Source organism: Adiantum capillus-veneris, chromosome 1 (genome assembly GCF_014529385.1).
Source record: "Adiantum capillus-veneris isolate H3 chromosome 1, ASM1452938v2, whole genome shotgun sequence".
NCBI classification, from domain to species: domain Eukaryota; kingdom Viridiplantae; phylum Streptophyta; class Polypodiopsida; order Polypodiales; family Pteridaceae; genus Adiantum; species Adiantum capillus-veneris.
Genome location: NC_140931.1, coordinates 65611577 through 65899934, shown reverse-complemented (window position 1 = coordinate 65899934; position 288358 = coordinate 65611577). Strand labels below are relative to the sequence as shown.

Below are 288358 nucleotides of genomic sequence, written 5' to 3'. Positions count from 1 at the left end.
TTTGAAGATGAAGATGGTTTGTGGGTGCTAGTTGATCTCCTCAAGAACACCTTCAAAGAAGAAAATAGCTTCCACTTTAGATTGGGTAGCGTGATCAAAGAGCTCACCAAGGAACATTACCAAGAGAAAGAGGATGACAACCCCATATGCGTGGACATGGGGAACATTGGCATGATATTTATGAGGTGGGACATGGAGTTCGCTATGATGGTGATGGAGGAAATTTAAAATAGCAAGGGAAAAGGTAAAGCAAGTGATCGTAACAAGCCGTTTTCGAGGATGCTTGTAAAGCATTAGAAGATTTCGAAGGTTATTTGGAGGGCCTTCTAAGAAATTATATTTCTCTCTCTATAAAATCTTCTTAAAATGCCTTTGCGCTTATTGAGTACGTCCAAAAGGGCAACTAGGTACTCTAAAAAGTAAACCTAACTTTTTGGCATTTTAAAAAAACGATCACCTGTTATTAAATGCGATTGTCTTTTTCATGAGGTCAGTGTTGCTCATTTAGTATGGCTTTTGACATCATTGAAATTTAAAATAAATCACAAAACTGTCAATTAGTTTAAAAATTTGATGATTTTGACACCTCAATGCATCTGAAATGCCCAAAAACCTAAAAATCGATTGTCTACTTGCCTTGTTCTGACACCCGGAGATGGAGAAAATGTCAAAAATTCTCAAAAAACAGGGTGTAGCCGAATGAAGTGTGAGGGACACTCTAACTTCATATAGAATGTACTCTACATGCCGTTCGACTAAAAAAGGGTTTAGCCGAACGACATGTGAGGGATACTCTAGCTTCATATAGAATGTACTCTGCATCCCGTTCGGCTGAAACCTCCTTTTAGGGGTTTATGTATATATAAAGAACTTCTCACTATATATACATAAACCCCTAAAAGGAGGTTTCAGCCGAACGATGCATAGAGGCCATTCCACAAGAAGTTAAAGTGCCCCTCGTGCGCCGTTCGGCTAAAACCCTTTTTGTAGGGGGTTTTTGACATTTTCTCCCTCTCTGGGTATCAGAAACAAGCAAGTAGATAGTCAATTTTAAAGTTTTTGGGTGTTCTGAATGCATTGGCTATGTCAAAATAATCAATTTTTGACATTAGTTGATAGTTTTTTGATTTTTTATTTCAATGATGTCAAAATCCGTATTAAATGAACAGTGCCGACCTCGTGAAAAAGACAATCGCATTTAATGTAAAGGTGACCGTTTTTGCATATCATCATCTTATTGAATGAGTAGGTGATACCTTTTTTATATTTTTGCTAATATTAGCCTTTTTTTCTACGTAACATTGGTCCTTCTCTCATGGAGGATCTCTTTTATCTCTCACCACTAAAAGGCCCACCAAAAGACCTCCAAAATTTCCTAATGGAGGCAGAGCCCAAAGAGAAGAAGATGCCAAGAAGAGGCTTTGTTGGCCCTCCTATGTATTCAATGCGAGCCTCCTTTGGAAGATGTTTACCAAGACCTAGAAGGGGAGGATGTCAAAGATAAGATCCCAGAGCTACCCTTGTGCACCCTACATCAAAATATAGTGGACGGTCAAGAATTTCTATCGCTTGACGACATTACCCACTCCCTTGAAATGCATAATGACAATGCCCTCTCTGTTCTTGGAATATATGTTGGGGTTCCCAATACAATTCCATGGTTTCCCTGGTGGCAGCAGCTGTACAAACCATTGATGAGGAGAAAAATTTATACGAGAGAATTCTTGAGAGTAGCTTCGCTCCCCACAAATGTCTCATGTGCTCGGAGTGCATTGATCACTATGAAAATCTCTAAGTGTTTACCGTGCTGTTTTACCGCATTTTGTAGAGAGAAGGTCTAAACTTAGATGGAGAAGGAAGAGAGAGGAGGGTGATTTTTTTTTCTATTTAAACTATTACCACTTGTATTGCCACGTTTATTTCTGACAAAAAAATATAGCGCCTAAACTTTCAAATTCTTGCTTGAACATCCTCTCCCTCCCCCTCACAAATCTTGGTGGTTCCCTCCTCTCAATAATAAAAATTAAAAAATATTGTATGAAATTTTCAAATTTAGAAAGAAAAGAGAAAGAGGGATAGACAGAGAGAGAGGGGGGGAGGTGATAATAAGATTACACTTGGTTACAACTAAACTAATCATTGTCACTTGATTAACATAATCGAGCAACAAAATTAGAGAGAGGAAGAGGGGTGAAAGCATGAATAGGTGGAAAGCTATATATGTGATATAATTAAATAGCATATCATGACATTGGGGGTGTGGTCACTGGTACCATATTTTAGACGTCCAAATTTATATTCTAAAAAATGTTATACTTAAAAATTCAGCCTTCACACACCCACTTTCTTTAATGAGTAGTTGGAAGTTTCAAACCCCGTGCCCCCCCCCCCCCCCCCCCCCCCCCCCCCCCTCCCTCTCTCTCTCTCGCACATCCTCAAGGTCTACTGTGCTTAGACCTTCTACTGTGAAAGCTTGGCTGCTTCAAGGACGATTGCAGTAACCTCCCTCTTCTCTTCGAGGTATGTCTCTCCCATTGAACATGTACACTCTCTACTGCTTGAGCACGCGCCCCCCACCTGGGATCATTTAGCTACATTAAGCTGCATTTGGAGCTGCATGAGTGCCACACCTTGCTCATTTGCAACAAGAGGTGAGCAAAACCTAATGTTGTTGCTGGTTGCATGACAGGACATAGACTCCCGAGGTAATTTTCTAGTCCACAAGCTGCATGCAACCTTGGGGAAAATCCCATAGCACATCACCTTGAATGCCTTGCTTACAAGAGCAGGCCCATGAAGTTCTTGTTTCTTTTTAGCAGGGATGATAAGCGAGGGCACACCACGTCTCATGAGTTCATTGGATGATGTGCGGGTATATCACTTGAGACTGCATCATGGAACCTTCCTCAAAGCATCTGATTCAAGCAAGCAACAGTCTAGTTAGGAACATCAAAACACCTCTGCAGACGAAGTTTTGTCGTCTTGTCGAGGAATTTCATATGGAGCATGGATTTCCATTGGAGGGAGTTGATCCGTGTAGCTTGACAGGAAACAATGACATCTCTGAGGAGGATTGGGAAGCTATCTTTATATGCCCAAAGCCTGTTTTGGGTAGCCAGAAGAAAGTGAAGGCATACCATGCTCGGATGGAGTTCTTCCAAAAGCTTGTGTGGAGACACTGGGATGTCTACCAGGAGGGTCCCTTCATATATGAAGTAGGGACTCAATTTGCAAAGGCCTTTGCATTGGAAAATTGTAGTGAATCTGGCAAAATCAAATTTCTTGGGATATCTTTGCAGAGAGGGCAATGAGAGCCTCAGAAGAAAGACACAACTTGCAAAACAAGATCAAGAGGTGGGAAGAGCAGATGAGTGGTAGAGGGAGAGGTTCCAAAACCACTGCTGCCTCTACCAGATCATCATTGAAAAGAGAAGGTACATCTGTACCATTGTCAAGCGTGCCTACAGGAGGATGCCTAGTACAATTGGCAGAGGAGGATAGCAGGGCACTTGCAAAAATGAAGAATATTGTAGAGGGCATATTGCAAGACTATAAGTCAAGACTAGAGGGTACAAAGAAGCACGTAGAGGATCAAGTCAGAAAATTTCATAGTGCTGAGGGTGCTCAAAGCTCAAACACTTTGGCCATAAAGTTGCAAATGGAGATTGATTGCGTGCAAGACCCTGTAGCTCGACAACGCTTGATTGATTTGATTGGACAGTTCTCGAGTACTACTAGAGAGAACGTTGCTGAATTAGAAGCCAATGTGGCTAAAGCAAAGGTGCATACCCTCCTACATGTGCTTTACTTTGTTTTGGAGTATGTGGTTCACTTCCATGTGGTTAGAGTGTTTTGGATTGTATGGTTATGTACTGTATGAGCATATTCTATTTCTTTTATGTGCTATATAGCACAAAATATGTGCTATACGGTCACAACATAGCCATCATCTTCATGGAGTGGGTGGTTATATGCTATGTGCCATGTGTGGTTATGTGCTTTGTGCTTTATAGTTCAATCTAGGTGCAGCATGTTCACAATAGTACCCTCATCTATTTGGAATGTGTGTGATTCTATGCTATGTGCTCTGTGTGGTTATGTTCTATGTGATACATAGCACAATGGACATGTGTAATATGTGCTATATAGCATAACTTGTATGCTACATGCTCACAGTATAGACCTGAAGTGTGTGTTAAATATTGATATGTGCTACATAGCACAATCTTTTTATGTGTTATGTGCTAAATAGAACATTTTGTGTGTTATATTCACAATGTAGCCCTGGAGTGTGTGGAATAGTGAATTGTGCTATATAGCACAATCTCTAGTTTTGCTATGTGCTACATAGCACCATCTCTAATTGTGCTATGTGCTACATAGCACAATATTTGTGCTATATGCTATGTGCTATGTCTCATATAGCCCACTGCATATCATATACCCAACAAGCCTGTGCTATATAGCATATAGAGAAAATGTTTGGGCTATATCTGGTATTTTAAAAAGTCTCTCTGCTATGATCTATAGTGCATACTCTATGTAGCACTTATAGCACATTATACTTGGACTGTGCTATGTGCTATATAGCATAGTGCATATCATATACCAGATCAAGCTTGTGTTTATAACATATAGAGTAAGTGCTTGTCTTATATGTGGTATTGCAAATAAGGGATAAGATTCACACTGCATATTCTTTTCAGCAATCTTCTTTTGTTGGGTTATTGAGACTTAAATTAAATGTATTGTCTTCTTTGTTTCACAGGCACTACTTGCAGAAATAGAGACCAACTTAGCATAGGAATCAGAGCACTTTAAATTTTGTGTTACCATGGAGAGGACTTCACATAATGTGGGGGCCAGTTTGATGAAGCCTTTTCCTCCTATGGATTTTGAGCAGAGCATTAGCGAGGTGGCACTTAATGGGTTCTACCATTGTGTAGGATGTGGATTCTCATTCGATGCCAGAAGCTTGGATGTATTCTCCCTACCTTGCACCCATGTGTACCGTATGCTATGCTTCGCGCATGTATGTAGGGACTATGGCTATTGTGTTGCACTAGATTGCAACATGTCTGCTCCCCCTATAGCTAAACATATGATTGGTTTGAAGGTGAAGAGTGAGATGAAAGAATCAAGTGCATGTAGTCACTGTGTCAATTATTTACTAGTATTATTGCAGGACCACTTTCCATTGGGGGTTTAAACTCTTGCATTTAATGAAATCATTTGTAGGTACAGACATTGCAACAGAGACCTGTATACAAGAATCATTGAGGAAAAAACAGAGAGAGTCTCTACGTAAGCCACTGGTAGGTACCAAAATTAGTATTTATGTGTGTATTTTGGGATACTCCAAGTGAGACTTTGTAAATAGCTTGCTTTGTAGAAAAATCATCGCATTTTTGCTCCAACAAGACGATGCATTCCACAAGGAAGAATGGCCTGATTACCCTAGGGATGGAGCTAGGCCTTGAAGTGGAGTCTACCCCAGGGATGCAGCTAGCCCTTGAAGTGGAGTCTGTTGTAGGGGATGCAGTACGTGGAGTATTTGAAGACATCTTGATGGAAAATTCTTTTGCAGTCAAATCACCTCGGCAACAACTAACTCCAAGAAGGCTGTTGCATTCTCCGTTGAGTGCCAAAGCATCACCAAGTGTGGACACTAGAGATGACGCATCAGATGAGGAAGTTGCAGATGCGGTGAAAGCAACATCCCCTCCAGTGGGGAAGAAGCCACCGGGAAAGAAGCCAACACCAAAGCGCAAGAAATCGACTCCCAAGAACTTAGGTGGAAGTCCCACAATGGATATACCTCTTGATTCATTTAGGAAGAGGAATAAACCAAATGCAAAGCAATGAGTGTGTTTTTGTTGTAACTTCATGCAATTAGAATATGTCTTTAGAAGGCATGTGCAATCCATTGCACCCCTATTGTATCCATGCTCATTGATGAATCAAGTGTTGGAATTTGTTAGTGACATGTCTCTTAATTCTTTGCATTGAGTAGTTGCAAACTATTTGATTTATTTTCTGTACATGTTTAGTAATATGTTTCTACTTTCTCTTGTCATAGATAATCAAAAAGCTGAAAAAAGAGGAACTTGCATGAGACGCACTCGCTCTTCAGGGTTTCTAGATGAGGGGTCGGTCTGGGGTGATATCATTTAATGAGCAGTGAAAAGTGAGCGAGAGACATAAAGCGAGCAAAAGAAAGGAAATAATAAAACACATCGACTACATTTTGATTCTGTTTACTCCTAATATTGACCATTGTGTGAATATTTGTTCGTTTTACATGGCCTCCATAGGAGAACATATCTTCCTTGTATTAAGCACCTCTATGTAATAGAGTGAATGGTTATTTCTTATGGCCTTAATTGCTCACTATACATAAAGAATTTTGCTCTTTTAAATAGCTTAATTAACCATAAATTCTAATAACAACCACTCTCAATGCTTGTATGCATTAATAAAAACCCTTTAAAAAAAAGAAAACACACACAACTGTGTCTCACACTTATCATATCTTCCCTATGAATTCTACGGTCATCAATTTTTTAACTATGTGTGTACACTCTAAAGAACATTAAACAACAAAGATCACTTATTTATATTGCAATGTCTTGGTAGATAATGGACTTGATTTGTTATCAACACCAATATTAACAAAAAAAAATTGTTTTTTTTTGGGGGGAGAGAGAGAAAGAGAGAGAGAGAGATTTTGGGAAGGCCTAAAATGCTCTTGAGAACAAAGGCAACATATCACATATATGCCAGATTTGTGCTATTCATGGCTTCTTTCTCAATTGTGATTCTTGTATAACATGATGTAACACTTGAACTAGCAAATATATTATGATCCTTACTATAGGTATCATTAACATCATTTTCCTTGGCATCCATGGTAATGAGTTTTCACATGGAGCTGCTTCTAGTTGGCCAAAGATGTATAATTTTTTTAGTCACAACAATATTTATGGACCTTGAGTGGATGCCGCTCAGTTTGTTGTAAAAATGGTTTATAGTATTGTAGCCGTTTGAAAATTTTAAGAGAAAGTGTGTCTCAGAGTAACTTTTAGACAAAACCAAATTGAATCAACTATCTTAGAGGTCAACAAGAAGAAAACCAAATTTGCAATCAGCTGGTATTATATGCTATATACATTGAAGACGTTCTCTTTAGCTTTTCTACAAAATTAATTTATGCTTAAAAATTGTCACTTCTCCTTCATCAACCCTAGGTTGTTTATTGATCAAAAGTAGAGAGGAGTGCACAATATCATGAGGGAGGTTATCATAACCATGTGAGATTCATTAATTTCACTAAATATAAAAGATTTATTATTCTTATTGAAACGTTTTTTTTCAAAGCAAGTAAGTCAAAGTGTACCTTCCCAAGTGATGAAGAGTTTATCACTTTTAGCCTCATAGCCAAGTTGAAAAGAGTTGTAAAAAGGAAAAAAATTGAGCAAGTGTTGCTTACAGAGTGTGTGTGTGTGTGTGTGTGTGTGTGTGTGTGTGTGTGTGTGTGTGTGTGTGTGTGTGTGTGTGTGTGTGAGTGAGAGAGCGAGAGAGAGAGAGAGAGAGAGAGAGCGAGAGAGAGAGAGAGAGATTGGGGGCACGCTCTTTGAGTATATGACCATTGCGGGACCATCTATAGATACATTTCAATGAGTGGATATCATGTAGAGAGTGCTATTGAGACCATGGTTTATGAGAGGTTCCTCACAAATAGGGGCTTTGTTCAAGGTGGCCCTTAACTTCCACATTGTTTATATTGAGATCCATAATGGTGAGTGTGTAGTAAGCTGCATGGTCACAGTATGGCACCAATTGGTAAAGCAATAAATCAATGTAAAGAAACCAATATTTATCCAATTTATTCTTGGTAGGTGCCTTATCAAATCTGGAAGTAGCTCCAATTGAATCTTACTCTCATCAGCCCACAAAAAGGTCTTGATAACAATGCATTTTCCTAGCTATAGGGTCAATTGGGTGGCATACATTGACACTATTGAAACTTTAATTTAGTCACTCAACATTGTCCAAGCTATTGCTATTTGCATTTATAAACAACCACACCCTAGGGTTGACTTATGGCCAAGGGCCTTGACTACAATGGCAATTAGCAAAAACAATTGATAAAAACTAGAGAAGCAAGAGGAAGAAAAGAGACATAAATAAAAATGGAAGAAGCTTGGATTTAAGGATGTGAGAAAAAAAAAATTGCTACCACCTCTCAAGACAAAAAACAAGTTGCTTGTGACAGATTGTGTCATGTGGGTTGGATGAGGTCTTCCTTTTCAAGTAGAGAGTGATGATGATTATCTTTTTGGATGAAATATTTGGTGGGGCTAGCATAATTTTGGAGTTTTCATCCACAATGGGCCTTGTCACAAAGCATTCAAAACAGAATTTGAGAAGACCAAGTTTAGTGCTTAGATGTTAAAGTTTGTAGTGTCATTGATCCTTAGCTGATAGCATTTCCAAATGCAAGCTACAAGCAACCAGTTTTGATGCAATTTGTGCAAAAATTGGACTGGTACATGTAGTTTAGGTAGACAACTTGATTGGAAAAATAATTTCAAACAATTTGTTAGCAATGAACATTAAATTGCAATGTAATCAAATGCATAAACAGATGTAAAGATAAAAAATTAAACAAGTCTGGGGTCGCTAATTTGACGGTCGAAAAGCACTAGAGATCGAATATTAATACCATGGGTAATCTTCTTAATTTTTTGTGGTCAATTAAGTTGTTTAATCGCGAGAGCCAAGTATTCATGTTCGAGGGCTGACTAGAGGCTATATCTAGAAGACCTTGTAGTTAAGCTACCATAAAAGGAATTTCTCATGAAATCATCGCCTGACTGATTACTTTTTCTTTGACCCCCCAAAGTCTTTTCACAGTGATTCAATTTTGATGTGTGTGCTTATTTTGTATGCCTTGGGTTTTTTGCTTTTCAAGTAAAAGCGCCCATACTGGGAACCTCTAGGGCTCTAGTACCATAGGCAATACATGTGAGTGAAGTACCAAATCAAGCTGAGATTTCTCTTCCAGCTTAAGATTTTACAGTGTGGCACTTTGATTTTTTGTTTGTTCATCTTCAGCATTTTAATTTTGTAACTTTGGGGGGTCATATAACACTGATACACCTCCCCAGGCTCATCACACTGGTAAACTCCCTTTATAATACTTAAGCTAAAGGTCAATAGGGTCAAGCCCACTAGAAAGCCCTAGTATATTTCACACAATGCTGCTTAAATCGGATTAAGAACCTAAGTAACCATTAATTATTAGGAAGGCATTCCCCATGGTATTTAGAGAAGATTTCTAACACCTAACTTGGTCAAACTAGCTTAGTCGGACTGCTTGATTTTTAAACTTAGACAAGTGATTATGATAAAAAATTACATTGAATTAAATGTTTGATACTAAGCAAATGCGGTGAATATGAGGCTACCAATCACAATTAAAGCTGACAATCATAGATGCAAAAAAGATAAGGGGCAATGCTAATGGACAAGAAATACTTGTTTGTGTCGATGGTCGCGCTTGATTTGAAGAGTGAGTCGAGATAAAGATTCCATGAAGGTCCAAATCCTACCAATAGCAACACGCTCCTGTACACACTAGGAAACAAAAGGAATACCTCGAGGAGGCACATTAGTGGAAAAAGGTACCAACACTTATTGAACACAACAAAAAACATAAGGAACCCTAACCTAATTATTTGCACTCCCTCTAGAGAGTCAAGGGAATAGGATATTGTAGAGGTTGGGGGGAAACCCTAAGGCTAAACCCCTATCCTCGTCGTCGAGATAAACAAAGTCATCATCCATTTGACCATATGTGCCATCCGTGTAGTCCTGTAAATTTTCTTCTTCATCATAGGCGCCCATGTTTACTAAGAAGGTCACTAGACGCCTATAGTCATCTTGGTCAAAAGGGTAGGGTTGTGCAATGGGAGAAACGCTCTCTACTAAGTATGGATCAGACGTGGTCAAGAGACGTATCAGCCATTCTAACTCCTCAAAATTCCTCTCACATGCTAGCGTACCTATCAAATCCCATTCACATGCAAGCACTGGAAAGACCATGTGAAATATTTGTGAAAAGTAACGAGGGTACCTCTCACCCAAAGCAGGAGTGGATGACTCTAGCGTACTAGCCATATCTCTACACGCAAATAGATGATGGTTAGAGTGCAAATATTACAAGGGTCGTGTTCTTGTACATAATTTGTTTTTATGATTTGTGTTATGGCTCTTGCTCTTTTACTTTTTTATCTTGTTTTCGTGAGTATAAGGCTTTATATATACATTCCCTAAGATCGGAGATTAAGAGATCAGGGAGAAAGGTTGAGAGGGAAGCAAGTGAATGATGGATGTCCACAAACACTCCCCCCTTCCTTGGGTAGATCATACCGTTTGAAATGATGTCGTCACCCTTTGAAACCAATTGTTCCAGTTGGTAATAGGTGAGGATTTTTGCCAGTAGTTTTCTATTACCCTAGGTGCCTCATCAAGTTGCAAGGGTGGTAAGGTACTCTCCCAGGATCAAACTTGAAGTGGTTCATCAGGCGATTCTTGAACACTGGGAGGTGTGGATTCTTTTGTAGCTTCATGGAGGTCCACTACTATAGATGGAGGCTGTGTAGAAGCTTTTACCTCTATGGATGTATTACATGAGGAGCTCGAAGCTTCATGGAACTCCCCCCTTCCTGAGCTAGGTGGAATAAATTGGTTTTGCCTTGGAGCCCAAACTAGCTCTGGACTAGGTGTGTAGCATTCTGTGATCTTTCCCTTCCCACGGTCTACCATTGGCTTTAGCGTTACACTGTTTGACTCATATGGGTTTGTTGTCGATAGGGAAGGACACATTTTACGTTTAGGTACCCAAATTTGCTCATTTCCATCATAGTAGCCTTGGGCTTCTAATAGTTGTTTTGGAATCCATCGTGATTTGGTCTTGACTCTCCTAGGGCGCGCTCTTGGTTTTCCCAGGAAATTTTTTCTTGGAAGCTTCATGGAACTCCCCCCTTCCTGAGCTAGGTGGAATAAATTGGTTTTGCCTTGGAGCCCAAACTAGCTCTGGACTAGGTGTGTAGCATTCTGTGATCTTTCCCTTCCCACGGTCTACCATTGGCTTTAGCGTTACACTGTTTGACTCATATGGGTTTGTTGTCGATAGGGAAGGACACATTTTACGTTTAGGTACCCAAATTTGCTCATTTCCATCATAGTAGCCTTGGGCTTCTAATAGTTGTTTTGGAATCCATCATGATTTGGTCTTGACTCTCCTAGGGCGCGCTCTTGGTTTTCCCAGGAAATTTTTTCTTGGAATGGATGGGAGGGTTGAGGTAGTTGGAAGTAAGGCCTTGGGGACCCATTGATATGTACTCTTAGGTCGTGGATGAGTACTTACAATATTACTGCTTGCTGCAACTACAAGTGTTGAAGTGCTAGGTTCATGGGTAGTTGGCAAAGACGAGTTAACCACCTTGGCTTGTGAATGTTGGCTATCCTTCAACTTTGCTAGAGTTTGCAACGTAGGTGACTTTGCTTGAATGATAGGGGTAAGAGTCGGTGGTCGCGTCGTAACACTAACAGTATCCCAATCAATAGTGCATTTGGTTGCCAACATCCACGTGCGTCCCAGGTTTACGTTGCCTTCCATAGCTCCCGTGGGCATGACTAAAAACCTCTGCACTATGCTTCCATTGTCATAGACAACAGGGGTCTGAAGGACTCCAAGAATAGCAGTTTTCTTTTTATTAATGCCCTTGACTTGCATCGTACTCGGGGATAGGGTCGGTTTCCCTAATTGACACCAAACTCCATAGGATAACAAATTGTGTTTAGCTCCCGTATCTAATAAGGCATTGTATAGTACTTTCCCATAGGGGCTATTTAGCTCAATTGGGTATCATAGGGGTGGCTCAGATTCTAATGAGTCGTCATCTGTGTCCTCGAAAAATGCTTGCGTGATTCCCAGATTAGCCTCTCGTTGGCGTCTAAGACATTGTTGTCGTTCTCGAGCCTCAACTCTTGCTTGGATTTTTTTAAGCTCTGCTTATTCCTTGGCAGCCTTCTTTTGATGGATGGCTTGCAACTCTTCCTGGCTTAGAGGATCATAATATCTTTTGAATTTACTCCCATTAAGGAATCCAATGGTTTCAACTCCATCTAGAGTCTCCACACTAATGGTACCTTGCGGGGTAATTTCACACACTCGATATGGTCCCTTACCAGCGTATTTCAATTTCTTCTTTTCATTACGTACCCCGTACATAAGAACTTTATCACCAACCTTGATGTCTTTATCCTTTAAATGGCTATCAAACCACTTCTTTCTCCTATCCTTTTCCACTAGAGCATTTCGCACAGCTAATTGCCTCTCTTCATCTATCCTTTCCAGGATATATAATCGCTCCACTAAGGGGTTACCATCCGAACCTTCTTGAGAAGCTACTCGAAGACTAGGAATGACAAACTCCCATGGCATAACTGCTTCTTGGCCATACACCATCTTAAACGGTGTGCAATTAATAGCAACCTTATACGCAGTACGATAAGCCCATAAAGCTGATGTAAGCTTTAGGTCCCAATCAGTGCGATGAGCCTCGACTGTCTTTGTCAAAATGGAGATGAGAGTTTTGTTGGTACTCTCAGCTTGGCCATTTTCTTGGGGATAATACGGTGTAGACTTGTGGTGAGATATCATGAAGTTTGATGTGAGTTCTTTTATTACTTCATTTATAAAATGACTTCCATTGTCACTCACAAGTTCAAAGGGGCATCCAAAACGTGTGATAATGTTCTCAAAGAGGAACTTAGCTGTTGTCTTTGCATCCGCCTTCCGTGTTGCTTTTGCTTCAGCCCATTTGGTTACATAGTCGGTAGCCACAATGATATATCATGATTGCATGTTACGTGCAGCCGGACTAATCGGTCCTACAAAGTCTAAGCCCCACTTTTCAAATGGTTGGGTTACCTTGATGGGATGTAGAGGCATCCTATCACTTCTTTGTGGCTTCTTGAAGCATTGGCATTCATCACATCCCTTTGCAAAAAGTGATGCATCCTTAAACAGAGTGGGCCACCAATAGCCTGACTGTAAGATCTTTCGGGCAGTCAAGTTTCCTGAAAAGTGACCACCAGCTACGCCCATGTGTGCCTCTTGTAGAATATATAAATACTCATCCTCGCGGGCACAGCGTCTAAGAACATCATCTTTTCCTCTCTTATAGAGAGTTCCAGCCAGTAAGCAATAGGGTTCGCATTCCTTGATTAATTTTCGAGCTATATCTTTTCGCAGTTCTTTGGGTGGAAAACCATTAACTAAGAAGTTAACAATCTTTTCACTCCATTCAGGCATTGTCTCAACAATGAACAAAGGAGTATCAGGCAATTCATCATCAACCCCCGTAGGAGCTTCGCCATTAGGGATATGAGATAAATGATCCGCCATGACATGTTTCCTCCCAGGCCTCACAACAACGGTGAATTCAAACTCAAGAAGAATTAACAACCATCGTGTAATTCGACCTGTGGAACACGGCTTGTTTACCAAATATAGCAATGCTTGATGATCAACATAAAACACAAACTTGGTAGCAAGAAGGTAATAGCAAAATTTCTTTACTGCGTAAATCATAGCTAGACCTTCGCGCTCTGTAGTAGTGTAGTTCATCTCGGCATCATTTAATTGGCGACTTGCAAAGCTAATAGGGTAGTCCAATTTATGTTCTCCTGGCTGAGTTAGAACACACCCAATAGCAAAATTTGATGCATCAATATGCACATGAAAAGGTACATTCCAATCAGGTGTTCGCAAGATTGGAGCACTTGTTAGGGCCTTCTTTAATAACTCATAAGATTGATGACATTCTTCCGTCCAGTGAAACTCGATAAGAAGCTTGTACAATGGACGCGCTATCTCGGCAAAGTTTAAAATAAATCTTCGATAATAACCAACATGGCCCATAAATCTTCGAACTCCTTTATAGTTCGTAGGTGGTGGCAAATCGGCAATGGCTTTAATCTTACTCTCATCTGTGGATATCCCGTTCTTAGACACTATATGCCCTAGAATGACTCCATGCTTAACCCAAAATTGGCATTTGAAAGGGTTCAATGAGATGCGATAAAATCTGCACCTTTCAAATATTTTTCGTAGATATAACAAATGCTTCTCCCAAGAAGAATAAACACAAAGGTCGTCTAGGAAAGCTTCACAAAACTCCCTTAGAAATTCTTTAAAAGCAGTGTTTATTAATCGTTGGAATGTAGCAGGGGCATTCGTTAAGCCAAAAGCCATAACACGAAATGCAAACACTCCAAACTCTGTGATAAAAGTAGTTTTAGCTTGGTCCTCTAATGCAATTGTGATTTGATTGTAACCAGAGTACCCGTCTTTCGAGCACATGTTCTGAATATGGCAGGGATAATGATCTCTCCTAGTGGCTGCATTAACTTTCTTGAGGTCCACGCACATTCTTAGTTTCCCATTCTTTTTTGGCACAATGACTATTGGAGAAACCCATTCTGAGTGCTCAATAGGGTGTATGAATCCACATTGGATAAGTTTTTCAATCTCCTCTTGTATAATTCTGGCATACTTAGGATTCATTGGATAGGGTTGTTGTTGGACGGGTTTAGCAGTGTTGATCATGGGAATTGTATGTTGCACCACAGAAGGTGGAAAGCCCTTCATGTCATGATATGTCCAAGCAAAGATATCCTTGTATTCCTTGAGGAGCTCCTTAAGTACAACCTCTTCAGTTTCGGTAAGGTCTTGAGCAATAAAGATTGGTTTAGACTCCTCACCTGGTTCTGCTAATTCTATCTCTTTAACTACCGTTGGACCATCATAGACTCCACTGCTTCCATTGGTAGGTATTCGTTGGGCTTTGGCATACACAACCTTTCGCTCCCCCGTGGTATAAGATTTAAAATGTTCAGGAGCCGTATGTAAGTCAACAGGCTCTTGCCCTGACGGAGACCTTTCTTTTAGTTCTGCCTCCTTTTGTTGTTGTGCTAACTCTCGGTTTTGACGTCTTCTTATAGTTCGACTCAATTTCGGCTCTGTAACCTCCAATTGAGCGAGGTCAATGGGTCGCGGGCTGCACCACATGACACTCTGGAGATGTTCACCCCAATTGTCTACTAGCTTTCGATGAGCATCACATGCCCCTAGATAGCTAAGCCATTCTACAGTAGACCTTTCCTTGTTTATTCTAGCTCTCACATTTGCTCGATACCGTCGTCTCTTATATGACCTTAGTTTCTTGTTAAGGTTTTGATTTTGGTAAATGTTTGAACTCGACTCGCTTGATAGGTCTTCGCTTGTATCTTCTTCACTCTCATATAAATTACCATAGATGGTCGTACTAGACCTTGAGTGTTCAGTTTCTATACTTGGCTCACTCGATGTTTCCTCAGGTGCTGAATCCATTTCTCCCTGAGATTCCGTTTCTGATGTGTATTGGCCTGAAGCCTTTGAGGAATCATCAGTTTCACTCTCAGGTAGGTGTGCCTCTTTCTTATCATCGGATGTTACATGCGCTACACCTAACATGTTTACTGGTGCAATGTGTGGTATCTCTTCCCCATCTGGTGTTACCCAGGTTGTTCCTCTAGCTCCCCATGTATCTATAGTTGCCGCTAGGTGTACCCAATCGACATTGTCTGACTCAGCCATTCCGGGTAGGATATCCATATAAGGAGATTTCTCCCCAATATCCGTGTCTTCGTTACACGTGTAACAATACTGTAATGGAGCTGAGTGAATTGTTGTGTCTGATCGATTATCAATGATGAATTTATTTCCTAGAGGATGCGTTCGACCACTTAAAAGATCAACTCGAATGACAGAGTCTTGGAACTGTAAGTAGACGTGGTTTTTGGACCATTCATGCACCATTTTTGCTTCCCTCATGAATGGACGCCCTAAGATCATCTCAAATGACATAGGATGCTTAGGAAAATCCATAACAATGAAATTCTGCCTTACCTTGTGTCCCAAGACCTTGATTCTGAGATCCTTTAGCATTCCAATAGGCGTAACAATAGATCCATTAGCCATTTTTACCACTACGCTTGTGGCTTCAAGGTGAGGTCGCCCCATAGACTCCCAACAACTCTTTGTCACCATGCTGACTCCCGCACCACCGTCAAGGACCCCCTTTATAGTTAATCCTTTAGTAGTGATTGGTAGAGTAGCATTAGATTCATCACCTTCAAAGTATTGCCCCAACTTGTTAACGGGTACTTCAATTACAAATTCATGTCCCGCTAGGTCAGATGGTGGTGCTAAATGTTCCTCATCATTCATTACCGAGTCAGGTTTGTTCATATGTGCAAACTGTGGTAATCCGGCATGTAATTCTCCATTGAGGAAGGCTCGAAGAGCTGAGACTAGCTCGGGGTCTTTATATAGTTTGGACATGATGGTGGTTCTAACTTCTGAAGACATGAAATCCAGCAATTTGGCAACATTTAATGGCATCTTGTGGGACGTAGGACCCTGACAAGAGAATGGTGAAGATGGAATCTCCACTTCCTCAAGGGGGTCGGGCATTCCCTCACCAAACATTCTCTCTAGTAGGAAAGGTGTGTGTCCACTTTCAGATGTCCTACCCTCACTCTCTTCCCGAATGATACTGGGTATAGCTAACGGCCTGTAGTTCTTGTGAGATTGAACTTGTGTGGGAAACACTGTGTCCGACATCTGGATATGTTTGGGTTCAGGTTCTAATGTTCGTTGAGTTTCTTCCACCAAACCCCTCAGTTGTTGGACTCATTCAATTTCCACCGTTGGGTTTGGATAGGTTCCACTCTTTCTCTTGCAATCCTCATTTTTCGTCTCTTGTGGCTTATCTTGGGGGTTCGCAACTGGGTGGTTTAACTTTTAATACTCTTTTGGTGCTCGTCGTAATTCCCTCTCGTGATCCTCCTCACTGGCTTTTTCCTTTGTAGTAATAGTTTTGGTCTCTGTGGTCTCTATCGAATCTGAGTCATCCTCAGGGTCATTCATATACACGGGATCCTCTCCTGTCCCTATGTTAGTCTTTGAACTAGGTTTTGAGCTAGAAGCATTAAGGGATTTCTTTCTTCGTGTTTTCTTCTTTCTCGCTCGGCCAATGGATGCAGCATCTCTCTCTTCGAGGATGTGATTTTGCTTTTGGAGCATCGACCGTGTGAGTGCATTCATTGGTGCTATGTTTATAGTTGGTGGTGTCCCATCAACAATCTCTATTATGTTCAATGGTGTGGTTATCGGTGCGTTTGGATTGTTAGGACACTGTGCGATCAAATGATCTATGCCACAACGATTACAAGTGCATATTGGCATTGCCAATGCACTCCCTTGACTCGTTTGCATTAGTGCGGCATTCTTTTGCATTCTAATGGGGCACTCAGCTACTCGATGTGGTCCACCACATTCGTAGCACTAAAGAGGTGGTCTCTTGGTAAAACTATTAATGTTTAGGCCTCTTGCTGCTAGCGCAGTAGCTTGATATACCGGTTTGATTTGTCCCCAATGGTCTTCCATATAGTACATGGGACACTCCTCAAGCATGTCGACTCCATAGGTGATACTAGAGTCTATGTCCTCTTCGCAATCTACATAAGTACTAGATGACTCGCAACCTATTTGGTTCATAGGTGTAACTCTTGGATGAGGGGGTTGCGGTCCTAGCACTGGAGGTGGCAACGGTGTGGTTTGGACCACATTTTGGGTTCTAGGGACCATGTGTTGTAATGGCAATTGTTTCTCCATTGGTGGGGTAGGCATCAATGCAGGAACTCGAGGTGAGTCTGCCCAAGCTATAGGCGGTCTATTTTCCATGATGCGTTTAAGAACTAGGCAATCCTTCGCTTGATGGCCATACCTACCACACGCGTTACAAGTCCCGTTAAACTTTACTCTGAAAGTAGGGCATTCACTCGTAGTATGTGGGCCCAAGCAAATTGAGCACCATTGTTGCTCCCTTCTTGGATACATATGAGTGTTTAGTGGAGCACGATTACCCTTAAGGATTTCTTGGATGGCCTTGGTGAGATCTGCCAAAGTCATCTCAGATATCGTTTGCTCTTTCACGATTGGATTTATCTTCATTGGCTCATGCCCTGATGCTTGCGAGCTACTTGACTTCGGCTCGGCAGACACTCTTTCTCCTGCAATCATTAAATTATCCTCCAGTTGGATTGCATTCATGGTGATTGCTTCCCAAGTAGTGATACCTCTAATGACTAGGCCATTATAGATACTTTCATGTCGTAGTCCCCTAATGAATCTATCGAGCAATTGGTTGTTATTGAATCGCTCGTTTGGATTGCATCGAGAATTCGAATTCTTTAGGCGACTAATGAAGTCTCTCACAGATTCACCTTCTTCTCGTTGGGCTTTCTGGAGCTGAGAGGCTACACCCCAAAGTACTCCCTCTCGTATGTATTCTTTTAAGAACAGTCTCCTAAGAGTAGAGTAGATCGTTTTTTCTTCTACTCTTAAGGTTCTATACCAATCTCCAGCTTTTCCGCTTAGGGTCAAACTCAAAGCCTTACACTTATGTAGCTCATTGTGCTCTTCCAAGGAATCGCACACATGTTCAAAGACTTCCATATGCTTTCTAGCATCTCCGTCTCCATTGAATTTCTGTGTGAGCTTAGCTACTTGAACTGCCTTGCTCCTAGGCTCTCTATCAGGTGCACTACGCATGTTTTCCGCAATAGAGCGACCGATAGTTTGAGCAAATGCTGCCAAATCTCCTATTTGAGCAGGTATAATGGGTGTATGTGCTCCTGGAACCACATGTGAGATGGGAGTTGGCCTTGGCCTTGGCATACGCGCGGCTCTTGGGTCCCAAATTTCGTATGGTGGTGTACCAGACGGTGGTCCAAAGTTTACAGGCGTGGCCCTAGGCATAGGGGGTGCTTGATATGGCATGTTATTATTAAATGGCATGGCTCCACTTGTATAAGATCTTGGATAATTCCATTGTGGATTGTAAGCTCTTGGAATAATCGGAGGTGTAGGAGCTACATGAGGCTGAGGTACGACAGGTGCACATGATTGATACATACATGTAGGTATAGTTGGGGGCACTGTGCTACTAGGCATCGGCGTCGTGTTAACAAATGAACTCCATGGTGTACTTCTTGTCATGCTCACCATTGGGATACGCATGGTAGCCGTAGTGTCATTAAGAGAAAGAGGAGCTAGATCTGGGAAGGTAAAGCTGCCACTTGTGGGCTCAGATTGTACTGAGGCTCCTGGCGAGACAACATATGGAGGATCAATGGGGCTCACTGAGGGAGTCTCCATTTGTGACAGGGTTGGTTGGTTGGCCTTTCCCGTATCCAAGAATCTCATTAGGCCTGTTGAAGGCATGTTGATCCCTGTGTTCTGTCTTTCTAACTCGACAATCCTATGGAGGACATCACATACTTTCTGTTGTTGCTCATCTATGCTAGTAGCACCCGATGTGGATTGTAGAACATCTAACCAACCCACATGATAGGTGTGTCCTGTGTATCGATCAATTAAAGCTTCTGCTTGTAGGTCATACTCCCAATTTTTGTTGAGGAATATCCCATCTAGGCCTGGCGTGCTAGAGGTTTCCCTTGAAGTGGAAGCATTATTGCTCCCCATAGCTTGCCCCTCCGTGACTGCTACCTTGGGAGCACTCGATTGCTCGGTTGGCATGATTGTTGTCATAGGAGCCTTTGCTTTCAGGGCTCGACTTTGTTCTAGCCCTCGTAGGTTCTCAATTTTCCTCTCCCTTGTTGCTTGCATATAGCGTTCGATCTCTTGCACTTCGGCAAGACTCCTACCATCGGGTAGTAAAACCTCAGAGGGAGATAGTCCTAAAGGATCAGGAGGTGCAGTGGATGGAACATTCACATGCACACTCTCAAGAAGCATAGGGTCCATTTTAGGCAGGAATGACGAATTTACTTCCCCACTCCTTTCATTTATTTCATTAACCGCATGTTCGGAGCGAGTAGCTCTACTAAGGGTCTCTTTTAAGCGGCTAAACACGTTGGACCCAGGCCGTGGGCCCATGGCATGCATGTCTTGACTTGAACTATCAGGGTTTGGTGTAGGATACCCCTCCATGACTTCGTAGTCAGAGGAAGAATCACTAGACGCGATATGAGGATCTTGGGTCGCGCTACCTTGAGTCCCGGCCGAAGGTCCAGAACCTAGGGTGGAGGAATAATGGGTGCCCGCGTAAATGGAGGCACTACCAATATGCTCATGCTCTAGCACTCGTCCGGAGCGTAGGTTCATATGACTTGGATCCCCTAGAAGTGTCAGTGAGGGCCCGTGAAGGCTGCTCACCTAGTAATTTTGGGTGTTTTGCAACCCAAGTCTTTTCTTATTTTTTGATTTTTTGGTCCTTTTTTTTCTGACCCAGCTATAGAATAGAACGTATGATAGCTCAAAATGAGCGTCTCGGTCAGAGGGACGTGCCGTGCTTTACAGCCCTCCGTTTGGTCACTTTAAGCCCTCGGAATCCCTAAAACTGTCAATTTCTAGTAGGGAACTAGGCCCGAATTAGAAAGTCTAAGGGTGCAAGTGGGAAGAGAAGGGAGGAGAGTGGAGGACTTGCCCCACATGCTCTCATTCCCTCTTGAGGGGGTAGGGTATATATATAAGAGTGAGTCTAATATATATCATACGACTGAGGCCTGAGCCTGGGCTTGGGCTTGGGCTTGGGCTTGGGCTTGGGGAAATGATCCCGATCCCGATCAAAATTTAAGTGTAGCCCCCCAGACACTCACGCTTAAATATTTTCGGTTTTTGTTTTTTTTTTTTTAGAAATTTTTTTTTTAACTTTTTTTTTTTTTTTTTTTGAACGACGACCACGCGCGGATTTGGTGACCCTTTCTTGGCCACACACACTCACCTACCTAACCTCCCAGTCAACAGCTCACACACAGCTCACTACCTTATCTGCTTACTAACAGTGCTGCTAACCACTAACTAATCTACTAACTAATCTGTTAACTGCTTGCTGACAATGAGCTAACTGTCCACCTACTTCCTCTCTCACTACCTGTTGTGCAAACACTGTGTGCAGCAAAACCTTGACAGAAAACTGTGTGCAGAACCGTGTGCAAACAGAAATTGCTAACTGCCTTCCTACTTATTCATTCACTGCAACCAAGCTAACGACTACTAATTGTGCAAAGACTGTGTGCAAATAGAAAACACAACATTATGCAGAAATCACAGAACTTGCAGACAACACAGAAATTAACAACATACAGAAAAACAACTCATTCCTCTTCCTCTTCCTCTTCCTCTTCTTTCCTACTATAAACAACTCATAGGAGAAGCACTAAGTGCCTCTTGGGCTTAGTGCAGGGCGATTCCCCGGCAGCGGCGCCAAAAATGTGCGCTCCTTGCCGCACTGTCGAAGCAAGGGACTTGCCGATACACCGTGTGCGAGCCACAAATGGCTCCAAGCACACAACAAGACTAATCTAGCAAGCTCAAAAGAGGGCAATGGTGTGTCACTCACCGCTCTATGCTCCTGCCGTGGAGGCTTCCTCGCCGCGATGAAGAAGAAGCTGCAGTCGTGCCGCGCTCAACCGCTTCGCCTCCGTCGTGCCTTCGTAATGCTCGATCGCACACACACTCTCCCTCTCTCTCTCTCTCTCTCTCTCTCACATACACACACACACGAGGAGGTGAAGAAGAAGAAGATGGAGATGGAGATGGAGCAACAGCACTCTTCTATTGCACAAATGAGAGAATGAGTGAATTTTAGGTTTAGTTGGCTTTTATATGAGCTCACCCCATTCACACTTGGGCGCCCATGCTTAGACAACTAATCCCTTGAATGTCCCAGTTAGAGTGCGCCTCTCATCGGCGATCACTCTTACCCTTTTCCTATTGGTCCGACAAGCCCGGTACCTGACTCTACCAAATACATAATACACGTCCGTCGTAGGTGATGGGGTGTCCGTGAGCCGTGAGGGTTAACAGTAGAGTTGTACGGCCTCTGTGTGTTGAACGGGGCGAGGTGTGTCGCAGGCTATTGAACCGATTCGGGCCGAGGTGTGTTGTAAGCTATCGGCTTGAGGCGATCGCAGGCTGTCGAACTGAGGCAAGGGGCAAGGTTAGGTTCCTAACACCCTCCCAAGGGCTGCCCTCACCCAAGGGGGGACATGGATAGCACAGGGCAAAAGCTAGGCAGAAGTTGAGAGAGAGAGAGAGAGAGAGAGAGAGAGAGAGAGAGAGAGAGAGAGAGAGAGAGAGAGAGAGAGAGTCTGTGAGAAGTGAACATTGAGAGAGAAAGCAACCCTCGTCACTACTACGCTAGCTTGCAGGCCATCCCAGCACAAGCTGGCTGCCAGGTGTCCTCAAATGTGACAAACCATGCTCTTCATCAAAGCTTTCATCTCCAGAACTCTCCTCAACCACTTTCTTCTTGCCTTTCTCGTCTTGCTTCTTATCTCACAAACGACCGCTCCATGGGTTGACACTTCCTGTACTCTCCTCTGCCATATGTGGTCTTGAAATAGTCCTTGTTGATGGTCTTGGCTTATCAACAACATGACGCACATTCTCTTGCTCTTCATACTCATCTTCTACCATCACTGGCTTTGGTTTATACCATGGTTCATGCTCACAAAATCTGACATCTCTACTGACATAAACTTGTCTTGTCGTAGGATCATAGCACTTGTAACCTTTCTTTTCAACTGGATAGCCCAAGAATATACACTTCACTGCCTTTGGCTCCATCTTCTTTCTTGCTTCATTTGGCACATGAGCATAGCAAACACATCCAAAAACTTTCATGTAGGAAACTGTTGGCTTGATCCCATAAAGTCTCTCATAAGGTGAAATTTCATGAATGGCAGTTGTTGGTGTTCGATTCATAATGTCAGTGCTGTATGAATTGCTTCAGCCCAATATGTTAATGGCATATTCATCTCATTCGTCATGGCTCTTGCAATCTCTGCTATGACTCTATTCTTTCTCTCAGCAACTCCATTTTGTTGTGGTGTGTATCTGCAAGTAATCTATCTTCTTATGCCTTGTTCACATAAGTAATCATCAAAACTGTGTGACATGTACTCTCCCCCTCCATCTGTACGTAGGCATTTAATTTGACAACCATTCTCTTTCTCAACCATAACTTTGAACTCCAAGAATACCTCGAATGCCTCTGACTTTGCCTTTAGAAAGTAAACCCATGTCATTCTGTTGTAATCACCTATGAATGTGATAAAATATCGACAACCATTCGGCGTAGCATGATCACAAGGTCCCCAAATATCTGAATGAACAATTTCCAAAGGACTTTGGCCAATTCTCCCCCTCTTTGAAAATGGTAAACGAGTTTGCTTTCCAAATTGACTGTTGGGGTATAAAGCCCAATGTGGTCGCCCAGGTAAGTGGGCGGGCCGCCAGGTATGTACACATATTCTTTTGTAAAAACCTAATAAGAACTCACTATGCTCTACACATTACAGTAGAGCGAGTTCACCATATCGTCGTGCTCTTCTTCTCGCACTCTCTCTCACGTCGCACTTTCCCTCGTACTCCTTCAACTGGTAACAGAGCTCAGATCGAAGCTCGGGGCAGCACTGCAGGAGGCTAGAGTCACCAGCTCAGATTGGAGTGAAATTCGACAAGCAAAGACACGGCCCCAAATCTTGTGGGTAAGCCCGTAGGGCTTGGTGTGCTTAGAATTTCATTCTGAGGTCATCTCGGCCACCGTTTGGCTTCGACAAAGGTCTGCGCAAGCCATTTTCGACTACGTGGTCTCGACGGGTGCAGATCCGACTCTGCAAATTTGGGGTTTTCGGCCTACGATTGCAGGTGTTGAGGATATCGACACTCCCAGAGTGCTGATTTGTGGCTGTCTACACATCGAAGGACGGCTCACAGTTCTTGGAGACGTGTCACATACGACACGGGCGCATCTACACACAGACTGTAGGCGACATCCACTAGTTCATCAGGTAGCTTGTGTTTGCTGCTTGATATTCTAGATTTCATCCTGACATTGCAGGTACTTCCACATGGGATGTATTGTCAGAGATGATGTATGTCTGTTGAGGGTTTGCTGGCTATGAGTCACGCAGCAAACAACCGTCGCAGCGGTTACAGCATACAGTGGAAAATTTGTGGATGTATGACTTTGTGGGAAGTCTATGTACTGTCAGATTTACTGCAGCCTTTGTTGAGGGTCGAGTGAGGTTTTATTGAGCTGGGGGATTCTCGAATGTTGAGATCCTTTCGGTGATACAGGTCTTGGAGCGATCCCTCGAGCACCCTTAGATAGGCAGCTAGGATGTATTGACTGTGAGTTAGACAGTTGGGATTGCATCTTTGCTTTACTGCCGTTGAGGCATTGTCGCAGTCTATGCTTACATGACAGTGACAGGACAGTCAGAGACAGTACAGGTGCAGGACAGGTTTACCCACAGCTTATAGTGTTAGAGAGACAGTGGTTTCTTGAGCTGTTTTTTGGTCTGTTTTTAGTACACCAGAGCCATTTTACAAAGGAGACTCTGCCAAAATTTCTGCAGAATCTGAAGCTTTCTTGGTTCATTTGACAGGTTGATATTGGTTCAGAGGTGAGTTTACAGGGGAAACTCTGCCGAATTTTTCCCTGGAAAGTAAATTACTGTGAATCGTAGCTATGGCTAGATCACAGGACACTGCTCTTTACAATATCACGAAGCTAGATGGAACCAATTTCCCATTGTGAAAGCAGCACATTTGGCACGTGTTGGTACTGAGGCGGTCCGGGGCGGGCAACAAGAGAGGCGACCTCTAAACACCCCTCAAGGCTCCCGTGCTGCTCAATTGGGGCTGGGGCAACCACAAGCACAACACAACAACAAACCCACAGACAAAACCAAACAAGATAGGGGCACCACCTAGTTATGGTATGCGAACTAGGACGCAAGAGAGATTTTGGCACAACCAAGAAGATGCACCACACAACACACACAAACAACCTCACACCAAGACACACACAAACTGGACCAGAGAGAGCTAGAGCAAAGGGAAGAGAGAGAGAAAGGGATCTTGCGTAATACCTTATTTGTGACTTGCAAATGGAGATGGTTCGTTATGATGCTATCGTAGAACTTGTATAAACTCACTCAATGCTTAGTGATTGCTAAAACATTGCCAAAACACACACACACTGTCTTAGGGTGTGGGAGACCTCTCACCACAATACCCTCTTACAATGGACACAAAATTGGCAATGAAAAACACACTAAAACACTTTCTAAAATCAAGATCAACCGATAGAAACTCAAAATACACAAGTCACCTTGAATTCACCAAACCGTATTGCACAAATGGAAGGACGAAGATTTGAACGTCGAATCACGCCTTTGATGCACCAAACCTCAATTTATTGATGATGAAGGAGCATATACAATAGTGGTTTTAAGTTTGAGGAACTCACGCTCTCTCACTTGCAATGTGTAGCTTGAAGGCTTCTCTCACACCAAGAGTGAAGCTCACAAGTGGTTGCTACACCTAAGTCTCTTCTCACGCATAGAGTGTTGGGGTGCTATGTGAGATGTTGGAGGCTGTTTTACAAGAAGGAGAGGGGCCTATTTATAGGTTGGAGACCCCTCATTAAGATTATTGGAAAACCTAATTTACAAACTAACAAATCAGGATTATGTTTTTTTTTAATATCAAAACATTGTGGGCCTTCTTTGTCTGCTTGAGTCATGGGTGTGGGCTCAACAGAGAGCATTATTGATGGTAGATAAGGTGAAAGTAAGTAAGGAGAGAGAGAGAGAGAGAGTGAGAGAGTTACTTTGTACATGTTTTGAGGTGAGGTGTCTTTTATGGTTAGTTCAATGCTATTTTGTGTTAGTATGTTAGTGGTTAGTGTTAGTAATCACTAGAAAGTTAATGATATATTTACAATGGGTAGAATGGGGTGGATGGTTGGAGTAAGATGGTTGAATGAAGTGAGCAAATCCTTGTGATGGTGAAGCTTGAAGAAGTTTTGGACTTACTTGTGTAGGTTCTCAAAATGACTATCGATCTTCTTCTTTGTCTTCCCTTCTTTACGCCACCGCCATGGTTGACCACCACGATGAAAAGAGGATTTGTTGATGAAAAATCCTCAAATTGCAGAAGTTATCATGGTTAAGATGCTGAATTTTAGATATTTTTAGGAGAGGTAAATGAAATTGTAACATAGAAGCAATAGAGAGAGACATGGAGAGGGTGTATGTATGTAGAGGTTCATAAAAGAACTATAGGGATGAAAGAGAAGGGTAATGGTGAAGAGGGTGGGAGAAGCCATGGACATTGCAGGTTTGAGTGAGGGAAGGAGAGGGAGGGATGTGTAAGAGTGAGTAGGTGTGTGGAAGGGTGAGAGAAGACTAAGGGCTACTTGTGAGAAAAGTGGGCAGACTGGGGTCCACTCAAAAAATCATAACTCACCGCTGGTAGCTCCAAAAAGCATGAAAAAATTTGAGGTGATTATTCAGAGCGTGGGATACATTTTCTTTTTTGACCACCGCTCCAAATTCGGAGTGGAGATAGGTGCCAAAATTCTCACCAAAAAGCCTGTTTTTTATGCCTGCAAAAGTCTTTTAGTGGCCCCCTCCTTTGTTGAATTTGTACAATGCATCCAAGAGTGAGCCCCTCCTTTGTCATATTATAATACAAAGCATCCAAGTTGCCCTTGACCCATGCATGGAGGAGGATTATTGGTGAAATAAGAAATATATACATGGAGGGACTAGTGTATGGACTATTCATGGACTTTAGCTCAATGAGCACATGGTGTTAGAATAATGAGTAAAAATAATAATAAAAATATGGAGGAGTTATGGATATGGAAAGATATTGGAATCATATGATATGGTCCCTCCTTGAATTATTTTGGGTGAAAGAGGAAAAGGTATGCAAGTAAATAATATAATAAAAGTAACCAATGAGTAGAAATCAATTTTTTTGTTTTCACGAGGGTGAGGGTGAAAATGTGGGAGTGATTTGTATAAAGGAAAAATATGAGGTTAGAGTATGTACATATTGGCAAAAAATATAATTATGGTGTAAGAGGATGAAAGAAGGTGTACATAGGTTTAATAAAACACACACCTAAGTAGAAATATTTAAATAAAATACCAAAATAATTATAAAAAATCCCTATATCTAGGCCATATATACAATGAAATATTTACACACAAAGAGGCCATAATGTACTTTTACTTTTTTTATTTTTTTATTTTTTTTGGCTCAACTAGCCCAGTGACTAGCTAGCTGAGGGTTTTTAAGAAGATATGGGAAAAGCCCCCTAACTCACACACGCCTATGTACAGTGAAATGGTAGGGATAGCCATAGCGTTTGGGTGAATTTGGTAGGGTGGAGTAACTTACTATGGTAATTATGGAGAGCCGAAAAACGGCTATCAGTACAAAAGAAGAAGATAAAACCTATAAAGCTCAAGGGGATAAAACCAGAAGATATGGACGAAGATGAATGGAGCGAAATGGATGAATTGGCACTTTCTACCATTATGCTGACTTTGGCAAAAAGCGTTTACTTCAATGTAGCAGACGAGATGTCGGCTTATCAAGCATGGTTAAAGCTGAGTGATCTTTATGAGAAGCAGAGTGCAGCTTCACAGGATTACTTGCTTAAGAAGCTTGTTGACTTGAAGATGAAAGAAGGGACACCTATGTCCAATCATCTGAATGAATTCAACACAATCTATAGTTAGTTGTCAGCTCAAGGTGTCAAGTTTGATGAACCTGTTAGAGCTATGTTCCTGTTGATCACCTTGCCGCAAAGTTGGGACACTTTTCGCACAGCTTTGAGTAATTCTGCACCTCCATATGGTTTGAACATAGCAGGTGTAGAAGGAAGCCAGCTTACTGAAGAAACCAATAGAAAGACAATGGACAAAGGCAAAGGAACAGCCTTAGTTGTCAGGGGAAGGACCAAAGAAAAGTACAAAGGTGGAAAGAGGAATCAGTCTCGTAGCAAGTCCCGCAGTGCTAAAGGCAAGAGTGACATAGAATGCTACCATTTTGGCATGAAGGGTCACATGAAAAAAGATTGCAGAGAATGGAAAGCAGAAAAAGGCAAAGAGAAAGCTGAAGACCATGGTGAGAAGAACAAGTCCTCAGTGAAGATTCAAGAAATAAATGTGACAAACACTGTTGCAGAGGATGACAGTCTAGTGTCAGGAGACATCTACTTCTTGAAGAATACAATGGACTCAGCTCTTCTTACAGCATCTGATGGAAATGCATTGAGTGACTGGATTATAGACTCAGGGGCATCACTTCATGTGTCTCCAAACAAGGAGTGGTTTACCTCTTATGTGACCACTAAAGATCATGTTCGGCTAGGCAATGGGCAGACATGTGAGATCTTAGGTGTTGGAGATGTTCAAGTGAAGTTTCAGAATGGCTCTTCTTTCATGCTGAAGAATGTGAGACATTTTCCCACAATTACAAAGAGCTTGATCAGCACAGGTTTACTTGATGATGCTGGCTACGTCACCACTTTTGGACAGAACATGTGAAAGATATCCAAGGGTTCTATGACAGTAGCACATGGAGTAAAGTCTGGAGGGCTTTACATGATTCATGTATCAAATGTCTCTAAAAATGTAATCAATGTAACCGAGGAGCCGAACGTTTCTTTGTGGCATAGCCGGTTAGGACATATGTCCAAGAAGGGAATGGAAATCTTGTCTCGTTCAAGTTATTTGCGTGGCTTTTCATTTAATGATTTTGAATTCTGTGAACATTGTCTGTATGGTAAGCAAACACAGCAGCCACACAAGCATAGAAGCAGTAGAAGAGATACACATTTGGCACTTGTTCATAGTGATTTGTGTGGACCTATGCCTAACCTATCTCTAGGGGGAGCTTCTTACTTTATGACATTTATAGATGATTACTCGAGGAAAGTATGGGTTTACTTTCTCAAGCACAAGGATGAAGTGTTTAGTGTTTTCAAAACGTTTGTGACACTTGTGGAGAATCAGAGTGGCAAGAAGCTTAAATGCTTACGCACTGACAATGGTGGAGAGTATGTTTCAAAGGCCTTTTAGGACTTTTGTGAGTCAAAAGGTATAAAACGTGAACTTACTGCTCCTTAGAATCCTCCTCAAAATGGTGTTGCTGAGACGATGAATAGGACCATATAAGAGAAGGTCAGAAGTATGTTTTCTAATGCACAGCTGCCAAATGGGTTTTGGGCTGAAGCTGTATCAACAGCTGTTCATCTTGTAAATAGATCTCCTAGCAAGGTTTTGCAGAAGGATTCAGTGCCAGAGATGGTATGGTCAGGCAAAATGCCCTCATACAAGCATCTCAGAGTCTTTGGCTGTGAGGCATATACTCACGTTCCAAAGGAATTTAGGAACAAACTTGAGCCAAAGAGTAAAAAGTGCATCTTTCTAGGCTATGGTAATTCTGGTGAGATGGGGTACATACTTTGGGATCCCGAATCCAGAAATGTTGTCCGCAGCAATGCTGTTCACTTTAATGAATCCAAATATCATTCTAAACCAAAGAGGGTTGAGGAGATTAGAAGAGTTGTCTTCCAAGAAGATGGACCTGCATGTGCAAGACAAAATGTCAGGGCTCAAGAGGAGCAAGGACAGGATAGAGTGGAACCACAGGTTGTGGCTGAGCCTGAGCCACCTATTGTGTGTAGATCTGGACGTGTCACGCGACCTCCTGATAGGTTTGTTCCATCTATGAACTATGTCATGTTGACTGATTGCAATGAGCCTTCATGTTACAAGGAAGAAGTGCAAATGAAGGACTCCGGGAATTGGCAATTGGCCATGCAGTCAGAGATGACAGCTCTGCATAAAAACAAAACATGGAAGCTAGTTAAATTACCACAGGGCAAAAAGGCTCTACCTTGTAAATGGGTTTACAGGTATAAGATCACCGCTCATGATAGTCAGCCAAAGTACAAAGCAAGGCTTGTTGCCAAGGGCTTTAAGCCAGAACAAGGCATTGACTTTGATGAAGTCTTCTCTCCGGTGGTCAAGATGACTACATTGAGATGCTTTCTTGCATTGGTTGCCATATTGGATTTGGTGTTGCACCAAATGGATGTCAAGACAGCGTTCATGCATGTTTATTTAGATGTGGAAATTTACATGCAGCAGCCAGAAGGGTTTGTTGAGAAAGGCAAGGAAGATTGGGTATGCCAGTTGTAAAAGAGTCTTTATGGCTTAAAACAATCACCGAGGGCATGGTACCATAAATTCCACAAGTTTATGCTTTCTCAAGGCTACAAACGTAGTGAGTTCGATCACTGTCTATATACAAAGAAGGCTAAGGATGGTAGTTGGCTGATCCTTATTTTGTATGTGGATGACATGTTGATTGCTGGCAAGCACTTGGAAGAAATTTCAACTTTGAAGTCAAAGATGGCAAAATCGTTTGACATGAAAGACATGGGTGAGGCAAGTCATATACTTGGTATGTGCATTGAGAGAGACAGATCAAAGAAGTTGATTTGGTTATCTCAAACAGAGTATATTGGCAAGGTTTTGCAACGTTTCAATATGGAGAAGGGAAAGGCACTGAGTGTTCCATTGCCACCATATGTGAAACTTAGCAAACAAGATTGTCTTGTGTCTGAGGAAGAACAGGCTGAAATGGATAAGATTCCATATGCGTCTGCAGTGGTTAGTTTGATGTATGCAATGATTGCTACTCGCCCAGACATTGCATTTGCAGTGGGAGTAGTAAGTCGATACATGTCAAACCCAGGCAAGAAACATTGGGAGGCAGTGAAAGGAATATTGAGATACCTGAAAGCTACAAAGAGTATGCGTATATGCTATGGGAGTCAGGATCTAAGTGTAAAGGGTTTTATAGACTCAGATTATGCAGGTGACTTAGACAACCGAAGGTCTACGTCAGGGTATGTCTTTACATTGGCTAGTGGAGCAGTATCATGGCGTTCTAGATTACAAGATTGTGTTACTCATTCTACTACAGAGTCTGAATATGTTGCAGCATCAGAGGCATGCAAAGAATCAATTTGGCTTAATCGACTAGTAACAGATTTGGGAATTAAAGAAGAGATGCCTGTGTTATATTGTGATAGTCAAAGTGCTATACAATTGGCTCGCAATCCAATTTATCACTCAAAGACAAAGCATGTGGATGTGAAGTATCATTTCATCAGGGAAATGCTTGAGGATAAGCAACTTCAGCTTGTCAAAGTTCACACCACAGAAAATCCTGCTGATCTACTTACAAAAGGACTTCCCTCAGAGAGCTTTGCGCATTTTTGCAAGCAGTTAGGTGTAGGGTAGTACATCACTTCTCTACATCTCTTGTATATTAGCTTGTATAGTAGCTTCTCTCACACTTAAAGTACCACATTGGACTTTAAGTGGGAGGTTGTTGGGGTATAAAGCCCAATGTGGTCGCCCAGGTAAGTGGGCGGGCCGCCAGGTATGTACACATATTCTTTTGTAAAAACCTAATAAGAACTCACTATGCTCTACACATTACAGTAGAGCGAGTTCACCATATCGTCGTGCTCTTCTTCTCGCACTCTCTCTCGCGTCGCACTTCCGCTCGTACTCCTTCATTGACAAGCTTCACAAACATGATCAAAATTCAATCTGCCAAACTTTGGTAATCCACGTACAATTTGATTTGATTGCATATGCTTTAGTCTTCTAAAATTGACATGATCAATTCTCTTATGCCATAACTCTGCCCAATCATCTTGAGTGGCTGATTTGTTTGCATACATACCGCTGTGTAAACATGGATCTCCGGCTTCCAATGAGAACAAGCGAACTTTCTTTCTTTCACGTGCCAATATCTTGCCTTGTTTGCCTTTGTGAAACTCCTCTATGAAGCAGCCATAATGATTAAAACGGACTTGCAACCCTGTCATTTACCCAACTGATGCTAAATTCTTTGTGATTGAAGGCACATATAGAACATCTCCCAATGTGTTGTATGTCTCATCTTTTTCTAGCAATGGAGCTGAACCAACATGCGTAATCCTATGCATAGTATCATCACCTATAGCGACAAACTCATCCTCTTCTAACTTCTCTTTTCTGTCAAACCTTCACCATGATATGTCATATGATTTGTGGCACCACTATCTAAATACCAATCATCTGTATGATGTGGCTCCACCATGCTTCCAACAACATGCTCCATAGGAAATAAATGTCCACTCGATCTATTGTCATATATATTTTGATAATGAGGATTGTATCCAGCAAAGTTTCCTCCATGTCTGCCATAACCTCGGCCTCTTCCACCACGATCACGATTTTGATTTAGCCTTGTGTAACATTCTCTTTCAAAGTGACCATAAATGCCACATCTATTACAGTATCCATCTCTTTGAGGATGTACAAATTGTCCACCTCCACGTCCATGAGGTTGGGCTCTCCCCCTTCTCTATGGTTGTAATCATTGTGACTTTGACTTTATTGGTTTTGCCATTCACCTCTTCCAGCATTGTTTCCATGACCATAGTTTCCTCTTCCACCTCTATTATTTCCACGACCTCTAGAGTAAAAAACCTGATCTCTGGAATTGTTTTGTGATGTAGAAGGACCTGACTTGCCTAACTTCACCTCTTCTTGAAAACAAAGGTTTACTAACTCTTCAAAATTAGGCATGTGTCCTCGAACAAATATAGATGTATCCAATGACTTGTATTCCAGTCCCAAACCATTCAATGTCACTGAAACTAAGTCATCATCTGGAACTTCAACATTAATGCTCGCAAGATCTTCCTGTATTTGCTTTATCTCTGTCACATAATCTGATATGGATCTATTTCCTCACCATACACAATGTAACCTCTGCTTCAAGTGAGCTTTTCATGGTTCTGTATTGGAGCTATTCATCCTTGCTAGTATCTCCCATGCTTCCTTTGGAGATTGAGCCTTTTTCACATGTGGTATAAAGAAGTCACTAATGCATAGTGAAATCCAATGCATCACTTTCCTTGAATTCTCGTTCCACTTCTTGTAAGCTTCTACTCCTGCTTGCCATGTTTTATATGCTTCGACATTCTCTCTGTTTGGTTCCAAACCAACCTCGGGACACTCTTGTTCACATGTAATGTAGTCCCATAAACCTTTGCCCATGATAAAGTTCTCCATCCTGTAAGACCATATGTTGTAGTTCTCTTTGGTTAGCTTCTCTCCAACAATCTGTGTGACTTGAGTTGAACTTTCTGCCATCTTCACTCTCTCAATTGCTTCCAAAGGATTTTGACAAAATTTTGGCAAAGTTCCATTTGTATTTGGACAATATCTCAAGTGACAATCTCAACCAAAGTGCTCATAAACACTGACAGAAAATCTCTCACTGCCAAGGGAAAATCCGCGCTCACTTTGCCACAGACTCACTCAATACTATGCATAAATACTCTAAAACAATGTCCACATGGACCTGTATGCAAATGCAATCCATACGCTGTCATGTACCACATATCCATACATCCACCTTCATCCCATAGTCGTAAACGACATATGAGGTCTTTAGCGGGGCCAGTCACGGGTTCGCTCCAGTACCTAATCCACCTTGCCAAGGTACCAAAGCTCCCAAGGCAAGGCTTCAAAAAACCTCACTCAACCCTCACAAAGGCTGCAGTTTTCCAAAATACATTAACCACATATCCATACATAACCACAAAGTACTCAATCTGACAATATAACCGCCTCAACTTCTTCCCACAACCTTTCTTACATAGGCGGTTGTCCATAACGGGCCCACAACAACCAAACATAATCTTCGATAACACAATATCATGATGCAAAAGCTCTATGTCGCTCTTCAAAACCTGTGTAGATGCTGAATTCTTCACCTGTAACCTGTAAATCTACTGTCGAGTGCAGAACTAGAAATCTCCTTTGCCTGTGTGAACTAGCTGTTTGCTGCAGAAAAATTTTGTTGCAGATTTTGGAAAATCTGAGTATGCCAATGCGTCTGAAATTCCTAAAAACATAAAGATAGACTCCTGGATCACTGTATTCCGAGTTTGGGTGAGGGAGTTATGACAAAAAAACCCTCTCTTTTTGGTTGTTTTCCAGAGCTGCGGAAATCTGTGTATTGACTGTAGCTCCTTAAACTGATCTTTGATACCACTTTGTAGAGTGTGCAGATGATGGAGAAGGTAGGAAAGAAGACTACGCACACACACTAACACACATAGACACACACACACACACACACACACACACACACAGATGCTGTTGGGGTATAAAGCCCAATGTGGTCGCCCAGGTAAGTGGGCGGGCCGCCAGGTATGTACACATATTCTTTTGTTAAAACCTAATAAGAACTCACTATGCTCTACACATTACAGTAGAGCGAGTTCACCATATCGTCGTGCTCTTCTTCTCGCACTCTCTCTCGCATCGCACTTCCGCTCGTACTCCTTCAACTGGAGTACAAGCGGAAGCGCGACGCGAGAGAGAGTGCGAGAAGAAGAGCACGACGATATGGTATCAGGAGTACGAGCGGAAGTGCGACGCGAGAGAGAGTGCGAGAAGAAGAGCACGACGATATGGTGAACTCGCTCTACTGTAATGTGTAGAGTATAGTGAGTTCTTATTAGGTTTTAACAAAAGAATATGTGTACATACCTGGCGGCCCGCCCACTTACCTGGGCGACCACATTGGGCTTTATACCCCAACAACCTCCCACTTAAAGTCCAATGTGGTACTTTAAGTGTGAGAGAAGCTACTATACAAGCTAATATACAAGAGATGTAGAGAAGTGATGTACTACCCTACACCTTACTGTTTGCGAAAATGCGCAAAGCTCTCTGAGGGAAGTCCTTTTGTAAGTAGATCAGCAGGATTTTCTGTGGTGTGAACTTTGACAAGCTGAAGTTGCTTATCCTCAAGCATTTCCCTGATGAAATGATACTTCACATCCACATGCTTTGTCTTTGAGTGATAAACTGGACTGCGAGCCAATTGTATAGCACTTTGACTATCACAATATAACACAGGCATCTCTTCTTTGATTCCCAAATCTGTTACTACTAGATTAAGCCAAATTGATTCTTTGCATGCCTCTGATGCCGCAACATATTCAGCCTCTGTAGTAGACTAAGAAACACAATCTTGTAATCTAGAACGCCATGATACTGCTCCACCAGCCAATGTAAAGACATACCCTGACGTAGACCTTCGGTTGTCTAAGTCACCTGCATAATCTGAGTCTGTAAAACCCTTTACACTTAGCTCCTGACTCCCATAGCATATACGCATACTCTTTGTAGCTTTCAAGTATCTCAATATTCCTTTCACTGCCTCCCAATGTTTCTTGCCTGGGTTTGACATGTATCGACTTACTACTCCCACTGCAAATGCAATGTCTGGGCGAGTAGCAATCATTGCATACATCAAACTACCCACTGCAGACGCTGAGAGCGGATTTTTTGAGATGGGGCTCAACTCAAGGCTCCCACCAGACAACCACTCCGTGAGACCCTACACACGCATATTTCTTAGGGGCACCACCCTCTTTTATGGAGAAAGAAGGAAACCAAAACAAACCATATACAACACACACTCACACACACACACACACACCTTCCTTATGTGCTTCAACACAAAATGCCCTTCAACCATTCAACACACACTCCTTAAGCAATCCCTTTGAACGCTGCACAAACTCACATGCAAAGATTGACCTTCACCATATTAGTGCTCATATACTTCTAAGAAAAGCAATCACAAAACCTCAAAACTCAAAACACCACAATGCACAAATACTTGACAACTCCTTTCCTTTCCCAAAAGAAGAGACTACTTACACACATAAGGCGGCATGCATAGAGAGCTCTTCTCCATCTATGCAGCCCCAAGACTTACTTACACACAACATAAGGAGAGAAGCCAAGCAAATAGACACCATGGTGCACAAAAAACTTTCTCAACAAACAAGCAACCCAATGAGCACAAAATATGAGAAGCTGCCAAGATAGGCTTACCAATTTTACATGCGTTTAGAGCAAAAGTGTGACGACGACACCCCAATTGCAACAATTTGTTGATCAAACCATGAGATAGATCGTTGAAGTTGATATCCTTGCTCTCATATAGAATCTAAAATCCTTATTTAGGGATGAGTATGGTAAGAGAAATATTTGCAAGAGAATGGTAGCAATAGCATATTGATGCTCTCTCTATGGTGCCGCTTATGATAGCGAGCTTAGGAAATGGATAGGGAGACAAGAGGAGAGAGAGATTAGGGCTTCCCTAACCTTAGGGGAGCTTATTTGCAGCAATGGAGTAGGTGTGTGTGTTTTTGTGCTTGCCAAAGGGCCTTTTTATAGTTGTACAAGACCTTGGGTTAGGTTAAACTTGACTAGGGTAGGTAATTAACCATAGTTAGGTTCCCTTTTGACCATTCCTTCAATTATGCAAATAAGGGACTTATTTTTTCATTAAAAATAGCCTTTTAAGTCGTGGAGGCTCCATAAGGGTTGATAATGTATGTGGGCCCCACCATGATGTCCCTCCAGTGGCTCCTGCAGAGTGTCCCCATCCTGTTTGTTGTGTCTCTGGAAGCATCTTGAGCCGACCCCTCCACATACAAGTGGTTTTTAACTCCCCATTGGTATTTTAGAATGTTGGAGAAGTCAAGAAAACTTTTCACCTTTGTGGTTTACTTGATTGTAACTTTGACCTGCAGTAACAGTGTCCGCAGCACCTTGTTTTCACCATAACTTTCAGCCTGTAACTCAGAATTGGGTGCTGTAAAAGGAAAAGTTGACCTTCTCAAAGTGTTTAAGCTGATTTTGGAGTGTTCCTCAAGTATACCCACAAGCTAAGGCGTTCAAGATGCATCCAAAACACCTTTTGAACCAAGTCTCCTTGTAGGGGGCCCTTTAGCATGCATCCAAGGTGTAGCATGCTTTTTCAAAAGAGAATCCACCTTAAACAAATGAGGTAGGCTCCAATAAAGTTTGATTTATTGGGGATATACATTATATTTAAGATTTTTTGGCCAACACAAGTAAATGATCCAAGACTTGGGTCACATAGTGGTGGGGAAGGGAAGGCCTACAAGGTTAACCCTACCCTTGAGAGAAGATGGGTAAGATAAGTGCCCATAAATTATTGATTTACAAATTATGGGATGTAGATAGCTATTTAAATTAGTAAAGGTAATTAGTTAAAAGAATGTGCAGTAAAAAAACTAGGAGAGTAGAATTAAGTTTACTATTTACATTTAGCATGAAGAGAGAAATATGATGTAAATGCATAAAGATCTGAGAAGGGTAAGGTGTTTGTATGGAAAAAGGCTATTACGAAAAGAGAGAATGAACACTGGGTTAAAACTTTGATTAAAAATATATACATTTGAGTAGAAATGTAGTGCAAATGCAAGGTTACCATTTAACGCTACTCATATTAGCCCTCCCCCTTCATCTAGGATCATTCATGCTCCTAGATGAAACAAAAGAGTTTTTTTTTCTTTTTTTTTTCTTTTTTTTTAATTTTTCTAAAAAAAGGAGGAGTGATATACACTCTTTTACTCCATTAGACCTGCTTTTCACTACCTCAATCCCATAAATCGGAGATGGGAGGGTTGCCTTGGGTATGTTGAGATTCCAAGGCTGGTTCTTCTTTGCACATCAAAGCTGTAAAAATAGGTGGAGCATTTGCCAAGCCAAAGGGAGCCATGCCAATTTGGAGCTTAGACGATGTAGGTAGATGACTTCCTATCAACGGATTGATACGTTGAAAGTACGGCTTTAATCTCCATCCATTGACTCTGGTCTTGTGGAGTTTTCCTGATAAATCTGTTAATCTGTAACTACCATTCCCAAACTTTGTCTTTATCATGAAAGGTCCCTCCCATCTTTGCAAAAACTTTTTGTCAAGTCGAGTATCAAGTCGGTTATCATAGCGAAGAACCAACATACCTTCCTTCAATCCTTTCCCCTTGAGCTTCTTGTTGATTTTGTCCCTTTGGCTTGTGGCTTGGGCAATGTAATAGTCGATGGACTCTTCTCTATCAAGTTCAAGTCATTGAAGATCTAAAATTCTTTCCTGCAAAGCTTCTTTTGGCCTCTTTGCTCCCCGTGAGAGAATGCATAGGCTTGCAATCTCCACCTCAATAGGAAGGACTGTCTCCTGTCCATATACCAAATGAAAAGGAGTGAATTGAGTGGATACCTTGAAAGATGTTCTATATGCCCATAGAGCTGCGGTCAAATGACGATCCCAGTCGTTTGGTCGATCTGCAACCTGCTTAGAAATGATCTTACATATCATTCCATTCACCTTTTCAACCAACCCATTGCACTGAGGGTAGTAAGGTGTAGAATGCAAATGTTTGACTTTTAACTTTGTCAAAAGATTATCTAAGAGCTCTGCTCTAAACCCTGGACCACGATCTGACAAAATCTCTAATGGTGTGCCGAATCTACTGCATATGTGATCAAAGATAAATTTTGATATCTCCTCGGCTGTAATTCGTGTTGTACTTGCTGCCTCCGCCCATCGTGTCATGTAATCTACTCCCACAATGATGAAGACCTTCCCGGTAGATGTGCGAGGTAAGGGGCCTATTGCATCCACACCCCACTTCTCAAAAGGACCATACGAAATTATTGGAACTCGAGGTTCGTAAGTGAGTCGTCAATTTCCAGCAATCTGACAACCTTTGCATGACTTACACCAATGCTGGACATCACGGTGTAGACTTGGCCAAACAAACCCTGCTTGAAATCTTCCTGTTTGTAATATCATGAGAAAAATGACCCCCACAGACATCATCATGGCATGAAAAGAGGATTCTCTCTATTTCTTGAACAGAGGGCACCCTTCTTAGCACCAAATCTTTCCCTTTATGATACAGATCATCTCCTATGAGTTGGTAAGGAGTTGCCTTTTTTACCAACCTATGCCTTTGCACTTTATCCAAGTGTTTAGGGCACTCACCATTTTGGAGGAAAAATATGATGTCCTTCAATTCCTCTTGGCCTTGGTACTTTGGTTCGTAGAGCTTCACACCTCCCACCATGATCTGAAGTTTCTCATTGGCGAGATAATCTGCTTCCTTGTTGAGGGTTCTCACAACATGCTGTACCTGTGTAGCTTCAAAGTTCTTTATCAAAGCCTTCACCTGTCTAAGCCACTCCACTAGAGTAGGGTTCTTGCACTTCCATATCCCTTGGATTTGCCTAATAACTAGTAAGGAATCACCTCTTATTATAAGTCTTTCGATGCCAAGTTTTCTGCATTCTTCAAGCCCCAACTTTAAGGTGACATACTCAGCCTCATTATTAGAATGAACATTTTCCAAGGTAATACCTTTCTTAACAAGAACTTCCCTTTGTGGACTTAGAATAAGAACCCCCCCTGCTGCCTGATCGTGTTGTCATCGGTAAGCTCCATCAAAGCACAAAATGTGTGCATTGTCCATCTCCTCCTCATTATTTTGTGGTGTAGCTTTGTCTCCTGCCTTTGGTGACTCTTTCCTTTCTCTCACTTTGTATGTGAGAATGTCTGCAAGACCTGCCCTTGTGCTATCTTCCACAAGAAAAGTGTATTCAAACTCTTGAAGTTCTAGAACCCATTTGGCTATCCTAGATGAGACGCTCATGTGTTGCACAACATATGGTAAATTGTTTTCCATGGTGAGAATGACAAATGGTGCAGGTAAGAGATATGATCGGAACTTTCTTACCGCAAACATAATTGTGAATACCACCTTCTCCATATTGGTGTAGCCCTTCTCTGCAGCGGTCATGACTTTGCTTGCAAAGTATACTGGCCTCATGTAGCATGTTTTTGGGTCTTTTTGCATGAGAACTACACCGATGGCCTCCATTCCTACACTTGGCGTGATGTACTATGTATCCTTTGGTTTTGGTGGCATTATTGTTGGAAGAGAGTTGAGAATACCCTTTACTTCAGTAAAGCATAATTCGTGTTCCTCTCTCCATTCAAATGTGGGTTTGTTTGCTAGCTTGTGCAAAGGTGCAATAGCTTCCGCTAGAAGGTGAATGAAACGAGACATGTACCTTACTTTGTGGTTGAAAGTCATGAGCTCCTTGGTTGTCGTTGGTGGTTGTAGTGACAAGAGAGCATTTACTTTTGATGGATCCACTTGAATTCCTTGCAAAGAAACCACATGACCTAGCAATACCACTTGTGACTCTGCAATGTGACACTTCTCAGGGTTAAGCTGTCCCCCAAATTGATGAAGCCTCCTAAGCCCCTCCTCAACTTTTTGGAAATGAAGTCTTTGGCTACTATAGATACAGAAGTCATCCATAAAAACCCTAATTGACTTTCCAAAGAAGGGCTGAAAGACAAGAGTTGTAAACCTTATAAAGGTACTAGGAGCATTTGTGAGCCCAAATGGCATCACTCTATAGGCAAAGCAACCCCAAGGTGTGATGAAAGTGGTTTTTAACTGATCTTCTTCTGCTATTCTGATTTGAAAATACCCTGAATACCCATCACACACTGTGTAACATTCATAGCCGGCTACTTCGTTTAAGATTTCATCTTGGAAAGGAAGAGGAAAATGATCCCTCTTTGTTGCAGCATTGAGCGGTTTGTAGTCAACACAGACCCTCCATTTTTCGTTCTTTTTAGGGGTTACTACAATTGGGGACACCCACTCAGAGTTAAACACAGGGTAAATGAAACCAGCTTTGAGGAGTCCGTTAACCTCTGTCAAAAGTGCCTCTTGTTGTATTTTTCCTAGGCGCCTTAGCTTTTGAGCCACAGGTTTAGTACCTGGTTTTAATTCTATGCCATGCTCTATAACATCCACACCTCTAATTTGTGAGTAATCAGTGATAAAAAAATTGGGATACCTCTTGAGCATATCGATGTAGGACCGCTTCTCCTCAGGGGTAAGATCTTTTGCAAGCATCCTCTCAAAGTCTTCAAAGTTCTTGTGGTCACCTTTGTCATCCTTTGTTTGCTCCTTTGTTGGGTCAACCTCTATTGATGGAGTTTTTGATGTGTTGAAGATGATTCCCATTACCTCCAAAGATGATTCTTCTTCGCTATTGGATGTAGTGGTTGAACTTTCCTCGTCGCTTGAGCCAAAACTCTCTTCACTTTCTTCATCAACCGTGGTCTCATAGTTGATGTCGAGCTGCTTTCCTTCATGCCAATCGTATACTACATGTTGCCCCTTTTTGAGAATCAATTGTCCTCGTCCCCATTTTTGATATGCATTCACAACAATGAGCCAAGGCCTCCCTAGGATGGTGGGATAGCCCTCCCCCTTGGCTGGCATAACATACATGTCCACACGTGCATCTATATTACATACAGAAACTTTTACATTCTCGATGATCCCTAGGCACTTCACACTTGCATTGTTGGCCAGCCTAGCTTGACAATTAGAGGATTTAGTGATTTCAAGCCCTAGTCTATTCATGGCTCTTTCCGTGATCACACACATTTGTGCTCCACCATCAACATACACATTGGCTACCTTCCTACCCCTTACATAAGCATCTACAATAGGTTCCACATCTTGTTGTGGCTTTGAAGTCAATGCCTTTACTGTCACCTTTTCTTTCTTTCTTGGGAGTCTTGTGCTTACAAGTTTGGACCAGTGCTTTCTCACCTTGGGTGATAGATGTAGGAGTTGAGGCCAAGATATATTGGGCTTTTGAGTTTGCAAATCTTCTAAGATGTTGTAGGGTTCCATATTCTTTCCTAATGGAAAATCGTTGATGCCGATCTCCCTTCACCTTGACCTCTGCCTCTTGCCTCCTTCCTCCTTCTTTGACTTTTTCTTCCTCTCCTTCCTTGCTGACTCTTCATTCCTTGTGTCTTCATCCTTGTTGTGTGCTCTTGTGCGCTTTTCTGCTGGCATAACATCAAAATGTATAGGGCTCACCTCTATCTCCTCTTCCAGCTTTATGACGTTTACTCCTCTCTCTTCCTCCACTGGTGGGACAGGAGGGATGTTTGCCACTGGAGGTGGTGGTGGTCGACGAAGAATTTGCGAGGCTTGAGCATGCTCTTGCTGCACCATGAGCGGAGGGGGTCTAGGAGGGTATATGTCCCCTAGAATCCTTTGAGGGTGAGGGCAATTATACATGCCATGACCAACTTCGTTGCAATTCCAGCATCTCAACTCTTGTGCTTGACGTCGTTGATTGCGATTCCCTTCTCGTGGTTGTCGTTGTTGGGGTAGGCCCTGCACTAGATTCAAGGTGAGACTCTCTAGTTGTTGAGTTAATCTTTGCAAGATCTCTTGTTGTGATCCTTCCCCTATTTGTGAAGTTTGGGCAAGAGAGCCCCTAACTTGTGTTCTCATGCTTGGTGAAGAATCCCTCTCAATGACTTCATTTAGGTCCCTTGTTCTATGTGCTTGAAAATTTAACTTCTTGAATTTGACCATGGCCACCTCACGTGCTTCCTCAAATGTTGATGGGAATTTTAACTCTACCTTGGTCTTCAAAATTGGATACAAGCCATCCATGAACCTATCTTTCTTTAGAAAGTTTGGTGCACCACCTTGGTTTTGTAAGATAGCTTCCCATCTATCCCATAGGTTAAGGAAAACGGCCTCATAAGATGGGTAATCTTCAAGGAATACCTGTTTATGTTGAAGTAGACACTTCCAAAGACCCTCTCGAGTATCTCCTTGCCCAAATTTGGCAAGAAAAATTGCACGTAGCCTCTCCCAATTGGTTTTGTTTTGAGGTTGCAAGGCCTCGTACCATGCCTTAGCCTCCCCTTTGAGAACGAGTGGAAAAGCACGCAGCTTTACCTCTTCTTGATCTCTCCCAGAGATGAGGTGTGCCATCTCCAAATTATCCAGAAATTCTTGTGCATCCTCACCATTTTTAGAATGAAAGGTAGGAAAAGTGCTTGACATTTTTACAATACAAGGAGGCTTGTGTACCACGAAGTTTTGACTACGATGAGTGATCACATCAAAATGAAAATATATACATCAAGTGTTAGTTCATAATTTATCATAGGCAAAATAAAAGGGTTGATTGAGGCATTAATTTCATTAAGGCGAGTGGGTCCAAAAATTCTCCTAATGGTTTCTTGAAATCTAAATTTTGTAGCAATTATGATGTGCACAGATTGACGAGCTATGGGTGTAAAAGGAGAAGCAGCTCCAGGTTGGTTCATGTGACAATGTGTTCTCCTTTTTCTTTCTCTTGAAGAAAGTTTCCTTTGAGTGGATCGCTATCTAAGCGCCTCTTGTCCCTGCCTCAAAACAAAATAAAAACATGGACATCAAATGAATCATCATAATTAATGAATGGAAGAATGATGGGATTTGGAGATGCCAAGATTTCACCAAGTCTTTCTGCTCCAAACATAAAAACAATGCGTTGTTGGTAAAAAAAATTGCGATCTACACAAATGTTAATTCTGATGCGTTGTGAAAAATGAAAAGCATATGGTGCAACTCTATTGTTCATGAGGAGAATAGAAGGCAATTAGGAAAGTTCCTCCGTGGCGGCAACACTTTTATGAGAGCGGATTTTTTGAGATGGGGCTCAACTCAAGGCTCCCACCAGACAACCACTCCGTGAGACCCTACACACGCATATTTCTTAGGGGCACCACCCTCTTTTATGGAGAAAGAAGGAAACCAAAACAAACCATATACAACACACACACACACACACACACACACACACACCTTCCTTATGTGCTTCAACACAAAATGCCCTTCAACCATTCAACACACACTCCTTAAGCAATCCCTTTGAACACTGCACAAACTCACATGCAAAGATTGACCTTCACCATATTAGTGCTCGTATACTTCTAAGAAAAGCAATCACAAAACCTCAAAACTCAAAACACCACAATGCACAAATACTTGACAACTCCTTTCCTTTCCCAAAAGAAGAGACTACTTACACACATAAGGCGGCATGCGTAGAGAGCTCTTCTCCATCTATGCAGCCCCAAGACTTACTTACACACAACATAAGGAGAGAAGCCAAGAAAATAGACACCATGGTGCACAAAAAACTTTCTCAACAAACAAGCAACCCAATGAGCACAAAATATGAGAAGCTGCCAAGATAGGCTTACCAATTTTACATGCGTTTAGAGCAAAGTGTGACGACGACACCCCAATTGCAACAATTTGTTGATCAAACCATGAGATAGATCGTTGAACTTGATATCCTTGCTCTCATATAGAATCTACAATCCTTATTTAGGGATGAGTATGGTAAGAGAAATATTTGCAAGAGAATGGTAGCAATAGCATATTGATGCTCTCTCTATGGTGCTGCTTATGATAGCGAGCTTAGGAAATGGATAAGGAGACAAGAGGAGAGAGAGATTAGGGCTTCCCTAACCTTAGAGGAGCTTATTTGCAGCAATGGAGTAGGTGTGTGTGTTTTTGTGCTTGCCAAAGGGCCTTTTTATAGTTGTACAAGACCTTGGATTAGGTTAAACTTGACTAGGATAGGTAATTAACCATAGTTAGGTTCCCTTTTGACCATTCCTTCAATTATGCAAATAAGGGACTTATTTTTTCATTAAAAATATCCTTTTAAGTCGTGGAGGCTCCATAAGGGTTGATAATGTATGTGGGCCCCACCATGATGTCCCTCCAGTGGCTCCTGCAGAGTGTCCCCATCCTGTTTGTTGTGTCTCTGGAAGCATCTTGAGCCGACCCCTCCACATACAAGTGGTTTTTAACTCCCCATTGGTATTTTAGAATGTTGGAGAAGTCAAGAAAACTTTTCACCTTTGTGGTTTACTTGATTGTAACTTTGACCTGCAGTAACAGTGTCCGCAGCACCTTGTTTTCACCATAACTTTCAGCCTGTAACTCAGAATTGGGTGCTGTAAAAGGAAAAGTTGACCTTCTCAAAGTGTTTAAGCTGATTTTGGAGTTTCCTCAAGTATACCCACGAGCTAAGGCGTTCAAGATGCATCCAAAACACCTTTTGAACCAAGTCTCCTTGTAGGGGGCCCTTTAGCATGCATCCAAGGTGTAGCATGCTTTTTCAAAAGAGAATCCACCTTAAACAAATGAGGTAGGCTCCAATAAAGTTTAATATATTGGGCATATACATTATATTTAAGATTTTTTGGCCAACACAAGTAAATGATCCAAGACTTGGGTCACATAGTGGTGGGGAAGGGAAGGCCTACAAGGTTAACCCTACCTTTGAGAGAAGATGGGTAAGATAAGTGCCCATAAATTATTTATTTACAAATTATGGGATGTAGATAGCTATTTGAATTAGTAAAGGTAATTAGTTAAAAGAATGTGCAGTAAAAAAACTAGGAGAGTAGAATTAAGTTTACTGTTTACATTTAGCATGAAGAGAGAAATATGATGTAAATGCATAAAGATCTGAGAAGGGTAAGGTGTTTGTATGGAAAAAGGCTATTACGGAAAGAGAGAATGAACACTGGGTTAAAACTTTGATAAAAAATATATACATTTGAGTAGAAATGTAGTGCAAATGCAAGGTTACCATTTAACGCTACTCAACGCATATGGAATCTTATCCATTTCAACATGTTCTTCCTCAGACACAGGACAATCTTGTTTGCTAAGTTTCACATATGGTGGCAATGGAACACTCAATGCCTTTCCCTTGTCCATATTGAAACGTTGCAAAACCTTGTCAATATACTCTGTTTCAGATAACCAAATCAACTTCTTTGATCTGTCTCTCTCAATGCGCATACCAAGTATATGACTTGCCTCACCCATGTCTTTCATGTCAAACGATTTTGCCATCTTTGACTTCAAAGCTGAAATTTCTTCCAAGTGCTTGCCAGCAATCAACATGTAATCCACATACAAAATAAGGATCAACCAACTACCATCCTTAGCCTTCTTTGTATATAGACAGTGATCGAACTCACTACGTTTGTAGCCTTGAGAAAGCATAAACTTGTGGAATTTATGGTACCATGCCGTCGGTGATTGTTTTAAGCCATAAAGACTCTTTAACAACTGGCATACCCAATCTTCCTTGCCTTTCTCAACAAACCCTTCTGGCTGCTGCATGTAAATTTCCACATCTAAATCACCATGCAAGAACGCTGTCTTGACATCCATTTGGTGCAACACCAAATCTAATATGGCAACCAATGCAAGAAAGCATCTCAATGTAGTCATTTTGACCACCGGAGAGAAGACTTCATCAAAGTCAATGCCTTATTCTTGCTTAAATCCCTTGGCAACAAGCCTTGCTTTGTACTTTGGCTGACTATCATGAGCGGTGATCTTATACCTGTAAACCCATTTACAGGGTAGAGCCTTTTTGCCCCGTGGTAATTTAACTAGCTTCCATGTCTGGTTTTTATGCAGAGTTGTCATCTCTGACTGCATGGCCAATTGCCAATTCCCGGAGTCCTTCATTTGCACTGCTTCCTTGTAACATGAAGGCTCATTGCAATCAGTCAACATGACATAGTTCATAGATGGAACAAACCTATCAGGAGGTCGCGTGACACGTCCAGATCTACGCACAATAGGTGGCTCAGGCTCAGCCACAACCTGTGGTTCCACTCTATCTTGTCCTTGCTCCTCTTGAGCCCTGACATTATGTCTTGCACGTGCAGGTCCATCTTCTTGGAAGACAACTCTTCTAATCTCCTCAACCCTCTCTGGTTTAGAGTGATATTTGGATTCTTTAAAGTGAACATCATTGCTGCGGACAACCTTTCAGGATTCGGGATCCCAAAGTCTGTACCCCATCTCACCAGAATTACCATAGCCAAGAAAGATGCACTTTCTACTCTTTGGCTCAAGTTTGTTCCTAAATTCCTTTGGAACGTGAGTATATGCCTCACAGCCAAAGACTCTGAGATGCTTGTATGAGGGCATTTTGCCTGACCATACCATCTCTGGCACTGAATCCTTCTGCAAAACCTTGCTAGGAGATCTATTTACAAGATGAACAGCTGTTGATATAGCTTCAGCCCAAAACCCATTTGGCAGCTGTGCATTAGAAAACATACTTCCGACCTTCTCTTATATGGTCCTATTCATCGTCTCAGCAACACCATTTTGAGGAGGATTCTAAGGAGCAGTAAGTTCACGTTTTATACCTTTTGACTCACAAAAGTCCTGAAAGGCCTTTGAAACATACTCTCCACCATTGTCAGTGCGTAAGCATTTAAGCTTCTTGCCACTCTGATTCTCCACAAGTGTCACAAACATTTTGAAAACACTAAACGCTTCATCCTTGTGCTTGAGAAAGTAAACCCATACGTTCCTCGAGTAATCATCTATAAATGTCATAAACTAAGAAGCTCCCCCTAGAGATAGGTTAGGCATAGGTCCACACAAATCACTATGAACAAGTGCCAACTGTGTATCTCTTCTATTGCTTCTATGCTTATGTGGCTGCTGTGTTTGCTTACCATACAGACAATGTTCATAGAATTCAAAATCATTAAATGAAAAGTGTTGAAGATGATGAAACAGGAAACAGAAGGAAGACAGCAACTCAAAGTAGGAAGAAGATGGAGAAGGAGAAGACACAGAGCTTGTGTACGAGATCTCTGTAGTCTCTCTCTCTCTGTATTGGAATAATAATGTGTATACAAACTCAGAGCTACAAAGCTTATATGAAACCCTAAGAGATAAGGTGTCCTTTCACACCGGATGTCCAGGGGGAAAAACCCAGTGGGAGAAAAGTGCCCCTGGGGAAGCGCGTATACACACTAACACTACTACATGTCTACAAATCCCCCCCGTAGTGATAGTGTGAATCCGTACAAGGTAGCAGATCATCATGTGTATGAGAGTAAGCCCAAAGCTTTTCGAAAAGCTTCAAACTTTTCTCGTGATAACGCCTTCGTAAATAGATCTGCAATGTTATCCTGTGTAGGACAGTAAGTTAGTGTGATCTCCCCTGCATGTAGCCTTTCCCTGACATAGTGGTAGTGAACCTCTATGTGCTTTGTTCTTGCATGAAATACTGGATTCCTTGCAACTGCCATAGCACTCTGACTGTCAGTGAAAATGGTAGTGGGTGCCTGTTGACACTCACAAAGATCTGCCAATAACGTGCGTATCCATACACAATCAACTGTTGCCGTGAAAGCTGCCCTGTACTCAGCTTCACAAGTTGATGTAGCCATTGTGGGTTGCTTCTTGCTTAGCCAAGATATACATGCATTTCCCAAGAAAAAACAATTGCCACTTGTGGAATGTCGTGTGTCAAAATCACCAGCCCAATCTAAATCGCTGTAACCAAGAAGCTGCATAGAACTGTGCTTTCCATACATATCCCCCCTTGGAAAGAACATGGCAAGATTAGGGGTACCTGAAAGGTAACGAAGTATGCGCTTCACAGCTTGCCAATGATGCATACCTGGGCTGTGCATAAATCTGCTTGCTTGTGAAACCCCAAATTGAATGTCTGGACGAGTGTTGCCTGCCAAATATATCAAGCAACCAACCGCTGCCGCATAAGTATGTATATCAAAAGGTTCTCCAGCATCGTGCATACTCAACTTTGATCCAGTTTCTACGGGTGTAGAGATTGGCTTACAATTTTGCATACCAAACTTGTCCAAAATTTTATGCAAATATTTTGCCTGCAACATGTATATGCCATCTTCTGATTGCACAAACTGAATACCCAAGTAATAATGTAGCAAACCAAGATCAGACATCTCAAAGGTGTTTCTCAAAGCATCTTTAAACGCTTCAATTTCATTTGCATTATTGCCTGTAAGAAGCATATCATCCACATAAAGTGTTAGCATAATGAGAACTCCATCTCTCTTTTTGACATACAAAGTACTTTCTGTTGGACTATTCTGAAATCCTTGGCCAATCAAATAAGTATGTATCTTCTCATACCATGCTCTTGGAGCCTGTTTGAGACCATACAAAGCTTTACGCAATCTACATACCTTTTTCTCTTGACCTTTTACAACAAAACCACTTGGTTGACTTACATAAACTTCTTCCTGCAAATCACCATTCAAAAAAGCAGTCTTGATATCCAATTGATGCACTTTCCAACCATGATGAGCAGCAATTGTAACTAGTGATCTAACTGTGGACGCACGAGAAGTAGGAGCAAAGGTTTCATCATAATCTATGCCTTTCTGTTGCGCATAGCCTTTTGCCACAAGCCTTGCTTTGTACCTGTCAATAGTACCATCTTGTTTCCTTTTTACCTTAAAAACCCACTTTGTACCAATAGGCTTTTTACCTGTAGGCAAGTCCACTAGATCCCATGTATGATTCTTATGAATAGAATCAATTTCTTGCTGCATAGCATCTTTCCACTGAACACACTCTAAAGCTTGTTCAAATGAATCAGGCTCATCTGCATCACAAAGAGTGCTAAAGCAAGCCAAATCTACTTGCTCTCTACCAAAACTAGTACCAGCACGTGTTTTCCGTGGCAGCGGTGCATCCAACTTGCTATCCTGCAAAGTTTTCTGAACCCATTTAGGCAAGGTTCTTTCTTCCCTGAGAACTTCTTGCTCTTCACGCACAATTTCCTCTACATCATGAGGTGTCACATGCTGATCAAAAGATTGATCAAGATTATCAACCTGTTGTGATTCTTGATTCTCCACAAAAGAAGGAAGCAAACCTTCAAATACATCATGTGTCTGCATATGAGGTACATCAAAAGCAACCATAGGTTGAGCAGTAGTTTCTGCAAAAATTACATCGCGACTTTCAAAATTCTTGTTTGTAGCAGGATTGTAAAGTCTATAACCTTTACTTCCACTACTGTACCCCACAAATATACATTTGATTGCCTTATCATCAAGCTTCCCACGTAACTGCTGAGGGATGTGAGCATAAGCAAGACAACCAAAAACACGAAGATAACTGACTGAAGGTTTTTTGTCATACCAAGATTCATATGCAGTAATGGTCTTCAAGGCACGAGTAGGACACCTGTTCAAAACATGTGCTGCACAAGCAACAGCCTCCATCCATAGTTTATGAGGCAAACTCTTAGCCTTGAGCATACATCTAGCCGTCTCCATTAAAGACCTGTTCTTCCTTTCTGCAACACCATTCTGTTGTGGTGTGTATGGCATAGTTCATTGGTGTTTAATGCCTTTCTTTCCCAAAAAATCCTTAAATGCACCTGACATGTATTCACCTCCTCGATCGGTACGAAGAGTCTGTACTTTGCAACCTGTTTCATTTTCAACCATGGCGACATAATGTTGAAAAACTGCAAACACATCTGACTTTGCTTTGAGTGGATACACCCAACAAAACCTGGAAAAGTCATCAATGAAGGTCACAAAATAAAGGCTGTTTCCTATAGATGGCGTCCTCATAGGACCACATACATCACTGTGTACAAGTTGCAACTTTCGTGTCGCTCTAACTGAACCATCCTGTGAAAATGCAAATCTGTGCATCTTTCCAAGAACGCAACCTTCACATACATGTCTTGGTGGCATCTCCAATAAAGACAAATCATGCACCATATTATGACGTTGTAAAGTCATCAAACTGCCATAACCAACATGCCCAAATCTAGCATGCCACAACTCAGCATCCTGCATGGCCTGAGTCTTTGTTTCTGCAATACATACCTGAATCTGCTTTTCATAATGATCTAGCACAAATAGTCCATTTTCCAACGTACCTGTAGTGATAAGAGAATAACCATTCTCTCGATCTCGTACAGCACATCTGTGATCCTCAAAAATGACCCGAAGACCATTTTTTGCAAGAGAGGATACAGACAACAAATTCTTCTTGATCCCTGGAACATATAAGACATCTGGCAAGCATAAATCTGAACCATCTGAAATGGTAATCAAAATCTTACCAACGCCTTTGATTGGATAAGAAGCATTATTTGCATATGTCACCTTCTTTCCTGTTGGAGCTGCATCCAATGAACAAAACAAATCCTTCCTTGAAGTAATATGCCTGGATGCACCACTATCAAAGTACCAAATCATTTGTGTCTTGTCAACACTGTAAGCAGAAAAATCTGAACATACTACAAAAGCATAAGAATCCTGCACAAAGTTTGCAGACTCTTCTTTAGCTGTAGAAGAATCACCAGAAGCTGAAACAACCAAACTTGACTCTTTCTTCTTTTCTTTAGCAATTCGCTTTTTACACTCACTAATGTAGTGACCAGGTTTCTTGCAGTAGTGACATTTACCTTTCTTCTTGGACTTGTCGTAATCACCTTTAGACTTCTCAGAAGATTGTCCTGCACTAGACTTGGAGTGATGAGCACTCTCTTTACCCCTGTTTTTGTTCTGTACAACAAGAGCATGATCCATACCATCCACCTGTAAAGACTTGTTCTTACGTGATTGATCCTCCTGCAATAGCAAAGCCACTAACTCTTCAAAATAAAGAGGGTCAGGATTAGCTCGCAAAGACAGAGTCAAAGAAGTTTGAAAAGTCAAATAAGTTTGAAAAGTCAAATAAGATGGTGGTAGTGAATTGAGTGTTTTGGAAACCAAGTCCTTCTCTGGAATCACTTCATCAATGCTAAGCAATTTCTCTTTAAGATCCCTGATTTTTGTAAGATGCTCGACAATATCGTCACTTTCGTCCATCTGTATTTTGTCAAGTTGTTTCTTTAAAAACTCTATTCTGGCAGCATTTCTTCCTCCAAACATAGCTTGCAGAGTGTTCCAAGCATCCTCAGAAGTTCTGCAAGATCTGATATGTGGTGTGATTGTCCTCTTTATGGTTAAGGCAATCACAGCCATAGCCTGTGCATCTTTAGTATCCCATCTCTTTTGCTTTGGAGTGACTTGTGAGGGTCCTGCACCAATAGCTGCACCACGACCAGGCGTGGCAGGTGCAATGCTACCTGGACGAACTTCATCTCCAGATACATAATCCCACAATCCTTTACCAACCAAAACATTTTTGGCCATAAAAGACCAAAGAGAATAGTTGGTACCATCCAATTTGTCTTCGGATGTAAACGCACCAAAAATCTCTTTCTCCGTAGATTGAGCCATACTGTAGATGCACACAAGAGAGCAAAAGAACCTCCAAGAGATTCACAAATCTCCTCTCCAATCCAAGCAAAACTCTACACAAAATCTCAGCACAAAGCTAAGACAAGCTGCTTCCCAAAAGAACTGTTTACCTGAAGAAAATCTGTCAAAAAGCACACCCTCTTGATCTAAACGCCTCCGAAAAGTAACTTCTGCTACGCTGCTCAGAACAAAATTCTGAGGGCTCGAACGGCTTCGAAAGGGGGGTAAAACCTCTGGTCACCTATTCAGAATACTCCCGGAACGTCGAGGATGCTCCCACGAACAAATTTTCCGAAAACTGCCTGAAAACTACGATTGCGCGCGCGGACGCGAAAATGCAAGTAGAGGCTCTGGAAATCACCTCGCTCTGATACCAATTGTTGAAGATGATGAAACAGGAAACAGAAGGAAGACAACAACTCAGAGTAGGAAGAAGATGGAGAAGGAGAAGACACAGAGCTTGTGTACGAGATCTCTGTAGTCTCTCTCTCTGTATTGGAATAATAATGTGTATACAAACTCAGAGCTACAAAGCTTATATGAAACCCTAAGAGATAAGGTGTCCTTTCACACCGGATGTCCAGGGGGAAAAACCCAGTGGGAGAAAAGTGCCCCTGGTGAAGCGCGTATACACACTAACACTACTACATGTCTACAAAAAGCCAGGCAAATAACCAGAACGAGACAAGATTTCCATTCCCTTCTTGGACATATGTCCTAACCGGCTATGCCACAAAGAAACGTTCGACTGCTCGGTTACATTGATTACATTTTTAGAGACATTTGATACATAAATCATGTAAAGTCCTTTAGACTTTACTCCATGTGCTACTATCATAGAACCCTTGGATATCTTCCACATGTTCTGTCCAAAAGTGGTGACGTACCCAGCATCATCAAGTAAACCTGTGCTGATCAAGCTCTTTGTAATTGCGGGAACATGTCTGACATTCTTCAGCATGAAAGAAGAGCCATTCTGAAACTTCAATTGAACATCTCCAACACCTAAGATCTCACATGTCTGCCCATTGCCTAGCCGAACATGATCTTTAGTGGTCACATAAGAGGTAAACCACTCCTTGTTTGGAGACACATGAAGTGATGCCCCTGAGTCTATAATCCAGTCACTCAGTGCATTTCCATAAGATGCTGTAAGAAGAGCTGAGTCCATTGTATTCTTCAAGAAGTAGATGTCTCCTGACACTAGACTGTCATCCTCTGCAACAGTGTTTGTCACATTTATTTCTTGAATCTTCACTGAGGACTTGTTCTTCTCACCATGGTCTTCAGCTTTCTCTTTGCCTTTTTCTGCTTTCCATTCTCTGCAGTCTCTTTTCATGTGACCCTTCTTGCCACAATGGTAGCATTCTATGTCACTCTTGCCTTTAGCACTGCGGGACTTGCTTCGAGACTGATTCCTCTTTCCACCTTTGTACTTTTCTTTGGTCCTTCCCCTGACAACTAAGGTTGTTCCTTTGCCTTTGTCCATTGTCTTTCTATTGGTTTCTTCAGTAAGCAGACTTCCTTCTACACCTGCTATGTTCAAACCATCTGGAGGTGCAGAATTACTCAAAGCTGTGCGAAAAGTGTCCCAACTTTGCGGCAAGGTGATCAACAGGAACATAGCTCTAACAGGTTCATCAAACTTGACACCTTAAGCTGACAACTGACTATAGATTGTGTTGAATTCATTCAGATGATTGGACATAGGTGTCCCTTCTTTCATCTTCAAGTCAACAAGCTTCTTAAGCCAGTATACATGTGAAGTTGCACTCTGCTTCTCATAAAGATTACTCAGCTTTAACCATGCTTGATAAGCCGACATCTCGTCTGCTACATTGAAGTAAACGCTTTCTGCCAAAGTCAGCGTAATGGTAGAAAGTGCCAATTCATCCATTTCGCTCCATTCTTCTTCGTCCATATCTTCTGGTTTTATCCCCTTGAGCTTTATAGGTTTTATCTGCTTCTTTTGTACCAACACGTGCCAAATCTGCTGCTTCCACAATGGGAAATTGGTTCCATCCAGCTTCTTGATATTGTAAAGAGCAGTGTCCTGTGATCCAGCCATAGCTACGATTCACAGTAATTTACTTTCCTGGGAAAAATTCGGCAGAGTTTCCCCTGTAATCTGACCTCTGAACCATTATCAACCTGTCAAATGAACCAAGAAAGCTTCAGATTCTGCAGAAATTTTGGCTGAGTCTCCTTTGTAAAATGGCTCTGGTGTACTAAAAACAGACCAAAAAACAGCTCAAGAAACCATTGTCTCTCTAACACTGTAAGTTGTGGGTAAACCTGTCCTGCACCTGTACTGTCTCTGACTGTCCTGTCACTGTCCTATAAGCATAGACTGCGACAATGCCTCAACGGCAGTAAAGCAAAGATGCAATCCCAACTGTCTAACTCACAGTCAATACATCCTAGCTGCCTATCTAAGGGTGCTCGAGGGAGCGCTCCAAGACCTGTATCACCGAAAGGATCTCAACATTCGAGAATCCCCCAGCTCAATAAAACCTCACTCGACCCTCAACAAAGGCTGCAGTAAATCTGACAGTACATAGACTTCCCACAAAGTCATACATCCATAAATTTCTCGCTATATGCTGTAACCGCTGCGGCGGTTGTTTGCTGCGTGACTCACAGCCAGCAAACCCTCAACAAACATACATCATCTCTGACAATACATCCCATGTGGAAGTACCTGCAATGTCAGGATGAAATCTGGAATATCAAGTAGCAAACACAAGCTACCTGATTAACTAGTGGATGTCGCCTACAGTCTGTGTGTAGATGCGCCCGTGTCGTATGTGACAGGCCTCCAAGAACTGTGAGCCGTCCTTCGATGTGTAGACATCCACAAATCAACACTTTGGGAGTGTCGATATCCTCAACACCTGTAGTCGTAGGCCAAAAACCCCAAATTTACAGAGTCGGATCTGCACCCGCCGAGACCACGTAGTCGAAAATGGCCTGCGCAGACCTTTGTCGAAGCCGAACGGTGACCGAGATGACTTCAGAATGAAATTCTGACAACACCGAGCCCCTCGAGCTCACCCACGAGATTTGGGGCCGTGTCTTCGCCTGTCGAATTTCACTCCAATCTGAGTTGGTGACTCTAGCCTCCTACAGTGCTGCACCGAGCCTCGATCCGAGCTCTGATACCAGTTGAAGGAGAACGAGTGGAATTGCAACGCGAGAGAGAGTGCGAGAAGAAGAGCACGATGATATGGTGAACTCGCTCTACTGTAATGTGTAGAGCATAGTGAGTTCTTCTTAGGTTTTAACAAAAGAATATGTGTACATACCTGGCGGCCCGCCCACTTACCTGGGCGACCACATTGGGATTTATACCCCAACAGATGCGTTGCCATTATTGTAAAGCTAATGATCACTTGATCAAGCAGTGTCCTAAGTTGAAGGCCAAAGAGGCTAAGAAGAAAGAGGGTGGTTCCACTGCAAATGCTAGTTCCACTACAAATGCAGCCACTGTTGAGTCTTCCGTAAAAGGAGACTGTGATGCTGATGTTGATGCAGAATGGGCTTTTAGTGCAGAGTGCACTTACAATCCTGCTATCCATGATGCATGCATGTCAGTTGTTGCTGCAGATTCACATGTGTGGTATTTCGACAGTGGTGCTACAAAGCACATTACCTCACATCGTGAATTGTTCACCTCTCTCGAGTCTGCCCGTCATGGGAATTCTGTCACTTGTGCCAACAATGCCTCTTATCCGGTTCAGGGAGTTGGAAAGATTGTGCTTACTACTGCAAATGACAGTTCTTTCACACTTGTTGATGCACTTTATATACCTGGGATCAAGAAGAATCTTTTGTTTGTATCTGCACTTGCTAGACTTGGACTTGTAGTCAAATTTGTGGATGACAGATGTACAGTTCATGATCTCAATTTTGGTGATAAAATTATTGCATCTGGGCTTTTGTGCCGTGGGCTGTATAAGCTCACTTTGTATGACAAGTGTGGACAAAATTTTGCAAATGCAGTTGCAGATTCAGGGGCTATTTCAAATGCAAAACTTTGGCATGCACGTTTTGGTCATCTAAACTTTGTCAGTTTGTTGCGTTTGCAAAAATCTGATATGGTTGCTTCTTTGCCGCCTCTTGAAGCACCTGTCAAACAGGTTTGTGAAGGCTGTATTTTGGGTAAGATGCAACGTTTGAAGTTTCCAAAGGATGGTTTAGTTAGGGTCACATGCAGGTTGCAGCTTGTGCATAGTGATGTTTGTGGGCCCATGCAAACTCCGTCCTTGGGCAATTATCTTTACTTCGTGACTTTCATTGATGATTACTCCAAGCATGCATGGGCATTTCCGCTTAAAGCGAAGTCCGAAGTTTTTATGTGCTTCAAACAATTTCTGGCTATGGCTGAAAATGTCTCGAAATGTACTATGGGCACCCTCCATTCTTCCGATCAAGGGGGGAGTATATATCTCATGAATTCAATGCATTACTGGCTAGTCATGGGATAAAACACCAATGTACAGCACCGTATATGCCTCAGCAAAATGGTGTTGCTGAGAGGAAGAATAGCTCACTTACAAAAATGGCACGATGTATGGTCAAAAGTCAAGCTTTGCCGCATTCTTTTTGGCTTGAGGCCATCATATGTGCCACTTATGTACTAAATAGGTGTAGGGTATGGACGTAAGGCATGCTCCATGGAGTCTGCGATGTTGGTTGGTCTCTTCTCAATGCCCACTTGTAGTACTAATCCCCAATCAATGACACCCACACATGGCACACCCTCCTTACTAAAACCAGTCATGATGCTCCATGGGTTCAAGTCATAGTGTATAATTCCTCTGCTATGTGCATGTGCCATGGTGTTCACAAGGGCATCCATAAAAGAAGGTGCCCAATCAAGCATATGCTTTCACCTCTCTAACTCTTTCTCTAAGGGGGGGCATTTAGGATCTTTCTTTTGAGCCACAAATATGTTGGGAAATTTGCCTTTAGTTGGTGGAACACACTTTAACATGTCACCTAGATCCAATCCATTAAAGCGAGGAAAGATGAGGGACCATAGCTCTTTGTGTGTTTGTGCTATGCACCTTACGATGCTCTTCTACAACAATTGCACACTCGCCTCTAGAGTGAAAGATTGACGCCTCTCTATCGCATCTCCTTTGAAGTCCTTCACCACATATTGCACTTCCAATGACAACCAAGTGACTCCTTTGATGGTGCACTTTGACACAACTCCGTAGCTTCCTTTGCCAAGATTTCTACCATGCTTGATAGCGTCAGTGTGAGACAAACACCGATGGAGCACTAAAACATAAAGCAGGTGCACACTAAATGCTCATGGTCCGCCCCAGCTTGCGCATTGGACCTTCTCACTAATGCATCTTGAGAGGAGGCTGCAGAAAAAAAGATGGTTCTAGCTTTGACAATGGATATCTTGCACATCAATATTGCACGCTCTTTTAGATTTTGATCTCTGCATGCCATACATTAGTCCAATATTGTAGCTTTGATGGCCAAGTCTCTTAAGCATCGTGTCATATTGCCCACAACACTGTCCATTAGCTTACGGATAGCCTTGCACTATAAGCTGAAATGTGTGTCTGAATTGCTTCAATTATGACATGAAAGAAACACTATCTACATGTCTAACTCTAAAACGCAGAGGTGATCTCCTCTGTGGCTAGGGCACATATATATGTGACCATGAGAGTTTTGATCGTTGTTTTTAACTCCTTATTTTCATAGGATCCATCTATGCTATAATGATAACATATTTTAGGATTTTTAAAGGCAAAATAACTTGAAATATCATAAGAAATATAAACTTCATGAATTGAAACTAAGAAAAACACTAGCTTAAAGGCTAGGACATCATTCAATGGGACTAACGACAACTACAACCCAGTAGTAGAGCGCTTTTTGGTTTTGAACATCATTTACCAAGTCATACTCTGGATAACTACGCCTAAGTTAAAAGTATGCCTGCTTAATCTTGCAACATCTTCTTCTCTTGCTAGTCTCTATTTGCTCCTTTTCTTTCATATACCTTTTCTTTGCCTACGCAAGCCCTAGTTTCCCACTTGGTCTCTATTTCCCTTTCACCTCTTGGCCTCTTGTTAGCCAAAACATCCACCTCTTGCTTATCCACATCGATGATATTGACCGTAATTATTTGAAGGATTCGATGGTACAATGTTCTCAACTACCTTTTCCCTTTGACCATTAAACTACCCTTGTCCTCTACCTATGCCAAAAAAAGGATATATACCACCTATTTCTCTAGGCGGATGGGTAAATCTAGAGCGTAATGACCTTCTTCATCGCAGTTGTAGCACCTGCCTGGCAACAACCTTGCCCTACCTCTTTCTCCTCTTGATTGTCCCCTGTCCATCATGTAGTAATCGAAACTCCTACATTTTCTTAAACAATTCCTAAATTGTGTGTATCATTGTTGCGGAATAGTAGCCATAGCTCTATTCCCCTGATTCTCCTCTTGGACTATCTCTCAAGGGCTCTGCGATTGAATATGCGCCATCATCTTGTAGCTCATTACACCTTGTTCCATTTTCTTCTTGATTTTTCTACTCTTTGATCGTGCAATTGCCACTACACCATTGTAATTTTTTGGGCTTTCGAAGTCCATATTTTCTTGCACTTTAGGATAGAGGCACCCATAAACTTATCCACCTTAAAATACTCGCCATGGCTAATTGCATAGCCGTCACTAACTCTGTCCAACATGCTTCAAAACGATCCAAAAATAGATCAAAATCTTCACTTACATATTGTTGGAGACCTACAGCTTTGCATCCATCTCAACTAGAGCTGGCCATGTCTGCCTCGACTGCCTTCCAATGATTCAAACCACACTTTGGATTTACCATGCATCACCAATGGACAAGTTTAAATTTTTATATCCTCATTAGGTATCCGCAGTGATAGCATGTACAATTCAAAATCAGCAAGTCATTCGTCAACTCTCTCTTCACCTATGAAAATTGGACCATAACTTCATGTTGCCATGCTACTTCAATGCAAAAACCACATCTTTTCATCAACCGAGGAGCAATCAATGCACCTCCTCAATGGGGGCACCAAAAGATGGAGAGGGGGAATGGGGGACACATCCAACACACACATCAATGCCCTATATACCTCATGCTATTCACAACACCCTTGTCCCCTAAAAAAAACACCTCATAAAAGAAAATTTACACTAGCAGAATCTCGTCTGCACACTCCATAGACACACACACCCTTTGCAACACAGCAACCAAGCACACTCACTTCACACTACTCATTCCATATCCTTCTACACACACAATACCTCTCTCATTCCATATCATTCTACACACACAATACCTCTCTCTCTCTCTCTCTCTCTCTCTCTCTCTCTCTCTCTCTCTCTCTCTCTCTCTCTCTCTCTCTCTCTCTCTCTCTCTCTCTCTCTCTCTCTATGCAACAAAAACATTGCCGGTTCGATGCAAAAAAGTGCCCCAAAATGATCCAAAAAGAAGACTCCTATAGAGGGCCATATTACATTTTTCTAATGCTTGTTGTAACCCACACACTTGGAAACCCATTTGAACAATGTCCCTCTCTCAAGGGTAGTGCTCTTTGATCGAGTTCACTTCTCTCTCTCACACACACATTTCATACATGAGAACCCTTTTGCCAATGGGGCAACGATGGCATCGTCGTTACCTTCCCAGAGTGAGTCTACCTTTATTAAAAGGTTTTGGGGGAGCCAAGGCCCGCAATGTGAGTGCGTCCCAAATCAAGAGCCACTGCCATGTCACCACCATGACCAGAACCACCAACGGATGCCACAACGCCACCACCGTGTGCCAACACAACCACCATCATGGCCGTAAGGCCGTCGCAGTAGTGCCACATGAGGGGGACAATGGGAGAGCCATAGGAGCTCCTTCTCCCTCTCCCTTTAGATGTCAACAATGGATGATTGCTTTAGGATATATACCCTTGCTCTTCCTCTTCAAGCAATGCATGTGGGTTCATATGCCTTGCCACGTAGCACTCTACAATGAATTTCCCTCCTTGGACTCAAAGAAAACTCCCCATCAATTTTCAAAAAAGACTTCACCGTGCCCCAACTTTGGCCCCTTCTCATATACTACACACTTGTCAATGGGTTCCCTATCAAAGCTCATTGGAAACCTCGCCTACCGGCTCCAACTCCCAAGAACCAAGCCACATTTCTTCTCCTAAGTGGCCTCGAACAATGCATCCAAAAACGGGAAAAACATATGACTCCCCTTGTCTACAAGCGATCCCAACTTTGACTAAGCATGTCTTTCCAACCACAACTCTGATCGATGAGCTGTCAATTCCGATAGAATCCTACATTGTACATAATCTCTAAGAACCTTGGTGAGTGCAAAAAGACCCCTGTCACCACCTACCGTGGCAGTCAAAGTACCACACAACTGGCCTCAAGAAAAATTTCAACTGGCCATAACTTGCCTGTCTGAGCCTAGATTGACAACCCAAAAAGACTGACATACTCCACATGCTTCTGCCCTTTGAACACCTAGAACCATTAACCATATCTAGCTCCACATAGGGGCCCTTTGGTCTAGAAAACCACAATAGACATACATCTCAACAACCTCATGCTTGCACAAGACCTTCATACATGTCCTCGCACCCTACCTTGCACCTGTAGATACCCTTAGCCCTGCTTTGCACTATTCACAACACCAACCATCTTTGGCTACAACATGTACATACACATGCCAGGTGCATGCACACATGGTCCTAACACAAGAACAACTCAATTCTTGATGGTAAAATTTTGTGAGCGTAAACGAAAGCTTTTTACTAAAATTTGAGGTACTCCATTAGAAGAGGACTAATTCTATAAACCATAATAGATGTTGATAAGGCTTTGGATCTAATATTAGAGATGTTATCCATCTTAAAGTTTGTTTTGGGCCTACCCAAAGGGCAAAGGCCTTAGAGGTCACTTATCTTTTTGCTAATGAAAAATAGATCAAAGTTTGAAGTTCTTTTGGCCTGCCCAAAGGGCTAAGGCCATAGTGATGTGTTCCCTTTTTGCTAGTGAAAAATGTCATATGTATTTTAAAAAAATAAAATAAAAAATGAAAATGTTTGATTGGTGAGTGATGTAGAAGTGAGCACTCATGAGAGGTTACGAGTTATAGTGAGTCATGTTTTCTCTCAAAAGATATTGAGATAAGATTTTTTCCAAGACTATATTATTGAATGTCCTCGAAATTAGAGTCCGGCTCCTCTTTTCTCGTGCAAACTCCATGACCAAGTGTCCGGTTTGTAAAAAGTATAAAAGTTTTTGGTGATAGGTTTCTTAAGTTCGTGATCGTGCACACTTAAGATAGAGATAATGTCGAGCGAATGATGGAGATGGGCAGTAGTTAGTCCCGAGGAGGGGGCACTCTATTTCCCATTCAAAAGGAAAATCTTTAATCTCTAATCTCATGTTGAGGTGCACTCTCTCATGTCGAGTAGTTTGCACCATATTTGGATGAGGCGCTTCTTGTGTCGATAGTCGCCCTCAGTTTCATGAAGCTGGGGGACGTATGCAAAGCATGAGCAGAAGCAATATTAGCAGCAAATGGAACTGTGCATGCAGGAGCACTAGGCAATGTGGCGGTAAATGGTCCGCGAGGGGGTCAGAGCAAAAATGATCCATAGCTAAAGGCGTACTATAATGATTGTTAAATTTATCAGCAAGAGAGAAGCTGAACCACTTGCTATCAATACTAGGTGCAGTAGTAGCCGCTGTAGTAGTACCCCGCATTTCTAGCTCCATCAAACTCACTTCTTTAATGTTGTGCAGGCACTGACCTTGATCTTATACTTTATGAGCATGCGTCATGACGATTCACGCAAGGGCTGAGTTTGCAGATTCTAACAGGCAGTACCTATAACCTAATTGTTGTATTAGCAGGAGCAGTACGCCAATGGATTATGGGGCAGCTGCCTTTGACTTCTAAGTTATATTCTCTCGAGTCTCGGTGCAGTATCCATTTCTAGAAAGGGGGACCTGGGCCTCGGCCAGAGCTACTTGCTAATTCTACCAGTTTGTTGGCCCTGACGCTGCTGATCCTATATAGCCATCCCTGTACCAGTGACCTCGCCTCTGATCCACACTTAAATGGGCGCCCCTGCCTTGCTGTAATAAATGAGAACCTGCTACATCTGGGGGATCAATTTTTTGATTGCCTTTCTTTTCCCGGCTTAAAAGTCCCCTCTCACCCTTCTCTCTTTTACGGTTTCTTCTTGCAGACCAGGGGCATTGGCAATAAGAATTAGAGAGATGCACTCACTCTTTATAGAACCATCGTGTCTCTCTCTCTCTCTCTCTCTCTCTCTCTCTCTCTCTCTCTCTCTCTCTCTCTCTCTCTCTCTCTCTCTCTCTCTCTCTCTCTCTCTCTCTCTCTCTCTCTCTCTCTCTCTCTCTCTCTCACACCTCACAATCTACGCATTCTCATGCACTCTTCGCCCAGACGTCTCCCTTCCCTAAGAGCTAAACAAAATGCTATGGACATTTGTGAAAGGACACTAGTACGCTCTTCAATATGATCTCCCTCAGGATCAATATCGACCCTCACCTTGTGAAGCACGACTCTTCAGCATTTCAACCTCTCTCTCTCTCTCTCTCTCTCTCTCTCTCTCTCTCTCTCTCTCTCTCTCTCTCTCTCCGTGTCTCTGGCAATTCTATCTCCGTTTTTAATCTACCTAGCCTACAACTTGCGTAGGAATTGTTCCACAATTTAATTAAATGACCCGTCGCATTGATAAGACCACTAGGACACATCACACCCAGCTAAACCAACACTCTAATGCCGTGCTTGTTTGCCTCTTGTAGGCTTGGGATGGATGTACACTACTTCAGGCCCTGAGGTCGAGTCAGGAGCTTCATGCAATTGCGCATGTGATAACTAGAGATTGGCTTGTAGTAGGCCTAAAGTCTAGAGTCTGGAGCTTGGAATTAAACTAAAGTCGGTGGGCAACTGTGGCGCCTAGCAAGGGATGTCTCAACATTCTAGGCCTTGTGGCGCGGACTGGCTGCGGAGCTATGAACTGTTGTAGCTTGTTGATTTTGTTTGAGTGGCCATATTCCTTGAGCGGTCTCTCTCTCTCTCTCTCTCTCTCTCTCTCTCTCTCTCTCTCTCTCTCTCTCTCTCTCTCTCTCTCTCTCTCCCCTAAGTGTCCCGAGTCTGACTCCCGACTCATGCGACTGCGGAATGATATGTACCCCCATATGCAAGAGTTGAAGAGAAGAGTGCACCACATTTGAGAAGATCAGAGAAGGTGTGTTATCCAGTTGATAGATTGACATACAACGGTTACATGCGTACACATTATGCATACATGGTTTCACGTGTGCAACATAAAGAGCTTACATGTTTTCAAGAGGCAATTGGAAAATCGGAATGGGAGTCAGTTATGGATGATGAGATGAATGCTCTTGTGAAGAATGACACTTGGGATTTGGTTTGCTTGCCAAGTGGAAAGAAAGCAATTGGTTCAAAATGGGTATACAAAGTCAAGTGCAAGTCAGATGCTAGAGTGGAAAGATACAAAGTGAGGCTTGTTGCTAAAGGTTATGCACAAACAAAAGGTCTTGATTATGATGAGACATTTAGTCCAATTGCAAAGATGACAACAGTCAGATTGGTGATAGCAATGGCAAGTATGTTCGGTTGGAAATTACGGTAAATGGATGTCGATAATGCATTCTTGAATGGTGACTTGGAAGAAGAAGTTTATATGATACAGCCAGAGAGTTGTCAACATCCAGAGTTTCCATATTATGTGTGTAAGTTGAAGAAAGCATTGTATGGTTTGAATCAAGCATCTAGAGCTTGGTGTGAAAAGATAACCAGATTCTTGAAGAAGATTGGATTTAAACAGTCCACTGCTGATCACTCATTGTTTTTTAAGCATGTTGATGGAGAGATCATCGTTAATTTTATCTATGTTGATGACTGGATTCTCACTGGAAGTCATGATGAGCAAATTTTGCATGTCAAGAAGAGTTTGTTGAGAGAATTCAACATGAAGGACCTTGGTGAGTTGAGATATTTTTTGGGAATTGAAATTGTCGACACTTTATCAAGAATTTGGATGATACAAAGACAATACGCATTGGATATACTTGAGAAGTATGGAATGACAGCGTGCAAACCGGTTGATACACCTCTTGATCAAAATGTGAAGTTGATTGATGATGGACATTACATTGAGGATGTCACTATGTATCGCAAGATGGTTGGAAGTCTTATTTACTTGACAATAACAATGCCAGATTTGAGTTATGCAATGGGTGTTGTGAGTCAATTCATGCAAAAGCCATGTAAAAGTCATCTTGATGCAGTGAGATGGATTATGAGATATGTGAAAGCCACTGTCAGTTATGGAATGTTTTATGAAAAGAATGGGAAGCTTTGTCTTTATGGTTACACATATGCAGATTGGGCAGGAGATTTTATGGATAGTAGATCTACAAGTGGTTATGAATTTTCCATTGGCAATAGTATGATAAGTTGGAGTAGCAAGAAGCAATTAACTATAGCATTATCAAGTACAGAAGCTGAATACGTGGAGCAGCTTTGGCAGCATGTGAAGAGTCATGGTTGAGAGTTTGTATGGTAGACTTTGGTTTTGACAATCTTGACAGTGTCATTATATATTGTGACAATATGAGCAACATCATGTTGGTAAAGAATCCAGTTTACCATGCTCACACCAAACACATTGTACATTATCACTTCATTAGAGAAAAAGTTTTGGCAGGTGAGATTGATTTGGTGTATGTGAAGACAAATGATCAAGTTGCGGATATATTTACAAAAGCTCTTAGAAAGGAGAAGTTTTGCTATTTTCGTGAAGCATTGGGAATCCATCATTTGCAAGCTCATTCTGAGCTTGAGGGGGAGTGTTAAAGAATATGGCCATTGTGCTATGGGCGGTCGGACACTGACTATACTATGTTGTAAATATACTTTGGATAATAGTTCAAAAAAAAAGGAAGAAGAGTGAGAGCAGCACGTTGAATGGCTGCTGCAGGGTAACGATTGTGTGTGTGTGTGTCTCGATGTGTATTAGTGTGTGAGCGTAGTCTTCTTTCCTACCTTCTCCATCACCTGCGCACTCTACAAAGAAGTAAGCTTGATCCAAAAGTAGAAAAATGTGTGTTCATAGGCTATTCCCTTGAGCAAAAAGGATAAAAGTACTACAATCCTATCATGGTAAAGCAAGGGTGAGTAAAGATGTGGTTTTTGATGAAATGGCAAGTTGGTATGCTAATGTATAAGATGATGTGGGGGCTAATGTACGATACAATGTGGTTGTAGAAAGTACAAGTGTGCACTCACAAATCTTGAGTGGACTGCACGTCATGGTGAGAATCCGTGGAGTGGTAGGTTGCATGAAAGAGTGAGCCCTGCTAACTCTTCAAATGCATCAAGGAAAGGGAAGAAAAAAATTGACGATGCCCCTAAGTTGCCAAATTTGAGTGCTAGTCATGGTAATCGCGATAATAGTGGATGTGAGCACAGTTTGGATGAGGAGTGGGTACCCTCTATGAAGACTCTGAGTGCAAGAAGGATGCAAGTAGGGAACAAGGCACCTAGAAGTGATCCTAGACCACACATGTCTAAGAACGTAAGAAATAATGTGCAGAGATTGACTTATGATAGCTATGTAGCTCATCATTGTGCATATATGGTGAAGATTACACAGGAGGTAGAACCCACATGTTTTGAGGATGTTGTCAATGATGAAAAATGGCGGCAATCTATGGATGAAGAGATGGTTGTACTTGATGAAACTGGAACATGAGAATTGGTGTCACTACCAAAAGGTAAAAAGGTGCTATATGTAAAGGGGTTTACAAAATAAAGCATAATGCTGATGACAGTGTGAGCAAGTACAAGGCTAGGCTTGGGGCCAAAGATTATGCACATGCTTATGGGATTGATCATGAGGATACATTCAGCTCCGTAGCCAAAATGGCTACTGTTTGTGTGTTATTGCAGTGTCTGGAATGTCAAAATGGGTGGTGAAGAAAATGGATGTAAAGAATGCATTTTTGAATGGAGACTTGGAGGAAATTGTGTATATTGGAGCAGCCACAAGGTTATACAAATATAAGGCTATGTGATCTTGTATGCATGTTAAAGAAATCTTTGTATGGGCTCAAGCAAGCACCTAGAGCTTGGTATGAAAGGATTGTGCCATTCCTCATTTCAGGGTTTTGAAATGTCTGATGCAGATCATTCATTGTATGTGCAAAATGATGAGGCAAGAATTGTGGTGATATTCATTTATGTGGATGATTTGTTTGTTGGAGGTGACAATATTGCTGAAGTAGAGGGTTTACAAGCTCTACTAATGTAACATTTTGAAATCAGTATTTCTTGGGCATTGAAATTACTCACATAGAAAAGGGTGTATGGTTGTCATAAAGACAATATTTTTTTGGACATGTTGAAAAAGTATGGTATGACTGATTGTAAGCCAATTGCAATGCCCTTGGATCAAAATTTGAAGTTGGGGAATGATATGGGTCAAGTTCTTGAGAATGCTACCGTGTACATGAAGATTGTGGGTAGCTTGATCTACTTGACTATCTCACGTCCAGATTTGAGTTATGCAATTGGATTGGTGAGTCAGTTTTGCAATCTCCTAGGAAACCACACTTGGAGGTTGTGGGATACAAATTGCACTATGTGAGTGCTACTTTGAATTGTGCACTCTTTTATAGGGCTGATGTGGTCTTGCAGATCTATGGTTACAAAGATGTGGATTGGGCTGGTAGTACATACGATCGCAGGTCTACCAATGGATTCGTGTTTTCACTTGGGAGTGTCTCTATCACATGGAGCAACAACAAGCAACCTATGATTGCTCTTTTGAGTATAGAGGCAGAGTACATGGGTGGTGCAATGGCGATATGTGAGGTAGCACATCTAGATTTCTACTTTAGGACTTTGAAGTACAGGTACAGAGGCCGATTTTCATTTATTGTGACATCCTCAACAACATATAATTGACACGAAACCCAGTGTTTCATGCCAGGACAAAGCTCATTGAGGTGCACTACCACCACATCAGAGAGAGGGTCTTAGCAAGTGACATCGACCTTGAGTAGATGGAGACAGATGAGCAAGTTGCAAATATCTTCACGAAGGCCCTTGGAGCGGAGAAGCTACAATGATTTCAAGTGATGCTTGGCATACGAGAGATGGTGTTGAGCTTGAGGGGGAGCATTGAGATGTCACACTCAACATGTACGACTCTTGGGTGACTACCATCGACGGTCATCATCACTGTCGCACCTTGGTGGATACGATGTACTACACCGAATGGTTTACCTACTAGAGTGATGGCAAACTTATCTACTCACCTCACTCATTAGCGGTTTATAATACTAGACTATTATACTAGTTTCCTTTTAGGCTCTACTTTCCGTTATGTTTTTTAGAACTTCTATCTTGAATTAGTGAAGAAGAAGAAGAACAGTCTTTTGCCTCCATCTTTGTGTGTGTGTGTGTGTGTGTGTGTGTGTGTGCATGCTTGCAAGATCTCAAGCTCTCTCCTTCTCCTTCTCTTGACAATTAGCGAGGCCAAATTCCTTTCTAAACACATTCTGCAATGCTGCCCTTGAACGAGGCGCAATGCCCTTCTCCTTGAGCGACATCCACCATTTATAGGCTTTACATTTTGGTGTCAAACTTGTTTGCAGTGCCTTAACTGCATTTAGAGATCGATACATATCATGGCTACCATCCCATTTACTTAGAAAGATATTCACTACATCCTTGTTGCATTCTTTCTCCTCCCAATGAAAGATCGATGGTTTCATGTTTTTCAAAAACTCATCAACCTCTTTCTCAGTGAGAATGGGCAAAAACCTAGAATGGAGCCTTGCTCTAGTATGCCAAGAGTAGAATTTGCAGGCACAATGCCTAACAAAACCCCAACTTCTCACTTGCACGACCCTTGGAATACTGATCATATATTGCACCACTAAATTACACGATTTAGTTTCATTTTCATTCAAGTGTGCAAAATTTGTTTCAGTGATAGAAATGCATGATTGTAATACACTAAATTCTTGCAAATCAAGCAACTCAGTGGTACCATCCATGCTTGTGCTGAGCGGGCACCCTCCATGAGATTAGCCGGCAGTGAGGCAACAACAGGTGCAAAGGGTGTAGGATGTTCACAGTCAATTGATGATGTATGTCTGTGTCAAAATACATAGTGCAATACTGTGCTATTCGAAAAAATTCATACCTTGTATGAATCTGTTGTGCGAAGGTGTTGCCCAAGTTCTGACAAGAAATCGCAAAAGAGAAAGATTGTTTGGCCTTGCTAATCAAATTTCACCACCAGCATGATGTGCCAAATTGAATCAGGTGTTGACTACCAAACGGTGCATCAAATTTTCTTACGATGTCGATTACGACTCCAACAATCCTCCAAGATAAATCAAATTTCACCACCAAGATGGCGTGCCGAATCAAATCCGATGTTGACTACCAACGATGCATCAAATTTTCATGCCAATGTCGATTACGACTCCAACAATCTTCCAAATCACATAAATGAATAACTAGTAGCCACTATAGGAACCTTGATTGTCCAAATTTGATGATTTGGTATAATCTTTTGCACACAATATTTGGTACAAGGCCTTGCCTTGTGTACTTCGAATTTAGGAAGCAAAACGAGAGTGCTAGGAATGTGCACAAAATGAGAGTGCTAGTACCACGTTCCTAGCAATATTACCCAAGTGCCAAATTTTTTGCAAACCCTTAACCTCTTTTCTTGTTCAAAAAGTGTATACAAAGTTCCATAAGGGTTTTGTAGGTCTTTGACTTGCTACAAAGTTTGGCGGATTTAGTGTTATTGAAGATGAAGAGCATGCCGATGTTTTGCAATAGGAAAGCCTTACCTTGATTAAGAACCTTCTCCAATGGTGCTTAAGGATTGGTGTGACGGGGCCCTTGGCCAATCAAAAGCCCAAATTAGAAGATGGTGGCCTTAGGGTGTGAACCCAAGGCTCACCATAAAATTCATGGCGGCTGCATAGAGTTGCAATCAAGAGAGAGGAAGCTATAGGGAGAATGGTCAGGCTTAGCACTGAGCTATAGAAATATGAAGCAGTCCCCAGGTTGGTGTGCACAGAGAGACAGAGAGAGAGAGAGAGAGAGAGAGAGAGAGAGAGAGAGAGAGAGAGAGAGAGAGAGAAGAAAGAGAGAGATTTGACACAGGTAAAAAAAAAGGGCTTGTGTGTGCAACGATGCATGCCCACCCGCCTTTGTTGTGCTTCTCCTCCCCAATTACATGCATGCAAAACTTCATGGAAATCCTATAATTGGCAAAACCCTCCATGCCATGCGCTCTGATACCAGTGAAAGGCCAAGAGGCCATGAGAACTACTTGCTCCACCCACCCTACCACCACGACCCTCTTTATAGGGTCGAGCCCCCATGCTTAGTTCCCATACATGCATTGCTCAGTCACCCTTGGTCTTACACCAAAGGCCTTGCCCATCCCCTCCGAAGATGGGTGGGTGAACTTTACATCTCCTACGCCCAAATGCATTTAATTTAATAAAAGATGATTTGACATTCACAAAAACATGCTCACCTTATTGGCTATGCCCCTTGTATTTTGTGGTGAAACCTAAGGTTCAACCCTTGCGGCCCTACCCGTGCATGGATGGGGGAGCTTGCCCATCTAAAATCCTTATCCAACGTGCATATCATGAAGCCAATCATTTTTTGGTAGCTGGTTGCCAGGTCAGTTTGTGCACTTCCAGCCCAAACAAGGGCAGTCAATGTGTAACCTACTTAATATGAATTAAACAACAAATGAAGTGTAGCATCTATGTCTATTGTAGGTGTGGGCGAGTGTGTAGCTAATTGAAGAGTCCCGCAAATGAGAGAGAGAGAGAGAGAGAGAGAGAGAGAGAGAGAGAGAGAGAGAGAGAGAGAGAGAGAGAGAGAGAGAGAGAGAGAGAGAGAGGGAGGGGGGCAGGTAGAATGAAGTGATCATGAAGATGACTAGTTCATCCATGCTACACTTGGTTAAAACCTTTCAATGGACATATTGCAATGCTATCTCAACCCGCTTCAATTTACTACTTGTTGTGAGAAGGGTCACTACTCATCCCTGTTGCACCACGAAGCTGCTCTTGGTGGCCAATATTACCCAATATATCCACACTCAAGTGCGTGTCGGTCAGCATTCCTTGGTCTGCTCATGAGCAAGATGGAAGACATCTCTCGAGCTCCATCAAAACAGCCCACACCCATTGTGCATGAGTGTGTAAACCACATCCTCAAGTGTCAAACAAATATGCTACAATCTTCAAAATCCATACACATATATATATATATATATATATATATATATATATATATATATATATATATATATATATATGATGCTTCTACTTTGAAAGAATCAGTAGATTTTGAACTTAGTTCGAAAGTAGCAAATTTGGCAATTCCCGTTCATCAAAGAAACAATGCTCCTTAGAAAGGTGTCTAAAATTGTGGCTTTGGCTTTGTCAATTGGTAAACAAAAAACACAAGGATGAAAGGGAATGGGAACCCTAAAACCTTAAACAAGAGAAAAAAGCATTATGTGGAGCTTTATAGGGAATACCCCACCTGCCTACAAAAGTTTTGACAAGCTCATGTCGGAAGGTCTAACAAAAGTACATAGGGAATGAGGCTGAAAAGGGAGAAAAGTCATACGAAATATAAATAGACAACACAAGATGTTCACAGAGGTAATGGAGTTCAACTGAAGCAAGTTAGTAAATAGGTTGTTGGAGTGGAGCAAAACATGAAAACAAAAAAGGAAGTGGAAACAATTATACTATCTTGAAGATTTAGTATAACCATACTAACTTGTAGTTGCATGAAGAGTGTCTTGATGATAGACCACAAGACAATGAGAGGCAACGTGTTTTAGAACATTGCTTACGAGAATATAACAAAGAAGGTAGATGCTTTCAAATGAAGCATACAAGAAGATCATCAAGTCATCAAACGAGCTTTGACACTCAGTCAACAACAAGAGTTTCTACGCATTGACAAGGCCAATCTCAATGGGAAAATTGACATCCTCTCGTGATAAAAGTAGCCACGTACAACAATTGTAAGTAGGGATAAGGTGCCCTTGAGCAAGGGTGAGCAAGCAAGGGCTGCTATGCAATATATCTTGATATGAAGCCTTGCTTCCTAGAAGTCCACTAGAAAGATGAGACATAATTGCCTTGAGTGCTTATAGCAAACAAATACTTCCATTGACACCCAAATGTCAAGGAGAGTCGACCTTGTCGAGCTTGCATAGAAAAATGGCCTTCTCTTTTGTGTGAATTTTTTGCTTGACGATAGATGGTGATCTAAGGAAATCCTAGTGCCTTGCATGCAATGAGCTAATCTATTCACAAATGAGGATACTTGTCGAGCTTCCAGTTGGGGACTGCTGGTGATCGACCATGTTTTTTTTTTTTTTTGGGGGGGGTTGGGGGGGGGGGGGGGGGGGGGGGGGTGGGCATGCACAACCACAATGTTGAAATGCACAAAGGCGAAAGGGCCAAGTATAGAAATGCAAAGGGAGATTGAAAGATAAAGGAGTGCACAAGCTTAATGAGGACATTGAGAGAAGATGAAGTTGAAGCATGGTCAATTGTATGACCAGATAACGTTCTGAAAAGGGGTTCGCTAACTTGTGATCATTCACAAAGGTGGACATGGGGGGGGAAGAGAGAGAGAGAGAGAGAGAGAGAGAGAGAGAGAGAGAGCTCTTATATCTTGCGACCTTTTCCACAATCAACAACATGAATGATATGGGACAATGTCTTGAAATGGTAATGGCAATCTTGTCTCTATCCAAAAACCCCTCCCTGTTCACAATTCTACTCTTCTCTTCTCTTCCCTTCCCTTCCCTTCCCTTTTTATGTAGCTTTTTTCTTCTAGTCACTAGGTAATTGCTAGAATGGCCAAAACGCTCCAACAATTGTATGCTTAGGCTCTCTTTCACACTTCCATCCTAGTTTGACCAATGAGTCACATGCAACTTTTCTAGTATTGGAGACTGGCCTCGTAATTTTATCACTCGTTTTTTTTTCCTCAACACATATAAATTTAAAGAAATTCTTGACTTGTGTTTACTTCGTTAGCTAGTTGTTCTCATTCATTACTTCGTTAGCTAATTGTTCTCATTCAAAAACCTAGCTTCTCATTAATCCACATGGTGGATCTTTTGAAATGGCAAGTTTGATTGCTTTTTTTTTTTATCGTCGTTTAATATAGCTTGTAGACTTTTTGAGTCTTGACTCACAACACTGCTAACTTTCTCGTACTCACATCGCTCCTAGAATAGAGGCACCTCTCAACCTAGTAGTAGCAACAACTCATCGACCTCCTCATGGGTGAGCAATTACTTCTCACACACACAAAGGGATAGTCACAAAATTTTCTCAAAAATATCCAAGGGAAGAAGCAATTTTCAACACACAGGAAGAGCATGACGAGGACTCAAAAGCCTATATAGACAAGAAGAAGCATTATGAGGAGTCAAAATCAACGACAGTTTAACGTCGAGCAGCACTTGACTTCGGCTTTAAAGCAAGCACGTAATGAGCAGAATAGGAAGAGTGGAGATTCTCACGCTCGAGCATAGCAAATTAGTGCAAAGTTAGCGAGGTTGATGCAATACCTTATAAGCATTAACGGTTTTCTACTAGACATGTTTCTCTCTCTCTCTCTCTCTCTCTCTCTCTCTCTCTCTCTCAAACCTGTCAACCTTCCATTAGATTGCTTCTCCGAGCTACTATAACAAGTGCATCTTCACCTGATTATTATTTTATATGTAGCAACAAATCCAGTGATAAAGGCAAGCATAGACAGAAGGAGCATGCTGAGGAGTCAAAAGCCAATTACACCGATGGTCGGTCTTTTGGTAGGTCATTCAAGGACAGCTCCATAGGGCATCACTAGGGATCCAAGGACAACTCCATAGAGCATCACCCAGTTTGATGAAGATCCTCTACACGTCACCGATTTTGTATCCATACAATCGCATCAAATCCGCTAATAAATCCATGGAAAAAGCAATATTCACCACACAAGATAAAAACGAGCTAATTTTTCTTCTGTGACTTGGCTAAAAGCCAGTGCCAAGAAGAAGGATTTGTACCAAATCAGCAAGATAAACACTGAGCTCCACAATAGTGGGTTGCTTCAATAAGGCGCAAATTTAGGGAGCACATTGGTGAGTGTGTATGTCGAATGTGGTACCCTCAAGAAAGCACAAGTAATTTCTTGATGGGCTTCTGGTCTCAAATGTTAGGGCTGATATGCCACAACAAGACTCTAACAAGGAAGTACAATGGATGCAAAGGGAAGGCGCGTTTCTAGATGCAAAATGACGTGCTTGGTGGTGCTTTGATGGAGTCCCTATGCCGAGCATGGTTGTGGTAAGGAAGCTATGGGCTTTTTAAACTAGATGCAACGAGAAGGCCTTTCTCCTAACACAATCACCTATACTTGCACCATGAAGGCTTGCAGCCTAACTCAAGACCTTCACATGCGTGAGAGAGTTCATGATGAGACTGCTAGTCAAGGGCTGTTGAAGAAGCATGGTGTGCTTGGTGTTGCTTTGGTTGATATGTATGTCAAATGTGGTGCCACTACAAAAGCACATAAAGCTCTTGATGAGATTTCTATCGCACATGTTGTCTGTTGTCTAGAACCTATTTATTGTCACATATGCCCAACATGGTTGTGACAAGGAAGCGTCATGTTGTCTTCACCGAATTCTAAGAGAAGATCTCTCTCAAGATGCCATCACATATGCATTGGTTTTGTGACAATTGATAATTGAATGGCAAAATAGAAGGGTATGTAAAAGCCCCTAGATTCTATACTCAAAATTGACAACGTAGTGAAACAAATGCATTGAAATTTTTATGCTGCTGTGGAAATGACACGTTTCCATGCATTTTAAAATTCGGGGAGGACTCTGCAAACTCCCCCATACAAGAAAACTTGCATGTTTTCATTTTTTCTTCAAACATAAAAAGGGAACAACATTTAATTAAAAAATCACATTACAAATTTCTCAGATGATCTATTTAAATAAATTCTAACCCTTCTTGTGGTTGTTTTACAAGGTACATGTTCAAAACTGAATCATCATGATCACAAACTCTTAAACATAGTACCAAGCAAAACCAAGGTAGCATTATTTGATGAAAACAAAGCACAAGTGCGCTCTCTCTCTCTCTCTCTCTCTCTCTCTCTAATTAGACATTCTCCTTTTTTAGCACATTTGGTTTGAACTACAATTCGACACGAATTTAGCTAACAAGGCACTCTAGGATAAGCACACCAATAATAATGGCTCTACTTTCTCTTTCCATTACACAGAATCTCCTCAAGATGCTTCAGCATCTCCAATTAGCATCTCCAATCAACCCACGATTTAAAACCATTGCTAATGGACATGATTTGACCTCAGCACGTAGGAGAACAAAGACTCAAGCTTAACCACTAGGCTATACGCCTGTGCTGCCCTATGGTTTTCCCTTAAGCATTAAAAAAAAACAATCCCCCCCCCCCCCCCCCCCCCCCCCCCCCCGCCCCGTACCCTTTCTTTTCCCCACCCTTCCCTTTTCCTTTCTCCCCCCCCCCCCCCCCCCCCCCCCCCCCCCCCCCCCCCCACCCCACCCCCAAACTAATTAATTAATAGGTTTGTGAAAACAACGTTTTGGCTCCCTACTGGGATGGCCTGTTGTAGTGAGACGGACGACTCCCTAAAAAATATATTGTGTTGGCATGGGTAATGGAACATGCAAGGTCTCATTATGAGATGACTATCTGCATTATACTTAAATCTCGTTGGCTGCTATGTGTGCTTAATCCCATGTGGCACCATAGTTTTTGAATACCTCCCTTGGCTATCTTGCTATTGGAACCTGGTGTTTTAACGAGGGAAGTTTTTCGCACCCACTAAATAGGTTGTCAGAGGCACCATGGCAGCCTAAAATTTTGTTGCAAGTAGGCCTTTGCCCCAACTGCCCTCTACACCTAAAAGAGCTCAAAATGTTGCAACATGGAAAAAACGGCGCTTGAGCCCCCCTTAAAGGTTTTTCAAGTGGAGTTTTACCCTAGTTCAAATAAAATCAGTTGGTTTTGAAGCCGTGCTTCTTAAAAACATTTCATGAAATGTCCAAAGGGTGTTGTACACCCTCGTCACTAATTGACACTTCCTTTTGGAGTCCTTTTGGAGGTGGGATCAATGGCTCATGATCACCGGTTGATTGTGACCGTTGGATTACCTAGGGAATGCAAAAGATTCCCACTTTTTTGAATCCGGAGCTTGAACCCGCTACCCTCTCCGCCACAGAATTGACTTTAACCACAAGGCTATCGCGCATTTGTTGATAGGTATGTGTGTGGTAAGTTTATGATAACGACGTCGCGAACAAGTTTATATTTAGTTCACACCTACTTCACACCAAATTTGGTGTGGTGTGCAGACCCTCCCAAGTTCACACTTTGTTCATCTCGAGTTCACACCAAATTCGGTGTGGTGCACATACCTCCCAAGTTCACTCTTAGTTCATACCTAGTTCAAACGACAATTGGATGGCCCGGATTGCACCCGTCTCGCGACGCTTAATGTGGGCCATTGATCCCACCTCTCTAGGGAGGTGTCAATTAGTGACGAGGGTTGTACACCCACTATGGTTCAACCCCTCCGACATAAGGTGTCCAATAAAACTAGCTCGCGCAAGCTTTGTACAATTGTCGTGATCTGAAGGTCGCTCTCTCTCTCTCTCACTCTTTTCAAATCTTTATGGCAGCCGGCTGCTGTTGAAAGTTGATAGTTAAATGCAAAATGCAAGAGCGGGCCGTGCAGGCTGCTGTCCATTTTATCGTCTCTTGAAATTTGCAAGTTTTCGCCCCCTGAGGTGCGTTTGCTCTGAAAGCTCTGTTTTTGGAATTGTTCACGATTCAGCTGTTGGGTTCAATATTTGTTCAAGCAGACTCGATCAGCTCATCGTGGCTTGCTCCTCCTTTGCTTTTGTGCAATACCACTCTCTTTTTGGGCAGATATGTCGTAACCTCCTCCAGGATCGTTGTTTACTGCTGTAGTGATTTCGTAGTAACCGAGCAAGGGTAGGCCTTCCACCATTTTTTTCCTGCAGCTATCACACTGAATTATATCTTTTACAGGCTCTATTTCTTACTCCAAACCACGTTTACATCAGATGCTTCGCTAAGAGATCCAGCGTTTTCAAGCTCTTTATGCTTCGGAAGTCTCTGCTTCAACGAGAAGGATCAAAATCTGGAGTGCAGTTAAGTACTTGGCCCGCAGGTGTATAGTGGGATTGCAAGAAACTTCTTCTTGTTTGTGATCTTCCCTTGTCTCTGCTGGGCATCCCACTATGGATGAGGATTCAGCGTCCCCAGGTATGTAGCCAAACTCGGTTTTCTGATTTACGATTTTAGCACTGTTATTTCTCAAGCTGTCTGCATTCCCCCCCTAGTCTTTTAGCTGAGTAGATATGTTAAGTTATGCTGTCATGAGTATGCCAAAATTCGGTCGAGCCAAATTTGTGCATTTTATTTGTGCTCCATAAGTTCTTCACGTCAGTTGGGGTTTCTCTTGTCCTCTTGGCCATTTCTTGCAAGTTGGGCACGCCACGTCATCACTTTGTAACATCCCCCCCTCTTCCTCAATTACACCTGCAAAACAACCAAAGGACAGAACTTTCTTCAGTAGACACTGAGGCTATGTACCCATGCACAAGACTCCAATCGAGTACTTCTATAATAAACATTAGTCATTGACCAATCACATTTCTGTCGAGGGTCTGAGATACAAATCATGATCATTGTAATCATTTAGCAATCACATCTAGACCACGCTGATCTTTTCACGGAAGTCTTGATCTACTAAATCTTGTTACTATCAGATTCATATCCTTTCTTTTCACATTTCAATCAAGAAAACCATGTCCATGACCATCCCCACAAGACAGTACATCCACATAGCATGTAGTTCAGAAAGTCACACACTTAGTTCACACTGAAACCGTGTTTCAATCATTCAATCTAGCCGTCTCATCTCATCTAGAGCTCTTGATGCACCTAGATCATTGTGTAGCCATCTCATCCTTCTGGAACTCTTGATGCACTTATAACAGCATCCAGTCATCTCATCCAGAATTCATTAAAGAATTTTGACGATTCAGATTGAGGTGCTAGTGGACAAGGGAGGCCAACTGGACTACCATAGGTCAGAGGGCACAAGAAAAGAACAGAAAGGTAAGCTAAGTCCACCAGATAATTTGTTCAAGGACACTTGTTGGCTCTCAATGCAAAGTGGATGGAGCAGGAGAACATCACAAATTCCCTTCAATTTGAATTGTACCTTGAAGCTTTTGGATTATTATTTTTTTCCCGAGAAAAAGATCCTTCCATTAGTTAAGAAAACTACCCACAGGGCTACAACCACCTCTACTAGAGAGGGCTACATCAAAACCAAGGGGAGACTCTCCCAGTGAGAAAACAAAATATGTAGAATGGGGGCTGAATCACAAAATAGGAGGAGGAAAGAGCCACACAGGTGGACGGTAGTGCCATCTAGGTGCACCTTTGACCATGGTGAAGAAAGGCCCTGGGCGCCCGCATGCGGTCAGAGCTGCCCTGAAGTCTCTCGAACTGATATCTAAGAGTGTGAATTAGCTCCAACAAAAAATCACGAACAGTCTCTGCCGGTGGGATTGCGTGAGCCTCGAAGATGCGGAAGTAGCGGGGCCCGCCAAATGAACTAGAGTGTCAGGCGAGCTCCCAACACACCTCTCTCTCATTGCACCACTCTTGGGGGTAAGCTATGTGGCAAGCTCGAGTGTAGGTTGATCCGCCTGTATCACTATCATCCTGCTAGTGGAAGCCAACTCAAAATGGAGCATAGGGCCCGTGAGAGTGGACCAAGCTGCAACACCCCAAGTGTACTGTCGAGTTGAGGAACGGGCCACCATTAGCCGAAGAACCCGAAGCCAAACCTGCCGTGCCATGGGGCAGTCCCACAGACAGTGTCGCTGACTATCCAAAGGATGGCCACAAGCTACACGAGCGGCTGAAAAGCCATTGTGTACTAGCCAACTCCCAATTGCTAGTGCAACTAGCCACTGGAATAAAGTGACTCTCCTCGGTTGTTTGGAGTCCCACAACCGCTCCCAGAAACTTGACAAGAACTCAACTGTGAGACCCTCCTCCTGCCAATAAAGTACTGCAGCAGAGCGAGCCTCTCTATGCTGCCAGTCCGTGGTGCCCTAGACGAACTGTGTACTGAAAGAAGGGGATCCCAGGGTGATCGACTGAGGAGAAGGGGTCTCTCCAGAACCACTCTCCAAGGTCCCACTGCACTCGTGCTAGAGGGCAGCTCTCCCAAGCCCAAAGCAAAAAGAAATACCGAAAGGGGCGCCAGTCTTTGGGGCCAATCTCTCTTGGCAAGGAACTACGCCGGGCCGTGTCAGACTCAATTGTTATGTTTGTGAAGTGTTTTAAGTAAATCTCTCTTGTGTCGCGACAGATTCTAGACTTGGGGGTGCCCAAGTTTGTTACAGTGGTATTAGAGCATGGCCGATTTCTCTTCTATCGGGAAATTCGATCCTCCTCGCAGCACTCATGTATTCCAGCAAGAATCAGACGACTCCATCTGCCACCCGTGAAGCTGGAAGCAATACGGAAAATTCAAGCGTATTAGTAGAGAACGAGTACGGGCCACCTCCGCCTTCGCAGTAGCAACTCATGGAGATGCAATGTCAACAAAAGGTTGTTAAGTGCGCAAAGCAGATGCTTCAGTTCGCCAAGGACCCACATTATGCCAAATTTTTGACTCGGCACCCGATGGAGAAGTGCATACTCACTGGCAGAAAGCTATTAAATCACCAATTAAACTGGCAATCAAGAAACCTCATACTCCAAGGGTGTTCATTGAAGAAGAACTCAATGATGTTGTCGAACCCGAATCATTCAACTTCTAGACACGAAGAAGCCATCGAAGAAGCAATTGAAGAAGCGCAACAAGGGGACTGACTACCCCGGTTACTTGGGCCGTCAATCTTCTTTTGCAATTGCCCGAAAATAGAAGAAGCATGTGTGTTTCAAAGGACTACCCAGTTCTTCTTCCTCTTCTTTCGAGAGTTCTTCTAGCTCTTTCTCTTCCGACTCGAGCGAGGAGGACAGAAAGGGCAAGAAGCGAAGCAAGAATCAAAGTTTTGGAAAGAACAAGAAAAAGACAAAGAAGATCAGACTCCGACCAGTTTTTGACAGTTCTACTGAGGAGTCATCCTCTTAGTTCGGACTCCGATGATCACATATTTTATGCAAAGAAGAAACACTTTTACAGAGCCAACCAATATGATTGCCTTGAAGATAAGAACAAAAAGACTAAGGAATTTAAAGGGGGTGGATAGTCAGTGAAATATGAATCCTTTGCGGGATTCCAAGACGCTGTTGTGCCGCTCCGCTCCCATGACAAGAAAATGAGCAAAGGAATGCCAATCAGGTGTATTTGAATCCTGCATGATTGTTCAACAGTTATAAGGGCTTGCGAACAAGCCAGTTTTTAAGCTAAAAGTGTATCAGATGGGGCTCTAAGGGCCAAAGGATGTCTTGGTAATGCTAAACAAAGAGTATGCTTGAAGTGGTCATAGCTGGGATTTTATTAATCAGGGTTGAAGTACTTGAAGGGCTATATGTGCCTGTCTTTAGCTCGTTGATTGGAGCTACGGTGAAGAAGTTATGGCAGTTTAAACTTTAAAGTTCAAGTCGATTGCAAATTCGTACCAGATTGGACAACTGCAGCTAAGGTGACAGAATTGAAATGAATGTACGGGCCTGAAGTGCTCACTTTGAGGAGCGGTCGGTCTTTTCAGATCAGTGATCGAAGTCCCGATCGCCAAGATATTGGCCGATAAAGATTCACCGGGGGTCGGTTCCGTACCAATCCAATCCGCTTGGTCGATGTGCCATTTTGGAATTTCGAGCAGCAGACAGGGTTTTGAACGCAATATAATAAGTGCTCGAGGTCGTCTCTTGGTACGGGCATCAGATTTCATGATGAGGTTGCTCGACGGGGGCTGCTGAAGAAAGATGTTGTGCTTGTGGATGCTTTAGCCAGCATGTATGCCAAACGAGGTGCCCTTACAATGACTACGGCCGCCCAAAGCTTTAAACACCCGGCTGCCCAAGAAGCTTTAAATAATTGGCTGCCCAAAGCTGTAAAGAATGAGGCCGCCCACCCAATTGGGGTTTAATAAGGAAAAAAGGTGTGTAAGCAAAGGAAAGAAAAGAAAGGCATGGCGTCGTGCAGCAGAGCCGACGACGTGGAGGGGGAAAGAAGCTCGCGATGGGCTGTGGAGGCCTCGGATGAGAGAGCTTGTGAAGCGAAGAATGACCAGGAAGCCATGGCGCACACATTTGGAGCCGGTTGCGATAGTTTCCAAGCCGGTCCAAATCTGCCTGCCATGTCATCGGGGGGGGGGGGGGGGGTACCCATTAGCGACATCGCTAATGGTACCTACGCCCCTTTTAGCAAGAAAAAGCTCATGCAAGTATAAAAGAGAAGGGGGGATCTCTTTGAGAGCTCTCGTGTGATTTGTTTTGAGCCATCTCCTCTTATCATTGAGTTTTCTCTCCCGGGGAAGAAAAGCCTGGAGATCATAAGCCATAGCCCAAGCTAATCTTTGATAAGCTTCTTTATTCAAGCCTAATCTCTAATCTCTCACGAGCTAAGCCAAGTTTTCCTAATCCTAATCTCTCATAAGCCAAGCTTTGAATCCTATCTCAAGCTCTGTAATCTCTTAAGCTCTAAGCCTAATCTCTAAACCCTTAAGCCAAAGCCTAAGCCTAATCTCGGAAGCCATAGCCAAGCATAAGCTAAGCTTTGAAAGCTCTTGATCTCATCTACTCTTAAGCTCGGAATCCAAGCTCTAAGCCTAATCTCGGAATCCAAAGCCTAAACCTTAATCCTCAAGCCTAATCTGAAGCTTAATCTATCCAAGCCAAGCCTAAGCTCGAGTCATTAAGCTCCCATAGCCAAAGTGGAAGGAAATCGATTCTCTTTCAATCTTGAAGCAGCAAGAGGGAACGAATCAAATCAGTAATGATTGTCTCGATTAGCACCTCGATTAAGACAGGTTCCACCTTGTAAGGAGCATAAAAGCCTCCATTCACGATTGATTAATCATGGATAGTGTTGATTAATTGGTATTAAGCGAACTGTTTGTTTTGAGCTCTGTTTTTGTTAATTGTGTCTGCTGCACCTCTTTTCCCCACACCTCTCACAGCTAGGGGCCCGGTGCCTTCCCGGCTCACCTTTCGCATACTTATCCCCTGACATTCTTGGTGAACCTGACGTGAAACGAGCCGGGGTGAGCAGTGTTGTGGAGGAAGATGTCGACAACGCAAGAGGCAGCCATGCAGCAAATGATGCAGCAGTTTGTTGCTTACATGCAACAACAACAGGCTGCCCAACAGCAGTATAATTTGCAAGAGAGGATCCGTAAAGCTCGGCATATAGTTACCGAGAAATTGCATCGATTTGAAGGCCGGGCAATATATACGAGCAGGCAATGGAAGAGAATGGAATTGATGATCAGAATGCAGTGGAAGGATTCCATTTAATTGCGGAGCCGGAACTTAGGAGCCGAATAAAAGAAATTCAGGCGGTTCAGGGCTCGAATTGGCAGGATTTCAAGAAGGCCCTTCAGGAGAAATACTTCCTTGAGGATTCGCAAAGAGTAACCAGACAAACCTTTATGAAGTAGGTGCAGAAGAAGAACAAAAATCTAACTGCACGAGAATTATTACGGGAATTTGAGAAGAAATTCGAGCAACTGTCCTCAACAGAGCAACGTTCAATGAAGGATCAGAAGGTTGAACTGTTCATTCAGGTTGTTGATCCACGACTTCAGAAGAGTCTAGTGCAGTTGTTGGAGGATTCAACAACAGAATTGGGCTTAACATCCGACTGGAAGGTAGTCACTGAAGCAATCAACATGATCGTGAAACGACAGATGAGAGTCGATAAGCTGATCGTGGCTGACATCATGGATGTTGCGGAAGAGGAACCTAAGGAGAAAACAACCTCAGCAATATCCAGAGTGGAGGAGCCAATTCTTGACGAATTGGTGGAAGGTATTCAAGAATTAAATTTGAATTTTAAAGCTGTAAAATTTGAAGGGCTAGCTGCAAAGGGATCTACTTCTGAGCCTAGATAGCAACCCCTACGCAAAGGGTGGGACTCATGCATGTGGTGTGATAGTGAAGATCACAAATACGTTAAAGAATGTGATGAATTTGACGAAGCTTATAAAAGGAACGTGGTGTTCTGGAAGGACAAGAAGTTACACCTTAGGGCAACAGGTGAGATACTTCGCTTGAACTTTGGTAGGGGCGGCATGAAAAAGATAGTGGAAGAGATTGAGCATAATGTTGCTCTTGTAGAAGCAGCTACATATGGGCTGCAAGTCTGCAGGAAGGGTGATGATGATGGTGCAGGTACCACGGGTCAATTATGGCCTTATGCTTTGAAGACAGCAGAAACAGGGCATATAACTTATGGGAAGCTGCGACAAGTAGCAAATTCAATTCGAGAAACCACAGGATGGACTGATCCAGTGGATTCCCTCTCGGTGTATACATTAGCTTGCGAAGTCACAAGCTAATGAAGCTATGCTGGAGGAAAAGCGGAAAAGAGATGAAGAAGTTCCTGAGACATCGAAAAGGGCAACGAGATTTAACAGCAAAAAGAAGAAGGACCTACTCCTAAGCTCGCTCCTGAAGTGATGATGGAGGATGCACCCAAGGACAAAAAGCAAGGTAAACCCAGGGGACCCTCATATAAGCTTAAATCTGACATTGAATTAGCTACAGATTTAAAGAAAGTTTTTGAAGAGCGCATTCTGAATAGCAAAGTGGAGCTCACATTGGGTGATATTTTGGGCATTGCCAAACGTGAGTTACACGAGGAGATTATTGATATTATCAAAAGAAAGCGGCAGATACCAAGTGAACAGGAGCCGGAGTCAGTTAAGAGCTAGGCGGTTCGCCACATTGAAGCAATTTTGGATGACTATGAAGAGTATTTGACAGATCTTGAAGAAGAAGAAGAGTCGAGGTTTGTGGTGGTGACAAATCAAACTGTACCAGAGGTAAGACATGTTCATTTCAATGAAGATGAAGACAGTGAAAGTATACCAAGGAGTCACTTTTCAAGGACTCATTGGGCAAGAGCAACAACCGAAACTGTTGTGAAGCTTGGCGACATTGAAGAACCAGTCTTAGCACTCATAGATCATGGATCGGAGATCAATTTGATGGCTAAAAGCTTGCACAAAAAGGGGAAATGGCCTATTGATGTGAACCATGGTTGGCGGATTCGAGTTGCTAATATGCTTCAAGGCGATCTCTATGGTGCATGTGCCAACGTTAAGGTAATTGTAGGGGATGTCTGTGATGAGCAAAATTTCTTTATACATGAACGTTCCTCTTATCCATTAATTTTGGGACAACCCTACATTACGGCTGTGCGAATGGAAACCAAGGTGTTGGATGATGGCTTGGCCTATGCCAGGGTTCGAAGCCGAGATTGTAAAAAAGCAATTCAATTCTTGACTGTATGTGTTAACCATGCCAGGAACAAGGATAGTCTACGTGATCATTCAATGCCAAAGATACGCAAGGAGTTTAGAGAACACAGGTTTGCACAGGATTTTCTCGGAGTGCCATTATAAAGCGAGACTATGGTGGTACAAGTGAGGAGAAATTCTCGCAAAGAGAAGCTTTCTCTTCGGGTTTTTTGGGGTTAATATCTGAAGGTTCAGTATCTTTCAGAAAATTTAATGATTTGCCAAAGTGGGAAAAACAGTGTGTTTCAGGTATCCAAAGTGAATTGCAGGGTTGTGATGTGCTTGAATCAGATGATGTGATTTCAGGAATCTTTGTAGAGGTATCTTATGTAGATACTATGACAGAGCTTGAGGAGATCAAGCAAAACAGGTTACAAAGCGGAACTGAAGTGGTTAAGGTCCATTCAAATGGACATGTATGATGAGTTAGGTATATATGAAGCACTTATGCATATTGAGGATGATTCGGGTGGAGCAGTTGAAGCACAGGTAGAGACGAAATACAAGACTGTTGCAAAAAAAGTGAGGCCAGTGGCTACACCGCTACCAGAAGGAAGTGATGGGATGATCAAGGAGGCTTCTCGATAGCCTATACTCAAGAATCCAAAGAACATAGGGCATATGTTTACTAAGGAGACATTGGAGCAGTTGAAGGTTGGAGAAAACGGTTTCCTCAACGAAGAGGAGATCAAATATTTTCAAGGTATGCTCGAAAAATATGGTAAACCTTTCACTTTTGAGCCAAGTGAGATTGGGTGTGTGGATCCAAGTGTTGTTTCACCTATGGTTATTTTCACTGTTCCACACATGCCATGGAGCTTGCGTCCTATTCTAGTTCCTAAAGCTCACTTGCCAAAGCTTATCAATTTGCTTAATGAAAAGATTCAAATGGGAATCTTGGAGCCGTCATGTGCACCATATTCTAACCAATCCATATTCTAACCAATGGTTAACTGTTTTTGAAGAAAAATGGTACATTAAGGTTCATACCGGATATGCAACCAATTAACAAAGTAACAATCCGCAATGTGGGTACTGGCCCAATTGTGGATGAATTTGTTGAGGCCTTTGCAGGTAGATGTATTTACTCCATGGGTGATCTTTATTCAGGATATGATCAATTCCAGTTAGCTTTGGAGAGCAGGGATCTTACTACAATGCGTACTCCTCTTGGTTTGGTAAGGATGTGCACTCTGCCACAGGGTGCTATAAATTCAGTAGCTCATATGATGAACGGCATGAATAAGGTATTAAGGGACTTTATCCCACATGTTACTATGCCTTTCATTGATGATCTACCAATTAAGGGTTGTGAAGAAGGCTCAAAAGATGAAGCAAAAGACCAGAGGGGGTGCCAACAGTTTGTTGCTCAACATATTGCTGACTGTGATGCTCTTTTATCGAGGCTTGAAGAAGTTAACACTTTCAGGTCAAAAATCAACTTTTGGTGCTAAGGAGGTCTTAATTGTGAGACATATGTGCAGTTCTAAAGGAAGAAGGCAAAGTCCAGCAAAAGTCGAAGCAATCCAAAAGATGAAGGAAACATGTTCTTCGGTTATTGAAGTTCGTCGATTCTTGGGTGCATGTGTGTTTTATCGTATTCGGCTGCAATACTTTGCTCATGTTGCAGAGGTGCTGTATCAATTGCTACGAAAAGGTAAAAGGTTTGTTTGGGAAGAAGTTCACACACAAGCTATCAAGAAATTAAAGAAGATGCTTCTTGAGGCTCCGACCTTGAGGAAAGTTGATTATAAATGTGACAGGTCAGTTATTTTAATAGTTGACACTAGCCCGACATGTATTGGATGGGCTATAGGTCAAGATGATGTTGAAGGACACAGGTATGCAGTGAGATTTGGAGCCAAGGTGCTCAATGCTCGTCAACGAGGATATCCATAGGTTAAGAGGGAACTTTGGGGCGTTGGTGTAACCAAAGTTGGTCCGTGTTGGGAAGTGTACAGTGCAGTGCTATGTATGCTGACAGGTGCATGGTAGAGGGCTAAAGCTAGTGTGGGAGACCTCAGCAGGAGAGTGACAGCGGAAATGTATGCTTAAAGTGGGTTTTTAGTCCAGGGGGCCTCCAAAGTGAGATAATGATGACGGCAAGTCAAGGTGTTCAAAATGCGGGGAATGTGTCCCTGAATGTGGTATTCAAGATGCTCTAGAAGCTCGTCGAGACGGCTCGTCAAACGGGGCTTCGGTGTGAAAGATATGCCAGTCCGAAGTTAGAAGGCTTCGCAGGTCCCGAAGGACAGGGCGATTACAAACATGTGGCCAAAATTGGGATCATTGGATACGCGTGTAAAGCTCAAGCTGTGGAGCATGCCGGTCTTTTCGGATTGCCATTCGGAGCTCAGACGAGCAAGTTATCGCCTGAGGAATATTTGTCGGGGGTCGGATATGTGCTCATCGATAGGCGTGCAGACGTGAGTTTTTTTGAGCTCACTAGAGTTTTGGAAAGTTGCATGCGACATGGGGAGTCAGCTGAAATTTGTGGCTCGCCGATCGGAGTCAGGGGCGTTGAGATGCGTCCATTTCATATCGGCAAACAATCACGACAGGAAGGGTTCGGATGGTTTTTTCCGTTTTGGGATGTGGTACCCGAGGCCATGGTGACTTTAAATGATGGGGAAGCGCTATGATTTTGGGGTCGGCAAAGTGAATCTCCCATGTGGCATGACCGAAGAGCTTATGGGCAAACCCGAGCATGTGAAGCACCGGCACCATGTGAAAAGAATGCAAAGAAACCCTTGAACTATAGGTGCAAAAAGGAAAGGTGAATTGGTTTTTTTTTTAAAAGTCTAATGAAGCCTCCAAAGGCTAGGAGGAATTTTAAGGAAAAAGGGAATAGGGGCTTGGAGGCGCTATTGCTAAAAAAAAAGAAAAACTTTTTTCTTGGCCAAAAAAGGAAAACAAGAGAAAGAGGGAAAAAGAGAGAGCGACGTTTTTCGTGCAGAGGGTTTTCTTCTTGGGGGGTTTTTTTTTTCCTCCTTGGGCTTGGAGAGGAGGAGGAAGAGAAAGAAAAGAGAAGGTTTTTGTGCGCTCGACAATTGAAGCCGGCATGTGAGGTGTTGTCCGTGAAGCGGCTCGAAAGGGCGAAGGCCTTGCAAGAGGGGCAGCCAACGAAGGCTACCAAGAGGAAAAGATGTTGTCGAAGCGAAGCCAGAGTGAGTTTTTCTCGTCGAGGTGGGTACCGACGAGAGTCGAATTTGGAGGGAGGCGTGTGCTCCTCTGTATTTTGTGGTGATGGCCATGGTGCACCCAAGAGCAGACTACATGAGTTCTGTACATGTGTTTTCTGTTTGAAGGAGAAACTTTCATTGTCGATTTTGCCGTCGTCTTTCCCCCCTTCCCTCCTTTCTTCTTTGCTCGTCTCCAGGGTATGTGGTGCCGGTGTGTGTGAGCGTGTGCGCCCCCTCGGGTGCCCTGTGTGTGTGAGAGAGAAAGAGAGAGAGGTGTTCTGTTGTTGACGAGCTGGAAGCGGGCAAGATCGGTGTGATCGCTGTCCAAGGATTGTGCAGAGTGTTTGTGCGTTGGGCGAAGTATAGGCGTGGCCCTGCTAGTGTGAGTTGTCTTTTGTGAAGGTGTTTTTCGAGAGGACAAGGGTGCTGTGAATACCCTGAGCTATATAGGGGCCATTGTGTGTGTGTCGGATGTGTTTCCCATTCCCCCTCTCCAGTGTTGCTACTGCTCTAAGGATCGATAAAGAATACTTTATTGGAGCTTCTGTTGTGGTAGAGACAGATTGCTTGCCACTGATAGGGATAATTGCAAACTGCTCTACTCCGGATATTGCCATGCTACGATGGATAGCCTATATTAAGTCTCTTAATCCTGAATTTTGTCATATTGCAGGTAGAGATAACCTTGTTACAGATATGTTATCAAGAGCCAGGTTTGAAGATGAAGAAGAGATGCTGACCACGAGTGATGATGTTGGCTTGAAGTTCTACACATCTTCTTATCTACATGCCTACGTTGGAAATATTGCTCATGTTTTTGAAGTCTTTTCGTCTATGATGGAGAGTGGCTTATGATTGGCCGCTACCTAAGTACTCTTACTAGACAAGAAGGATGGAGTGACCAAGATTTCAAGAAGATCATGAAAAAGGCCTATGGCTATTTCTTGAAAGATGGACATTTATGGAAGCAATTGAAGCGCCCAAGAGGGGTGCCACAACGAATTATTTGTGACAAAGCAACTCAACAACTGGTGATTAAAGAGTTTCATGATAGTCTATTGGTTGGACACAGAGGAGTCTGGGCAACCTTTGTCAAGATTAAAGATTGGTATTGGTGGAAAGGTATATACAAAGATGTTGTTCAATTTGTGGAATCATGTTTAATATGTCAACAGTACTCTAATGTGCGACATAGAGATGGATTGCATCCCACCTATCCACTGGCTATGCACTACAAGTGGGTGGTGGACCTTATTACAATGCCAGTAGGAGTGTGGCAGATGAGGTATATTGTTCTTGCCAGGGAAGATCTTACTAGTTAGGTTGAAGGCAGAGCTTTGCGTACCAAAGCTACCAATTCAGTATGCAAGTTCTTGCTTGAAGATGTTATCTCCAGGTATGGATGTGTTGGCAGAATTACTGCAGATAGAGGAGAGCTGGATGCAGATGAAGCTCGAGAGTTTTTTGCTCGTATGGGCAGTAAATTCGCTCACTACAATATATAATCCAGAAGGTAACGGAAACAATGAAAGAGGACATCCGCCTATTGTTAAAGCTTTAGCGAAGGCATGTGAAGGACATATTGGTGATTGGCCTAAACTCTTGCCATTTGCCACTACACACAGTTCAGTTACAGGATTTATGCCGTTTGAATTGATGCATGGGCAAAAACCCATTATGCCTATAGAGGAAGCAGTTATGACTTGGACCATAATGCCATGGGAAGAAGGTATGTCTACTGAAGACTTGCTTGCTCTACATATTTGCCAGCTTGAGCGGCGTCAAGAGGATATTGAACAAGCTAAAGAGAAGCTTAAGGGGACAAGATTGAAGAATAAGGCAGCATTTGATGGAAAGCATAGACTACGACCACATGCTATCAAAGATGTTGACTGGGTACTTGTCTATGACAGTAGCTTGGAGAACCAATACACTGCTATGTGGAAAATGGTTAAACGGTGGTTTGGACCATATGTAGTGCAACATGTTTTTGATAATGCGACATATCAATTATGTGAACTAGACGGCACTATGCTTAAGGTGCCTATTGCAGGAAAACGGATCAAGCTGATTCAAGAAGCGAGACGACGAGATTGTTCTTGAAGATTCCCATTCAGATCCACCTCCAGAGGATCATGTTATATATACATCAGATGATATGTTTGATGATGATTTTAATGAAGCTGATTAAGTGCAATTGGCACAGACCGGAGGCTGTGCAGGTTCAGAGGGGGTGGATGTCGTGCTGCTCCGCTCCCATGACAAGAAAATGAGCAAAGGAATGCCAATCAGGTGTATTTGAATCCTGCATGATTGTTCAACAGTTATAAGGGCTTGCTAACAAGCCAGTTTTTAAGCGAAAAGTGTACCAGATGGGGCTCTAAGGGCCAAAGGATGTCTTGGTAATGCTAAACAGTGAGTATGCTTGAAGTGGTCATAATTGGGTTTTTTATTAATCAGAGTTGAAGTACTTGAAGGGCTATATGTGCCTGTCTTTACGGCTCGTCGATTGGAGCTACGATGAAGAAGTTATGGCAGTTTAAACTTTAAAGTTCAAGTCGATTGCACATCCGTACCGGATTGGACAACTGCAGCTAAGGTGACAGAATTGAAATGAATGTACGGGCCTGAAGTGCTCACTCTGAGGAGCTCGTCGATCTTTTCAGATCAGTGATCGAAGTCCTGGTCGCCAAGATATTAGCCGATAAAGATTCACCGAGGGCCGGTTCCGCACCAGTCCAGTCCGCTCGGTCGGTGTGTCATTTTGGAATTTTGAGCAGATGCCAGGGTTTTGAACGTAGTATAATAAGTGCTCGAGGTCGTCTCTTGGTACGGGCAGCAGATTTCATGATGAGGTTGCTCGATGGGGGCTGTTGAAGAAAGATGTTGTGCTTGTGGATGCTTTAGCCGGCATGTATGCCAAAGGAGGTGCCCTTACAATGGCTACGGCCGCCCAAAGCTTTAAACACCCGGCCGCCCAAGAAGCTTTAAATAAATGGCCGCCCAAAGTTGTAAAGAATGAGGGTGCCCGCCCAATTGGGGTTTAATAAGGGAAAAAGGTGTGTAAGCAAAGCAAAGAAAAGAAAGGCATGGCGTCGTGCAGCAGAGCCGACGGCGTCGAGGGGGAAAGAAGCTCACGATGGGCTGTGGAGGCCTCGGATGAGAGAGCTTGTGAAGCGAAGAATGACCAGGAAGCCATGGCGCACGCATTTGGAGCCGGTTTCGACAGTTTCCAAGCCGGTCCAAATCCGCCTGTCACGTCATCGGGGGGGTACCCATTAGCGACATCGCTAATGGGTGCCTAGGCCCCTTTTAGCAAGAAAAAGCTCATGCAAGGTATAAAAGAGAAGGGGGGTTCTCTTTGAGAGCTCTTGTGTGATTTTTTTTGAGCCATCTTCTCTTCTCATTGAGTTTTCTCTCTCGGGGAAGAAAAGCCTGGAGACCATAAGCCATAGCCCAAGCTAATCTTTGATAAGCGTCTTTATTCAAGCCTAATCTCTAATCTCTCACGAGCTAAGCCAAGTTTTCCTATTCCTAATCTCTCATAAGCCAAGCTTTGATTCCTATCTCAAGCTCTCTAATCTCTTAAGCTCTATGCCTAATCTCTAAACCCTTAAGCCAAAACCTAAGCCTAATCTCGGAAGCCATAGCCAAGCATAAGCTAAGCTTTGAAAGCTCTTGATCTCATCTAATCTTAAGCTCGGAATCCAAGCTCTAAGCCTAATCTCGGAATCCAAAACCTAAACCTTAATCCTTAAGCCTAATCTGAAGCTTAATCTATCCAAGCCAAGCCTAAGCTCGAGTCATTAATCTCCCATAGCCAAAGCGGAAGGAAATCGATTCTCTTTCAATCTTGAAGCAGTAGGAGGGAACGAATCAGATTGTCTCGATTAGCACCTCGATTAAGACAAGTTCCACCTTGTAAGGAGCATAAAAGCCTCCATTAACGATTGATTAATCATGGATACTGTTGATTAATTGGTATTAAGCGAACTGTTTGTTTTGAGCTCTGTTTTTGTTTATTGTGTCTGCTGCACCTCTTTTCCTTGCACCTCTCACAGCCAGGGGCCCGGTGCCTTCCCTGCTCACCTTTCGCATACTTATCCCCCGACAACGCTTCCATGGCTTTGGCTTTCATACAACAGTTTGATATAGCCTTCTCTAGAGGACACTACTCAGAGCACTCCAAGATTAGGAGGGCAGCATCGTTCTTGAAGGAAAATGCACGAACATGGTGGCCCACTCTTCGTTTGAGGAGAGAAGCCCCGACCAAGTGGTTGAAGTTCAAACGGCTCTTTATTTCTTCTTGGTTGACCCAAGAGTACGAACGAGATGTGAGAACTGCTTGGAACCATCTTCGGATGACCAAGGGTGACACTTTGGATGCATATTGTGAAAGGTTTTGGGATTCTTTTCTACCGACCTCTTCGTTTATGAAGGTCACTTTCAAAGAGCAGATTGAGCGGTTTTGCTGCGGACTCCCTAAAGAGATCCGAGATTATTCCCTTGAGCAAAAGTCCGAGTCCATACAACAACTAATGGGACATGCTAAGTGGGGATTCTCGATACATTCGGGTAACTTGACCTACCCCATTGATGAAGTTTTGACACAAAGGACCGGACATAACTCGACAAACGACAATAAAAAGAAAAACTCCCAGAAAAGAAAGGATGCACGACCCTGATTGATTGCGGAACAGAGAGCTGACTATCTCAAAGAGGGGAAGTGTTTTGGTTGCATGGAACAAGGACACATTTTCGCAAAGTGCCCCAAAAAGGCACAACGAGGACAATCAGAAGAAAGGTCAGAGAGTTCTAGAGCAACAAAACGTGGCAGAAAAGGTAAGATGAAAGTGGGTTGGTACTGGATTGCATGGGGACCGACTCGAGTCAGATGGACGAAAGTACCGAACTTGCCGCGCATGGGGAAAAGTAAAAGATCAGGAAGCCCTCATGGGGAAAAGTAAAAGATCAAGAGCCAAGGCCAACTTCATTTCACCTGAATTGGCGGCTTGACTTGAGATTACGCCCGACAGGATGGGGCCACCGATGGAGGTAGTTCTAGCGGCACCCGGACGGGATATTGCCATTACTCCTGTCATTGGCAAACTTCGTTTGCATTGTCAAGGGTATTTAGGGCACGAGGACTTTTACATCATGCCTTTGGAAGGGTGTGACATCCTCCTAGGAATCCCTTGGTACCACAAGAACACCGCCATGGTCGACTATCGGGCTAAGAAAGCGACTTTGACTAATGAGAAGGGCAGGAAAATTGTACTTGATGTAAAATTGAAGGGCGAGTCCGTCCCTATTGTATCGGCTTCGGCCATTTCGAAATTAATGAAATCCAGTCTTTTTGTTTACTCGATCTATTTGAAAGAATTGAATGATGAACAACAAACCAACATGTCTGAATTGGATAAAGAATGACAAGAATTTCTACACACATGCTGACTGCTTCTCAGAAGGCCTACTAGGTGAGTTACCTCCATCTCGTCCTGAGGACCACACCATTGATTTGATTCCTGGAGCCACACCATTGAACCGGCCACCTTATCGTGTTAGCCGAGCCCAGAATGAAGAAATCATGAACCAAGTGAAAGACCTTCTTGAAAAGGGTCTCATCTAGCCTAGTACTTCACCTTACTGTTCTCCGGTTTTACTAGTACTAAAGAAAGACGGATCTTGGAGTATGTGCATTGATTATAGAGCTCTCAATAAAATCACCATCAAGAACAGATTCCTGATTTCAAGGATCAATGATATTCTTGTGACAGACTTCAGGGATCCTCTTGTTTCAGCAGGATTGATTTGAAAAGCCGATATCATCATATCAGAATCGCTCTGGGAGATGTCTACAAGACAGCCTTTCGGACAAGTTTTGGTTTATACGAATTTTTGGTGATGCCCTTTGGACTTACAAATGCCCAAGTAACTTTCAACCGAATGATGGATAGGATTTTCCAAGAGCATCGATCTTTGTGGGCACTTTCTTTAATGACATTATAGTTTTCTCCAAGAATGAAGCAGAGCACCAACACCATCTGCTACAGGTCTTTCAGGCATTGCGCAATCATAGATTGGTTATTAATGCCAAAAAGAGTGAGTTTTTCTTGCTGGAGATACATTCCTTGGGACACATTGTCTCAACAATAAGAGTATAGATGGACCAAGCCAAAATTGAGACTATCCGCGATTGGCCCGACTTGAAGAATGTTCATGAAGTTCGAAGCTTTTTGGGTTTGTGCTCTTATTATCGGCGGTTCATTCGGAAGTTTGCAAAGATAGCTTTGCCTTTGCACTTATTGACTCAAAAAGGAGTCCCTTTCTTGTGGGGACTAATAGAAGTGACTGCTTTTCAGACACTTGAGGAAAAATTGATCACTGGACTAGTGTTGGCTTTATCAGATTTGCAAAAGCCATGTGATTGCTTATGAAAACAGAATGTTTTCCAGGCCATAATTAGTAGCATAGATCTATGAGAAAGAGCTATTGAGAGTGATCCATGCTCTTACACAATGGCGACACTATTTACTCGGAGCTGAATTCAGAGTTTTAACAGATCATCAGAGTCTACACTACTTGTCACAGTAGCAGCTTTGAGAAAAGCAGATGCGGTGGGCTAACATTTTGTCACAGTTTCACCTCCAGATTGTCCATATTCATGGAAAAAAAATTTTAGTGGCAGATGCATTGTCTCGGAAGCCCCTAGTCTTCGCTATTTCCACGATTCATCACCGAAGCTTCGAGGATATGGTTGACCAGTACGCCACAGATCCTGACTTTGTGGACATTTTTACTCGGATACAGAATGGGGAGACAGTTCGAGGGTATTCCCTACGGAATGGCTACTTGATGAAGAAAACGATGTTTTTTGTCACATAGCCTTTGCGGGAAAAGGTCTTGACAGAGTGCCACTGTCTACCTTTTACGGGTCACCGCGGTAATGATACCGCCTTGAAGGGTGTGGAGCGTTATTTCTATTGGCTGAGATTCAAAAAGGATGGGGATGACTTTGTTCGCAGTTGTTTAGTATGCCAAAAGGTCAAGTTTGAGAGGCATAAGGCACAGGGATTACTACAGCCTTTACCCATTCCCACCCGCCCGTGGGAAGTATCACAATAAATTTCATCTTTGATCTCTTGAAGACACAGAGTGGGCACGCTGGCATTTGGGTTGTCATTGACAGATTTAGCAAGCAAGCTCACTTCATTCCGGTCAAGAAAACAGTCAAGCCGGACCATTTAGCGAGATTGTTCATTGCTCAGATATTTCAGTTACATGGGATGCCTGAGACCATAGTCTCCGACAGAGACCCGCAATTCACGAGTTTATTTTGGAAGGCTATTTGGGAGAACATTGGCATGCGGTTGCAGTTTATGTCATCATTCCACCGCAGACCGATGGGCAATCTGAGATAGCCAATTCAATGGTTTTGGATTTATTGAAGTCTTACATTTCTGATCAAAAGACTCAATGGGAAAAATATTTGCCTTTGGTGGAATTTGCCTACAATAACATGGTTCACTCTTCGACGGAGAAGGCGCCATTTGAGGTAATTGAAGGTGCTAAGAAGGTCCCTCCCTTCCTAAGCACTGAAGACAAGATTTTTGAAGCCGATCACTATACAAGGGATGCCAAGATTCGAGAGGCTCTAGAGAAGTCTCAAGCACGACACAAAAAGGCAGCGGATCGACATCGACGCGACTTGAAGTTGAAGGAAGATGATTGGGTGCTCTTACGTTTTGAGAAGGCACGCCTAAGGAAACGAAAGGGAAAGGAGCGGATTTTTCCAAAGCTTAGCATGAGATATTATGGCCCTTTCCAGATTACAAAAAAGATAAATGATGTATCCTTTAGACTTAAGTTGGAAGATTCACAATGCATTTCATTTGAGTCTCTTGAAACCGTTTTAAGGGTGAGGTACCAGTTGATGGGGAGCTTGGTGAGCAACTTGAAGTGGAAGAGAGCGAGGAGATACTCGTTCCAGAACAGATTTTGGCAAAACATGCAAAAAGATGTTTGCACACTACAAACCTTGTTCATGACCACTACACCTTACATGCCTTGCATGGCTAGTGCATGCGGCTTGGATTGCCCCCATCCGCCGCCGTGACCACTTTTGTAGGAGGGACCCCTTAAGTGGGCCGAGAGAACTTTTAAGGCGCCCACCAAAGCAACACTATATACTAGAGCTTCACCTAAAGCATAGTGCAACACCCACATCTCATAAACTTTTGGCAACTTAAGCTCGTTACTAGCAAGCATTAAAGAATTAGGATGGAGCATTGGTAAGGCCAAAAGGCATCACCAAAAATTCAAATAAACCGACGGTGGTCCGAAAAGCTATCTTGTAGACATCTCCCGGCGCGATTCGGATCTGATGATATTTGCTCTTCAAATCGATCCTGCTGAAACAAGAGGATCCTTGTAGCCGGTCAAGAATATCATTGATCCTCGGAATCGAAAATCTGTTCTTGATGGTGATTTTATTGAGAGCTCTATAATCAATGCACATTCTCCAAGATTCATCTTTCTTCAAAACCAACAACACCGGAGAGCAATAAGGTGAAGTACTCGGCTGGATAAGACCCTTTCCAAGAGGTCTTTCACTTGGGTTCATAATCTCTTCATTTTGGGCTCAGCTCACACGGTAGGGTGGCTGGTTCGGTGGTGTGCTTCCAAGTATCAGATCAATGGTATGATCCTCAGGACGAGCTGGTGGCAACTCGCTTGGCAGGCCCTCAGAAAAGCAATCGGCATGAATGTGGAGAAAATCTTGGCGTTCTTTATCAAGTTCAGACATATTTTTCCTATGTTCATCATTCAACTCTTTCAAAAAGATCGAGTAAACAAACAGACTGGATTTCATTAATTTCGAAACGGCTGAAGCCAATACAATAGGGACAGACTCGCCCTTCAGTTTCACATCAAGTACAATGTTTCAACCCTTTTCAGTAGTCAATGTCGCTTTCTTCCCCCGATAATCGCCCACGACATTGTTCTTATGGTACGAAGGGACTTCCAGGAGGACATCACGGCCTTCCAAGGGCATTATAAAGAAGTCCTCGTGCCCAAATACCCTTGATAATGCAACCGAAGTTTGCCAATGATAGGTGTAATGGCCACGTCCCTGTCGGGTGCCGCTAGAACTGCCTCTGCTTGTGGTCCCATCCGATTGGGTGTAATCTCAAGCCGCGCCGCCAGTTCAGGTGAAATGAAGTTGGCCTTGGCTCCTCCATCAAAGAAAATTAGGGCTTCTTGATCTTTCACTTTGCCCCAAGCTCGGCAAAGTTCTGTACTTTCATCAATCGTGCTTGGGTCAGTACCCATGCAATCTGGAACCAGTCCTGCTTTCATCTTGCCTTTTCGTCCACGTTCCTTAGTTGCTCTCGAACTCTCTGGCCTGTCTTCATTTTTGTTCTTGCTGTGCCTTTTTAGGGCACTTCGCGGATTCATGTCCATGTTCCCCACATCCAAAACAGTTCCCCTCTCTGATGTAGTTGGCCCTCTCCCGAAGAGTGAGCTGGGGTTGTGAATCCTTGTCTTTCTTTTCTTGGGGGCTCTTTTTCTTTCTACTTCCATTATTAGAAGTCTGTTCGGTTTTCTGAGTCAAGATCTCATCTGTGGGGTAAGTTAGATTGCTTGAATGTACGGCAAAACCCCGTTTCGCGTGACCCATCAATTCTTGAATAGAATTTGACTTTTGTTCTAAGTAGTGATCTTACATCTCTGTAGGAAGTCCGCAGCAAAACTGCTCAATCTGTTCTTTAAACGAGATCTTCTTAAATGAAGAAGCTGAGAGAAAAGAGCTCCAAAATCTCTCGCAATACGCGTCCAAAGAATCTCTCTTGGTCATCCGAAGATGATTCCAAGCAGTTCGTATATCTCGTTTGTACTCCCGAGTCAGCCAAGAAGAAATAAAAAGCCTTTTGAATTTCAACCATTTAATCGGAGCTTCTTTGTTCAGTAGAAAGGTGAACCACCATGTTCGAGCATTTCCCTTGAAGAAAGAGGTAGCCCTCTGAATCTTGGAGTGCTTTGAGTAATGCCCTCCAGAGAAAGCTATGTCAAACTGCTGTATGAAGGCCAAAGCCCTCGAAGCATCTCTGAATCCAGAAAAAGTGTCAAACTTAATTGACGGTCCACCTTCTTTAAATTCTCTTAACTTTCTTGCTTTTATCTTTGAGGAAGTCATACTGGTTGTCTTTATAGAAATGCTTCTTCTTTGCGTAAAATCTGTGATTGCGGAGTCCGAACTATCTGAGGACAAGTCCTATGTAGAACTGTCAAAAACTGGGCGAACCTTAGGCTTGTTTGCCTTTTTCTTGCCCTTTCCGAAGCTTTGCTTTTTGCCTTTCGTGTCTTCTTCACTCGAGTCAGAAGAGCTAGAAGAACTGTCAGAAGAAGAAGAAGAAGAAGAAGAAAAAGAAGAAGAAGAAGAATTGGATAGTCCTTCAAATCGTACACGCTTCTTCTGTTTTCTTGCCGATGCAAAAGTAGATTGACGCCCAAATAACCCGGGAAGTCGGTTTTTTTCTTTTGCTTTTTGTCATACTTTTTGGCTTTGTTGTTCGTGTCAAAAAGCTGACTAATCCGTGCATCAACCACCTCTTCCAATTATTGTTCTGTAAACATCCTCGGATTAGGAGGTTTCTTGAGTGCCGGTTTGATGGGTGGCTCTGTGGCCTTCTGCCACTAGGTGTGCACCTCTTCAAAGGATGTTTGAGTCAAAAATTTTGCAAATTTCGGATCCTTTGCAATGCTGATTATCATCTTTAATGCGTCGTCAACCAATTTTCGACGTTCCATCTCTTCAAATCTCTGCCTGAGTAGGCCGAGGTGGGCTGTACTCTTCATGTGAATCTTCTTAGTGATCTCTTCCCGGATCCCCAGATGCAGAAGAAGTGGATTGTTCTTTGTTAGAATCCATAAGTGTTGCGAGAAAAGGATCTGATTTCTTGGTAGAAGAGAAATCGGCCACGCTCTGATACCATTGTAACAAACTTGGACACTCCAAGTCAAGATTCTACCGGGACACAGCAGAGATTCACTTCCAAACAGTTCACAATTCACATTTGATTCGACACGGCCCGGCGTAGTTCTGTGCCTAGAGATATTGGCCCCAAAGACTGGCGTCCCTATTGGTATTTCTTTTTGTATTAATCTGTGTTCAAAGTACAAAAGAGTGGGTAGGTGCTCACTCTCAGACTCTGCGTCCAGATGCTCTGAGAAGTGCGGGCCTAACCAACTTATTTATTGGTTACAAGGGATGCCCAAAAGCAGAGCCCCAAAAGCATTCACTTTAAAAGATTCTTAAAATAAAGCTATTGAGCCAAAAGGTGCCAATTCAGCCCATGTAATTTCGAGCCAGCGTAAAAGCAGCAAGTTGGCACGCTTTTGCCACGTCAGCAAATCAGCGCAAAAGCGGGATCTTCCGTACGGCCTGTCAGCGAAAATGGCACCGCAAAATCCGGAGCTGTCTGCCACGTGTCATGCCCGCCAATCGGGGTGTATTCGGGTTTGCTGCCAGTCGGTGTGAGTGTGTCCGGGCATGCCACGTCACTAGTTTGTGACACATCCTCTGCAAGGAAACAACGCCTCATCGGAGACGCTTCTTCTCCTCCCTGACCGCAGCCAAGCGAGTTGCAGACTTCTGGAGGAAGAAGCGACTAAGCTCAACAAGTCCAGAGGCCACTCTACCAACAAGGGTGTCCTGCAAGTCCAAGCTCTCTGTCCAAAGTGCCACCACTTGCTCTCTAAGCTCTGGATTCAGCAAGATCCTCTCAAGGATGCACAACATTGTGCTCCACCTCCTCTGTCTGTCAGTTAGAGTGAGATCACTGGTGCATGGTCGGAAAAAGTCCCTGCCAGAATGCAAATAGATCCACCCATGTCATAGATGTGGTCATTGGCGTAGAAGCCATCTATCTGAGATAGGTTCACTCCTCCTACTCTGCGGTCAAAGCGAGAGAAAGACAAGCTCTGGAGGCCTCACAAAGCTTGAATACTGCCAAACATCAGAAACCCTCAAAGTCATACATAGACGCTCCCAAGCTGCCAACTCAGCCCCGTGTACAGTAAGTAGCATGGCTACCTCCAACCCTTTCAGAGGGGTCCTATAGCATTTTGAAGTCTCCCTCAACACACCATTGCTTTGCATGCGGCAGAGACTCTACGATATGAGACCAAAACTTTGCTCATGCTGTCAGGTGCAACGGAAGAGAATAAGGATTTTGCTCGGATCTAGTACTCCGCACACAAACACAAGGACACTTTACTTCACTTGAAAGAACTGAACTGAAAGGAAGAGAGAGACGAGAAAGAAAAGGGACGACACAAAGATGTCGGGTCCCAACCCTCAAGGGCCCCCTTGCTCTCTTGCCAAAGCAAGTACTTTCTTTATTCTTGCATAATGTTGATACAATGACTGGATACTGAGATGCTGATGCTAAGGGGTACCGATGTTGTGGTACTTGATGACGACTATGTCAACCACGACGATGATGTGGACGACGACGATAAAGACGATGGAGACTGTGATGATGACGGCGATGATGTCGTCGTCAAGTCCGGGATTTGCGTTGACGATGACGAAGGTTCGTCTTCAAGATAGGGATCTACAATGATGATGACGATGTCGACGATGGCGATGGTGTCGACGACGACGGCGTTAAGCCTGAAAACTGAAAACGCTAGATGCTTTGCCGGGGATCTGCTACTGTGGCTGTACTGCGGCCTAGATCTGTAACTGCCGAGCCGCACTAATGTTGAAATGCAAAAACGTGAGGCTGTCTTGGCTGAAAATGCAAAACGCTAGGGTGATCTAGCTGGAACTGAAAACGCTAGGCTGATCTGGGTTCTGCATGGACGATGCGGTGAGGATCTGCAAGGGAATGGAGAGGATCCGCAAAGCTAAGGGATGAAACTGAAAACGCTGATTTGCTGATGCTGAAAACACTGGGCTGAACTGTTGAGAAAATGCTGGGGAGCCTAAGGGTGCCTGCCGGTCTACTGCGGTGCTTGCCCTTTCTGTGTCCCTGCTTCTTCTGCTTCTACTGAGTGCCCAATGGGTTTCTTTTATAGGAATTATATGCTGGGTAGGGCAAGCTTCCCAACAAACTTACAAAAAAGAATTCCAAAAGTCACTTTTAATAAATGACTTATAAGAGTTGGTTCACGCGGTAAAATGCGTGTATCATGAAATGACTGTTCTTGTGCAAGAGAGGGAGATGCAACTATGACCGGCCTGGACATGCACGTTTTGCTAGAGGCTCACAAAGTGCCAGGCTAGGTCCTACGCTAAGACTGACGCTAGACTATGGCATAAGCATGTTCACCTGGCGCAAGTGAAGTGCGCACGTGACATCCCCCCTGTTAAAAGTAAGGCACAGCTGCTGAACTTCTATCTGTACTTTTGATGCTTATTGATGAATGCTTTTGATGCTGTGGATGCACAAACCAATGCAGATTCCTTCGAAACTAGGGACTGATGGTACTGTGGGTGCTGTGGGTACTGCTGGCGATGCAAACATCGTGTAAGGGTCATTGTCCAGCCTTACTACGATTGCCGAATATCAGCCTTGGCTCTATACCAGATAGTGCTGACTCTGTCTACTGTAGCAAGAGCTGTTCCCCGAACACTAACTGTGGTGAAAACATTACCGGTGCCGATGGACTGAGGTTTGGTTCCGGAGTCCTTTCCAAAGGTTCAATGATGAGGGAAATGGATGCACGCTACATGCGAATGTGAATGCAGAAGAGGTTAGCGATCCTGTCTCCAACTCCTTCTATATCCGCATACAAGGCTAGGAATCTTGGTACTCAAGATTTGGGTTCTCGTGTATACGATGTCGATCTTCCTTCAAAGACATGGCAATGAAGATGGGAACTGGTAAGTCCATGGTCGGGACTCAAAGATCCTTTAGGAAAAAAAAAAAAAGAACTAGGCGAGGTTCCTTAGGTTCTTGGGTTCTTGATGGTTCTTTTTATGTTCTTTGGGTTCTTTGGTTCTTGAGGTTCTTCGTACTTGATGATTCTTCCCTTGAGTTCGCAAAACCGAAGCATAGAGGGCTCTGATACCAATGTCAGGTGTAGGGGACGAGAATAAGGATTTTGCTCGGATCTAGTACTCCGCACACAAACACAAGGGACACTTTATTTCACTTGAAAGGATTGAATTGAACTGAAAGGAAGAGAGACGAGAGAGAAAAGAGACGACACAGGGATGTGGGGTCCCAACCCTCAAGAGCCCCCTTGCTCTGTTGCCAAAGCAAGTACTTTCTTTATTCTTGCACAATGCTGATACAATGACTGGATGCTGAGATGCCGATGCTAAGGGGTACTGATGCTGTGGTACTTGATGACAACTATGTCGATGACGACGACGATGGAGACCGTGATGATGACGACGATGATGTCGTCGTCAAGTCCGAGATCTGGGGTGACGATGACGAAGGTGTCGTCATCAAGATAGGGATTTGTGATGACGATGACGATGTCGACGACGGCGATGGTGTCGATGACGGCGGCGTCAAGGCTGAAAACCGAAAATGCTAGATGCTCTGCTGGGGATCTGCTACTATGGCGGTGCTATGGCCTAGATCTTCAACCGCAGAGTCGCACTAATGCTGATTTGCAAAAACGCCAGGCTGTCCTGGCTGAAAATGCAAAACGCTAGGCTGATCTGGCTGGAACTGAAAACCCTAGGCTGATCTGGGTTCTGCTTGGCCGATGCGGCGAGGATGTGCAAGGGAATGGGGAGGATCCACGAAGCTAAGGGCTGAAACTGAAAATGCTGGTGGCTGATGGTTGAAAACGCTGATTTGCTGATGCTGAAAACGCTAGGCTGAACTGCTGAGAAAACGTTGGGGAGCCTGAGGGTGCCTGCCGGTCTGCTGCGGTGCCTGCCCTTTCTGTGTCCGTGTTTCTTCTGCTTCTACTGAGTGCCCAATGGGTTTCTTTTATAGGAATTATATGCTGGGTAGGGCAAGCTTCCCAACAAACTTACAAAAAAGAATTCCAAGTCACTTTAAATAAAATGACTTATAAGAGGTGGTTCACGCGGTAAAATGTGTGCATGATGAAATGACTGTTCTTGTGCAAGAGAGGGTATGTAACTATGACCGGCCTGGACATGCACATCCTGGTAGAGGCTCACAAAGTGCTAGGCTAGGTCCTACGCTAAGAGTGAAACTAGACTATGGCAGAAGCATGTCCACGTGGCGCAAATGAAGTGCGCACGTGACACGTGCACTTGCCACATTGGGCGCATATTGAAGAGCCTGGCGCGGAAAGGAACATCATCACGTATAGACATGACGAGTAGCAAGAGAGAAAGCAGACAAGGTAAGAGAGGAGAGGAAGAGAAAACTAGTATATTGTTCAAGTATAAAGGGAGTTTACGATTAGGTTTTAGTGAGCCTTTTAAAGGCTTTACAAAGAGATTCACACATGTGTCCGCCCAAGTTGGGGTCAGGGGTTGAAGAGCCTGGCGTGGAAGCGAACAACATCACGTATAGACATGGCGAGTAGCAAGAGAGAGAGCAGACAAGATAAGAGAGGAGAGGAAGAGAATACTAGTATACTATTCAAATATAAAGAGAGTTTGCAATTAGGTTTTAGTGAGCCTTATAAAGGCTTTACAAGAGATTCACACACATGTGGCCACCCAAGTTGGGCTGACTCCAACAATCGCCCCTTTCAGCCAAACTTGGCATAATCTTCATCATAAGTTCATTGCTAGGTCTACTACTTGATACATCATGGTGGTTCAAAATGATTCATCACCATGGTTTCAGGAATACTTATCCTAGGTTTACGAAATAGTCATACGCCCCCTTCAACTAAGTGCTACACTCTGATGAACGTCGTTCGGAGGTTTTCTAGCATACAACAGAACGCTCCCCAGACATCGGCCTACGTCATTCTGAGGTTTTCAAACATACAACGAAACGCTCCCTAAGCATCGGCATGTGTCGCTCCGAGGTTTTCAAACATACAACGAATTGCTCCCCAGGCATCGGCGTGCGTCGTTCCGAGGTTTAAACATACTCCACCCGGGAGTAAAAATCACCAATCATCATGAAACCAATATCAAAACCGAAGTCAAACATTTCAAATCGGCACCAAAACAGGTTCAAAACAGATACCATCCATTTCAAACAAATTTCAAACAGGATCACCAAATAAGTTCTCAAACAAATTTCAAACTTAAAAAGCAATCTCGACATCAGTCGAGCTCGAAAAGTCGACTGACTTTCCATCCTGAAACCTACACCGAAAATTAGGGTTAGGTTCCTTCCATAAGGTCGTAGCCAACCACAGTATGGTCCATCAGCTCTTGGACAGACAGTGTTCCTCTGGCGGCGATAGTTGTCCCAAAACATAGCAATCACACCGAACCTCCAAGGTTATCATCTTGAGAAGAAACACCTGGTGAGAGATGTCCAAAAATTTCAAGTTGTAATCTGCTAGGGTTTCCATGGCAAGCATTTCAAGATACCCCACTCTGCCAGAAGTTGCACTCCGAAGGAAGATGTCAGAAACCATATAACTTCGAGCAACAATTTTCTTGAAAGCTTGCCAAGTCCTTGAAGAGTGCGGTTTGGTAGCTATAGACATCAACATCTGCATGGCATTGCTTTTGAGAAAAACAGCAGCTCGAAACAAATCTTGGATCCTTCTCTTGCAAGTGATCTTTATGGCTTATGCCTTGTAAGACATTAGCAGTGAAGACGGGAGCGCGCCCGATGCGCGATGTATGAAGGGTGGGAATAAGTCCGGGGTTAAAGCACGAAGATTCTTCAAATAAAATTCCAGTAGCCTTTGGAAGTGCCGGTTTGCTATGTCTGCTCTTTTGTAGGACCAGTATGCTTTCAGAAAAGCACACGTGTGATGCTCTGATACCATTGTCACAAGACGGGCACCACGTGCCAGTAAAAAAGAACAGACTGAACAACTTATAGCACTTCAAATAACAACTGAATTGAAAGAGATGCATGAAACAAGATTTGGGGAGTGGCGAAGTTCCACCCCAAGAGAGCACTGGCCCCAAACGCGGCGCTCCTTTCGATAGTTCTTTATTATTACTGATTCATAAAGTACAACAGCCGGGGAGCACCTCCTCTGCAATCTGCGCGCTGAAGAGTGCCAGAGAGGGCCCCCAAGGCTCATATTTAAAGGCCCAAAGCCTAAAAGCATCAAATATGAAAATCTGACCCCAAAAAAACACTTTCCTAAAATTTCGAGATTTCCCTAAAAATCTGCCGCAAATTGCGGAACGTCCATACAGGTGCCACGTCATTATATTTTGCTGTGCAAAGTCTTCTGAGTGTGTTTCTGCTTTATTTTTAATGCCTTTATGTCACTTGGGTCCCATCGGACGGGGTCCTGTAAGTTGGTGGAACTCTTCTTTAAAAATAGGCCACTCGTCAAGACTTTGCAAGTCTGTAAAACTTCTTCTTCTTCTGCTGCTTCTTCTTCTTAGGGTTTAGGCCCCTCGGCCGCGATCTGAAGGTTGGCTCTGTTCTTCAGTGACTTGACACGTCAGTAGTTTGTGACAGGTAATGCTCGCATTGAGAAACCATGTGCACATGTAGCAATGTGTGAACAACCTCTTAAGATTTAAAAGGTCACCTAATTTTGAAGAAAAATGAAGCATTAAAATAATAATAACGTGGCTGTGTGTAGGTCGAATATGTGTGTGTGCGCTTTATGGACAAAATAGCCATGCTGTTCACAATAACTCTCTGGCCCGCTTCCCCCACACACAGCTGATAGTGAGCATTGGCGTGAGTACTGACGCATGCCACCGCCTTGCTTCTTCCACACAATTCGACTATCGTGAATGGAGCTCTGTGTGTGTGTTTTACCGTGTTGCTACTCTCTGTGCACCTAATTGGTATGCTGCCCGGATCTGCTCGGTTTACTACTGAGATCTGATTTGCAAAGCACTGGCTTATTTCCCCCATGCTCCGGCTCTTGCAATCGATTCCCTGCTGAGGTGCTTGCCTTTCTCGATTGCTTGTCGACTCTCTTGCTGCTCGTCAGTGCTATTCATTTCCAGCTCACAAGCCTCCAAGCTTGTTTGCTGCTCTCCTCGATTCACTTGGAGTTTACTGCCGAAACTTGCAGTGTGTGGCTTCCCTCCAAGGTTTGCCGACTGCATATCCCTGTTCCTTATGAGATTCTCTTGATTCTCTCTCAAGATCCATCTCCGCGAGAGGGGCTGCGCACGCCGGGGAAGCCGAGATCCGAGATCTCACCGATCCACTCAGATGCGGCTCTGATCTGCACCATATCTGCCATTGTGGAGCTTAGATTCGAGCTCCGAGCTCCGCCATAGCCGTCAAGCTCCGTCGCTTCCGTGTCGATCATCGGGAAGCCGTCGCGCGCGTTGATTGCCGTTGCCGCCACCAAAGCTCTAATATCAGTTGAAGAGCGCGGAAGCGACCAACATCACCTATAGACATGGCGAGTAGAAAGAGAGAGAGCAGACAAGATAAGAGAGAAGAGGAAGAGAAAACTAGTGTACTGTTCAAATATAAAGAGAGTTTGCAATTAGGTTTTAGTGAGCCTTATAAAGGCTTTACAAAGAGATTCACACATATGTGTCCGCCCAAGTTGGGCTGACCCCAACAATCGCCCCCTTCAACCAAACTTGGCATAATCTTCATCATTAGTTCATTCCTAGGTCTAGTACTTGATACATCACGCTGGTTCAAAATGATTCATCACCATGGTTCACAAGGGTACTCCTAAGTTTACAAAATAGTCATACGCCCCCTTGAACTAAGTGCTACACTCTAATGAACCCTCGAATTTTTGGTATACTCGCCAATCGTGAGTTTTAGTCTTTCTCACAACCAAGGGTTTTAGGTTTTCCCATAACTTGGATTTACAAAGAGATTCTCACATATGTGTCTGCCCAAGTTGGGCTGACCCCAACACAATATGTTCAGGAAACCTATGAGGAAACTCTGAAGCTGCATAGTATTCCACTGAGCCCTACCTGGCACAATAATACCTCTGCCCACAATGGCTTGCTGCCATGAGTCCGCAATAGTCATACATGGCCCTCCTTGGATACCACCAGATCCAAATGCAGCTGACCAAAATGTCTCATAGCGACCACGCAAAATCTGACCACATCGTCTAATGTGGCTCTCACAAAGATGATGCTCTTGAAGCATAAGAATATCAATCTCACCACCCATAACGGCATTGTTGAAGCTCCTGTCGCAACCGACCCCGCAGGTGTTGAAACTGGGTCCTTCTAATCATTGCACATTCCATGAGACAACCCTCATGGAGTCGGTGAGAGAAACTATCACAAACTGCTGACGTGTCAAAGCCCTTAAGAATGGAGCCAACTTACAGATGCCGGCTGAGGGGCCGAAACCCTAAGAAGAACAAGTAACAGAAGAAGAAGTCCTACCAACTTATGGGGACCCCGTCCGATGGGGCCCCAAGTGACATAAAGGGATTAAAATAAAGCAAGACTCACACACACACACACACACACAAAAAAAAAAAAAACTGATGACGTGGTAGTTGTACGGATTTTTGTAAATTATGCTGGCAGCGTTTTGGCATTGCTTTTGGACCAGAAGCTTTTGAGTTTGAAGGCTTTTCATGTAAACTGCTTGTCATAGGCCAAGGGCCTTTAAATATGTGCTAAGGGCTCATTCTCTGGCATGCTTCCTAGAGAAGGTGCAGAGTCTGGAGTATCAGCTTGTACTGAGTTAATGCAATATAAAGAAATACCGAAAGGGGCGCCAAGGTTTGGGGCCAATACTCTCTAGGGTGGAATTCCGCTACTCCGTGTCGCGTGTCGTGTCACGAGTCTGTGACAACTTTACTTGTTGATTTCTTTTTGGGGGAAATTTTATTTGACTTGTTTTAAAGCACCCCTCTGGAAATGCCAATGCCCAAGTTGCATGGTGTGAGGCAGACAGTGAGAGTCTAGGCCGGACTGCCAATGAGCACTGAAGTTGGGCAAATGGACTAAGGTTAGCCACGGTGGGGCTACGAGTGTAAATCACCTGATAGCTGGCCGACATTGCATTTTTCGATGTGGTTCCAGTGGTGATTGATGGTCAGACGACTCGTGTGAGTGCCATGGAAGCATCTCCTAAAATTCAAGGAACTGCTATTTTGGACCAGAAAAAGTGTTCGCGTCATTAGCTCCGGAATGACAAGGGGAACATTTTAGTACTCTGCCGCGAAGTCAACTGGGCAACCGATCGGGAGATTTTTAGGCGACAACCCCGAAACGGGAAAATACTTGTAATTGTGCCAAGTGGCACATTTCTGTGCACTTTCCTCATGCAAGAGAAGGTAACGCTGAATTTATAGCTGGGAGGCTCATTTTTGAAGTGTCTGTCACAGGTTAAGAGCTATGGAGTGCTTCCTTTCCCTCTTATGTACAGTGCGGTGCCAGGAGTGATGCCCTGCACACTACACACTGCTCTCTCTCCCCTACGAGCAGTTATGTTATGCCCCTTAAGTGGGCTTCTCATTTGACCAATGTAGAGCTGTGGGGATTTATGCTTATGTGTCGTGGCAAGAGCCTCTCTGAACAGGAACGGGTGTAGCTAACTGCTACGCCAAAGCAGGCACCGGTGAGGGTGACAACCTCACCAAACACGTGCGATTTCAGTGCTGCGTACACGTGGAATTTGGACTGTTTTGCAGCCGTCATGATGCCGGGAACATTGGGAACAGTGCCCCACTGTTAGACGACAGTTCGGGGGCTGTTTAGGGCTGAAAACAGCGAGAAAACCAGTAAATAGAGCGTGCTGTAATTTCTGTTTTTGCGTAGGAAATAGGGGGTCTATGCTATTGGAAACGAGTTAGAGCTTAGGAACTGTCTAGGGCAAGTTTTGGGGTTGTTGTGCTGCCGAAATTTTGCCTGCACAGGTGATATCTAGTCGTAGCTTGGAAGACTGTCCAGCGCAAGCTTTGGGGCCGTTATGTTGCCAAAGTTCTGCCTGTACAGGTGCCATCTTGCTGGATACACATAAAGGTCTCAAGGACTCTGGTTTTTGTAGTCTATTCCTCATTCCTGAAAGATAATGAAGAAATACCGAAAGGGGCGCCAACCTTTGGGGCCTATAGGTGTCGCTGTCTGCTTGGGAGCATTCTAGCTTCCTGGCCGTGCTTTTGTTTTGAAGTGTAATTCCAGTCTCAGTTTCAGGTTCCTTTTTAAGTCATTGCTTTGTGTCGTAAAGTCAAGTGTTAAAGAATCGGGTGAGAGCTAACGTCTACCGCCCTACGGGCGGGTGGCATGTCGTCTCTCTCTTTCAATTCAGTTGCTATTGAAGTGCAAAAAGCCTGTTCAATCCGTTCTTTTCTATTGGCATGTAGTGCCCGTCTTGTGACAGAAACCTGATGCTGCAACAATAGCCAACCTTGTTATGGGGAGTAATTCATATCCGAGCGACCCCGAGATAGGCGTGACTGTAAAGACTATCCAACCGAGGCCCAAGAAGAGCGTGCCGTCTGTCTACTTGCTTTGTCCAGGAGTCCTCATGTATATATACATAGCATGGTGGGCTTTGTGTGTCAGCAAAAAAGTGTATCACAATATATCTACATCCTGCTGTAGCTGGACCAAGTCTCCCGTATTTTGGGGGGGCGGGGGGCAATGGGGGGTTGTGGCACGAGGGGAGGAGGGGTTGTCGGTGGTGAAGCTGAGGTGGAGGGTGGAACTGGGGTCTCGGTCTGCTATAGGGTGTTGAAACGGCTCCTTGTGGGAACCCACTGGTGCTGGCTTGGTGTAGGACGATCACCAGGAGGGCCGAATTGGCTTGGTGGTCCCTGGCGACGTTGCCCCTGAAGAACGGAGCCAACCTGCAGATCTCGGCCAAGGGGCCTAAACCCTAGCAGAGGCAGCAAAAGAAGAATTGTGCAAAGACTGATGAAGTGGCAGCGTTGTACGGAATCTTGCACTTTACGCTGACATGGTGGTGTGGCAACTGTACGGACGCCCGGATTTCGCGCTGACAGGTGCTGATGTGGTAGTGTACGAATTTTCGCGTTTTGCGCTAACAGGTGTTGACGCGGCACTGTATGAATTTCCATAATTTGTGCTGACAGCTTTTGGACAAGATGCTTTTGGACCAGTTACTTTTGAGTTTTGAAGGCTTTTCATGTAAATTGCTTTTCATAGGCCAAGGGCCTTTAAATATGAGCCAAGGACTCATTCTCTGGCATGCTTCAGTACGAAGGTGCAGAGGGTGGAGTACCGACATTGTACCGAGTTCAAGTAATATAAAGAAATACCGAAAGGGGTGCCAAGGTTTGGGGCCAATACTCTCGGGTGTGGAACTTCGCCATTCTCCGTGTCCTCTCTCTCTCTCTCTCTCTCTCAGTTCAATTGTTATTGAAGTGCTTAAAGTTGTTCAGTTTGTTCTTTTCCGTTGGCACGTGGTGCCCGTCTTGTGATAGTGGTATTAGAGCTTTAGGCGTGTGCTTTTCTCAAAGCATACTGGTCCTACCAAAGGGCAGACAGAGCAAGATGGCACTTCCAAAGGTCATTGGAAATTTCATTTGAAAGAATCTTTGTGGCCCGATCCGGGACTTATTAGCCACTCCTACCCTTACTTCATCACGCATCAAGCGTGCTCCCGTCTTCACCGCTCATGTCTTAAAGGGCATAAGCCATAAAGATCACTTGCAAGAGAGGGATCCAAGATTTGTTTCAAGCTGTTGTTTTTCTTAGATGCGGTGCCATGCAGCGGTGAAAGTCTATAGTTACCAAGCCACACACTCCAAGGACTTGACAAGCTTTCAAGAAAATTTTTGCCCGAAGTTATATGGTTTTTGACATCTTCCTTCGGAGTGCTGACGTGGCAGAGCTGTATGGAATCCCACATTTTACGCTGACATGTTGGCGTGGCAATTGTACGGACGTCCCAATTTCGCGCTGACAGGTGCTGATGTGGCAGTGTACAGATTTCCGCGTTTTGCACTGAGAGGTGCTGACATGGCACTGTATGAATTTCTGACACCTTTTGGACAAGATGCTTTTGGACCGGTTGCTTTTGAGTCTGAAGGCTTTTCATGTAAACTGCTTTTCATAGGCCAAGGGCCTTTAAATATGAGCCAAGGGCTCATTCTCTGGCATGCTTCAGTATGAAGATGCAGAGAGTGGAGTACCGACATTGTATTGAGTTCAAGTAATATAGAGAAATACCGAAAAGGGCGCCAAGGTTTGAGGCCAATACTCTCTAGGGTGGAACTTTGCCACTCCCCGTGTCGTCTCTCTCTCTCTCTCTCTCTCTCTCTCTCTCAATTCAAGTGTTATTGAAGTGCTTAAAGTTGTTCAGTCTGCTCTTTTCTGTTGGCACGTGGTGCCTGTCTTGTGACAGCGTATGCTTGATGTCTTGGTCAATAAGGGCCTTGGTAGATGTCACGAGGACGTGGCAACTGTTAACTATGTCACGAGGATGTGGCAACTGCTAACCTTAGTTGTTGGTTTCTTTCCAATGAGTTTTGTTTAATTTTTGAGACCCTCTTTTGAAGTTGCAAATGGTCGGACATTGTATGGCCAATGTGAACGGTAGTTTCACCCGCAGACGAGAAGTTGGTCGGCACTGGAACTCGTATAGTAACAGGATGTCTAGGCTCAGTTCAAGATCATGTAGGTTCCTCCGTCCCACTTAGCAAGTTGGTGGATACTAGGAAGTGAACTCAATAAAGGCACAATGCCAAGGTGGGGTTACCAAAGGAAAGTACCCGAAAGCTGGGCCACATTGCATTTTTCCATGCGGTCTCAAGGGGGATAGATGTCAGATGACCAATGGGAGTCCAACGGAAGCACCTCCTAGAATTTAGGGAACTGCTATTTTGGACCATGGAACCTCTTTGCGTCATTACCTCCGGAATGACAAGGAGAACATTTTAGAACTTTGCTGCAAAGTCAACTGGGCAACCAGTCAGGAGATTTTTAAGCGGGAAGCCCAAAGCGGGATATTGCCCGTAAATTGCTAAGTGGCACCTCTTCATGCACTTTCCTCATGCAGAAGAAGGGGCGCTCGATTTCTAGCTGGGAGAGTCTCATTTGCAAGTTTGTCACAGGTTAAGAGCTATTGACTGCAAGCTTTTCCTCTCATGTACAGTGTGGTGCAAGAAGTCATGTCCTACACACCTCACACTGCTCTCTCTCTCTCTCTCTCTCTCTCTCTCTCTCCGCTACGTACAGTAATGTGATGCCCCACAAGAGGGCTCTTCATTTGGCTCATGTACAGCTGTGAGGTCTTTTGCATTTTTGCTGAGGCAAGAGCCTCTCTGAGCAAGAACAAGAGTAGCTAATTGCTGCTCCAAAAGCAGGCATTGGTGAGGGTGATAACCTCACCGTACAGGTGCGTTTTCAGCGCTGGTTATGCGCTGAATTTGAACTGTTTTTCAGCCATACGGATGCCAGAACCACTGGGAACAGTGCCCTACTTTTAGAGGACAGTTTAGGGACTGTTTAGGGCTGAAAACAGGGCAAAAACCAGTAAATACAGTGTGCTGAATTTACTATTTTTGGGCAGAAATCAGAGGGATTATGTCAGTGGAAGTGAGTTCGAGCAGGGGAATTGGTTTCGGGCAAGTTTTGGGGTTGTAATGCTGCCGAAATTTTACCAAAACAGGTGGTATCTAGCTGGATACATGTAAAGAATCCCCAGGACTCTTCTTGTAATTTGCCCTCTTAAAGATTAAAGAAATACCGAAAGGGGCGCCAATTTTGGGGCCTACAGGTTGTCGGCGTCTGCTCGAAGCATTCTAGCTTCGGAGCCGTGTGTGTGCTTTAAGTGTTAATTCCCGTCACAGGTTCCCTTTGCAAAGGTTTCTCTGTGTGTAATAGTCTGAAGTAAAGTAAAGAATTTGGGTGAAATCCAAAGCCTACCGCCCCATGGGCCGGTTTCAAGGTTCTGTTGCCGGGACATAAATCACTTTTTCCTCAAGAAGTGAGCCTCGCTTGTTTTGGGTAAAGACACAGAGTATAGGAATGCGGGATTACACTATGGCCAACAAAGGGCCTTAAGGGCATTATGGAAGAGGGCTCCTCTTCGAAGGACAGATAGGAAATTCCTACAGTATTCGAGATTGGTTAGAGTTGACGGCCTTGTCTGTCTATACCTCTTGTTGATGTGGATGTCCCTCCAATACAGGGCTTTATGATTGGGCAACTTGAGGATGAAGTGTTTAGGACTCAGTTAGTTGCCACGGTGAATGTGTTTTCGCAATTGGTGCAGAACCCAAGGTTTATGGAGTTCTTGCAAGCGCCACCAGTGCCACAACAAAATAGGCAACCTACACCGCGAACAGAGCTTGTTGAGGCTCAAGCCCAAGTACTTACATGCGTCTCAGCAGGATAGGGAGCACTCGCATGTTGCGGAGTCAGGGGCTCCAAAACGGGTGGTTAGGACGTCGATTCCACAGGCTATGCGAGTTCAGACCGCCACCTTTCAGAGCCCGCATGCTGTCTTTAATGGACAGGGAACTGGTTACCAGGCAATGCATCAAGTATTTCCACCACCCACGGTACATCCTGGGTATTTCGCGGGTGGATCTGTGTTCCAGAGTATGGCTGGTTATGCGCCTGGAAGCCAACCATACATGCCAGGTATAGTGTTTGGGGGTATGCAAGGCATGATGCCAAACCCCATGTATGGTAGCATCGGCATGCAACAAGGTTTTCAGAGCAACCAGGGCCAGGTGGGGTGCCACATGGTAATTTTGGCATGGCTGGTTTTTCTGGACAGCAGCCAAATATGGCACCTATGACGCAAAATGTCAATGGCCAAGACGTGCCGATGATTCCTACTACAATGGCCATGTTGCAGACAATTCCTTATGACAATTTGGGGGCATTACAAAGAAGGTGGTGCAGCTGTAAAGTTTAGCACTTTCAGCGGCCTTGAGGATAAGGAAAAGGCTCTTACTTTCCTCCAACAGTTTGATACAGCTTATGCAGGAGGGAATTTTACGGAGGCCTCTAAGGTCAGGAAAGCTGCCACTCTCTTGAAAGACAATGCGCTTACACAATGGACGATATTGCTAATGCAAGGATAGGCACCCGTCACATGGGTCTACTTCAAGCAAATATTTGCATCTGCTTGGTTGTCAAATGAATTTGAAGCCGACGTCATGACAGATTGGCACCAGCTTACTTCGGCTACTTGCAAGAGCTTGTTGGAGTACAATTGGAGGTTTTGTAAAGCGTTACTCTCAGTAACCTCCTACAGATTTGTGCTATTGACAGAGCAGATAGAGAAGTATTGTTGTGGACTGCCTAGAGGGCTTCGGGACTACTGTACCAAGAACAGAGTGGCTACCCTCATCCAACTCATGGAAGTTGCTAACATTGGTCTTGCCTTATTGAATGGAGAGGACAGTGGGTTTCTGAGCAACGAAAAAGGAGGGCAGTAGAAGAAAAACTCAGCGAAGAAGCCCTTTGGGAAAACGGCTCGTGAAACGTCACACGGGTCAGAAAAGGTTAGCAAGGATAAGGACTTAGCCGACACTTCTGGAGCACATGCAAAGAAACAAAAAAGGAAGCCTTTTGTGCGTAAGTCGCTCGAGGAAAAGAAGTTTTGAATGGTTGAAAATAAATGCTTTATATGCGAGCGTGGTCACTTTGCTACAAATTGTCCACAAAGGAAAAGACCAACTGACTTAGATGATAAAGAGGACCAGAAAGGCAAGAAGCCTAAATCCACGATAGGTTTGGTGCCAGATATGGTGGGTGGCAGGCCCAATACAAATACCAGCGAGTTATGCAGAGCATGGGGTAAAGTTAGAGATTAGACGACACTCATCTTTTTTGATCCAGGTGCCAAAGCAAACTTTATCTCACCAGAGTTAGCTATGAAGCTGGGCATCAGAGCTGAAGAGATGGGGTACACGACAAAGGCAAGGTTGGCATGTGCTGGCCACTCAGAGTGTGTTACTCCCATTATTGGATGCTGCGTCTGCATATCCAGTCATATGTAGACACAGAAGAATTTTATATCATGCCATTGGAAGGGTGCGATGCGCTTCTTGGAATTCTGTGGATGTTGAGAGTACATGGCGTGCTGGATGCCTTCGGCAAGATGATCGCCCTTTAGCATAGGGGCAAAACTCATGTTTTGGATGTAAAGCTCAAAGGGGAGTCTATTGACCATTGTGTTCGAAGAGTTGCGTAGTCACAGGTTACTTGTCAATCCTAAGAAAAGTGAATTCTTCTTGGAAGAGATCCACTTTCCTGGCCACATAGTGTCAAAGGATGGTGTCAGAATGGATCCCGCAAAGGTCGAAGCTATTAAGACATGGCCAGACTTGAAGACTGTGCACCATGTTAGAAGCTTCTTGGGATTGTGTTCCTACCATAGAAGGTTTATCAGGAATTTTGCAGAGATAGCATCACCTCTTCACGCTTTGCAAAAGAAAGAGGTCACTTGCAGATGGACCCAAAGAGAGATTTCAGCTTTTAGTCTCTTAAAGGAAAAGTTGACTTCAGCTCCAGTAATTGTTTTGCCAGATCTCAGGAAGTCATTTGTGGTCAGTGTGGCACGTGTGGCAGTAGCATCGGAGTAGTGCTAATGCAAGATGGACAGGTAGTAGCTTATGAAAGCCGAATTTTGCAAGGGCCAGAGAAGACTATGCAACTCTATGAGAAAGAGCTCTTAGCCGTGATTCATGCGCTTTCTAGTTGAAAGCACTACCTCTTAGGTGCTGATTTTGTTGTCCAAACATACCATCAAACCTTGCGATACTTCTTGACACAGTCAAAGATATCCGAAAAGCATATGCGATGGGCAAACATTTTTTCTATGTTTCACTTCCAAATTATGCATGTAGAAGGCAAGAAGAATGTTGTGGCTGATGCGTTTTCAAGAAAGCCACAAATTTCAGCTGTGTCAATTTCTTATCATCATGAGCTTGATGACACGAAGGAACAATATGCTACAGATGAAGACTTCGCAAGGATTTTTGAACAGTTGCAAGAGGGGCAACATCATGAGCACTACCTCCTGAGAGATGATTTTATGATGATGCATGGCAGACTTTGTGTCACTAGGCCATTGTGACAAAGGTCATGGTAGAAAGTCATGTCCCACCGTATGCAGGGCATCGTGGTGGTAGAGACATTCTTCTATTGGCCTACCTTGAGGAGAGATGTGGATGCCTTTGTGCGAGTATGCTTGATTTTCCAAAAGGTCAAGTTTGACAGGCAAAAGGCACTAGAGTTGTTACAACCACTACCGATTCCGGATAAGACATGGGAAAGCATTGCTATGGACTTTGTCTTTGATCTTCTAAGAACGCCGACATGGAATGATGGGATATGGACCAGTGGAAGTGAGTTCGAGCAAGGGAATTGGTTTTGAGCAAGTTTTGGGGTTGTTATGCTACCGAAATTTTGCCAAAACAGGTGGTATCTAGCTGGATACAAGTAAAGAATTCCTAGGACTCTTCCTGTAATTTACCGTCTTAAAGATTAAAGAAATACCGAAAGGGGCGCCAATTTTGGGGCCTATAGGTTGTCGGCATCTGCTTGGAGCATTTTAGCTTCTGAGCTGTGTGTGTGCTTTAAGTGTTAATTCCCGTGGCAGGTTTCCTTTACAAAGGTTTCTTTGTGTGTAAATAGTCTAAAGTAAAGTAAAGAATGTGGGTGAAAGCCAAAGCCTACCGCCCCACGGGCCGGTTTCAGTAGCACCATTGAAACAACACAGAGAGGATGTTTACATTGATGATCAGTGGGAGGAGCTTGATGTTCGTGCTATGTCAACCATTCATCTGCACCTTGATGAGTCCATTTTCTTTACGATTATAGACAAGATTATTGAAAAGTCATTATGGGAGTCATTGTGCTCAGCTTGAGATGGCAAGAGTGCCTCAAATAAGCTTTTTTTAATGAAAAAGCTCTTGCATTTGAATATGAAAGAGGGCGGCAGTGTCAATTCATACTTGAATGAGTTCAACAGCTTGTTTACACAACTTACATCTAAGGGACTCAATTTCGATGATGAAATGAAAGCTATTTTCTTGCTATGTTCTTTACCTTCATCGTCGAACACATTTAAACACTAGCATTAGTAACTGCGTATCTGGCGATAAGCTTGCTTACAGTGATGTTACTAGTGCTTTGCTCACGGAAGAGATTATACGTCAGTCTAATCTCTTCTATGATGTTACTAATGCTTTGCTCACTGAAGAGATTAGACGTTGGTCTCTTGACATTAACGAGCATGATGATGCATGTATGGCTAGTGATGGTCATCACAACAAAGAGGTCAAAGTCGTAGTCGTGGTTGGTCATAGGATCGCAAGGATGCTCGTAAGCAGGAGTCGTGGATGTGACTTGCGAAATGAAGAGCCCTATCATTGTCACAAGAATGTCCATTTGAAGAAAGATTGCCACATTTTGCAACATGAAAAGGGTAAAGCCATTGTCGAATTTGACCCTCCTATGAGCAATGCGAAGATCGAGGAGCTCAATGTAGTTGAGTCTCCACCAGCTGAGGTTGTTCTTGACGTGCCGCAGCCATCAAATGTCTTGATATTCACTGCTGACTTGAGTCTAGATGCATTATTGGCTCTTGATAAGTGTTATGTGCAAAATTGAATCATTGATTCCGGTGCCAGTTTCCATGTTACTCCCCATAGGAAATGGTTCTCTAGCTATGCTCCTATGCATTGTTCGGTCAAGCTTGGTGACTCGTATCGGCTAGACATTTGTGGCATTGGAGAGGTGAAGCTATGTATGCCTAACGACACTGAGTTTATGCTTTGAGGTGCCAGATATGTGTCCATGTTGACTAAGAGCTTAGTGTCAAGCGACACCTTCGGGGCTGATTTGATGCACCTTGGATCCTTCTCGATGTGGGATTGCGGATGGCCACCACAAGGCTGATTTGCACTCTTGATGTGAGAGGAATGAAGGGCTGAAAACACAGATCTCGACGATGCCGATGATGGACAGCAATGGAGCACTCGATGCCAGCGAGGGAATGGCCAAGGGGAGGCTTGATGGGATACCGAAGTTCCGGACCGCAAGAAACACGTGTAGACTGATCCGAGCCGCTTTTCGGCAAGGGCTAGGGCTGAAATCTGAAAACGCTACTGCTGATCTACTGTTAGAGCTAGCGATAGGCTGAAAATCTGTAAATCACTGGGCTACAGAAAATGCTAGGGCTGAAATCTGAAAACGCTGGCTGGTTCTGCAGGCGATAGAATGAAATCCCAAAACGCTGAAGGGCTGAAAACGCTAGGGCTGAATTTGGCAAAACGTTGGCTCTGCTCTCCTCTAGGCTGTAGCACTATCTTCTTCTACCACTTCCTGAAAACGCTAGGCAGCTTGCTCCTTTATAAGGCTGATTTTGACTTATTAACCTCCTTAGGCTTAGGTAGGGCAAACTGTCCACCACACCCAACAAATAAATCAATAAACTGATTTATTAATAAGTTGAGCCCGGGGGGGGGGGGGGGGGGGGGGTGGTGGTTCAGTTTGGGTGAAACTATCGCACATTTGCCCACTTGGGAGTCCGATCGACGCGGGGAATGGCTTGATGGATTCCTCTAACTAGAACTACATGCTCGTCATGCCAGATGCCCACGTAGTGTAATAACATCTGTCAAAACGCGCGTACAAACCATTTATGCAAGAGGGTTACAAAACTGGAAAACCTAATCTAATGGACTTATCCGGACATGCAGGTTCTGTGAACAGGCTCACAAAATTGCCAGTACTAATCCTCCGAGGATTCTAGGCACTCCTATCCAGGAAGAAGGGGAAAACTCGCTCTGGAAGTCCATGAAACATGTCCATGTGGCACACAGAGCCATGTGCACGTTACACCGTAAGGCATTGTATGGCCTAAAGCAAGGCTCAAGGTAGTGGTACCAAAAATTTGACAAGTACATGCAGTCCCAAGGTTATGTACGGAGCCAAGAAGATCACTGCTTGTATACCCGGATGTCACGTGACACATCCAACCCTATGTGTCCGTGGACAAGCTACAGCATGACCAGGGTTCAGTTCCGTCAAGTGAGTCTAGAATAGGAAGTGATCTAGCACCTTTGTGAGTCTGTTCGCAGACCGTGCATGTCCAGGCACGTAGAATAGATGCATATCCTTTGGTTGCACACAACATGATCATCAGCATTACCATCAGAATCCATCATAATCCATCAACAATATTTTTCAGTGCATTAAACCTATTTTCCCTATTTTTGACATTTTTCACTTATTTTAAGTGACTTTTCTTGGAAACTGGGTAGGGCAAATTAGCAAGTCTAGTATATAAGAAAACCTAGCGCTAGCACTTTCAGGTAGAAGAAGGAGAGCAACAGGCACCCAGTGTAGCAGGCCCTCTGGAGAACCTTCTCAGCAAGAACAACCCCCCCATAGCCTGGCGTTTTCAGCAACCAACTCCAGCGTTTTTCAGCCCTTGCCCTAGGCGATTCTGCAGTAGTAATTAAGCCCTCAGATCCAGCGTTTGCAGGCCTCAAATCAGCGCTTAGAAGAGCAGTATTATCAGCGTTTTTAGGAACATCAGGTCAGTGTTTTGCTGCAGCCATTTCAGTGTTTCAAAACCCTGCAGATATCAGTGTTTTCCAGCCATATATCCCAGCGTTTTTGGCTAGAAAGACCAGAAAATTCAGAAGTCAAAAGGCTGTAGAAACAGCATTTTTGTAGCAGTAGATCAACGTTTCTGTATCAGCAAGTCAACGATTTTGCAACAACAACAATTCAACGTTTCAAGCATTCGGTTTTCAGCATTAGACTCGTCCCCGTCGTCCACACCGTCGGCCTCGACATAGCCCCATTTAGATTTGTATCAGCATCTTGTACCGGATTGTGCAATCAATAGTAGACCACTCTCGCCATCGAGAGTGGGGCCCTTGGAGGAGGGTTTTACAACATCCCTGGTGTCGTATTCTCTTCTCTCTCTCTCTCTCTCTCTCTCTCTCTCTCTCTCTCTCTCTCAGCACCTTCACTCACAGTGTCCATTTACTTTGTTTGTGTCCGTTGCACTCTCTCATAAAGAACGGAAGGCTCTCCCTTCCCTAAGTAAGAGGAACCTTGACCACAGTTCGGACCACTCATCTTGAGCAAAGTTCAACATTCACTTCCACTGCATCTTACATTGGTATCAGATTTTTGGCAGTGTTCTGTATCACTCAAGGAAAGAACCACAAGAACCACAAATTTTTTTTTTTTTTTGCTTGTTGCAGTGACACGTAACCCAAGTCCTCTTGGGCGTGTCGATTTCTAATCGTGTTTTTGAAGAGTGACAGGAAACCCAAGAAAGAAGGGCTTGTCCAGCCTCCCCTTGTACCTCTTTTCACTCATTGAGAGCGGACCGTGCACTTAGCGGCCGGCCAATCGACGTGAGGTGGGAAAAAGCAACCTTGGTGTGAGCGCAAGGCCGCCAAGGGGTGCGCCTGCGGAAAAGAGCAGAACTCGGGTAAAGAGAAGATCCTCTAACACAGATTGCAAGCGAAAGAAGAACCTCAAGACCCTCAAGAACCTCAAGGACTCAAGACCCCCAAGAACCCAAGAACCCAAGACCCACAAGACCCCAAGTTCCTCGTGAACTTAAGAACCAAGATCACAGTGTATGGTCATCACTCGAAGCGGAATGGATACTTCGCATGGAGGTGGTGAGCATGGGTGTGGCGAAGAAGAGTTTTCTCCACCAGGAGGTTTTCCTGACCCTCCCCCTTCCCCATCTACACCACGGATTGTACCAAATCCTATGGAGGGGTTGGTCAAGTCGATGATGGAGATGATGGCACAACAACAAGAAACGAATCGCGTTGCGATGGCACAACTAGAAAGAAAAGCAGAACCACAGGAAGCCTTGGAGCGCGAACGCCAACTCAGACAAGACACCTTGGAGCGTGAGTGTGATCAAGCGCGCTTGGCAGCTGAAGAACAACAGGCAGAGCGTGCGGCACAGAGTGAACAACGCATGCAAGAGTTAGTCGGACATGTTCTCGCCTCGAAGTCTGAGCCAGCCAAAGATGTTGGTAGCTCATCAAGTGGCACAAGCCGAGATTCGGACTCCAACAACCTAGTCACAGAGAAGATCCAGTTCAGTAAGTATGATGGTAAGATGGATGCTACGGTTATTTATTCTTGGTTGCATCAATTTATTGCTTATTTTGCGATTACTAAGAAAACAGGAAATAGGAGGGTTTTGACGGCAGCCATGTACCTTGCCGGTGATGCCATAAATTGGTACCACGCATGGCAAGAGGCAGAGCTGGCCACGCACCTAGAGGAAGCCGACGATGTCACGTGACACATCCCAACCCTATGTGTCCGTGGACAAGCTATACCACAGCAGGGTTCAGTCAGTCAAGTCAAGTCTAGATTAGCAGTGATCTGACACTTTTGTGAGTCTATTCGTAGACCGTGTATGCCCAGTCACTTAGCATAGATGCATATCCTCCGGTTGCACACAGCATGATCATCGGAATTCCCATCAGAATCCATTAGCATCAGTTAGGGGAATTTTCCAGTGCATTTAGCCTATTTTCCTATTTATTGGGATTTTCACTTATTATTTTTAAGTGACTTTCCTACAAAAGTAGGTAGGGAAATTTTGCTAAGTTAATATATAAGCAAACCAAAGTCCACACTTTCTGGCAGAAGAGGCAGCAGGAGCACCTTGCTCAACAGGCAACTTCTCAGCAAGACCAACCCCCGCGACTACTCTGGCGTTTTCTCCACAGAAGACCTAGCGTTTTTGCATCAGATCAGCCTTGGCGATTTGTGCACAGCTAATCAGCCCCGGCGTCATCACGACACAGCAGATCAGCCTAGCGTTTTTGCATTTACGGAACCCCGGCGACAAAAGGACCAATTTCAGCCCTTGGCGTTTTTAGATTTCAGCAGCAAATTAAGACCGGCATCATTCACCTAAAGTGTAGCAGATTCAGCCCGTAAAGACCATCAGTTTTCAGCCCTAAGAAACCTCATTTTTCAGCCATAAAAATGCAGCCAAAAGAGTCATTTTCAGCCACCGAAACAGTCCTGAAAAACAGCAGATTGAAGACCACAGATTTCAGCCATCATCGTCGTCGTCCCGTCGTCGTCGTCCCGTCGTCGTCGTCGGCATAGACCAAGTTGCATAGTCCATTGCATACGCATTGTACACCTCTGTGCAATGAAGACATAGACCACTCTCGCCGACGAGAGTGGGGCCTTCGGAGGAGGGTTTTACAACCCCTCGGTGTCGTATCTCTTCTCTCTCCTTCTCTCAGTCTCATTCACTTGCACGCACATTTCCACTCACTTTGTTCGTGACCACAGCACTCTACAAGGGGAAAGCTCTCTCTTTCCCTAAGAACTAAAAGGAACCTTGAGCAATAAAGATCACTAATCTTGAGAAAATACAACATTCATTCCTCTGCACCTAACATTGGTATCAGAGCTTTGGAAGTGTTCTGCATTACTCAAGGAAAGAACCGTAAGAACCACAAGAATTTTTTTGCTTGTTGTGATCGCACGAACCCAAGTTTACTTGGGCGTGGCGATTCTTTATTGTGTTTTGTTGAAGAGTGACACAAATCCCAAGAAAGAAGCGCTTGTCCAGCCTCCCCTTGTGTCTCTTTTCACTCATTGAGAGCGGACCGTGCACTTAGCGGCCGGCCAATCGACGTGAGGTGGGAAAAAGCAACCTTGGTGTGAGCGCAAGGCCGCCAAGGGGTGCGCCCACAGAAAAGGGTAGAACTCGGGTGAAGAGAAGATCCTTCTCCAACGCAATTTGCAAGCGAAAGAAAACCTCAAGAATCTCAAGAACCCAAGATTCTCACGAATCAAGGACCTCAAGAATCCCAAGACCCGCAAGAACCCAAGTTCCTCGTGAACTTAAGAACCAAGACCCTCAAGAACCCAAGTTCCTTGTGAACTTAAGAACCCAAGACCCGAAGAATCCACAAGAACCCACGATTGCAGAATGGTCATCACTCGAAGCGGAATGGATACTTCGCTTGGCGGTGATGAGCATGAGAGAGGCGAAGAAGAATTTTCCCCACCAGGTGGTTTTTCCGACCCTCCCTCTTCCTCATCTACGTCAAGGATTGCACTAACTCCTATGGAGGCTTTGAACCAGATGTTTATGGAAAGGAAGTTAGAACGCGAAGCAAGAAATGTAGAAAGAATGACATAATTTGATCGTGAATGCAAAGAAAGAAAAGCAGAAATGGAACGCAAACACGCAGAAAGAAACGTAGAAATGGATCACAGGCAGGCAAAAGACAAAGCAGAAAGAGAAGCAAAAAGAAAAGCAATACAAGAACAAAGCGACCGACAAAACAAAGAGTTCTGGCGACTCTATTCTCAAGTTCAGGCACAGATGCAAGAGATTTGGGGAAAGGAGACTCTCTCAGTGTCTTCTTCTCCAAAGCAGGATACACACGATTTGCATGATTGTTTGAAGCATGATGATGATTTGAATGATATTGCTAAGCATGATGATTTGAATGACAATGATAAGCATGATGATTTGGATGCCAATGATTTGCATAATGATTTGGATGACAATGACAAGCATGATGATTTGCATGATCAAGATGTGATTTCTCACAAGCATGATGAGTTGCATGAAGATGATGTGATTGTTCACAAGGATGATGTGTTAGTTGATGCTTTTTCTAGCGAAGCTAACCTCGTTGTAGATTCGATCAATCACGAAGAAGAGATCTTGGCTTTCGAGTCGAGGTCCAAAGAACCCCCACAAGACGATTCGATCATTCAAGAAGAAGAGATCTTGGCTCTCGAGCCTAGGTCCACAGAACCCCTTCAGGAAGAACCGATCCTGGCTTTCGAGCCTTGGTCCAAAGAGCCCTTACAGGAAGTATTGTGTGTTCGCATGATTGATACGCACGCATTGTTCGAGTGTTTCATTCGTGAAGGTTTCTTGTATTTTAGTCAACATCGTTATGTGATCCCTTTTTCCAGGCATGACATACTGTATGTTGAGCACGTTTCTCTCATGGATTAGCACGAATGTATGCGGATTGTGTATGAAAAGTTTGTATGTCAGGAAGTCACATTCCATGTCTCTTCCTTGGCATGACACAGTTTCTGAACGAGCACATGATAGTATGAGCACCAAGCATGGGCATTTCCATTGTGATTTGCCACAGTTGATTGATTTCGATCAAACAGAAAAGATTCGACCTCATTGTTTGCATGTGTTTGATGAACGAGTTGTCACTCCGTTTATATGTCCATCTACATTGCATACACAGTCTTTAGAGAAGACAAGATTCTTTTCCTTCACTTTACATGGAATGGGTATGTTCATGGTTTTGTGTTGGAGATGGTTTCAGGAATTTTCAGCCATGGAGATTCTTGAAGACGAAAGAAGCAGATCTCTAGACAAAGTTGAAGCAAGAAAGGAGATTCAAAAGACTTTGTGTTGCTTTCGGCGCGGCCCAAAGAAGCAAGCATTGCAGACCTTTATGAAGTTCAAGTACTGCACGACCCACACAGCAGAGTGGGCCAGCGAAGAGTCCCTTCCAGGATTCCGGATGCTGTTGGCGATCTCCCTCGACGCCATAGAGTTCGGTACTAGTACCTCACTTTGAAAAAGAGGGGATGTCACGTGACACATCCCAACCCTATGTGTCCGTGGACAAGCTATACCACAGCAGGGTTCAGTCAGTCAAGTCAAGTCTAGATTAGCAGTGATCTGGCACTTTTGTGAGTCTATTCGTAGACCGTGCATGCCTAGTCACTTAGCATAGATGCATATCCTCCGGTTGCACACAGCATGATCATCGGAATTCCCATCAGAATCCATTAGCATCAGTTAGGGGAATTTTCCAGTGCATTTAGCCTATTTTCCTATTTACTGGGATTTTCACTTATTATTTTTAAGTGACTTTCCTACAAAAGTAGGTAGGGCAATTTTGCTAAGTTAATATATAAGCAAACCAAAGTTCACACTTTCTGGCAGAAGAGGCAGCAAGAGCACCTTGCTCAATAGGCAACTTCTCAGCAAGACCAACCCCCGCGACTACTCTGGCGTTTTCTCCACAGAAGACCTAGCGTTTTTGCATCAGATCAGCCTTGGCGATTTGTGCACAGCTAATCAGCCCCGGCGTCATCACGACACAGCAGATCAGCCTAGCGTTTTTGCATTTACGGAACCCCGGCGACAAAAGGACCAATTTCAGCCCTTGGCGTTTTTAGATTTCAGCAGCAAATTAAGACCGGCATCATTCACCTAAAGTGTAGCAGATTCAGCCCGTAAAGACCATCAGTTTTCAGCCCTAAGAAACCTCATTTTTCAGCCATAAAAATGCAGCCAAAAGAGTCATTTTCAGCCACCGAAACAGTCCTGAAAAACAGCAGATTGAAGACCACAGATTTCAGCCATCATCGTCGTCGTCCCGTCGTCGTCGTCGGCATAGACCAAGTTGCATAGTCCATTGCATACGCATTGTACACCTCTGTGCAATGAAGACATAGACCACTCTCGCCGACGAGAGTGGGGCCTTCGGAGGAGGGTTTTACAACCCCTCGGTGTCGTATCTCTTCTCTCTCCTTCTCTCAGTCTCATTCACTTGCACGCAGAAGATCCACTCACTTTGTTCGTGACCACAACACTCTACAAGACGGAAAGCTCTCTCTTTCCCTAAGAACTAAAAGGAACCTTGAGCAATAAAGATCACTAATCTTGAGAAAATACAACATTCATTCCGTTGCACCTAACAGACGAATTCACGCCCCTTTCCTTCAATTGGGCCGATTTCCAAGACAAGCTCAAGGCACGGTTTATGTCCCCACAGTACCTAGCATGATTGAAGGAGGATTGGCGCGGTCTCAAGCAAAATGGTATGCCGGTTATGTCTTTCTCTAATCGTGTTTTGCAGCTCGGCACTCAATTACGCAAATCGGATGCGGAGCGCAAGGAGGCATTTCTTTATGGGTTGGACGAGTATATCAAGTATGATGTCGAGGTGCTCGATCCAATTGATCTCAACAAGGCGGTAGCGATTGCTCTTGCACAGGAGATGAAGCACAACAAGGGAAAGCCTAAGGAGAACAAGACTTCGACAAGTACCTCTCAGAACCCTCAGAACGGTAAGAACGGTAAGAATGGTAAGAACGGTAACTCTTCTAACCAATCTTCCAATAGTCTCTCAAAAAAGAACTCTTCCTAAAGCTACCACAATTGCTAAACCTAAGCTCAATCGATATGAAAAGGTAGCACAAGGAATTTTAGGAGGATACATCACGTCGGACGAGCAAAGCACTTATTCTAAGGAAGGTCGTTGTTTTCATTGTCACATTAAGGGTCATATAAAAAGAACATTTCCTAAGCTGGACTCTAATGCATCTAAAGAATCCACAGAACCCACTTCTCTGTCAATGCAATAAATGACAACACGAGTGTGCCCCAAGTTTCTCATGAACCTCCCATTGATGAGTCTCTCATTAAATGTTATGGTCATATGACGGGGCCGCGTTTTGTCATATTGTTTGACCCAGGCAGGATGCATGATGTGATTAGTCCCTCTCTTGTTGAGAGAGCCCGCCTAGAGGTTAGTCAGAAATCTCCTCTTGAGGTCTCTGGCTTCGCTCCCAGTATGGACTCTCTCATCACAAAAGAGTGCCTTGTGTGTTGTTTACAATTCAAGAAGCTGCTTTCCTTAGAAAATTTTTAGTCGCTCCTCTCTGAGGATGTGATATGATTTTGGGCATTCGATGGTTTCGTGAGCATAACTCTCTCATTGATTGGGCAGAAAATACGTTCACTTTCAATGCCAAAAGTGACTCTCCCCTTGTCATTCGTGGAGAGCAAGTCGTTCATTCTCCATCTCTCATTTCTAATGTGCAAGCAAAGATTGAAAGGATTCAGGAGGAGACTCTCTCAGTCTCTTCTTTGCAGGATTTGGATGATGTTAAGCATGATGAATTGCACGATAATGACAAGCATGATGATTTGCATGACGATCACGATGTGATTTCTCACAAGCATGATGATTTTATGATCAAGACGTGATTGTTCACAAGGATGATGGTTTAGTTGATGCTTTTTCTAGCGAAGCTAACCTCGTTGCAGATTCGATCATTCACGAAGAATTGATCTTGGCTTTCGAGTTGAGGTCCACAGCACCCCTCTAGGCAGATTCGATTAAACACGACGAATCGATCTTGGCTCTCGAGCCTAGGTCCAAAGAACCCTTACAGGAAGTAATATGTGTTCCAATGATTTGTCAGCACGCATTGTTCGAGTGTTTCATTCGTGATCGTTTCCTGTATTTTAGTCAGCGTCTCTATGTGATCCCTTTTCCTAGGCGTGACATATTGTACGTTGAGCACGATTCACTCATGAATGAGCACGATGTATGGGGATTGTTCATGAAAAGCTGAAAAGTATGCATTCATGGAAGTCACATTCCATGTCTCTCCCTTGGCACGACACAGTTGTAGAGAGAGCACAAGAAAGATTGAGAACCAAGCATAGGCATTTCTGTTGTGAATTGCCACAGTTGATTGATTTAGATCAGAGAGACAAGATTCGATCTCATTGTTTGCGTGTGTGTGGTGAACGGTTTGGCACTCCGTCTATTTGTTCATCTACATTGCATGCACAGTCTTTGAGGAAGACAAGATTTTTTCCAGTCACTTTACATGGAATAGGTATGTTCATGTTTTTGTGTTGGAAGTGGTTAGAAGAGCAATATAATCAGCGTTTTTAGGAACATCAGGTCAGCATTTTGCTGCAGCTATTTCAGCGTTTCAAAGCCCTGCAGATATCAGCGTTTTCCAGCCATATACACCATGGTTTTTTGGCTAGAAAGACCAGCAAATTCAGCAAGTCGAAAGGCAGCAGAAACAGTGTTTTTGTAGCAGCAGATCAGCGTTTCTGTATCAGCAAGTCAGCATTTTTGCAACAGCAGCAATTCAGCGTTTCAAGCATTCAGTTTTCAGCATTAGACTCGTCCCCGTTGTCCACACCGTCGGCCTCGACATAGCCCCATTTAGATTTGCATCATCTTGTACCAGATTGGGCAATCAATAGTAGACCACTCTCGCCATCAAGACTGGGGCCCTTGGAGGAGTGTTTTACAACATCCCTGGTGTCGTATTCTCTTCTCTCTCTATCTCTCAGCCTCAACACCTTCACTCACAGTGTTCATTCACTTTGTTTGTGTCCATTGCACTCTCTTCATAAAGAACGGAAGGCTCTCCCTTCCCTAAGTAAAAGGAACCTTGAGCACAGTTCGGAGCACTCATCTTGAGCAAAGTTCAACATTCACTTCTGCTGCATCTTACACCGGAAGTTGAAAGATGGTTAAATAGCATCTTGATAGTTTATTTCGATGAGATGCTCATTGCCGGGAAGTCTAAAGATGAGATTGCCATCTTGAAGAAGTCACTTCGCACGCAATTTGCTATGAAGGATTTAGGAGATGTAAGTCACTTTCTTGGTATGTGTATCAAGAGGGACAAAAATGTAGAATATTGGAGTTATCTCAAGAAATGTGTATCCACAAGGCCTTGCAACGTTTTAATATGCAAGGGGGGGAGGCTACATTGAGTAACCCCCAATGTAGGCACATGCAAAACTTAGCAAGAATGATGCTCCCAAATCTGATGCTGAGAAAGCCGAAATGGCAAAGGTGCCATATTCTTCTTTTCATCATCACTCTTCTTTTCCTTGTTGTTGCTTCTCTTCTTACCCTTCTTCTCGTTGTTGGTGGTGTTGTTGGAAGAACCAATTGAGGCTTCGGAGCCTGACTTCTTCCCTGTATTGAAGCGTTCCTTGTCGTCCAACACTATTGGACTGCACCACACGTGGGGGATGAGCTCTGTGACAAGCGGAAGTGTAGCTCGACCCTCTTGAATCACTATCATCTTGCTGGTGGAAGCCTTCCCAAGAGTGTGGACTAGGCTACAACATCCCAAGTGTACTATCAAGCTGTGGAAAGAGGTGGCATCGGTCGAAGAATCTAAAGACAAACTTGCTGTGCCATTGGGCAGTCCCAGAGACAATGACGTTGACTCTCCAAAGGGTGGTCACAGACTGCACATGCTGCCGAGAAGCCACTGTGTAGCAACCAACTCCCAACTACGGTAGCTCTATGCTCAACTAGCCACTGAAACATAGTAACTCTCCACAACTGCCTACTATGCCACAATCACTCCCAGAATCTAGACAAGAACTCGGTTGTGAGACCCTCCTCTTGCCAGTGAAGTGCTACAACAAGGCGAGCCTCGCTTTGGGCTGCTGGTTTTTGGCTTCCCAAAGGAGCTGTGTATTGGAAGAAAGGAGTCCTTGGGCGATCGGCTGAAGAGAAAGGATCTCGCAAGAACCATTCTTCCGGGTCCCATTGCACTCATACCAAAGGGCGGCTCTCCCAAGCCCAAAGCTGTTGTAAGGATTCTAGGTACTAATCCTTAATTAAGTACTTAATAGTACTGAAACTCATGATTAAGACTTAAGAAACTTAAACTTGACTCACAGATAGACTCAGAAGACTCTGTGTTTGATTCATTCATGATTGAAATGTGTTACAAGGGCGTTCTTATATGGAAACTGAAGAGACACGGTGCAGAGACATGACCGTAGATCAAGAGACATGACTCTAGTCCAATAGTCGTGTCCTTCTGCTGCAAAGTCGTGACCCTTTGGCATAAAGGTGCAGCCATTCGCTGAAGAGGCATGGCTATTCACCGAACATGTGCGACTCTTGGGTGAAGTGGCACATCCTTTCGAGAATAGGGGACCTGATCTCGTACCTCTTCGTATCTTCAAAGAATCAAGCAAGAAGGTAATACCAAGACAAAGAATACGTCACAATCGTGACATTCCCTTCCATTTAAAATAAAATCCATGGTAGTTGAAGAAATTCCAGGAGAAGGAAAAGGTATTGTTGTATTGCTTCTGCATCCAAAGCTCTTTCTGTTATGTCTCATGTCATGGCACTGTTATTGACCGTAACTATTTTGCCAAACTGAAAACGGATCATATCTGCAACTTGTCTCATCTTTGTCAAAAGTATCAGTATCACATCTGCAACTTGATTAGTGCTTTCGTCAAAGTCATTTGTAACTTCGAGCTTTGTTCAAGAAAAGATTGAATCTTTATCTGCTTTGAGTGAAGTTATTGGTAAACTGACTTGAATTTTCTATTGAGTAAAGACCATTGGTTGGAAATCTGCAAGGTATTTCATTGGTTTATCTGGAATAGTAAAATTCTCCTGACGGGATTTTGTAGACTGAGATTCAGTAGTGCTTGAAGGTATATCCATTTGTAAAGGTTTATTAAAAGAACAAGTTGTGTCCAAAAATTTAATTGCAGCAACTGAAGTCATGCTGCAAGAGTCTGTATGTGTTTTATCCTTTGCACCGCTGAAGGTCAGGATTCGAGTCTTCAAGTTTGAAAAATTGTCATTCACCACTGTATTTGGTATCTGTTCAGAAACAAAGACTTTATTCTGCAAGGGAGCGGTGACGAGGCGACTTTTTCTGCCTGGATCACGGCCCAAGAAGGGATTATGTGCTTGTCTGTTGTCACACAAGAACCAAAATCTTCTGAATCTTCAGCTGTTTCAGCGGGTTTTAAGGCTTCCAATTGAGAAGAGGGAGGTCGAGGGAGCTGTTGCCTCTTAGACCTTTAAAGGATCCTCTTGCACAAGGAAAGGATCAATAAATTTTCAGCTATACCACCATCAAATAAGAAAGACTTAAATGTAGGGCATGGCTCGCGAGGAGGAACTTGTCTAGCGTCGCGACATTCACGACCGAGTACTCGACTAGGGTCGGATATATGTGGCACTAAGTAAGCCCATCTTAATATTGCTGATGATCCTTTGGAAGCTTTTTGTTGCTGCTTTTGTTGGTGATGATTCGAATAAGAAGTAGGTTGCTTAGAACTGTAACATTTCCAAGAATATTCACGGTGAGACTTTTGTTGCTCACACGAAGGTGCTTTGTGTCTAGTTGTCTCTGAGAAAACCATGTTTTGGGTGAGAAATTGGTTCCGAAGCCATTGGTTTGAGTGGTTCTTTCTCGTCGACCACTGAAGCTCCAAAAGAAGATGGCGAATAAGCAGCATTAGTCGTCCGAGTGAAGGGGATCGGGGAGCACCACAGACGGAGAGTGAGAGAGAGAGAGAAGGAGACACACAACACAGATATGGGTGGGGAGACTGTGAAGTGGCAGCTCCCCCTATACAGTATACTCACTATAAGTATAGGGTAACAGTGGGCGGGCGCCCATGACCTGGGCGACCGGTCAAGGCGCATAGGCCTTAACCCCAACAACCTCCCACTTAAAGGCCAATGTGCCTTTAAGCAAGATCTACTAGTGTACAACTAATAGAAGGTGAGATATTCTCTCAACCTATGCCCACTGAATCTCGATGAGCTAGTGCATCCGGCTCTACTGATAGACAAACATCCTGCTGCGGAAGCCACACAGAGCTAGCTCCAAGCTCTGCAAAGAGTCTACAAGAGCTCATGCACTCTTGCAAGTATCGGTCCAATACCTGCAAACCTCCCCTATGCTCTATGCCGAGACGAGTCATCGAACAACTAATCAACCCTACTGCAAATGCTCCCACTGCAGCTGCTATGTCGGGCCTCGAGATCAGCATCTCGTACATGAGGACACCGAATGTTGATGCAACCCTGGCAACCTCTGCCACCTCCAACTCAGAACTCAACTCATGGCAATCCTGTCCCCTATCATAGAGACCATGGCACTCTGACTCCGAGCTCTGGAGTGACTCCTCGTGCCCACCACATATCACATGTGTACCAAGAGTATCCATATGTCCTGAATCTGCATCAAGCTCTGGCATAAGCATATCAAGAAATGACTCCACAATAGCCGACATCTTAGCATCCATGTGAGTCATCTCTGTCATCACCTCTGATGACTCATCCTGCTGTGACTCACTAGAGCTGTCCCGCTGTACCTGTGCATCCGTAGACGCAACCTGCACAACAAGGTCACTGCTCTGCACTCCATGCAAAGCATCTTGCAACCCACAAGCAAAAGAGACTCGCCTGCTCTTTCGCTCTCTACTTGGCTGCATGATCACAGAGACAACACCCTCTCTCGCGTGATCCACATGCAATGGGTAACCTGTACCACTCCTGGCACCTCTCGCAATCACTAGCGAACCCAAATGCATCACAAAATCTCGCTCTCGTAGCGAAATCTGACATCCACAATCTCTAAGCTGACCAATCGAGATCAAACTCACTGTCAAATCTGGTACATAGCGCACATGTCGTAACAAGTAAGATGCACCACTCGGTAATGACAGTCTCACATCTCCTGCACCTGCTATCGCATGCACCGATCCATCAGTCAAACGTACATTGCCAAGCATCTCGCTAGAATAGCTACAAAACCATTCACGATGCGGCGTGACATGAAACATAGCATCTGCGTCTAGCAACCATTGCGAAGGGAGTGCACTATCCACATGTATAGCATCTCGTGCATAGCTCGAGGTAAAAGTGATATCCCCGTCACTAGTATACTCCGACACTACATCTGTATCAACTGTCAAAGCAACTGAGTCCATGGCATCACTACATACATCTCTGAGATTGCCATGTCTCCTACGATGTCGCATACGACGAAAATAGCGTCGTCTAACGTGTCCAGAATGACCACAATACCAACATGTCACCTGTCGGTGTAATCGTGAATGTACATGTCTCACACGAGTCCGTGATGACTCATATCTATTATACATTTCATGTAATTTGCGCCAAAGTGCTCTCGAAGTAGTCTCATACATAACAAGAGCATATATAGATTCCACAAGGTGCAAAGAGAGTGTAGATAGTGCCATCTCCTCTAGCTCCTGCCATTGATCGTCAGACATGTTTGAAGGTCTACCTACATCACCACTCAATGGTCGATGCAACCCTCGTTGTGTCAATGCATCAAGCATACAATCTCTCCATGCTGCAAAGTCTGACCCATCAAACACGCGCATCTGTGAGAGGTCACAATCTGATCGATCACCTGTCTCTGCCATGAGCACAAGTAGCAAGCTAGATAGCAAAACCACCTCACCAACAACACCTGGAAACTATCTACCAATATGGCCAGAAACACAATGTAAAACCTGTGAGACACACTCCAAAATAGAGCTCCCACAATGTCAATACAAGTCAGTCCTAAACTGGCTCGAATCGCATCAACAAAAGTCTGCAAATATGGCTCAAAACCTGATGCAAAGTTGCACCAATAACCGTGCAAAACCTTGCACAAAATCACAAGTCAATATGACTTAATCGCGCATAAATATCTGACAAAATTTTGGCAGTCTCCTTTGTAACTGGACCAAAATCTCAACAGTAAACCTCAAAGAGACAATAATATATGCCATGATGGCCAATCTGGGAATAAACTCGACCGGAATCACCTCACAAAGTCATACATATGAGCATACCCGCTCTTGCCAGAGTACCACTCAAATAATCTCAGCCATAAACAAATACACAAATCCATATATGGCATACATAAACCGCCAAGACCATGGCAACATAGCTCACTCTCGCATGAGTGGCTCTCTGGACAAATGCATATCCAAAAACTTGTGTACACCTATGAATTTGCTGGTTGCTACAGAAAATACTCCGTGTGTGTGAGATATACCAAAAACAGTGTTTTTGGGACCTGAAAGTGCACAAATAAACCTGCTGCTGTACCTGCTGTAATTCAAAGCATAATTTCAGCAAATAGACATCACCATCGCGTCCGGAGCGTGCCAAAACCCTGACCTAGACTCTTGGATCATGTAGATTTGACTCTGTATGACGGAGCTACGCAAAAAACTGCGTTTTAGAGCCCGAAAATGGCAAAAACGAGCTGCACAGTCTTGAACCTGCTCCTGCTCCACTCTGCGTGATGCAATGTCCTCTCAATGCAAGCTCCAACGTAAGAGCTCTGCCACAACAACATCCAAGCACTCGAATGTCAAGCTCTCCTCCGCCGAGCACTTCTCTAACGAGCTTCACTGAGCTCAAAAGCTCCTCTCACCAAGGAAACCGCAACCGCCTCCTCGACCAAGCTTGACCACACCAAGCTCCTAAGCTCCAAAGACAATGCTTCTCAAGCTAAAATCGCTCTGCGTGAAACTCCGCGATCGAACTCCACCGTCGACAGCGAGCGAGCTATCGCGTCGAAGCTCTCAAAGCCGTCGTGCTCTCCGCGGTCACCATAGCTCTGATACCAATTGAAGGGGATCGGGGAGCACCACAGACGGAGAGTGAGAGAGAGAGAGAGAAGGAGACACACAACACAGATATGGGTGGGGAGACTGTGAAGTGGCAGCTCCCCCTATACAGTATACTCACTATAAGTATAGGGTAACAGTGGGCGGGCGCCCATGACCTGGGCGACCGGTCAAGGCACATAGGCCTTAACCCCAACACCGAGAAGTAGTACGATGGCTTCGGAAAGAGTTTTGTGTCTGCATTTGCTTCAATCGAGTGTGAATTGATGCGAGACTTGTTGAAATTGCTGCCATCTGCTTTTTGAGAATTGCTATTGGATCTTTGGGTAAATCATTGTCGTCGCCATCTTGTGATCCAATCATGCTGAGTGCTCGGCGAAAGTAACTGTTTCTTCGAATAAGCTTAAGAACTGACACTTTGGGGGCGGAAACTACGTCTAGAGCGGGTTTCGGCTTTGGAGTCAGGGAATCAAGATTAATGATAACCTCTCGCTTGGGTAGGGTGAATTTGGAATGACAATAATCTCGTGAAGGGAGCAAATTCGCCGCAGTTTGCTTGCGGGAAATTTATCTATATACAAGAGATAGGGTACCGGAATGTCGAAGTCCTTGTCCATGGTAGAGGGGAGCCCCATATGTGCAAGGAGCCAGTGGCGAGGGCTATGTGGGAAGAGAACACACCAGTAATACGGTTGCCCACAAGGAAAAAGCCACATTGTTGTCCCATTTTCTTTTAATGTAACTCTTAGTGAGTTCACATTGAGTAAGTTTAGAGGTGGTCACTTAAAAAGGTGTGTTCACATGGGTTTAATTTAAGGGTTGGGCGGCCATTTTGAAATCATTAAAACTGGAGCTATGTATACGCTGCTGCTGGAATATATCGTAAAACAGCCAGAGTAAAGAGTTGCCGAAGGGGTGCAGCGCATGAGATTTCAGCAGCGAATTGCACATAGGGGTGCGAGCAAGGGACAAGGGGTGACCTTTCACGAAGAGGCATGCCCATTGATGTGCAGCAGTTAGCGAAGATATTCAGCCGCTAGCACAGAGAGACCCACACCAGCAGATAGATATTCCTATATACGAAAGGGTGCCAACAAAGTGAAGAGGTGTTGCCCGCGAGCACATGGGTGCGAAGGCGCACAACCCGATGGAGGGGCACACGAAGGGTCACCAGCAGAGGGTTTTCAGAAATTCACCGGGTACGCCACACACACATCTATGTTTTTGTCCTGTATTTATGTGATTGGAACAAAAAATTTCATGTTACCTGATGCTCGCATATGTGTGCGTATATTACCTCATGTTACCTCATGCTCGCATATGTGTGCGTATATTATCTTTCTTTTGCTTCCATGCAACTCTGGGAAGGGGGGAAGAGGGTAGTGGCGAGGGTGAGAGGCTCACAACCTTCGGGTCCCGGGAAAAAATTTGCTCTGATACCATTGTAAGGATTCTAGGTACTAATCTTTAATTAAGTACTTAAACTTATGATTAAGACTTAAGAAACTTGAACTTGACTCAGACATAAGACACAAAAGACTCTGTGTTTGATTCATTCATGATTGAAATGTGTTACAAGGGCGTTCTTATATAGAAACTGAAGAGACACGATGAAGAGACATGACCATAGGTCAAGAGACATGACTCTAGGCCAATAGTCGTGTCCTTCTGCTGTAGAGTCGTGACCCTTCGGCGTAAAGGTGCGGCCATTTGTTGAAGAGGCATGGCTATTCGCCGAACAGGTGCGACTCTTGGGCGAAGAGGCACATCCTTTCGAGAATAGGGATCCTTGATCTGGTACGTCTTTGTATTTGCAAAAGAATCAAGCAAGAAGGTAATACCAAGACAAAGAATACGTCACAATCGTGACAACTCCCAGTGTCCTGACTCAAGATATGCCAGGTCCGGATTTGTGACACAAGTCCTCCCACATATGCCCAAAACCCGGATTCTCTTAAAACAACATTGTGCAACTTGTGGTGCCTCTATTGAGACTCTCTGAAGATGACCCTCTCTCTGAACCTCAAAAAACATGTAGGGTATTGACTATGAGCAAGCCCTAACAGCAATGAGGACCTCCAATCGCATGAAATCCCCCATCCAATTGGAAGCTGCTTCCTCAAGAGGGGTATGCCACTCAGCAGGTATAGCCTTTGTAATATCCTGACACATGCTCTGCACCCCTCTCATGCCTCGTAGCTGGATGCTCTGAATTTCCTTGGGAAGGCCTGAAAATAGTAGCGAGTTTTCGAGAGTGCAGGTTGGATCCTCTGCCATGGGTCCCCAAGAAACATGAGGCCTGTTACCAACCAAGTGTTCTCGCTGTATGCTAACCATGGGGTTCCAAACAAGAGGCTGCCTCAGGCGCTCCTCCATGCATGTGAGCTAGTGCTACTCCAGGCCACTTTGCAGCTGCTCTCAGGACCTAAGCAGGCTCGCAACAAAGCGGTCCTCCCAACTCCTGCTCAGGCCAACTCGATGCATCCCTTGTACTCTTTATAAGTGCCCCATGGGACACTCTTTTAGAGCATCTAGACGTAGAGCTTGAAGAGTTGGTTCCATCGGAGTGGTACCCACTTGAATCAATAATAAAGAAATACCGAAAGGGGCGCTAGTCTTTTGGGCCAATGCTTCTTGGCGTGGAACTCCACCGTGCGGTGCCGTCTCTCTCTCTAGTAAAGTTCAATGATTTTGAAGTTTGTTCGTGTGTTGCTATTGATTTCTCACTTGGAGTGTCCAAGCTTGTAACATACAACTCCCAATGGAACCAGCGCTTCAAGCTCTGTGTCTAGACGCCCTAAAAGAGTGGCCCATGGGGCAATTATAAGGAGTACAAGGGATGCCTAAGAGCAGAGCCCCAAAAACGTAAGGTTCAAAAGAATCTCACTCAAAAGCATCTGGTTCTAAGCTAGCACTCAAGTCTCCAAAACCAGCCAGCCAAAAAAGTGGAAAAACCGTACAATATCCCATGTCAGGAGCAGCGCAAAAAGTAGAGGTTCTGTAAAGTAAGCCACGTCAGCAATTCAACGCGAATTTTGAGATTCCATATCGGTCACCACGCCATCAGCTTGTCACATACCCCTCTCTTAAAGAACGTCTTCAATTACACGTGCAAACGGCTCATCTTTTCTCTTATCTGCAAAGCATAGTCAAGTTAGCTCACGACCGGAAGGTCACTTAGATGTCCTAGTGCTACGCAACTGATCACGGATGCAAATACCACATAGAGAGAACTATTCACGACACAAAAGAATGTGGCTTAGATCAAGAGATCAACATGGACCACCTTCCTAGAGAGAGTGAATGTGTGACTGGCCAAACGAACGCATGGATCTGATGTGTCTATGACCTCAACGTAGAAACCCTAACTCTAGAACCCGTCACACCACTATAATCACTTCCGGCGAGGGACCGGGCGGGAACACAAGGATAACTACAAAACTCACACTTTACAATACTTTAATACTTCAAAAAAGGAGAGAGAAACATGACTCGGTGGAGTTCCGAGCCAAGATGCGTTGGCCCCAAAGATTGGCGCCCCTTTCGGTATTTCTTTATTATTGATATGCAAAGGTACAAATCCCCCAATCCTATTTGAGGGGTCCTTCAACATGTTGATGTTCCCCCAAACACACCACTGCTTTGCATGAGGCAAGGACTCCACAATGTGTGACCAAAACTTTGCTCATGCACTTTGCCTCATTAGGTGCATAAATGTTCATGAAACTCATGAGGCTATCGTGAACCTGCATAGTAATCCATTGGCCCTGCTTGGCACAATAATACCTCTACCCACAATGGCCTACTGCCATGAGTCCGCAGTAGTCATACATATACCCCCCTCAATGCCTCCAGGCCCAACAATAGCTGACCAGAAAGTCTCATAGTGGCTATGCAAAATCTGACCACATCGCCGAATGCGGCTCTCATAAAGATGGTGCTTCTGAAGCATTAGTATATCAATCATACCACCCACAAGACGTCTCTGAAGCTCCTGATAGAAGCGACCCCTTTGAGGCTGAAACTGGGGTCCACCTAAACCTTGCACATTCCATGAGACAATTCTCATGGGATTAGTGAGAAAAGACCGATGCTGCAACAACAGCCAACCTCGCTATCTTCGAGGCCGGCTTGGATGCGGAGTAATTCACATCCGAGCAACCCCTAGATAGGCGTGTCTGTAGTGACTGTCCCACCTAGGCCCAAGCTGAGCGTGCAGTCCGAATGGCTACATCCTTTGTCCAAGAATTCTCATGTAGATATACATACCGAGGGGAGCTCTGAGTGTCGGCAGAAAAGTTAACTACAATGTGCCTACATCCAGTTGCATCCGGAGGTGGCACACTGAACTTGGCTAGCGGCTAAAGTGTCTGTATCAAATCTGTCACCCGTAGGTCCCCTGTGCGGTGTGCTCTAAAGCCTAGACCTGAAGCCATTCAAGGGCTGTGTGCAAAGTCCACTTTGTGTGATCCCTGTCACACAACGGAAACCTACCGCTGTATCCAAAGCCTTGGTTCTGGCGGCTAGAAAGAGGACGTGAACTCGGAAACAAGCTGCATCAAGGTCGGAAGATGAGTTGCCAAGGAATCGGGTGAAGCTGTAGTCCAAGAAATCCCACTGTTGGCCAATGTCGAAATTGGCTAGCCCATGGGGGACTACCGCAAGAGGAGAGACGTGTACCAAAAGTGGCGTCCTCAAGTAGGGTTGTCCCTCCCGAGCCATTCGGCTTGTAGTGAAAGCACTACTAAGACAATGTCGAGTTGCGGATGCGTGTTGAGTCCCCTGCGTCGGAGGAGTGTGGGATGGGTCGGGTGATGAAGCTGAGGGCCCAGCGGGGGGGAGGGTGGGAGCGGGGTGGGGGTGGGGGGGGCGAAGGCGGGGTGAAGGAGTCTATAGAGGTAGAGGGGGGAGGGGCTGGCGGCGGTGAAGCTGAGGTGGTTGGAGGCTCCCTAGGGGACTCTTGCTGCAAAGGGTCGAAACGGTTCCTTGTCGCAACCCAATGCTGTTGGGCTGCAGGAGGTTGTTCGCCGGGAAGGGGGGGGGGGGTCGGTGTGGCGAGCCCTTGTCGACGGCAGCCGTGCACCTGCTGCCAGCCATCCTTTGGCTGGTCGCTGGCCTCTGTCGAATTGCTAGCCTGAGTGTCCTGAGTACCTGTTTGCTGTGTATCTTCAGCCTTGGGGGGCTGAGCATGCGATGCAGGTCGAGATCTCTTGCATAAGTGGCCATCTGTTTGCAAATGAAGCATTGGTTTAGGAGTCGCGAATACTCCACCCTCTGGCGTAGCCAACCACCGCTCACCCTAGGTAGAAGGACTACCTTCGGGAGGGTATGAGTGTCTCGAACCAAAACGCGTATTGTGGGAATATTGCAGCCTTGGCAACAATTGAAGCTATTGGGAGGTACCCTCTCCTAAGGTCGGGGAAGCAGACTAAAATGGGAAAATGTGCTTCCTTGGCAAAACATTTGAAGCTAGGTCGAAACCATGGTGCCATTGTCGGAAATGGGCCCTGACCACTCGGATGGCCAGCAGGCTCATCGAAATGACTTTGGCAGCCATCTCGTGAGTCTCGAACTCGGTCTGGTAATATCCTTGCCCGAGAAGCTGTATGTCGATGATCTTTCTCATCTCGGCTGGGAGACGGGCCTGAAGGAGGTCGCGCACCTCACCTCTGCTAGGTCGACTGCCAATGATCTTGTAGATAACAGAGGTGGCTTGAAGGCGCTCCATCTATGCTCTGCAAGGCTCGCTTGCTCTGTTGGCGACGGAGCAAGTTAGATGGTCGGCTCGACGGGGTCGGACGAGGGGGCTTCATCTGAGTCCCTCTGAGGCGGAGCATGACCTCCATCTGTGTCTGCTATTGAGAAGGAGGGCGAGAAGTGTTCCTGCTGGGGTGAATTTCGCTGATGAAACCAAGCCGCCGCCGCCAACCAGAGAAGAGGCGGGAGTGAATGAAGGGGGGGGGGGCTGCGGGTAATGCGGGTTGAGACGGCACGGGTGGGAGGGCAGCGGGCGAGGGGGACTGAGGTGGGTGGGAGGCAATGCGAGCGAAGGGGCTGCGTGTGAGATGGGCAGGCGAGGGGCAGCACAAGGCAACTCGAGCGGGGGGACAGGGTGGGGGCAGTGCGAGCGAGAGGGGAAGGAGGGCGGGAGGGGAAGGGATGCGCAGGTCGTGGAAGCAGGAGCAGGGAGCTTCCAAAATGTGGTGTCGTTACTGGGTGTAAAGGTTCTGCTTGCTGGATCAATTCTAGTGGTCCACGTCCAAGAGCCAATGGCCAAAAGATGCTTGTTTTGATATTTCCTTGGCTGTTTTTGCTTTTATCTCGTGCATTGCCTTCGTTTTATTGAGTTAGTTTTACTGCTTGTTTTAACAGTTTTCTTGTTTTTAAAGCTGAAAGTTTGTTCACACTGTGTATATGGTGGCAGAGTCGATGGTTGCCTTGAAACAGTTGATGGCTAAAATCGAGAATCGAAAGTGTGCAGATTGTAATGCTAGTGATCCCAAATGGGCGTAAGTAGCATGACCTTCTAAGGTGTTGGAAGATTCTTGTGATGGGTGCATAAGGAGATACTACTTGAAATTTTTATTTTCTGTGTGTCTAACCTGCGTGTGCTTAGAGTTGTAGTCTAAACTCGTTGCAATCAAAGCTGCACAAAAATAAAACAAGTTGGTGTATGATAATTCGCCCCGACTCTGCATCCACCTAAGCCTTTCAATTACATCACATAACAACTACAAGAGAAGATTTTTTGAGAGGTGGCCTCTTTTTAAAATTTTATTTAGTCCTTTTCAACACATAAGCTGAAGAGTTTTTTTGTGTTGCTTCAGAAACAGCCAAAGTTGGTACAATCAAACCTGATTCATTATCAATATTACTTTAAAAGTAGTGATTAAGAGAGGTTTCTGGCAGTAGGAATAGCATCAACATATTTAAACCATGGCAGTTTAAGGACATCGTAACCTCTGAGTTTCATCATATGGAAATCATTATGGGTTAGATATGAACTCAACGTTAAGAAATGGCAAAGTACAGACTATTGGGGTAGCCAGTTCTACTTCAACTTGAGTCCTGAACAATCTTGAATGATGCCAAATCTTCAAGAAAGTTGGGAGGACTGAAATGTGCACCAGTACCTTGATCAAATAAAGTTAGTGGTTCTGGTTCATGGACATGTTTCCAGGTGTAATGGGATGCATTAGATTCCTTGTGTCAAGAGGCTCTTATCCTTGTGTTGAGTCTCTTATGATGTTTGCGGCATGTTCATGTAGAGGAGCTTCTTAGTTTGTGGTTTGTCAGTTAGTCAAAGGCAGGATTTTCAGTGGTGCATGCTGGATATGACCAACTTTTCATATGCAGCCTTTTTGTTTTGTGGAGGTCTAAAGAGCAGATAACCCCTCTCTATTGCACAATAGGTTCTTTCTGATGATATATTACTCCTTGTTTCAAGGCTTAGCTTCTCTTTCAAAAATGGCTTTTAAAGTGCTCCACTTGAGTATACTATATGCATTCCTCCTTGTCTGTGGCAATCTCCTCTATCCGTGAAGACTTTTTATAGTTGATCTATGATTGTTTACACCGTCATTTGTTACAACTAATAAATGGGCTCGTTAAGTTCCCCCCAACAAAACTTACACTGGAGCTTTTCAAGGAACAGCCTACACATAATGCAATGGTCAAAGTAACAAATATGTTAATTAAATATATTGCCAAGGTTACGGGGTTGAATTGGACTACATGTGTAGGTTTGACCATTTTGAATTTTTTCAGTGACGTTCTTCTTTTAGTTATTGATTTGTGACTTAGTGCTAGTTTGCTGGTTTTCAATTAAGAGCTTCTGGTTCAATAGCTGTATCATTGTTCAGAGATGTGATTTTCCTTGCTATTAGGTTTACACGGGATCAGCTTTGTTAAAGCTATCTTTTTAACTGTTCAAAATGATTAAACAGTTCTCTCTGTTTTGCTAACTCTTGGTTGTGCTCATGACTGCTGGTGAGGAGACTATAATGGATTGATGTAATGTTTACATTTTTTTTTCTTGTCCTTCCAATTCAGATCTTCTAATCTGGGGGTCTTTATCTGCATCAAGTGTTCTGGTGTCCATCGAAGCCTTGGCACCCATATATCCAAGGTAATTATTTTCTTTCCTGGTTGTACTTGCTACAACATCATCATACTCTCCAGTCTTAGCGCCCCCCTCTCATTGCTGGTAACCTATTGCTTTCGCTATACCACACAGAAAACCTGAATGGTTAGCCGTGGTCCTTAATATCCCAGGAAGATTACCTATGTCAGTGCTAATATCTCCATGTGACGTGGGCACAAATTGCTTATGACTGAAGCAGCCGAATCCCCGCCTTGTGCTTAACTGACATGGTTTCTTTGACAACCATTCCTTTCCACTGCCTATTACCACCTCAAGCTGCCCCTCATAAAGTTAGAATGCTCTCACATGCCACCAACACCAACGAAGTGTATAATAATCAGGAGAATATTCCCTATAACTAGGGAATATCTTCTTTGTAGCTTTTTAGACCCTTTTTGCCAAATCTTTTTGTATGTCTAGGGATTGGCAGAGAACCTGAATGTGATCATTTGCCACAAAGCTATGGTACTGGTTTATTAGAGATTGTTTGTCAACCTATGCCATGCTGCTTGGTTTTTGACGTCATATGAGTTGTAAAGAATACTCTGGGGACAAAACTCTATACTATGTGCATTTGTATCAGTAGTGTAGAACATTATAATTGTCCACTCTGCAAATGTGTCCAGTCAATCATCGTGCTTCTGATTTTATGCATGCCATCAAAAGGTTCTGATAGATAGTTGCAGGCGTTTTGTAAAAAGCTTGCATTTGCAGCAACTTCATCCAACCTGTTTATTCAAAGGCCATGGTAAATAGTTCCTTTTACTATTGTAATAGATAATAGAGAAAGGGTACATTGTCAAAGAAATGGGGGACACTTAGGCAGAAGGTTTTAGAGGGATTTTGTAATCGAATTAAAATGCACAAAAAAAGAGTGGGTGGGAGTACTCTAGGACAGAGTAGCAATGGAATTGAAGGCATTGTTATAGAAAGATCTCATGATTTCTGATACATGGTGCACTGTATCCTATTCAACGAGCGTATGTCATGGTTTAGAAGCTGGCGCCACATGATTCAGCTGTAGGAGCTATGTGCATGTGCAGCTTAAGAGGCATTGTTATAGAAAGATCTCATGATTTCGGATGGAAATACATGATGCGCTGTATCCTATACAACGAGATTATGTTATTCATGGTTTAGAAGATGGCGCCACACGATTCAGCTGTAGGAGCTATGCGCATGTGTGTCTTAAGAGGGTAAGAGAGGAGTAGACATCGCTGTCCCAGGACTTGAGCACTGGCAGGATAAAGAAATGGGGAAGGGTTTTGTTACTTATGTGTTTGCCTAGGCAAGGCATGGTTGTGGAGAATTGGTGGGTGGAAAAGGGCAAGGGGAGGGGGAAAGTGTTTATATAAGCTGTATAATTGTACAGTGTTTGCTATTTTAAGCAGTATCTGTTTAACACGTGGCTGTGAATTCCAGGTTTTATCAGTAACATTAGATGAGTGGACAAATAGTCAAGTCGAAACGATGTTGGAGATTGGTGGTAATTCTTCTGCCAATGCAATTTATGAAGCTTATGTTCCTAAAGACGCTATAAAGCCTTCACAAGATGCATCGGTTGATGAACGCTTGGACTACATAAGGTAGCCTTATAAACCCTAGGAAATTTCTGATATAGAATTTCGACAAACAAACCTTTTTGTGTTCCAGGCGTAAGTATGAAGATCAAGAGTTTGTAAAGCCAAGTCTGCGAATAAGTTCGTCAACTTCATCAGGTTCAAAGCGCTCAAATCATTCTATGAAAGGCAACCTGTCAAGCAAGTCGAACTCCGGGATATCTCAGACGGTTCGCAACTCTGGCCTTTTTGGACTGAGTCGTACGTTACGGAACAGCTGGAATAGGAAAGGCACCAAAGAATCTGATGCAAATCTTTCTCTTGTATGATTATAATGACACTAATTTGACTTGAAGTTGTAGTAGTGTAGCTTTATGTCACAACTTATTTTAGTGCTCTGATAATATTGAGGCTTTTCAGGCGTTATCTTTTCGTATAACCAATTAGGGAAGTCAATACTTCCTGTGTATTCACATGCATCGTTCCAAGAGATGGGAGGGATATTTTTCAGACTGGTTTCCTTTTTTTGGTGTTCCTCCCCTCCCCCCGCCCCCCAAACACGCGCACACACAAAGTGGCCCGCTGGGACAAAGGGAGATTGAAGTGGTGGGTTTGTATAAAGAAACACACACAGACAAAGCGGCCTGCTGGGGGAAGGGGAGATTGAAGCGGTGGGTCTGTATAAAGCCAGTCCTATGGAAGGACTTTACAGTGTGAGTGAGTATGGTGGGCTTTTCTTTCCCCTAAAACTAATGGCTAAGAAAAGGGTTTTCTAAAAAGTGTTAGCGCCTTTCCCACCGTTGTGAGGTTGGAGTATTTTGAACCTGATCTCTAATGCTTGTGGCAAAGTTATATTGTCTCCAAATTTTGGCAGTTATGTATGATTGGAGACAAATTGTCAAGCTCTTTGTCTCCTTTATCCCGTAACGGTACGTACGGTCAAGGAGAAGCTCTTGGAGATCTTCAAAATCAGGCTTTGACCTTGGTGTTGTATCCACTAAAGTAGCAACAAGATCTCACATGTTCTTGTCTCGCATAGCCTCTTTTTGGGTCTCCGAAGCAAACCTCCATCCTTCCTTTTCAGCCTCAAAAGCTAAGTGCCATTCTTCTCAGTCCGCTTCCTCTTTCGGCCCCTCAAGACGCGACTCATCTTGCTGCATCATGATGTCCATCACCATCTTCATCATAACTTCCATGGGATTGAGTGGAATGGGAGGGGAAGAAACTGGAGAAAAGGGAGGAGGAATAGGAGGTGGAGGAGGGTACATTGTTTTGGATGGGGTTGCCATAGGCTTGGATCAGAGGCATTTCTGCATTATACCTCTCAATGCCGAGTGCAGTGACCACTGGGGGGCGGAAATTTTTGCTTTCTAGATATGTGAGACAGGGCTACCCACTAGCATCATACTTGTTCCTATTTGTGGCAGAGGCTATGCCAGGTTTCCTCATAGCTCAGCAGCCTGCCCTGAGAGGTTTGCCATAAATAGTAAAGGAGCTAGATTTGGAGAATTAGGAGTATGTTGATGATACCTTGTTCTTGCTGTATCTTGCTTGGATTGACAAGGCGATAATCTCACAGCAACATACGAATAGAAATAAAGATTTTAAACATTTAAAGTTCAAAGTAGTCACGACACGAGGTGGTGGAGTTCCACTCCTAGATGCACTCACTCCAAAGTCTGGATTCCCTTTCTGTATTTCTTTTATTTTAAATAATCCAGAGAGTAGGAGGTAAAGATTGGCTCGCTGCTGCTGTTCTCCCCCCCCGCCCCCCTGTTCGCCATCCCACCTCCCTGCCCCCTTGCTTGCCATCACTCTCCCCCCCTACCTGCTCACCCCGCCTCCCTGCCCGCTGCCCACCCACCTCCCCCTGCCATGCGCGCCTGCCCTGCCGCTTCTGCCTGCTGCCCGCTGCCCTGCCCGCCTGCACATTGCCCCTAGTCCATCTCCTCGCCCTCTTCAATTCTGCTTGACTGGTCTCGACAGCACCTTCGACGTGCTTGGTCCAGCAGGAGGTCTCCATTCGCTGACGCCTCTTCGCCCTTTCTCCACAGCAGCAGACATAGATGGAGGCTCAAGCTCCGCCACAGAGGGACTCCAATGAAGTCCCCTTGCCTGACCCTGAGCCCACCATTCGACTTGCTCTCTCACCGACAGAGCAAGCGAGCCTGGCGGCAGAGGTGGAACGCCTTCAGGCGACTTCTGTCATCTGCAAGATTCTCGGCACTCGACCCAGCAGAGGCGAGCTGCGTGATTCTCCAAGCTTCCCTTCTCGCAGAGGTGGGCAAGATCTTGGATGTTCAGTTCCTCGGACGCGGCTACTACCAGATAGAGTTTAAGACTTCCGAGATGGCGTCCAAGGTCATCGCGATGAGCCCCTTGGCCATCCGAGCTGTTTGAGCCCACTTTCGATAGTGGAGGCATGGTTTTGATCCAGCTACAGATGTTCTGGTAGAGGAGGCAGACCTTCCCATCTCCGTCTGCTTTCCCGGTTTGAAGAGGGAGTACCTGTCACTTTTGTCCAAGATAAGCTCATAAATTGGGATTGTCCTGGGGACACCTCACACGGAAACCTCTGTAGCTGCTAAGGTGGCCGGCATCCCCTCAGTACGTGTTCTGGTTAGGGACACCCACACTCTCCTGAAAGTCATCCGGGTGAGTAGGGGTTGGTTCCGGCAGAGCGTGGAGTATTCGGGCCTCCAAATCAGTGTTTCATTTGTCGACAGATGGGCCATCTTGCGAAGGCCTGTCCACGGAGGAGACCCTGACTTGCACCACAGGACCAGCCCCAGCCCTCAAGGGCTGACCAACTGCAACAGACAGAGTCACAGAGGACGCAGGCAGAGCCACGCTCCGAGCCGGGGCTCAAGCAGAGGAGGGTTGACATCAGGTTCGTGGTCGTTGTTGGCAGGGGCCACCGCACCAGCCTGGCACTCAGAGTGGTCCGCAGGCTTCTGCTTAGCAGCAGTGGTTTTCCACAGGGAACGGTTTCGACCCTCTTCAGCAGGACGAGGTCCCTGCTCCAGCCTCCACCTCAACCTCACCCGCGACAACCCTTCCTTCCCCTGAGTTCCCCCCCTCTTCCGCCGCCCCCCCCCCCCCCCCCCCCCGAACCTTCTCCATCTCACCCTCCTCTCTCTGCCGCTCCCCCTCGCCCCCTTCTCCCTCGAGCTCGCGCTCCCCTGCTCCCGCTCCATCTCCGCAGTCGTCCCAGGAGGCAGGGCCTTCCTCAACTGCTTGGAGATCTCTTGGCAGTGCTTTTGCCACGAGCCGCTTGGCGAGAGAGGGACAAACCTTTCTTGCGACCCCCTCTTCTGGTGCAGACGTCCCCCTTTGTAGCAGTTCCTCGTGGTTTGATGAGCTTTGACATTCGTCGTCGTTGGGATTTCTTTGCCTACGACTTTACACGGTTTCTTGGTGACCCCTCACCAGACCTTGAGGCAGTCTCCTTGAGAGTTCATGTACTGTTCCTTGCAGCTAGGGGGATAGAGGCCTTGGACTCAGTGGTTGGCTTCTCTTTTCCCCTATGAGGTAGGGACCAGGCTGAGTGGACTCTAGACTGAGTGTTGGAGTGGCTGCGGACACATTCCCTAGAGTTCTCTCCTCACATGGGAGACCTAGGGGTTACAGAGTTGCTTCAGACTCTGTGGATGTTGGCCTAGTTTTCTGTGACACCTAGAGACTGAGCTGGATGTAGACACATTGTGGTTTACTTCTTTGCTGACACGCAGAGCCCGCCATGTTATGTACACATACATGAGGACTGTTGGACAGAGGAGGTTGCTTTCCTGAACATCTATGCGCCCAATGTGGCGAGTGCACGTGCAGAGTTTTGGTCTCAGATTGTTCAGTCTCTGCCGTAGGCAGAGCAATGGTGCATTGGGGGTGACTTCAACATGTTGGAGGACCCCTCTGACAGGATTGGAGGTAGCCATACCACTGTGCATGGAGTTGAGTTGGCAGCTTGGGAGAGGTTTTGTATGACTGCGGGTTTCAAATGTGTGGCAATATTCTAGCTTTGTGAGGTCCCCAGCCAGCGTGCCCTTCTCTCGTTCGGACCGCAAAGTGGGAGGAGTGAATCTATCTCGGATAGATCGCTTCTACACTAGTGACCCCTTCTATGACTTGGGTGGGATAGTTGGCATTCTGGATGAGACTTCCTTTTCGGACCATGCACTAGTGGTCCTCACAGTGACAGATAGGCAGAGGAGGGGGAGCACGATGCTACCGAGCCGCATTAGACGTTGTGGTCAGCTTTTGTGTGGACGATATGAGACTTTTTGGTCAGCTGCATTTGGATCTGGAGGCATCCAGGGTGGGGTATGTATGACTATTGCGGATTCTTTGCAGCAAGCCATTGTGGGCAGAGGGATTATTGTGCCAGGTACGCTTGAATGGATCACTATACAGGTTCAGGGTTGCCTCGTGGGCTTCCTGAATATGTATGCGCCCAATGTGGCGAGTGGACGTGCAAAGTTTTGGTCACAGATTGTTCATTCTTTGCCGCAGGCAGAGCAATGGTGCATTGGGGATGACTTCAACATGCTAAAGGACCCCTCTGATAGGATTGGAGGTAGCCATACTACTGTGCATGGAGTTGAGTTGGCAGCTTGGGAGAGGTTTTGTATGACTCGGCGGGTTTCAAATGTGTGGCAGCATTCTAGCTTTGTGAGGTCCCCAGACAGCGTGCCCTTCTCTCGTTCGGACCGCAAAGTGGGAGGAATGAATCTATCTCGGATAGATCGCTTCTACACTAGTGACCACTTCTGTGACTTGGGTGGGACAGTTGGCATTCTGGATGGGACTTCCTTTTCAGACCATGCACGAGTGATCCTCACAGTGACAGATAGGCAGAGGAGGAGGAGCATGATGCTACGCATCCCTGAGAGGGTCTTGCTGGACTCTGCGCTCAGAGAGCGAGTGGTGGCTCTCTGGATAGAGAACTTAGACATGTAGGATTCTCCGGTTGACAGAGTGACCTCAGGACTTGCTCATCTTAGTCGACTCTTTCTTCAGGAGTCTTCAGCTCGCCTGGCTGCAGCGAGAGAGGAGGAGCAACATCTCTGACGGGGCGTTGCTTCCTTGCAGAGGATGCAAGAGTCGCATCCAGACAGTCCTTGGTTGGAGGATCAGTTGCAGCAGGCTCGCCAGGAGCTCGTCAGCATAGAGGAGAGGCTCCACGAGTTTGCTTTTCATCGACAAGGTGGGTGACAGAGTGACGGGCGCTGCTTTCTTTGAGGCAGTGGCGTCAGAGCCAAAGGACATGCATGCAGTTGCTACTGACTTTTACCGTGATCTACTGTCTGCAGAGCCTCAGGCAGAGCGTTAGGATGCATATAGAGAGCAGGTGCGGGCACAGAGGCCTTGTCTTGTGATTGAGGAGATGCGCCCGAGGCTTGAGCTGCCAATTCAGCTAGAGGAGCAACACACGGGCCTTACAACACTTCCCCGTGGTAGCTGTCCAGGTGAGGATGGTTTGACTCCCAGTTTTTTCTTGGTGTACTATGACTTGCTTTGCTCAGATCTCTGCAGCGCTTTTCAGTACATCTTGCACATAGAAGAGATGCCTGACAGCATGAGTGAGGGCCTGATTTACCTCATTCCCAAAGAGGGTGGCTTCTTGGATGAGATTCGACAGTGGCGGCCCATCACCATCCTCAACTCATCCTACAAAATTCTTGCCAAGGCTCTGAGTTTGAGGATCCAACCACTTCTAGAGAGCATTATACATGGGACACAGACAGGTTTTGTCAAGGAGCGTAGTATCCTTGACAACATCTTTACTTTTTGGGAGGCTTCTGCCCTAGCGCGGCTCCGTGGTGAGGATCTGGTGATACTTATTCTCGATTTTGAGAAGGCCTACGATAGAGTTGACTGTGATTTTTTCGAGGGCACTCTACGCAGGATGGGCTTCTCAGATGCTTGGATCAGAGGTGTGTCAGCTCTGTACAAACGGGCACACAGCCAGGTACTTTTGTTAGGAGGTAGAGGTGATCGTTTCATGCTCACACGTTCGGTCAGACAGGGCTATCCTCTTGCCCCCTTCCTCTTTCTGTTCTATGCGGAGGTAATGAGCAGGTTCTTGGTTTCACAGCACGTTGGTTTACGTAGCTTAGCGATCCCTATTCCGGGAGATGAGCTACCGGATGCTGAGTTTGCAGACGACTCAGCCTTGTACTTGGATGGCCAAGAGGCCAACCTTCACAAGTGTGAGCAGGCTCTTGAGACCTTTTGTTGTGCATCAGGCGCACTGATCAACTGGAGAAAGACAGTGGCTTTCTCGGTTGTTAGTGCTCCTACGCCTGATTGGATGCCAGGTGAGGGTTTCAGGTGGATTCCCCCAGGGACTGCAATTCGATACTTGGACTGTCAGGTTGGCTTGGACTTGTCTCCTGAGCAGCAGATTGCTCCCCTCCTCCTGTCCATCAGGAGGAAGTTGTTACATTGGAGCTCCGCACGACTTTCTCTGGCTGGCAGAGTTGTAGTGGCCAACTACGTGTTGGATACTACGTGGTAAATCACTTCTTGTTGGATCTTTTCGAGTTCTTGCATCAGCCAAATAGAGAGGCTGATCAGGAACTTCCTTTGGTCAGAGCGTGACACTGAGATAGCCCGGGCCAAAGTGGCATGGCAGGCCATCATTCTCCCTTGTTCTCAGGAGGGTTAGGGATCATAGACCCAACACAAAAGAGGAGAGCCCTTCTAGGGATGTTTATTGTTAGAGGACTTCTTCCAAGGGAGGAGCCCTGGAAGGAGTTTTTGCTTCAGCGGCTTAGTGCTAGAGTGCCTCAGGCTGGAGGCCCTTGGCGACCTATGACCAGATGGATTTTCACAGAGATGCGCAGTTGACTGGAGGACCGCTTCGCTGTGAGTCTGCTCGGATCTTGGGAGCAGTTGCTGAGAGGCCTGGAGCAGCGTCAGCCTATTTGCATGGAGGAGCGCCTGAGAAAGCCCCTTGTTTGGAACCCCATGGTTAGCACTCAGAAAGGCCACTTGGTTGGTAGTAGGGCTCATGTTTCCTAGGGTCCCATGGCAGAGGGTCCATCACGCACTTTACGTGATTGGCTACAGCTCTCAGGCTTGTCAGAGGAGCTTCAGGGCATCCAACTATAGCGCATGAGAGGGTGCAGAGCTTGTGTGAGGACATCACATAAGCAATACCAGCTGAGTGGCTCACACCTCTCGAGTCAGCAGCGCCCAGATGGATGGGGGCCTTCACACGACTAGAGGTTCTCATCGCAGTTCGGGCTTGCTCAGAGACTGTATCCTCCTTGTTCTTCGAGCTACAGGGTGAGGGTCGCTTACACAAAGTTTCAGTAGAGGCCCCAGAGGTGGTAGAGTGCCTCTGCTGCTTTCAGAGGATCCGAGTTGTGGGCATCTGTGGGGGGACTTGCGTCATTGGTCCTGACCCTGCAGCTCTTGAGACTGGCCACTGGAGGCTGTGGGCCTAGGAGTGTTGTCCACTGGCACGAGTGGAGTGAGATCTTGGAGAGTGGTTTTGGAGGGACCCTTTCTCCTTAGTGGACCATCCAAGTGTCCCTTTCTTTCATTACACTGTTCGATTGGGACGTCACATAGTGGTAGCACGGAGAGAGGCTCGTCTTGCTGCAGCACCTCATTGGCAGGAGGAGGGTCTCTCAATTGAGTTCTTGGCAGCTTTTTTGGGAGAGGTTGTGGGACTCCAGACAGCCGCGGCGAGTCACTTTGTTCCAGTGGCTGGTTGCACATCAAGCTACAACAGTTGGAAGCTGGCTTGTACATAGTGGTCTCTCGGCAGCATGCGCAGCTTGTGACCATCTTGTGGAGAGTCAGCGCCACTGTCTTTGGGACTGTCCTTTGGCACAGCAGGTTTGGCTTCGTATTCTTTGGCTGATGCCAGCTCTTTCCACAGCTCGGCAATACACTTGGGGGGCAGCTGCTTGGTCCACTCTCACAGGCCTGACACTTCAATTTGAGCTATCGTCCACCAGCAGGATGATAGTGATGCAGGGGGTCGACCTACACGCTAGCCTGCTACAGAGCTTACTCCACAGGAGTGGTGTAGTGAGAGAGAGGAGTATTGGGAGCTCATCTGCGGCCTGACACTCTGGTTCATATGGCGGTCCCACTGCTTCCGCATCTTCGAGGCTCGCCCTGTACCACCAGCAGAGACTATTTGGGATCTTTGGCTAGAGCTGATCCATACTCTCAGAGGACAGTTCGAGAGACTCCAGGGCAGCTCCGACCGCATGCGAGAGTGTAGATAGGCTTTCATTCGACTCTTGCGCCCTGGGCCTTTCTTCACCATGGTCCAGGGTGTGCTCAGATGGCACTACCGTCCACCTGTGTGGCTTTTCCCTCCTCCCATCTCTTGATTTAGCCCTCATTGTACATATGCTGTTTTTTCATTGGGAGAGTCTCCCCCTCATGATTGTTGTAGCCCTCTCTTGTAGAGGTGGTTGTAGCCCTATGGGCAGTTTCATTAACTAATAGAAGGATCTTTTTCTTGGAAAAATAAATAAATCCACAAAGCACAACTGCCAATGAGTCACTTTGCAGATGTGCAACCATGCACTGATTGGATGAGAATGACCTCCTTGACTCATATATAAAGGCACTGAGGCCCAAGAGCATTATATATAAAAGTTGGTGCTACGTCCAAAAGAAACTATCGAAAATCGGACGCCGAAACTAACTATCAACACGCAGAGGTCTGACATGCACATCTAACCCTACGTATATGTGGACACGCTATTCCTACTACTAGGGTTTCGGTAGCCTAGGAGGTGTTATGGCACCCTTGTGAGCCTGTACGTGGGCCGTGCATGTCCAGGCACTTAGAGTAGTTGCATACCCTTTGATTGCACAACCCAGGATCATTAGCATCATGACCCAGTAGCAAGCATTAGCACTTTTCACCGCATAAACCCAGTTTCCGACCGCACGTGGGAACCACCTCTTATAGATCATTTAATTAATATTTGACTTATTAGTTGCAGAATTGTGGGGCCTCTTCTCGCACTGCTCGATCCATCTCTTGGGAGCTATAAAGGGGAACCGAGGGGCCAGGGCGCCAGTAGAGAGCAGAAGAAGGCAGAGATGCAAGGAGGCAGACACCCAGCAGACCGGCAGCACCTCAGGCATCTCCAATGTTTTTCTCTAGAATCAGCCCAGCGTTTTTGGGACCAAGAAGAGCAGTGCTTTCAGCCATAAAACCAGCGTTTTCAGTTCTCAACCCTTAGCCTCACCGTACCGCACCCGTTAGGTCGCAGATCCTCGCCGCAATTCACCGATTGTTGCAGATCTGCCAGCACTCAGTTTTCAGTCCATAACAAACAGCGTTTTTGCAGATTCAGCCTTAGACAACCAGCGTCTTTGCATTCTCAGCCTTGCTTGCATTGACGGTTGCAGGTCAGCCTCGTAAAACCGCCGCAGTGCAGATCTAGCAGAACACATAGCGTTTTCAGATTTCAGCCATTGACAATGTCGTTGCTGTCGTCGACATCACTATTGTCATCGACATCATCGTCACCGGCATCATCGTTGCGGTCGACATCGTCGTTGTCAAGTACCATAGCATTTAGAAGCATTCTACCAGACTCTGTGCAGTCTAAAGCAAATACCTCTCTAGCAATAGAGAGGGGGGCCCTTTGAGGGGGGTTTGGGACCCCCATTTGGTGTCGTCTTTTCTCTCTCTCTCTCTCTCTCTCTCTCTCTAGCACTCTCATTCAAAGTTTGCATTCCACTCTCTTGTTTTGGTCATTGTACATTCTCTCATTAAGTCAAGGAAGGCTCTCCCTTCCTGTCAATAAAAGGAACCTTGAGTACCCACTGATCACTCGTCCTGAGCCATACACCATCATTCACTACCGCTGCACATTACATTGATATCAGAGCCCGTTGGTAGTGTTCGGTATCATCACTAAAGGAAAGAAGCACAAAGAATCACAATAAATTATTTTTGGTTGTTGTGGTCGCACGTAACCCAAGACCACTTGGGTGTGTCGATCCCTAATCTGTGTTTTTGAAGAGTGGTAGGTAACCCAAGAAAGAAGGGCTTGTCTAGCCTCCTGTCGTTCCTCTTTTCCACTCATTGAGAGCGGAGCTTGCACTTAGCGGCAGGCTAATCGACGTGAGGTGGGAAAAAGCAACCTTGGTGTGAGCACAAGGCCGCCAAGGGGTGCACCCGTAGGAAGGAGGTGAGCTTGGGTAAGAGAAAAGCCTTCTTAAACACAAGTTGCAAGCCAAGAACCCCGAGTATGCAAAGACCCCAAGAACCCCGAGTACTCAAGAACTCAAGAACCCTGAGTACCTAAGTACTCAAGAACCCAAGAACCCGAAGTACCCAAGAACTGAGTGCATGGTCATCACCCGAAGTGGAATGGATACTTTGAGTGAATGTGATAAGCGTAGAGTTGGAGAAGAAGAAGTTTCTACACCAGGAGGATTGTTCCTCGATTATCCCCCATCCCCATCTAAGCCACAGATTGCACCAAATCCTATGGAGGCTTTGGTCAAGTCCATGATGGAGATGATGCTACAACAAGAGGTGCAATGCACCGCCATGGAAGAAAGAAGGGAAGCCATGGAGCGTGAGCGTGAGCAAGCATGCATGGCGGCCGAAGAACGAAGGGAAACTATAGAGCTTGAGCTTGAGAAAGCACGCGAGGCTCAACGCATAGCGGTCGAAGAGAAGCGAGCGGCTATGGAGTTAGAGCGAGAGGCGCAAAGAGACGAACGCATGCAGGAGTTGGTTCTACAGGTACTCTCCTTTGAAGAGTTTCAAGGATACTGTGAGCTGAAAGTATTCTGCTGTATGAATTTATGAACTGGAATTCCTGATACTACCGAGCCACTCAAGGAGGTCGGCGAGTCATCAGGTAGCACAAGTAGAAACGAAGATTCCAACAATCCAGTCACTGAGAAGTTGACGTTTAGTAAGTATGATGGTAAGATGGATGCATCTGTGATTCATTCTTGGTTGCATCAATTTAATGCTTGCTTTGCGACTAACAAGAAAACAAGCAACGGTGAAGTGTTGACTATTGCCATATATCTAGCAGGTGATGCCATTAATTGGTATCAAGCTTGGTGGGAGTCACAGTTGGCTGAGCATCTTGAGCGTGCCGAGGAAGGCATACCCCTCTCTTTCAATTGGGTCGACTTCCAACACAAGCTCAAGGTTCGCTTCATGCCACCACAGTACCTAGATCGGTTAAAAGAAGATTGGCGTGGCCTAAAGAAAAATGGATCTTTTGTTATGTCTTTTCCTAACCGTATTTTGCAGATTGGCGTTCAATTGTGTAAGTCGGATGTGAGGATCGCAAGGAGGCTTTGTTAGATGAGTACATCAAGTTCAATGTGCAAGTTTTCAGCCCTAAGGACTATAATGACGCCGTCAGAATTGCTTTGGCACAAGAGATGAAGCACAACAAAGGCGAGCTGAAGGAGAGCAAGTCGAGTACCTCTCAGAATCAACCGCACGGTAAAACCAATGGTAAGCATGACGGTAATTCTTCTTCTCAATCTTCTTCTATACCTAGAGCACATAATTCTCACAATGATGACAAAGGAAAGGCTAAAACTCAAGAGACCCCTAAGTGGACGCTTGATGAAAAATTTGCTCAAGGAATTTTAGGAAATAGATTAATTCTTTAAGAACGAGCCGAATATGCACGAGACAAAAGATGTTTTGAGTGTCACACATTAAACGAGATTGTCCTAAGAAAGCACCTAAAGAACCCACAAAATCCACATCATCTGTGAATGTACTCAGTGAGAACACTGATGTGTCTGATGTTTCTCATGATCATGTAGATGAGTCTCTCATGCAGTGTTATGGTCATGTGAATAGTACATGCATTGTGATCTTGCTTGATTCGGGTAGTATGCATGATGTGATTAGTGACTCTCTCAAGAAGAGCGCACATTTAGAAGCTCTTCCAATAGATCCCATTGTGATCTTTGGATTTGCTCCTGACATGCACTCTTCGTTCACGCATGAATGTCCTGATGTGACAGTGTTAGTTCAAAATATCGGTTTTCATCGTAGATTTGTGGTTTCTCATCTCAATGGATGTGATTTGGTTTTTGGCATCAAGTGGTTTAAAGGTTATAATCCACGCATTGATTGGAAAGAAAATACTCTGTCTCTCACAGTTGAAGGGGCACATCCCGTGGTTCTTCGTTGTTACAAGAACATTCCGTCTTTGCCACTCGTCTCTTACTCTCATGTTTCGAAAGAGGATAAAACACGTAGTATGATTGTTTCTCTCAGTACACAGTCCCACAATCTAGAAAAGCATGAGTCGTTGCATGACAAGAAACTCTTTTGCTGTCATGTTTTTCTTCGAAGCACGACATTGCATGATAGAACTGTGATTGTTTTTAAGGATCATCAAGTCTTCAAGTTGCTCCAGTTTGTACGGAGTACACCTTGGGGTGACCGTCAAGCTAGATGGTCTCAGTCTTGTGAGCAATTTGGTGGTTTAAATGATTATGTTTCTAGTAAAGCTAACCTTATTGTAGATACAATCAGTCACGCAGTTACGATCTCGGCTCTCCAGTCAATGTCCAACGACCCATGTAGGAAGTATTTTGTCTTCGCATGATTTGTCAGTTCTCATTGTTTGCGTTTCTCATTTGTGACGGTCTCTTGTATTTTCATCACCGTCTTTATGTGTTCCCTTTTCATAGGCATGGCATATTGCACGATGCACATGATTCACTCACGGATGAGCACGGATGTATGCAGAGCACTCCACAAAAGATAAAGATTTTGCATTCTAAGAATTCACAATGTCTCACGATTGTCCGTTTTGTCAATCGATTTTTTATGTTTATTCCTTGGCATGACAGTCACAGGAAAAGCATGAGCACAATTGTCTATCAAGCATTGACATTTCCGTTGTGGTTTGCCACAACGTTGACAGCTTTAGGTCGAAAAGTCAAGATCAAATCACCTTTTTGGCATGTGTTTTGGTGAACGGTTTGACACTCTGTCACTTTGTTCATCTCCATTGCATGCACAGTCATTTAGGAAGAATAGTCTTTTTTCAGTCTTTCGACAAGGAACGGATATGTTTATGGTTCTGTGTTTGAAGTGGTTTCAGGGGAATATTCCTCATTGAAGGATTTTGAAGAAGATAAACCTGAGATCATAAACGAAGTTGAAGCATTGGAGCTGCAGCAGCTTAGTGTCTGTCGCTTTCGGCGCGGCCCAGAGAAACCAGCATTGCAAACTTTCTATGAAGTTCAAGTATCGCGCAACCCACACACTAGAGTGGGCCGGTGAAGAGTTCTTCCCAGGATCCTAAGAGTTGTTGGTGAACTCTACCGACGCCATACAGCTTGGTACGAGTACCTCACCTTGAAAAAGGAGGGATGTCATGTGCACATCTAACCTTATGTACATGTGGACAAGCTATTCCTACTTCTAGGATTTAGGTACCCTAGGAATTGTTCTGGCACCCTTGGGAACCTGTACAAGGGCCGTGCATGTCTAGGCAATTAGAGTAGTTGCATACTCTTTGATTGCATAACCCAGGACTATTAGCATCATGATCCAATACCAAGCATGAACACTTTCCATGGCATAAACCCAGTTTCCGGCCACCTCTTATAGGTCATTTAATTAATAACTGACTTATTAGTTGCAGAATCGTGGAGCCTCTTATGGCACTGCTCGACCCATCTCTTGGGAGCTATAAAGGGGAACCTAGGGCGCTAGTAGAGAGCAGAAGAAGGCAGAGACACAAGGAGGCAGGCACCCAGCAAACTCGTAGCACCTCAAGCATCTCCAAGCTTTTCTTCAGAATCAGTCCAACATTTTTGGCACCAAGAAGACCAGCGTTTTCAGCCCATAAAACCAGCGTTTTCGGTTCCCAGCCCTTACCCTCGCCGTACCGCACCCGTCAGGTTATAGATCCTCGGCGCAGGTCTGCGATTGTTGCAGATATGCCAGCACTCAGTTTTCAGCCCATAACAGCCAGCGTTTTTGCAGATTCAGCTTCTGATAGCCAGCGGTTTTGCATTCTCAGCCTTGCTTGCATTGACAGTTGCAGATCAGCCTCGTAGAACCGCCGCAGTTGCAGATCTCCAGCATAACATGTAGCGTTTTCAGATTTCAGCCATTGACAACGTCGTCGCCGTCGTCGACATCAGCGTCATCGTCGTCGTCATCGACATCATCGTCGCCGTCGACATCGTCGTTGTCAAGTACCACAGCATCTAGAAGCATTCTACCAAACTTTGTGCAATCTAAAGCAAATACCTCTTGCTAGAGAGGGGGCCCGAAAATTACGCCGCTAGTGCAAGCACAGGAATGAGATGGGGTCCTTAGAACAATAGTAATCCTAAGGCCTGAATTATTTTATGGCCTTAGGATAAGTCAATTAAATTATTTTAAATTGTCTACGCCGGACCAAATGGCCGGACAAGTGCGAACAGGTAATGCCAGAGCAGTGCTGGTACGGCATTGCGCTGGGGAGCAGCTAACATTTTCATTTGTTGCATCTATGTGTGCAGTTGTGCACTTAATTGCACATTCCATTAATTAGCAGAGGACTTTTAAAGTCAAAAGTTGAATGGTTTTTAAATTATTAAGTAAGCGTGCCACTTGGCATACTTACCCATGCAATCTCTCTCTCTCTCTCTCTCTCTCTCTCTCTCTCTCTCTCTCTCTCTCTCTCTTCATGCTAGCGCTCCCTCTTTTGGCTGGCTATATGAGAGCAGCCGCTCCCTCTCTTGCCAGGTTGGCAGTGCACTACCCCCCCTAAGTTGAACGTCCTCTACGCAATGAAGCTCTCCATTGAAGCTTGAGAGCAGCACCTTGTGGTGTATGTGGAGCCTTTGAGCACCCATCACCTAGAACAAGGCCTCTCATGGTTGGGAGAAGTTTCATTGCATAAAGTAGTAGAAAAGTCTCTTTCTCTCTTGTCTAGCGGCAACAAATTCTCTGTTTTCAGCCCCTAATCACCTGTATTAGGGTGAATTTCAGCAGCTTTAATAGAATCTTATTCCTCTCTACCTACTCTACACATAAACAAAGTTTCATCGCGTAAAGTAGTACAAAAGTGTCTTTCTCTCTTGTCTACCGGCTGCAAATTCTCTGTTTTCAGCCCCTAATCACCTGTATTAGGGTGAATTTCAGCAAAGCTTTCATAGAATCTTATTCCTCTCTACCTACTCTACACATACACAAAGTTTGGAGCGTTTCTGTCACGAAAAGGACCTCCATTTTGGCATTGGAACGCGCTTAGGTAACAATTTCTGGTTATGTGCAGAAAATTATAGGAAGCGTGTGTGCGTGTGTTTTGCATGTTTCTTTCGTGGTTTGACTGCAGGAAGGATTATGTCCAAAGAGACACAGCTAGCGGAAGATAGACTCTCATTTATGAGAGTGTCCGATGAGTTTTGTGGAAGGTAGACTCTCGTTTTCGAGAGCTTCCCAAAATCTCACAGAAGAGGAAAGATCCTCTCAGTAGTCAGAGAGCACTTCTTCTACTCTCTCAGTCAGAAGAAGAAAAAGGACAAGAAAGAATAGAGGACGGGCTTTTTGCCCCTTTCCTGTGCTTGTAAAGATTCTCCCTTAGTAATAAAGATATTCTCTCTATGGGGGGGACCAGCCCATCTTCTGGTCCCCAATGATGTGTCAAGCTTTCTCTCTCTCTCTCTCTCTCTCTCTCTCTCTCTCTCTCTCTCCAAAGTCTCGAGTATATAAATTGCATTTAACAGTCAGTTTTCGCTTCCATAGTTTTGTGACAGTGGTATCAGAGCAAGGTCATCTCTCTCTTCCTTAAGGGATTGACGACTCTTGGCAGAATGCAGAATGGGAGGACGTGAGATAGAGTTCTCTCTCTCTCAACAGAAGGTGGTAGAGTTGCAAAAAGCTCTCTGCCATCCAGAAGTCCAAAAGATTCTCCATACTCTTGAGAAAGGGAAGGAGAAAGTGCCGATGGGATCGGGAGAAATCCCGCAGAACCCAAAGGCACTAGAACCAAGGAAAGATCCTTTAATTGGAACCTCCCGCATGCACGAGAGGCAAAGGAAACCTCCAGAATGTCATGTGCGGTTTAATCCAAAGGGTCAAGAGGAGGATCCTCCTGATTCTCCTCAGTTTTCTTTCATGAAGGATCTGGATGACATAGTCGCTCCAAAACACATGTTTGTTGACGATCCGTCGCAGGAAGAAGTGGATTCAAGGGAAAGGACTCCTCTACACAAGGAGTCTAAGCATAGAAAGAAGGAACACCATAAGAAGAAGCACCACAGGTAGAAAACATTCAAGTCGGGAGACAAAGATGTAAAATTCGACACCTACAATTGACGGCGTGATAATGACAAAGCTTTGGCTTTCATCCGCCAATTTGAAGTTGCCTTTGCAGAAGGGAACTTTAATGAAAGATCTAAGCTTCGCCATGTCAGTATGTACCTGAAAGGCACCGCCAGGAGTTGGTGGTTAACCCTGATCTTGGAAAATTGCAAACCCCAAGATTGGACTGTTTTTAAGAAATTCTACGCACAGTTCCTTCCTCCAGACTATGAGGAAGAGGTAAAGAAAGAATGGGATCGACTCTCACAGTCAAAGAACGAAACTGTTCCACGCTATGTGGATAGGTTTTGGGACGTTCTCTTGAAAGTCACTCCATTCAAGAAGATTGACCATCCGGAGAAGATGCGCAAGTTTGAAGCAGGATTGCATGAAGCCTTGCAAAAGGCTATGAAGCTTTACCCTCGGGGTAACTTGCAGATACTTATGGAATCAGCTCATATAGCTGATGGAATACATGACAAGGGTACTCCTAGGAAGATGGAGCAAAGCACCTATCATGCCAAGCAGAAGGGTCTCCATGAGCAGCCTACCTCTACTTCTTCTAAAAAAAAGAAAAGAACCGCCTCTGAAACAGAAGGAAAGCCAAATCAGCCCAAGAAAGGGAGATCTCTCTCCTGCTGAATTGAGAACCTACATCAGCGAAGGAAGATGCTTCAAGTGTGGACAAGTTAGACATATGAAGGGTGATTGTCCTACCAAAACTCTGCAACCAGCCTCTTCTAATGCAGTATCAGATGTACAGGGGAATATAACCAAGGATGGAAAAGAAAGAGCTCTTCTCAAAGCATGGGGTAGCATCAACAACCAACGGGCTCTTCTTTTGTTTGACCCTGGTAGTACAGAAAACTTCATCTCTACAAAGCTAGCCGAGGACCTGAATTTACAGCCCAACCGTTTTGGAGTTTCTATTCAAGCACAATCTGCTTTCAAAGGACAGAACTCTAGCTCTACTCCAATCATAGGGAAGCTGAATTTAAAGGTCGGCAACTACAAAGATCAAGAGTCTTTCTTACTAGCTTCACTTGAAGGGTGTGATGTTCTCTTGGGAATGCCTTGGCACTACAAGATGCATCCCATTCCTGACTATGTTCAGAAAACTTTATCCTTTGATCATAAAGGAAAGGAATATCTTGTACTTGGAGATGCAGGTGATTGGCGTATCCCTATCGCCAATCACATTGCTATCAAGAAAGTAATGAAAAAGTGTGTTTCAGCGTACTTGATTTTTGCAAGAGAGAGAGATGTGTCTGCTTCACAACTTTCTTCCTCTTTAGAGCAAAAAAGACTTAAGTTATTAGAAAGTTTTAAAGATTGTTTCGCAGATGAACTTCCAAATGAACTCCCACCTCCTCGACCTGAGGATCATACAATTGATTTGATCCCAGGAAGTTCTCCTCCAAATCAGCCCCCTTATCGAGTTAGTCTAATAATGCAGCAAGAGGAAATTCTCAAGCAGGTTAACGAACTTTTGGAGAAGGGCTTAATAAGGCCTAGTACTTCTCCATATTGTTCACCTGTATTGCTAGTATAGAAAAAGGATGACACATTCCGCATGTGTATAGACTATAGATCTCTAAACAAGATCACCATCAAGAATCGATTTCCAATCCCTCGGATTGATGACATTCTTTATAAGTTACAAGGAGCAAGTGTCTTTAGCCGTATAGACTTGAAGAGCGGTTATCATCAAATCCGCATAGCTCCTCAGGATGTGCCTAAGACTTCATTTAGAACAACCTTCGGGTTGTATGAATTCTTAGTGATGCCTTTTGGACTCACTAATGCACCAGCCACATTCAACAGAATGATGGATAGAATCTTCCACTCATATAGAAGCTTTACAGGCGTTTTTTTCGATGACGTCTTAATCTTCTCAGAGGCGAAAGACGAACACTATAAACATCTCGCATTAGTGTTTGAAGAACTACGCAAACAGAAATTATTTGTGAATGCTAAGAAGAGCGAGTTCTTTCTAAAAGAAATCCACTATTTGGGCCATATAGTATCTGACAACCAAGTGAAAATGGACCCTGATAAGATTCAAGCAGTTGTAGAATGGCCTACACCAACTTCAGTACATGATGTACGAAGTTTCCTTGGCCTCTGTTCCTATTATCGGCGTTTCATTCGAGCCTTTGCCGCTATAGCAGGTCCCCTCCATGACCTGACAAAGAAGCGGATTCCATTCCATTGGGGGTCTGGACAAAAACAAGCTTTTGAAAAGGTTAAGTATCTACTCAGTGACAGTCCTGTTCTAACCGTCCCTGATCTTCGCAAACCTTTCGAGGTATAGTGCGATGCATCTGGAGATTGTGTAGGAGTAGTTTTGAACCAAGAGGGTCACGCCATAGCCTACGAAAGTTGGCACCTTAAAGATGCAGAGTTGCATGCTTCCATATACGAGAAAGAGCTAATGGCAATAATTCATGCTCTTTTCATTTGGAAACACTATCTGTTACGAGCTGATTTTATTATCAAGACGGATCATCAAAGTGTTCGCTACTTTCTCACACAAAGAAAGTTATCAAAAAAGCAGATGAGATGGGCCAACTTTCTTTCAATGTTCCATTTTCAGATTTTACACACGTCTGGAACAAAGAATGCAGTTGCAGATGCTCTTTCCAAGCGTCCAAAGATCAATGCACTGACAAGAATTTATCATGAGGAACTAGAATCTCTCAGTGAGATGTTTCCTCAAGATCTAGACTTCGCTACCATTTGGGCAGATCTTCAAGCTGCTCACTCAGGCCACCTTATTCCATTAGGGATAATACGCTCTATCGTCAACAAGCAATATGCATAGCTCAACCCTTACGACAGAAGGTGATGGATGAAGCACATAATCTCCATATGCCGGGCATCGGGGAATTGCTGCTACCATTAGTGCCCTTGAAAGGTATTTCTTTTGGCCAACACTTCGTACGGACATTGAAAAACATGTACGTGAGTGTTTAGTCTGCCAAAAAGTAAAATATGACAGACATAAAGTTTATGGCAAGCTTTAGTCACTCTTTGTGCCTAACATGCCATGGAAAAGTATTGCCATGGATTTTATTACGAGTGCTCCTAGATCCAAGAATGGAAATGATGCAATCTGGACTATAATAGACAGATTCAGTAAGCAAGCACATTTCCTTCTAGTAAAGAAGACAATCAAAGCTGATCACATGGCTAGAATATTTCTAGCCCAGATTTTTAAACACCATGGATTGCCAAAGACTATTATCAACGATAGAGATCCTTGCATGACTAGTCTATTTTGGCAAGCATTGTTTGAAAACTTGGGAACTAAGCTTGATTTTACATCAGCTTATCATCCTCAAACAGATGGTCAAAGCGAAATCGCTAATGCTATTGTTTTAAATCTCCTCAAGTACTATGTTTCGGAACGACAATCCGAATGGGAACAATACTTACCGATAGTTGAGTTTGCGTATAATAATACCATCCATTCCTCAACTGGTAAAGCTCCCTTCGAAATTATTTATGGGAAGCCACTCTTACTTCCTATTATGATATGATTACCAAAGAAAACATCTTCGCTACAGATGAATTTGTGCGCAATAATGATTTTGCCTATCAGCAAATAAAGCAAGCGATTCTACGTACTCAACAACAACAGAAGAGAAAAGCAGACAAGCACAGAAGGAATCTCAATCTTGAAAAAGGACAATATGTCTTGCTTCGCGTTGAGAAAGCTAGATTGAAAAAGTGGGTCGGAAAAGGGAAAGTTATCAAACTTTCCCATAGATTTTACGGCCCTTTCAAAATTATAGATAAAGTCAATGACGTGACTTTTAGATTGGATTTACCTTTTCACTGGCGCATCCATAATGCTTTTCATGTAAGTCTCCTCCGACCATATGTTGGACCTCCTCCAGTGGCGCTAGTACAAGAAGATCCTCTAGAAGTCGAAGAGACTAAGAAAATCCTTCAACCTGAACAGATAATACACCACTCTGAGAGACAACTAAAGTCGGGGACCCTACATTGAAAGTATTTAGTCAAGTTCAAGAATTACACCCCTTTATATGCAAAGTGGATGACGGAGTCCGATCTTAAGGACTACCTAGACATCTTGCACAGTTATGTTGACGCTCTACAATTGCGGTCACCTGTTTAGAACCAAGGGATGTAACTATGTCAGACTTTGTAAATAATTAATGTATTTACGAGAAAAGAATTATCTAATTAGTTGTGTGCACATCAAAATAGATCTAGCAGTTTTTGCGGCCTCAGGTGCGCCCAAGTTTAGGCCGGAGCACCTCAGGGAGACCCTAGCAGAAAATACCCTGAAGCCCTAGTGATTTGGAAATCGGTCTTCAGTAAAGGGGTAGATAGTAGCCTCAGATTTCAGGCTCAGAAAATTACGCGCGCTAGTGCAAGCACAGGAATGAGATGGGGTCCTTAGAACAACAGTAATCCTAAGGCCTGAATTATTTTACGGCCTTAGGGTAAGTCAATTAAATCATTTTAAATTGTCTACACGGGACCAAATGGCCAGACAAGTGCGAACAAGTAATGCAGAGCAGTGCTGGTACGGCATTGCGTTGAGGAGCAGCTAACATTTTCATTTGTTGCATCTATGTGTGCAATTGTGCACTTAATTGCACATTCCATTAATTAGCATAGGACTTTTAAAGTCAAAAGTTGAATGGTTTTTAAATTATTAAGTAAGGGTGCCACTTGGCATACTTACCCATGCAATCTCTCTCTCTCTCTCTCTCTCTCTCTCTCTCTCTCTCTCTCTCTCTTCATGCTAGCGCCCCCTCTTCTGGCTAGCTATATGAGAGCAACCGCTCCTCTTGCCAGGTTGGCAGTGCATTACCCCCCCTAAGTTGAACGTCCTCTACGCAGTGAAGCTCTCCATTGAAGTTCGAGAGCAGCACCTTGTGGTGTAGTGGAGCCTCTGAGCACCCATCACCTAGAACAAGGCCTCTCATGGTTGTAGGCAGTTGTGGGAGAAGTTTCATCGCGTAAAGTAGTAGAAAAGTCTCTTTCTCTCTTGTCTAGCGGCTGCAAATTCTCTGTTTTCAGCCCCTAATCACCTGTATTAGGGTGAATTTCAGCAAAGCTTTAATAGAATCTTATTCCTCTCTACCTACTCTACACATACACAAAGTTTGGAGCGTTTCTGTCGCGTAAAGGACCATCATTTCAGCATTGGAACGCGCTCAGGTAACAACTTCTGGTTATGTGCAGAAAATTACAGCAAGCGTGTGTGCGTGTGTTTTGCATGTTTCTTTCGTGGTTTGATTGCAGGAATGATTATGTCCAAAGAGACACAGTTAGCGGAAGATAGACTCTCATTTATGAGAGCTTCCGATGAGTTTTGTGGAAGGTAGACTCTTGTTTTCGAGAGCTTCTCAAAATCTCACAGAAGAGGAAAGATCCTCTTAGTAGTCAGAGAGCAGTTCTTCTACTCTCTCAGTCAGAAGAAGAAAAAGGACAAGACAAAATAGAGGACAAGCTTTTTGCCCCGTTCCTGTGCTTGTAAAGATTCTCCCTTAGTAATAAAGATATTCTCTCTATGGGGGGGGACCAACCCATCTTTTGGTCCCCAATGATGTGTCCAGCTTTCTCTCTTTTTCTCCAAAGTCTCTTGAGTATATAAATTGCATTTAACAATCAGTTTTCGCTTCGTATTTTATTGACACACCCACTGATCACTTATCCTGAGCCATACACCATCAAGGAAATTATGTCGCGAAAAGCGGGTGCCACTCTAGGTTTGCTGCCTGGATGATCATGTCATCATTTGCGATCCTTTCTCTTTCTTTCTCCAATACGGTAGACAGGTTGCCACATCATCACATTTGTGACATACCTCCCCTCTCTGCACAAATTCTAATCCACACTGGATTTTGGATCTACTGTCGCATAGTTCACACTCAAGACTCAGATGCAAATAAGCAATCTAGCCTAGAGCTATTGATACACGAAGATCACTATTTGACGTCATTTGAAACCTGCACAGGCTGCATATGTGCCTTATAAGGACTTACATTTGTACTCCCACCCCTGAATAGAGGCAACACCGTATCATTTACATTTTGTGTGATGGAATGGCAACACTTGCGAACAGAAAAGAACAAACGAGACAAGCTTTTAGGCAATTCAAATAGCAACTGAACTCTGAGAGAGTGCACGACATGTGGGACGGGGAGTGGCGGAGCTCCACCCCAAGAGAGCATTGGCCCCAAACCTTGGCGCCCCTTTCGGTATTTTTTTATATTGCTTCAACTCAGTACAACGGCGGAACCTTGCACTCTGCACTTCCACTTGGAAGAGTGCCAGAGAGTCGGCTCTAGACACGTATTCAAAGGCTCTTGGCCTTGGAAAAGTAGTACATGAAAAGCATTTGGTCTAAAAACACTTGAACTCCAAAGGCCAGCGCTCAAAAGTAGCCAGCATGTGTTGCGAAAATCTATACTGCCATGTCAGCAGCTTGTCAGTGTGTTTTACGGGGCTATATGTATAGGGTGCCATGTCAGCAAGTCGGTGTAAATTGCGGGTCGCCCGTACAAGAGTGCCACGTCAGCTGTTGTCTACTCCAAGAAGTTGGTGAGAGTGTAGTCTTGCTTTATTTTATCGTCTTTAGGTCCATTGGGCCCCATCGGAGGGGGTTCCGTAAGTCGGTGGGAACTTCTAAAGTTCAGCCAAATATAAAAAATTTGCAGGTCTTGAATTGTTGTGCCTCCTCCATGTATTTTGATGTTGCCTTTTACCCTCGACTAGCCTTGCCTATGTGTAGTTAGGCCATGGCAGCTTGCTGTTTGCGTCAATTTTGCACATAGAGGTGCATAGATTTGAAAATTGTGGTCTTTAGAACTTTGTTGCATAAAATGCATTCTTTGAAAGCATCCCGTTTGCAGTTGTGGTTTGGGAGATACAAGTATTTTCCGCAGAGTACATGGTATGGCAGCCCACAGGCAGTTTAGTGTATGGTAGGTTGTGGAAGCTATCTTGTTTGGTGGTGTGTCTACACTTCAAAATTGTGGTTTTGAAGAGTTATTTGGTGAAGTTGAAGCTCTATTCCTCAAGTGCATTGGTTGGCATGTGCTGTAAATCCATGCTAGGGAAGATGATTGCTTGTTTTGATGGTGGTCTATTGGGTGGGCGTGTGCTTGTAAACTCCCAAGAGATCACTTGTCTTTGAGTTGTGTTTTTTTTAAGGTTCTTTTCATGCCATATGTGGTGCTGATTTTGTGTCTTGAGCACTATAGCGAGACATTGCTATAGAAGTGCCCCTTGTTCTTGTTTTCCCAACAACGTTTGTAGTTTGTAACTTTTTGCGAGCTCATATACGTCTCAAAGTGATGACGTGGCACATTGGTTGGTAGAAGACGAGATTGCAGTGATGACGTCGCAACCCATAGAAACTGGATTGAAGGTGCTCCACCTTTGCTGTAAGGCTCGCTTGCTTTGTCAACAAGAAAGCATGCGAAACGTAGGCTCTGCGGTGTTGAGCGAGCGGGCTTCGTGTGAGTCTCTTTGAGGAGATGCAGTAGCCTCCATTTGTGTCTGCTACTGCAAGGAGGAGGCCGGCAAGATTCTCCTTGCTTCTAGCCCACTCTGGTGGAATGGCCCAAGGAAGCAGGGAGGAGCGGGGATGCGAGAAGCAGAGCGAAGGGGATAGGTATGCGGCCAGCAGGTGGTAAAGTGTTGTGGGAAGGCGCAAACGGAGGGTGGAGGGTGGGTTGAACTGAGACACATCAGGCCCCTGGGCAGTCTATGCCTCACATTAGTGGATATAGATGGGAGACAGCCTGTAGACAGGAGACACGATCAGAGCACAGAGGGCGGGGCTCAGGAGGAGTGGCAGTGTTATTCAGGGAGGAGTTGCAACCATTGATACATTTAGCTCGCAGGGATGAGCAAGCTAGGTACATGTGGGTGAGATTGAGAGCAGAGACAGGCACATATCTTTACATTGCTATTTGCTACTTTCCCCCGAACACGTCAGTTTATGCACCACCCAGAGAACAGTCCCCCTTCTCTATTTTGGATGATGACATTTGGGAGTTCTCTAGAGATGGTGACATCATCATTCTAGGGGACTTCAATGCTAGGACTGCCGATCATCATACAGTATTTTATGATACTTCAGAGGAGATGCTGAGAGAGCTGGATGTTGCAAAGACGGGCCTATCCAGACTACCACAGGATGGGGAACACACTGAGTATGGACGACACTTGATAGACATGGGAACTGCACACGGATTGGCCATCTTGAATGGCCTACAGAGATTTCCCGTTGCTGGGGGTTTTACATGCTTTCCACACAGACATGGAGCCAGCACAGTGGATTATATCATGGCACAGCCGAGCCTCATCTCTCATATCTAGGATCTCACGGTTGGACCCAGACCTGTGGGTGTGGCAGTAGATCATGCTCTTGTGTCGTTTACCATCTCTTTTCAGTTTAGTGTAGCACACAGGCCACGGGCAGTAGCCCCTACTCGCTACACTTTCACACGGGAAACGGACTCTGTATACCTAGATGGGATCTACAGACGCCTGTGCACAGAGGATCCAGGGCGACCTCTGGAGGAGCTTACTACTATACTGACACAGACACTACATGGTGCAGCAGCAGGGGCATACCCACATACCCAGCCGAAGCAGAGATGCCGTTCGGGGAGCATGCCCCAGAACAGCTGGTATGATGAGGAATGCCGGGACACTAGAGCCAGACTTCAGAGGGAGGTATTTTTGGGGGACATCACTCACAGACAGTCACAGATTGACTTCCAACGCTAGTGCGGCGAAAGAAGAGGGCATTTTTGGCTCGCCTAGAGCAGGATCTATACCAGCTATTCTTGAGTCAGGACTCGCGTGAGGCATGGCAGCTCTTTCATGAGCACTGCCCCCCCCCTGCCATTACTTCCACAGAGGCCTGGGGCCAATACGCATCATCTCTATACACAGTTCCTGAGCAGCCCTCCCTTCGCGACCCCCCCGATCCATGCCCACACACATGTTATTTTTTCACCGCTGAGATGGTGAGGAAGGCCATTGACAGGATGAGGACTGGGAGAGCTTATGATCATGATGGCTTAGTGGCTGAGCATTCACGCATGCCAGAGATCTACTAGCACAGCTTCTAGCAGTTATGTTTAACCGTGCCACGTGTGAGGGCTTGCCCGATACTTGGAGCCTATCTACTATTGTACCTATCTTCAAGTCAGGAGACGCTATGGAGCCTTGGAATTATCGCACTATCATGATTGGACACACATTGGCACGGTTGTACGCATCTATTCTTGAGCAGCAGTTGAGTAGATGGGCAGAGAGGGAGGGGATACGCGCAGCCGGGCAGGCAGGGTTCAGGAGGGGTTTTTCTACTCTTGACCATATCTTGACACTATAGCCATCATTGAGGAGGGCAGATCACATGGGAGACGGATCTATTGTAGCTTTGTGGATTTCCGCAAAGCATTTGACACAGTACCCAGAGCTAGATTGATGCGCAGATTACAACAGATGGGAGTACCCACAGAGCTCATTTGGGGGGTCATGGCATTATACAGGTCAGTAGTGGGGCATGTACGCACCTCAGAGGGTCTATCCACACCGGTTCACTCCACTATTGGGGTGAAGCAGGGTTGCCCGCTCTCTCCTACTCTATTTGGTATGTATGTGGATGAGGTTTCTGACTACATTGAGAGAGATGGTGATAGAGGTGCACAACTGGCAGGGACATGGATTCCACTATTGTTATATGCAGATGATATTGTGTTGATCTCCGACTCTCGGGAGGGGATGCAACGTCACTTGGATGCTTTGCATAGGTTTGCTCAGCAAAGTGGTTTGTCCGTCAACCTTGGTAAAACCAAGGTCATGGTATTTAATACCACCCCACAGTGGATTAGGAGGTCAGCGCCCCCATTCACATACGGCCAGGAGACAGTGGAGTATACAGATGCTTATACTTACCTTGGAGTGGTTTTTAGTGGGCCAACGTTTTCACTAAGGAGGGCAACAGAGACTAGATTGACCAGAGCTCAAGCAGCACTAGGTAGATTGGAAAGGATGTGTTCACAGGTTCAGTTTCAGGAGCCTCGGACGAAGCTCTGGCTCTTTGACACTTTAGTGGCTTCTGCATTGCTTTATGGAGCTGAGATTTGGGGACCTTCATTGGATCATCATGGGAGGATAGGCTGCACTGATGGATGGGGGGACATGGAGAAGCCTTTGGTCTCTATGATCTCGCGGCTCATTAGAGCCAAGGCTTCAGTACCACGTGCCATTGTCCGAGCAGAGCTAGCTGCCCCCCCACTAGTGGTTGAGGCGCTCACCAGATCTGTCTCCTTCATACACCGCATGTGGGAACTTCCCAGAGACAGATATGCCCGCCTTGCACTTGAGTCCTCTCGACAATTAGCCATGCAGGGAGATACATCATGCTGGTATGGGGAGATGACATCATGGTTTCAGGCACATGGGTTTAGCGTAGACAGATTGCCTCCTTTCCAATACTCATTGGATGCACCCTCTCTGACTCTTACACAGTCCGAGATCACCAGGCTCATCCGCCAAGACGTGACTCAGCTAGACACCAGGAGGACATGGATACAGCCAGCACAGGAGCTAGGCACGAAGATGGCTTTCTACAGAGAGCATCTTCTCCAGTTTACGGAGGACGGTTTCGTGACGAGGCCCAGGTACATGGACACCCACTTGTCTCATGGGGTACGATGTGCTATTGGCCAGATACGCACATCTTCACACCAACTGCGGATCGAGACAGGGAGATACAACAAAGTACGAGCAGAGGCGAGGACATGTCCCCTATGTGACATAGAGCCTGAGACAAAGTTGCACTACACATGCCACTGCCCCGTCTACTACGAGATACGAGGTCGCTTCCACTGCTTGTTCAGAGAGGGCTTTGGACCACTCTCCAGAGTCATGCGGTATGAGGATCAGAGATGCTTGGGTTTGTTTTTGCTCGAGCTGCGCAGACACAGAGAGAGCCTGATGAGAGGAGAGGCTAGCCAGTCTCAGAGACAGATCACAGACTTCTTTAAAGCAGACACTGGACACCCGGAGGAGTTACTACCACAGCAGAGTTCGCCGCCTCACGCCAGAGGCACACTGATCGACCGGGCGACCGAGCTGTGCAGATCCAGACGCCCGCGACTACGGAGGACTACACAACACCGACGAAGGCTGCATTAGAGGATTCGGATCACTTTGGCCTGACATGCACGACGCCCGGTCAGACTACTGACCATGGAGGAGATTGATGAGATCTGCCAGCGACCGATGCTGGATCTCTTGTGATTTTAGCTATCCCAGCTAGCTGATTAGTTCACACCTTGGAGTTTAGGATTCCGTAGTAGTCATTTAGTCATTTTGTCAGATTGTCATTCTCATTTCATTTTGTTACTTTTATTACTCGGACTTTGTATCAGATCCACCACATTGTAACTTTTAGGTCTCATAGGTCACTTTGGCCTTTTGAAGACGTTAATATAACATTTCATTTCATTTCATTTCTCTCTCTCTCTCTCTCTCTCTCTCTCTCTCTCTCTCTCTCTCTCTCTCTCTCTCTCCCTCTCTCTCTCTACTTTTGACCTACAAGGGTTTTGGCGTGGTTATGCTGCCGACATTGAGTCAAAAACCTGTAATTTCAGCCCTTGACGGGTTTGGACAGCTTGATGATAGTTTGGTGAAGTGTTCAGGTAGTTTATTTGCAACTAGATAAAGAGATACCGAAAGGGGCGCCGGTCTTTGGGGCCTACAGGGTGTCATTGTCTATTTAGGAGCGCTATAGCTACTAAGTTGTGGATTGTTTTGAAGTGGTAAATTCCAGTTACAACTGCAATTGTGAAATTTCTGTGTCATAAAGTGCAGGGAAATTTAGACGACATAGCTACATGTTGTCACGTGCGCACTTCGCTACGTGAACATGGTCTGCCACAGTCTAGCATGATCCAAAAGCTTAGGACTGAGCATGGCACCTTTGTGAGCCTCTAGCAGGACATGCATGTCGAGGCCAGTCATAGTTGCATACTCTCTCTTGCACAGGAGAACATTTCATCATGCAGGCATTTTACCGCGTGAACCACCTCTTATAGGTCATTTATTTTAATAAGTGACTTTATTCCAAAATCGTGGGGGCATTCTTATGGTTGCTCAACTCATCATAATGTGGCTATATAACGAGGCCCAAGGCGCTCAGTAGAAGGCAGAAGAAGCAAGGACACAAGGAGGAACACCTCAAGATCTCTAGCGTTTTCTCAGAGCATGAACCAACGATTTCAGCCCACAGTCATCAGCATTTTCAGATCAGCCCGGAACCTCACCGCACCGCACCCTTCGCCGCATCGACCATCAACACCTAGATCAGCATAGCGTTTTTGGTTTCAGCCCAAAGCAGTAGCGCTTTGCAGATTCAACCCAGATCAGCTAGCGTTTCCCATTCCAGCTTCACATGTATTGGCGGTTGCAGATGCTCGCCACAGTACCGCCCAAGTAGCCGATCTCTAGCATAAGTATCTAGCGTTTTCAGTTGTCAGCCTTGACATCGTCGTCGTCGTCGACATTGTCATCAAGCACCACAGCATCACTACCCATTCCATCAGCATCTCAGCATCCAGTCATTGTATGAGCATTTGTGCAAGAATAAAGAAAGTGCTTGCTCTGGCAACAGAGCAAGGGGGGCCTTGAGGGTTTGGGACCCGACATTCGATCTCGTCTCCTTTCTGTCTCTCTTTCTTCCAGTTCAGTTCTTTCAAGTAAAAAGAGTGTCGGAACTGACGCGAGCTCGCTGCTGCTGCTTCTGCCCACGCCATCGCTGCCCTTCCACCTGCCCCCCTTCGCACTGCCCTGTGCCTGCCAGCCCGCCTCATCCCCCTCCCTCTCTCGCTGGCCTGGGCTGCCCGCCAAGCTCCCTCGCTGCCCCAGCGCTGCCCACCCGCTCCTCAATCCCCCCCCCCCCCCCCCCCCTCCTTGCGCTGCCGCAGCCTAGTCAATCTCTCACTATTCCCTCGATACTTCTTCCCGTCTCTTCACCTCGTTCTCATCAACACCTTCGAATCCCCATCGTTCGCCTTTGCAGCAGTAGACACAGATCGAAAATTATGCTCCGCCACAGAGGGACTCCACTGAAGCCCCCTCACCCGACCCCGCAGAACCCACCATCCGACTTGCTCTTTCGCCAACAGAGCAAGCGAGCTTAGAGGCAAAGGTGGCACGCCTTTAGGCCACCTCTGTTATCTGCAAGATTCTCAGCACTAGAGCCAACAGAGGGGAGGTGCGTGATCTCCTCCGGGCCTGCCTTCTCGCAGAGGTGGGCAAGATCTCGATGTTCACCTTCTCGGGCGTGGCTATTATCAGATAGAGTTTGAGACTCCCGAGATGGCATCCAAGGTCATTGCGATGAGCCCCCTGGCCATCCGAGTAATTCGAGCTCATTTTCGACACTGGCGCCATAGTTTCGACCCAGCTACCAACGTGCTTATCGAGGAGGCAGACCTTCCCATCTCAGTCTGCTTCCCCGGCTTGAGGAGAGAGTACCTTCCATTACTATCCAGGATAGGCTCAGAGATTGGGATTGATCTGGAGACACCTCGCACGACAGCCTCCATAGCTGCCAAGGCAGATGGCATCCCTAGTGTACGTTGTTAGCGTGCAAACGACAAGGAAAACGAATGCCTCTATAGCCTTGCACGAGTCACACCGTCGGAAGGAAGAACTATTGCACCCCTGAAACCACCTGTGATAAGCACCTGTAAAGATTTATGAAGAACCCTTCTAGCATGAAACACACTTGGAATTAGGAGAAACCAAGGACATCATGACGTAGCTCGTCTTGAGTAGATGTCCATAGAGTATCCATAGACTAAAAACAGAGGAAAAATGAGAGAGACATGGCCATCCGAAGTTTGGGGTGTACTCTCTCTTGCTCAAAAAAAAGCTCTCTAAAAAGTTTGCAGGTGTTGCAGAGAATTGCAGCTATAATAATGGGGGCCTTTCTTATCTTTTATCGTCAAAGATTCTCTCTCTTTTCAGCCGACAAGGCTCTCTTTGTAGGCTCCTTTAAATTGGTCCATTTTTTGCCTTTTTGGGGTAGGAAATGAGGTGTCGGTGACCTTTGACCCAAGGGAGGGGGGTGTGGCAAGTGTCCAGGAGACCAAAAAGGGAGCCAAGCGCCTGGGCAGGCAGTGGGAACACAAGAATGGCCATCTTCCCCCCCATGAAGCCCACGAGCCCCCATAGCCAAGCCTTGAGAGAGCTCCTCTCACCTGTGATACACCCTTAATGGGCACCCCATTCTCCCCTTAGACCCCTCACTTTCCCCTTTCCTCTTCTCACGTGGAATAATCCCATTGCCACATGGCACATTCCTCCCACTCTTCCCCAAGTCCCTTCTCTCCCATAAAATTTCCAGCTTGACCCCTTCTCAAGACCAACTTCCCCGGAGCATAGTGCACCGCTCCGGACATCAATTGTGACGCCGTAAAGCACGGCTCGGAACCCATTACTTCAGCTATCCATAGAAATTTAAATTCTCAGCATTTCTAATTTTAGATCATCAAGTTGGCCCAGTTGCCTTTGTCGCATGTATCTGCAATCACTTGCTAAGTTGAGACTGCCCACTTCGGACACACATAACTCATGATGTACAAGTCCGATTCACAAGCTATAAAGCACGACTGAAAATACTTATGAAAACCATGTTTTGGGAACTCAAACAACCCAAAACATCAGCACCCAAGCCCGGCAAAACCAAACCTTTGTACATGAATTTTTACATGGTCACTTCCCAGGCTCGAAGCACTCTAGCTAGCAAGCTTTTTGGCATGATCTAATGACTTTAGGTTAATCCAAAAAATACATGACATAGCTTGCCAAACCCCCCTGGTCTGCTTGATCATTCATGACAAGCAGGGTGAACAACTATTGTAGCTCATTTCTAGAAACCTTATTCACATTCTCAGATGTCTTCACACTGTCTTTCTTCTTTGATAGCATCTCATCTGTCATTATTGTCATCAAATGTGTCAGATATTTCTTCAATCTTTAACCATTAACAAGGTATTTATGATGTGCTCCATGCAAATCCGCCAATTCATATGTGCCATTGTCAAACTTGTTCACGACAGTAAAAAAGACTTCCTACTTGATTTGAAACTTTTTTTGGAAAGTATTGTCCACTTACTATTGTATCGCAACACAAGATCACCTTTTTCAACTCCCTTATCTTTCACACATTCATTAGCCTTTATCTGAACTTTCTTTGACACTTCCTCATAGTAGCTTAAAGCCAAAACTCTGCCCAATTGCAGACATTGTAAGTCCAACAACCTTCTCTGCCAAGTATCTCTTTTCTCTTCATCTCCCAATAACAACAATTTGAGTGCAAGAATCTCTACTTCAATTGGCAATAATGCTTCTTTGCCATAGACCAAGTGGTAAGGAGAAAATCTTGTGCTCGTTTTGATAGCAGGAGGTAGAGGAGACTGTTTCATGCTCACACGCTCGGTCAGACAGGGCTGTCCTCTAGCATCCTTTCTCTTTCTATTCTATGCTGAGGCGATAAGAAGGTTCTTGGTTTCACAGCAGGTTCGTTTACGTGGCTTAGCGCTCCCTATTTGGGGCAAAGAGCTACTGGATGTTGAGTTTGCAAACGACTCAGTTTTATACTTGGAGGGCCAGGAGGCCAACCTACACAGGTGTGAGCAGGCTCTAGAGACGTTTTGTTGTGCATCAGGCGCACTGATCAACTCGAGGAAGACAGTGGCTTTCTGGGTTGGAAGTGCTCCTACGCTTGATTGGCTGCCAGGTGAGGGTTTTAGATGGATTCCCCTAGGGACTACAGTTCGCTACTTGGGCTGTCAGGTTGGCCTGGACTTGTCTCTTGAGCAGCAGATTGCTCCCCTCCTCATGACCCTTTCTCCTCAGCCGACCATCCACGGGTCCCTTTCTTTCAGTACACTGTTCGACTGGGACATCACATACTGGCAGCACAGAGAGCGGCTCGTCCTACTGTGCAGCACCTCATTCGCAGGAGGAGGGTCTCACAACTGAGTTCTTGCCAGCCTTTTGGGCGAAGTTGTGAGACGCCAGACAGCCGCGGCGAATCACGTTGTTCGAGTGGCTAGTTGCACATAGAGCTACAGCAGTGGGGAGCTGGCTAGTACATACTGGCCGTTCGGCAACATGCGCAGCTGGTGACCATCCTTTGGAGAGTGAATGTCACTGTCTGTGGGACTGCCCTATGGCATTGTAGGTTTGGCTTCGGGTCCTTCGGCCGATGCCAACTCTGTCCACAGCAGTACACTTGGGGGGCAGCTGCCTGGTCCACTCTCGCGGGCCCTACACTACAGTTTGAGCTATCCTCCACCAGCAGGATGATATTGATCCAAGGAGGTCGACCTACACTCCAGCCTTCTGCAGAGCTTACCCACAGGAGACAGTCCATACTCTCAAGGGACAGTTCGAGAGACTTCAACGCAGCTCCGACCGCGTGCGAGAGCGCAGAGAAGAGTTCCTACGACTCTGGCGCCCTGGGCCTTTCTTCACCATGGTCCGAGGTGAGCTCGGATGGCACTACCATCCACGTGTGTGGATTTTCCCTCCCATCTCTTGATTTAGCCCTCATTGTACATATGCTCTTTTTTCATTGGGAGAGTCTCCCCGTATGGTTGATGTAGCCCTCTCTAGTAGAGGTGGCTGTAGCCCTATGGGCAGTTTTATTAACCAATAGAAGGATCTTTTCTCGGGAAAAAAAAGTAAAGTGTCCTTCTCTTTGTGCGGAGTACTAGATCCGAGCTAAATCCAGAAACACTTCCGTTGCACCTGACATTGATATCAGAGCTTTGTGTGTGTCCAGCTTCGCAAACTCAAGGGAAGAACCAAGAACCTCAAGAACTCAAGAACCCAAAGAACCTCTTGCAGTTTTTTTCCCTGAAGAGTCTTTGAGTCCCGACCATGGACTTACCGGATCCCATCTTCATTGCCATGTCTTTGAAGGAAGATCGACATTCAAATACACGAAAACCCAGATCTTCACTATCAAGATCTACTTGCCTCTTATGCGGACATGGAAGGAGTTGGAGACAAGATCCCTAGCCTCTTCTGCATTCGCATTCACATGTAGCGTGCATCCACTTCCATAGACAAGAAACCCTTGGAAATACCTCCGAGCACCCTTACCTTTCAGCTTCACCCGCAACGTTTTCACGACAAGACTATTCGATGTTCAAATACACGAAAATCCAGATCTTGAGTATCAAGATTTACTTGCCTCTTATGCAAACACGGAAGGAGTTGGAGACAGGATCCCTAGCCTCTTCCACATTCGCATTCGCATGTAGCGTGACTCCACTTCCATAGACAAGAAACCCTTGGCAATACCTCTGAGCACCCTTACCTTTCAGCTTCACCCGCAATGTTTTCACGACAAGACTATTCGAGTGGTCATACTTGCTCGCAAGGCAGAGTCGGTAGGAAGGCTGGTATTTTGCGATAGTAGTAAGGCTACTTGATACTCGTATTGCAGGCGTTACATCGCACCAGATCCACATCCGCAATACCCACCCGTTTGCAGGAATCTTCAATGGTTATGCATCCACATGCATCAGAAGCAGTCATCATCAGAAGTACAAATAGAAATTCGGCAGTTGTGCCTCACCTTTAACAGGGAGGGATGAAGTGCGCTACATGGACATGTATTGCCACATTCTAGCATGATCCAATGGCTTAGGACTGATCCAATGGCTTAAGACTGAGCCTGGCATCTTTGTGAGCCTCTAGTAGGACGTGCATGTCCACGCCAGAGATAGTTGCATACCCTCTCTTACACATGACACCATTTTATCATGCACGCATTTTACCGCGGGAACCACCTCTTATAGGTCATTAAATTTAATAGGTGACTTTATTCGAGAATCGTGGGGGCATTCTTATGACTACTCAACCCAGCATAATGCGGCTATATAAGGAGGCCCAAGGCGCTCAGAGCATAAACCAACGTTTTCAGCCCACAATCATCAGCGTTTTCAGATCAGCCCAGAATCGCGCCGTACCGCACCCTTCCCGGTTACAAATCCTCGCCACATCAACCATCAGCACCCAGATCAGCTTAGCGTTTTTGGTTTCAGCCCAAAGCAGCCGGCATTTTGTAGATTCAACCCAGATCAGCTAATGTTTTGCATTCAGCTTCGCATGCATTGGCGGTCGCAGATCCTCGCCACAGTATCGCCGCAGTAGCAGATCTTTAGCATAAGTATCGAGCGTTTTCAGTTTTCAGCCTTGACATCGTCATCGTCGTCGACACCATCGTTGTTGTCGACATCGTCATTGTCATCGTCATCGTCGTCATCATCGTCATCGTCGTCATCATCAAGCACCACAGCATCAGTACCCATTAGCATCAACATCTCAACATCCAATCAATGTATGAGCATTTGTGCAAGAATAAAGATAGTACTTGCTCCGGCAACAGAGCATGGGAGCCCTTGAGGGTTCGGGACCCAACACTCGGTGTCGTCTCTTTTCTCTCTCTTTCTTTCAGTTCAGTTCTTTCAAGTGAAGTAAAGTGTCCCTTGTGTTTGTGCGGAGTACTAGATCCAAGCTAAATCCATAAACACTTCCGCTCCGCCTGACACGGGTGAAAGCTAAAGTTTACCGCCCTTTAGTAAGGTAGTTCAGCTCCCCATGTAAGAAAGCCTAACTGGACCCCTGCTCTGGAAAGAAGTAATGCAAGAGCTCTCCAAACAAAGAGTGATGTGATGCAACCCAAAAGGCAGTGGCTGGGAGTCTCCACAATCCTCCCTATACAACATAAACGTAGAGGATTGAAGCCCATTGGAGCACACCAAGAGACAACTAGAGGACCACCATGAGTAAACAGCCAATGGCAGTAAGGAATACTCCGTGCCACTGTCAAAGCCCACAATGCAAACCAAAATTGATATATAAAAGCATGTGATAAACCTGCAAGGCTGCATGTAACAATTCTCTCTGTCTTTTGGGCATCCGAGGCTTCTTTCGTACAAGAATTGTGCGGCCTATCCTGACACAGTACTCAGAAAATGTGACTGGAGCATGCTCATCTGACGGCCACTACCACTCGCTAGGATCCAAATATGGCTGAGGCAAATCCAAAGCCTCCAAGGGGCAGCCTCCTCTACAGAGAGATGACGTCCTACGCATCACTTTCTACCACAAGAACCCGCGACTCTGATTGGTTTCTAGGCAAGGATGGAAAGAATAAATTGAACAACTTGGATTTTTCAAAGTGAGCCGTTTTCTCACTGCTAGTGCTGCTCCCTCCCGTTGCCTCTCATCCTCTGTACACCCCCCCACCCGCTCGCCCTCACTGCCTCTCCCTTCACACAACCTAGCCCCCCCGCCCCACCCCCTTTCTCCCCTCGCAAATGCCCCCCAGTAGCCCCCCCCCCCGTCCCCAACTCTCTCCCTGCTCGGCCAGAGTAGAATACGATGTCTCTTCCCATAAAACTATCTTCAAAAGCACCCACATCAAGGCGCATAGATCCATTACAATTCCAAGTGGCAACTTCGAGTGTGGTCCCATAGGTCTCACACCGTCATGTGGAGCGCCGCTCTACAATCACCACTTGATCATCTCTGTAGAAGGCGGTCTTTCCCTTCTCTCTTGCCGCTTGAATCTTTGGCATTACCTCTCTCATATGCGCAAGTTGTGTGAGAGTGAGGTCATCTCCAAGGAATATGCCCGTTTTTCTTAAGTGTAGGACGCCTCTTCAAGAAGTCCTTCTTTGCCTCCATGGATGGGAAACGCATGATTAAAGCTCTCCTTGGAAGTCTCCCCATTTCCTTGCGTCTTCTTCCCTACCCTCCATGCTTTTGTATGAGTAGCCTCACTCCCCATCATGCGGAGAAGTTCTTCGACTTCTCTCGCCACATCATCTCAGTCTTTTAGACCGGTTACTCGTATATGCAAAGCTCTAGTTTTCCTCCGCTGCTCTTCTTCTAGAGTCATGTTGATGATTGTAGGAGTGGGGATAGATGTGGATTCTTTCCCTTTCCCTTTCTTAGCGACTTCTATCCATTTCTCGGCCTCATCCGCCTTCTTTTGTGTCTTCGTGATCACATCCAGCCACGAAGACGTCTTTACCACATTCTGTTTCTCCTCCTCTTTGATCATCCGCACCTCCTCCTTGATGACCTTGATTTCCTCTATCACTGAGGGCTGGAATTCCCCTTCCTCTATTCCACTGCTTGCTCTATCAGCAAGCTCCCGCTTCAGGGCTGAGACCTCTTCTTTGAGTGCTTGTAAATCCGCTTTAAGTCCTTATAGCTCTGCGTGCAAGTCCTCTTTCTCCTTCTTCCATTGTGCGTTTTCGTTGAGAAACATTTGAAGAAGGTTGGCCTTCTCTTTCCACCAACCTTCCATTTCTGCTTTCCATTCTCTCATCTCCCTTTCCATTTGTGTTATCCGCTTGTTTGTAAGCACAAAGGTTGCCTTCGTATGGGGCTTGCACATTGGCGAAGTGTTCATGACCTCCATCACTGGCGAAGTGCTCATGGGCGAAGTGCTCATGACCTCCATCAAATCAAGTCTGCACTTTTGCACACAAGTTTTCCGGCACTATGCATACATTTCCTCCCGCATTAGGCATACATGTCCGTACATCTTGCTACATTATGCAGTATGTGATTTTTTGAATAATTTCTGAAACTCTGAAAAACTGATTTGAATCCTGCAATTTCTAAAAAAATTTCTAACGTAACTCTGAGTCTCTTTTTTTTTTGTTTTCCTGCAGAAACTCAGAAAATCTGAAATTCTGAAGCAATTCTAAAATTCTGAAAGAGAGAGAGAGAGAGAGAGAAGCAAGCAGCCCCCTTCTTGCTTACGCAACCTCTGTGTTAAGTAGCCCCATGCTTGATAAAAGGGGGGGTTATCTACGGCTGATTTTCTGTCCTAAGGTTTTTAATCGATAACTGCTGACGCGTAACTTTGTACCTGCGCAAAAGATTGACGTTGAACGCTGGGCTCAGGGGGAGAGAGAGAGAGAGAGAGAGAGAGAGAGAGAGAGAGAGAGAGAGAGAGAGAGAGAGAGAGAGAGAGAGAGAGAGAGAGAGAGCACGTTATTGGTGATAAAACGCTGCCTTGCTGCTGAAACGCAGATGGGGAAGGGATGGAGGTGGGCTGTCCTTGGAGAGGAGAGAGAAACGCCACACACAGAGAGAGAGAGAGAGAGAGAGAGAGAGAGAGAGAGAGAGAGAGAGAGAGAGAGAGAGAGAGAGAGAGAGAGAGAGAGAGAGAAATGAAATGAAATGTTATATTAACGTCTTCAAAAGGCCAAAGTGACCAAAGAGACCAGGAAGTTACAATGCGATGTATCTGATACCAAGTCAGATTAACAAAATAAATCCAACTGCAGAATCCTAAACTAAGCGGATAGGTGTGAAAGGCGAAAGGCGTGAGATGTGTGAACTGAGCTATACAATGTGTAGAAAATTTGGGAGGGAAGTAGAGATCTATCTTCATAGAGATCCATCTTCATCTGCACTCTGGACGACGAAAAAGTATGGCTCGAATCCTTTGATGTAGCCTCCTTCGAAACTATGTAGCTCCTCTTCTCCATCAGGGTCGTCTAGATCTCCCTAGCTCCAATGCTCGGTCAATGAGAATGCCAGTAGTGCGGGTAGACCTCTCAACTGTTGGTTGCTCCTCTGTCTGTTCTTCTGGGTGTACAATATCTAGTGTAAAGAAATCTGTGATTTGTCTCTGGGGTTGTCTCTCTTCAGCTCTCCTTAGTAAAGTTTCTCTATGCCTGTGTAGCTCAAGTAGATATAGCCCAAGACATCTCTGATCCTTGTATCTCATGACCCTAGATAGAGGCCCAAAACCTTCTCTGAATAGACAATGAAAACAGCCTTGTATCTCATAGTACACTGTGCAGTGACATATGTAATGTACCTTTGTCTCTGGCTCTAGATGGCATGAGCGGCATATCCTGCTATCTGCTGGTGTCCCTCTGAATCTGCCAGTCTCAATCTCGAGCTGATGAGTGGACGTTCGTATCTGGCCAATGGCACATCGCACACCATGAGAAAGATGCCTGTCCATATAGCTAGGTCTAATCACAAACCCATCCCTCGTGAGGTGAAGAAAATGCTCTCTATAAAAAGCGATCTTTGTGCCCAACTCCTGTATCGGCTCTATCCATGTCCTCCTCGTGTCCAGCTGGATCAGATCCTGACGAATGAGTCTATTAATCTCTACCCGCGTCAAAGACCTCAAGGGTGCCTGTAGAGAGTATTGAAAAGGAGGCAACCTGTCCATGGTGAAACCATGTGCCTGAAACCATGATGCCATTTGTGCATACCAGCATGATGTATCCTCATTAAGAGCTAATTGTCTGGAGGACTCTAGAGCCACCTTGACATATGTGTCTCTGGTAGTATCCCACAGACTGTGTACAAAGGAGACCGATCTAGTCAGCGCCTCAATCTCCATAGGGGAGGCAGCTAATTCCGCTCGAATGATACCATGTGGTACGGAAGCCTTGGCTCTAATCAGCCGAGAGATCATGGATACCAGGGGCTTCTCCATACGCCTCCAACCCTCCTGGCCTACAGAAGGTCCCCAAACCTGCACCCCATATAACATAGTAGAGGCAACCAAAGTATCAAAGAGCCATAACTTTGTCCTAGGTTCCTGGAACTGAACCTGCGAACAAATCCTCTCCATTCCTCCCAGAGCCGCACCAGCTCTAGTTAGTCTAGTCTCTGCTGCTCTTCTCAAGGAAAATCTTGGCCCAGTAAAGACTACCCCCAGGTAAGTGTATGCATCTGTATACTCCACAATCTCCTGACCATATTTGAAAGTGGGTACTGATCTCCTGTTTTCCCATTGCGGTGTGGTGTTAAACACCATAACCTTGGTTTTACCTAGGTTTACACACAATCCACTATCCTCTGCAAAATTGCGTAGTGCATCCAACTGTCGTTGCATACCTTCTGGTGAGTCAGATATCAGCACAATATCATCAGCATATAGCAACAATGGGATCCACGTCCCTGCCAGCTGTGCACCTCTGTCACCCTCTCTATCGATGTAATCAGACACCTCATCAACATACATACCAAATAGAGTAGGAGACAATGGGCAGCCCTGTTTCACTCCAATGGTAGAGTGAACTAAATCAGATACCCCTTCCGGAGTGCGTACCCGTCCCATCACTGATCTATACAAAGCCATAATCCCCCAAATCACCTCTATGGGCACCCCCATCTCCTGTAGTCTGCGCATCAATCGAGCTCTTGGTACCATGTCAAATGCTTTACGAAAGTCCACAAAGCTACAATATATCCGTCTCCCATGTGCTCTGCCCTCCTCAATGATGGCCCTGAGTGTCAGAATATGATCAAGAGTGGAGAAACCCCTCCTGAAGCCGGCTTGACCCTTTGCTCGTACCCCTTTGCCCTCTGCCCAATTACTCAAGTGTTGCTCCAGGATGGATGTATACAACCGTGCCAATGTGTGTCCAACCATGATAGTGTGGTAGTTCCCAGGCTCTGGAGGGTCACCAGCCTTGAAGATGGGCACAATATTAGACAATCTCCAAGTCTCAGGTAATCCCTCACACATGGCACGATTGAACAACACTGCGAGAACCTCCATCAGACTATCCCTGGCATGTATAAAGTGCTCCGATACTAGACCTTCATGATCATATGCCTTCCCGGTCTTCATTCTGTCGATGGCCCTTTGTACCATCTCAGGTGTAAAGAAAGTGCTCGTAGCTGGGCAAGGCTTGGTAGGGTCTGGGAGGGGTTCCTGTCCAGGAATCGTATATAATGATGTCGCATATTGGCCCCACACCTCAGGTGAAGTAATCACTGGGGATGGGAGTGCTCATGGAAGAGACGCCATGCCTCTCCCGAGTCCCTACTCAAAAGCATCTGATACAAGTCTCGCTCCATTTGGGCTAGGTAAGCTCGCTTCTTCCGTCGCACAAGGCGTCGAAAAGCAATCCGAGACTGTTTGTAAGTGATGACTCCTGAAAGAAGATCCCTCTGAAGCTGGTCTCTCATCTCTTTGCACTCTTCATCATACCAACTATTCTGGGGCATGCTCCCAGAATGTGGTCTCTTGCCCGGCTGAGTGTGTGGGTATGCCACTGATGTAGCCCCATGCAATATCTCAGTCAGTAGCGTGGTGCACTCCTCCACTGAGAGGCCTGTACCATTTGTGCCAGCTGTGCCTTCCAATAGACGGTCCCAGATCTCCTCTGAATAAACGAAATCAGTCTTTGGAGTAAATGTATAGCGGGTGTGTGACCTGCCTCCTAATGTCTGGGTTGTACTATATTGGAATTTCACAGATAGTGTCAAGAGAGCATGATCTACTGCTATGCCCACTGGCCTGGCTCCCACTGTGAAATCCTAAATGCAGGGGATAAAGCTCGGTTGTGTCATAACATAATCCACTGTACTGGCCCCATGTCTATGTGGAAAGCATGTGAAACCGGCTGCTCCAGGAAATCGCTATAAGCCATTAAGTATGGCTAATCCATGTGTAGTCGTCATTTCCATGAGGTATCTCCCATACTCCGTTTGCTCTCTGTCATCTGAGCATCTGTCAAGTCCCAACTCACCCACACCCAGCTCTCTAAGCATCTCATCTGAAGTGTTGTAGAAGACTGTCTGCGAGTTGCCCGTTCGGGCATTGAAGTCCCCTAGGAGAATGATATCACCATCCCTAGAAAACTCCCAAATGTCACCATCTAGGATAGAGAAAGGCCACGCCCTCTGGATGCGGCATACATTGATGTACTGGGAGGAAAGTAACATATGGCAATATATAGGAATCGACCTGTGCCAGGTCTCAATCTCACCCACATATATCTAGCATGATCATCTCTTCGTACAATATGCAGTAATGGTTGTAGTTCCTCTCTGAATAGCACTGCTACTACTCCTGAACCTCTACTCCCATGCTCAGATCTCGCATTTGTCCTGTGAGCTGTTTCCCATTTGTATCCCACCACATGTGGCATTACCTGTCCAGGGGCCTGATGAGTCTCTGAGAAGAACACAATATCCTTGTCTTTGAAACTCTCCTCAAATCACCCACATCCAACCTCATAGACCCATTACAGTTCCAGGTAGCCATCTTCAGTGTGGTTCCATAGGTCTCGCACCGTCATGCAGTACGCCGCTCTAAAATCACCACCCGTCCGTCTTTGTAGAAGGCTATCTTTCCCTTCTCCCTTGCTGCTGTAATCTCTGGCATTACCTCTCTCATATGTGCGAGCTGTGAGAGAGTCAGGTCATCACCGAGGAAAATACCTGTCTTTTTGAGAGTAGGCCTCTTCCTCAAGAATTCCTTCTCTTCCAACGAGGGGAAGCGTAGTATGAGAGCTCTCCCCTTTGAAGACTCTCCCATGCCATCACTTTTCTTACCTACCCTCCATGCCTTTGTGTGCAAATCCCCATCATGGATGTAAGGTTTGTGACCTCTTTCTCCACATTGTTTATGTCCTTGAGACCGGTCACTCTCACATGCAGTGCTTGCATCCACCTTCTTTGTTCCTCTTCGAGAGTCATGTTGATAAGCGTTGGTGTACAAGAAGTTTCTTGATCTTTCCCTTTCTTGGCGACCTCAATCCATTTTTCAGCCTCGTCCGCCTTTTTCTGTATCCTTGTTATCATCTCCGCCCATGAAGATGTCTTTGCCACACTCAGTTTCTCTTCCTCTGTGATCATCCTTACCTGTTCCTTAATTTCCTTGATTTCATCTATTACCGAGGGTTGAAATACACCTTCCTCTAGTCCATTGCTTACTCTATTAGCAAGCTCCTGTTTAAGGGCTGAGACTTCTTTTTTGAGTACCCGTATCTCGGCATTGGGTTGGGAACGGGAACGGCTGGTCGGGGTTGGGAACGGGGACGGAGACGGGACGGCAATAGCTAGGGAATGGGGACGGGGTCGGAACGGCAAAAAACAAAAACGTTTTTTTTTGGTATTGTTTGACCTACACACATGCCACACACATAGAGCATCACTTTGACCACAAATTTACACTAAATAGACCAAAGAACATGAGTCATATAGACACAAAGGTGCTAATAAAACATCGAGAAATGAGGACCCAAAGGGTGGCTTTTATAGCCATTGGGATGCTTCAAAGTTAAAAAATATGGCTGTTGGAGAAGAACTGGCCGTTAGAAACGATTAGTTTTTCAAATTTTAAAAAAAGTTGACTGTTTGAGTGTTGTCCCCTGTCATTCCTTGCCATCCACGGGACGCTTTGGCTCCATTCCCACCTGGCAGGCAGTTTGTCGTCTGTTCCCACCCGTCCCTGTCCCGGAACTGGGCGTCCCCCATCTCTAGGCTCCGTCCCCTCCGCCCCCTGTTACTATGAATCTGTCCGCCACACCCAACAAATAAATCAATAAATTGATTTATTAATAAGCTAGGATAGGGGCGTGTCAGTTTGGGTGAAACTGTCGCACATTTGCTGTTACAAGACGGGCACCATGTGCCAATAGAAAAGAACAGACTGAATAGAATTTTAGCACTTCAATAACAACTGAACTGAGAGAGAGAGAGACGACACGCGACCTGGAGTGGCGGAATTCCACCGTAGAGAGTATTGGCCCCAAACCTTGGCGCCCCTTTTGGTATTTCTTTATATTGCATCAACCTTGTACAAGCCGGTACTCCAGATTCTGCAGAGAATGAGCCCATGGCCTCATATTTAAAGGCCCTAGGCCCCAAAAGCAGTTTACATCAAAAGCCTTCAAACTCAAAAGCTTTTGGTCCAAAAGCAATGCCAAAAAGCTACTAGCGTAAATAATGGAATTCCGTACAACTGCCACATCAGCAGCCAGAGCAAAACACTGAAATCTGTATAGTTTTCCACGTCATCATGTCAGAGCAAAACACGGAAATCCGTACAGATGCCACGTCATCATCTGCTACTCAAGTCTTTCAGTGTGTGTGTGTGTGTGTATGGGTCCTGCTTTATTTTAATCCTTTATGTCACGTGGGCCCCATCGCACGGGGTCCCATAAGTTGGTAGGACTTCTTCTTCTGTTGCTTGTTCTTCTTAGGGTTTAGGCCCCTCGGCCGTGTTCCGAAGGTTGGCTTTACTCTTTACTGACTTGACACGTCAGCAATTTGTGACATCTGCCACCCGGGAATCCGATCGATGCGGGGAATGGCTTGTTGAATTCCTCTAGCCTAGAACTACATGCTCATTATGCCAGATGCCCACCGTAGTGTAATAACATTTGTTAAAATGTGTGAACAAACCATTTATGCAAGAGGGCTCCAAAATTGGAAAACCTAATCCAAGGTTGGATCAACACGTATGTACGGATCGGTTCCGTACCGTACGAACGTTCTGTACAGATCCGTACAGTACGGAACGATCCGTACAATTGTTTTTTTTTTTTTTTTTTGGGGGGGGGGGGGGGGGGAGCCCGTATGGTGCTGATTTAAAATAAAAGTCTGTCTCTTGCAGTAGTTACACAGTATGTGGTTGTCTTGTAGAACGTGTCTTTGATTGTCTCTATAAGTTGCTGGCCTCTCTCTTGTCTTTTATTGGAAATGTCCTAGTGCTTTGCGGTTTTTTTACAAGAGTACACATTTTTAGGTACATAAATTATTTTCCTGTACGGAACAACGTACAGTACGTACATATACGCCATGTACAATACGTTTGGTACCACCTTGACCTAATCTAATGGAGTCGTTTGGACATGCAGATCCTGCGAACAGGCTCACAAAATTGCCGGTACTAATCCTCCTAGGATTCTAGACATCCCTATCTAGGAAGAAGGGGAAAACTAGCTTTGCAAGCCGATGTAGCATGTCCATGTGGCACTCGGATCCATGTGCACGTCACATCCCCTCCTGCTTAAGGTGAGGTACGGGTATCGATTTTTATGACTTCCTTGTATGAGGCTAGCAAATTCGGGTAGTCAGTGAAGAACTCCTCATCCACCCAAGCTGCTTCATGCATCCCTTGATCCTTGAACTTGAGGAAGTATTGCCTTGCTTGCTTCTTTGTTCCGTCTTGAATTGGTGCAGAAGGATCTATTCTGGCTCCATAACTTTGGCTTCCTCAATGATCTCCGGTTGCTCCTCGTCTGGAATGCTCCTTGGAGGTTCATCGCGAAGCAATTTGAGCCAAGAAACATGGAAAACATTATGCATTGTCCAAGAAGGTGGCAAACGTAATTACATGGAAACATCATTTACCTTTTTGACAATCGGAAACGGACCATACATACGAGAAGAGAGTTAAGGACACCTCTTACTAACTTGCTTGAGACGTTGCTTCATGATCCTTAAAAACACCCAGTCACCCTATTTGAATGAGACATCTTGTCGATGCTTATTAGCATGCCTAGAATAGGACTCTTGAGCCTTGCTAAGTTGAAGCTTAACACTCTCGAGTACCTCCACATGGGGTTGACTAACACAATTAGCATCATTAAATTTGGAAATGGACCTAGTCAACAAAGATCGAAAAGGTCGGCCAAACGCTGCCTCAGAAGAAGTACGACCAATCGCACTAGAGAACTAATCATTTAGGACAGCTTGAACTAATGGCAAATATTACTCGCACTTAGATTTCTTATCATGCACAAACGATTTGAGAGCATTAAATGCCAATTGGTTATACATTTGAGTTTGTCACACAATGGATACCAATGCTTCATGAACAACTGTGAAACATCTTGTGCAGTAACATTGGCCTTGCAAGGGGTTAACATGCAAAATTTACTAAATCTATCAACGATAGTTAAACATCGTGTGTTCTCTGCAAATGTGAAAAGAGATAAATTAGTTACAAAATCCATACTTATGTTCTCTAATGGTTCTTCAAGGATAGGCAACGGCATGAGTAGCCCTTTGTTGGAAATAGGGTTGTAGGGAAACACACACAGCGTGGAGAAGACGAAGAAGCTCAAGGCACACAACAGAGGGTAGTATTACTTGGTTTGCAATGGAAAGATAAGATAACCCTAGAGTGATGGGCTTATGTACGATGCACGGGGGAAAAAGCCTCCTACTGAGGGAAAAAATGCCCCCGATGGTCCCAAGTGTGTTCACACACATCACTACCACATTTGTATGGTGAAAAATCTCCCCTCGGAGTGATGCGATGAACGAGAGGTAACACACAGAGTATAGGGAACTGCCATGCCCTGAGGACATGATTAGTTCACGAAGGGGAGTAAGCCCAAAGCTTTGCGGAAAGCTTTGAACTCTCACGAGACAATGCCTTTGTGAAAAGATCTGCGAGGTTCTCCTGTGTTGGCACATAAGCCAAGATGATCTCTCCTGGTGAAAGTCTCTCCTTGACATAGTGGTAATGCACCTCAATGTGCTTTGTGCGAGCATGAGAAACTGGGTTCCTCGCAATTGCCAAGGCACTCTGATTGTCAGTGTAGAGGATGTTGGCAGTGTCCGGTCCAACACCCAAATCAACCATAAGGCGTTTGAGCCATACACATTAACCGTAGCTGTGAAGATTGCCATGTACTCAGCGTCACAACTAGAAGTGGCCACAATAGGTTGTTGCTTCTTGCTGAACCATGATTTGCATAAATTGCCAAACTTGAAACAAAAACTACTTGTACATGCCTTCTGAAGTGTAATCAAACCACTGTTGCCCCGTTTTGCTGTTGTTTCCCCTTCTCCCCTTCTCTTTCTCTTGCTCTCATATTTCCCCTCGGTGCCGGCAGTGTGGATGAGCTCAGGGTATCCACAGCACCCCTATCCTCTCCGAAAACACCTTCAAAAAACACACTACACCCTAGCAGACCACCGCCTGCCCTTTTTCCACGGCTCTCACACTCCACAAGTCCACTACACAACACACACCTCACTGGGGTCGAAGATGCGGAAACCTGGCTTAAAGACTACGGGTTCGTGTTGAAAAGCGGTCTATCGAGAGAAGACGGTGCGGTACAGGTGTTCCCGCTCCTAGTTCGTGGTAAAGCAAGGCTATGGTTCGATAGCCTTGGTGAAGAAGAAAAGGCGATGTGAAAATGTAGAATAGGCCCTCAATGACAATCTGGGTGTCGAGCTAGAATGCCTCTGATCCTCTGCTGGAGTCTCCGTCGATGTAGTGTGCTCGTGTGTCTCGGTCGTGGTCGTCTCGATCTCCCGAGCTCAATCGCCCTGTCAATGAGGGTGCCTCTGGTATGAATGCGGGTACAACCCTGTGCTGGTGGTTGGTCTCTTGGCTCCCTCGATCCAAAGAAATCTGTGATCTGTCTCTGCGATTGTCGTACTCCATGTCTCCCCGACAGACTGTCTCTATGTCGGTGTAGCTCAAGTAGATATAAGCCAAGGCATCTCTGGTCCTGATACCTCATCACTCTATCTAGGGGTCCAAAACCCTCCCTGAATAAGCAATGGAATCGCCCTCGTATCTCATAATACACAGTGCAGTGGCATATGTAGTGTAGCTCTATCTCTGGCTCTCTACCGCATAGTTGACATATCCTAGCCTCTGGTGGTATCCCTCTGAATCTACCCGTCTCAATCTCCAGCTGGTGTGAGGATGTGCGAATCTGACCAATAGCACATCGCAGACCATGAGATAAATGAGTGTCCATGTAGTTCGGACGAGTCACAAACCCATCCCCTGAAAGTTGGAGAAGGTGCTCTTTGTAGAAAGCCATCTTCGTGCCCAACTCCTGTATCGGCTCTACCCATGTCCTCCTGGTGTCCAACTGTATAAGATCCCGACGAATGAGTCTAGTGATCTCCGTCCGTGTGACTGGCAGGGATGGTGCATCCAGGGAATACTGAAAGGGAGGCAATCTATCCATGCTGAGACCATGCCTCTGAAACCATGAGTTCATCTGTGCATACCAACCTGATGCATCTCCCTGCATCGCTAACTGGCTAGAGGACTCAAGAGGCAGTCTAGTATATCTGCCTCTATGTGTATCCCATAGACTGTGCATAAAGGACACTGATCTGGTAAGAGCCTCAATCTCTATAGGAGGGGCGGCTACCTCCGCTCGAATAATCGCATGTGGTACCGAGGCCTTGGCTCTAATCATCCCGGATATCAAAAATACCAAGGGTCTCTCCATGTTCCTCCAACTGTCATGATTCACAGATGGTCCCCAGACTTGGACCCCATAAAGCATAGCTGAAGCAACCAAAGTATCAAAGAGCCATAGTGTTGTTCGTGGTTCTTGAAACTGAACCTGCGAACACATCCTCTCTAGCCCTCCTAATGCCGCATAGGCTCTGGATAGTCTAGTCTCTGCTGCTCTCCTCAGGGTAAACCTCGGTCCTGTGAATACCACCCCCAGATATGTATATTCATCTGTGTACTCCACAGTGTCCTGGCCATATACAAGTGTAGGTGCCGATCTCTTGACCCAGTGTGGTGTGGTGTTAAACACCATAACCTTGGTTTTACCAAGGTTCACAGACAGTCCACTATCCTCTGCAAAGTTGTGCAATGTATCCAAATGTCTTTGCATGCCCTCTGGCGACTCTGACATTAACACAATATCATCAGCATATAATAATAAAGGGATCCATGTCCCTGCCAGCTGAGCGCCTCTGTCACCCTCTCTGTCAATGTAGTCAGAGACCTCATCTACATACATACCAAAAAGTGTAGGGACAAAGGACACCCCTGTTTGAAGTAATTTCACCACATGGTATTGAGGCCCGCAACTGCTGCTCGCCCCCCCCCCCCCCCCCCCCCCCCCCCCCCCTTTGCTGTTGCGCCATCGCTCTCCTCCCCCCCCCTCCCTCCCCCCGCTGCCCCTTCGCTGCCCCCCCACCCCCTTCAGCCCCTGCGCACTGCCTCTCAACCCACCCGCTGCCCCCCCCTATCTGCGCGCGCTGCCCCATTAGCTGCCGCAGCCCGCTGCCCCCCCTGTCTCTGCGCTGCCCCTTAGCTGCCGCAGCCCGCTGCCCTCCTCTCGCTCTGCCTTCCCCGCTCCATCCCCCCCCGCTCGCTGCTGCTTGTGCACCCGCACATTGCTCGGCTGCCCTCTTCGCCCTCGCTGTCTCCTCATCACACCCCCCCCCCCCCCCTCTCATCCTCTTCGCCCCGAAGGCCCTCTGCACCTGGCTCGGCAGCACTCTCTTCGGAAAAGTGCCTGGCTGACTTGTCTGCAGGTTTCTTCTTCGCCGCCCGCTTCTTCGACTCAGCAGTAGACACAGATGGAGGCTCCAGCTTCACCTCAGAGGGACTCGCCTGAAGCCCCCTCGCCCGACCCCGCTGAGCCCACCATTCGACTTGCTCTTACGCCGGCAGAGCAAGCGAGCCTTGCCACAGAGGTAGAACGCTTGCAGGCGACTTCTGTCATCTGCAAGGTTCTCGGCACTCGTCCCAGCAGAGGAGAGCTGCGAGACCTTCTCCAGGCCCGCCTCCTCGCAGAGGTGGGCAAGATCTTGGATGTCCAGATTCTCGGACGGGGGTACTACCAGATTGAGTTCGAGACTTCCGAGATGGCCTCCAAGGTCATAGCTATGAGTCCATTGGCCATCCGAGCATCACGCGCCCACTTTCGACAGTGGCGACATGGTTTTGACCCGTCTTCGGATGTGCTAGTAGAGGAGGGGGACATCCCCATCTCAGTTTGCTTTCCGGGTTTACGGAGGGAGTACCTTCCACTTCTCTCCAGGATTGGCTCCGCCATCGGAACTGTCCTGGAGACACCTCGTACGGCAGCATCAGTAGCTGCCAAGGCGGCTGGCATCCCTTCAGTTCGAGTTTTGGTCAGAGATACCCATACGATCCCGAAGGTCATCCTTCTGCCTCGGGTGAGTGGGGGTTGCTTTAGACAGAGTGTGGAGTACTCGGGTCTCCGGAACCAGTGCTTCATTTGCAGACAGATGGGCCACCTAGAGAAGGCCTGCCCACGGAGGAGACCACGACCCGCACCCCAGCCTCAGCCTCAGCCTCAGCCTCAGCCTCAGCCCCAGCCTGCCGAGGCTGAGCCGCAGCCACAGCCAGCGACACAGAGCACAGATTCAGCGCCACCCTCCGAGCCTCGGGCTCCAGCGGAGGAGGGGTGGCAGTAGGCCCGTGGCCGTCGACGCCAGGGGCCACAGCGACAGCGTGGCACTCAGAGTGGCCCCAAGGTGCCTACTCAGCAGCAATGGATTCCCACGGGGAACCGCTTTGGTCCTCTTGAGCAGGAGCAGCCCCCTACGCCAGCCACCACCTCCGCTTCACTCTCGCCAGTCGCTCCGCCTTCCGATCTCCTCTCCTCCTCCTAATGCCCTCCCCCGCCCTTTGCTACCGCTCACTCCCCACCTCGTCCCCCCCATGTCTCTGCCGCCCCACCCCGCTTCTCCTCTCCCCCGCCCCCCCCCCCCCCCCCCCCCCCCCCCCCCCCCCCAGCCCCCTCTCCCCCTCCTCCTGCTTCTGTACCACTGTCGGCTCAGGAGACTGGACCCTCGCCGGCGGCTAGGAGATCTCTTGGCAGCGCCTTCGCCACGAGTTGCCTAGCGAGAGAGGGTCAGCCCTTCATGCGGCCCCCTCTGCAGATTCAGACATCTCCTCTTGCAGCTATCCCTCGTGGTTTGACGAGCATTGACCTCCGCCGCCGTTGGGATTTCTTCGATTACGGGTTTACTCGTTTTCTTGGCGATTCCGCAGCAGACCACGAGGCAACCTGCTTCAGAGTCCACGCTTTGTTCCTCGCCGCTAGGGGGACAGAGGCCTTGGACTCAGCAGTTGGTTTCTCCTTCCCCCTCTGTGGCAGGACTGAGACAGAGTGGTCCCTCAACTCAGTGGTGGGATGGTTGCATACACAGGTTCTTGAGTTCTCTCACCACATGGGAGAACTTGGCGTTACAGATTTGTTGCAGACTTTGTGGCCACTGGCCAAGTTTGCGGTGACACCCCCAGATTCAGTAGGATGTAGACACATTGTGGTGTACTTTTTTGCTGATACGCAGTGTTTGCCTTGCTATGTATTCATTCATGAGGACTCCTGGACAGAGGAGGTTGCTTTACGCACGGCTCGCTCTACTTGGGCTGGGACCAGGCACTCACTCCAGTCTCGCCTATCTAGAGGACGCTCGGATGCGGATTACTCCCTATCCAAGCCTGCTTCGAAGATAGCTCGTCTTGCTGCTGCGGCAGCATCTGTTCTCTCTCGCTCCCCATGAGGATCGTCTCGTGGAACGTGCAGGGACTAGGTGGGCCCCAGTTTCAGCGACAGCGGGGCCGATTGCGTCAGGAGCTTCAGCGTTGCCTTGTGGGAGGAGAGATTGATCTCCTTATGCTTCAGGAGCACCATTTGTCTGAGAGCCGCATTCGGCGATGTGGTCAGATTTTGCGTGGACGCTATGATACCTTTTGGTCAGCTGCTTTTGGACCTGGAGGCATCCAGGGTGGGGTATGTATGACTATTGCGGACTCATTACAGCAGGCCATTGTGGGCAGAGGGATTATTGTACCAGGCAGGGCTCAATGGATTACTATGCAGGTTCAGGGTAGCCTTGTGGGTTTCCTGAACATCTATACGCCCAATGTGGCGAGTGCTCGTGCAGAGTTTTGGTCACAGATTGTTGAGTCTTTGCCACAGGTTGACCAGTGGTGTGTAGGAGGGGACTTCAACATGTTGGAGGACCGTTCTGACAGGATCGGAGGCAGCCATGCTACTTTGCATGGAGTCGAGTTAGCAGCTTGGGAGAGGTTATGTATGACGTTGAGGGTCTCGGATACATGGCAGCATTCTGGCTTTGTGAGGCCTCCAGAGAGTCTTGCCTTCTCTAGATCGGACCGCAGAGTGGGAGGAGTGAATCTATCGCGCATAGATCGCTTCTACACTAGTGACCACTTTAGTGACTTGGGGGGATTAGTGGGCATCCTGGCAGGGACATCCTTCTCGGACCATGCACCAGTGATCCTCACAGTGGCAGACAGGCAGAGGAGTGGGAGCACGATGCTTCGCATCCGAGAGTGGGTCTTGTTGGACTCAGCACTCAGAGAGAGGGTCGAGGCTCTATGGACAGAGGGCATGGACAGCCAGGCTCCACCTGCAGACAGAGTGGCCTCAGGCCTAGCTCAGCTTAGCCACTTCTTTCTCCAGGAGTCTCTGGCTCGACGGGCTGCAGCGAGAGGAGGAGCAGCGTCTCAGACGAGGCATTGCTTCACTACAGAGGATGCAGGAGCAGCATCCAGACAGTCCATGGTTGGAGGAGCAGTTACAGCAGGCTCGACAGGAGCTTGCTTGCACAGAGGAGAGGCGCCATGAGTTTGCCTTTCACCGACAGGCATCTCAGTGGACTCAGGTGGGTGACAGAGTGACAGGTGCTTTTTTTGAGACAGTGGGACCTCGGCACTCGCATGCCAAGGTCAATCAGTTGAGGAGACCCGATGGGTCAGTTGTTTGTGAGCCAGAGGATATGCGTGCAGTTGCTACTTACTTTTACCGTGAGCTACTGTCGGCTGAGCCCGAGTCAGAGAGACAGGATGCATGCAGGGAGCAGGTTTGGGCACAGATGCCTTGTCTTGTGACTGAGGAGATGCCGCAGAGGCTTGAGTTACCTCTTCAGCTTGAGGAGCTGCACACGGCTCTTAGGGCCCTTCCTCGTGGTAGCTGTCCAAGTGAGGATGGGTTGACTTTCAGCTTCTTCTTGGAGTACTGGAACCTGCTTGGCCCAGATCTTTGTAGTGCCTATCAGTACATTCTGCACACAGGAGTGATGCCGGATAGCATGAGTGAGGGCTTGATTTACCTCATTCCAAAGGAGGGTGGCTCCTTGGATGAGATTCGACAGTGGCGCCCCATCACCATTCTCAACTCAGCCTACAAAATTCTTTCCAAGGCTCTGAGTTTGAGGATTCAGCCACTTTTGGAGAGCCTTATACATGGGACTCAGACAGGTTTTGTCAAGGAACGCAGTATCCTTGACAACATCTTCACTTCTTGGGAGGCTTTTGCCCTTGCACGGCTCCGTGGGGAGGACCTTGTGATTCTTCTTCTCGATTTTGAGAAGGCATATGACAGAGTTGACTGGGACTTTCTAGAGGACACGCTACGCAGGATGGGCTTCTCAGAGGCTTGGATCAGAGGGGTGTCAGCTTTGTACAGATAGGCTCACAGTCGGGTGCTTTTGGCAGGAGGTAGAGGTGAGCGCTTCATGCTCACACGATCGGTCAGACAAGGTTGTCCTCTTGTCCCCTTTCTCTTTCTGTTCTATGCGGAGGCGATGAGCAGATTTTTGGTGTCACAGCAGGTTGGTTTGAGGGGCTTAGCACTCCCTATACGGGGAGATGAGCTTCTGGACGCTGAGTTTGCCGACGACTCAGCCTTGTACTTAGAGGGCCAGGAGGCCAATTTACACAGATGTGGGCAGGCTTTGGAGACCTTCTGCTATGCATCGGGCGCACTGATCAACTGGAGAAAGACAATGGCTTTCTCAGTTGGTAGTGGTCCTGTGCCAGATTGGATGCCAGGAGAGGGTTTCAGGTGGATTCCTCCAGGGACTGCAGTTCGGTGCTTGGGTTGTCAGGTTGGTTTGGATTTGTCCCTCGAGAAGCAGATTGCTCCTCTTCTCCTGTCCATCAGGAGAAAGCTGTTACATTGGAGCTCAACACGACTTTCGCTGGCTGGTAGAGTAGTAGCTGCCAACCAGGTGTTGTTGGCGACTATGTGGTACATCACTTCTTGCTGGATCTTCTCGAGTGCTTGCATCAGCCAGGTAGAGAGGCTCATCAGGAACTTCCTTTGGTCAGGTCGCGACACTCAGATTGCCCGAGCCAAGGTGGCTTGGTCGGTCATCACACTTCCTTGTTCTCAGGGAGGGCTTGGGATCATTGATCCAGCACAGCAGAGCAGACCCCTGCTTGGGAAGTTTGTCGTCATAGGACTTCTTCCAGGCGAGGAGCCCTGGAAGGAGTTCTTGTTGCAGAGGCTTCGTGCGAGGGTGCCTCAGTCAGGAGGCCCTTGGCAACCTTCGACCAGATGGATCTTTACAGAGTTGCACCGATTTGGTTTGAGCAGGAGACTGGAGGACGGATTCGCTGTGAGTTTGCTTCGTTCTTGGGAGCTATTGCAGCGTGGCCTAGAGCAGCGACAGCCGACGTGCACGGAGGAGCGCCTACGGCAGCCCCTCGTCTGGAACCCCATGGTTAGCACGCAGAGAGGCCACTTGGTTGGGAGTAGGGCTCATGTTTCTTGGGGTCCCATGGCAGCAGGTCCAGCGCCCTCTCTAGGTGACTGGCTAGAGTTCACAGGTTTGTCAGAGGAGGTGCAGGTTGTCCAGCTACAGGGCATGAGAGGGGTTCAGAGCATGTGTCAGGACATCTGAAAGTCAGTTCCAGCTGATTGGCTCACGCCTCTCGAGCCAGTAGCACCCCGATGGATGGGAGCCTTCACACGACTGGAGATTCTCATTTCAGTCAGGGCTTGCTCAGAGACTGTCCCAGCCCTGTTCTTCGAGCTTCAGGGTGGGGGACGATTACAGAGAGTTGCAGTAGAGGCCCCGCAGGTAGCAGAGTGTTGTTTCCAGAGGATCCGAGTTGTGGGCATCTGTGGGAGGACTTGCGTCATAGACCCTAACCCAGCAGCTCTTGAGACAGGACACTGGAGGCTATGGGCTTGGGAGTGCTGTCCACTGGCATGAGTACAGTGGGATCCTGGTGAGTGGCTATGGAGGGACCCATTCTCTTCTGCAGACCGCCCAGGAGTCCCTTTCTTTCAGTACACTGTTCGGCTTGGACATCATATACTTGCAGCACAGAGAGAGGCCCGCCCCGCTGCAGCACGTCATTGGGAGGAGGAGGGTCTCACAGTTGAGTTCTTGGCAGCTTTTTGGCAGAGGCTGTGGGACTCCAGACAGCCGAGGCGCGTCACCTTGTTCCAGTGGTTGGTTGCACACAGAGCCACAGCAGTAGGGAGCTAGCTTGTACATAGTGGTCTCTCGGCCGCATGTACAGCCTGTGACCAGTTGGTGGAGAGTCAGCGACACTGTCTTTGGGACTGTCCCTCGGCCCAGCAGGTGTGGCTACGAGTTCTTCGGCTGATGCCTGCCCTCTCCACGGCTCGACAGTACACTTGGGGTGCGGCGGCTTGGTCCACCCTCACGGGCCCGGCACTTCAGTTTGAGCTATCTTCCACCAGCAGGATGATAGTGATACAGGGGGGTCTACCTACACTCCAGCCTGCTACCGACCTTACTCCACAGGAGTGGAGCAGTGAGAGAGCGGAGTGTTGGGAGCTCATCGGCGGCCTAGCTCTCTGGTTCATCTGGCGGGCCCGTTGTTTCCGCATCTTTGAGGCTCGCCTTGTTCCACCAGTAGAGACTGTTCGTGACTTTTGGCTAGAGCTGATCCATACTCTCAGAGGACAGCTTGAGGGACTATAGGGCAGCTCCGACCGCATGCGGGAGCGCCGCGAGGCTTTCCTTCGACTCTGGCGCCCTGGGCCGTTTTACTCCATGGTCCAGGGGTTGCTCAGATGGCACTAGTGTCCACCTGTGTGGCTTTTCCTTCCTCCCATCTCTTGATTTAGCCCCATTGTATATATGCTGTTTTTTCATTGGGAGAGTCTCCCCATCATGCTTGTTGTAGCCCTCTCTTGCAGAGGTGGATGTAGCCCTATGGGCAGCTTTCATTAACTAATAGAAGGATCTTTTTCTCGGAAAAAAAAAGGACACCCCTGTTTCACTCCAATAGTGGAATGAACAATGTCAGAATCCCCTCAGGAGTGCGTACCCGGCCAGTCACTGAGCCGTATAAGGCCATGATCCCCCATATGATCTCTGTGGGTACTCCCAACTTCAGTAGCCTGTGCATCAATCTGGCCCTTGGCACTGTGTCAAATGCCTTGCGGAAGTCCACAAAGCAACAATACATCCGTCCCCCATGTGCCCGACCCTCCTCAATAATGGCTGTGAGTGTAAGAATATGGTCCAAAGTGGAGAAACCCCTCCTGAATCCAGCCTGTCCTGCTGCTCGTATGCCCTCATTTTCTGCCCATTTACTCAGTTGCTGTTCAAGAATGGATGCATACAACCGTGCCAATGTGTGCCCTATCATAATAGTACGGTAGTTCCCTGGTACCGTGGGGTCCCCTACCTTGAAAAGAGGTACAATAGTAGATAATCTCCAGGACTCGGGTAGTCCCTCACACATGACACGGTTAAACAACCGCGCAAGAACCTCTGACAGTAAATCTCCAGCATGTATCAAGTGCTCTGCCACCAAACCATCATGATCATATGCTCTCCTAGTCCTCATCCTGTCAATGGCGTTCTTCACCATCTCAGTGGTAAAGAAGGTCCTAGTGGCTGGACATGGCTCTAGAGGGTCTGGTAATGGTGGTTGCCCAAGTACTGTATATAATGATGCTGCATATTGACCCCAAATCTCGGGAAAGGTAATCACTGGAGGAGGTGAGTGCTCATGGAAGAGACGCCAGGCCTCACCTGAATCTCGGCTCAAAAAGAGCTGATACAAATCACGTTCCATCTGGGCTAAAAAGGCCTGCTTCTTCCGTCGCACTAAACGCCGAAGGGCAATCCGAGACTGTCTATATGTAATGACTCCAAGTATAAGCTCGCTCTGAATCTGAACTCTCATGTCTCTGCACTCCTCATCATACCAACTATTCTGAGGCATGTTCCCAGAACGTCTTCTCTGATCTGGTTGAGTGTGTGGGTATGCCTCTGCTGCTGCCCCATGCAAGATCTCTGTCAATAAATTGGTGATCTCCTCCACCGTATATACAGGCTCGGCTGCCCCCATCCGTCTGTAAATCTCTTCCACATAGACTGAATCCGTCTCTGGTGTAAGAGTATACCGTGTGTGTGCAATCCTCCGTGGTGTCTGAGAGACACTATACTGGAAAGAGACTGAAAAAGTCAAGAGAGCATGGTCCACTGCTACTCCAACAGGCCTAGGGCCCACACTGAGAGAGAGAGAGAGAGAGAGAGAGAGAGAGAGAGAGAGAGAGAGAGAGAGAGAGAGAATCTTTTAATGTAAGAGCAAGAATGTTCTTTGCAGCTACACCCTTCTGTCCAGCCAACGTGAGCTCCTGCAACCCTCAACGTGTGACCTTGATGTCCTTTGCATGTCATGGCAGCCCTGCACCCAACCTATCCTCTGAAGCCCTTGCGTGTGCCAACCTTGGATGAGTTAAAACTTGAAGTGTCCCTCTCGTCATGCCGATTCCAAATTTTCCTTCACAACGTAAACGAAGTTGGTGAGGAGGAGCTGAGAAAGCCGAGAGAACGGTACTTGGAGCAGTAGAGCGTACCCGCTGTCTGACACAAAAACACAAGGGGAGGGGGGTTGCTCTGTGTGATTTTTTTGACATCCATTAAATGAAGAAATACTGTCAGGGGAGCATAGTTCAGGGGCCAACCTATGTGAGAGGGAAACTCCATCCCTCTCTATCTCTGTAAATGGGTGTTTTGAAGCTTCAAGCAGTTTCAGGGCATTGTGTTTGAAGTCTGTTATCATTTCACTGCTTGTTTTAGAAGGACCGGCCAATTTCAGAAGAGGAGGTTGTATTCCTTTTATCTACATATATTTTGACATGTGTGATTTGCCTAATTTGCTCTTATTTTTTTGTGGTGCAGGAGGTAGGAATGGTCGAATTCCAAGGGCTGCTTAAAGTGCGGATCATCAAAGGAACTTATTTGGCTATACGGGATGTGAAAACAAGTGATCCATATGTTGTTGTCAGTATTGGACATCAGGTATTATGCTTTTAGCGATTTTGCATTTGGCTTTTTTTTTTCCCCCAAGAAAAGGATCCTTCTGTTAGTTAAAAATCGCCCATTGGGCTACAGCACCCCTGAAAGGGAAAGTCTACAAGGGGGGAGACACTCTCAAATGAAAAGATATGTACAAGGGTGGGCTAAATCAAGATATGGGAGGGGAAAACAGCCACGCAGGTGGCCGATAATGCCATTGCGGAGCCCCATGCTCAATGGTGAAGAAGGGGCCTGATCGACATAGTCGTAAGAAGGCCTGTTCGTGCTCCCTCATGCTGTCCGAGCCCCGCTGCAGCTGGCCTCTCAAGGTGTGTATCAGCTCTAGCCAGAAATCCAGTATTGTCTCTACTGGTGGGACTGCCCGAGCCTCAAAGATACGGAAGCAACAGGCTCTCCATACAAACCACAGTGTCAAGCTGCTGATAAGGGTCCATCGGCTATCTCCCTCTTGCCGCCAGTCCTGGGGGGTGACCTCCAAGGCTGAGCAAAGTCGAGGGCGTCCATCGTGTATCTCAACCGTCATACTGACTGACTCAGTCTCATAGTGGAATTCAGGGGCCGTAAGTGTGGACCATGCAGCCGAACCCCAAGTAAACTGTCTAGCTGTAACTGGTGTGGGTAGGAGACGAAGAACCCTCAGCCAAATCTGCTGTGCCAAGGGACAGTCCCATAAGTAGTGCCGTTGGGTTTCCCTGTGATGCCCACAGACTATGCACATTGGGGGGTGACCACTGTGCCCAGGGGAGCCACTATGTTTCAATGGTTAGTTGCTGCTGCCCTGTGAGCAACTAACCATTGAAACATAGTGGCTCTCTTGGGCTGTCAATTGTCCCAAACCGTGTCCAGAGATTTGTTAAGAACTCAGAAATAGGCCCTCCCTCTGCCAGTGATAGGCTACCGCTGGAATGACCTCTCGACGAGCAGTCAGGATGTGTCGGCCCATTCTGTCTGTGTGTGAAAGAAAGGAATCCCTGGGTGGTCCCTGGTTCAAAGGGATCTTGCCAGAACCACTCCCCTGGGTCCCACTGAACTCTGGCTAAGGGGCAGCTCTCCCATGCTCACAGTCTCCACCCTCCTGTCTCAATGACTGAGGGGTCAAGATCCAGCAGACAAGATCTCCCCCAAATGGCAAGCACTCTGACCCGCTGAAAACAGCACTCTGTGATCTCTAGTGGCTTTGATGGAACGCAATGCAGCTTGCCCTTGCCCTCACTCCGGACCTCAAAAAAAAGACAGCCCACTGTCTGAGCAAGCCATGACTGCAATCAAAACCTTCAGTCTAGTGAAAGCACCCATCCACCATGCTGCATGAATGGCCTTTGAAACATCCTGGCACTTACTCATGGCTCCACGCATACCTCGCAGTCAGTCACTTTGTAGCTTCTCTGGCAGTGACCTGAAATGCAGCCAATCCCCAAGAGTACTGGCGGGCCCCTTTGCTAAGGCTCCCCAAGAAACATGTGGCCGACTCCCAACCATGTGACCCCTTTTCGTGCGAACTAAGGGGTTCCAAGCCAGGGGCTTCCTCAAACGCTCCTCCAAGCATCTCGGCTCATGCTGCTGTAGGCCCTCTCTGAGTTGCTCCCAAGATCGAAGTATATTCAGTGTAAAACGATCCTCCCATCCTCTGCCCAGACCCACTCTGTGAATCTCTGTGAAAATCGGAAATCCAATGTGTGGAACGGCCCCATGGGCCTCGTAGGACAATGTGCTGTGTCCTTTGTAGTAGCAACTCCTACCAGGGATCCACTCATAGAAGACCTTTGACAACGAGCTTCCCAAGGAGGGCTCTACACTGACATGGATCGATGATCCCCAAGCTTCCCTGAGAGCGAGGAAGTGCAATGACCTGCCAAGAAACCTGGCCCTCGGAGACTGTCTCGCCCTGACCACAAAAAATTCATGATCACACATAGTTGCCACAACACCTAGTTGACAACTACGACCCTGCCAGCAAGAAATATGTGTGCCGAGCTCCAATGTAGCAACTTCCTCCGTATAAAGATGAGGAGGTGAGCAGTCTGCTGCTCGGAAGACAAGTCCAATCCTACCCGGCAACCCAAGTAGTGCACTGAGGTCTCTGGAGGAATCCATCGAAGGCCCTCTCGAGGTGACCACTCAAGTGTGGGAGCAATACCAATCCAGAAAGCAACTGTTTTTTTCCAGTTGATCAGTGCTCTTGAGGCACAACAAAAAACCTCTATTGCCTGCTCACATATCTGTAGATTGGCCAGCTGGCCCTCCAAGAATAGATCAGTGTCATCTGCAAACTTAGCATCCAAAAGCTCCTCTCCTCTGATAGGCAACTGCAACCCCCATAGGCTGACCTCCTGTGAGGCTAAGAATCTGCTCATCGCCTCAGCATAGAATAGAGAGAGAAAGGGGGCAAGCGGACAGCCCTGTTGCATCGATCGTGAAAGCGTGAAAGGAGGCCCTTTGCCCCCATCCAATAAAACCTGAATGTGGGCCTGGGTGTAGAGAGCAGAGACACCTCTAATCCAAGCAACTGCAAAGCCCATCCTCAGCATAGTGCCCTCGAGGAAGCCCCAATTCACGCAACCATATGCCTTTTCGAAGTCAAGAAGAAGTACTACCAGGTCCTCTCCTTGTAGTCGGGCTAGAGCAGTCGCCTCCCAAAATGTAAAGATATTGTCAAGGAAACTACGCTCCTTGACAAAACCTGTTTGTGTCTCATGTATCAAAATGTCCAGTAGGGGCTGGATTCTCAAACTCAGAGCCCTAGCCATAATTTTGTAGACTGAGTTGAGAAACGTAATGGGCCTCCAGTGCCTAATGTCATCCAGCTGGCCTCCCTCCTTGGGGATAAGATAAATCAATCCCTCTGTGAAGCTGTTAGGCATGTCTCCTGTGGCCATGATGTGCTGAAAATCCCTGCATAGTCCCTCCCCCATACCATCCCAATACTCTAGAAAGGTGGGTGTCAAACCATCCTCACCAGGGAAGCTACCACGAGGTAAAGCGTGTAATGCATCTCACAACTGCTCCACTGAGAAAGGTATCTGTAAACTCTGTCGCATCTCTTCAATTACCAAGCAAGGCGTGTGAGCCCAGCCCCTCTCTCTACAGGCCCGTCGATAGATACTCTGTCCGAGGATCAACTGTGAGAAGCTCTCGGTAAAAGTCTGAAGCCACTGAACACATGCCATCAGGATCAGTGACGACTATCCCATCAGGTCTCCTCAACTGACGCATCCTAGAATGGGCATGGCGTGGTCCCATCATCTCAAAAACTCCCCAGTCACTCTGTCCCCTACTTGGGACCAATGAGAGGACTGCGGATGAAATGCAAACTCATGACGTCGCTCCTCAATGGGTATCAGATCTTGTCTGGCTTGGTGCATGTCTCTCCATCCAAGGGCTATCAGGGTATCTCTTCTGCATCCTCTGTAAAGATGCTATCCCTCGTCTGAGTCGGCGCTCCTCCTCTCTACCCGCAGAAAGTCAAGCTGCTGCCTCCTGATGGAGAAATAGGCTAAGCTATCTAATGCAAGTGGCTGCCTCCAAGACCTCCATACTCTCGGACCAAATCAACTCAATCTGTGCTCTCAACGCTGTATCCAAAAGCAGTCTCTCTGGGATCCTGAGCCTAGAGCTAGTGCTCCTCAGTCTGTCCATCAATGCTAAAATCACTGGTGCATAATCAGAGAATGCGGTCCCTGGTAGGATACCCACTGAACCTCCCACACTACATACGCTGTCACTAGCATAGAAACAGTCTATTCGTGAGAGGTTCACACCTCCTACTCATCTGTCAGATCGAGAGAAAGATGGGCTCTCCTGAGCTCGCGTAAAGCCCCCATGATGCCATACATCAGTGATCCTCAGAGTCATGCAAAACCTCTCCCAAGCGGCCAACTCGGCTCCATGCACTGCAATATGGCTGCCCCCTACCTGCTCCAAGGGGTCCTCAAGCATATTGTAGTCACCCCCAATGCACCACTGCTTTGCTTGTGGCAATGCATCAACCAAATGGGATCGAAACTCTGCCCGAGCACTCTCATGATTGGGTGCATAGAGGTTCAGAAAGCCCACAATGCATCCTTGCCACCGCATAGTAATCTAGTGGGCCCTACTTGGCACAATGACCCCTCTATCCACAATGGCCGGCTGCCAAGAGTCCTCAATAGTCATACATACACCTCCTTGATGCCTCCAAACCCAAGAGCAGCAGACCAAAATGCCCCGTATCTAGCTCGTAGAATGTGTCCACAAACGCCGAATGCGGCTCTCAGATAGATGATGCTCTTGCATCATAAGTATATCAATAGGCCCTCCCACAAGGCATCTCTGTAGCTCCCGTCTCAATCGACCTCTGTGGCGTAGAAAGTGTGGTCCTCCAAGGCCCTGTACATTCCAGGAATAGTCTGCATCCGAGCGGCCCCGAGATCGGCCCCAAGATAGTGTTGCGTGCATGACGTGCCCAATGATAGCCCAAGAGGCGTGTGTCGTCCTCTGAGCTACATCCTCTGACCAATCATCCTCATGGGTATATACATAACAAGGTGCGTGCGCACTGTACATCTGCAAAGAAATGAATCATGATATGCATGCAACCTGTAGCATCTAGCAGTGAGACTGTAAACTTGGTCAACGGCCATAGCATCTGCATCATGTCAGTATCCCTAGGTATCCTGTGTGATGGAAGAACTCTAGGGTGTGTGTCGTGAGCCAACCAAGTATCGAGTCCATAGTCCCGTCCTACGGCTCCTTGCCCGCTGTTGTTTCAAGGGCATCTATCCCTCGTGCCGCTAGAAAAAGAAGATGGACTTGAAAGCATGCGGCCTCTAAATCAGCATGGGGGTTGCCAAGAAAGCGTTAAAGCATAGCTGAACCTCCTCCATCGTCTGCTGATGTCAAAGCTGGATAGGCCATCAGGAATGGTCCTAAAGGCCGAGGGTTCTATTAGCAAGGTAGTTGCAAGGTAGGTTGTGTCACAAGACGGGCACCACGTGCCAATAGAAAAGAATAGACTGAACAGACTTTTATCACTTCAATAACAACTGAACTGAAAGAGAGAGATGACACGCGACAAGGAGTGGCGGAATTCCACCCCAGAGAGTATTGGCCCCAAACCTTGGCGCCCCTTTTGGCATTTCTTTATATTGCATCAATGCAGTACAAGCCGGTACTCTAGACTCTGCACCTTCTCGAGGAAGCATGCCAAAGAATGAGCCCTAGCCTCATATTTAAAGGCCCTCGGCCTGAAAAGCAGTCACAGTAAAAAGCCTTTAAAACTCAAAAGCTTCTGGTCCAAAAAGCAATGCCAAAAGCTGCCAGCGTAATTTACGGAAATCCGTATAGCTTGCCACGTCATCAATCAGTGCAAAACACGGAAATCCGTACAGCTTGCCACGTCATCATGCCAACATAATTTTAGCGAAATCTGCCACGTCATCAGTTTTTGGCGTGTGTCCGGATCCTGCTTTATTTTCTTCCTTTATGTCACTTGGGGCCCCATGGAACGGGGTCCCCATAAGTTGGTAGGACTTCTTTTGTTACTTGTTCTTGTTAGGGTTTAGGCCCCTCGGCCACATCTGTAAGTTGGCTCCGTTCTTTAGGCTTTGACATGTCAGCAGTTTGTTACAGGCTGTCCCTCTCTAACTAGCCCACTAGCAACAAAGGTGCTGCCAAGAGATCTTTGAGCAGCTGAGAAAGGTCCTGCTCCCTGAACCTGAGATGGGGTGCGTAACGGGCCCGGGAGGGGGATCTTATGGAGGACCTGGGAGGGGTGGTAGTAGGGTGGGGTGGGGAGGGGAAGGCGGCATGGAAGTGTTAGTGGGAATGGTGAGGCTGCCGTGGGAAATGCCTCCTCATCAACATCAAGCTGTAAAGGATCAAAGCGGGACAAAATAAACAGGTTAACTCTTTGGATTGTGTGAGCCCTCTTATGACTAAATCAAGGTATTAGGAGTCCATGATAATAATATTGCACAAAAATAAATTACCTTTGATACCATAGTCCAATAAAAGGCATAGACTGTAGAAAAATTTGTATTAAGTTAACTGGACAAAATGTGAATTCTTATGGTAAATTTTTGAATGTTTATCTCTAGAATGGTTAAGCTGGGAACCCTCTACTGTTGTACTGGTACAGGTCGGCCACTAGGGGGCCTGTGGGTCGTGTCCACACATGGGCACGATCTAAAGTTCTTCTTAGTCAGGCCCATACTCACATGACATGACATTATGCACCTCCTCAATGGTTCATTTTACATGTATCCTACAGGCCACCTTGAGTTTCAGATAGCCCTCCTTAAGTGTAAAATGGTTCATTTTACACTTATCCTACAGGCCACCTTGAGTTTCAGATAGCCCTCCTTAGATGCATCGTCTATCCGACAGTGGAGGCCGATCAATTTCCTGTCTTATCCTACACTTATCCTACCTTGAGTTTCAGATAGCCCTCCTTAGATGCATCGTCTATCCGACAGTGAAGGCTGATCAATTTTTGCTCCCATGATTAGTATGTGTTTGAGACCATTTCTACCTTATCTCATGCATACTTCTCAAACAAGTTTTCTACAGGACGATGCATTTTGGACATCATCTTCACATTTTACTATTTCATGTGGATGATTGCACATGCAGGATTGCTTGTAGGCACTTGTGCTGAGTGTGTTGGTCATGATCCGATTTGTCAGCAGAGATGCACTCTGAAGCTTGAGTCCTTGAGGCACTGTTTTTGGGTTTGTTCATATGCGTAGCCAATGTGGAGAGCAGTTTGTTTTTTGCTCATCAAAGTTGGCATTTATGATGGGTTTGTGACGTGGGGGGTAGTTGCATGGCTTTTTGCAATTATTGGGGTCACACCCTTTTTAAAAGGCTCTCGGACTGACCCAGTCTTCATGCTTACTTCATTGGGCTATAGACCCAGCACTCTACAGGTGATTCCAAATATAAGTCATCCTTGGACCTTTGGACCTATCCCAGAAGCATGGTGTGTTTACTACGTTTTGCAGCATCACTCTTTAGACCATGTGGAAGGCTCGTTGTGGCATGTGCTATTTGGACTGAGCTACTACATACTCTTTTAACCAATAAGATATTTCAATGGGTTCCTTCAAGGTAGTGGAGAGGTACAAACCAAGTTGGCATTGCAAGATCTACCAGGATAGCGTGCTCGCTACTGCTAACGCACCCCCTCCCCCCCTCGCTGCCCCCCCCTGCCCCCGCCTGTCCTTGCGCGCGACAGCCGAGCCCGCCCGTCCCCCCCCCTGCTGCGCGCTACTTTATCCGCCCGCTGCCCCCTCTCTTGCTGCCCCACCCCCACCCGCTGCCCTCTCGCGCCGCCACCCCCCCGCCTGCTGCCCTCTCGCGCCGCCACCCCCCGCCTGCTGCCTCTTGATTTTCCGCCCGCCTTATCCCCCCCCCCCCCCCGCGTCTTCCTCTCTCCCGAGGTCTCCCTGCACTTGGCTCTGGCAGCATTGTTTCTTTGGACAGTGCTCGGTGCGCTTGGTTGCAGAGTCTCTTCTCCGTCCGCTTCTTCGCCACAGCAGTAGACACAGAGGGACTCGTCCGAAGCCCCCTCGCCCGACCCCGCTGAGCCCACCATTCGACTTGCTCTTTCACCCCCACAGAGCAAGTGAGTCTAGCCGTAGAGGTAGAGCGCTTGCAGGCGACTTCTGTCATCTGCAAGATTCTCGACACCCGACCTAGCAGAGGAGAGCTGCGTGACTTTCTCCAGGCCCGCCTTCTCGCAGAGGTGGGCAAGATCTTGGACGTACAGATACTCGGACGAGGTTACTATCAGATCGAGTTTGAGACCTCCGAGATGGCGTCCAAGGTCATCGCCATGAGTCCATTGACCATCCGAGCAGCACGAGCCCATTTCGACACTGGAGACATGGTTAGGACCCTACTTCGGATGTTCTATTAGAGGAGGCAGACATCCCCATCTCTTCTACTTTCTGGGTTTGCGGAGGGAATACTTACCACTTTTGTCCAGGATAGGCTCGACCGTTGGGACTGTCTTGGAGTCACCTCGCACGGCAGCCTCAGTAGCTGCCAAGGCGGCTGGTATTCCCTCAGTTCGCTTTTTGGTCAGAGATACTCACACGCTCCCAAAGGTCATTCTTCTGCCTCCGGTGAGTGGGGGTTGGTTTAGACAGAGTGTGGAGTATTCGGGCCTTCCGAACCAGTGCTTCATTTACCGACAGATGGGGCATCTTGCGAAGGCCTGTCCATGGAGGAGGCCTCGACCTACACCACAGACTCAGCCCTAGGCTGCAAGGGCTGGCCAGTAGCCAGCCACCCTCTGAGCCTGGGGCTCCAGCAGAGAAGGGATGGGAGCACGTCCGTGGTCGACGACGACAGGGGTCACAGCGACAGCTTGGCACTCAGAGTGGTCCTTAGGAGCCTACTCAAAAGCAGTGGGCTCCCACGGGGAACCGGTTTGGTCCTCGTGAGCAGGATGAGGTCCCTGCTCTAGCCCCCACCCCAGCTTCACCCTCGACAGCCCCTCCCCCCCAGAGTTCCCCCCCTCCTCATCATCCTCCCCCCGCCCCGTGCTCCTGCCGCCTCTTCCCCCGCCCCTCTACCTCTGCCGCTCCCCCCCCCCCTCTTCTCCACCGCTGCCCCCTACTCCTTCTCCCCCCCCCCCCCCTTCAATTCCACAATCGACCCAGGGGGCAGGGCCTTCTCCAGCTGCTAGGAGATCTCTTGGCAGCGCCTTTGTCACGAGTCGCCTTGTGAGAGAGGGACAACCTTTTTTGCGGCCCTCTCTACAGGTACAGACGTCCTCATCATCCTCCCCCCCGCCTCGTGGTCCTGCCGCCTCTTCCCCCGGCCCCTCTACCTCTGCCGCTCCCCCCCGCCCCTCTTCTCCACCGCTCCCCCCTGCTCCTCCCCCCGCTTCAGTTCCATAGTCGACCCAGGGGGCAGGGCCTTCTCCAGCTGCTAGGAGATCTCTTGGCAGCGCCTTTGCCACGAGTCGCCTTGCAAGAGAGGGACAACCTTTTTTGCGGCCCTCTCTACAGGTACAGACGTCTCCCCTTGCAGCTATCCCTCGTGGTCTGACGAGCATTGACATCCGGCGCCGATGGGCCTTCTTCGACTACGACTTTACTCGTTTTCTCGGCGACCCCTCAGCAGACCATGAGGCAGCGTGCTTCAGGGTCCATGTTATGTTCCTTGCAGCTAGGGGGACAGAGGCCTTGGACTCAACAGTTGGCTTCTCCTTTCCCCTTTGTGGCAGGGACCAGGCTGAGTGGACTCTTGACTCAGTGTTGGGATGGTTGCACACACAGGTCCTAGAGTTCTCTCACCACATGGGAGAACTAGGAGTTACAGACATGCTTCAGACTTTGTGGCCATTGGCCAAGTTTGCGGTGACACCTCCAGATACAACAGGATGTAGACACATTGTGGTTTACTTCTTTGCCGATACACAATGCTTGCCATGCTATGTACACACTCATGAGGACTCTTGGATAGAGGAGGTTGCTTACGTACGGCTCGCTCTGCTTGGGCTTGGGCTAGGAACTCGTTGCAGTCATGCCTATCTAGAGGACGCTCGGATGCGGATTACTCCCCATCCAAGCCAGCCTCGAAGATAGCCCGTTTAGCTGTTGCGGCAGCATCTGTTCTCTCTCACTCCCCATGAGGAACGTCTCATGGAACTTGCAGGGATTAGGTGGGCCCCAATTTCAGCGTTAGTGGGGCCGACTGCGTTAGGAGCTTTAGCGTTGCCTTGTGGAAGGAGAGATTGATCTCCTTATGCTTCAGGAGCACCATCTGTGTGAGAGCCTCATTAGACGTTGTCGTCAGCTCTTGCCTGGACGATATGATACATTTTGGTCACTTGCTCTTGGACCTGGAGGCATCCAGGGTGGGGTATGTATGACTATTGCGGACTCTATGCAGCAGGCCATTGTGGGCAGAGGGATTATTGTGGCAGGTAGGGCTCAATGGATTACTATGCAGGTTCAGGGTTGTCTAGTGGGCTTCCTGAACATCTATGCGCTCAATGTGGCGAGTGCTCGAGCAGAGTTTTGGTCACAGATAGTTGAGTCTCTGCCGTAGGCAGAACACTGGTGCATAGGAGGGGACTTCAACATGTTGGAGGACCCTTCTGACAGGATCGGTGGTAGCCATGCTACTGTGCATGGAGCTGAGCTGGCAGCTTGGGAGAGGTTTTGTATGACTCTTGAGGGTCTCGGATGTTTGGCAACACTCTAGTTTTGTGAGGCCCCTAGACAGCCTTGCCTTCTTTGTTCGGACCGCAGAGTGGTAGGAGTGAATCTATCGCGGATAGATCGCTTGGGAGGGACACTTGGCCTTCTGGGAGGGACTCCCTTCTCGGACCATGCACCAGCGATCCTCACAGTGGCAGACAGGCAGAGGAGAGGGAGCACGATCCTTCGCATCCCAGAGAGGGTCTTGTTGGACTCTGTACTCAGAGAGCGAGTAGAGGCTCTCTGGACAAAGAGCTTGGACAGGCAAGATTCTCCTGTTGATAGAGTGGCCTCAGGATTAGTTCAGATTATCGTGTTTATTGTCTGCAGAGCCCCAATCAAAGCGTCAGGTTGCATGCAGGGAGCAGGTTTGGGCATAGATGCCTGAGGAGATGCGTCAGAGGCTTGAGCTGCCACTTCAGCTTGAGGAGTTGCACACGGCTCTTAGGGCCCTCCCCAGTGGTAGCTGTCCAGATGAGGATGGGCTGACTCCCAGTTTTTTCTTGGAGTATTGGGACCTGCTTGGCCCAGATCTCTGTAGTGCTTTTCAGTACATTTTGCACACAAGAGTGATGCTTGACAGCATGAGTGAGGGCTTGATCTACCTCATTCCCAAGGAGGGTGGCTCCTTGGATGAGATTCGACAGTGGCGCCCCATCACCATCCTCAACTTAGCCTACAAAATTCTAGCCAAGGCTCTGAGTTTGAGAATTTAGCCACTTCTAGAGAGCCTTATACATGGGACTCAGGCAGGTCTTGCCAAGGAACGTAGTATCCTTGACAAGATCTTTACTTTTTGGGTGGCTTCTGCCCTAGCACGGCTTCGTGGTGAGGACCTAGTGATTCTTCTTCTCGATTTTGGGAAGGCATTCGACAAAGTTGACTGGGACTTTCTAGAGGGCACTCTACGCAGGATGGGCTTCTCAGATGCTTGGATCAGTGGGGTGTTAGCTTTCTACAGACAAGCTCACAGTCAGGTACTTTTGGCAGGAGGTAGAGGTGATCGCTTCATACTCACATGTTCGGTCAGACAGGGCTGTCCTCTTATCCCCTTCCTCTTTCTGTTCTATGCGGAGGCGATGAGCAGGTTTTTGGTGTCGCAGCAGGTTGGTCTACGGGGCTTAGCACTCCCTATTCAAGGTGATGAGCTACTGGACGCTGAGTTTGCCAACGACTCAGCCTTGTACTTAGATGGCCAGGAGGCCAATCTTCACAGGTGTGAGCAGGCTGTGGAGACCTTTTGTTGTGCATCGGGCGCACTCATCAATTGGAGAAAGACGGTGGCTTTCTCGGTTAGTAGTGCACCTGTGCCCTATTGGATGCCAAGAGAGGGTTTTAGGTGGATCCCCCCAGAGACTGCAGTTCGGTACTTGGGCTGTGAGGTTGGTTAGGACTTGTCTCCCGAGTAGCAGATTGCTCCTCTTCTCCTGTCCATCAAAAGAAAGCTGTTACATTGGAGCTCAGCACGACTTTAGTTGGCTGGTAGAGTAGTAGTTGCCAACCAGGTGTTGTTGGCGACTATGTGGTACATCACTTCTTGCTGGATCTTCTCGAGTTCTTGTATCAGCGAGGTAGAGAGGCTGATTAGGAACTTCCTTTGGTCAGGTCGTGACACTCAGATTGCCCGAGCCAAGGTGGCTTGGTCGGTCATCACACTTCCTTGTTCTCAGGGAGGGCTCGGGATCATTGATCCAGCACAGCAGAGCAGAGCCCTTCTTGGGAAGTTCGTCGTCAGAGGACTTCTTCCAGGCGAGGAGCCCTGGAAGGAGTTCTTGTTGCAGAGGCTTCGTGCCAGGGTGCCTCAGTCAAGAGGCCCTTGGCAACCTTCGACCAAATGGATCTTTACAGAGTTGCGCCGAGTTGGTTTGAGCAGGAGACTGGAGGACGGCTTCGCTGTGAGTTTGCTTCGATCTTGGGAGCTCTTGCGGCGAGGCCTGGAGCAGAGACAACCTACTTGCACGGAGGAGCGCCTATGGCAGCCCCTTGTGTGGAACCCCATGGTTAGCACTCAGAGAAACCACTTGGTTGGTAGTCGGCCTATGTTTCCTAGGGTCCCATGGCAGCGGGTCCAGCGCGCTCCTTAGGTGACTGGTCAGAGTTCACAGGCTTGTCAGAGGAGGTGCAGGGTTTCCAGCTACAGGGCATGAGAGGGATGCAGAGCATGTGCCAGGACATCTCAGAGGCAGTTCAAGCTGAGTGGCTCACGCCTCATAAGCCAGTAGCACCCAGGTGGGTGGGAGCCTTCACACGAGGGGAGGTTCTCATCTCAGTCAGGGCCTGCTCAGAGACTGTTCCATCCCTTTTCTTCGAGCTTGAGGTTTGGGGACGCTCACAACGAGTTGCAGTAGAGGCCCCGCAGGTGGCAGAGTGCTGTTTTCAGAGGATCCGAGTAGTGGGCATGTGTGGGAGGAGTTGTGTCATCGATCCTGACCCAACAGCTCTTGAGACTGGACATTGGAGGCTGTGGGCTTGGCAGTGCTGTTCATTGGTACGAGTACAGTGGGATCCTGGTGAATGGCTCATGAGGGACCCTTTCTCTTCTGCAAACCACCCAGTTGTCCCGTTCTTTTAGTACACTGTTCGACTGGGACGTCATATACTAGCAGCACATTGAGAGGCCCGCCACGCTGCAGCACCTCATTGGTAGGAGGAGGGTCTCACAGCTGAGTTCTTGGCAGCCTCCTGGGAGAGGTTGTGGGACTCCAGACAGCCAAGACGAGTCACCTTGTTTCAGTGGCTGGTCGCACAGAGAGCTACAGCAGTTGGGAGTTGGCTAGTGCATAGTGGTCTCTCGGCCGCATGTGCAGCTTGTGACCATCTTGTGGAGAGTCAGCATCACTATCTTTGGGACTGTCCTTCGGCCCAGCAGGTGTGGCTACGAGTTCTTCGGCTAATGCCTGCTCTCTCCTCGGCTCGACAGTACACTTGGGGAGCAGCGGCTTGGTCCACCCTCATGGGCCCGGCACTTCAGTTTGAGCTATCTTCCACCAGCAGGATGATAGTGGTGCAGGAGGGGCGACCTACACTCCAGCGTGCTATAGAGCTTACCCCACAGGAGTGGTGCAGTGAGAGAGAGGAGTGTTGGGAGCTCATCAGTGGCCTGACACTCTGGTTCATCTGGCGGGCCCGTTGCTTCTGCATCTTTGAGGCTCGCCTTGTGCAACCAGCAGAGACTGTTCGCGATTTTTTGCTAGAGCTGATCCGCACTCTCAGAGGACAGCTCGAGGGACTACATGGCAGCTTTGACCGCATGCGAGAGCGCACAGAGGCTTTCCTTCGACTCTAGCGTCCTGTGCCTTTCTACACCATGGTCGAGGGTGTACTCCGATGGCACTACCGACCATCTGTGTGGCTTTTCCCTCCCCCCATTTCTTGATTTAGCCCCATTGTACATATGCTGGTTTTTTCATTGGGAGAGTCTCCCACCATGGTTGTTGTAGCCCTCTCTTGAAGAGGTGGTTGTAGCCCTATGGGCAGTTTCAGTAACTAATGGAAGGATCTTTTTCTCGGAAAAAAAAAGGGTAGTGGAGAGGCACACCTTTTTTCGGTAATGGGCGAGATTTTCAGTCCTTTTCAGTATGGACCATGGTCGCATCACATGATGGCACTAAACACGGTGGTTTCTTTCCTTACATTTTGTTTGCTTTCCTTATGCAGGTGTTTTTCTTTGTTCTCCTGGTTTCTGTTTGTCTAGCTGCTTCCATGTATGCGCCTTATTTCTCATGTGTGTGATGCTTGTGAGTGTGTATCTGCATGTGCTTGGGCCTTAGGTTGAGTGTTTTGCATTACTGCTTGTGGTTGAGGTGTGTGCGTGCATGTTTTCCTGTTTACTGCTTGTTATTCTTTTGTTTTTTTTCCTGTTTGATGAGTGATTTAGGTTTGGAATTGCTTTGGTGCGTGTGGGCTAGTGGGTGTGTAGGGTGGTTTCAGCCTGCCTTCAGATTTGCACCATATATTGCTTGTAAGTTGAAGAATGTTATAGCCCTATGGATCATTGCTAGGGATGGCTAGAGGCTCCCCCCCCCGGATTTTTGGTACAAAGTCTTCTTGTGGTGGTGATGTCCCTTCTGTTGTATACGGTCTTGGAGATTTGGAGTTGGCTATTGGAGATTTTTTGGTGGAATTTTTGGCCTCCTTGTGAGATCAGGGTGGCCTGTTTCTACTTCAGCTCTCTACTACTTCCTTCCCTCACTCCCCTGCTCCTAGCTTTTTTTGTATCACCCATCTTTTGTAACTTTGCATCATTGATAGTTTTTCTCCTATAGTTTTTCTACTAGACTGGTTTTCCTGTATGCCTACGGGCTGAAGTAATGCCTTTGTGCTTGTAATTTTCAGTACGCAATACAATAGGGTACCAAGCCCAACTTCTTTTAAAGAGAAAATGAAGTGAAATGAAATGTTAGATTAGAATTAAACTAAAGGACTAAAATCATCATCATCATCATCATCATCAATGCCCGAGGATGCCCAGCATCAAGCGTTGTCCGAGAAAGTATTGCATCAGTCACTGAAGAGCTTCGTCAATGTTTGCCTCCGTAAATAGTCGTACTGGGCGTCCATATCGTGCTGGAATAGTCCTAATCCTTTAATGGAGCCTCTGTCAATGACATGGTCGCCCTCGTAGACGTGGACGTCTAGCTCGCCTGAGCTCAATGGCTCTGTCAACTAATATACCTCTGGTATTGGTGGGCTTTGAAGTTTGCTGTGAAGTATGCTCGTCTGGTAGCCGAGTCTCTGCTCTAAAGAAGTCAGTGATCTCCCTCTGTGAATGTCTCCCACTTCCTAATCTCCTCAAGGGACTTTCCTTGTGTCTGCATAGCTCTAGCAAAAACAACCCGAGGCATCTCTGATCCTGATATCTCATGACTCTAGCCAATGGTCCAAAGCCCTCTCTGAATAAACAATGAAAGCGGCCTCGTATCTCATAGTATACCTGGCAAATGTGGTGTAATTCTGTCTCTGGCTCTATATGACACAACTGGCTTATCCTGGCCTCTGCTCTCCTAAATCTGCCAATTTCTATCTCTAGTTGATGCGATGATGTGCGCATCTGACCAATAGCACATCGAATCCCATAGGATAAATGAGTGTCCATATAGGCCGGTCTGATCACATATCCATCCTTTGTTAGTTGGAGAAGATGCTCTTTATAGAAAGCCATCTTCGTGCCCAACTCCTACGGTGGCTATATCCATGTGCTCATGGTATCAAGCTGAATCAAATCCTGATGTATGAGTCTACTAACCTTTGTCCATGTGAGATGGGGAGGGTGCACCCAAGAAGTAATGAAACGGAGGCAGTCTATCCATGTTGAAACAATGTGACTGAAACCATGATGTCATGTGCCCATACAAGCATGCTGTATCCCCTTGTAGTGCTACCTGTCGGGATGACTTAGGGGCTAGTCGAGCATATTTGTCTATGGGGAGGTCCCATAGACTATACATGAAGGATACTGATCTAGTAACTGCCTCGAGTACCAGAGAGGGGCAGCTAGCTCGGCTCGAATAGTCACATGTGGCACGGAGGCCTTAGACCGAATCATCCGAGAGATCATAGAGACTAAAGGCCTCTCCATACATTTCCATCCATTAGTGCTACCGGATCTGACACGGTGGTCCACCGAGAGTCCCCAAATTTGTACCCTGTAAAGCATAGCTGAAGCCACTAGACTGTCAAAAAGCCAGAGCTTTGTTCGAGGTTCCTGAAACTAAACCTCGGAACTCAACTTCTCCAATCCTCCCAAGGCCGCATAAGCTCTTGTCAATCTAGTCTCTGCTACTCTCCTTAGTGAAAACACCGGTCCACTGAAGATTACTGTAGCAAGGCTTTAGTGTCACAGGCACTGGACAGACATTTAGTTGCAGTTGGGTTGAGTCCACACTGGATGGACTTTTGCTTGGGCTGTGACACAAGGCTGGCATATGGGTGGTGGTCTAGTGGACGCGGGGCCAGACCACCACGACCACAATTTTGAGATAGTCTTAGCTGGATTAGATATTTGTGAGCCGTTGGTGACTCTTTATGGTTGTATATATTTGTAGCTATTTGGGTTTTATCATCCACTTTGTATGGTATAGCATCTAATCTCGAGTCCAGAGTCTAGAGTTCTGCACAACACTGGCACTCTCCCTGCACATTGGAGCCTCGACACCCCCATTGTACCTTGAATCCTGAGCTTGGAGTTGTGTGTGTGTGTGTGTGTGTGTGTGTGTTCCTAGCCAGAGTTGTGTGGTTTTTTGAGCTTGCCGAGTTCCATTGAGTTGAGTCTCCAGTTGTGTTTTGAGTCGTGTCGTGTCTTGAGTCATATTCCACTTTTGTGTTTGAGTCGTTTGAGTCATGTTTCCGTGTGATGTTTCTTATGTTGGAGTGAGGTTTCATGCTTATTGCACTGAGGAGCACCCACTCTAGAGAGCACGACACCTTTTCCTCGGTACAGGTGCTCTCATTTTTGGCATGCCCAATGGGACCTCAACTGAAATCGCACTCCGTGGGAAGTCTAGTCGAGGAGCTATTGGGTTTCACCTCTCTGTTTTGGTCTGTTGGTTTCGATTAGGTTGGGCTGCTTCAGCTTGGTCCAGTCTAGTTTCATCTTGTCCCGCTTAGTCTAGACCTGCTGGTCTAGTCTCTCGTCCTGGTCTAGTCTCTCGTCCTGGTCTAGTAGTCTCTTGACCTGGTCTAGTCCTCTCTCATCCAGGTCTAACCAAGTGGTCCAGTCACTCGCCCTAGTCTAGTGGCGTTTGGGCCAGTGCCCAGTAAGTTACAGGTCTTCGTGCCCAAGGATTGGGTGGGCTTCTGGTTACGATACGACACATACAAGGCAATCAAAAGAGCGACAAAGCCCACTACTAAGTCCTCTAAAGTACTACCACAGAAAGCGTCAACCCTTCGTGCCAAGCAGAAGTCCACCAGCCCCATTACCTCTACCTTCCCCCTCAACCAGTTCTACACCTCCCTAGTCACCCCCATCAGTAAACTTCTCATCCCCTGTGTTACAGCAAGCTCCAGTGCAACAAGCTATTGCGCAGACAGCCATGGAGGAGCTCACAAGAGTTCTAGCTAAGGTGAATATTAAGTTTCCGACTCTCAAGGGTCTCTCCAGAGAGGATGCCGATAACCATGCCTGGAGGTTCGTGTCTCGTTGCAGAGGTGTGGCCTCAACCAAGAAGATCCTACTTAGTACTCTTCCCATCTACCTTGGATGGCTTAGCAGACAAGTGGTATAGTCAGTTTGCTGAAAACCACTTTACTACTTGGGCCACATTAAGACAACAATTTTGTGAATCCTTCAAACCAGGGGACTTCCAAGAAAAGGTTCTCGATGAGTTGGCCAACCTGATGCTTCAGCCCAAAGAGACTTTTGCAAAATTGATGACCCGAACAAAATCTCTGGTCGCCAAGCTTCCTCAACAACTTGGTGAGTTTATGGTCAAGAAATGGGTAGAGAAGGCTCTTCCAAGGACTTCTCAGCAAAAACTCAGAGAGAATCTCCGACCTGACGCCAACCTGGAGGAGTTTGTTGCTGCTGCTACTAGGATAGAGGGGGCATGGAAGCTGTTTACCGACACTTCTCACGTCGAGACTACCTCTGTACTCTTGGAAAGTCCATCTGACCCCTTGACTTCTTTACGAAGGGAACTTGAAGCCCTAGAGTTACAGCACGCTCTTCGAGAGGAGAAATCAATCTCTTAGATAGGAGAAGCCCCCACATCACGACGCTTTGGATCAAATCAAGCAAGAGCTAGAAGAGCTTAGGTCTCAGTAGGAGACTAAGGCTATGGTATGGTGTAGCTCATGCCGCTCTCCAGGACACCCTCCACAGGACTGCCTCCTTCGCGCTTATTGCCACTTTTGCGAAAAGTCTGGACATGACAAGGATTGCTATTGTATCAAGGGATTGTGGCAAATCCAACAAAGTTTCGGGCCTTTTCTCCGGGCTAGCACCGACATCCAATATGGTTTCCCCCTATGGCCATCCAAACTACATGCCACCTTTGCTCAATACCCCTACTGTCCAAGGTATATCAAGTACTTTTTCGTCTCAAAATTTTTATCATCCTCATGCTCCCTCAGCCCCTCAGAGCTTCTACACCCCAGCCTCCAACTCAATGCAATAGGAGCAGAGACCACCTTGTCCCCCGTTTTGTCCATCAAATCGGCCCATGTTATGCTACAGATGTGGAGAATATGGGCATTACCAATGCAAATGTCCTTTACCTGAAGGGTTTCCTCCTTGCCGTCATTGCCCGGAGTCTAAGGACCACTACAGTAAGGATTGTCCCAAGCAAAGGGCATCGTCATCTTCAGACTCAACTCAGAGCCAACAAGAATTCACATTCCGGAAGATCAATCTGATGGCAGTGAACACCATCCCTCAGCCATCACCTGCTACTCATGCGATTAGGCCACAACAAGTGGGAGAGCCCTCAGCTCGCTAGCGTCCTCACTCGGGCACAAAGAGAAGCTCTTGGTCTTAGCTTGCCAACAGGTCTATCTTCACTTCCACAACCTGTCCTATCTGACCCAATTGACAAGCCCTTCATTGGTGCTAAGGGCAGGCCAACCTCCATGCTATCTGACATGGATGGAACCTTCTTGGAAGAAGTGGCTGACTTGCAACAAGCCAAAGTTCCAGAAGAAGCCCATATCGAAGGAGCCAAGCCCACAGCAAAAGCCATCTTGAAGAACACCTTTTAGCAAGTGTCACTTTACGATATGCTCCGGCTTGATGCAAGCGTCAGAAGTGACACCCTCATGGTCATTCAGTCTCTGTACTCGAGAGCAAGACCTAGTGGTGGGCACCTCCCCGTACAGCCCTCAAAGTCTTAATGATTTCCTATCCAGCCGCTCCCCTCACAGATTACAAAAGTCCTCGTTTCACTGTATCTATTCTTGGGCACCAATTCTCATCGGTCATACTCGATGGTGGATCTGGGATCAATTTGATGCTAGAGTTCACTATGTTGGCTTTAGGTCTGCAGCCTACCCGCCCTGCTCCATTCACTGTTACATTGGCCGACAAGAGGACAGTCTATCATGTAGGCATAGCAGACAAGGTGCCTCTAAAGGTACAAGACTTCACCTTTAGCTTGGATTTTGTGGTGGTCAGTCTTCCGGGGTGGAGGGAGGATTTCCTTTGCTTATTGGTAGACCATGGTTGCAGCACACTAAGGCACTTTATGATTGGGGAAACGACACCATGTGGATACATACTCTTGGATCCCCCATGCAACCACTTCGACTCGAAGGAGGCATGGATCCAGTAGTTCATCACAGCTATTTGTCAATACAGTCCAACCCTGACCTAGAGGAGCCTACCCCACCTAACGGGTCTGACGAAGACCTATTGCAATGGTTGGAAGCTACCACATCAATGCCATGCTATGTGGCCTCTATTCAAGCCTTGCCTGTGGATACACCCTCTTTCCAGGATCTTCAGGCTGAAACCAGTGACCCAAGCCATCCAGAAGAAAGTGTTCCTATCATAGAAGCAAGTGTGTCAGTCCCTGATGATCATGCTCAAGTGTCCCTCTGATAGAAGTCGTCGGCCTTGGTGAACTTATCACACACCATAGAAGGGGAAAGAAATCTCCTTTGCAGGAGTTCGCCATTGTCCCACAACTTCCCTTAACCTCCCCTGGGTTTGACACCCCGCCCACTTGAAAGCACTCTGCTGTGTCTGAAGACTTATCCTTCGAGGAGCTTCCACCGGGATGGTTACAAGAAGAGTATGCGGAGTTTCCAATCGATTATACACCAGCCCATGATGTCTCGAAGCTTCAAGAGGGAGTTCACTCTTCATCTTCTAGTGCACCCTCCCCAGCTACACCTCCTGACCTAGTCAGAGAAGTCAACCTAGGCGACCTTGACAACCGTCAGCACATCCTCTTAGCCTCTTGGTTATGGGAGCATCCCACGCTACTGGATCAGGTAGTCTCTTTCATGCACTCTTTTAAAGATGTTTTTGCTTGGTCCTACAAAGCTATTCTAGTTGCCCCCAATTGGTCTCTCCCTTTTCATGTACATATGGATGCCAGTCAATTGGCCATGGGTGCTGTGCTGACTCAACCCAGTAAGGAGTTCAACCTGGATCGCCCTGTTCACTATGCAAGTCTACTGCTCACCAAAGCAGAGAGTAACTATAGCACCACAAGAAGGGAAGGTTTGGCTATTGTGTATGCTCTACAATAATTTCGTCACTATTTATTAGGGGTCCACTTCAAAATTATTTCTGATCACCATGCCTTGCGCTATCTGCTTAATAAGCCGCAAGTTGCAGGTCGAGTATGACAGTGGCTACTCTTATTTCAAGAGTTTGATTTCGAAGTGGTTCTCCAACTTGGCAAACATCATGTTATTGCTGACCACCTCTTTCGCATTCACACAGGTGAAGAAGCTACAAGGGTTGCGAATGACTTTCCAGATAGCAGTCTCTTTAAGGTGGATACCACTCCGGAATGGTACGGCGATGCCTTGCATCTGCTATCTACTGGCCTTTACCCAGAGAATGCGTCTCCACTATAGAAGAGGAAATTGTTGCTGAAGTCTAGGCCATTCATTCTAATTGGAGGCCAGCTTTACAAGTAGGGACCGGATGGTGTTCTGAGACGGTGTGTCTCCCTTCATGAAGTTGAGCATATTTTGGAAGATGCCCACTGTGGTCCCACTGGTGGCCATTACCTCAGTCACATCACCGCCCAGAAGATTCTCCCGAGTGGTCTATGGTGGCCCTATGTTTTTGAGGATGCAATTGCCTATGTGAAAGTCTATGATGTGTGTCAGCATTGTGGACCTAAACGAAGCAAGCAGTCCAACTGTCTTCTGCGGGTCTTTATGGCATGGGTGCTCTTTGAGAGATGGGGCATGGATTTCGTGGGTCCAATTGCTCCCTCGGTACGACCAGGTAATCAAAAGTATTTGCTGGTGGCTACAGATTATGCAACCAAGTGGGCAGAGGTACTGGCGACAACTGATTGCTCTGGCAATATTATAGCCAAGTTTTTGTACAAAAATATTTTTTGCAGGTTTGGATGTCCCGTAGAGATCACCAGTTAGCAGATGATTTCAACCTTGCTCGCCGACTATAAGAGTTTTCATCGTAAATCTTGTGTCTATTACCCTAGGGAAAATGGGTAGACCGAGAGCACCAACAAGGTTCTGATAGCCCTTCTGTGTAAAGCATGTCATCTCCATCCGGCGTCTTGGGCTCAAGCACGGTACCCTTTAGGCATACGGAACTTCTCTCAAAGCCACAACCAACGACACCCCATTTCAATTAGCCTTCGGTTTGGAATCCATAGCCCCGTTCGAATTCAACTTAGGATCTTCTCGAGTAGGCAGTCTACGTGCCAATGGGGGTATGGAGTCTGCTTCAGTCTCTCGTCTCTCCCTGTTGGAAGAAAGCCGCCGTTTGGCTTCTCAGGGTCTTGAAGCAGAGCAGCTTCGTCGCAAGGCGTGACATGATCGCCAGCTCCGAAAGCCAAAAATCATGCAAGGCTCACTAGTGCTACGTTATCAAGCTCGATATCAGAAAAAAACAAAGAAGTTGGTCCCAGCTTGGCAAGGACCATTCATAGTACATGAGATTTTACCTCAGGGTACAGTACGATTATTAACTCTGGAAGGTGTTTCTTTGCTGTTGGTAAATGGCTGCAGGATCAAACGCTATTATCCCTCGCAATAGGCTACAAGCAATTCTTTTCTCCATAGTACTTTAACTTGCCTTCAAAGTGTCTTCTCACTCATTCAGTCTGGTTTTTCTAGCCCCCGCCTTGTGCTACCTACCAACCTACCACTTATTCACCTCACTTCCATCTTTTTTCTTCATCCCCATTGTAGTCCTTGCATCACCTTCATCTCTGACCCACTGTTAAATGTCACACGACGGGCACCACGTGTCAATAGAAAAGAACAGAGTGCATAGACTTTTAGTACTTCAATAATAACTGAACTGAAAGAGAGAGAGAGAGAGCACACGCGACACGGAGTGGCGGAATTCCACCCCAGAGAGTATTGGCCCCAAACCTTGGCGCCCCTTTCGGTATTTCTTTATATTGCATCATCAAAGTACAAGTCGATACTCCATCCTCTGCACCTTCGTCTAGAAGCATGCCAGAGAATGAGCCCATGGCCTCATATTTAAAGGCCCTAGGCCCAAAAGCAGTTTACATGAAAAGCCTTCAAACTCAAAAGCATGTGGTCCAAAAGCAATGCCCAAAAGCTGATAGCTTAAGGAAATCCGTACAACTGCCATGTCAACAATCAGCGCAAAACACAAAAATCCGTATAGTGCCACGTCATCATGTCAGTGCAAAATCCGGGTTTTCCGTACAATTGCCACATCATCATATTAGCGCAAATCCTTCTGTGTGTGTGTGGATCGTGCTTTATTTATATGCCTTTATGTCACTTGGCCCCATCAAATGGGCTCCCATAAGTTAATAGGGCTTCTTCTTCTGTTGTTGCTTGCTTTTCTTAGGGTTTAGGCCCCTTGGCCATGATCTGAAGGTTGGCTCTGTTCTTCACTGACTTGACAGGTCAGCACTTTGTGACATCTCCCCTTCTTGAAAGAAAGTAATTGTTGGCTATTAAAACAACTCAAGTTAGCTCAAAAATTTCTGAGTGTCAGTTGGAGGCTTCTCCTTTCCTCCAGATTGGAACTCTTGATTTTCCGACGTAGTAAAATTAGCCATCACACCTAGACCGTACTGATCTTCCACAGGTGTAGTGATGCACTAAAATTACATACCCAGGCAATCTCATCCAATTAGGAAGATTCAGTGGTTGGCACATCACAATGCAACACAAATGCTCACATATGCATGTTAGAAGACATAGAAACATAAAGTCGCTGATGAACACTCCCTCCGCAAATAACCATCGAGGTCCGGGCCATGAGTTGTTCAACGACTCCCTCATCACTCCTCCCACAAATAACCTAAAAAGGTCCGGGACATGAGATATAGAGGCCTTTTACAACCAAACGCCCCCTAGACTGTAGCCTGCGTCGTTTGGAGGTGCTGAGAGTAACCACTGCTCAAACTTCTTAATACTCCCCTCGCAAATAACCACAAGGGTCCGGGCCATGAGTATGAACAAGCATTCTCAAACATCATTTCTCGCCACTCTACCCGAGAGTAAAATCACCAATCATTGAAACTAGTATTGAAACCAAAGTCAAACATTTCAAATCGGCACCAAGACAGGTTCAAAACAGATACCATCCATTTCAAATGAATTCCAAACTTGATCACCAAACAAGTTCTCAAACAAAACTCAAAGTTAAAAGCAATCTCGACATCAGTAGAGCTCGAAAAGTCGACTGACTTTCCATCCTAAAACTTGCACCAAAAATTAGGATTGGGTTCCTTCCATAAGGTCGTAGCCGACCACAGCATGGTCCATCAGCTCTTGGACAGACAGTCTTTCTCTGGCGGCGGTGTCACAAACCATATAACTTTGGGCAAAAAATTTCTTGAAAGCTTGCCAAGTACTTGGAGTATGCTGCTTGGTAGCTATCAACATCTTCATGGCACTGCCCCTGAGAAAAACAGCAGCTCGAAACAAACCTTGGATCCTTCTCTTGTAAGTGATCTTTATGGCTTATGCCCTGTAAGACATGAGCGGTGAAGCCGGGAGTGCGATCGGTGCACGATGAAATAAGGGTGGGAGTGGCTAATAAGTCCAATGAACTTTTGAAAGTGCAATCTTGCTCTTGTCCTCTCTTTGATGGGACTGGTATGCTTGTAAATCACGGAAATCCGTACAGTTCTGCCACGTCAACACCGCCAACGTAAAAAGTGAAAATCCATACAGTTCTGCCACGTCAGTAGTTAGCAGAATTTTTGGAAATCTACCACATCATCAGTTTCATCAGTTTTTGGCTCTTTGTGGGTCTTACTTTATTTTAATCCTTTATGTCACTTGGGGCCCCATCGAAAAGGGTCCCCCATAAGTTGGTAGGACTTCTTCTTCTGTTACTTGTTCTTCTTAGGGTTTAGGCCCCTCGGTCGGCATCTGCAAGTTGGCTCCCTTCTTCAGGGCTTTGACACGTTAGCAATTTGTGACAGGCGGTGGTAGCCCCTAGACATAGCAATCACACCGGACCTGTGTAACAGACTTGGACACTCCAAGTCAAGATTCTACCGGGACACGACAAGAGTTCACTTCAAAATAGTTCACAGTTCACAATTGATTCGACATGGCCCGACGGAGTTCTGTGCCTAGAGATATTGGACCCAAAGACTGGCGCCCTTTTCGGTATTTCCTTTTGTATTAATCTGCAACTCAAAGTACAAGGGAGTGGTTGGGACTCACTCTCAGACTGTACGTCCAGATGCTCTGGGAAGTAAGAGCCCTACAACACTTATAAAGAGATTACAAGGGATGCCAAAAGCAGAGCCCCAAAAGCTGTTCCAAAAGCTGCCCATTAAAAGCAAGCAATTCCTTTCACAAGGCTTAGTGAAATAAAGAAAAGCTTTAAAAAAAAAGTAAAGCTCTCTCTCTCTCTCTCTCTCTCTCTCTCTCTCTCTCTCTCTCTCTCTCTCAAGCCTTGCGTAGACAAAAAACAGCCCACGCATATGCTTTTCCATACATTGCCCAACGCTTTTGGCGCCGCAATTCGCGGGGGGTCCGTACGGCATGCCATGTCAACATTTTCCTAGCGTTTTTTAGGCTCTGCCACCAGCCAGGGAATGTGTGTGTTGTGAGTGTACTACAGCCACGTCACAAGTTTGTGACATACCCCCCTCTTGAAAGCATTGTAATCGCCCTCGATTACGCCTGCAAAACAGACAGAAGCCATAAACTGTCTTAGCAGACACTGGCTGTTAGTACCGACGCACTAGAAACACACATCTAGCACATGTACTAATCAACAGTCGCATCACACGACATCACAGGACATCACATGACAAATCACATTCAACAATCATTCGGATCTTAGACCATGATTTATCGGCAATACAATTAGCAATCACATCTAGATCCACTCAGGACCTCATAGATGCCTAATTGACTAATCCCTATTGCAACCATGTCTATTGAGATCATTCAGACCAAAATGCTGCAATCATTTCGTCTATCAATTCCTGCACTTAAACAAGTCAAGAACAAATCAGTATCGTATTATTGGGAATTCCAGTTCATAAAGTCATTACAACAGAATACTGTCAGCTCTCGGTATCCCTGAAGCTCAAAGAGACATCAGCGACTCTAGTATCAAAATTGAGACATCTGTTGACAAAGGAGTGGAGTAACTCCCCTCTTGTGCATACCCGCTGCACCAGATATCCGGGGTTCCATTTGAAATAGACTATTCTAAACCAAAAGCTTCAAGGTAAAGATTCACAATCTGAGGAGTATCTGCTAGGTCCTCCTCCTCCATCCACTTCGCATCCAATGCAGGATAGTTCTTGAATTTAACCAAGAACCGCCTTATCACTTTACCCTTAATCTATTTTTTTCCGAGAAAAAGATCCTTCTATTAGTTAATGAAAACTGCCCATAGGGCTACATTCACCTCTGCAAGAGAGGGCTACAACAAGCATGATGGGGAGACTCTCCCAATGAAAAAACAGCATATATACAATGAGGCTAAATCAAGAGATGGGAGGAGGGAAGAGCCACACAGGTGGACAGTAGTGCCAACTGAGCACCCCTTGGACTATGGTGTAGAAAGGCCTAGGGCGCCAGAGTCGAAGGAAAGCCTCGCGGTGCTCCCGCATGCGGTCGAAGCTACCCTATAGTCCCTCAAGCTGTCCTATGAGAGTATGGATCAGCTCTAGCCAAAAGTCACGAACAGTCTTTGCTGGTGGCACAGGGCGAGCCTCAAACATGCAGAAACAGCGGGCCCGCCAGATGAACCATAGAGTCAGGCCACTGATGAGCTCCCAACACTCCTCTCTCTCACTGCACCACTCCTGTGGAGTAAGCTCTGTAGCAGGCTGGAGTGTAGGTCGCCCCCCCTGCATCACTATCATCCTGCTGGTGGAAGATAGCTCAAACTGAAGTGTCGGGCCCGTGAGGGTGGACCAAGCTGCTGCCCCCCAAGTGTACTGTTGAGCCGAGGAGAGGGCAGGCATCAGCCGAAAAACTCGTAGCCACACCTGCTGGGCCGAGGGACAATCCCAAAGACAATGACGCTGCCTCTCCAGCAACTGGTCACAGGCTGCACATGCGGCCGAGAGACCACTATGTACAAGCCAGCTCCCTACTGCTGTGGCTCTGTGTGCAACCAGCCACTGAAACAAAGTGACGCGCCTCGACTGTCTGGAGTCCCACAGCCTCTGCCAAAAGGCTGCGAAGAACTCGACTGTGAGGCCCTCCTCTTACCAATGTCGTGCTGCAACGGGGCGGGCCTCTCTCTGTGCTGCAAGTATATGACGTCCAAGCCGAACAGTGTACTGAAAGAAGGGGACTCCTGGGCGGTCTGCAGAAGAGAAGGGGTCCCTCCATAGCCACTCACCAGGATCCCACTATACTCGTGACAGTGGACAACACTCCCAAGCCCATAGCCTCCAGTATCCAGTCTCAAGAGCTGCTGGGTCAGGGTCTATTACGCAAGTCCTCCCACAGATGCCCACAATGCGGATCCTCTGGAAACAGCACTCTGCTACCTGCAGGGCCTCTACTGCAACTTGCTGTAATCGTCCCCCACCCTGAAGCTCGAAGAAAAGGGCTGGGACAGTCTCTGAGTAGGCCTTGACTGACATGAGAACCTCCAGTCGTGTGAAGGCTCCCATCCACCGGGGTGCTACTGGCTCGAGAGGCGTGAGCCACTCAACTGGAACTGACTCTGAGATGTCCTGACACATGCTCTACACCCCTCTCATGCCCTGTAATTGGACACCGTGCACCTCCTCTGACAAACCTGTGAACTCTAGCCAGTCACCTAGAGAGCGCGCTGGACTTGCTGCCATGGGACCCCAAGAAACATGAGGCCGACTCCCAACCAAGTGGCCTCTCTGAGTGCTAACCATGGCGTTCTAGACGAGGGGCTGCCGTAGGCGCTCCTTCGTGCACGTCGGCTGTCTCTGCTCTAGGCCACGCCGTAAGAGCTGCCAAGATCGAAGCAAACTCACAGCGAAGCGGTCCTCCAGTCTCCTGCTCAAACCAACTCGGCGCAACTCTGTAAAGATCCATTTGGTCGAAGGTTGGCAAGGGCCTCTTGACTGAGGCACCCTGGCACGAAGCCTCTGCAGCAAGAACTCCTTCCAGGGCTCCTCGCCTGGAAGAAGTCCTCTGACGAGGAACTTCCCAAGAAGGGCTCTGCTGTGCTGTGCTGGATCAATGATCCCAAGCCCTCCCTGAGAACAAGGAAGTGTGATGACCGACCAAGCCACCTTAGCTCGGGCAATCAGAGTGTCACGACCTGACCATAGGAAGTTCCTGATCAGCCTCTCTACCTGGCTGATACAAGAACTCGAGAAGATCCAGCAAGAAGTGATGTACCACATAGTCACCAACAACACCTGGTTGGCAACTACTACTCTACCAGCCAACGAAAGTGATGCTGAGCTCCAATGTGACAGCTTTCTCCTGATGGACAGGAGAAGAGGAGCAATCTGCAAGTCCAAACCAACCTTACAACCCAAGTACCGAACTGCAGTTCCTGGAGGAATCCACCTGAAACCCTCTCCTAGCATCCAATCTGGCACAAGAGCACTGCCAACTGAAAAAGCCACTCTCTCTCCAGTTGATAAGTGCGCCCGATGCACAGCAGAAGGTCTCCAAAGCCTGCTCACATCTGTGTAGATTGGCCTCCTGGCCCTCTAAGTACAAGTCTGAGTCGTCGACAAACTCAGTGTCCAGAAGCTCATCTCCCCGTATAGGGAGTGCTAAGTTCCTCAGACCAACCTGCTGTGACACAAAAAATCTGCTCATCGCCTCCGCATAGAACAGAAAGAGAAAGGGGGCAAGAGGACAACCCTGTCTGACCGATCGTGTGAGCATGAAGCGCTCACCTCTACCTCTTGCCAAAAGCACCTGACTGTGAGCCTGTCTGTACAAAGCTGACACCCCTCTGATCCAAGCATCTGAGAAGCCCATCCTGTGTAGAGTGCCCTCTAGAAAGTCCCAGTCAACTTTGTCGTATGCCTTCTCAAAATCGAGAAGAAGAATCACAAGGTCCTCCCCACGGAGCCGTGCCAGGGCAGAAGCCTCCCAGAAAGTGAAGATGTTGTCAAGGATACTGCGTTTCTTGACAAAACGTGTCTGAGTCCCATGTATAAGGCTCTCCAAAAGTGGTTGAATCCTCAAACTAAGAGCCTTGGCAAGAATTTTGTAGGCTGAGTTGAGGATGGTGATGGGGCGCCACTGACGAATCTCATCCAAGGAGCCACCCTCCTTTGGAATGAGGTAAATCAAGCCCTCACTCATGCTATCCGGCATCACTTCTGTGTGTAGAATGTTCTGAAAGGCACTACAAAGATCTGGGCCAAAGCAGGTCCCAATACTCCAAGAAGAAGCTGGGAGTCAGCCCCTCCTCACCTGGACAGCTACCACGAGGGAGGGCCCTAAGGGTCGTGTGCAGCTCCTCAAGCTGAAGAGGCATCTCTAGCCTCTGGCGCATCTCCTCAGTTACAAGACAAGGCATCTGTGCCCAAACCTACTCCCTGGATGCATCCTGCCGCTGTGATTGGGGCTCAGCCGACAGTAAGTCACGGTAAAAGTCAGTAGCAACTGCACGCATATCCTCGGGCTCACAAACAACTGTTCCATCGGGTCTCGTCAACTGATTGACCTTGGCATGCGAGTGCCGTCCCACTGTCTCAAAAAAAGCACCTGTCACTCTGTCACCCACATGAGTCCACTGAGATGCCTGTCGGTGAAAGGCAAACTCACGACGCCTCTCCTCTGTGCAAGCAAGCTCCTCTCGAGCCTGTTGTAACTGCTCCTCCAACCATGGACTGTCTGGATGTTGCTCCTGCATCCTCTGTAGTGAAGCAATGCCTCGTCTGAGACGTTGCTCCTCCTCTCTCTCTGCAGCCCGTCGAGCTCGAGACTCCTGGAGAAAAAAGTGGCTAAGCTGACCTAGGCCTAAGGCCACTCTGTCTGCAGGTAGAGCCTGGCTGTCCATGCCCTCTATCCAGAGAGCCTCTACCCTCTCTCTGAGTGCTGAGTCCAACAAGACCTGCTCTGGGATGCGAAGCATCGTGCTCCCACTCCTTTGCCTGTCTGCCACTGTGAGGATCACTGGTGCATGGTCCGAGAAGGATGTCCCTGCCAAGATGCCCACTGACCCCCCCAAGTCACTGAAGTGGTCACTAGTGTAGAAGCGATCTATCCGCGATAGATTCACTCCTCCCACTCTGCGGTCCGACCTAGAGAAGGCAAGACCCTCTGGAGGCCTCACAAAGCCAGAGTGCTACCATGTATCTGAAACCCTCAAAGTCATACACAACCTCTCCCAAGCTGCTAACTCGACTCCATGCACAGTAGCATGGCTGCCTCCAATCCTGTCAGAAGGGTCCTCCAACATGTTGAAGTCCCCTCCTACACACCAATGGTCAGCCTGTGGCAAAGACTCAACAATCTGTGACCAAAACTCTGCACGAGCACTCGCCACATTGGGCGCATAGATGTTCAGGAAGCCCAGAAGGCGACCCTGAACCTGCATAGTAATCCACTGAGCCCTGCCTGGCACAATAATCCCTCTGCCCACAATGGCCTGCTGCAATGAGTCCGCAATAGTCATACATACCCCACCCTGGATGCCTCCAGGTCCAAAAGCAGTTGACCAAAAGGTATCATATCGTCCACGCAAAATCTGACCACATCGCCGAATGCGGCTCTCAGACAGATGGTGCTCCTGAAGCATAAGGAGATCAATCTCTCCTCCCACAAGGCAACGCTGAATCTCCTGACGCAATCGGCCCCGCCTAGTCCCTGCACGTTCCACGAGACGATCCTCATGGGGAGTGAGAAAGAACAGATGCTGCCGCAACAGCAAGACGGGCTATCTTCTAGGCTGGCTTGGGTGGGGAGTAATCCGCATCCGAGCGTCCTCTTGATAGGCGAGACTGTAGTGAGTGTCTAATCCAAACGCAAGCAGAGCGAGCCGTGCGTAAAGCAACCTCCTCTGTCTAGGAGTCCTCATGAATGTATACATAGCAAGGCAAACACTGCGTATCAGCAAAAGAGTACACCACAATGTGCCTACATCTTGCTAAGTCTGGGGGTGTCACCGCAAACTTGGCCAGTGGCCACCAAGTCTGCAGCAAATCTGTAACTCCAAGTTCTCCCATGTGGTGAGAGAACTCGAGAACCTGTGTATGTAACCATCCCACCACTGAGTCGAGGGACCACTCTGTCTCAGTCCTACCACAGAGGGAGAAGGAGAAACCAACTATTGAGTCCAAGGCCTCTGTCCCCCTAGCGGCGAGGAACAAAGCATGGACCCTGAAGGTGGCTGCCTCGTGGTCTGCTGCGGAATCGCCGAGAAAGTGAGTGAACCCGTAGTCAAAGAAATCCCAGCGGCGTCGGAGGTCAATGCTCGTCAGACCACGAGGGATAGCTGCAAGGGAAGATGTCTGAATCTGCAGAGGGGGCCGCAAGAAAGGCTGACCCTCTCTCGCTAGGCGACTCGTGGCAAAGCCGCTGCCAAGAGATCTCCTAGCCACCGGCGAGGGACCAGTCTCCTGAGTCGACTGTGGAACTGGAGCAGGAGGGGGGGGAGAAGGAGCTGGGGGGTGCGGAGGGGAGGAAAAGCGGGGTGGGGCGACACAAGTAGAGGGGCGAGTTGGGGAGTGGATGGGAGCAGCGGGCGGGGGGTAGGAAGAGGAGGAGGAGGGGAACTTTGAAGGGGGGGCGGCTGGCGAGGGGGAAGCGGAGGTGGAGACTGGCGTAGGGGGCTCCTCCAGCTCAAGAGGACCAAATCGGTTCCCCGTGGGAACCCACTGTTACTGAGTAGGCACCTGAGGGCCACTCTGAGTTCCAGGTTGTCGCTGTGGCCCCTGGCGTCGGCGGCCATGGGCCTGCTGCCACCCCTCCTCCGCTGGAGCCCTAGGCTCGGAGGGTGACTCTGAATCTGTGCGCTGTGCCGCTGGCTGTGGCTACGGCCCAGCCTTGGCAGGCTGGGGCTGAGGTGCAGGTCGAGGCCTCCTCCGTGGACAGACCTTCGCTAGGTGGCTCATCTGTCTGCATATGAAGCACTGGTTCGGGAGACCCGAGTACTCCACACTCTGTCTAAACCAACCCCCACTCACCCGAGGTAGAAGGATGACCTTCGGGAGCGTGTGGGTATCTCTGACCAAAACTCGAACTGAGGGGATGCCAGCCGCCTTGGCAGCTACTAATGCTGCCGTACGAGGAGTCTCCAGGACAGTCCCGATGGCGGAGCCAATCCTGGAGAGAAGTGGTAGGTACTCCCTCCGTAAACACGGAAAGCAGACTGAGATGGGGATGTCTGCCTCCTCTACTAGCACATCCGAAGTCGGGTCAAAACCATGTCGCCACTATCGAAAGTGGACGCGTGATGCTCGGATGGCCAATGGACTCATAGCTATGACCTTGGAAGCCATCTCAGAGGTCTCGAACTCGATCTGATAGTACCCCTGTCCGAGAATCTGGACATCCAAGATCTTGCCCACCTCTGCGAGAAGGCGGGCCTGGAGAAGGTCTTGCAGCTCTCCTCTGCTAGGACGGGTGCCGAGAATTTTGCAGATGACCGAAGTCGCTTGCAAACGCTCAACCTCTGCGGCAAGGCTCGCTTGCTCTGTCAGCGATAGAGCAAGTCGAATGGTGGGCTCAGCGGGGTCGGGCGAGGGGGCTTCGGATGAGTTCCTCTGTGGCGGAGGAGCCTCCATCTGTGTCTACTGCTGTGGCGAAGAAGCGGGCGGTGAAGAGAATCTGCAACCGAGCACGCCGAGCAGTGTCTGAAGAAACAGTGTTGCAGAGCCAAGTGCAGGAACCATCTGGAATGATGAAGACGGGGGGGGGGGGGGGGGGGGGGGGGCGAGAAGGGGGCAGCGGACGGGCCGGGGGGCAGCGCGAGGTGAGGGCTGATGCGTGCAGGCAGGCTGGGCTGGGCAGAAGTGCGCAAGGGCAGGCGGGGGACGGGAGGCAGCACGTGGGGGGGGGGGGGGGGGGGGGGGGGGGCAGCGATGGCGCAACAGGGGGGGGGGGGCGAGCAGCAGTAGCGAGCGCAGGAGTTTAGTTCGAATTGCAGCACGCTGAATTCTCTGTTTTTTGCCCCGAAAATGCGCTAGATCACCTCTACAGTGGTTCCCTCGCGTCCCCTTACCCTTAATCTTTCTGTCTGTATGTGCCAATATTTGTTCGGGAACAAGGATCTCCTCGTTTTCTTCCACTTCGGGTAGCTCATTAGGCTCCCCATCTTCAGGCACATCGCCTTTAAAAGGCTTCAGGAGACTCACATGAAAAGCATTGTGAATCGTTCAAGTGTCGGGCAGCATCAATCGGAAGGAGACATCATTTATCTTTTCGAAGATCTGGAAAGGTTAGTAGTATTGCATACTGAGCTTTGGAGAAAGCCCTTTTTCTTTCTCAGGCGTGCCTTCTCAAAAACGTTAGAGCACCCAATCGTTCTCCTTCAATTTCAAATCGCGACGTTGGTGATCTGCTGCCTTTTTCTTTCTTGAGACTTCTGCAAAGCCTCGCGGACCTTGGTAAAAGCTGTGTCCAAGTCATGCGTGTACTTATCGGCTTCAAAAATCTTATCTTTCATGCTTAGGAAGGGTGGAACCTTCATAGCACCTTCAATAATCTCGAATGGCGCCTTCCCCATCAAAGAGTGTATCGTGTTATTGTAGGCAAATTCCACCAAAGGTATGTAGTTTTCCCATTGAGTCTTTTGATCCGAGATGTAAGACTTCAATAAATCTAGTACCAATGAATTGGCAATCTCTGATTGCCCGTCAGTTTGCTGGTGGAAAGATGACGAGAACTGCAACCACGTGCCAATCTTATCCCAAATTGCCTTCCAAAACAAACTCGTGAATCTGGGGTCCCTGTCGGAGACAATCGTCTCGGGCATCCCATGTAATCTAAAGATTAGGGCCACAAATAGTCTCGGTAAGTGATCCGGCTTGACTGTTTTCTTCACTGGAATGAAATGAGCTTGCTTGCTAAATCTGTCAATAACAGTCCAAATACCATTGTGACCACTCTGTGTTCTCGGGAGATCAAAAATGAAATCCATTGCAATACTTTCTCAGGGGCAGGTGGGTATGGGCAAAGGCTGTAACAATCCCTTTGCTTTATGCGTGTCAAACTTTACCTTGTGGATGTCACAAAAATACGGAAGCGTAAACTGACTTTTAATTATACTTCAAATACTCAAGAGAATTGGAGAGAGAGAGAGAGAGAGAGAGAGAGAGAGAGAGAGAGAGAGAGAGAGAGAGAGAGAGAGAGAGAGAGAGAGAGTGAGTGTTCATTGGGGACCAGAAGCTGGGCTAGTCTCCCCCCCCATAAAGAGATTATCTTTATTACTAAGGGAGAATCTTTACAAGCACAAGAACGGGACAAAAGCTAGTCCTCTATTCTTTCTTTTCTGCTTCTGACTAAGAGAGTGCGAAAGCTATTCTCTGAATACTAAGAGGATTTCCCCTCTGCTATGAGATTTTGGGAAGCTCTCGAAAACGAGAGTCTATCTTCCACAAAACTCAACGGAAGCTCTCGAAAATGAGAGTCTACCTTCTGCTAACTATGTCCCTTTATGCATAATCATTCCTGCAATAAAAATAAGAGAGAAACACGCAAAATCCACGCACACATGCTTGCTATAATTTTCTGCACATAACCTGAAAATGTTACCTGAGCACGTTCCAATGCCGAAATAGAGACCTTTTTCACGATGGAATCGCACAAAACTTAGTGTACGCGTAATGTAGGTAGAGAAGAACTAGATTCTATGAGTGCTTTGCTGAAATTCACCCTAAAAGAGATGATTCAGAGAATTTACAGCCACCACACTCTACCGGAGAAAGTGCTTGTTGCAACTTCCTGTGATGAAACTTCACCAAAAGTTGGCTATGGCTATGAGAACCTTTGTTCTAAACAATGGGAGCACGAGGCCACCACATATGTTGCAAGGGGCTGCTCTCATGCTTCCATGGAGGCCTCCAATGCGTAGAGCATACTCACAATAGGGGGGTAGGAGCACTGTCAACGTGAGAAGTAGGGGAAGGAGGGGCTCTTATCAGGCCAGCCAGAGAAGGGGGTGCTAGGAAGAGAGAGGGTGAGAGTGAGAGTGAGAGAGCTAGTTTGTATTGGTAAGTGTGCCACTTGGCACACTTAATAACTTAAAAACCTTTCAACTTTCACATTTAGAAGTTCATAAACTATTAATGAAATGTGCAAATTGAACCACAACTGCACACATGGACGCAACCAATGAAATGTTAGTTGCTCCCCAACTCAATGCTGTACCGGCACCGCTCTGGCATTACCTGTTCGCACTTGTCCGGCCATTTGGTCCAACATAAACAATTTAAAATTATTCTAACTGACTTATCTTAAGGCCATAAAATAATTCAGGCCTTAGGGTTACTCTTTTAAGGACCCCATCTCATTCCTGTGCTTGCACTGGCGCACGTCATTTTCTGAGCCTGAAATCTGAGGCTACTGTCTACCCCTTCATTGAAGACCCGGTTTCCCAATCACTAGGGCTTCAGGGTATTTTCGGTTAGGATCTCCTTGAGGTGCTCTGGCCCAAATTTGGGCGCACTTGAGGGCCTAGAACTACTAGTTCTATTTTGATGTGCACACAACTAATTAGATAATTATTTTCTCGTAAATAAATTAATTATTTACAAAGTCTGACATTGTTACATCCCTCTTGGTTCTAAATAGTTGACCTCAGCTGTAGAGCGTCAACATAATTGTGCAAGATGTCTGGGTTGTCCTTGAGATCGGACTTTGTCATCCACTTTTCATCTAAAGGGGTGTAATTCTTGAACTTGACTAATACTTTTGATGTAGGCTCCCAGACTTTAGTTGTCTCTCATAGTGGTGTATTATCTGTTCAGGTTGAAGGATTTCCTCAGTCTCTTCGACTTCTGGAGGATCTTCTTGTACTGGTGCCACTGGAGGAGGACCAAGATATGGTCGGAGGAGACTTACATGAAAAGCATTATGGATGCGCCAATGAGAAGGCAAATCCAATCGAAAAGTCACTTCATTGACTTTATTTGTAATCTTGAAAGGGCCGTAAAATCTATGGGAAAGTTTAACAACTTTCCCTTTTTCGACCCGCTTTTTCAATCTAGCTTTCTCAAACTTAAGTAGGACATATTGTCCTTTTTCAAGATTGAGATTCCTTCTGTGCTTGTCTGCTTTTCTCTTCTGTTGCTCTTGAGTACGAAGAATCGCTTGCTTTACTTGTTGGTAGGCAGTATCAATATTGCGCACAAATTCATCTGCGGAAAAGGTGTTTTCTTTGGTAACCATAATAGGAAGTAAGAGTAGCTTGCCATAAATAATTTCGAAGGGAGCTTTACCAGTTGAGGAATGTATGGTATTATTATACGCAAACTCCACTAACGGTAAATACTGTTCCCATTCGGATTGTCTTTCTGAAACATAGCACTTGGGGAGGTCTAAAACAGTGGCATTAGTGATTTCTCTTTGACCATCTGTTTGAGGATGATAAGCTCACGAAAAATCAAGCTTAGTTCCCAAGTTTTCGAACAATGCTTGCCAAAATAGACTAGTCATGCGAGGATCTCTATCACTGACAATAGTCTTTGGCAATTCATGGTGTTTAAAAATCTGAGCTAGAAATATTCTAGCCATGTGATCAGCTTTGATCGTTTTCTTAACTGGAAGGAAATGTGCTTGCTTACTGAATCTGTCTACTATAGTCCAGATTGCATCATTTTCATTCTTGGATCTAGGAAGATCCGTAAAAAATCCATGGCAATACTCTCCCATGGTGTGTGAGGCACAGGGAGTGATTGAAACTTGCCATAAACTTTATGTCGATCATATTTCACTTTTTGGCATACTAGACACTCGCATACATATTTTTCAATGTCCGCCCGGAGTGTTGGCCAAAAGAAATATCTTTCGAGGCCACTAGTGGTAGTAGCAATTCCCCGATGCCCAGCATAAGGATAATTATGTGCTTCATCCATCACCTTCTGTCGTAAGGGTTGAGCATATGCATATTGCTTGTTGATGATAAAGCGTATTATCCCTAATGGAATAAGGTGGCCTTGAGTGACCAGCTTAAAGATCTGCCCAAATTGTAGCGAAGTCTGGATCTTTAGGATACATCTCACTGAGAGATTCTGGTTCCTCATGATAATTTGTTTTCATTGCATTGATCTTTGGACTCCTGGAGAGACCATCTGCAACCGCATTCTTTGTTCCAGAAGTGTGTAAAATCTAAAAATGGAACATTGAAAGAAAGTTGGGGCCCATCTCATCTGCTTTTCTGATAACTTTCTCTGTGTGAGAAAGTAACGAAGACTTTGATGATCTGTTTTGATTATGAAATCAACTCCTAAGAGATAATGTTTCCAGATGGAAAGAGCATGAATTACTGCCACTAGCTCTTTATTATAAATGGAAGCATGCAACTCTGCATCTCTAAGGCACACTTTCATAGGCTATGGCATGACCCTCTTCGTTCAAAACTGCTCCTACACAATCTTCAGATGCATCGTAGTACACCTCGAAAGGTTTGTGAAGATCAGGAAGGGTGAGAATAGGTCCATGACTAAGTAGATACTTAAGCTTTTTAAAAGCTTGTTTTTGTCTAGGTCCGCAATAGAAGGGAATCCGCTTCTTTGTCAGATCATGGAGAGGACCCGCTATGGTGGCAAAGGCTCGAATGAAACACCCATATTAGGAACAGAGGCCGAGAAAACTGCGTACCTCATGTACTATAGTTGGCGTAGGCCATTCAACAACTGCTTGAATCTTATCAGGGTCCATTCTCACTTGGTTGTGAGATACTGTATGGCCCAAGTAGTGAATTTCTTTTAGAAAGAACTCACTCTTCTTAGTATTCACAAATAATTTGTGTTTGCATAATTCTTCAAACACTAATGCAAGATGCCTATAGTGTTTGTCTTCCGTCTCTAAGAAGATTAAGACGTCATAGAAGAAAACTCCTATAAATCTTTGATATGAGTGAAAGATTCTATCCATCATTCTGTTGAATGTGGTTGGTGCATTAGTTAGTCCAAAAGGCATCACTAAGAATTCATACAACCCGAAGGTTGTTCTAAATGAAGTCTTATGCACATCCTGAGGAGCTATGCGGATTTGATGATACCCGCTCTTCAAGTCTATACGACTAAAGACACTTGCTCCTTGTAACTTATCAAGAATATCATCAATCCGAGGGATTGGGAATCGATTCTTGATTGTGATCTTGTTTAAAGATCTATAGTCTATGCAGATGCGGAATGTGCCATCCTTTTTCTGGACTAGCAAGACAAGTGAACAATATAAAGAAGTACTAGGCCTTCTAAAGCCCTTCTCCAAAAGTTCGTTAACCTGCTTGAGGATTTCTTCTTGTTGCATTAGACTAACTCGATAAGGGGGACTGATTTTGAGGAGAACTTCCTGGGATCAAATCAATTGTATGATCCTGAGGTCGAGGAGGTGGGAGCTCATTTGGAAGTTCATCTGCAAAACAATCTTCAAAACTTTCTAATAACTTAATCCTTTTCTTCTCTAAAGAGGAAGAAAGTTGTGAAGCAGACACATCTCTTTCTTTTAAAATTAAGTACGCTGAAACAGACTTTTTCATTACTTTCTTGATTGCAATGTGATTGGCGATGGGAATACGCCAATCACCTGCATCCGCAAGTACAACATATTGCTTTCCTTTTAGATCAATGGATAAAGTTTTCTGAACATAGTCAAGAATGGGATGTATCTTGTAGTACCAAGGCATCCGCAAGATGACATCACACCCTTCAAGTGAAGCTAGTAAGAAAGACTCTTGATCTTTGTAGGTGTCGACCTTTAAATTTAGCTTCCCTATGATTGGAGTAGAACTGGGTTTCTGCCCTTTGAAAGCAGATTGTGCTTGAATAGAAACTCGAAAACGGTTTGCCTATAAATTCAGGTCATCAGCTAGCTTTGTAGAGATGAAATTGTCTGTACTGCCAGGATCAAACAAAAGAAGATCTCGTTGGTTGTTGATGCTACCCCATGCTTTGAGAAGAGCTCTTTCTTTTCCAGCCTTGGTTATATTCCCCTGTACATCTGGGACTGCATTGGAAGAGGGTGGTTGCGGGGTTTTGGTAGGGCAATCACCCTTCATATGTCCAATATGTCCACACTTGAAGCATCTTTCTTCGCTGATGTAGGTTCTCAATTCAGCAGGAGAGAGATATTTCCCTTTCTTGGGCTGATTTGGCTTGGCTTCTGCATCGGAGGCGGCTCTTTTCTTCTTTTGAGAAGAAGAAGTAGAGGTAGATTGTTCATGGAGAGCCTTATGCTTGGCATGATAGGTGCTTTGGTCCATCTTCCTGGGAGTACTCTTGTCATGTATCCTATCTGCTATGCGAGCTGATTCCATAAGTATCTGCAAATTACCTCGAGGGTAAAGCTGCCTTTTGCAAGCCTTCATGCAATCCTGCTTCAAACTTGCGCATCTTCTCCGAATCTTCAATCTTTTTGAATGGGGTGACTTTCAAGAGAACGTCCCAAAACCTATCCACATAGCGTTGAACAGCTTCGTTCTCTGATTGTGAGAGTCGATACCATTCTTTCTTTACTTCTTCCTCATAGTCTGGAGGAAGGAATTGTGCATAGAACTCCTTGAAAGCAGTCCAATCTTGGGGTTTGCGTTTTTTTTAGGATGAGGGTTAACCACCAGCTATTGGCGGTGCCTTTCAGGTAAATGCTGACATGGCGAAGCTTAGATCTTTCTTTAAAGTCCCCTTCTGCAAAGGCGACTTCAAATTGGCGGATGATAGCCAAAGCTTTGTCATTATCACGATTAACGCCTTCTGTTGTAGGTTTCGAATTTTACATCTTTGTCACCTGAGTTGAATGTTTTCTACTTGTGGTGCTTCTTGTTATGATGCTCGTTCTTTCTATGCTTAGACTCCTTGTGGACAGGAGTCCTTTCCCTTGAATGCACTTCCTGCTATGACGGATCGTCAAGAAACATGTCCTCTAGAGCGACTATGTCATCCAGATCCTTCATGAAAGAAAACTGAGGAGAATCAGGAGGATCCTACTCTTGAACCTTTGGATTAAACCGCACATGACGTTCTGGAGGTGTCCTTTATCTCTCGTGCATGCGGGAGGTTCCAATTAAAGGATCTTTCTTTGGTTCTTGCGTCTTTGGGTTCTGCAGGATTTCTCCCGACCCCATCGGCACTTTCTCCTTCCCTTTCTCAAGGGTATGGAGAATCTTCGGAACTTCTGGATGAGAGAGATCTTTTTGCAACTCGCCACCTGTTGTTGAAGGATAGAGAACTCTATCTCACGTCCTTCCATTTCTGCAGTCTGCCAAGAGTCGTCAGTCCCTCAAGAGAGAGAGAGAGAGAGAGAGAGATATGACCTTACTCTGATACCACTGTCACAAAAATACGGAAGCATAAACTGACTTTTAATTATACTTCAAATACTCAAGAGAATTGGAGAGAGATATAGTATATATATATATATATATATATATATATATATATATATATATATATATATATATATATGTATGTATGTATGTATGTATGTATGTATGTATGTATGTATGTATGTATGTATGTATGTATGTATGTATGTATGTATGTATGTATGTATGTATGTATGTATGTATATATATATATATATATATATATATATATATATATATAGAGAGAGAGAGAGAGAGAGAGAGAGAGAGAGAGAGAGAGAGAGAGAGAGAGAGTGTCACGTGACACATCCAACCCTGTGTCCCTGGACAAGCTACAGTATGATTAGGGTTCAGTTCAGTCAGTCATGTCTAGAATAGGAAGTTATCTGGCACCTTTGTGAGTCTGTTCGCAGACCGCTCATGTCCAGACACTTAGTGTAGATGCATATCCTCTGGCTGCACACAGCATGATCATAAGCATTCCCATCAGAATCCATAAGGGGAATTTTCCATTGTAACAAACTGCTGACGTGTCGACCTATTGAAGAACGGAGCTACCGCCCGAGGGGCCTAAACCCCAAGAAGAACAAGTAACAGAAGAAGTGTCACAAAGTGATGACGTGGTTGCCCGAGAGCAGAAACCCTAACTGCTGAAACCCTAATTCTGGAAACCCTAACCCTAAAACCTGCAAACCCTAATTTCTGCCAAAAACTCTAACTGCTGAAACCCTAATTTTGGAAAGCCTAACCCTAAAACCTGCAAACCCTAATTCTGTTGCCAGAAACCCTAAAGCTGCAAAAACCCTAACCCTAACCCTAAGGGCAGATTTCCGCGTTTTGCATTGGCTGATGACGTGGCAGGCTGTACGGATTTTCGTGATTTACGTTGGCTTTGCTTTTGGACAAGAAGCTTTTGAGTTTTAAAAGCTTTTTACTTTAATTGCTTTTTAGGCCAAGGGCCATTAAATATGAGGCCAGGGCTCATTCTCTGGCATGCTTCTTGGAGAAGGTGCAGAGTCTGGAGTACCGGCTTGTACTTTGATGAGCAATATAAAGAAATACCGAAAGGGGCGCCAAGGTTTGGGGCCAATACTTCGGGGGGTGGAATTCCGCCACTCCGTGTCGCGTGTCGTCTCTCTTTTAGTCAGTTGTTATTGAAGTGCTAAAAGTTTGTTCAGTCTTTTCTTTTCTATTGGCACGTGTTGCCCGCCTTGTGAAAGTGGTATCAGAGCATCAGTCGTGTGCTTTTTTGAAAGCATACTGGTCCTACAAAAGAGCAGACAGAGCTGCTGCCACTCCCACCCTTACTTCATCGTGCATCGGGCGCGCTCCCGTCTTCACCGCGGTGTCTTACAAGGCATAAGCCAATTAAGATCACTTGCAAGAGAAGGATCCAGATTTGTTTCAAGTCACTTTTTTTTTCTCAGAAGCAGTGCCATGCAGATGTTGATGTCTACAGCTACCAAGCAGCATACTCCAAGTACTCAGCAAGCTTTCAAGAAAATTTTTGCCCGAAGTTATATGGTTTCTGACATCTTCCTTCGGAGTGCAATTTCTGGCAGAGTTGGGTATCTTGAAATGCTTGCCATGGAAACCCTAGCAAATTATAACTTGAAATTTCTCGACATCTTTCAGTAGATGTCTCTTCACGAGCAGATGACCTTGGAGATCCAGCGCGATTGCTATCTTGGGACTACCATCGCCGCCAACGAAAACACTGTCTGTCCAAGAGCTGATGGACCATGCTATGCTCGGCTACTACGACCTTACAGTGTTTGTCCAAGAGCTGATGGACCATGCTATGCTCGGCTACGACCTTACCGAATGAACCTAACCCTAATTTTTGGTGCAGGTTCCAGGATGGAAAGTCGATCGACTTTTCGAGCTCGACTGATGTGGAGATTGCTTTTTTAAGTTTCAAATCTGTTTGAGAACTTGTTTGGTGATCCTGTTTGGAATTTGTTTGAAATGGATGCTATCTGTTTTGAACCTGTTTTGGTGCCGATTTAAATTGTTTGACTCTGGTTTGATACTGGTTTCAATGGTTGGTGATTTTACTTCCGGGTGGAGAAGTGAGAAATGATGTTTCAGAATGCTTGTTCATACTCATGGCCCGGACCCTTGTGGTTATTTGTGGGGGGAGTATTGAATGATTGAAAAGTGTTGTTTTTACTCATGGCTCGGACCCTTGTGGTTATTTACGGGGGGAGTATTGTTGTTGTTTCTCATGGCTCGGACCTGGATGGTTATGCGGGAGGAGTATTAAGAAGTCTGAGCAGTGGTTACTCTCAGCACCTCCAAACGACGCAGGCTGCGGTCTGGGGGGAGTTTGGTTGTAAAAGGCCTCTATATCTCATGGCCCGGACCTTTTTAGGTTATTTGTGGGAGGAGTGATGAGGGAGTCGTTGAACAGCTCATGGCCCGGACCTGGATGGTTATTTGTGGGGGGAGTGTTCATCGGCGGCTTTATGTTTCTATGTCTTGTAACATGCATATGTGAGCATTTGTGGTGCATTGTGATGTGCCAACCACTGAATATTCCTAATTGGATGAGATTGCCTGGGTATGTAATATTAGTGCATCAAGACACCCGTGGAAGATCAGTACGGTCTGGGTGTGATGGCTAATTTTACTACGCCGGAATATCAAGAGTTTCGATATGGACGAAAGGAGAAGCTAACTCCTTGATCAAAACAGCCAAAAGGAACAGCTAACTCCTTGATCAAAAGACCAGAAAGGAGACGCTGACTACTTAATAAAAAGAGCAAACTAATTGTCCCTGGAAATTTTTTGAACTAAGATAAGTTGTTTTGCAGATATGCTGTAATCGAGGACGATTACTCTCTTTCAAGAAGGGGAGATGTAACAAACTGCTGACGTGTCGACCTGCTGAACAACGGAGCTACCGGTCAAGGGGCCTAAATCCTAAGAAGAACAAGTAACAGAAGAAGTGTCACAAAGTGATGACATGGTTGCCCGAGAGCAGAAACCCTAACTGCTAAAACCCTCAAACCTGTAAACCCTAACCCTAAAACTTGCAAACCCTAATTTTGAGAATCCTAACCCTAAAACTTGCAAACCCTAATTTTGCTGCCGGAAACCCTAAAACTACAAAAACCCTAACCCTAACCCTAAGGGCAGATTTTCGCATTTTGCATTGGCCAATGACGTGGCAGGCTGTACGGATTTCTTTGCTTTACGCTTGATTTGCTTTTGGACGAGAAGCTTTTGAGTTTTAAAAGCTTTTTACTGTAATTGCTTTTTAGGCCAAGGGCCTTTAAATATGAGGCTAGGGCTCATTCTCTGGCATGCTTCCTGGAGAAGGTGCAGAGTCTGGAGTACTGGCTTGTACTTTGATGATGCAATATAAAAAAATACCGAAAGGGGCGCCAAGGTTTGGGGCCAATACTCCCGGGGGTGGAATTCCGCCACTCCGTGTCGCGTGTCGTCTCTCTCTTTTAGTCAGTTGTTATTGAAGTGCTAAAAGTCTGTTCAGTCTGTTCTTTTCTATTGGCACTTGGTGCCCGCCTTGTGACATCCAGTGCATTTAGCCTATTTTTCCTATTTTTGATATTTTTCACTTATTATTTTTAAGTGACTTTTGTTGGAAAGTAGGTAGGGCAAATTGAGTAAGTTTGTATATAAGAAAACCTAGACTAGCACTAATTGGCAGAAGAGGCAGCAGGAGCTCAAGCTCAACAGGAAACTTCTCAGCAAGAACCTTGGTGGCATTGTCTCCTCCAAGCAAAGAGCTCTAGCGTTTTCATCAAGTACCATCGCCAGCTTACTTCCTCCCTTGGCATTTTTCCCTCCAAGCATCGCCAAAGATTCTCTTTTGCTAGTGTTTTTTCCTTAGTAGAAACTCATCGCCAAGAAGTTCTCAGCCTTGGCGTTTTTCAGAGTCCTAGCGTTTCCAGAATTGAAGCCTCAGCCATGGCGATTTTCAGCAGATGAAGACCTGCAGTTTTCAGCCCTAAGCCATCAGTTTTCAGCCCTCATAGCAGCAGATTTTCAGCGACAAAGATCAGTAGATACCAGCGTTTTTCCTAGCATTTTCAGCAGTAGCAGATTTCAGCCAGCAGCGTTTTTGGACAACAGTTCATAAGCGTCAGATTTCAGCCCTTAGGTTGGTCTCGCCATCTCCGTCGTCGTCAGCGATCTAGCCTAGACTTGCATCAGTCACATGCATTCCCATTGTACCAGTTTGTGGAATCAATAGTAGACCACTCTCGCCGACGAGAGTGGGGCCTTCGGAGGAGGGTTTTACAACGTCTCTGGTGTCGTATTCTCTTCTCTCTCTATCTCTGAGTCTCATAAACTTGCACGCACAGTGTCCACTCACTTCGTTCGTGATCATTGCGCTCTCTCTTCCATAAGAACAAAAGGAACCTTGAGCACAGTTCGGAGCACTCATCTTGAGCAAAGTTCAAACATTCATTCCGCTGCACCTGACATTGGTATCGGAGCTTTGGCAGTGTTCTGTATCACTCAAGGAAAGAACCACAAGAATCACAAGGAATTTTTTTTTTTGTTGCGGTCGCATGAACCCAAGTTCGCTTGGGCATGTGAAATCCTAATGGTGTTTTTGAAGAGTGACAGGAATCCCAGGAAAGAAGGGCTTGTCCAGCCTCCCCTTGTGCCTCTTTTCACTCATTGAGAGCGGACTGTGCACTTAGCGGCCGGCTAATCGACGTGAGGTGGGAAAAAGCAACCTTGGTGTGAGCGCAAGGCCGCCAAGGGGTGCGCCCGCGGAAAAGAGCAAAACTTGGGTGAAGAGAAGATCTTTCTCGAACACAGATTGCAAGCGAAAGAAGACCCTCAAAAACCTAAAGAACCCAAGTTCCTCGTGAACTTAAGAACTGAAGACCCGCAAGAATCCAAGTTCCTCGTGAACTTAAGAACCCAAGACCACAAGAACCCATGACTTCAGAATGTTCATCACTTAAAACGGAATGGATACTTCGCTTGGAGGTGATGAGCATGAGAGAGGTGAAGAAGAATTTTCCTCACCAGGAGGTTTTTTCGACCCTCCCCCTTCCCTATCTACGCCAAGGATTGCACTAACTCCTATGGAGGAGTTGGAGCAGAGGTTTATGGACAAGAAGTTAGAACACGAAGCAAGAAGAGTAGAAAGAATGACAGAATTTGATCGTGAATGCAAAGCACGAAAAGCTGAACACAAAGAAAGAATGGCAGCCATAGAGCGTGAGCACGAGAAGCGCGCTTGGAAGCTGAAGAAAGAAGAGCAGAATTTGATCGAGAGACCAAAGCAAGAAAAGCAATGAACGACCGACACATGAAAGAGATGTTGCGACTCTTTTCCCAAGTGCAGGCACAGATGCAAGAGATTCGGGAAAAGGAGACTCTCTCAGTCTCTTCTTCTCCAAAGCATGATACACAAGATTTGCATGATGATAAGCATGATGATTTGAATGATAAGGACAACCATGATGATTTAACAGAAAGAAAAAGATTGCCTTCTTTCTCTGCCATTTGACATGATGATCAAGACAAGCATGATGATTTGCATAAAGAAGATGTGATTATTCACAAGAATGATGTGTTAGTTGATGCTTTTCCTAGCGAAGCTAACCTCGTTGCAGATTTGATCAATCACGAAGGATCGATCTTGGCTCTCGAGCCTAAGTCCAAAGAACCCCTTCAGGAAGAACTGATCTTGGCTCTTGAGCCTAGGTTCTAATGATTCGTCAGCACGCATTGTTCGAGTGTTTCATTCGTGATCGTTTCTTGTATTTTAGTCAGCGTCTTTATGTGATCCCTTTTCCTAGGCATGACATATTGTACTTTGAAAGCACGAATGTATGCGGATTGTTCGTGAAAAGCTGAAAAGTATGCATTCAAGGAAGTCACATTCCATGTCTCTTCCTTGGCACGACACAATTGTAGAAAGAGCACATGAAAGTATGAGCACCAAGCATGGGCATTTCCGTTGTGAATTGCCACAGTCGATTGATTTAGATCAAAAGAGAAAGATTCGATCTCATTGTTTGCATGTGTGTGGTGAACGGTTTGGCACTCCGTCTCTTTGTTCATCTACATTGCATGCACAGTCTTTGAGGAAGACAAGAATTTTTCCATTCACCTTACATGGAATAGGTATGTTCATGTTTTTGTGTTGGAAGTGTTTTGAGGAATTTTCAGCCATGGAGACTCTTGAAGGAGGAGGAAGCATGACTCTAGACGAAGTTGAAGCATCGAAAGGGCCACAGGAGACTTTGTGTCGCTTTCGGCGCGGCCCAAAGAAGCAAGCATTGCAGACCTTTATGAAGTTCAAGTACTGCACGACCCACACATCGGAGTGGGCTGGCGAAGAGTGCCTTCGAGGATTCCGGATGCTATTGCGATCTCCCTCGATGCCATACAGTTCGGTACCATGTAAGGTGCAGCGGAATGAATGTTGTATTTTCTCAAGATTAGTGATCTTTATTGCTCAAGGTTCCTTTTAGTTCTTAGGGAAGGAGAGAGCCTTCCGTCTTCTAGAGTGCTGTGATCACGAACAAAGTGAGTGGATATTGTGCGTGCAAGTGAATGAGACTGAGAGAAGGAGAGAGAAGAGATACGACACCGAGAGGTTGTAAAACCCTCCTCCGAAGGCCCCACTCTCGTCAGCGAGAGTGGTCTACTTTGATTGCACAAAGCTGTACAATGCGAATGCAATGGACTGATGCAATGGGACTATGCCGATGACGATGACGACGACGGCGACTTAGGCTGAAATCTGTGATCTTCTTGGTGGCTGGAAATGACTGTTTCAGGCTGGTTTCATGGCTGAAAATTACTGTCCTTGTCGGGCTGAGATGAGGATCAAAAACGCTGCTGTAATCTGCTCTTTGGCTGCGTTTTTGGAGAGAAGTTCTTGGCTGAAAAACGCTGTGACAGCAGATACCTTCTTGCTGAAATTGACTGTTTTGCAAGTGTTAGTAAACCCTTACCGGCTACAGTTGTTCTGCTGCAACTGATGATGAAAACGCTTATCCTATTGAGGTGTTTCCTGGCGTTAGTAAATGCTGAAATCGCTGCAGATCTGCAAGCAAATGCTAGCATTAGTAGTTCTTGAGGGTGCTGCTGCCAAATGGGGGTAAAATGCCAGGGCAAGATGGACTTGGGATGGCGATAGCAGATTCTCGAAAACGCCCAAGAAGGGAGGGACAGGCTATGGTGAAAACGCTGGCTTTGGTGGGAGTGGCCTCGCCAAGGGGATGGAGAGGGTCTTGCTGAGAGGGTGGGACACATGTTGCTTGGGGATGCCTGCTATGTCTTTGCTCATCCGCCAATTTGTGCTAACTTGGGTTTGCTTATATATTAACTTACCCAATTTGCCCTACTGAGTACCCAACAAAAGTCACTTAATAAATAAGTGAAAAATGTCAAAAATAGGGAAAAATGGAATAAAGTCATCTGAAAAATCCCCAAACTGACTCTGATGGAATCTGATGGAAATGCTTATGCTTATGTAGTGTGCAACCAGAGGATATGCATCTACACTGAGTGACTGAGCATGCACGGTCTACGAATAGACTCACAAAAGTGCCAGATCACTTCTAATCTAACTTGACTGGACTTGACGGAAACCCTGCTATGGTGTAGCTTGTCCACGGACACATAGGGTTGAGATGTGTCACATGACATCCCCTCCTTTTTAAAGTGAGGTACTGGTACGGAGCTCATGGCTTTCTTATAGTCTGCCAATAACTCGGGATAATCCTTGAAGGACTCTTCGTCTACCCACACCGCTTCATGGGTTCCCCGATCTTTGAACTTCAAAAAATACTGTCGTACTTGTTTTTTCGAACCATGGCGAAACCGATGGAACAAAACTTGCTCCGGCTCCATGACTTCTGCTTCATCTATGATCTCCGGTTCTTCTTCTTCCGAAATGTCCTTTGGAGGTGTTCCTTGAAACACTTTCAACCAGGAAACATGGAAAACGTTGTGCATTGACCGTGAGTTAGGCAACTTTAATTTCATTAAAACCTCATTAATCTTTTTGATGACTCGAAATGGACCATACATACGAAAAGATAACTTAGGACATTTCTTTCCAACTTGCTTAAGACGTTGTTTCATGATTCGTAGATACACCCAATCTCCTTCCTTGATCAAGACCTCCTGACGATGCTTGTTAGCCTGTCGAGAATAAGATTCCTGAGCCTTGCTTAGCCGAAGCTTCACTCTCAAAAATCTCATCCAATGACTTGACTCTCAGCATTGGCATCAGGCATTTAACTGACCGATCGAGTCAATAGTGATTGGAATCGGCGGCCAAAAGCTGCCTCATACGGAGTTCGACCAATAGCAGAAGAGAAGGAATCATTGAGAATAGCTTGAACCAATGGGAGATAGAGCTCCCATTGAGACTATTGATCATGAACATAAGACTTCAATACATCAAAAGCCAACTGATTATAAATTTCTGTTTGACCATCTGACTGTGGATGAAAAGCGGATGAAAAATTCAACTTTGTGCCAAAATTTTCAAAGAGTGCACGCCAAAAGTTGGACATAAACTTAACATCCCTATCTGAAACAATGGACTTTGGCAAACCAGAGAGGGGGTACCAATGCTTTATGAACAATCATGCAACATCTTATGTAGTAACTATGTCCTTACAAGGAATCAACATGCAGAATTTGCTGAAACGATCAACAATAGTTAAACATTGAGTGTTCCTTGAATGCTGACTTGGTGGTAAGTTAGTCACAAAATCCATAGAGATATCCTGAAAAGGTCCCTCGGGAATAGGCAGCAGAAGCAAGAGGCCTTGCTGCTTACCCCGAGGAGCTTTTACTTTTTGACATATAGTGCAATGTGTGACATAACTAAACACATCTTTTCGCATTTTAGGCCAATAGAAAAATCGTTCAATCTTTTCCAATGTGGTGTTCATACCCCTGTGCCCACCCGTGAGAGTCATATGCATCATGCAATATGGTTGGCCTGAGAGAGGGCAACACACATAGACGCTGACGAAAAAATAACAATCCATCACGAATGAGATAGTTACTGGGCCCTTGGGAAACAAGAGCCTGCAACCAATACTTACCAAACTCCGAATCTGCATACTGATTCTTCATGCTGTCAAAAGACTCACCCTGTATAGAAAATGTGGTTCTTGACTCAAGAGCCAAAATCTGTCCTTTGCGACTCAACGCATCTGCAACAGGGCTAGCTTTTCCAGGCACATACTCAATCAAACCGCCAAATTGCTCAAAAAATTGTGACCACCGCGCTTGGCGATCACTCCAATGTGCACTAGGCATAGTATGTAGCCACTTGAGGGCTTGATGATCTGTGCGCACTGTGAACTCTCTACCATACAAAAATGCTTCCAATGCTTAAGAGAGTGAATGACAGACAAAAGTGCTTTATCATAAACTGAATAATTCTTTTCCGCACTATTGAGATTCCGGCTAAGGAAAGCTACTGGGCGACCATGCTGTTGGAGCACAGCGCCTATGGCGACATTGCTCGCATCCGTCCATACCTCAAAGGGATCATCCCAAGAGGCAAGGATAAGACATAGTGCTTCTGTCACCGCAACCTTGAGAGTTGCGAAAGCCTCAATGGCTGCCTCGGGCAAGTCTACGCGTTGACGACGAGTCTTTACTCCTTTCAAAACATCAGTCATAGGTGCAGCAATGCGTGCATAATTCTTTATGTGCGAACTATATGCTTGACATAAACCAAGAAAAGAACGCACATCATATGCAATTTTGGGCAAATCCCAATTACGAACCTGTTCCACCTTCGCGGGGTCTAGCTTGACGCCTTCTGCAGAAATGATATAACCCAGATAAGTGACTTCAGTAAGAAAACATTCCGACTTCTTAGTTGCAATATACAACTGACACTCATCGAAACGAGTTAGTAACCTTTCAACATCTCTTTCATGTTGTTCCCACGATGCAGAAAAAATGAGAATATCATCTAAAAAGATGAACACACATACACCTACCATGTCGCCGAAACGACCTACCATGAGACGATTGAACGTACCCACGGCTCCTGCCAATCCAAAAGGCATAACAATATACTCCCATTGTCCTCGCTCGGTGCGAAAAGCGGTCTTGAAAATGTCGCCTTTGAATACCCGTACCTGATGGTATCCACTTTTGAGATCGACCTTGCTGAAAACCTTTGCCCCATTGAGCCTATCCAGGATCTACTCAATGCGAGGCATCGGAAACTTGTTCTTGATGGTCATCTTGTTTAATGCCCTGTAATCAACACACAAACGAGACGAACCATCCTTCTTGCGAACGAACAAAATAGGGGTAGCAAAAGGACTTACACTAGGACGTATGAATCCTCTAGCCACCAACTTTGTGAGTTGTCGCTCTAACTCTTCCTTCTGTGACTTGTTCAAACGGTAGGGAGCCTTACTGACAGGCTGCGCTCCCTCCATAATCTCGATGCGATGGTCCACCGGCCGCTCCTGTGGGAGACGAGGTGGAAGATCATCCTGCAAAAAGAGATGTTTAAATTTCGTAAACAACTCCGAATACTTACCTGGAGCCTGAATGCTCTAGGAAACTGGGACAGCATAGATGAATGCCGCTTGTGCTCCTCGTCGTAATTCACGCTTTACGTGCAGATGCGAGATGAGAGGCAAAGAATGCAAGCCCTCCTCAACACGAATGATGGGGGTAATCTGTTTTTGCATGCAAAGTGAGAGTGAGAGCCTCCCAATCAACGAGAGGGTTCAGTTCACGAAACCACTTCATGCCTAAAATCATATCACATCCTGAGAGAGGAGACACAAGAAATTTCCTACGAAAAGAAGCTTGCTGAACGGTAAACATCACATCAAGGCACTCCTTTGTGATGAGAGAGTCCATACGAGGAGCGAAGCTAGAAACCTCGATAGGAGATTTCTGACTAACCTCTAGGCGGGCTCTCTCAACTAGAGGGGGACTAATCGCATCATGCATACTGCTTGGATCAAACAATATGATAAAACGCTGTCCTTTTACATGACCATAACACTTCATGAGACATTCATCAATGTGTGTGTCAGAGTCATGAGAAGATGCAGGTTGTGTTGTGAGAGAGTTTGTGGTAGTTGTGGGTGCGTTTGGTTCTTTAGGTGGGACTGTCTTAGGACAGGCCTTCTTAATGTGACCCTTGACATGACATTGAAAACATCTACCTTCTTTAGCATAAATCACTTGTTCTTCAGCCGTGATGTATCCTCCTATAATTCCTTGAGAAGCTTTTTCATCAGGGGTTAGCTTAGGTTTTGCAGGTGCGTTAGCTTTACCCTTAGATTCATTGTTAGAGTTCTTTTCCGAGGAATTAGAGGAAGAAGGGCTAGAAGAATTACCATTCTTACCATTCTTTCCGTTCTTACCATTCTGTGTGTTCTGAGGATTCTGCGGGGTTCCTTGAGAAGTCTTGTTTTCCTTAGGCTTGCCTATGTTGTGCTTCATCTCGTGGGCGAGAGCAATTGCTACCACTTTGTTGAGATCGGGTGGATCGAGTACCTCCACATCATACTTGATATACTCGTCCAATCCGTAAAGAAATGCCTCCTTGTGCTTCTTATACGATTTGCGTAATTGAGTGCCGAGCTGCAAAACCCGATTAGAGAAAGACATAACCGGCATATCGTTTTGCTTGAGAGCTCGCCAATCGTCCTTCAGTCGTGCAAGGTACTGAGGTGGCATAAACCGCGCCTTGAGCTTGTCTTGGAAATCAGCCCAACTAAAAGAGAGGGGCGTGAGATCGTCGGTTGCCTCTAGGTGCGCAGCTAGCTGTGCCTCTTGCCATGCCTAGTACCAATTTATGGCATCACCGGCAAGGTACATAGCTACCGTCAAAACTTTGCTATTGCCTGTTTTCTTAGTTGTCGCAAAATAAGCATTAAATTGATGCAACCAAGAATGAATAACAGTAGCATCCATCTTACCGTCATACTTACTGAAAGTTAACTTCTCTGTGACTGGATTATGTGAAGCCGCATCGTGGCTTGCGCCACTTGACGAACTCCCACGATCTTTGGTTGGTTCTGTCTTCGAGGCTAGGACTTTGGGAAATAAATTCTTGATTATGAATCTCCCTTTGAGCTTCTCGCTCGACGTCCCTTTCTCCTTTGCGTTCTTTTCGTTCAGCGCGCTCGCGTTCGAGAGCAAGTCGATGTTCCTTCTTGTTTTGCGGCAAGAGCCATGCGCTCACGTTCCTGAGCAAGGCAATTTTCTTCTTGTTTTGCAGCAAGTGTGGCGTTTCTTTCATCGCGCTCACGTTCCTTGGCTTCTTGTGCATGGTCCTTTGCTGCTTGTTCTTCGGCTTTGCTTGCGAGTTGTCCCAATGCAACTCGATTCGTTTCTTGTTGTTGTGCCATCATGTCCAACATCGACTTGACCATCAACTCCATAGGAGTGAGGACAACTCGTGGCGTAGATGGCGAAGGGTTGGAAAAATCTCTTGGTGGGGAGAATCCTTCGTCGCCTCTCTCATGCTCATCACCTGAATGTGAAGTATCCATGCCGCTTCGGGTGACGACCATGCACTAGGATCTTTGGTTCTTAAGTTCACAAGGAACTTGGGTCTTGAGGTTCTTGAGGTTCTTGACTGCTTGGTTCTTGAGGATCTTGAGGTTCTTGAGGGTTTCTTTCGCTTGCAAATCGCGTTGGAGAAGGATCTTCTCTTCACCCGAGTTCTACCCTTTTCTGCGGGCGCACCCCTTGGCGGCCTTGCGCTCACACCAAGGTTGCTTTTTCCCACCTCACGTCGGTTGGCCGGCCGCTAAGTGCACGGTCCGCTCTCAATGAGTGAAAAGAGACACACGGGGAGGCTGGACAAGCCCTTCTTTCTTGGGATTCCTGTCACTCTTCAACAAAACACGATTAGGAATCGCCACGCCCAAGTAAACTGGGGTTCGTGCGATCGACAAGCAAAAAAATTATTGTGGTTCTTTCCTTGAGAAATGCAGAACACTTCCAAAGCTCTGATACCAATGTAAGGTGCAGCGGAATGAATGTTGTATTTTCTCAAGATTAGTGATCTTTATTGCTCAAGGTTCCTTTTAGTTCTTAGGGAAGGAGAGAGCCTTCCGTCTTGTAGAGTGCTGTGATCACGAACAAAGTGAGTGGATATTGTGCGTGCAAGTGAATGAGACGAGATACGACACCGAGAGGTTGTAAAACCCTCCTCCAAAGGCCCCACTCTCGTCGGTGAGAGTGGTCTACTTTGATTGCACAAAGGTGTACAATGCGAATGCAATGGACTGATGCAATGGGACTATGCCGATGACGATGACGACGACGGCGACTTAGGCTGAAATTTTTGATCTTCTTCGTGGCTGGAAATGACTGTTTCGGGCTGGTTTCATGGCTGAAAATTACTGTCCTTGTCGGGCTGAGATGAGGATCAAACACGCTGCTGTAATCTGCTCTTTGGCTGCGTTTTTGGAGAGAAGTTCTTGGCTGAAAAACACTGTGACAGCAGATACCTTCTTGCTGAAATTGACTGTTTTGCAAGCGTTAGTAAACCCTTACCGGCTACAGTTGTTTTGTTGCAACTGATGATTAAAACGCTGATCCTACTGAGGTGTTTCTTGTTGTTAGTAAATGCTGAAATCGCTACAGATCTGCAAGCAAATGCTAGCGTTAGTAGTTCTTGAGGGTGCTGCTGCCAAATGGGGGTAAAACGCCAGGGCAAGATGGACTTGGGATGGCGATAGCAGATTCTCGAAAACGCCTAGGAAGGGAGGGACAGGCTATGGTGAAAACGCTGGCTTTGGTGGGAGTGGCCTCGCCAAGGGGATGGAGAGGGTCTTGCTGAGAGAGGGTGGGACACATGTTGCTTGGGGAAGCCTGATGAGTCTTTGCTCATCCGCCAATTTGTGCTAACTTGGGTTTGCTTATATATTAACTTACCCAATTTGCCCTACTGAGTGCCCAACAAAAGTCACTTAATAAATAAGTGAAAAATGTCAAAAATAGGGAAAAATGGAATAAAGTCATCTGAAAAATCCCCAAACTGACTCTGATGGAATCTGATGGAATCTGATGGAAATGCTTATGCTTATGTAGTGTGCAACTAGAGGATATGCATCTACACTGAGTGACTGGGCATGCACGGTCTACGAATAGACTCACAAAAGTGCCAGATCACTTCTAATCTACCTTGACTGGACTTGACGGAAACCCTGCTATGGTGTCGCTTGTCCATGGATACATAGGGTTGGGATGTGTCACGTGACATACCAGTACCTCACTTTGAAAAGGAGGGGATTTCACGTGACACATCCAACCCTCTGTGTCCGTGGACAAGCTACATCATGATCAGGGTTCAGTTCAATCACTCAAGTCTAGAATAGGAAGTGATGTGCACCTTTGTGAGTCTGTTCGCAGACTGTGCATGTACAGACACCTAGTGTAGATGCATATCCTCTGGTTGCACACAACATGATCGTAAGCATTCCCAGCAGAATCCTTAACAGGAATTTTCCAGTGTATTTAGCCTATTTTTGATATTTTTCACTTATTATTTTTAAGTGACTTTTGTTGGAAAGTAGATAGGGCAAATTGAGTAAGTTCGTATATAAGCAAACCTAGCCTAGCACTAATTGATAGAAGAGGCAGCAGGAGCCCAAGCTCAACAGGCAACTTCTCATCAAGAACCTTGGTGGCATTGTCTCCTCCAAGCAAAGACCTCTAGCGTTTTCATCAAGTACCATCGCCAACATACTCGCTCCCTTGTTGTTTTTCCCTCCAAGCAAGTATCGCCAAAGATTCTCAGTTGCTAGCATTTTTTCCTCAGTAGAAACTCATCGCCAAGAAGTTCTCAGCCCTGGTGTTTTTCAGAGCCCTAGCGTTTCCAGAATTGAAGCCTCAGCCATGGCGATTTTCAGCAGATGAAGACCTGCAGTTTTCAGCCCTAAGCCATTAGAAGACCTGCAGTTTTCAGCCCTAAGCCATCAGAAGACCTGCAGTTTTCAGCCCTCATAGCAGCAGATTTTCAGCGACAAAGATCAGCGGATACCAGCGTTTTCAGCAGTAGCAGATTTCAGCCAGCAGGCGTTTTTGAACAGCAGTTCATAAGCGTCAGATTTCAGCCCTTAGGTCAGTCTCGCCATCTCTGTCGTCGTCATCGATCTAGCCTAGACTTGCATCAGTCACATGCATTCCCATTGTACCAGTTTGTGCAATCAATAGTAGACCACTCTCGCGGACGAAAGTGGGGCCTTCAGAGGAGGGTTTTATAACGTCTCTAGTGTCGTATTCTCTTCTCTCTCTATCTCTCAGTCTCATACACTTGCACGCACAGTGTCTAGTGTCCACTCACTTTGTACGTGATCATTGCACTCTCCCTTCCATAAGAACAAAAGGAACCTTGAGCAAAGTTCGGAGCGCTTATCTTGAGCAAAGTTCAAATATTCATTTCGCTGCACCTTAGAGAGAGAGAGAGAGAGAGAGAGAGAGAGAGAGAGAGAGAGAGAGAGAGAGAGAGCATGACACTTCATTGGGGACCAGAAGATGGACTGGTCCCCCCCCACCCCCCCCTTTAAAGAGTTTATCTTTATTACTAAGGAAGAATCTTTACAAGCACAAGAACGGGGCAAAAGCCCGTCCACTATTCTTTCTTTTCTGATTCTGACTGAGAGAGTGCGAAAGCTACTCTCTGAATATTAAGAGGATTTTATGAGTTTTTGGGAAGCTCTCGAAAACGAGAGTATCTTCCACAAAACTCATCGGAAGCTCTCGAAATGAGAGTCTAGCTTCAGCTAACTGTGTCCCTTTATGCATAATCATTCCTGCAATAAAAACAAGGGAGAAACATGCAAAATGCATGCACATATGCTTGCTGTAATTTTCTGCACATAGCCTAAGAATGTTACCTGAGCACGTTCCAATGCTGAAATAGAGACCTTTTTCGCGATGAAATCGTACCAAACTTCGTGTACGCATAATGTAGGTAGAGAAAAACTATATTCTATGAGTGCTTTGCTGAAATTCACCCTAAAAGAGATGAATAGGGGCTGAAAACAGAGAATTTACAGCCACCACACTCTACGGAAAGAGTGCCTGCCGCAACTTTCTACGATGAAATTTCACTAAAGATGGCTATGGCTATGAGAACCTTTGTTCTAGACAATGGGAGCACGAGGCCACCACATATGTCGCAAGGGCTACTCTCAAGCTTCCATGGAGGCCTCCAATGCGTAGAGTATACTCACAATAGGGGGGTAGGAGCAGTGCCAACCTGAGAAGTGGGGGAGGGGGGGCTCTTATCAAGCCAGCTAGAGAAGGGGGTGCTAGGAAGAAAGTGAGGATGAGAGTGAGAGTGAGAGAGCTAGTTTGCATTGGTAAGTGTGCCACTTGGCACACTTACTTAATAACTTGAAAACCTTTCAACTTTCACATTTACAAGTTCATAAACTATTAATGAAATGTGCAAATTGAACCACAACTGCACACATGGACGCAACCAATGAAATGTTAGCTGCTCCCCAGCACAATGCCGTATCGGCACCGCTCTGGCATTACCTGTTCGTACTTGTCCGGCCATTTGGTCCCACATAAACAATTTAAAAATATTTTCACTGAGTTATGTTAAGGCCATAAAATAATTCGGCCTTAGAGTTACTGTTCTAAGGACCCCATCTCATTCCTATGCTTGCACTGGCGCGCGTCATTTTCTGAGCCTGAAATCTGAGGCTACTATCTACCCCTTCATTGAAGACCCGATTTCCCATCACTAGGGCTTCAGGGTATTTTCTGCTAGGGTCTCCCTGAGATGCTCTGGCCCAAATTTGGACGCACTTGAGGCCCTAGAACTACTAGGTCTATTTTGATGTGCACACAACTAATTAGATAATTATTTTCTCGTAAATAAATTAATTATTTACAAAGTCTGACATTGTTACATGGCATACCAAGCAATTGCGCACAAACTCATCCACATCCTTCTTGAGTCTCGGCCAAAAGAAGTATCTCTCTACCCCTTTGAAGGTGGTAGCAATCCCGCGGTGACCTGTAATAGGTGGACAACGGCATTCGGTCATAACCTTTTCCCTCAACGGCTGTGTAACGCACAACATCGTTTTCCCCATCAAGTAGCCATCCCGAATGGAATATCCCGCTACTATTTGCCCATTCCGTATCCGAGTGAAAATATCTACAAAATCCGTATCTATGGCATACTGATCGACCATATCCTCGAAGCTCCTAATGTATCGCGAACATAGCCAGAGCCAAAGGCTTCCGGGACAGTATCTGCATCCAAATTCTTCTGTTCCTGTACGTGGACAATCTGAAGTGAAACTGTGACAAGATGTTTGCCCACCGCATCTGCTTTTCCGATAGCTGCTTCTGTGACTAGCAGTAGCGTAAACTCTGGTGGTTTGTGAAGACAGTAAAATCCGCTCCGAGTAGGTAATGTCGCCACTGAGTAAGAGCATGGATAACCACCAAAAGCTCTTTCTCATAAATCTGTGTTGTCAATTCCGGCCTTGAGAACAATCGGCTCTCGTAGGCAATGACATGGCCTTCTTGCATTAAGACCGCACCTAGACTACGACCACAAGCATCACAATATACTTCAAATGACTTCTGCAAGTCCGGCAAAGTCAAAACTGGTCCGGTAGTCAATTTCTCTTCTATGTCTAAAAGACAGTCACCTCCGTGGGTCTCCACGAGAAAGGGACTCCTCTCTATGTCAAGATATGCAAAGGGGAAGCAACCTCTGCAAACTTTCGGATGAACCGCTTGTAGTACGAACACAAGCCCAAGAAGCTTCTACTTCATTGACATTCTTCAAATCGGGCCAATCATGGATAGTCTCTATCTTGGCCGGGTCCATCTGCACTCCTGCTGCTGAGACAATGTGTCCCAAAAAGTGTATCTCTGGTAGAAAAAATTCACTTTTGTTTGCATTAATCACCAACTTGTGATCTCATAATGCCTGAAAGACCTGAAGCAGATGTTCTCTATGTTATGTCTCATCCTTGGAGAAAACAATGATGTCGTCAAAGAAAGTGCAAACAAATAGTCTGTACCCTCGAAAATGTTGTCCATCATCCGGCCACCGGAGCATTGGTTAGGCCAAAAGGCATCACCAAAAACTCAAATAACCCAAAAGTTGTGTGAAAAGCTGTCTTGTAGACACCTCCCGACACGATTCGGATCTGATGATATCCGCTCTTCAAGTGGATCCTGCTAAAACACAAGGATCCCTGTAATCAGTCAAGAATATCATCGATTCTAGGAATCGTAAATCTGTTCTTGATCGTGATTTTGTTGAGAGCTTTGTAATCGATGCACATTCTCCAAGATCCGTCTCTCTTCAAAACCAACAACATTGGAGAGCAGTACAGTGAAGTACTAGGCTGGACAAGACCCTTTTCCAAGAGGTCTTTCACTTCTTCGTTCTGGGCTCGACTCACACGGTAAGGTGGCCGGTTCGGTGGTGTGCTTCCAGGTATCAGATCAATGGTATGATCCTCAGGACGAGCGGGTGGTAACTCGCCTGGCAGGTCCTCGGAAAAGCAATCGCCATGAGGTGTGGAGAAACGTTCTTTATCATGTTCAGACATATTTGTCCTATCCTCATCATTCAACTCTTTCAAAAAGATCGAGTAAACAAACAGACTGGATTTCATTAATTTTGAAACGGCCGAAGACGATACAATAGGGACAGACTCGCCTTAAGTTCTACATCAAGTACAATGGTTCTGCCCTTCTCTGTAGTCAAAGTCGCTTTTCTCGCGCGATAGTCGACCACGGCGTTCTTGTGGTACCAGGGCATTCCCAAGAGGACATCACAACCTTCCAAAGGCATTATGTAGAAGTCCTCATGCCCCAAATACCCGCGACAATGCAACCGAAGTTTGCCAATGACAGGTGTAATGGCTACGTCCCTGCCGGGAGCCACTAGAAGTGCCTCTGCTGGTCCCATCCAATCGGGTGTGATCTCCAGCCACGCCAGCAATTCAGGTGAAATGAAGTTGGCCTTGGCTCCTCTATCAAAGAAGATCAGGGATTCTTGGTCTTTCACTTTGCCCCATGCTCGGCAAAGTTCTGTACTCTCGTCCATTGTGCTTGGATCAGTACCCACGCAATCTGGAACCAGTCCTGTTTTCATCTTTCCTTTTCGTCCACGTTCCTCAGCTGGTTTTGAACCCGCATGCTTGTCTTCATCCTTGTCAGTCTGTTCTTTCAGTGCCTTTTTAGGGCACTTCGTGGAGATGTGTCCAGTTTCTCCGCACCAAAGCACTTCCCCTCTTTGATTTAAAGAGCTCTCTCTCGAGGAGTGAGTTTGGGTCCTGCATCCTTTTCTTTCTTTTCTGGGTTGCTCTTTCTCTTTCTACTTTCATTGTTTGAAGTCTGTTCGGTCCTTTGCATCATGATTTCATCCGTGGGGTAGGTCTAACTACCTGAGTGAATGGCAAAACCCCGTTTCGCATGACTCATCAGTTCCTGAATGGAATTTGACTTTTGCTCTAAGCAGTGATCTCGGATCTCTGTAGGAAGTCCCAAGGTAAACCGTTCAAACTGTTCTTTGAACGAGAACTTCTTAAACAAAGAGGCTGGTAGAAAAGGGCTCTAGAATCTCTCGCAATATGCGTCCAATGTATCCTTCTTGGTCATCTGAAGATGGTTCCAAGCAGTTTGTATGTCGCGTTCATACTCTCGAGTCAGCCAAGAAGAAATAAAAAGCCTTTTAAATTTCAGCCATTTAACTAGTGCTGTCTTGTTCAATAGAAGCGTGGACCACCAACTTCGAGCATTTCCCTTGAAGTAAGAGGTGGCCCTGCGAATCTTGGAGTGCTTTGAGTACGCCCTCTAGAGAAAGCTATGTCAAACTTCTGTATGAAGGCCAAAGCCTTCGAAGCATCTCTATAACCAGAAAACGTGTCAAATTTAATTGATTGTCCACCCTCTTTGAACTCTCGGACTTTCTTGCTTTTATCTTCCATAAAGTCATACTGGTTGGCTTTATAGAAATTCTTCTTCTTTGCGTAAAAGTTGTCGTCAGAGTCCGAACTATCCAAGGACGAGTCCTCTTAAGCACTGTCAAGAACTGGGCTAGATTTAGACTTCTTTGCCTTTTTCTTGCCCTTTCCGAAGCTTTGCTTTTTGCTTCGCTTTTTCCCTTTTCTGTCTTCTTCGCTCGAGTCAGAGGAGCTTGAAGAACTCTCAGAAGAAGAAGAACTGAGTACTTCTTTAAATCGAACACGCTTCTTCTGTTTTCTTGTCGATGCGAATGTAGACTGACGACCCAAATAACCTGGGAAGTCAGTTCCTTTCTTTTGCTTTTTGTCGTGCTTTTCTGCTTTGTTTTGCGTGTCAAAAAGCTCAGAAATCCGTGCATCAACCACCTCTTCTAATTCTTGCTCTGTATACATCCTTGGAGTAGGAGGTTTCTTGAGTGCTGGTTTGAGGGGTGGTTCTGTGGTTTGCCGCCACTGTGAATGCATCTCGTCGAAGGAGGTCTAGCTCGTAAATTTTACAAATTTTGGGTCCTTCGCAAAATTTAGCATCATCTTTGTTACATCGTCGATCAATCGTCGACGCTCCATCTCTTCGAGCTCGGCCTGAGTAGGCCGAGGCGGGCCATAGTACATACTCCTTGCGTGAATCTTCTTCGTGATCTCTCCCCGCATCTCCGGATTTAGAGGAAGTCGACTGATCTCTGTCTGAAGCCATAAGTGCCGCATAAAAAGGATCGGATTTCCCGGTAGGAGAGAAATCGGCCGTACTCTGATACCACTGTAACAGACTTGGACACTCCAAGTTAAGATTCTACTGCGGCACGACAATAATTTACTTCAAAACAGTTCACATTTCACAATTGATTCCACACGGCCCGGTGGAGTTCCGTGCCTAGAGATATTGGCCCCAAAGATTGGCGCCTCTTTCTGTATTCTTTTTGTATTAATCTGCAACTCAAAGTACAAGGGAGTGGTTGGGACTCACTCTCAGACTCTGCATCCAGATGCTCTGGGAAGTGAGAGCCCAACAACACTTATAAAGAGATTACAAGGGATGCCAAAAGCAGAGCCCCAAAAGCTGTTCCAAAAGCTGCCCATTAAAAGCAAGCAATTCCTCTCACAAGGCTTAGTGAAATAAAGCAAAGCTTTTTAAAAAAAGTAAAGCTCTCTCTCTCTCTCTCAAGCCTTGCGTAGACAAAAAACAGCCCACGCATATGCTTTTCCGTACACTGGCCAGCGCTTTTGGCGCTGCAATTCGTGGAGGGTCCGTACGGCATGCCACGCCAGCATTTTCCCCACGCTTTTCGGGCTCTGCTGCCAACCAGGGAATGTATGTGTTGTGAGTGTATTGCAGCCACGTCACCAGTTTGTGACAACCTCCAAGATTATCAGCTCGAGAAGAGACATCTATTGAGAGATGCCAAGAAATTTCAAGATATAATATGCTAGGGTTTCCATGGCAAGCAATTCAGGATACCCCACTATGCCATAAGTTGCACTCCGAAGAAAGATGTCAGAGACCATATAACTTCGGGCAAAATTTTCTTGAAAGCTTACCAAGTCCTTGGAGTGTGCGGCTTGGTAGCTATAGACATCAACATCTGCATGGCACTGCTTCTGAGAAAAACAATGACTCGAAACAAATCTTGGATCCTTCTCTTGCAAGTGATCTTTTTTGCTTATGCCCTGTAAAACATGAGCGGTGAAGATGGCAGCGCGCCCGATGCGCGATGAAGTAAGGGTGGAAGTGGCTAATAATTCTAGGGTCAGCACTCAAAGATACTTCAAATAAAATTAATTCGAGAAGTCTCTAGTTTGCTCTGTTTGCTCTTTTGTAGGACCGGTATGCTTTAAGAAAAGCACACGCCTGATACTCTAATACCACTGTCACACAAGGGGCACCACGTGCCAATAGAAAAGAACAGATTGAACAGACTTTTAGCACTTCAATAACAACTGAACTGAAAGAGAGAGAGAGGGAGAGAGAGAGAGAGAGAGAGAGAGAGAGAGCACACGCGACAAGGAGTGGCGGAATTTCACCCCAGAGAGTATTGGCCCCAAACCTTGGCGCCCCTTCCGGTATTTCTTTATATTGCATCATCAAAGTACATGCCGGTACTACATCCTCTGCACCTTCGTCCAGAAGCATGCCAGAGAATGAGCCCATGGCCTCATATTTAAAGGCCCTAGGCCCAAAAGCAATTTACATGAAAAGCCTTCAAACTCAAAAGCATCTGGTCCAAAAGCAATGCCCAAAAGCTGCTAGCGTAAATCACGGAAATCGGTACAACTGCCGCGTCAGCAGTCAGCGCAAAACATGGAAATCCGTACAATCTGCCACATCATCATGTCAGCGCAGAATCCGGGTTTTCTTTACAGTTGCCACGTCATCAAACCAACGCAAATCCTTCTGTGTGTGTTGGTCCTGCTTTATTTATATGCCTTTATGTCACTTGGGCCCCATCAGACGGGATCTCATAAGTTGGTAGGACTTCTTCTTCTGTTGTTGCTTGCTCTTCTTAGGGTCTAGGCCCCTCGGCCGTGATCTATAGGTTGGCTCTGTTCTTCACTGACTTGACACGTTAGCAGGTTGTGACAGTTAAACATAATCTTCCTGCCGATTATGTCTTATCTTCCGTCCTGCAAAATCTTCAATTGATTCGATCTGTATCCTAGTGTTCTTTCTTTGAGCATTCTCCTACTTGGTTTGGGTAATTGAATCTGTATCTTTACTAAGGTCTCAATCTATCCAATTGGCTGCTTCCCTCTTTTGCATGAAACTTTCTAGTGGAGCACCCTCATCTTAAACTACGTTGTCCACTTCCTGATGTTTTCTCAAAAAAATGGCTAGGCTCTGTTAAACTCTTATTTTCCTTTCCTAATTGCTGTCTTCATGTCACATGTGGGATTCACTTTCTGTTTGTTGGACTTTGGGAGCATAGCAGTGTACGTTTACTTTGCCAAAGTTTTACACAACCATCTATCTCTCCCTAGGAAGTTCTATCCTCACCACAATTCTGGTATTCACAACCCATACTGTATTCTCATACACATCAATAGTGATTTCGATGTTCAGTGCACCATTAAAGCATGAGTTCAGTTCACCATTGAAACCAGAGAAACTCTCCATCCTGCTTGCTCTACAGAAAAGAAAATCTACCTCTCTAGTACCTAACCTTCAACCTGCTACCTTCCCCCAATCCCTTTCAAACCCCCCCTACCCCCTCTAGCCCCTACCCAGTCTACTCGCCCCTCACTACCCAATCCCCCTCGCCCCTCTCTACCCTCTCGCCCCTACCCAGTCCACTCGCCCCTCCCTACCCATTCTCGCTCCTACCCAGTCCTACCGCCCCTCTCTACCCCACTTGCCCCTCCCTAGCCACTATCGCCCGTACCAAATCCCCCTTGCCCCTGCCTACCTTCCCTCTCGCCTTCTACTTTTCCTAGACCCTACCAAATCCCTTTCGCCTCTACCCAACCCCCTCGCCCCATTACTACCTATTCTCGCCCTTATTCCCCTCTGGTCCCTTCTGTCTTACGCTCGCCCATCTCTTCCTCCCTTGCCCCATCGACTAGTACACCCTTGCAGGAAATTCGTCTACATCCTTCTCGCTCTCGGCTTCCCTCTTGGTGACATCGCAGCTGCCATTCCGCTCAACATCGTTGTATTTTTCCTGTCAAATTCTCATAGCTTCGGTCACTCACATTTGGTATCTGCTATTGCGGCCGACTCTGCCAAGATAACATGCTATGTATGTATGCAATTGTGTATTGAAACGGTATATGTAAGCTGTTGTGGGATACAGAGAAGTGTTGAGTTGTTGTGGCAGTTAGAGTTCTGCAATCACAAAGGGGCTACTGAGGAATATGGCAGCCAGTAGTCAGCAGGTGCGGCGGGAAGTTTTGTCCAAAAAGCCTACTCGTATGGAGATACAGAGTAGTTTTGAGGAGGAGGCAGAGTCCAAGCACAACAACCATGATATGACTTAAAGTGAAGCCAGTGACGAGAGTTACATGGTACTCTCTCACATGGGTCATTCAGAGTCGAGCTCAGGGTCTTCTAGTAACCACAGTCACGAAGAAGAAGAGGCCAAGGATAAGAAAGAAAGATCTTCATGTGTTACATCATGGAATCAGCAGGCCTCCTCGATCCAAGAGTGAAGAAGAGCTTACATTGAATTTTCGCGTGCAACTACCCCATCCTTCTCTCAAGGATGTCTTGTCTAAATGCAGACCCTCGGTCTAATTACATTAGCAAATGCGGATTTACCCAAGGATGTGCCAGGAGCTATGGTGCATGAACTTTTGAACCGTTTTCCCAAAGTACGGGGACATAGCCTTACAGCTACGCAGATTGACCATTCTCTCGGGATGCCCACCTTTCCGTCTTTGAAGCTGACCACCCGCATGTACTCCCAGCTCTCCAAAAATGCCACAGCTCAGGCCTGTCAAGAATTACTACAAACTGATCACCTCGAATGGCCATCTTCAAGTATTATTTTTTACTCAGAGATGGCAGAGAGTCGAAGAAGAAGCGTTGTGATGTGCCCTCTCTGTTTTCCCACTGTGAGGGCCTTTATTGTCTAATCCACAATATACCTTGTGGCTTTCACCAGATTTTGTACACATCTTTACAAACCAAGGCCAAAAGATTTCGAGCACATGTGCAATTTGTCCAGTTGAGTTTTCAAGTTGCAGCGCTGATGTTGGCTTGGGTTATAAATATCCATGTTAGCCGTGAAGAACTAGATGCAGATATGCAAGGAAAAAGCTTAAAAGGAAGGAGCAAATTTGTGGCCAACACGACCGACCCAATACTCGAGACTAAAAGAAAACAAGGGCTAAAGTGGTGAAGGATATAGGGGAATCATTAATATCATTGCCGATTTCAGAAAGTCAGCAGCCTCGGGTGAAGCACCTTGTCCGCCGAAATTGGTCTTCTCCCGCTACTACTTGTTCTGGGCCAGTGATATGCTCAGGTGTTTCGGTTCACCCTATACCTGTCCTTGTTATGCATGCCCCATCTCGCTCTCCATCTCCCATTTTCACTCCTGCCACAGTGACTACCTTACCTATCCCCACTGCAGTCGTCTCCTCATTTATGCCCATTTCGGCTACACCCATTCCACTTGTCTTAGCTCAACCTCCTACCCACTCTGCCAGTTCACCACAAAGGGACCCTGTCCAACAAGAAGCTGATGTGGGATCTTTAGTAACGGACTCTACCTCACTTTTTTGGCTATCCGAGGATATACTGCAGGAGTCCAGGCAGGTCATTGCTGCCATTGAGCTTGGGGCAGAGCGGTTGGCTGCTACTCACCAGCGCCACTCCGCTACATATGTAGCTATGGAGGGCTCTCTGTGTGTTACAGAGAGCGCGATTGCGGATAGAGACGCTACCATTTTTGCTTTGCGACACACATTGCAAGAAAAGTCTAAAGTCATTGACAACCTCCGAGCTCAGATGCAGGGACTTCGGGAAGTGCTACTTCACAATGATATGGGAGTTCAGGCTCCGGTGAGTAGGGAATATGGCTAAACAAGGCAAGGGATACAGGTCCAGACCCCTGTGGGTATGCGTAGCCAAGTAGCTCTGCCCAATTCATGGGATCCTCTACACACACTCCTGTCGGATACGGCCAACATCAGCACTTTGCGTACTATCCTCAGGGGCTTCAGACATCAGCTTCCTTACCACATATGCAGTCGACACAGAGCATTCCTTGCAACGGCGTTGCTGGTGCACATCGACATGGCTGGGTTAGTCGACGGCCTGAGTACACTTCAGGCCAGGTGCTTCCATCAGTTGTGCAGTAGGTGGCAGCTCTAGTCACAGGGAGCCAGTTCATCCAAGCAGCAGAGCTCCGCAGCAGCCTCCCACAATCGATTTGATGGCTCCTCCCCCAGAGGCAGATACTTTAGCAGCAGTGACAACGACTCTTTCTCTCGGTTGACAAGACCGCACTGCTTTGCTCAGTTTTCTTTTGTACCTATAGTGACTTCTCGGTTCTCTTTGCAGCATAGTGTTACTCTCATCGAAACGGTGAGTGGTTTTGTGGCGGGCAACCTGTAGTAGCAGGGCTACAGTGTCGCAGGCAGCGGACATTCTCTCGGTTGACAAGACCGCACTACTTTGCTCAGTTTTCTTTTGTACTTATAGTGACTTCTCGGTTCTCTTTGCAGCATAGTGTTACTCTCATCGAAACGGTGAGTGGTTTTGTGGTGGGCAACCTGTAGTAGTAGGGCTACAGTGTCGCAGGCACCGGACAAATAGTTAGTTGTAGTTGGGTTGAGTCCACACTGGACGGACTTTTCCCCTGGGCTGTGGCAAGTGGCTGGCGTACGGGTGGTGGTCTAGCGGACGCGGGGCCAAACCACCACGACCACAGTTTTGAGATAGTCTTAGCTGGATTAGATATTTGTGAGCCGTTGGTGGCTCTTTATGGTTGTATATATCCGTGGTTGTTTGGGTTTTATCATCCATTTTGTATGGTCTAGCGTCTAGTCTCGAGTCCAGAGTCTAGAGTTTTGCACAACACTGGCACTCCCCCTGCACATTGGAGCCTCGACACCCCCATTGTACCTTGAGTCTTGAGCTTGGAGCTGTGTGTGTGTTGCCAACCAGAGTTGTATGGTTCTTTGCGCTTGTCGAGTTCCATTGAGTTGAGTCCAGTTGTGTTTTGAGTCGTGTCGTGTCTTGAGTCATATTCCACTTTTGTGTTTGAGTCGTTTGAGTCATGTTTCCGTGTGATGTTTCTTCTGTTGGAGTGAGGTTCCATGCTTACTGCACTGAGGAGGACCCACTCTAGAGAGCACGACACCTTTTCCTGGCTACGATTACTCCAAGATAGGTGTATGCATCTATATACTCCACCATCTCTTGGCCATATGTTAATGTAAATGTGGGTGCTGACCTCCTGACCCATTGTGGTGTGGTGTTAAACACCATAACCCTGGTTTTCCCTAACAGACAATCCACTATCATGGGCAAAGCATCTAAATGACGTTGTATCTCCTCCGGGGAGTCATAAATCAACACAATATCATCAGCATATAACAATAGCGAGATCCATGTCCCTCTGCTCCTTAATGCTTTCGAGCTCCTGTATCAGAGGGTTGATTTTCTCCCTCCTTTGCAGGGGAATTCTTACAAGCTGCAAGTTCTCCCTTAAGTGTCTCGATCGATGCATCCTTTTCATTCATGCGTTTCCAACCTTCAAAAGCAACAAGTGCATCCTCTAATCTTTTTTGCATCGGGCATTCCATTACATTCACTTTTGCCTTCACTATAATCTGCATTTCAACCTTCAATGATGTGTACATCTCGTCACGCTTACTAAGTGTTTCTTTGTCCGACTCTATCCTCATATCTGCGAACATAGCTTTTTTGTAAGTCTCCGCATTTGCATACATCTCTTTTTCAATGTCACCTCTCAAAAGGCTCAGCTCCGCCTTAATCATCACCTGTACCTTCTCATACATTAAGTCATCTTTGACTCTAGAAAGTTTTTGTGCTCCCATAGAACGTGGCAACAGGGTACTCTCTCGAATCCTCTGCCTAAATGTCGCTTTTGATTGAGGCAGGGTTTCAAAAATGTCGTCTTCCCCGAGGTCAGCTGATTGGTCCATCCTCAAGCACCTTGTGTGAGGCTTAACTGCTGGTGCTGTAGGCTGAGGCCAAGTGATGGGCAGACCTGCTGAGGCTCAGGAGAATTTGCTGAAAAACATAACTGAGGCTGAAGGTAGTGTCGGGAATCTGCAAATGCAGGGTGCTACTGCACAGTCGATGGGCCTGGATTGCTGCCCCTGATGCTGGATCTATTATCACCAGGACTGGGGAAGAGGTAGCCAGTGGGGTCAGAGCAGCATGGCAGTAGAGGGGCAAGCAGCAGCGCACAGCTTTCCACAGCAGTGCCCAGCTCGTCACCTCCACATGTGCAGCTTGTCACCAGCAACACGTTGTCATCAGCAGCAGCTCGTCACCAGTAGCAGGTCATCAGCAGCAGCAGTTCGTCATCACCGGTCTGGCCCCACAGTCTTTGCTAAACAAAAGCTCAGTAGCAAATTCCATGCTGAGAGAGAGAGAGAGAGAGAGAGAGAGAGAGAGAGAGAGAGAGAGAGAAATGAAATAAAATGAAATGTTATATTAATGTCTTCAAAAGGCCAGAGTGACCTATAAGACCAAACTGATACAAAAGTGGTGAGTCTGTTACAATGTCTGAAAAGTGTGAAAATGTGAAAATAAATGCGAAAAACTAAATACAAAGTATTAAATAAACTTCTTAGGAGCATTCTGGGTGTCTGGCTAGAATGCTTATAATCCTTTGTTGTAGTCTCCTCCGGTGAAGTGTGCTTCTGCATCTCGGTCATGGTTGTCTCGATTTCCTAAGCTCAATCACCCTGTCAATGAGGGTGCCTTTGGTATGAATGTGGGTACTCCTTTGTGCTCGCTGCTGGCCTCTCGCTTCTCCTGCCATTCCTGCTTCTCTCGATCAGAAGAAATCTGTGATCTGCCTCTGAGGCTGTAGTGCTCTTTGTCTTCTCATTAGATTATCCTTGTGCCGATGTAGTTCCAGTAGGTACAGGCCTAAGCACCTTTGATCTTGGTATTGCATGACTCTATCTAGACGTCCAAAGCCTTCTTTAAACAGGCAATGGAAACGCCCACGTATCTCATAGTATACGGTGCATCATAGTATACGGTGCAGTGGCATATGTAGTGTAATTCTGTCTCCGGCTCTATTCCGCATAACTTGCAAATTCTGCTCTCAGGTGGGATTCCCCTAAATCTGCCAAATTCAATTTCCAACTGGTGTGAGGATGTACCAATCTGACCAATAGCACATCTCAAACCATGAGACAGGTGGGTATCCATGTAGCTCAGGCGAATCACAAAGCCATCTTCAGATAGCTGTAGGAAGTTTTCTTTATAGTCGGCCATCTTCGTGCCCAATTCTTGTGTAGGGTCTACCCATGTCCTCTTAGTGTCCAACTGTATAAGATCCTGGCGGATGATTTTATTAATCTCCGTTCGTGTGATTGCCAGTGATGGAGCCTCAAGAGAGTATTGGAAGGGGCGTAATCTTTCCATATTGAACCCGTGTCTGTGAAACCACGAGGAGAGTTGCACATACCAGCATGATGTATCTCCTTTCATTGCTAATTTTCGAGAGGATTCGAGGGCCAATCTAGTATATCGGCAATTATTTGCATCCCACAAACCATGTATAAAGGACACTGATCTGGTAAGAGCTTCAATTTCTATTGGAGGGGCAGCTAGTTCCGCTCGGCTAATCGCGTGTGGTACGGGGGCCTTGGCTCTAATCATTCGGGAAATCATAGATACCAAAGGTCTCTCCATTGACTTCCAATTATCCTGATCCACAGATGGTCCCCAAATCTGGACCCCATACAGCATAGCCGAAGCCACCACAGTATCAAAGAGCCAAAGTTTTATTCGTGGTTCTTGAAACTGCACTTGTGAACACATCCTCTCCAACCCTCCCAAGGCCGCAAAGGCTCTGGACAATCTAGCATCCGTTGCTTTCTTAAGAGTAAACTTCGGTCCTGTAAATACCACACCAAGGTATGTGTATGCATCTGTGTACTCGACTGTATCCTGGCCATATGCAAATGTACGTGCCGATCTCCTAACCCACTGTGGTGTGGTGTTAAACACCATAACTTTCGTTTTACCCAAATTTACCGACAGTCCGCTGTCCTCCGCAAATTTATGTAATGCATCTAACTGCCTCTGCATTCCATCTGGTGATTCTGCTATCAATACAATAGCATCTGCATACAACAACAAAGGGATCCATGACCCTGCAAGTTAAGCACCTCTTTCACCCTCTCTATCAATGTAATCCGATACCTCATCTATATACATACCAAGTAAAGTAGGGGACAGTGGGCATCCCTGCTTTACTCCAACGGTGGAATGAACAATGTCGGAATCCCCTTCTGGAGTACGTACATAACCAGTTACTGACCTGTATAAGGCCATGATCCCCCAGATAATCTCTTTGGGGACCCCTAACTCTTGCATTCTACGCATCAATCTGGCCCTTGGTACTGTATCAAAAGCTTTCCGAAAATCCACAAAGCAACAATACATCCTTCTCCCGCTTGCTCTTCCTTCCTCAATAATGGCTCTGAGCGTAAGAATGTGATCTAAAGTGGAATAACCCCTCCTGAATCCAGCTTGTCCTGTTGCCCTTATGCCCTCATTCTGTGCCCATCTACTCAATTTTTGTTCCAGAATGGATGCGTACAGTTGGGTCAATGTGTGACCCACCATAATGGTACGGTAGTTCTCGGGTATCATAGGATCCCCTGACTTGAAAATAGGTACAATAGTAGATAATTTCCAAGATTCAGGTAATCCTTCACACATGACCCGATTAAACAGACGAGCAAGGACTTCTGAAAGTAGATCCCTTGCATGGATCAGATGTTCTGCTACTAAACCCATGTTCTGCTACTAAACCCTCATGATCATATTCTCTTCTTGTCTTCATCTTATCAATGGCTTTTTCCACCATTTCGGCAGTAAAGAAAGTACTAGTAGCAAGGCGTGGCTCTAGCGGATCTGGTAATGGAGGCTGTCCAGATACCGTATATAATGATGTTACATATTGACCCCAAATCTCAGGAGAAGTAATTGTCGAAGGTGATGAGTGCTCGTGAAATAAATGCCAGGCCTCATGTGCGTCCTGACTCAAGAAGAGCTGATATAAATCCTTCTGCAGTTTGGCTAAAAATGCCCTTTTCTTGCGACGTACTATACATCGAAGAGCAATCCAAGACTGCTTATATGTGATGATCCCAAGTGTAAGCTCTTTCTGGACCTGGGTTCTCGTCTCTCTGCATTCCTCGTCGTACCAACTGTTTTGAGGCATGTTCCCAGATCCTCTCTTCTGATCAGGCTAGGTATGTGGGTATGCCTCTTGTGCTGCTCCATGTAGTATCTCTGTTAGCTGAGAGGTAATCTCCTCTACAGTATATATTGGCTCAGCTGTCCACATCCTATTATAGATCTGTTGCATAAGACTGAATCAGTCTCTGGCGTGAAAGTATATCTTGTGTGTGTCTTCTTCCTTTGGACTTGAGAGGCATTGTATTGGAAGGAGATTGATAAGGTCAAGAGAGCATGATCCATTGCAATCCCAACCGGTCTAGGTCCCACCTTAAAGTCCTCGATACTAGAAATAAAGCTTGGTGAAGTCATGACATAATCCACTGTACTGGCCCCATGCCTGTGCAGGAAACCATGTGTAGTTGCCATCTCCATGAGATGTCTCCCATATTCAGTGTGTTCTTTATCCTGTGAATTTCTAGTAAGCCCCTCCTGTGATAAATCCACTTCTCTGAGCATTTCCTCAGAAGTATCATAGAATACTTCTTGAGAGTTGGTTGTTCTGGCATTAAAGTCTCCTAAGAGAACGATGTCTCCATCTCTAGAGAACTCCCATATGTCATTATTCAATATGGAGAAAGGGGACTGTCCTTTAGGTGAGGAGTAGACTGATGTACTTGGAGGGAAGTAGCATATAGCGATATATAGAAATCTACCTCTCTCGGCTCTCATTCTCACCCACATATACCTTGCTTGTTCATCTTTCCTGATAATCTGTAGTAGTGGTCTCAGCTCCTCTTTAAATAATACTGCTACTCCTCCTCAACCCCGGCTACCTCGTAGAGATCTCTTGTCTGGTCGACCAGCTGTTTCCCATAAATACCCCTTCACATGTGGCATAAGTTGTCCCGGTATCTGGTGTGTCTCTGAGTAGAAAACTATGTCTCTGTCCCTAAAGTTGTCTTCAAAGGCACCTACATCTAGCCTATATGATCCATTACAATTCCACGCCGCTATCCGGAGCGTCGCCCCATAGGTCTCGCACCGTCATGATGAGCGCTTTTCCAGAACCACTACTTTCCCTCCTCTATAAAAGGCGATTTTCCCCTTTTCTCTTGCTGCCCTGATCTCTGGCATCAACTCTTGCATGTGTGCCACTTGTGCCAATGTAAGGTCATCTTCCAGGAAAATACCGGTTTTCTTAAGAGTTGGTCTCTTCTTTAGAAATTCTTTCCTTATTTCTATATTAGGGAAGCGGAGAATAAGTGCCCTATCCTTTACGTTTCCCTTCTCGTCGATTCCTTTCTTGCCCACTCTCCATGCACTTGTGTGAGTAGGCTCTGTGATGCCCATGCGTTGTAGCAGTTCCCTCACTTCTTCATCTACATTCTCTGTCTTTGACTGCTGTGACCCGCACATGCAGAGCCCGATTTTTCCTTTCCTGCTCTTCCTCAATGGTCATATTAATAATGGTGGAGGTAGGTGTCGTCTCAGGCATCTGGGCCGTCCCTTTCTTCGCATCCTCAATCCATTTATCTGCTTCATCAACCTTTTCTTGTGTCTTAACAAGACGTTCCGCCCATGAAGATACCGTTTTCGATTTCTGTTCATCTCCTTCCCGTAGAGCTTTCATCTGATCCTTCATGTTCTCGAGCTCCTTCAGCACCGAAGGTTGGTCGTCTCCCTTCTCCTTAGTTGCAGATTTGCAAGCCGCAAGTTCTCCTTTTAGCTCCTCGATTATTGCATCTTTTTCCCCCATGTGCTTTTCCATATTTGTTTTCCATGCTTCAAAACTTGCTACTGCCTCATCGAGTTTCTTTTGCATAACGCATTCTGTTACATTTACTTCGGCCTTGATTAGGTTTCGTAATTCCGTTTTCGCGGTCTGAATTTCCTCATTCTGTATCCCCCGGATCTCTCTCCTTAGTTCTCTCATCATGTCTCTATACATGGAGTTCCTGTAGCTCTCAGCGTTCGCGTGCATTTCCTGCCTGATGTCATCCCTCATATAGTTTAGCTCAGATTTGAGCATCACTTGGACCTTCTCCATCAGTAGCTCATCATGTAGCCCGGAGGTTTTCCCGACTCGTAAGGATCCTGGTGATAGTATAGTATCTCTGTTTCTTCGTTTGAAAGTAGCCGTCGTTTTTTTTGGGGTGGTGTAGCTATCTACACCCGGCCCTTCCCCTTCGGTAGGCGGATCCATCTAACCCGAGCCACAAATGTGGGGTAGGGCACTAGGGAAAGCTTAAAAACTTTTAAACTTTAAAAGTTTATTTCAAAGGTTAAAGGCCTTTAAACTTTAAGGCTTAAAATCTCTTTTAACTTAAAATTTCCTTAAGGCTTAAAATGAAATAGCGTAGGAAGATATTGATTTCCTATGCGTAGAACAACTGGGCGTGCGTAGGTTTGCCAGACGTGCTACGCGTAGAACATGCGGGACTCTCTCGCGTAGGCCTCAGCAGGAGTACGCAAGGCAGTGCGTGCAGGTCTCAGGGCAGCGCTGAGAGAGGCCTTGTCGTGCTTTGCTCTGCAGCCTCCGCCTCGTCGCGAATGCCCTCAGCCCTGCAATCGTTCCTCTGCGCGCTACTGGTTTTCTGTAGTGAGCAGCCTTGCGCATTCTTATGCAGTGCCCGCGGTGCTCCTGTGTATGCTTCCTTTCGCATACACACACACACAGAGAGAGAGAGAGAGAGAGAGAGAGAGAGAGAGAGAGAGAGAGAGAGAGAGAGAGAGAGAGAGAGAGAGAGAAATGAAATGAAATGTTGTATTAACGTCTTCAAAAGGCCAGAGTGACCTATGAGACCAAACTGATACAAAAGTGGTGAATCTGTTACAATGTCTGAAAAGTGTGAAAGTGTGAAAATAAATGCGAAAAACTAAATACAGATAAACTTCTTAGGAGCATTCGGTGAAGTGTGCTTCTGCATCTCGGTCGTGGTCGTCTCGATTTCCTAAGCTCGATCGCCCTGTCAATGAGGGTGCCTTTGGTATGAATGTGGGTACTCCTTTGTGCTCGCTGCTGGCCTCTTGCTTCTCCTTCCATTCCTGCTTCTCTCGATCCGAAGAAATCTGTGATCTGCCTCTGAGGTTGTAGTGCTCTTTGTCTTCTCATTAGATTATCCTTGTGCCGATGTAGTTCCAGTAGGTACAGGCCTAAGCACCTTTGATCTTGGTATTGCATGACTCTATCTAGAGGTCCAAAGCCTTCTTTAAATAGGCAATGGAAACGCCCACGTATCTCATAGTATACAGTGCAATGACATATGTAATGTAATTCTGTCTTCGGCTCCATTCCGCATAACTTGCAAATTCTGCTCTCAGGTGGGATTCCCCTACATCTGCCAAATTCAATTTCCAGTTGGTGTGAGGATGTACGAATCTGAACAATAGCACATTTCAAACCATGAGACAGGTGGGTATCCATGTAGCTCGGGCGAATCACAAAACCATCTTCAGATAGTTGTAGGAAGTTTTCTTTGTAGTCGGCCATCTACGTGCCCAATTCTTGTGTAGGGTCTACCCATGTCCTCTTGGTGTCCAACTGTATAAGATCCTGGCAGATGATTTTATTAATCTCCGTTCGTGTGATTGCCAGTGATGGAGCCTCAAGAGAGTATTGGAAGGGGGGTAATCTTTCCATACTGAACCCGTGTCTTTGAAACCACGAGGACAGTTGCGCATACCAGCATGATGTATCTCCTTTCATTGCTAATTGTCGAGAGGATTCGAGGGCCAATCTAGTATATCGGCAATTATTTGCATCCCATAAACCATGTATAAAGGACACTGCTTTGGTAAGAGCTTCAATTTCTATCGAAGGGGCAGCTAGTTCTGCTCGAGTAATCGCGTGTGGTACGGAGGCCTTGGCTCTAATCATTCGGGAAATCATAGATACCAAAGGTCTCTCCATTGACTTCCAATTATCCTGATCCACAGATGGTCCCCAAATCCGGACCCCATACAGCATAGCCGAAGCCACCACAGTATCAAAGAGCCAAAGTTTTGTTCGTGGTTCCTGAAACTGCACTTGTGAACACATCCTCTCCAACCCTCCCAAGGCCGCAGAGGTTCTGGACAATCTAGCATCCGTTGCTTTCTTAAGAGTAAACTTCGGTCTTGTAAATACCACACCAAGGTATGTGTATGCATTTGTGTACTCGACTGTATCCTGGCTATAAGCAAATGTAGGTGCCGATCTCCTAACCCACTGCGGTGCGGTGTTAAATACGATAACTTTGGTTTTACCCAAGTTTACCGACAATCCGCTGTCTTCCGCGAATTTATGTAATACATCTAACTGCCTCTGCATTCCATCTGGTGATTCTGCTATCAATACAATATCATCTGCATACAACAACAAAGGGATCCATGACCCTGCAAGTTGATCACCTCTGTCACCCTCTCTATCAATGTAATCTGATACCTCATCTATATACATACCAAATAAAGTAGGGGACAGTGGGCATCCCTGCTTTACTCCAACAGTGGAATGAACAATGTCGGAATCCCCTTCTGGAGTACGTACATAACCAGTTACTGACCCGTATAAGGCCATGATCCCACAGATAACCTCTTTGGGGACCCCTAACTCTTGCATTCTGCGCATCAATCTGGCCCTTGGTACTGTATCAAAAGCTTTCTGAAAATCCACAAAGCAACAATACATCCTCCTCCCGCTTGCTCTTCATTCCTCAATAATGGCTCTGAGCGTAAGAATATGATCCAAAGTGGAATAACCCCTCTTGAATCCAGCTTGTCCTGTTGCCCTTATGCCCTCATTCTCTGCCCATCTACTCAATTTTTGTTCCAGAATGGATGCGTACACTCGGGTCATGTGTGACCCACCATAATGGTACGGTAGTTCCCGGGTATTTTAGGATCCCCTGACTTGAAAATAGGTACGATAGTAGATAATTTCCAAGATTCAGGTAATCCTTCACACATGACCCGATTAAACAGACAAGCAAGGACTTCTGAAAGTAGATCCCTTGCATGGATAAGATGTTCTGCTACCAAACCCTCATGATCATATGCTCTTCTTGTTTTCATCTTATCAATGGCTTTTTCCACCATTTCCGTAGTAAAGAAAGTACTAGTAGCAGGGCATGGCTCTAGCGGACCTGGTAATGGAGGCTGTCCAGATACCGTATATAATGATGTTACATATTGACCCCAAATCTCAGGAGAAGTAATTGTCGGAGGCGATGAGTGCTCGTGAAATAAACGCCAGGCCTCATGTGCGTCCTGACTCAAGAAGAGCTGATATAAATCCTTCTCCAGCTTGGCTAAAAATGCCCTTTTCTTGCGACGTACTATACGCGGAAGAGCAATCCGAGACTGCTTATATGTGATGATCCCAAGTGTAAGTTCTTTCTGGACCTGGGTTCTCGTCTCTCTGCATTCCTCGTCGTACCAACTGTTTTGAGGCATGTTCCCAGATCCTCTCTTCTGATCAGGCTGAGTATGTGGATATGCCTCTTGTGCTGCTCCCTGTAGTATCTCTGTTAGCTGAGAAGTAATCTCCTCTACAGTATATACTGGCTCAGCTGCGCACATTGTATTATAGATCTTTTCCACATAGACTGAGTAAGTCTCTGGCGTGAAAGTATATCTTGTGTGTGTCTTCTTCCTTTGTACTTGAGAGGCATTGTATTGGAAGGAGATTGATAAGGTCAAGAGAGCATGATCCACTGCAATCCCAACCGGTCTGGGTCCCACCTTAAAGTCCTCGATACTAGAAAATAAAGCTTGGTGAAGTCGTGACATAATCCATTGTACTGGCCCCATGCCTGTGCGGGAAGCATGTGAATCCCCCTGATAAAGGGAAATTCTCTAGACCATTAAGTATGGCCAAACCATGTGTAGTTGCCATCTCCATGAGATGTCTCCCATATTCAGTGTGTTCTTTATCCTGTGAGTTTCTAGTAATCCCCTCCTGTGATAGATCCACTTCTCTGAGCATTTCCTCAGAAGTATCATAGAATACTTCTTGAGAGTTGGCTGTTCTGGCATTAAAGTCTCCTAAGAGAACGATGTCTCCATCTCTAGAGAACTCCCATATGTCATTATTCAATATGGAGAAAGGGGATTGTCCTTTAGGTGAGGAGTAGACTGATGTGCTTGGAGGGAAGTAGCATATAGCGATATATAGAAATCTACCTCTCTCGGCTCTCATTCTCACCCACATATACCTTGCTTGTTCATTTTTCCTGATAACCTGTAGTAGTGGTTTCAGCTCCTCTTTAAATAAGACTGCTACTCCTCCTGAACCCCGGCTACCTCGTAGAGATCTCTTGTCTGGTCGACCAGCTGTTTCCCATAAATACCCCTTCACATGTGGCATAAGTTGTCCCGGTATCTGGTGTGTCTCTGAGTAGAAAACTATGTCTCGGTCCCTAAAGTTGTCTTCAAAGGCACCTACATCTAGCCTATATGATCCATTACAATTCCACGCCGCTATCCGGAGCGTCGCCCCATAGGTCTCGCACCGTCATGATGAGCGCTTTTCCAGAACCACTACTTTCCCTCCTCTATAAAAGGCGATTTTCCCCTTTTCTCTTGCTGCCCTGATCTCTGGCATCAACTCTTGCATGTGTGCCACTTGTGCCAATGTAAGGTCATCTCCCAAGAAAATACCGGTTTTCTTAAGAGTTGGCCTCTTCTTTAGAAATTCTTTCCTTATTTCTGTATTCGGGAAGCGGAGAATAAGTGCCCTATCCTTTACATTTCCCTTCTCATCGATTCCTTTCTTGCCCACTCTCCATGCACTTGTGTGAGTAGGCTCTGTGATGCCCATGCGTTGTAGCAGTTCCTTCACTTCTTCATCTACATTCTCTTTGTCTTTGACTCTTGTGACCGCACATGCAGAGCCCGATTTTTCCTTTCCTGCTCTTCCTCAATGGTCATATTAATAATGGTGGAGGTAGGTGTCGTCTTAGGCATCTGGGCCTTCCCTTTCTTCGCATCCTCAATCCATTTCTTTGCTTCATCAACCTTTTCTTGTGTCTTAACAAGACGTTCCGCCCATGAAGATGCCGTTTTCGATTTTTGTTCATCTCCTTCCCGTAGAGCTTTCATCTGATCCTTCATGTCCTCGAGCTCCTTCCGCACCGAAGGTTGGTCGTCTCCCTTCTCCTTCGTTACAGATTTGCAAGCCGCAAGTTCTCCTTTTAGCTCCTCGATTATTGCATCTTTTTCCCCAATGTGCTTTTCCATATTTGTTCTCCATGCTTCAAAACTTGCTACTGCCTCATCGAGTTTCTTTTGCATAACGCATTCTGTTACATTTACTTCGGCCTTGATTAGGTTTCGTAATTCCATTTTCACGATCTGAATTTCCTCATTTTGTACCCCTCGGATCTCTCTCCTTAGTTCTCTCATCATGTCTCCATACATGGAGTTCCTGTAGCTCTCAGCGTTCGTGTGCATTTCCTTCCTGATGTCATCCCTCATATAGTTTAGCTCTGATTTGAGCATCACCTGGACCTTCTCCATCAGTAGCTCATCATGTATCCTGGAGGTTTTCCCAACTCGCAATGATCCTGGTGATAGTACAGTATCTCTGTTTCTCCGTTTGAAAGTGGCCGTCGTTTTTTTTGGGGTGGTGTAGCTATCTACACCCGGCCCTTTCCCTTCAGTAGGCGGATCCATCGAACCCGGGCCACAAATGTGTGGTAGGGTGCTAGGGTACTAGGGTAAGGGGCTGAGAATATGGCAAACTTAACCAGTTTACCTTAAGGAATAAAGGCTTAAAATAAAATAAACTTGAACGTAGGCTTCCTACGCGTAGAAGGACTGCTTGACTTGCTACGCGTAGGTCATCTGGAAGTGCTACGTGTAGGACTGCGCGGGACTGCTGCGAGAGAGTGGAGAGAAGCTCTTGCGCTCTGTGCGTTCCTGTGCCCTGCACGAGGCTGTCAGCGCGCAGCGGCCACACAGGCAGCGCGCAGCAGCGCAGGCCAGAGGGCGGCGGGGGCAGACTGTGGCGACGCAGGGGGGGTTGCTTCATGCGCCAGTAGGTCAGCAGGCCAGGCGGCAGCAGCAGCAAGAACCCTCACGCGCAGCAGCAGCAAGAGAGCTGTGCACTCAGCCCGCCATTCTCCTTCACGAGAGAGAGAGAGAGAGAGAGAGAGAGAGAGAGAGAGAGACCAGAGTATTCAGCTAACAAATGAATGAGAGAGAGAGAGAGGGGGGGGGGATGATGGATTTCCTTTTTGTTTGTGAGCATGTGTACATTGTAAAGCAGATCAGACCATATAAATAATGTCCAACAGCTTTGTTAAAATTGCAGAGAATGAAGACACGTGTGATCAACAGCAATTTGAACCCAATTTGGAATGAAGAACTTATGCTTTCTGTACCATGCCCTCCTCCTCCACTTAGAGTGGTAAGATTGTATTTTCTACGTTTCGGTTTAGAAATGACCTACAATTGACAAGGTGCAGGTATACTCTATGCAACTAAAGGTGAAGATCAACCATCTCTGTTAGCATCTAGTTCACACCAACTAATTGGTCAAAAAGTTTTGACCAGTCAAGAAATTAACATGCTTCACTAGCACTTTCTCGCGAACTGGATTACTGAAATGGAAGGCTGTCCTCTTGAACAGGCATTTCCGTCGTTTTAATGACATCTTAGTGTCATGTTTTTTTCTCAAATTTGCTTTCCATTATGTGTTTGCGGATCACTTTGGCTTTCGTTTTCCGTATAAGTGTTTGCTCTGTACTGAAACAGATCATATTTTCATCAGATTTGTCAGGTCAATTTACACTGAGTTTCGTGTGTTTGTATGGCTTTTCTTCATTATTGTGCTGTACTGAAATAATGGTAGTTTGCAGCAAGTGTTTGATAAGGATCTTCTCTCGGCAGACGACTCAATGGGGGAGGCGGAGGTAGATCTTCAGCCTTTGGTTTCAGCTGCAAGCTTACATGAAGGGATAAAAGCCAAAGGTCGTTTGCAAGTGGGGAAGTGGCTTGCCACTAATGACAATGCTCTGGTAGAAGACAGTTTAATCTGGTTGAAAGAAGATGGGCATGTAACACAAGGCATTTCTCTGAGACTTCAGAATGTGGAAAGTGGTCTACTAGATTTGGACCTTGAATGGGTCCCCTTAAACCAGTAAAATGTGGGTCAGACAGAAATTGGCATTTGCAACATGTATTTGGAGATTGGTGTGGTTCAATGAACTGAATATTCAACCATCACCTCTATTTAAAGCATATAACCTACTGCCTGAATATTGGCCAGAAAATTTTTCAATAGAGTGATTGATAAATTTTTGATGGACCTTGAGCAGAAGGTCCCTATCAGCCCCACATTCCAGTAGGGGATTAAGGTTTTTGAGAAAACCATGTTGTTTCTTTCTTGTCTGAGCATGTTTCAAGTTTCTCGCTCTTCCCAATATGACTGAAGCTTGATATCTAGAGGAGCATAAGTGCTCTCACGTTTCTGTAGTTCAAGCACACCTTTGATAATCTGCCTTGTATGCAAATTGGATATGATTACTTGTGACACACATAAGACTGACCCCTGGGGTCTTGTTTCGGTGTGGAATAAAAGGCTTGAAAGGACTGAGAGGGAGAATCATCATCTTGACGCTAATTGTAGTAATTAACATAGTCATGAAAGCAGTTGTAGTAACAAGAGACAAAATTTTCTTTGAATATACAACCCATCAAAGAAAATTTTTCTTGTTAGTTTCTTTTCTTTTAAAATATTTTTCTTGTCAGGTTTGACAGAAGATTTTGTGCTCTTCAATGTACCCTCCGATCTCGTCCAAACGGCTCGTGAATCTGAGACATATTGCTAGTGAAATGATGAGGCCTGAATGCTGCTCTCGCAGAGCCTACAGAGAAAGTGAGAGAGGCCGGAGCCTGCCCTGCCTTCGTCCACGACAGCAGCCCTGTTCGCGCGACCCTATCGAGAGAGAGAGAGAGAGAGAGAGAGAGAGAGAGATGGCTGCTCTCTAGGCATCGCCCACAACAGAGCGAGTAAGGGCACTACTCTTGCATAGAAAGAGAGAGAGAAGGCAGCCCTGCCTCAGCTTTAAGTGCCACCGGGTCCCAGCCATGTGATCAATGGCTCTTGTGCAAAATCAAGGGCATTGGTAGATCTCAACTGTCACGCGTAAAAATTAAACTCGGGATCCCGAGTTTAGTTTTTATGTGGAGATCTATTGTTTTAAGTTTAAGTTTATGAAAAAGGACAGCACGCGAGCGTTAAGGCCTCTAACTCTGAAGCTAGTGGTCAAGGTTCAAGTCTTGGTTGGGAAAGCGAGGGCACCCCGAGATTAGGCCCCCGGTGATTGACAGGTAAAAACTAAACTCGGGATCCCAAGTTTAGTTTCAGTAGATTGATGGTCCAAATTGATCTTTCACTTGAGACCATTGATCCCATGGTGAAGACCCCGTGGCACTTAAGAGCAACCCTTGACAGCTTACAGAGAGAGTCATGGCGGAGGACGCACAAAAAGAAAGAGAGAGAGAGAGAGAGAGAGAGAGAGAGAGAGCATGACATGTGCCCGTCCAAAGGGAGCCACTTGCAAGTTGCGCGAAGAGAGACAGAGAGAGAGAGAGAGAGAGAAAATGAAATGAAATGTTATATTAACGTCTTCAAAAGGCTAGAATGACCTATGAAAGTCACAATGTGGTGGATCTGAGAGTCTGAAAAAAAAGAACCTAGAATTTATTTATTTTTTTGTTTTGGTGCAGACATGTTTACTAAATTCAAATCTCCCAATAGCGAGATTCCCTCCCTTCCCCTCTCCCCACTGACCCTCCCCTTTAAGTGCCACGGAGTCCCAAGCATGGGATCAATGGTCCCAAGTGAAAGATCAATCTAGACCATCGATCTGTTGAAACTACACTCAGGATCCCGAGTTTAGGTTTTACCGACCATGCGAGGCCTAATCTCGGGATGCCCACGCTTCCTCAGCTAAGATTTGAACCTTGACCACTAGCTTAAGAGTCTGGGGTCTTAACCGTCACGCTCACGTGCGCTTTCTTGAAATAGATGTGTTTTTCACAACCTTAAACTTAAAACAATAGATTTCGACATAAAACTAAACTTGGGATCTCGAGTTTCGTGTTTATGGACACCACCATAAAAACTAAACTCTAGATCCCGAGTTTAGTTTTTACGCATCGACGGTCGAGATCTGCGAGCGCCCTTGATTTTGCACAAGAGTTATTGATCCCATGGTTGGGACTCCGTGGCACTTAAAGATGAGACCCGTCCACCTATAAAATCCACGTCACCCCTGCGTTGCAATTCGACGTTGCTGCTCGATTCATCCCTCTTTGCTTGCATGACACGAAGAGACTCGGTGCCCGATGCCCTCATCTTGGTTGTTGGCTCTTTGGTTGCCCTGCAGACATCCGAGAGAGAGAGAGAGAGAGAGAGAGAGAGAGGGAGAGAGAGAGAGAGACAACCGCAAACACAGAGAGAATCTCCTTGGGGATTTTTTTGTTGCGGTGCATACATAAATAAATGGTGATTGAAATTTTGATTTTGAAGTGTAATATGGATCCCTCTCCCCGCCCTCCTCTGAACTCCACGTCAACTTCTAGCTTTAGCTTTTGCATCGCGGTCTGCTCAGCCCCCCCCCCCCCCCCCCCCCCCCCCGGGCTCCTTGGTCTCCACCCGCATGTCCCTATCGTGCCCTGGAGGTTGAGAGAGAGAGAGAAAGCACCATGGCTGCTCTGAACGTCGCAGAGAGAGAGAGAGAGAGAGAGAGAGAGAGAGAGAGCTGCTCTCCTTGCCTCGTGCGTGCACACACCTGGTCTCTGTCGCGCGAGAGAGAGGAGAGCGCTCGACACCTACTCTCTACCGCCGGAGAGAGAAACTGGGTTCGACACTTGTCCTTCCACCCATAATACAGACAGAGAGAGAGAGAGAGAGAGAGAGAGAGAGACTTGCACCCTCACGCGGGAGAATGAGAGAGGGGGTAGAGAGAGAATCTGCTCAAGCATTTGCGATTTACCCTAATGCGCATGCGCCTACTGGCACGTAGTATGTTTTATTCAAATCATTTCGGGATTTCCTCCGATTCTGTTTCTTACCTTACCTCTCACCTCTCAGGACATTGCTTTAGTACCTCTGTAAAAGGTAGATGGCGGGCTCGAACTCATAACCGTTGCTTCAGCAGCCTCATCGAGATGTATCGTAGCCACTCAGGCAACCAAGTTCAGCTGCTCCCAAGCTGCAATCCATCAAAAAAAAACTATACACGATTCAAGCTCTCGGCACCTTCTTCTCACCCTCCACCCTTTGTCCCTACGCTACCTCTGCTCTTCTACCCTCCGCACGCCCTCCTGTCTGTTGACTGCTGCGTCGCCCGACAACTGGCATTGTGCTTCGACTTTCATTGCGTCCCTCGTATCTACATTGATTCTTTGTAATTTTCGATTTAATCTGATTGGGCCCCCCCTACTCGAGCTTTACTGATCTCAATTTTGGGCCCGAACGAAAGTGTTATGGCCAGTTTACTTAGGGGTTGGGTTTATTGCTTTTGGGCCCACCTTGGAGTGCGCTTATTATGTGAATTTTTCAGCTCGCCTAGGTTTTTGGAGGTGGTTCTCGAAATATGAAGCAAGCCGGAAGTTATGGCTTGTCGATTATATGTGAGCGCGGAATTATTTGAGTTTGAAGTTTGGCAGTGCACGACTGCGAATGTAAATTTAGATTTTTGTCGGTTTTGTTGAGATTGGTTTGGTAGATTGCAAAAATAGTTTGAAGATGTGGATGCTTGAACCTAGGGTCTCATATGCAAGTTATAAGTTGCCCTTTACGGCTCAGTCTCATCGACTTGAATTTCAATTGGTAAGCAGTGTAAGTTGTGTAAAAAAAAACAAATAGTTGGGAGCTATGACAAGTGGCAAGCTAATAATCTATATGGGAGATGGGGCTCTGTATTATTTATTATATATATAGAATAGTGAATTTGTAACATGTTGGAGAGAGAGGGAGCTTGCAGCTCTTGGCTATGGCATCTCCTTCCTCGCGTGGGTGATCGATGATTGTGCTTGGTGGAGCTCCTCTCACATGGGCGGCAGTTAGCTAAGCTCTTGGTGGTTGGTGGTTCTTGCGGGCGGCGCCTAACAGCTCTCTAAGAGGTGGTTCACATGTAGGCATCTTGAAGGCAAAAAAATGATCGAACACCTTTGAAGTGCTTTTTTCAAGGGGAGCAATGACGGCGCCATTGTTGCCTCCCTCTCCCAAGGTTTGGACGTGAAGTCAAGAAGAAAGTGAGCCTGAGATAAGGGTGTTTGTGCATGCTTGCGACCTTTGGTGCTCGAAATTACGCGTGGAGTTCAGAAAAGCATATTTCTTCAATTTTTTCAATGAAAGACCAAAAAGCCCAAATGAGATCAATATTGACAGTTTTGGGGGAATGTTGAGAGAGAGGGGAGCAAGGGAGAGCTCTGTCATTGTATCTACCTACTGGAAGTGCTAATTTCGACCCTGCTTGTTGTGTTTGCTTCATTGTGTTGCCTTCTTCTCTATTCTCTCGCTTTGTGTGGTGTGTTGTGCATGTGTGTGCCTTGTGTGTGTGGAAGAAGAGAGATATAGAGAGTGTATGTGGGAGAGAAAAAACTTGTGGTGCATTTGGTGTGGTAATTGCGATGCGAGTGTGTGCATTAGCATAAAGACGCTTTTGTTTATCACTTTGTAGGTATTTTTCGCGTGATTTAAAGTGAATTGGGTGTTTGCGTCTTGAGCTATAGAGGTTGTTTTCGTGTTGGGTGTTGGTGGTGATTTCCACTCACCATCTTTTGGTGCTTTTTTGGAGGAGCACACTGATTTCTTCTTGGTTGAAGTAAACGAGTAATTTTTTTAATGTCTGTGAAGATGGCGGTGCTAAGCTATGGACCGACCTCTACGGGTGAAGAGATTGAAGAAGAGTGGATTGCAGACTTCGAGTTGTATATATTGCCGTTGTGTATGCCAAATGAAGAGAGCAAGATGCAAACCATCCCATTGGTGATGCGTTGCAAAGCCAAGGCATGGTTTGATGCATTGAAAGGCGAACCAAAGCAACCATGTCAACTCCACGAGCACGTTTTTTGCAAGGAGGTGTCTCCAGTCGATATGGACATGAAATTGAATGACCTCAAATAGGATGCAAGTGAATATTTCAATACACATCTTGAGCGTTTTGAAGAGTGTTGGATAGAGTTGCGAGACTGTTAATCAATTAACCAACGGTGAATGTTTCAAGTTAGTGTCATTGGAGTTGACAAACAGGATTTGGACATGTTAACCAATAAAATGGCTCGTGGAGAAAGAGAGACGGAGATGGAGGGTAGAAGCCGCAAAGGTAAAGAGAAGGTTCATGTAGGCAAAGGGCAAGCAGAGACTAGTAAGAGGACAATATGTCGCAGAAAAATGCAAATGGACTTACAACTCAGATACGGTCATCTAGAATATGATCTGGTGAGTGATCTCAAGGGTGAGAAATCAAACATTAATTTTGGTTAGCTACTGACACTTAATCTCAGGTTAGAAAGAGTGGTCTACCAGTGTTAGGACCAAGCTTCCACGTACTAGGGAAGCTTTGCATGCGGTGTAGAATATGGCGTTAAAGATAGGAAATCCCATTGATGTGCTTCCTCTCATTGATGCCCTCATTGAACAGAAGATGTAGATATAGGTCTACATAGATGGTGGTGCTCAGGTATGTGTCATGACACAGGCTGCTATGAGGGATGCAAGGGTTAAAGTGGTGATCAAATCAAATTTGTTTATGAGGATGTCAAACCATGCTAGGACGAGGTGCTTGGACATAGCACTAAATGTGAAGGTAAAAGTCATAGGTATTGAATGCCTATCGCTTTTTTTGTGATGAAAGCAGGTGATGATGCTTATTGGATTATCTTGGGAAGATCATGGTTACTTGCCATAGGGGCTAAGCAAGATTGGAGAAGAGGTATGTTTATTCTTTTAGAAAAAGAGAATGGCATTCAAGTATTGTTCGACTTGAAGACCAAAGTGAGTCACTTCCATCCAATGGTGGCTGAAGATGAAGATGACTCTACGACAAGATTCAAATATGAGACAAAAACGATCTCTGATAAGGGCTACACTGCTACAAAAGAAGAGGGGAGTGATGATGACATTTTCAAGATTGATGCAAATTTGTTTGGGGTTTCCATAGATACCCCGCACACGGAGAAAGGTATGTCGTCTCATGTTTATGGTATAGATGCAATAGAGGTGGTTGGTATGTTGGGTGAAAACTTGACCAAGTAGAAAACAAGATTATGAAGGTGATTAACATTTTGACGAATAGTTGCTCACCATGTGTGCAAGAATGGTGGATGTGTAAGAGCAGTTCTCGTTATCATTCCACCCACAGACAGATGGTCAATCAAAGATATCCAATTCAGTGGTTTTTGATTTATCGAAGTCTTACATGTTTAATCAGAAGACTCAATGGGAAAAATACTTACCTTTGGTGAAATTTGCCTACAATAACACGGTTCACTCTTCGATGGGGAAGGCACCACTTGAGGTAATCGAAGGTGCTAAGAAGGTCCCTCCCTTTCTAAGCACTAAAGACAAGATTTTTGAAGCCGATTAGTATACGAGGGATTTGGACACTACTTTTTCCAAGATTAGAGAGGCTCTAGAGAAGTTTCAAGCACGGCATAAGAATGAAGCGAATCAATATCAACCCCACTTGAAGTTGAAGGAAGATGATTGGGTGCTCGTACGTTTTGAGAAGGCACGCCTAAGGAAACAAAAGGGAAAGGAGCGGCTTTTTCCAAACTTAGCATGAGATATTATGGCACTTTCCAGATCAAAGAGAAGATAAATAATGTATCCTTCACACTTAGGTTGCCAGATACTTGGAAGATTCACAATGCATTTCATGTGATTCTCTTGAAACCGTTTAAGCGTGAGGTGCCAATTGATGGGGAGCCTAATGAGCAACCTGAAGTGGAAGAGAGCGAGGAGATACTCGTTTCAGAACAGATTTTGGCACACAAGGAAAGAAAAGTGAAAGTTAAAGTGATTCGGTGGTTCTTAGTGAAGTTTAAGAACTATTCGGCATTGGATGCGAAGTGGATGGAGGAGGAGGACCTAGCAAATACTCCTCTGATCTTGGAAAGCTTTTGGTTTAGCTCCATCTTCTTCGAAAGATCCCATGGATCAACAGGGTTGAATCATACAATCTTTGATGAGCTGAGATTATAGATCTGTGATCTACACGTCAAGCTCTTTCCATAGATATGTTACGTGATATGGTTCTATTAGCTAGATTTTAAATTCCATTTTGGGGACAATATTTGAATTCAAATAAACTAGTCGTTTTGCCTGTTTGAATTCAAAAGCTGTCCATTGATTGTTTTCTTAACACCAAAGGTCTAACTCCCTTAAACTACAAAATAAAGTGGCCATCATAAATCCCATTCTCTTCCTAAGTTTAAAGTATAATTGGTCGTTTGCAAGTTTTATGTGTTTCCAATTGCTTGAAGTGGTGTTGCATTTGAAGCCAAGAAAGCGTGTTATAAAGTGGGTGTTGGAGTTACACGAGTTCGAGTTCGAATTCGAGTTTAAAATTGGCCATACCAACAGGTCTCACTTGATGGATATTTTGCTTAACAAGAATTTAGATTTGTCGATGTATCCATAGGCGGTTAGAGAAGAAACATGTGAAGATCTTGGCATAGAAGTCCCTTTTGTGATGTGGTTTGTCAGGTGCTTATAGAGAAGTGGTGTAAAAAGAAGGAGGTGTAATCTAGAATACGCAAGGTAAAGTTGTCTTTTATAAATGCTATGATCTTGAGAATGTTCATACAAGCAATGATGCAAAGTATTTGGCTCTTCGCTTAGGGTTGAAGCAGTGCCTAGAGTTTGGCATTTCTGGACTCATAGCAAAGGGTGATATGCTCTTGGTCATCAAGCAACTTTTGAAAAAATGGCAAGTAAAGAGGAATTTTATTAAGCATTGATTCTTTTCTACTTAGAATTTGTTGAAGTTTTTTGAATCGATATAGTTTAAACATGTTAAGAGAGCAGAATCAAATGGCAGATTAGTTGGCCAGTAATCGTGTACAAGTGCGTGTTGTGGGTTTGAATGTGGTACCCTCCATGTATGTAGGTAGAGAAACCTGAAAAGAAGTTCATGACTTTTTGAGTACAAGTCAGTGCATCAAATATGTTAAAGTTGCAGAGTAGAATTGTTGAGAAAGTGTGCAAGTTTACTATGGTGGGATGAGATTTGATGGCTTATGGTCGTGATAGACTGTTAAGAAGGTTCCTCTACAAAGAGGAAGTTTAAATGGTTTTGGAAATAGTGTCATGAAGAAGGCGGACATCAGGGAAAAGATGAGGTACTTTTTGTTGGGGTATAAAGCCCAATGTGGTCGCCCAGGTAAGTGGGCGGGCCGCCAGGTATGTACACATATTCTTTTGTAAAAACCTAATAAGAACTCACTATGCTCTACACATTACAGTACAGCGAGTTCACCATATCGTCATGCTCTTCTTCTCGCACTCTCTCTCGCGTCGCACTTCCGCTCGTACTCCTTCAACTGGTATCAGAGCTCAGACCGAGGCTCGGGGCATCACTGCAAGAGGCTAGAGTCACCAACTCAGATTGGAGTGAAATTCGACAAGCCAAGACACGGCCCCAAATCTTGTGGGACAGCCCAAAGGGCTGGGTGTTGTCAGAATTTCATTCTGAGGTCATCTCGGCCACCGTTCGGCTTCGACAAAGGTCTGCGCAGGCCATTTTCGACTACGTGGTCTCGACGGGTGCAGATCCGACTCTGCAAATTTGGGGTTTTTCGGCCTACGACTGCAGGTGCTGAGGATATCGACACTCCCAGAGTGTTGATTTGTGCTTGTCTACACATCGAAGGACGGCTCACAGTTCTTAGAGGCGTGTCACATACGACACGGGCGTATCTACACACAGACTGTAGGCGACATCCACTAGTTCATCAGGTAGCTTGTGTTTGTTGTTTGATATTCCAGATTTC

The 288358-nt window shown here is 45.7% G+C and overlaps 1 protein-coding gene across 2 annotated transcripts; it reads left to right on the top strand.

Moving 5' to 3' along the window:
* Positions 1 to 75824: 75824 nt before the first annotated feature.
* On the top strand, positions 75825 to 279766 carry LOC147464919 (ADP-ribosylation factor GTPase-activating protein AGD12-like). Of its 2 annotated transcripts, XM_086517071.1 has the most exons (10): positions 75825 to 75977; positions 76053 to 76185; positions 76278 to 76479; positions 139535 to 139619; positions 141163 to 141238; positions 142676 to 142839; positions 142907 to 143135; positions 199676 to 199795; positions 278661 to 278756; positions 279208 to 279766. In XM_086517071.1, exons 3-10 carry the CDS (start codon positions 76455 to 76457, stop codon positions 279490 to 279492), a joined length of 1080 nt encoding a protein of 359 aa, XP_086373197.1. In that variant the 5' UTR covers positions 75825 to 75977; positions 76053 to 76185; positions 76278 to 76454; the 3' UTR covers positions 279493 to 279766. The 2 variants fall into 2 exon arrangements, with proteins under 2 accessions (XP_086373197.1, XP_086373200.1); XM_086517074.1 differs by lacking the exon at positions 75825 to 75977 and having other exon boundaries at positions 75987 to 76185; positions 142907 to 143042.
* The last annotated feature ends 8592 nt before the right edge of the window (positions 279767 to 288358 follow it).

What these genes read in the sequence shown, in the direction of transcription:
- LOC147464919 (XM_086517071.1), top strand. Translation starts at nt 76,455, where the DNA reads ATGGATGAGGATTCAGCGTCCCCAG. An exon ending in TTGGCACCCATATATCCAAG is followed by an intron (nt 141,239 to 142,675) that starts GTAATTATTTTC and finishes TGTGAATTCCAG; the next exon opens with GTTTTATCAGTAACATTAGA. An exon ending in TTGTCAGTATTGGACATCAG is followed by an intron (nt 199,796 to 278,660) that starts GTATTATGCTTT and finishes TTAAAATTGCAG; the next exon opens with AGAATGAAGACACGTGTGAT.